This window comes from Podarcis melisellensis, assembly GCF_964234715.1.
Source record: "Podarcis melisellensis genome assembly, chromosome: 9".
NCBI classification, from domain to species: Eukaryota; Metazoa; Chordata; class Lepidosauria; order Squamata; family Lacertidae; genus Podarcis; species Podarcis melisellensis.
Window position 1 is genome coordinate 10,348,255 of NC_138541.1, and position 287,233 is coordinate 10,635,487.

Genomic DNA, 287,233 nt, shown 5'->3' on the forward strand with positions numbered 1-287,233 from the left:
TTACAATTATATTTATTTTAAGTTTCTGTTAACAGTTGCCAGGCCAAGCCTGAGCAGCAATGGCCCACTCCTCCCCTTGCTGATTTATCTGATAAGCATTGTCTTAGCTCCTTCCTGGATCCAGCACTAATTCCCAGAACTGAAAGGTAATTTTAGGGCGTGTTGCACCTGGGCACATGGCAAAGTGGTCCTCTGTCTATTCCATCACCCCCAGCCAGATCAGTTTTCAGTATGAGGGCAAGGTAATGTTTGCAGCACACCTTTTCGCACGCTGAAAAATGATCTGGCTGCATAAGGGAGCTGCTGGATAACAGCCTGCCATCTGGTCCACCAAAAGGAGCAATAAACTTCCCACATGGCCAGGATCCGTTTTATATTTTGCTTGTTTATTTCAGAAATATATCCCTTGCATTCCTGGAATGCAGATGGGTGAATTGCCAGGGCTAAGCCAGTCTTCAGGAAAGGACTACAGAGACAAAACAAAAACAACCACCCTGGTGAAAAGTATGCATTTGCCATCTTGATCTTTCCTCCCTTCATAATAAATTTCATTCAATTTTGAAAACATAAACACATTAACTTCACATTCAATACACGTTTTCTTCTAAAATTACCTCTGTGGTGTTTTTATCCCCACCCATAACATCCTACATTATATGCCAAACCTTATCTAATACGTATTTCCTATTTTACATCTATTTTCCTTCTCAATCTGCTGCTCATAATTCAAACCCTTCCCCCTGATTTCATTTGATCGCAGATCATTCTCAAATATTCCAAACCGCCTTGATCTATTTTTAGATGCCCAAGCAAAAATAAAAAAATAAAAATTCATTTTTAATCAGGCTTTTGGCCCTTAATTTGGAGGGTTTATGTGTTTGTGCCCCCTTTCAATGTGGTTGGGATGTGTTCAGTCTGCCTTTTATATTATTTTATTATTTATCATTTCATACAATTTATGCACCCTTTGATTGAAAAAAAAGCTCAATAAAATTATCAATAAGAAAAATGAATCAGAATTTAAGACCTTTGGAAAGTTAAAATAACAATAAGCTAAATACAGATTAAACTTGCACCAACTTTCTAAATATCTGGGTAGGCTTGTCTAAAGAGAAATGTTTTTAGCAGATGCTGAGAAGAGTACAGTGGTACCTCGGGTTACATAGGCTTCAGGTTACAGACTCTGTTGACCCAGAAATAGTGCTTCAGGTTAAGAACTTTGCTTCAGGATGAGAACAGAAATCGTGCTCCGGCAGCGCGGCAACAGAAGGAGGCCCCATTAGCTAAAGTGGTGCTTGAGGTTAAGAAGAGTTTCAGGTTAAGAACGGACCTCCGGAACGAATTAAGTACTTAACCCGAGGTACCACTGTACAGTGATGGCACCTGCCTGATGTCAATAGATGCTGCCACACTAAAAGACTAAGCATCAAGCAGGTATGTTTGACATAAGGCGATGCAGGTAAACTTGTCCCAAGCTGTTAAGGGTTTTATATGCTATTAGTAACACCTTGAATAGTGCCGGATTTACATATAAGCTAAACAAGCTATAGCTTAGGGCCCCACTCTCTTGGTGGGGGGGGCCCAAAAAAATTAAAGGAAAAAACCTGGATGTACATTTCCAAAATATAAGATAAAAAACAAATAAAATAAAACCTACATACAGCAACAGTGTTTTGTGTTGTGTAGGCCCCTATGATGTAAGTCATGGGCCCCACCTGCTAGCCTGCTCCCTAAAACATCACTGGTTTGCTCATTTCTATATATAGGGTGCCTACATTCTGCATGGACTGGTTGCACATGGCTTTAGATACCTATTAATCAATTACCATATAGCATATATTCAACACAAAAAACATCAACAATTTGTTGTTGACAAAGGACCATAGCTGTCAACTTTCAGATTTGAAAATAAAGGATCAGCAACCTCACCTGTCCCAGGGACATTCTACGGGATATTTAACAAAATCTGGCATAGTAGCGGGAAGCAGCGGGAAATGGTGCTGGAATAAGGGAATTTCCCGCAAAAAAAGGGAAGGTTGACAGCTATGCAAAGGACAGCTGGACATTACCTCGGTAGCTTAGGGACTCATCAAACCTGAATCCGGTCCTGACCTTGAACATAGCCCAATCAGTGACTGAGCAGAGGAGGAATGGTGGACCCCGTCTGCCCAGCCTGAGCCTTCCAGAGAAGAAGGCGACAGTTCTGAATTACAACAGGGGTTTGAGGGAGATCACAGCTCAGAGGCAGTTGAGGGGGAAAGCTGGGAAATGCAGTCATACCTCGGGTTAAAGTTGCTTTAGGTTGAGCGTTTTCGGGTTCCTCTGCGCAGTGATCCAGAAGTAATGGATCATGTTCTTCTGGGTTTCGCTGCTCACGCATGCACAGACGCTCAAAATGATGTCACGCACATGCGCAGAAGCGGCGTATTGCGACCCGCGCATGTGCAGACGCAGGTTGCATTCGCTTCAGGATGTGAACGGGGCTCTGGAACAGATCCTGTTTGCATCCAGAGGTACCACTGTAATGGGAGAGGAGGAAGAAGAAGCACCGGGGGGGGGGGGACATAGCTAACGGACACAGTGTCTTTAGAAATCATTACAGACCCCCCCTTCCAGAACCCAGCGAGCATTGAAAGTAGGAGAGCAGAGAGCTCAGAGGCAGAGGGCACTTCTCATAATGATGACAGAGAGAGGAAGGGGGTGGAGACTCACTTGGGGCAATGCCATTACTCCAAAAGGCTGTATTTCTAAGCCTCTCTCTGTGAATATTGAATAAAAAGCAGCTGGTAAGAACTTTTCCTTGTCTTGTCCGTTCCTAGCAACCTGCTGTGTTGGTTGGATCCACTGCCGCCTGACACCCAATAGCAAAATGGCAACCAGGACAGATCTCTGAGAACAGGTGTTAGTTAGATCAGGCATAGGCAAAGTCAGCCCTCCAGATGTTTTGGGACTACAACTCCTGGTTGTAGCTAAATCCTTCGAAGACAGAGGTCCTTTGGCTGGGTTGGGACGATATGGGATTGGGGGGCAACTCCCATCTCTTGCAGGGGCGCAATTAGTGCCAGCACTGTCCGTTAAGAGTTTGGATGTAATCTTCGACACCTCCCTTTCCATGGAGGCGCAGATTGCAGCTATAACAAAGGCAGCATTTTTCCATCTCGGCCAAGCTAAGCAGTTGGCTCCTTACCTCTCTCGCCCTGACCTAGCCACTGTGATCCACATGACAGTCACCTCCAGACTGGATTATTGTAACTCGCTCCATGTGGGGCTGCCCTTGAGACTGACCCAGAAACTCCAGCAGCTGCAGAATGCTGGTTTTAACCTTTAAAGCCCGAAATGGACTAGGACCCCCATACCTACGGAACCGTCTCTCCTGGTATATCCCATGGAGGACCTTATGGTCTTCAAACAAAAACATGTTGGAGGTCCTGGGCCACAGAGAGGTTAGGCTGGCCTCAACCAGAGTCAGGGCTTTTTCGGCTGTGGCTCCGACCTGGTGGAACGCTCTGTCACAAGAGACTAGGGCCCTGCGGGACTTGACATCTTTCCGCAGGGCCTGCAAGACAGAGTTGTTCCACCAAGCCTTTGGCCAGGGCACAGCCTGACTCCCTCCTTTGGCAATCTTCACAGAACTCTAGCCCAATGGTTGCCATCAATTTGATTTGAATTATTTTTATAATGAAATGATTTTAGAATGTTGTATTGTTTTATTGTTGTTAGCCGCCCTGAGCCCGGCTTCGGCTGGGGAGGGCGGGATATAAATAAAACATTATTATTATTATTATTATTATTATTATTATTATTATTATTATTATCCCTGACCACTGGTCCCGTTAGCAAGGGATGATGGGAGTTGTAGTCCCAAAACATCTGGAGGGCCGAGTTTGCCTGTGCCTGTGTTAGATGCTGCCAAGGCCTCACTCTGGCCAGCAATTGTGCTGCAGCACTCTGTTCTAATTGCAACTTCCAGATCAAGTGCGTAGGTGCCCCACACAAGCTTTTGTTACTGTTAGGGTTTTTAGACTCGGGACTCAGCTACATTAGTAAAGAAAAACGTGTTTTAAATGAGTTTTAACACTGTGGCACCAGATGGCGCTGTGGGGTCCTATCTTTTGGCAATGTGATTTCCCATTCTGAGGTTTACAACGCGTTTTCCTGAAACGTTTTTCTTTCTTTTTTTTCTGTGTCTAGATTGAGCCTTGATCTTTAATGTTGGCGCTATTTTGTAATATTTTAAATGTTCGTACGTTGTTTTGGGTCAAACTTGCATTGGTGGGGAAAGTGACCAATAGATACTGCTGTTCCAGTTTTATCTGGATTAATTTTCAGGCCAGCTAGAAATCGCTTTGTGTTGGCCAAAATACTGTGAAATCCTAGAACAAGATGGTGAGAAGTTTAAACTTCAGAGTTATGAGAAACTAAAGTTCAAAGTTCGAGACTGGCTACATTACCATCAGATAAATGAGACATTTAAGCAGGACAGGAAAATAGGATTTCAGAAGGAGAGGTCAAAGTTAGAAACAGAACTGTTAGAACCCAATACTAAGAATTTGTCTAGAATGTATAACTTGCTGTTGAAATGGAATACACAGGATGAAACGGTGAAATCAGCTATGATTAAATGGGCACAGGATATCGGTCATGACATTATGTTTGCTGACTGGGAACAGTTATGGACCACTGGTGTTAAGTTCACGGCATGTAATGCCTTAAAAGAGAACATAATGAAAATGATTTACAGGTGGTACATGACCCCAGTCAAGCTTGCAAAAATTTACCATTTGCCCATCATGTATGCTACAACAGCAGCAAGAATTCTTTTGGCAAAGTATTGGAAGATGCAAGAATTACCTACTCTGGAAGAATGGCAGACAAAGGTGACAGACTTCATGGGACTAGCAGAGATGACCGGCAGAATCCGAGACCAGGGGAAAGAGACAGTGGAAGAGGACTGGAAGAAATTTAAAATATATCTCAAAAACTGTTGTAAAATTGAGGAGTGTTGAGATGTCAAGGGGTAAGAAGTAGAGAAATACAGCTGTAACTAATAAGTTTAAGGAAATCTAATGAAAGGGAATTAATAGATAAACTGACTAAAGGGTTGCTAAAAGAACTTTGGAATAAGGATGCAGCGAAAGGGAGGTATGGGGAAGTCGGTATATGTCTAATGTTGTGTATGTTTTTGTTTTGTGTGGTGTTTGTTTTTTATTATGTGTTTGAAAAATGAATAAAAAATTTTTTTAAAAAAAAATAGAAATCGCTTTGTGGGCAACATGACTCTGACAGCAAGGGAGGACAAGTTCATGCTCTTGAAAAGTCCCAATGCCCGTTACTCTGCTGCATTGCGTAGCTCCAATAATAGCTATTAATCATCAGATGACTCCTGCTTTGACATCGTAATCCTGTATTTATGACATCTATATGTTGCCATGGATATTGCTGAGACGAAGCCAAGAGAGCATGTAATGACTTAATTGGGGGATCAAAGAGATGACAAAATATGAGGATAAATACAATATTTAGGCTAAATATGTTAGGCGCATATAAGTGGACACTTTATTTCAGCTGTCAGTTTAATAGGTTTAAGGCTCAGCAGGATCTATGGGTGTCAATAAGCAATTTTTAAAAAGTAATGAATAAAGGAGATTCACTTATTTATATGTCCGTTTATGCTATGCACAACTTTGTTTCTTGTTCATTACCTTTTTATCACAATTATAATTTTAATTGTGCCTTTTGGAATGTCCTTTCCAAGGGACTTTTTAAGGTAGAGCAAGACTATTGCTGCTGCTGTTGTTACTTGCCTCTACCATAAGTTTCAAGAACAGGTTACAACACTAAAACACGACATTAAAGGTAAAGGGACACCTGACCATTAGGTCCAGTCGAGGACGACTCTGGAGTTGCGGCACTCATCCTGTTTTATTGGCTGAGGGAGCCGGCATACAACTTCCAGATCATGTGGCCAGCATGACTTTACCTTCCTGCTGGAACCGTACCTATTTATCTACTTGCACTTTGTGCTTTCGAACTGCTAGGTTGGCAGGAGCAGAGACCGAGCAACGGGAGCTCACCCATCGTGGGGATTCGAACTGCCGACCTTCTGATCGGCAAGCCCTAGGCTCTGTGGTTTAACCCACAGCGCCACCCGTGTCCCTTTTAAACATGACATTAAAAACTGTTTAAAACAACTTGCAATCACTAAAAAAAGGTGAGTGATTAAAATCTACACCTCAGAGGTGTCCTATTCCCAGTCTTTATGGAGTATTTGTTCTGATATATTCTGGAGGTGACTGCTATCCTTGCTAGAAAATGTGAGGGAACTGAGTGAGAATGGTTAAGCAAAATAGGGGTCAGGTTTAGAGTGCATTAGCAACAATCCTTCTTCCTAGGTTACTCCGGGAATTGTAGTTCTGTGAGGGTGATAGGCTTCTCAACACCCTTAACAAACCACAATTCCCAGCATTCTTTGGGGGGAACCACGATTGTTTACACTGGTGAAAAGTGCTTGAAATGAATAATGTGGTTAATCCTATAATGTTTTTGGTAACTGTCCAGACAGAGTTAGCCCTGCTGTGATCTAGAAGCAACGAGCATGGATAAACCACTGACACAAGCATAACAATTTTGCAGCTTAAGTCCTAAAATAATAAATGCTTTCCGGCAGGGCTGCAATTAGCATTCGTTCCCCAAACATGCAATTTTAAAACGTGATTTACTGTCCTGAGACCATTTCTGAATTCCAACCAGAAATAGTTGATTAACCTGTTTGGCCATAAAATATCCCAGAGGACGCTCAGTGCAGGTAAGATGAACTTTAAGCCATTTTTGTGGATGCACAAACAGGGTAACCCCTGTCTCCCCCAACCTCAATATATTTTAATGTATGGTTATGCCTCCAAGACCATATAACACTGGTCTTGAAAGACCTACACTGGCTCCCAGTAGGTTTCCGAGCACAGTTCAAAGTGTTGTTAGCCGCCCTGAGCCCGGCTAAGGCTGGGGAGGGCAGGATATAAATAAAATTTATTATTTATTATTATTATTGGTGCTGACCTTTAAAGCCCTAAACGGCCTTGGCCCAGTATACCTGAAGGAGAGTCTCCACCCCCATTGTTCAAATCCGGACACTGAGGTCCAGCGCCGAGGGCCTTCTGGCAGTTCCCTCACTGCAAGAAGTGAGGTTACAGGGAACCAGGCAGAGTATGGTTACCATATTTTTTTCAATGAATCCGGGGACACTTTTTTCTTTTTCTTTTTTGAAGCTGAGTAGCCACAGGGAGTCAGTAGTGGGGATGGTGAGGCAAAAGACCCTGGGCCCAAACACACATGCATAATGTATAAAGGTGCTGCAAAGCCCTTCTTTCGCACCCTGTGAAACATAAATGCACAGAGGGTTTTTTAAAAAAAACTGGGCAACGGCGTGCCACGTGCCTGTGACTCCTGAGCCTTCCCCGATGATCTGCCCCCTTCCCCCTTTGTTTTGACAGATTGAGGGAGGCTGAGGAGTTGTGGGTGGGCGGCCGTTGCCCGGGAGGGCACAAGGTGCACGGTTTCTCTGCCAGGCATGGTGCAAAGCCCTTCTTTCGCACCCTGTGAAACATAAATATGCAGAAGTTTTTTTTAAAACTGGGCAATGGCCGCCCGCCCACAACTTCCGAGCCTCCCCCCGATCAGTCAAAACAAAGGGAGAAGGGGACAGGAGTTCTGTACCGTCGGACGTCCCTGGTTCCCCTTTGGCAGTGGTGGCGGCAGTGGCAGTCAGCAGCCTGGTAGTGCAGTTGGCTCTGGCTGGCTTCAGGAGCTGCTCGCGGCTGTAGCGCCCGCCATTTTTCTTCTCCATATGATGTGTTGCACACAAGACACATCATATGCGGACTTCCGGAGAGGAAAAATGGTGGGCGCCATGGCAGCTCCTGAAGCCAGCCAGAGCTATTTGGAATTATGCTTTTTTATGGGGTAATGGGCACACTGGGAGTGGGTGGGTTTATGGAACCAAGCAGACGGTGGCCCAAAAGGGTTTGGAAACAGTTGCACTAGGGTGCTAGATGCACCAGTGATCTGGTTTGGTAGAGGTCCGCTTCCTATGTTCCTAATGGCAGGCAGCGATGGATGGGGGTGGATATAGCTGTAAAAGGCTATATCCTTTGCTGCAGGTTGTTTGAGCTCCTACCAGGTGATCTTAATTGGCTCAGACGGAGAGTGGTATCTTCAAGGCGTAGTGATGGGAAATGGGGAGTGCGCTGAGCTTAGCAAGAATCGGTCAGCAGGCTTGCCACTCACTGTGCCTGGGCCCTGAGGCTCTGCCTCAGTCTGATGAAAGCGCAGAAACCAGCACTTTGATGTGCAGGTTTTAGGAAGCTGCCCTTTGTACCTGAAGGAGCATCTCCACCCCCATCGTCCAGCCCGGGCACTGAGGTCCAGCTCTGAGGGCTTTCTGGCAGTTCCCTCACTGAGAGAAGTGAGGTTACAGGGAATCAGGCAGAGGGCCTTCTCAGTAGTCATGCCCTCCAGTTAGATGTCAAGGAAATATACAACTATCTTAGAAGACATCTTCTAAGTATAGGGAAGTTTTTAATGTTTGATGTTTTAGTATGGTTTTATAATTTGGAAGCCACCCAGAGTGGCTGGGGCAACCCAGTTAGATGGGCAACATTTATTATTATTATTATTATTATTATTATTATTATTATTATTATTATTATTATTATTCCAAGTTAGCTCAGTATTGCCTACCTTGACTGGTAATGGTGCTCCCAGCCATACCTAGAGACACTGGGGATTCAAAGTGAGATCAGCATTCAAAGCAGATGTTCCATATACCTGTATGTATGTATAAATAGACCATATAGACTACAGTCTCCAGTGGCGTAGCGTGGGTTGTCAGCACCCGGGGCAAGGCAAGTAATTTGCACCCCCTAACCCATGGATTTGCACCCCCTAACCTGTGGATTTGCGCCCCCTAACCCGTGGATTTGCACCCCCTAACCCTAACCCCCAGATGTTGCACCCGGTGCGGCCGGCCCCCCCTGGCTTGCAACAGTATTCAGCCAAAGTCACCTGCAAATTGAACTGCTGTCCAACATGCAAGAGCAGGCCAGGTTGAGTCACAGGGCTGATCCAAATGCGGCCTGGTTTTCTCATGGTATGCTTGCATCCTTCTGTCTTCTTCTGGGATCAATAGTTTCTATAAATAGCAACAACAGGAGCAACAGGATCCAGGCTGCCTGTGTCTCCGTGCCTCTTGGCAAAGACGCACTATCATACCATGACTATCAGTGCTTCGATCTCTCTCTTTCTCTCTCTCTTTCTCCTGGATGAGGAAGGTCTGTATTTTTATGCAAAACAGTGCAGGGGAAAGTGCAGGGTGGAAAATGTTTCTATTTCCATTTCTCTCTTTTCTGTGCCTTCAGATGAAATGCACTTTGGAAGGCCAGCCCAGCAATACTCTTCCCTCCTCGCTGCCTTATTATGCAACATTAATCACAGTGAAACCTACATAAACCCTCTCCCACATTATGTAATCTCCTCCACCAGACCTCATCACAGAGCCCGAGCACAGGAATTCCTCCTCTCCACCTCTGCAAGCTTATCAAGGAAACGACTGTGTGTGTGTTACTTCAGCAGTTGATTTAATGGGCTTCCTTTCATTTATAAATTATACAAATAAAATGCATTAGGTGCATCTGTGCTCCAAGGAAAGAGGAGTGAAGAGAGAGAACGAGAGACGAGACCAGTATCTTCTGCACATAAAAAGAAAATCGGAGCTCTGCACCAGGAGAGCCCAAATTCTGCACTGAGAAAAATTGAAATTGGTTTAAATTGTGCAAAAGGAGCAAAACCGCCTGTGTAATATTTTAGGAGCATAGAAAGCTGCCTTAAACTATTTCACACTATCTGTGTCCTGGGCTGGACCACTTCTGATTGGAGATCTCTGAGGCATTAAACACCACGCTCAATTTTGACTAAGTTGAAATCCCAGTGTAGCTTTCCTGTTTTCTTCTTGGTGCTTTTTAAGCAGTTTCAGATACCGTTGCAAGAAGCCGCTTGGAAAGGAAGAGGAAGAAAGGGGAAATAATCACGAATAGTCTAATGGTGGGCAAACGCACAGGCACTGGGAAGATGCTTCAGCAGCGAAGGAATTGAGGAGATGCACAGAACTGCAGAAAAGCACCCTTTGGTTTGACCACCAGAGGGCTTCCCTGCACCAACGTCTCCCGTGACTCAGATGCCACAAAAATTGGATAGTCTGGTTTTAAGCGCCAAAGGACCTCTCTTTGTAGTGTTTGCTACAACAGACTAAGATGGCTACCCCTGTCTTGGAAACTTCCCCAGCAAAAACCTAGAAGAAGATAGGAAGTAAACATCACAGAGGAGGTAGGTTCTATCAAGACAAGTTGAATTAGCATCCTAGGCAGGATGAACATTGCTTTATCAGCCCTGCTTCTGTGCAGATCCTGCTGGTGCATTTGACGTCTCGGTGATCATCATCAGGACTGGCAGATTAGATGTTTGTCTCGCAAATGTCCAGGAAGTCACCTGGCATCCTGTAATAATAAAAAAAGCACTATGGCCCCTGAGGAGAAGTCGACATCTTAGGGTGGGGAAAGTTGCATCTTCTAAGCTTAGCTGCAGTCAGTTTTCTAACAAATAACTTTTATTGATTTTTGCTTATATAAAAGAAACAAAACAAAATAAAGCTCACAATACAACGGAAACAAAACTCTCAGTAAACGAAGTGTGTTCAAAACAAAATACCAACCATCAATAAATCATATTTCAACTATCAGCAGATGAAATATATAAGAAAATTATGTTATGTCATCTTTGTCCATGGAGTTTTCTTGGCAGGGATACTGGAGTGGTTTGCCGGTTCCTGCTCCAGGTGGATCACATTTGGTCAAAACTCTCCACTATGACATGTCCATCTTGGGTGGTCCTGCATGGAATAGCTCATAGCTTCTCTGAGTTATTCAAGTCCCTTTGCCATGCCAAGGCAGTGAGACTCTTGAGAGTCCCATGGAGTGCAAAAAGATCAAACCTATCCATTCTGATGGAAATCAGCCCTGAGTGCTCACTGGAAGGACAGATCCTGAAGCTGAGGCTCCAATACTTTGGCCACCTCATGAGAAGAGAAGACTCCCTGGAAAAGACCCTGATGTTGGGAAAGATGGAGGGCACAAGGAGAAGGGGACGACAGAGGATGAGATGGTGGGACAGTGTTCTCGAAGCTACCAGCATGAGTTTGACCAAACTGCAGGAGGCAGTGGAAGACAGGAGTGCCTGGCGTGCTCTGGTCCATGGGGTCACAAAGAGTCGGACACGACTAAACGACTAAACATGTTATGTTGTCAACCTCTAAATGGCAGTCATCATAAGTTCCATAGAGATTAAGAGACAGAAGGCAGATTGCATCGCAAATGGGGTTTGGGTAGGACAGTGGTTCTGCTTCATAACTTGACTCTCAACAAACATGCATGGCAGGAAGTCAAGAGAGGGGAAAGGGTTGGCGGTCTTTTTGATTTTTCAAGTGTTGGGGAGTTAACACACACTACATACAACATCCAGTTTGGACTTTAAATCGTGACCAATGAAAACTTGTTTTGTACACGATTTGTTTTTGTTTGTTTACAACATGTTGCCATAGTTAGCATTTCACAGATGTGGAAACTGAGGCACACAGAGAGAGAGAGAGATCACCCTAAGACACTCGGTGAGTCAGATGTTGAGAGCAGTATCGGGATTGCAGGCCTGTCAGCAGTTTCCTTTCATGTTCCTGTAGAAGTATTTCTATTCCACCCACTCACATGAAGTATAAAACCAATGAAGACCGATATATGAAACTACAATAAAATGTCAAACAGCATAAGACATTGTAATCAAAGAAATTGATGAGTTCAGTCCCAACATGCACCAAGCGTACTGCTGTAAGGTAAAGGTAAAGGGACCCCTGACCATTAGGTCCAGTCGTGGCCAACTCTGGGGTTGCGGCGCTCATCTCACTTTATTGACCAAGGGAGTCGGCGTACAGTTTCTGGGTCATGTGGCCAGCATGACTAAGCCACTTCTGGCGAACCAGAGCAGCACACAGAAACGCCATTTACCTTCCCGCCGGAGTGGTACCTATTTATCTACTTGCACTTTGATGTGTTTTCGAACTGCTAGGTTGGCAGGAGCAGGAACCGAGCAACAGGAGCTCACCCTGTTGCGGGGATTCGAACCACTGACCTTCTGATCGGCAAGTCCTAGGCTCTGTGGTTTAATGCACAGCGCCACCCGCGTCCCAAGTGTACTGCAGAGTGGCGGCAAAAAGTGGTACAGCCACACTAATTTTATTTTTGCATCCTTGGTGCTTTGCATCAAAGCAACTTGCACTGGTAATAAGACATTTTGAGAATTCTTTGCGGTTGTCCATTATCAAAAAGTTAAGAAGTCATCAGCCAACAATATTTTTGGGCGTGCCAGTGGAAGTGGGCAGTCAGAAAGGCCTGTGCTCAGTACTAGAGCTGCACTCATAGAGGGGGCTCTGCTATGAGGCAGGTCAGACCACTGGACCATCACATTATTTAGGGTCGCCATATTTCAAACAGTGAAAACCCAGACAGAAAAGTTGTTGCCAACATCAGTGCTGACGACATGGGTTGCCATACATCTGGATTTTCCTGGACATTTGACTGATTTCTGCCCAGACACTGCTGACGAATGCAGTATTCCGGATATGTCTGGCAAATTCTGGATGTAGTGGGCATATTCCACCAGGTAGTTGTCTTGAAAAGTTGAAATGAGTAGTTGTTGTGTATGAGTGCAGTAGTGCTCTTGAGCATCGCCCATGCATTCCAAGTAGGCACATGCATAAAACCTGTTGGATGGTGCCCCACTGTGGCATTTCTATGTGTGCCTGCCTTAGGCACCCCATGTGACCTCGCAAGTCATCATGGAAAGTCAGGGTGTCTTGACTGAGGCCAGCCTTCTCTGGATTCCTGGAATCTGCTTTGGAGGTCTGTTGTGAACATGACAAGTCCAATTGAGCTTCAATGTTCAGGGGAACTCTATCTCTGAGTGACATCTGCTGCGGGGGGGGGAGGGGAAGGTTTGTTTTGCAAGACTCTCTTTGCTTTTCTATGATGCAGAAGAGGTGGTGTTAGAGCTTTGAATCTTTTCATAGCAAAGAACCGTGAAAAATATGGGGCACACTTTTTTTTACTTTTTTTTTAAAAAGCCTGCCTAGGATGCTGGCGTAGAGGAACCCTTTGTGCAATCTAGAACGGAATTCTTTATGAAAGAGAAATAATGCTGTGTTTTTTTAAAAAAACAAAATAGGAACGTGCTGTGAAGCTCCCAATATATGAATCTGCCTTACACCTAGGCAGGCCGTTGGTCCACCATGTCCAGTATTATCTACAGCAAGCTGGGATGTTGAAGTTGGAAGCCAAGGGCATAAACCCAAATGGCACAAAAATTGCACCTCTCCAATCTGGCTCAGATTAGCTAGGAGCCTGCCCACTTGTGCATTCCCCCAGCCGCTCTTTGCCAAGGGCGCAAGGAAGTCCTCCGACACCAGGAGTTTCCAGACTGTGGCAGTGGCGTAGCGTGGGTTGTCAGCACCCGGGGCAAGGCAAGTAATTTGCGCCCCCTAACCCGTGGATTTGCGCCCCTAACACTAACCCCCAGATGTTGCGCCCGGTGCGGCCGGCACCCCCCTGCACCCCCCACGCTACGCCACTGGACTGTGGTCCATGACGCGCCAGTGGTCTGTGATCTTCATGCTGGGGGTCCGCAGGATACCGGCATTCAGTATAAGGCCCCCTGCTTTTGAATGACACCTTATTGCTTCTTTCGCTTCTCACGTTGTGCTTTCTTGTGCAACATTTGCAATAGATTATATGCTGCAATTCCCAACATGAGGCGCACGTCTCACAGCGGGGCAATTTGATTTTAAGGGGGGGGCAATTCGAGAATTAGTTATTAACAGTTAATGGCCTTTTAGGCTTCCTCCACATGAATAGGAGACCACTTTTTAAATAATAAGAATTAAATGGCACAGGCAGAGGAGGAGCTAGCTGCTCCAACACCAGTGGCGCACATGTTGTGCACCCGGGGGTGGGGTGAGCATCCCAGGGGGGTGGGTCTGTGAGCACGAAGGCGCCGCCACCCGTGGTGGGCATCCCCTCAGGGATGACACCCAGGGCAGATCGCACCCCCCCTTCCTCTGACAGTGGTCCTGGGCGGGGGCAGCAGGATTTTAGAGATGCTTAGGTGCTGCATGGCCAAAAAAAAGATTGGAAACCACTGGACTAGAGCATGGGTAGGCAAACTAAGGCCCAGGATCTGGCCCAATCGCCTTCTAAATCCAGCCTGCGGATGGTCCAGGAATCAGCGTGTTTTTACATGAGTTGAATGTGTGCTTTTATTTAAAATGCATCTCTGGGTTATTTGTGGGGCATAGGAATTCGTTCAACCCCCCCCCCAAAAAAAATAATCCGGGCCCCCCACAAGGTCTGAGGGACAGTGGACCAGCCCCCTGCTGAAAAAGTTTGCTGACCCCTGGACTAGAGGATGGAATAAAAACACAATGAAGTAGCACACAGCATCGGAAGAAATCATTGAGCTATGTGGGTTAGACTATGGTGCTGATAACACCAAGGTTGCAGGTTCGATCCCTGTATGGACCAGCTGCATGTTCCCGCATTGCAGGGGGGTTGGACTAGATGATCCTCAGGGTCCCTTCCAACTCTACACTTCTATGATTCTGTGACTTTCTCAAAACCCTTAGAAATTGGTTTGGGGAGTCTTCCCACGCTGGCAGCGACCCTGCCTGGGATTGAACCCGCGCAAAGCAGACGCTCTCTGCCCCTGAGCCACGGCGCCGCCTTGCCCAACTCCCCCCGTCAGCAGCAGTCGAGGGGAGAGCGCGAGGTCCTTTCCGCTGCCCACCTCAGCCGTCCCCATGCCCGGCGGCGCACACATGAAGGCGGAGGGGGCAAATTCAGCCCCCCAACACCCGCCGCGTCCCCGCGCCTGGCTCTCCCGGAGGAAAGAGCCGTCCCCGCTCGCGCGCTCTGCCCGGACGGCCTCGGGCACGAGCCCCCCGCCGAAGGGGCTCCCTGGCGCCAATGGCTCCTCCAGCCCCGTCGAGGGAAAGCGCCTTTCTCCCCGAGGCGCCTCCCGGCCCCCTCAGTTTCTCGCGCGCACCTTTTGGGGCAGGCGCCTCCGAGCGCGCGCGCGCGGCGGGCCAAAACGGGCTTGAGGGGAGCTGTGTGTGGGGGGGGGGAGGCGGCCTCGCGACCCCCTCCGCCCGCGCACCCGTCCCCATTGCACAGAGGCGCACGTCCCCACTCCACCCACCCCTCTCGCCAGCGAATGGTCGCTTCCAACCGGGTGGCCATGTTTGCCGCTTATAATCGCGAGCGCAGGCGAAGCCAGAGGCTGCTTTTCATGCGAGCGGGGAGGGCGCTCGGGAGGAGGGGCAGCGGCAGCAGCAGCCGCGTCAGGCGCCGGGGAAGAAGGCGAGCAGCAGCAGCGGCCGGAGCCTCCTCGTCGTCGCCCTCGCCTCCCTCAGCAGCAGCAGCATGGCCGTGGCGGTGGGGAGACCCTCGGTGAGTGAGGAGGGGAGAGGAGCCCTTCCCGCGGGGTGTGTGGAGCTCCCCGGTTGGGCGGGCGTGCAGCCCATGTGCGCCCGGGCTCGGATAACGGGGATGGGGAAGAACGCGCCCAAGCCTCCCTTCCCGGCGGCTGAGGCGGGAGAGCGAAGCGGCGGCGGCGGCCGCTTGTTGCTTCCCGGGAAGGCGAGCCAGAGAGACCCCGCCTGGGGTCCGCGGCATTCCCCCCGCCCGTCCGCCTTTCTTCCATCTCTCTCCTTCTCCATTCATTGCAAAGGGGATCGCCGGAGGTGGGCGCCTGCGGGGTGAGAGGCTGAGGGTGGGTCGGGTTGGCGAGGGACGGGACGCGTTCAGACGTTACGTGCCAAGAGGAGGGCCCGGACCCCGTGTACCAAGCTTCTAAAAAAAGAGCGGGGGGGGGAGAGAATGAAAGAAAAGAAAGCTGGGAAAGGGGTGTGTTTGTTTGTTTGTGTGTGTGGTAGCAAAATATGGAGCTGGTTGTCTTCTTATCTAAAAATAGGGCACACCAGACGAAAATCGGAGGGAGTGGGTAGTGGAGACGGAAACACGAATAGGCCGCCCTCCCTGGCGATTCGGAAAAGGTGCCCGGGATCAGTGTCAGTCAGTGGAAGGAAGGTGTGTGGCTTCAGGCGAAAGAAAATAAAGGAAAGAAAACGTGCCTGAGGTTGCGGGTAGGGAAGGCGGCAAAGTTGTCCTCTAGGGTCGAGGGACATGCTTGTGTTGTGAGGAAGGCATGGGGAGCATAACGGGATGGCCGCCTCCCCAAACCATTGTGAGATTTTGTTAGCTGGCTGAGCAGCCAGGTGATCTACAGTTGCAACCCCACAACCTCTGGGAGCGCCGCATCTCTCCAGGCCAGTGCATCATTCATCTAGGACATGCAAGGATGCACCAGCCCTCGCCAACGTGGTGCCCGCCCCCAGATGTGCTGGACAACAACTCCCGCCAGCCCAAGTCAGCACATCTAGGCGAAGACTAGCATATGCAAATTTGTAAGATTGCAATTCTATACATGTCTGCTTGGGAGGAAATCCTCTTTCAGGGGACTTGCTGTGACGTGGCTGTGTAGGGTTGCAGCTCTGCTGTTGATCTCAGGGTCTTGAGTTTGAGCCCCACTTTTGGGTAAAATATCCCTTGTGGTCTCTTCCAGCTCTACAGTTCTATGATTCTAAGACTCTCTTTGCTTTTCTATGATGCAGAAAGGGGTGGTGTTAGAGCTGTCACTTTGAATCTTTTCATACGATAGACCAGAAAAAAATAATATGGGGCATCCTTCCTTCCCCCCAAAGCCTGCCTTTTTCCTTCTGTATCTTTCTGGCTTTTTGTCTTCCCTTCTTTTGCATCTTCTCCCCCACCCCCTCTTTCATTGGGGACAACAACAACACCCCAGAACAAAAGAGAGAGAGAGACACGTGATTCTATGAAGTTGCAAGTCCTGAGTTGGAATCTCACCTCTGCCATGGCAAACCTTTTGGCGTGTCGCGTGGGAGAGCATCTGTGGGGCATGCAGAAGGTCACAGGGCCATAGCTCAGTGCATCTGCATCCTGAAGATCCTGGGTTCAACCCCTGGCTGCTCCCAGGTAGGGCTGCTGAACACCCCTGCTGGAAACCCTGCAGACTGATGCCAACCAGTGTACACAACACTGAGCTAGATGGAACAGTGGTTTGATTCAGTTTAAGGCAGCTTCCTAATGTTTCATCTTCTGTAAGGGGACAGTGGTAGTGCTCTACCTTACAGGGTTGTTGTAAATGTGCAAAACACCTCAAGCACTTTAAAAGTCAAGCCACAAGTGCGTATGTTGCTAGTATTTATATTAGTAGATTGGGGTATGACTTTCCTTGCAGATCATGACCCTAGAATAGAAAATTAAAGTGCTATAAAGAATGCAGGCTTGCAACACCCGTGTGTGGTTTCCGATTTACTGCTTTTTAGAGAACTTCATCTTTTTTAGTCGACACTGGAAAGGGAAACAAATTGTAGGTATATAGGGTTGTATATATTGTATCCTGGTGGCCTGTTCACCGCATTTCAAACAGGGCAAGGCAAACGGGCTGCATATAGTAGGATGTCTGTCTTTCAGGACTGCATTCTTGGGAGGTTTTCAAACATCCTCTCTTCAGGCAGCAGCAATGGTAACGGGAGTACTGGATGGAGATGCCTTAACCTAGCCTTCTCCTTCCTTTCCCAACTCCCCCCACCCCCAAAAAATCACTTGGGCGAAGAGTTGCAGTATTCTCTGGGAGAGCTGTGTGGAAAAGCAATAGAGGCAACTAGAAGTTTGGTATTCGTATAAACTTTAACTGGCTTAACATCCCTCTGTCTTCTCTCTCTCTCTCTGGTTCCCCAAAGAATAGACACAGAAATGATGCTGGCGACTCAGTTTATTTGTTTGACTCTTAATGGCTTCTCAAGCAGTTTCCCACACGCTGAAGCATCCAGCTGCTGCCCCTCCACTGTACAATTCTGTTTTTTGTTAAGGTGGGGAGTTGAGAAATGTCAACTCGATCGGACGCAGTCGTTTGCCACAAGAAACCTCTGCAAGGCCTATAGCACCTTAAGGGTTTCTCATACATCCTGCGGCAAAAGCCCGAAGCAGATAAGAGAAGGTGTCAGTTTGTATACAACTATAGGTGTGCGTTGGGGTTGTGAACGAAAGATTTATACAAATGGAGGCTAAAAAAATATTAAGGGACATATGCTTTCAAGGTTGAAGATTCAGGCTTGAGGATCTTCTTAACCATTAAAAATAGGAAGGATACCCTGGAGAGATGTTGGGATGAAATTAGATCTCGGAAGGAGTCTCTCCTCCCTACTTTTTTGGTAGGGTTTCTTTCCTTTTTGATAAACCAGTCTGGGAAACTTTGTTTCACAGACTTGCCAGGCAGCTTCACATAAAGAGATCCTTACCGAAAGAGTGACACAGAGATCCTTTTTATTATGTCTATAACTTAGAGAGATGTTGGTGAAAGTAAATGCTGACCATATGAAAGGACTCTTATACATCTTGAGGAGGTGGGGAGGAGAGGAAGGTGGGGGCAGGGAGGGAGAAGGGGACTTGATTGACTTTTTCCTGTTCGCTGGTTTTTTTTTTAAGTGCATGCCAGTAAAACAGATGTTGCGCGTGAGCAAATGACTTCAGTGTGGCTACTTTCAGAATGTGAAAAATGGTGTCTGCATTCAAGATGTGACCTGGCTCCCTTGCTTAGTTTCTGTTACCGTTTTATAACACAATTTGTGGCTCCAGTAGGGTAACGGACTGCATTGTGTTTTGGCAATTGCATCATGCCCCGCCCCACCCCACTTTTTTTTTTTTAAGCACATTGTTCATGTAAATGGTTTTTTTTATCATTTTAAATGAACAAAAATTACACTCTTCCCACCATTTCCTCAGTGCGACTGGTAACAATTACGTTTCAGTTTGGATTTGTTGCTTTCTGAAAGGGTCCAGGGCAAAATGGGTCCAGCCACACGGGAGCCCAAATAAAAGGTATTGTAGTTGATTCACAGGGCCACAGCATGAGGCAGTGAGATATATGAGCTGAGAGTAGATTTGTGAAAAAGCCACTCTCCTATGGTGAGTTGAAATAGTCTCCAGGCAATTGAGCAGGCAAGCTTCTGTAAAATGGAAGAGAATGGTGGTATTTTCCCTTTCCTTTCAAGGTAACAAGAGTGCCACATATGACTGACATGTATTTGTGGGCAGACACATTAGCAACATTTGTGTACTTGTTTGTGAAGCTGGTGTTCTGGACGGCAATGAGAGTTTTAGCACTAAAATTCCAGCTTCTACATCAAACAATGGCTTAAAATATCAACTATCTTCTCCATAATGGCCCAGTTTGCACGTCATGTCTACTGACTAGGATTATACCAAGACAGGCCATTGGTCCATCTAGTCTAGTATGGTCTACACCAGGGGTAGTCAACCTTTTTATACCTACCGCCCACTAATGCATCTTTCTTGATGGTAAAATTTCCTTACCACCCACCATTGCTCAATGGAAGGAGGATTCAACTCGTGCCGTAGAACCCCTTACCACCCACCTAGAATTCTGAAATGCCCACTAGTGGGCGGTAGGGATCAGGTTGACAACCCCTGATCTACACTGATGGGCAGTGGCTCTCTGCAGGGTTTCAGACAGGGTCCTTTTCCGGCTCCACCTGGAGATGCCAGAGTCTGAAACTCTTCGTTGATGATTACCTTCTCCCTTGAGTTTTTTTCTCTGTGCATGTGTAATAGAAAGGGGGGGTGGATATCCCTGAGCATGTACAGAGTATAATTTCATTAACTCATCCCAGCAAACCATCACATCTCTGGAAATGGGGACTATTCAAAAAGCATGTCAGACTTTTAAAACTCCTTTTAGCGGTCACACACACCCAAGTCGTACTTTGCCTCCTTTTCAACCTATCCCAAATCCTTTTCTTGCAGCTCCTCTATTCTTCCCATGAAGTGTGACATATTTAATGGGTGGTCTCTAGAGAGCATGGAGACTTAGGCACAGAGGCCCCTGCCTCTTGTTTTAGCATGACAGCAAACAGCATAGCTGTCAACTTTTCCCTTTTCTTGCGAGGAATCCTATTTGGAATAAGGGAATTTCCCTTTTAAAAAGGGAAACGTTGACAGCTATGCAACTGTGGCCTTGCATAGACTCTGGGCGTCCAGTTGCCTATTACCTAACACTTCCTTTCCATATCTTTGCAGGAATCTGCCTATTGTACTACTGCTCTGATGAGCAGGTTAATTGGGTTAATCATTAATAAAACTGTAGGGCATGGGGGGGGCATTTGGCTTGTGTGTAGGATGTGGGGAGAGGAACTGAAAGAAAGATCAGTCTGGCTTGATTTAACAGAACCAAGATCTCATTAGTGAGTCACGGAATTTGCCCACTGAGATGTACTGGGGAAATGACACTGCACTGATTATAAAATAATGCACATAAAGTAACAAGGGCGAATGTTATCGTGCAAACCACTCTGCTTGGTGGTTTGCTCTAGCTACTTTTATGAGTAACATTATCTGAAGTATAAAGTATATCCACATTTGTAACAGAACAGCTACCGTCAGACTCCAGCCTGCAGCAGGGCTATGTCTATGAAGACAAACGTTTCACTATTTTTAATTAAAGCTTTAGTCTTCTACCTTTACAGACCCAAGACCCGCCTTTAATCTTAGCCTGCAACAGGGCACCCAGTTAATATTTCTGCCATATTGTCTATCTTTCTCCCTCACACCTGGTATCTGCTTCTTTCATTCCTCTTCTCCTAATTTTAATCCCCCCTCCTAAGCATTCCTTGGCTTCACATTACTGATCTTGAGAGCTTCAACTTCCACTGATGTTATAAACAAGTTTCTAGATCTCATGTGTCTGCTGATTTTCTTGGGAATGCGATGCAATAGGTCCAAAAGGATTATTGTCCCCAGAAGGCAAGTGAGGAGCTTCCCATTTTTATTATAGTTCAATTCATCATAATTTGAATAATTTGGAACTGGCAGCAGGAGCTTGCTTACCACTGCTGTTTATTCAGACTCCGGTTGTTAGTACCTGATTTGCCCGTTGCCAATAGTTCCTCCTTTAAAAGTGTGCCAGTTCCATGCAAGCTGCTAATTATGTAAAAATAGGCTATGCAAAGCAGCTTCTTCAGCAGTGAGGTGCTTTGCAGAAGCTGTTAGCATAAGACTAAAAGAAAAGCTCTCCTGCATTAGAGGGGAGGCTTCCATCAAATCCCACATGAAATTTAAACATGAAATTTATTATGGTCAGAGACCAGCTTGAGAAACACAAATCGAACTACAATCCCAACAGCAAAACAAACATTTAAAACAATATACAACAATGGATTTTAAGTTTAAAAGTGTGATAGGCATATAAACACATAAAAACTTTAAAATAGACTACCTTAGAGAAATGACCCAAAGTCGCCCGTGGATCCAGTTTGGGAATTTTCTTAAGCAAACTAGATTGAATCAGGGAGTGGTCTGCTCCTACAGATCTATGCACAGAATCTGGTGACAACCGGGGTCGTCTTGTGGTCTTTGCCTAACAGGAGAAGATTGAATTTTTGCTTTACCGGGAGATCAGCAAGCCTCACCAGCAGGGGGGTCAATGGTTTCCCTACCTGCCTCATCTAAACAATATGTGTTCAGGGCTTCCTATATCCCCCAAAAGACAGGTGCAAATTCTCTGGTCATATGGGACTTTTTTAAAGGATCCTTCCAGGACCGGCGAGGGCAGAGCTGAGCTTCTGGCAAGTAGTGTAAAAGCCCTTCTTGCATTTTTGGATACAAGAAAAAAGAGATATGCTGCTGGTGCAGCTATATATCTCTCGATTTCTACAATTTTGTAGTCAGGGGAATCTCACATCTTATTGCCACTTGTTGGCACTTAAATGCCTCTAGGAAACACACAAGCAGGATATGAGGGCCGTACCTCCTCCCCCCCCCCAATTACTTATGCACACGGGAAGCTGCCTTATACTGAACCAGACCTTTGGCCCATCTGACTTAGTATTGTCTGCACTGACTGGCAGCAGCCCTCCAGGGTTTCACACAGGGAGCACCTCCCAGCCCTTCAGCATGCAAGGCATGTGCTCTGCTGCTGAGCTGTACGCATCAGAATTATACCACCTGTGAACAAAAAGCCCTTAGAATAGGGAGGCACTTCAGATATCATGTAGTCCAGCCCTCTGCTGAGGAGGGAGACCCTGCTTGCTCTGTTTAGACATCATTGCCAATTTTCTCCGGTGGCTCTTTCCTAAGACCCCTCTAATCCAGTGGCAGAGAGTCCCAATGGTTGTTGAAAATGGCACTTTTGCCTGTTGTGAACTGACAGCCTTCTTCGGACGCTGCTGGTTTCCAGTGTTATATGAGAGGGAGAACAATGTCTGACCGCTTCTCTCTCTCTGAATGTGTGTCATTTGTGGAATTGTTTTGTTGTGTATTTGAGTTACATATTGATTTTGTACTTGTAAGCCGCTTAGGGGACATTAGTAACTCTGTAGGCTTCTGTTGAGTCCCTGCCACTTTAAAAAGAAATCCACTAAAAAGCCACAAATGTTTTAGTCTTTTCATGGTGGCATCATACATGGTCTGATCCTGAGTAGTAATGGGAGGAGCTCTCAACAAGTTGGAGCTGGGAACCCTGGAGAAGGCCCAAGTGAGATGGGGGAAGTTGGTGGGATCCAGGAGGTATCAGAGTCCAGGGAAGGGGCTGAGAGAATGGAGGATGGACTACAGGAGGTCTTTGGTCTGCTTTGGATTTCACCATGCTGAATGTCAATGGGGGTTATGGGAAGAAATACTTTCTGCCCAAGCATCCCTCTCCCATGGCAGCATCAAAACAACCTCGTGGGGTAGGTGAGGCTGAGACAGAGCCTAAGGTTCTTCAGTGACCACTCTGGCTGAGTGAGGATTTGAACCTGGGTTTCTCTTGGGTAAGAGTCCTCCATTATAATACTCTGCCTTTTTGTAGTTAAAAGGCACAGAAAGAGTCGGCAGCCCTATTCGTGGCAAATTAGCAGTGACAACAATGCAGAGAAGGTCCTGATTTTAGTACAGTCATACCTCAGGTTACTGCTGCTTCAGGTTGTTGTTTTTTGGGGGTTACGGACTGCCGAAACCTGGAAGTACCGGAACGGGTTACTTCCAGGTTTCAGGGGTCGCGCATGCACAGAAGCACTAAATCACAACCCACGCATGTGTGAATGCTGTGGGTTGCGAATGCTGTTGGTTGCGAATGTGCATCCTGCACGGATCACGTTCACAACATGAGCGTCCACTGTAGAGTCTCCATTGCCCTTGCTCAGAGCAATTCCACGGGCTGGTTCAGACATGCTTTACTTGGCGGCTTGGTGCTGAAGGTGTGAAGTGACTGACTTGGAAAGCTTTCGATGTGACCTGAAGTTTTTCCTTTTGAGGGCATGTTCATACATGCTAGCATTGCTGGATGGACATGCCTGTGTGAACCAGCAATATAGGTGCACCCAGATAACAGCATCTATATTCCCAAGAGCCTTGAGTTCAGTGCTTGTAAGAGGAAAATGTCAATGTAGGAATCAAAACTGCACCACCTTTTAGCGGGTGCAGTTTCTGAAACTACTGCTTTGCAGATTTTGCAGTCTAATTTTGCTCCCAGAATAGCTGCTCATTCTGGTCTTAGGGGATCTGGTGCAGGATGAGGGGAAGGGGTCTGCCTTCTGTCCCCTCTCCCCCAAAGACCAGGGAGCATTGCCATAAGTAAGGAATGCCCTGTGTCATAATCACAAACAGTGAGTATTGCCTTAAGAAACAAAAGGGGGCAGAGTTGAAAACTGTTGAACAGCTGCCCTCATGCCCTCCTCATTTGTTTCCCAAAATCATCTGGATGCTAAGCAAAACTGGGGACTTCTATTCTGACCTTACACAGGTCTTCATTCCTCATAGTGCAACTTCACTAGCACTTTTCAGTAGGGCTGCAAATTGGTGTAATACCTTGGGTTACAGATGCTTCAGGTTAAAGACGCTTCAGGTTACAGACTCTGCTAACCCAGAAACAGTACCTCAGGTTAAGAACTTTGCTTCAGGATGAGAACTGAAATTGCGCAGCAGCGGTAGTGGGAGGCCCCATTAGCTAAAGTGGTACCTCAGGCTAAGAACAGTTTCAGGTTAAGAATGGACGTCTGGAATGAATTAAGTTCTTAACCCGAGGTACCACTGTATTTCACCAATTTTCAGCCCTACTGAAAATGTTAGTTGATGAAAACTAACTTAAAATTTGATTTTTAAATTCACATAGTGGTGAAAACAATGGTTTTGAAGCAAGAAGCTTACATGTTGTTGTCTTTAGGTGATGCACACATGTGTTGCAGTGGTCGAAAGTTATTTTCAGTTCTCCATCAAATCTTGCAGCCTGGTTTTTTTAGATGGAGAATTTTAGTTGGTTCCTGAGTACACAAGTTGCTGCTTCTCCTTCTATCAGACAATATCTTTTTGTGTGGCTATTACCAAAGAGCACAGATTGGGAATATGATATGCTTTGTTCTTACTTGCAAAAAAGAAAGGGGGAAAAAAGACTCTTGCTCTGTAGCAGCTTTCTCCCAATATGCACCGAATGTATGCTGCCCTTTTAGAATAAAATGGCTGGTATCTGGTTTCTAGCAAGCCTGTGGCTTTGCTGATTTCTTTCAGTTGCTAACCCCAGAGAAGCTGTGTGAGTGTCAAGGAGCGTGGGAAGTTCTTGAACATCTTCCTTAGCGCAAGCTGGGGGAAATGCCAGAGAGCCTGAATTACTAAGACCCTTTAAATGCTGAGAGTTTCTGAGCTGCTTGGCTCTTCGCAAACAAGCATACTTTTAATTTCAACAGCAATTTAGTCTCTTCCTTGGTTTGTAAACCTTTTCTTCTCCAGAGCAAGATTTTCCTGGCTCAGTGCCTGCACCTGAAGGAATGTGGTGGGTTTTGTTTTCCTGTTTTGTTTTGTTTTTCTTTGCCTCATTCGCTGCAGTTTCTTTTCCTTCCCTTTTTAGAAGTTGCAGGTTCAGGAGGGTCTCTTATGGAAGAGGGTGGGCAAAGAGCACACAGGGAACCTGGAACCCTACACCGCCTCTTGTGAATCTGCAAATAATTTGGTAGTACTAGATTATTATTATTATTAGGAATGCTGCTGTTAGCTTTCACTGTTGCGCCAGGCCCTGGGCTCCAATAATTGAGCTCTCGCGCCTCTGAGCTACGGAGGCCAGTGGTTCTCAAAGGGTGTGGCAGGACAGGATGACAAATGTGGCAGGAAGATTCAAGGATAATCAAACGTTTAAACATTTCAGTGCAGTATAGTATAGCACAGTATCGAAATATATTTTAATATATGCAGCCAGAAAAACAGTATCTTCGCCTCTCTTCAAGAACACTGGCTGCAATTCTGCACCACATATTGTTGTCAACAGGGATTTTCAATTCTGAGAAAGGAGAAAGATCAGAAAAGAGAACGTCTTGTGTTGATGAGGAAATGAGAATTTGTTTGTTTCAAATGAGACCTAATATAGCTAAGATTACCCAGCAAAAGCAAGCTCACACCTCTCATTGAGTTTGTAGGCATACTTAAGGTACATACTTAAGGCTTGCTTATAGTTATATTTTGGGAATGAGTCATGTTCTTATGTAGCTGCATTGTTTTATACTTTCTAGGTTCCCCATGATCATACTATAAAATAGTTGTGTTCCATGTTATGAACCAGGCACTGCTAAGAGTTGTTTCCTTTTGTTTCCCAATGTATTTCTTGTCAATAAAAAATTTGGTTCGGTGCAAGCAGATTTTTATTCTGAAACTGTGGCCCAGAGAAAAAGGTTTGAGGGCCACTGCCTTAGGCTTTCATGTAGAGATTGAGTTGATCCTTGTCCTTCGACCACTGAACGCTCTGCCCAACACATTTTACTAAACTCTTAGAATTTCTCCTAGCTGGTTTCTTTTTCCTCTGCTCTTTCCTAACATGTTTTTATTTAAAAAAACAAAAGCAGACATTTTGGGGACATGATTTGATTGTGGCAGGTCCCCTTTCACATCATTCTGGCCATTGTGGCTTGAGCTGCCTAGCGGACTATGGGTTTAAATGATGACAGGGAAGAAGGGGAAATGAATGAAGCAGGAGTGCCTGCACATATTGGCTTGGCTGCTAACTACCCACTTATTATTTGTGATTGCTGCAGGTCCACACCTCGCCTCCTGGGCCCTGTGGCATGTGCAGAGAGCTAGGTGGGATGGAGGGACATTTTTTTGTCTGGCCTTGCAGAGTGCTTTTGCAGGCAGCGCAGTGGGTGTCTTGGCTTCTCTCACCTCCTGCAAACAAGCACCCAAGAGGAAGAGCGAGAAGCCAGGCTACTTCGCTCTCCCGAGTTCTGCAGACTTGGGGTGCTGTGGCTGTGCGGTCTCCTTTGCCTTCTCCTTCCCTTCCCGTGAGCCCAGTGCAGGGCATGAACGCTCAGAAGAGAAGGGATCTTCTATTTATTTCCTCATTTATAAACATTCACCTTGCAGCCCTCTCCTAAACTTGTCAGTGAAGCGTACACCAATGTGTATTTATTAAAACAAGGCCCCATTCAAAACAACAACACAGTACAAAACCAAGTTAAAATGACTGGATAATCAAGAAAGTTTTGAACAGCTGCATCGGTCTGCCAGCACAAAAACGGGTCCTGGAAGTTGGAAGCGAGAAGGATGTCATGCTGAATCTCTGCTGGAAGAGTGTTCTGCAGTTTGGGACCAGCAGCACTAAATGCCTGACATCTAGCTGAGTGTGTAGTATGGTGTGCAACTCACAGGGCTTCTCCAGATCTCTGTCCTAGGCAAGGCTGGACCAAGACATTTTGCTGCCTGAGGCAATGAGCAAGATGCATCCCTACCCCCTATTCCATGCACCAACTAAACTGGCAGTAGACTCTCACTTTGATACTAGCAACAGGATAGCACACATGGCAGAGGCAGCAGCCTTGTTTAGCGGGTTCCAGGACAATTCGTGTGGCATACACAGCGATATCCACCAGCAGAAGGCAAATGGCCTGGGACTGAGGAGGATTAGTCAGGGGGCTGTTGCCACTGTCTCCCAGCATTCCACCTGAGGCAGTCACCTCACTCTGCCCAATGGTAGGGCCGGCCCAAGTCCTGGGTATGTGACATGAGGCACTCGCCAGTGGTACATGGATATTGGCCAGTGATGAGATTTATAGACTCATGATCAGATTGCTTGGACACTTCCCGCCAACTTCTGGTCTGCACGCCATGGTCGAAATTCAAAGTTCAAAATTCAGCTACTGGGAAAAGTGGGGGGCAGTGATTACTATTGCTGTTCCACTTGGAGCACACAGTTTATTGCCATGGAGTTCCCAGCAGTTGGAGTTATTATAGGGAGACACTATCTGCAAATCCAAATGGATGATGGGATGACTCTCTTTTGGCTATATATGGACCAGCAACTTGGGAAGCTGGCTCATTCAGAACATTGAGCCATCTAACTCTGTGTTGTCTGCACTGACTGGCAGCTCCTCTCCATGAATTTAGGCAGGCCTGGAGATACCAGGAGTTGAACCTGGAACTTTATGGATGCAGACCAGATGCTGAGTATGATGAGTTTGCTGTGATGGTGCCAGAACACCCAACTGAACTTACCAGTATTATTGTTCTGTATGTGCCAGTCACTAACTCCTCGTCCTGCTTTCTGTGCTCATGTCCCTTGCTTGCTTAGGGCTGGTGAGAAGGGAAAAGCACCAGAGAGTTCAGCTGGGAGTGGATCCAAACCACTGACCTTTCACTAAAGCAGTTACTGCAGTCTTTCAACTGGGCGGAAGTTGGTTGGTCCTGAGATTTGCTGCATTTGGTGAACTTGTTTTTAAAAATGAAATAAACCAAGAGATTCAGGCCACAATCCCAGAACTGCTGCTGCACCATCTTAAATTACATTCACTTTAGTGGAATGCATTATTTAGCGGAATATTTAGGCAGGTGTCTTGATTTCTTTTCTGTAGGTTTTCATATTCTGGGACTAGCCGCATGCAAACTTTTATTAATCAAACTTATGGAACTGTTTGCCACAGGAATTTGTGATAGTCAGCAACTCAGTTGTCTTAAAATGTGGGTTAGAGGGGAATTCTGTTCAGGAGCTGTCAGCTAGGCTGGGTGGGACCTCTGTGTTCAAAGACTGGGTGTAGCAGAGGCTGGGGAGAAAGCCAGAGACTTGTCTCCACCGTGCCTTGCTCATAACCTTCCTAGAGGCCTCTGGCTGGCCACTGTTAAGCCTTGGACTGGAGACAGAAATTTGTTCCCGTCCAATATGGCAATTGCAATGTTTGATTTGATAGAAGAGTTCATTTCAGTTTGCTTTAAGAAAGAAAGAAAGCTTTTCTCAAGAGCTGGAGGGTGAAGATTTAAGAGCAGTGTTTCCCCATTTGGTATCATCCATATGTTGTTGTGGTACAAGTTCCACCACCTTGGACCATTGGCTGTGCTGCCTGGGACTGATGGGAGCTGGAGTCCAAACAAATCAGGAGGACACCATGTTTGGGAAGAGAGCTTTAGTAGGCAGATCACTGACAGAAGGAACGGGGGTTGTTCTGGACTGAAGAACCTGACTCAGATGCCTCCTGGTTTCAAAGTGTTTAAAGAACTGCTCATGCTCCCAATATTATTATTACTTACTCTAGTGAGAGGAGGCCGTATTTCAAGGATACTTATTGCAGTGCCTTCCAGAGCATGGCCAATGGCCAGGGATGATGGGAGCTGTAGTTCAGCAACATCTGAACTAGTGGAACTGTCTACCTTGGAAGGTGGTGAACTCTCCTTCCTTGGAGGTTTTTAAGCAGAGGTTGGACTCTGTCATGGATGCTTTAGCTGAGATTCCTGCATTGCAGGGGGTTGGACTAGATGACCATTGGGTCCCTTCCAACTCTACACTTCTATGATTCTATGGTTCTAAGATGCCATGTTGCCCTCTCACTGGTCCAGTGGGCTTTGTGGTTGTTATACTGAAGAATTGATGCTTTTGAATTATGGTCTGGAGGAGACTCTTGAGCAACCTTTTTCAGCCATGGGCCGGTCCACCATCCCTCAGACCATGTGGTGGGCCAGACTATATTTTGGAAAAAAAATTAAACGAATTTCTAAGCTCCACAAATAACCCAGAGATGCATTTTAAATGGACACATTCTACTCATGTAAAAACATGCTGATTCCTGGACCGTCCGCAGGCTGGATTAAGAAGGTTGCCTTAGGTTGCCCTGGGCCTTAGGTTGCCTACCCCTGCTCTTGAGAGTCCCATGGACTGCAAGAAGATCAAACCTATCCATTCTGAAGGAAGTCAGCCCTGAGTGCTCACTGGAAGGACAGATCGTGAAGCTGAGGCTCCAGTACTTTGGCCACCTCATGAGAAGAGAAGACTCCCTGGAAAAGACCCTGATGTTGGGAAAGATGGAGGGCACAAGGAGAAGGGGACGACAGAGGACGAGATGGTTGGACAGTGTCCTCGAAGCTTCCAGCATGAGTTTGACCAAACTGCGGGAGGCAGTGGAAGACAGGAGTGCCTGGCGTGCTTTGGTCCATGGGGTCATGAAGAGTTGGACACAACTAAACAACAACAAAATACCTTCTTTGAATCATTGAATCATAGAAGAGTTGGAAAGGACCATGAGGGTCATTTAGTCCCAACCCCCAGGCAATGCTAGAATCTTTCATCCAACCAGGGACTTGAACCCATGACCATTAGATTAAGAGTCTCATGCTCTACTGACTGAGCTTCATTGGATGCCTGCAAGTTCTAGTGTTATGAGAGAGGGAGAAGGAGTTTTCTCTGTCCACTTTATCCATGTCTTGTGTAATTTTATAAACTTTTATTAGGTCGCCTTTTCTCTAAACTAAAAAGTCTCAAATGCTGCAGCCTTTGCTCCATCCCCTTGGTCACTTTGGTTGCCCTTTTCTGAACCTTCTCCAACTCTACAGTACCCTTTTGGAGGTTAGGCAACCAGAACTCTACAAAGTATTCACTTAGAGCAGGCATGGCCAAACTTGGCCGTCCAGGTGTTTTTTTGGGACTACAACTCCCACCATCCCTAGCTAACAGGACCAGTGGTCAGGGATGATGGGAATTGTAGTCCCAAAACTTCCCCAGCTGTTGTTGAACTTCTTCTTTGGCGATCACTCGTAGCCAAGTAAGATTGTCTTCCATAAACACGGTTTTAACAATGAGTCCGTAAGTGACTGTGGAGGCCAATTCTGGATCCACATGTCCTTCCATAGTGGGGACATTGGTTTCCAGGCGGGAGTTGATCATGGTGTGGATTTGCCAAGCGTCCCTTCCTCTTAGCATGTTTCCCCCTTGCGTCCTGGGTTCGAGTGTCTTCAAAGCTTATGACACCTTTGGTAAAGGCTGTTCTCCAACTGGAGTGCTCACAGGCCAGTGTTTCCCAGTTGTTGGTGTTTATACTACATTTTTTTAGATGTGCCTTGAGACAGTCTTTAAACCTCTTTTGTTGACTACAACGCCCATCACCCCTGGTCACTGGTCCTTCTAGCTAGGGATGATGGGAGTTGTAGTTCAACAACAGCTGGGGACCCAAGTTTGGGAAATCCTATCTATCTACCTGGAGATTCCAGGGATTGAACCTGTGACCTTCTGAATGCAGATGCTCTACCACTGAGCTACAGCCCGACTCAGAGCAGTGTTGTTATTTGAACTTGACCAATGGAACTTGGCATGAAAGGTCCTCCCTGGCTTAGAACTGATTGGGCAATCTTGAGTCAGCAGTTCAACCAACCCTTTCACAGGATTGCTGTGAGGGCATGATGAATGGAAAACAAATTATGCTGTCTTGAGATCCTTTGAGTCTCTCTTTTTGACCAGGATACATGGATCCAATATATATGCAGCAGTTGCTGATCAGTTTGCATAGGAACAGGGAAGAGAAATTGTTGGCTCTTCATGTGTAGCTGAACTACATCTCCCATCAACCATTGGCTTGGGATGATGGGAGCTGGAGTTGAACAACAAGGTTTCCTATCCCTGGCATACAGGCTGCAGCTTGGCCAACTAATCAAGAATGCTATATTCATGTATTGAGTGATACATGTATTTTAAAAGGGAGCCTCCCACATGATAGTGCTGAATTAGAATTTACCGAGAAGTGTGATAGCTTTCCTTTAGCAACACAGGCGTAAATTAACTTTAACAGTCTTAAGACCAATTGTGTTATTGGTGATTACAATGGTTTTGATGGCTCGCAATGCTTCTTTCCCAAGGCCTTTGAATGAGTTGAGTTGTCTTGGTTTTAACCAGTGTCCGGAGGTTCCATCTGCTATTGTTTTCTGTTTGATATTATATTACATCAGCTTACTTTAAACTGTTACTGTTTGATATTATATTACATCAGCTTACTTTAAACTGTTAGTGTTTTGATGGAATCAAACAAATATGGAATCGGCAAATAAATAAAACAAATGCATTTAATTGATCTCTCATAGGCTATCCATTTCTCCACCATTTCATTCTTCTTTGACCACACTGTCCTCATTCACCCTGCCAACCAGTCTTGCCAACCATCCATGGGTAACATTTAACACATTTGATGAACTGGGCTTTAGCCCATGAAGACTTGTGCTATCATAAAACTTGTTTGTCTGGTGCCACAAAACACTTTAGGCTGGCTAGCCTGTAACATTTAACCATAGTTAAAGAATAACTATGGTTTAATTAAAATGAGCAGCATGCTAGTACATGCAGCTCAAAAGTCCCAATTTCGACTCGTCTCCGACCCTTGGCTTTGCTGCACCAGGGAGGAAAACAAACCAGAGACTGGCTTTGCAAACCAACCCCTTTTGCTTCTCTTCAAATACCATTCATATTTGAAGCAGAGGTTTGTTCTCTGCTTACCACTTGTGGTTTCTTTTGGGGGAAACTAACCGCTTTGCACATAATGCAAAGCCAGACTCTGGCTTGTTCCCTCCCTGGTGCAGCAAAGTCAGAGTGAGGAAAACGGAGCAATGTTGCACTGTTTGCATTCAGCCATAGTTTAATTTTTAAACTAGGCTTTGGTATTACGTGCGAATGGGGCCTTTGTGTTTCTCATCCTTTGTTTCTCTTTTGAAATAGGGGTTCATCTGTATGTCAGGCAAAATGAATTACAGAATTGTAGAGTTGGAAAAGGACCACAAGGGCCATCTAGTCCAACCCCCTGCAATGCAGGAATTTTCTGCCCAGTGTGGGGCTTGAACCCACGATCCTGAAATTAGTCCTGATCCTGAAATGGTGGTTGCATGCTCAACCAATTGACCTATCTCTTTTCTTCCCAGCCCAATGATAAGAAGCTTAAAGGTAAAGGTAAAGGGACCCCTGATCATTAGGTCCAGTCGTGACCGACTCTGGGGTTGCGGCGCTCATCTCGCTTTATTGGCCGAGGGAGCCGGCATACAGCTTCCGGGTCATGTGGCCAGCATGACTAAGCCGCTTCTGGCGAACCAGAGCAGTGCACGGAAATGCCGTTTACCTTCCCGCCGGAGTGGTACCTATTTATCTACTTGCACTTTGACGTGCTTTCGAATTGCTAGGTTGGCAGGAGCAGGGACCGAGCAACGGGAGCTCACCTCATCGCAGGGATTCGAACCGCTGACCTTCTGATCGGCAAGGCCTAGGCTCCGTGGTTTAACCCACAGTGCCACCCACGTCCCGTTGAGAAGCTTAGTTGTCACTTATTATGGGCTTCCTTACTCAACTTTTTTCTTTAAAACAAACTCAGTGGTGGTATTACTGTTATTACTGTTATTATTATCCTATCCTGAGGTCCCAGGGTGGGTTGCAACAATTAAAACAATATTAAAAACAGTTTAAAACAACTCAGAATCACAGAAATAAGGTGGGTCCTAAAAGTACACATTGCAAGTTTTAAAAGCCAGGGCAAAAAAGGGGGAAACCCCTGTAGACATACCTAGAGCTTTCTTAAGTCTGGATTTGGGCATGCTCATTTGCAAAATCGAAAAATAAGCTATTCAGCCACATAATATTGGAAATGGCTCTTAAAGTGCCTTGAGTTAAGAACCATAAATTCCCTACCTACACCCACTCTTTAACAATCCAAAATACCATGGTGTCTTTGAAATTTAGCGTTCTTCACACAGCCTTTCCTCTGCTTACGTTTACTTTCAAGATAATTTCCAAAATATTGTATGCAATGTGAAACCAAGAGAAGGCTGCCAACATGTTGTGCATGTTAAAGGATGCCGTGTTTTTGCCACAGAGTGACTTTCTGTATTTTTCCATGTATAAGACGAGGTTTTTTAAAAAACCAAAAAAATAGGTTTTAAATTGGGGCTCGTCTTATACATGGGTAGTGCTGAGGGGGTGTTTTCTTAATTTGGAGGCCCCCAAAATAGGGGCCATCTTATACGTGGGGGCGTCTTATACACGGAAAAATATGGTATATGATAAGATGCCGGCTTATCCCCGCTGTTCTTCTTCAGCCTCATTAATATTGAATACATGTCACTTTCATATGGCAGTTGATGAAAAGCAGGAGTTTTCTGCAAATATCTTGACAACTGTGGGTGTAGAATTACCCGTCATTCTGGAGCAAGCAGGCACGATGTATAAAAATAATTGGCATTTTTTTCTTGCAAGTGACCTGATTTTCTTTTACCTTTCTTCAGCTGTGTGTTGCTGTTGTTTTAATCGGAGTCTGGGTTATTAGGACAAACAATACATGCAGATTTTTTTTTTTTTTTTTTAATATAATTTTTATTGAATTTTCAAATTTTAATACAAAACAAAGAGGAAAAAAAGAAGAAAGGAAAAAAAGGAAAAGGAAAAGGAAAAAAATAAACACAAATAGATTCTTTCATAACCCTCTTTCATTGACTTCCCCCCACCCCCACCCATGCATCCCAATTATCAAACTTAATTCAGCAAGTTCTTGTTTCATTCCTTAAACCTCTTCTTATTATATTTGAACTTAATTCCCTTTGTTAGGCCCAACTTATTTATCCCATTTTCTTATATAAATTCTTTTTCTAAGATCGATCAAGGTTCTTATACCATAAATTTCCCCATTTTCATATTAAAATATAAGTCAAAATTATAAAACCCAAAAGTCATAAAATAGTTTTAGAACTTTCTATTTTTCCCCCTCCCTCCTTGTCCGGATATCTGTCCCTTCTTAGATATCTGCCCTCTTATATAACTCCTAGCCCGGATTCCTCACATCTGAGGCTTCTAACACCATTTGAGTCTCTCTCTGCCTGTTTTGTTGATAATCCTTCTTATTAATCTTCAGCTCTCGAGGGATGTCTAGTGCGGTCTCTTCACCTTCTCTCCAATCAATCCTAGTTGAAAAGACTTGCTGCAGGGGTTCTGCCAGATGTTCCCTTAAATCACATTCACCAGTGCCAGAAAAGAGGAGGAAGTCCCAGTTATATTTCTTCATTATTTCAGCTTCCCATCTATAGTGTCCAAAAACTTCCTCCTTTACTTTTCTCTTTTCAAAATCCATAGTCCAAAAAACTTCTCTGTCCCCTTGCTGCATGAAGTCCTGTTCCTGTACTTTTTGCCCTCCAGACTCCTTGTCCTCCAACTTCAAAGAAACTTTTTCCAGTTCAGCTGCAGAATCTTTCAAGGTCAAATCCTCAGTTCCATCAATAGAGTTGCTTGTTTTTGAAATCAAAGTCGTGAGCTGTTTGTCCATAGCTATCTCTTGCTCTTGTAGAATTCCCACGAGTAAAAGGGCTCTTTCTATTTCTGCTTGTAATTTTCCTTCTGCAGCCATTGTAATGTCTCTGGTTTCCCCTAGGGGGATTACCATTTTTTCCCCTTTACCAACAGTCTATTACTTTGTTGTTACTTGTTGTTACTTAATTTCCAGCCACTTCTGGTTAAATGTAACACCTTTAGATCAGAGAGATATAAAGATACAGTTCTTGTCTTGATTCTGCTGTTTGACAGCTCAGATGACAGCTGTCAAACTCCCTTTCTTTCAGGCTAGGCTAATGCGGGACACTCCCGGATCCCGAGTGGGGGTTCCCAAAAATTTTCCAGATACACCTCTTCCTCCAGCACAACTTAGAAAGACAGAAAAAAGCTTGTTTTCCCAAATTGATGGAATCTTTTATCAGTCCCAAAAGACAAAAAGAAGATCTTTTAAATCCGATCTTAGGCTTTCGCTCCTTGCTTCAGATCGTACATGCAGGGGGGGGGGTGCGGACTTCCTTTTGACACAGCCCCCCCGTTCGCCAAATTATAAGGATTAATTTCTTTTAAAATCCAAATTTCGTTTTACTCACGAGGGTATTTGTTTCAGTCCAAATGTCAGGAAGAAAGTTGACGCTCTCCGGCAATGGCTTGCGGCTTCGCTCCACCGAGGTAGCGGTCGACTCTCAGCGCCACGCCACTCCTCAGACCTTCTCCGCAGCCTTTAAAAAGGCTCTTCGACTGTCGAGGAGGGCGCTTAAGGTGCCCACCGAGTCACCAGGTCCACAGGTATCAGCACCTGTGGTTTCTAAGGGTCCCCGCGTCGCCGGCGCGGCAAGACCCGTCCTCGATGGAGCCGATTCCCTCCGGAGCTCGGAGGGAATCCGCCATTAAACCGATCGCGTCAACCCGGAAGTCCAATACATGCAGATTTTATTGTCTGGTTTCTCAAGATGTAGAAAACCAACACAATCCTAAATATGTTTTAAGTGTGCATGGAATCGCCGCATTGGTTGCCATTGGTTTTTCGAGCAGGTGTTGTGCGCAGGTAAACATCTGCATAACTTTAACAAGCGATTGCACATTTAACAATTAACTGGTTTCATTGTATGGTGACCTGAGGACTGGCAGGAATGGTTTATTGCGGATACTTTCAGTAACTGTATCCTTGGTAGCTTGGTATTTACGGTAACTGTATATTTATTTATTTAGCATGATTTATATGTACCGCTTAAACCAACAGAAACCTCCAAGCAGGTTACATAAAGCAATATAAAACGGTCGATTTAAAAATAACCGATAAAATCAAACGTTAAAAACAAAATAGATCAAACAAAAATAAATAAATGCAGCAGTTCTAAAATCAATATACACAATACAATTGTGTGTCTGAATAGGCTTCAAAAAATTGTTTTAGCAGTCTCTGAAAACAGCACAGCTCCTGCTTAATATCAATGGGCAGGGAGTTCCAAAGAGCAGATACAGTGGTACCTTGGGTTACATACGCTTCAGGTTACAGATTCCGCTAACCCAGAAATAGTACCTCGGGTTTAGAACTTTGCTTCAGGATGAGAACAGAAATCGTGCAGCGGCAGCAGAAGGCCCCATTAGCTAAAGTGGTGCTTCAGGTTAAGAACAGTTTCAGGTTAAGAACAGACCTCCAGAACGAATTAAATTCTTAAACCAAGGTACCACTGTATTGCCATACTGAAGGATCGACTCCTTGTACGTTCATAACACGGCTCTTGTGGAAATACTAGTTCTGCAGATCAAAATGAATGAGTTGGCACAAACAGGGTAAGGCCTGTACAGTGGTACCTCGGGTTATAGACACTTCAGGTTACATACTCTTGAGGTTACAGACTCCGCTAACCTAGAAATAGTACCTCAGGTTAAGAACTTTGCTTCAGGATGAGAACAGAAATCGTGCTCCGACAGCACGGTAGCAGCGGGAGGCCCCATTAGCTAAAGTCGTACCTCAGGTTAAGAACGGACCTCCAGAACGAATTAAGTTCGTAACCCGAGGTACCACTGTATGTCTCATGCTGCTGAGGGCTTTATATACTAATAGTAATACCTGAAATTTGGCTCAGCAGCAAATCAGCAGGTGGAGCAGATCTCTCAACACGAATGTGGATTGATGTGCAATTTTGTTACGTGAATGAAATGTTACACATGTCCTATTTAGTTTTATTTTTGCTTTTATATCCCTGGCCTCCAGCAGTCAAGGCAGACCATGACTTATGGTGGTTGATAGCATATTCCTGAATTTGTCTTGGATTTATCCTCTTTTACAGCCATCCAGATTGGTGGTCCTCAAAACATCTTGAGGGAGCAAATCCCATGATTTTAACTGTGCGCCATGTGCAAAAGTACTTTATGCTTTTTCAGCCTGTTGTCCCTGATTCCAAGGGCTACACAACTGACTCCAAGGGAGCGTCGCACTTCAGTTTTGTACAGCAGCAGTCCTCTCTCCCACCTCTGTCTGAAGCAGAACACTTTGGAAATGGAAAGCAATTTGTGACACAATGTAGTGGCACATTCAAGTGGGTAGAAAAACAAAAACAAATTAAGAATCCTACTTTGCATCCTTCAAGCAGTGTTTCAGAACTTGGTCTTTGGTGAATTCTTCTGCTTTTGATTCTGGGTCATTCCCGAAGTATGCGGAGAACCTTAAGGTCCATAAATAGCAGCACCCTAGAGGTCCCGGACCCTAAAGAAGTCAGATTAGCCTCAACCAGGGCCAGGGCCTCTTCAACATTGGCTCCGCACTGTCTCATGAGACCAGGGACATGCAGGATCTGATTTCTTTCCGCAGGGCCTGTAAGACAGAGATGTTCCGCCTGGCCTTTGGCTTGGAATCAATTTGATCCCCTCCCCCTCTTTCTTTTTTCCGTTCTCCTTCTGTGATGGAACTCCTATTTGGGGACTTCCCTGACTTTTTTCTGACCCACGTAGGACCAGTCTGGATAGTTGGCCTTAGTGAAGATTTGACGTTTTCATCCCCCAAAAGTTTTTGATTTGAGTTTCTACTTAAATGAGGCTGCATTTTAATGTTGTATTTTAATCTTGTTTTTAAGTTGTATTTTAATCAATTGTTTTTATACTTGATGTTAGCTGCCCTGAGCCCAGCCTTGGCTGGGGAGGGCAGGGTATAAATACGAGTTGTATGTTTTCCCAAACTGCTTGCATGGTTCTAGGATTCGGGAGCCATGTTCCTCTCAACTGCTAAGTAACCTTCTATATCCTTCTTAACTGCTGTTTCAAAAGCTACTCTTGGTTCCTCCCCACACCTCTTCCACCGCTTCCCATCTGTTCTCATTGGGGGGAGAAGATGGCAGATCAGATGGTGTGGAGGCAGATCAGAGGTGGCTTTGAAAAACAGAGCTGTTTGTGAGCTGCACCTTCTAAGAGCAACTGCTCTAGAGCAGACAAAACTCCAGTTGCAAACCGAGTCCCAGGTCCCTTGGTTTCTCTCACTCCTACTAGATGTTGGAAATGTTATCTGCTGGGAAACTTGCTTTTCTCCAGCAACAGTTAATAAAGCCATTTGGGTTGTAGGGAAAATGCAGCTTTCCAGCAACTGATATGATAAGTAATGACAATTAGCTTTGGAACTGCCGCCCTCATTTAGGGAAGATAACATATTCCCTGCACATAGACATAGCTGCCCCAGGTTTTTTTTGGTGCATGTGTACACTCTTGCCCAAGACTATAAGAAGCAATCCAGTGGATTTATTCCCTGGATGAGAGCTGGGTTTGAAAATTCTGTGCCAAAGCTACCCATATTCTGGCCATCAGTTCAAATGTGTACACATTGCATAATTGGTTTTGGTTCTGCTAGGGAGTGAAAGTCATGCTCAGCCTTCAAAACATTTATATTCCTTCTTTCCTCAGAATAGCTGAAAGTGGCTGTCAATAAGGATTGCAACCATGTATCCTACCAAGTATTGTCACATTTTTGTCAACCCAGTCATAAAGTCTAGAAACTTGTTTCTGTTTGCTTTTGAAGAGAAAAAACAGTTTAGGCTCTTTGACTGTTTTATTCAAATACAAATTTCACAGTTCAGTTGTGATGTGCATACAGCCCTACCTTAGATGGATGCTGTGATTAACGGTAACTTTGCAGCCGTTTTGGTTTCTAGGCGCAATCAGAGATTCCTGTTCTGCAAATGGGCCCTGCATACAGAACACAAACAAACCTTTTTAGTTTGATCCTATCCCAAGGATGAAGGCCACTGTGGTTCCTGGGCTTGCTTCCCTGCTGAGCCTTGGGGCTGTTCCAGTAAAGGCTTGAATCTTTGGCTTCAAGTGTGCAGTAGCGATTCAATACCACAGCTGTTCTGAATTCAACAGGAAGCATGGATCGAGGGATGAAATAAAACCATTTCCCCTCAGATAATCAGATGCCTTCCAGGACACATGCTGATGGCACACACAGGCTGGAGATGAGCGAGTGGCGTTTATTGATGCATACCTCAGCCAAAAAAAGGTACTGCAGCCCACCTCCAGGAATCCAGATATTGTTTTCCCCTTAGAGCCTCATGTTCATCTCAGTTGAAGTAACTCTGTGTAATACTTACTGAGAAAATGCATTATGGGAACATTTCTTTCTTCCTTTCTCTCTCTCTCTCTCTCTCTCTCTCTCTCTCTCTCTCTCTCTCTCTGTGTATTACTAGACAACATTCTTTATCCTTTTGTTGTATTGTACAAAGAATGACTATTGGCTTAAGGAATAAGCAAAAACTAGTTCTATATTGAGCCAATTAGAATTAAACATTGATTTGGCCTTGGTTCTTGACCTGCTGTAAGCAAGTAGGAACAACAGGTTTCAAAGCACTGAAAGGAAGATTTAGGATAAATATCGGTGGTCTGACAGGTAGGGGTGCCATGCTCTACACAGGCTACAGAGCATCTGTAAGGGGCACGAGGTTGGGGAAGACTGAACTGGAGGAACAATTCCTTAAAGCCTCGTTTAAATTACCGCAGGAGCGTTATTTGGAGGAAGTCAAACGTGCCAAACGAATTGTGTGGTTTGCCGTTAAATGAATTGTGAGCGTTTTTGGGATGACACGCACATGCCTGCCTATGTTTTGTGTTATGTAACTTTATTCCTAATCTAATTTAAAATAACAATTATTTGAGCACTGGCAAAACCACATGTTTTCTTCTAAACCAAGTCAGCCAGAAACTTGAAGGGTAAATCCAGGAGGACTAAATTTAATTCCCACTTTAAACACTGGCTTGTGCATAGTTCTTTGTTGCAGGGAAAAGGGGTCTCTTTCCTTGCACCACAGTAGAATGCTGCACCTAAACTGCATGGGTTTTTTTAATAGTCCATGAACTGAGAATGCAGTCCTCAGAAGTAGGCTGAATGAGGTTTACTCCAAGGTAATTGTGTATGACTGCAGTTGAAACTAAACACAAGAGAGGATGTAGCTTTAACAGGTGCGGTCCTGGCTGTCTTGCAGTCTGAGCCCAAACATTCTTACTCAAAAGTAAGCTGGTTAAGTACGGTGGGATTTGCTTCCCAGTAAGTCTGGACTGTGCTCTACTTATTCTTTGTACTAGGCTAGGGCCAATTTAATATGTCGTGTGCATCTAACCTCAACAGAGACTGCTAACAGCATTTCTAATTGAGCAAGAATTACTAATTTCACTCTCCTAGTGAAATGAGGACAGGTTGGTTGTAACTTAAGGTCCATTCCACTGCTTTCAACACAAAGTTGGGACTCCCCCCCCCCCCGCCAACCCAGATTGCATATTTACTCTCCAGTAGATTCAAGGTGCTTTTTTTGGCATAAATTTTGCTATCAATAATAGTGCACTGTAGTGTATTTTTGGCATAGGTGAGGAGTGTTTTAAAGTTAACTCCTTTAGTGTTACAAACCTGCTTTTGACTCTCCTTTTCAAATACCAGATATGCAGACCAAATCAAAGCAGAGAATAGCAGTCACTTGCGTGGATGAGGGCTATAATTTAACCTGCGCTGTGTAGCAGCAGGCTGTTGGCAGCTGGCGGTGGAGGCTGCAGCAGACTTGGGTGGGCGGGAATGATTTGGTTCTGGAAAGTTGCTGTTTGATAATGCCACGAATACCCGCGGTCTGTAAACCCTCAGCAAATGATTTTTTTCAATCTGGCAAACTGTTAACTTTGCAAATAAATTAGTAGGACTAGCAAAGCCTTCTGCGAAGTATTCCCCATGGTCCCAAGCAATGAGGCATTCCAGGGTGGGTTCTGCTGGGTGGACCCCAGTGCTTCTCTCATATTTGTGTTGTTTCCAAATACACAACACACAGAACACACTGGTGGCAAAAATACGCAGCTGCTAACCCAGGAATGTCCAACGTCTGTTTTGGGGGCCTGTGGCAGTATATGTCCTGGGGTGTAAATCCTAAAAAAAGCTCAGCAACTTCAGTCCTGAAAAAAGCTCAACAGCTTTGGGGCTGAATGCTTCATCAAATCTGGCCCTCTTTGGAAAAAGTTTGGGCACCCCTGTGCCAACGCATCTCATTGGGTTGCCTAAAGCTACCAGCCCTATCAGTAGCCAGAGCTGTGGCGTAGCGTGGGGCCGCACCGGCCGCAACATCTGGGGGTTAGGGGGCGCAAATCCACAGGTTAGGGGGCGCAAATTACTTGTCTTGCCCCGGATGCTGACAACCCACGCTACGCCACTGAGCCAGAGGGGGGCTGGCAGATCCTGGGTGGAGGGGCAGCACTGGGAATCCTCTGCCCATTCCCCTCTGCTGGAGATCAGGGCCATGTGTGACACGCATTCTAAACTGGAGTGAGTGGGAGTAGTCGCCGAGACCATATAACACCGGTCTTGAAAGATCTTCATTGGCTCCCAGTACATTTCCGAGCACAATTCAAAGTGTTGGTGCTGACCTTTAAAACCCTAAATGGCCTTGGTCCAGTATACCTGAAGGAGCGTCTCCACCTCCATCATCGAGCCCGGACACTGAGGTCCAGCTCCGAGGGCCTTCTGGCAGTTCCCTCTCTGCGAGAAGTGAGGTTACAGGGAACCAGGCAGAGGGCCTTCTTGGTAGTGGCGCTTGCCCTGTGGAACACCCTCCCATCAGATATCAAGGCAGTAAAAAACTATCTTACTTTTAAAAGACAACTGAAGGTGGCCCTGTTTAGGGAAGTTTTTAATGTCTGACGCTGTATTGTTTTTAATATTCGGTTGGAAGCCGCCCAGAGTGGCTGGGGAAACCCAGCCAGATGGGTGGGGTATAAATAATAAATTATTATTATTAGAGTGCAGTGGAGGAGACTATCCCACTGCTATTGCTGATGGGAGATGCAACTTCCAGTGTGGTCAATTTCTGTAGGTGAATTTGGAGGAGTGCTTATTTGCTTTGGGCAGCAAAACGTCTTGGGATAGCCCTGCTCATAACTTGTAATTAAGAGTTCTTCCAATTTAAAGCACAAACGGTCATCTTTTTCTGCCCTACCCTTTGTATAGCACTGGCTTCAGTCCCTAACCCCCTGCAGGTAGATTGCTCTGTTAAGGGGAGAAACATCCCCTAAAACCATTAACCCCCACTATCAGCTCGGCCTTTCTGTCTATTAGCTAGTTAATCAGCATTACAAAGTCTGGCCTCTCCCCCACAGTGATCAAGGCTGCCAAACTTAACAGCAGTGCTTTCAACCAAGGCTTAGAGCTGCTTCCTTGGGGTTGTACAGGGCACAAACTGGGATGTTGACAACAGCAGGCCCCACTTCTCTTTCTGTTTCCCTGCAGCCTGAGGTGCTGGAGGTTCAGTCACAGAATCTTAGAACCTTAGAGTTGGGAATCCATGAGGGTCATCTTGTCCCTCCAAGGAACTTAACATGTGGGATGAGAAATCTGCAATTTGAATGCACTTCCTCTTGATCAGTTCGACTGATTGAATGGATCCTGGGATATACCTTCACTAAGATTCCAACCCACCCGCTTGACATCGTTCTCCAGATTACATTTGGATATTCATTCCATGAACTTGTGACATGAGCCCCCCTAACCACATGATTTCACATTGATTGGATTTTTGCATATTTTGAGGTTAAGCTATAACCGAGGTATGATTCTGTTTTGCTACATTTCATTGTATGCAGGCTGTGTGCGTGCGTGCATTTTAAAATAAAACCCAATCACGCTGTCTTATCTGTAGGGGCACACCTGGCTCTAATTTGTTAAGTGTGGCTCCAGCCCTGGGATCAACTGCCTGAATGCATGGATAGATTTTTCCAAGCAGGGAAGAAATCCTGCTATCTTGTGCATGATGGGGCCCCAATTCTTTGGCCCACTGGGTGATTGCCCAGTGATGCAGATGCCCTCACCTTGCCAGATGTGAAAAAACTCTTAGATGTGTCAGGCAGCATCTTCATCTCTGCCTCTTAGCTTTTCCTGCCTTTGTTTTCTTTTACCCCCAATATATCTCAAGCCTGCTATTTTTTGCTGATACTTAGCTACTGGGGCTTTTCACAACACAAGGGTAGTACATTATGTGCAGGATGCAGAATACATAGGACTTGGCTTTCTCTGCAATATATTGAAAAAAATAAACATTGCAAAGAATAGTAGTTTCGGCTTTTTGTTGCTGCTTGGGCCCTGTACAATGCCACATTAATTGCATAGCTGTCAGGCAAAAGCCTCTGCTAGCTTTCTGACATTTGCAAGGCAGTTCAGCGAGCAGCTGTTTCGAGGCCTCTCGTGTTCATGTCACTTGAGGGCATCTGTAAGGTAGCCTCCATCAGTGCTTCGGTGTGTAACAATTTAAAGCATAGTGCTTTGCGTCAACAAACGCCTTTTAGGATAACAGTTCCAGGGTGAGTGGTTGTTTTGGGATTACTGTGTATGTTTTAAAGTCTCAAGCCTACTGTCTTTAAAGCCATATATTCCAGATTGCTCCCGTTAAATTCAGGGTGGCACTGTGGGTTAAACCACAGAGCCTAGGACTTGCCAGTCAGAAGGTGGGCGGTTCGAATCCCCACGACAGGGTGAGTTCCTGTTGCTCGGTCCCTGCTCCTGCCAACCTAGCAGTTCAAAAGCATGTCAAAGTGCAAGTAGATAAATAGGTACCGCTCTGGCGGGAACGTAAACGGCGTTTCCATGCGCTGCTCTGGTTCGCCAGAAGCGGCTTAGTCATGCTGGCCATATGACCCGGAAGCTGTACGCCGGCTCCCTCGGCCAAAAAAGTGAGATGAGCGCCGCAACCCCAGAGTCGGCCATGACTGGAACTAATGGTCAGGGGTCCCTTTACCTTTACTCCATAGTAATCACAGCTCCATGGATTCAAAACAACTCTCTTGAATTGCAAGAGGGGTGTCATCAAAACGAGAGGCTGCTGTGCTGGAATCAGGCATAGCTCAGCAGCAAAAGCAATAAATCACTAGAGGCCAGTGAAGTTAATTTTTTATTCAAAGAAACAAACTACAGCTCAGGCCTAGTGCTTTCAGTAATGTTTCCAGGAGGAAAGTGAGGACTAAATTGCAATTAGCTGGCCTTTCTGTCATTGACTCTACAGATCATTAGCTTTGGGGCTTCGCTTGTCATCAACCTCTCTTTTTCCCATTCTGACGGTCCCAAAAGGCACCAGTCCAGGTGGGTCGTGTTCATTGGTTGGCAATGCAAGATAAAGAGCCTTGTCTGTGGTGGCACCCTTTTGAGGCAGCTCCCAGTGTCTATTACAATGTGTCAGGATTCATCTGTAGTTCAGTTTTGTCATCTACTTAAGACGCACCTGTTCACCTGGGTGTTCAGAACCTCCTGTATGAACTTTTTGGGTGAGCAACCCGTGGTGTATACCAAATGTTTATCCACTAACTGCTATATTGATCACAGGTTGCATTGTTTGGGCTTTAACGGATCCGCTTGAAATCGTTTGGTCATTGTTGTATTTCGCTCATTCGTTGTGTGAACCACTCTTTGATTGTTACTGAAGGACACACGACCAAGCAATCACAACTTTGAAATCTGCCAAGCTTGTATTGACATTCATTCATTGCTCCCAATGAACTGGGTCAAACAACACATATTTAGGAACAGGCAATTTTCCATGGAAAACACAAAGCACAGGGATCTTCTCCCATCCCACCCAAAGGAAAATGTTCTGCCCCACCTCACTCTTGTAGGTGTGGGGCAGGTGTTCCAAGATCCATGAAGCCTGGATTTCACAGACAGCTAGTTACCCAGGTTTGAGAGCAGAGTGTTTGTTTATTTGAGGAGTAATGAAAACAAATTCACAGCAAACTGAAGTCTGGGATGAATAGGATTAGAACTAGTAATCCCCATCTAAACCATTCCCACCCAGCTAATCCCCTCCACTCTCAGCTCTCTTCCAACAGTACACAGACCAAATTTATACCCCACCCCACCAGTGCCATTCCTTCAAACCCTCACTTTTACTCACCTGTGTTTTCCATACTCCCAACCTCTCTCCTCCCCACATGAGGTCTGCATGATTGAATTCTGGACTTAAACCAGAGTTTAAACTCCGCATCAGCGCATCAGCCATGAATTTACTACCACTGCGTGGAAAAGGAGATAGGAATGCTCACATTTCCTTATGTTTGGCGTGTGTGTGTGTGTGTGTGTGTGTGTGTGTGTGTGTGTGTCAGAATTGGGGTGCATAAATGTCTGATAGTGAAGGGTAGAAATATCTTTGGATCCCTCCTTTTGTCAATAATAATAATAATAATAATAATAATTTATACCCTACCATCTCCAGCCAAGACCGGGCTCGGGGTGGCTAACACCAGGTATAAAAACAATTGATTAAAATACAACTTTAAAACAAGATTAAAATACAACATTATAATGCAGCCTTGTGTCAGTAGAAACTCAAATCGAAAACATTTTGGGGATGAAAACGTCAAATCTTTACAAGGCAAGAGTTTATTGACTTTGGCATGAAAAGTCCCAGTGCTTTTCAAATGTAGAAATTGTTAATGTAGTTGTGTGTTTTTTAATACATGTATACGTTTTTAAAAGGCCTAAGTAGCTTAGATGTACAAATTACCATGTTACTTGGGAGCTGTGAAATTTGAAGCCACTTGTAAGTAGAAATGAGAAGAGGTGGGGGGTGAAGACAATGTTGGGGAGAAGTGGAGGAAGTCTGTAAAACCCAAGGACAAAGATGCTATTTTTGGGGTGCCCCCCCCATTAAAAGAAAAACTCCATGCAAGAAGAAAACTAGCATGTCAGGGGGTAAGATTCAGGAACAGCCCATTCCCTGCTGTGCTCATTTTCTCCATCCAGGGTCCCTTAAAAAAAAAATGTAGAGGAGCATTAAAATGTGATTTTTCCGTCCTCTCCACCCTGCCTTGCTGTCTGTGCAGCTAATTCTTACCACCTTGTTTCTGTGGCATGTGTTGACAAGGCCAAAGGATTCAATTTTGCCTCTGCTGTAGATGTTTAATTATCAGCCTCGTTATAATTCCTTTATGAGCCTCTTAACACTCTGGGGTGTCTCATGAGCTTCTATACAGCTGATTTTGGAAAGTTGTTTATGACCTAAAATATTGATGTGGTACTTAAGAGTAGAATAATCAGATGCATGCATGCATGTTCTAGTCCCCTGTGGGCACAGAATGCGAAGGAACTGTGAGAACATTCCTTTCTCTGTTCGCCTATGTAAAGAATGTTTGGGTTTTATGTTATTTGGTGTGGGTTTTTTCTACGTAGACTTACATTAATGCAGCAGCAAGGGGGAGAGGGGAGTAGGGTAAGTATTTATTATGACTCTGCATCACACATGAGCGAGATCCACAGCTGGGAGAACTCTCTGAGGCACAGCTAATATATTTTTCTCCCTCTGTCTGCAAAAAGAAAGAAGGAAAAAGCTGAGCGTTTTGGCTTCAAAACCTTAAACACAATTTGGTGCCTAATCAAAGATTTTAGCTACGGCTGACACATTGCTCCAGCACATAATAGCATTTTGCATATGCATACATACATACATACATACATACATACATACATACATACATAAGATGTCACTATGATTATGGCAGGAGTTTTAAAAATAGCCACTCGCCCAGGATGAATATGAAATGCCTGCAGGCGACCAAGCTTTCTTTGTAAGCTGGAAGACGGCTGGAGTTATTTTGTGTGTGTGTGTCTCCCAAATCACTGAAATAACACAAGAGTCTTATCCAGCAGCCTTTCTCAACCTGTAGGTCCCCAGATGTTGTTGAACTACAACTCCCATCAACCCTAGCTAGCAAGGCCAGAGCTCAGGGATGATGGGAGTTGTAGTCCAACAACATCTGGGGACCCACAGGTTGAGAACCACTGGTTATGGCACCTTAAAGGATGGACAGGTATGCTTTTTTCATGTCACCAGCCTAAAATCACTGGCATGGGCATGGTGCCTGCCACACCTGGGCAAAAGAGATTTACCTCCCTCGCACCTGTCCATACACAACCTTGATGTAGTGCCACAGAGTGGCATTCTCTCTCTCTCTCTCTCTCTCTCTCTCTCTCTCTCTCTCTCTCTCTCTCTTCCTCCTCAAAGGGAAGGAAGCTGGCATGGACTCTGCAGCAGCCTCAAGCTGAAAGCTCTCTTCCTGTCAAAGCACAAGTCATGCAGATCGCCTTGCGCCCTGTGGGTGTTGCATGCATGGCAACTATGGGAAGGTCCATAGCTCAGTGACAGAGCATCTGTTTTGCGTGCAGAAGGTCCCAATTTCAGTCCCCTGCATCTCCAGGTAGGGCTGGGAGAGACTTGCAGTGTAGTCCATCAGTGCAGACAATACGGAGCTAGATGGACCAGTGGTCTCTTTCAGTATAAGGCAGACAGTGTTCGAAATTAGCCAGGCGCCAGGCGCATTTTGCAACCAAGTGTGGATTGCGACCAAGTGTGGATCCCAGGACGGTGCCTGACATTTCCACCACCTGGAGGTGGAATTCTTTCGGTTATATTTTATCTGCACAATCAGAACAAATTTCTGGAACCAAAATGCTTTTCCTGTGCAGCCTGAGCAGGAGCAGCCAACCTTAAGAAAAAGAGGTCGGAATAGGCCGATATATATGTGGACCGTCCCTGGATCAAGTGAATTTAATTCTTCTAAGTTCTCAAGGCTCTTATCCCAGCTCAAGGTTGCCATCTGAACCAGCCAGGTGTTTCACTGAGAATCAATCACAGTCAGCCCATCATTTGAAAAATAGGACTTGAGAGACATCTAGCCCCAAAATGGCAACAGGTTTTGACAAGTGTAACCTTGATTTAAGGAGCAATTTGGTGACATATCTGAGTTTCTCACTGCCTTTACCCATTCAGCTACATCTGAACTCAATGGACTGTGGGCATGCTATCTCTGCTTCGATTTTTAAACCGGCTTCTAACTTGTTCAGCCAGGGCCCTTTACAGGGTTTACTGGAAACCTGGGGAATATTTGATATTTCCAAGTACCCCCAGCTCTCTGCTTCCACTTATGCTTTTGAGAGCTTCCAAGGAACAACCCTGTGAGGTAGGTTAGGCTAGGAGGTGGTGAGTGGCCGAAGGTCACCCACTGAGCTTTGTGGCTGAGTGAGGATTCAAACCCTGGTCTCCCAGGTCCTAGTCCGACACTCTAACCACTGTGCCACACTGGCTGTCAATGTGATAAAATAGAGTAGGTTTTAAATGTAGGTGCAGTTCTCGAAGGTTTCTTTTTGGGTTTTTTTTAAAGGGGGAAGTTGTAGCAGTCAAATGACAACACTTTGGAGGTCCCAAGTCGCAAGGTGGTTTGATTGGTCTCAACTAGGGCCAGGGCCTTTTCAGTACTGGCCCCGACTTGGTGGAACGCTCTGTCACAAGAGACTAGGGCCCCACAGGACTTGACATCCTTCCGCAGGGCCTGCAAGACAGAGCTGTTCCATCTGGCCTTTGGTTTGGACTCGGTCTGACCCATATGTTTCCCTCCCCTTATGGTTTTGATCTATGGGCTACTTTTAAAATGAGGCTGCATTTTAAATTGCATTTTAACCTGTATTTTAAATTGGTTTCCCCACCCCCCACCCCTGTTATGTTTTTACTGTAATTTTACTGGTGTTAGCCGCCTGGGGAGGGTGGGGTATAAATTAAAAATATTATTATTAATAATATTATTATTAAAATGGGCTTCTAAATAGCTTTACAATTCAAGCCGTCCCAATACACATACAAATCAAGGCATCCTTTGCCCTGGGAAAAAAACCTTGGCTTTAATTTCCTTATTCCAAAGGGGGTGAAGAAAGCAGGATGTGAGCAGACCCACAGGCCAAGAGGCACTCATCCAGTTGCGACTCAAGATATTGTGCTCTGGGCTTCCTCTGGTTTCCTTTGGGAAAGCCACATTGGGTTGTCTCCAGTACCAGCCCTACTCAAGAGCAGACCCATTGAAGTTGATGGGCATGCATGTCTGTGGTCCTGCACTGAGCAGAACCTAGTTGGATGCAGCCCATTGCATTTGCCCTCAATCTTGCTCTCCTTTCTTAGCTGTGTAGTAATGGCAGTAATTGGCGTTTCTACTTAAAAGTCTTGGGAAACGACTGAGATACACTCTGCCTTTCCCGGCTTAAATGCAGCAGTTCAGATTGGCAGTTCAAGACTTGGCATGTGGAGAAACGGGAGGGAAGAGCATCTGTTTTTGATTGGACTTTGTCGTTGGAAATTCTTTATATTTGTTTGTCACATGGTGCTCTGTGTGTGTGTGTGTGTGTGTGTGTGTGTGTTTGTTTCCCCCTTTCCCTTTCCTCCCCGCTTCAGAAGACTTGCAGGAATGTGCACACATGGTTCTTATCTTCCCCCCCACCCCACCAGGAAAGGGGAAAGAAGGAAGAAAAAAAACACCCTTCAGCTTTTTCTGCTGGTTAGTAATTTATGACATGAGAACTGGTAGATGCATTAGTCACTTCTACTCCAAATAGAAATCTTAGCGGTTTGGAGGAAAAACCCTAAGGAAGGGAAATGGCCTTTTATGTCGTTTCTTGGCAGAAGTGGTGCTGTTACTGCTTGGAGTTTGAACTGACCTTTCTAGCCAAACAGTTCTGCCTCGGAGATCAGAGTTTGCTCTCCCTGCAGTGAGCGAGGTCGGGTTGTCATGTTTGTGTCGGGGCTCTTTCGAAAAAAAACGAAGATGTGGGGGCAGGGGGCGGGGAACACATCCCCAAAGCTCCAGGCACTAAACGCTAAAGTGGAATCTCCTCTGTAGGATGCTTAAGTTGGAGAAGGGAATTTAAACACGTGGCCTTGCCCGTCTTTTCCCTCTGAAGCTCACCAAGGGTGTTCTGGTAGACTACAAAATAAAATAAAAAGATTCCTTCCAGTAGCACCTTAGAAACCAACTAAGTTTGTTATTGGTATGAGCTTTCGTGTGCATGCACAATTCTTCAGATAGACCGTTGTTGTTTAGTTGTTTAGTCGTGTCCGACTCTTCGTGACCCATGGAGCAGAGCATGCCAGGCACTCCTGTCTTCCACTGCCTCCCGCAGTTTGGTCAAACTCATTTTAGTAGCTTTGAGAACATTGCCCAACCATCTCGTCCTCTGTCGTCCCCTTCTCCTTGTGCCCTCCATATTTCCCAACATCAGGGTCTTTCCCAGGGAGTCTTCTCTTCTCCTGAGGTGGCCAAAGTATTGGAGCCTCAGCTTCACGATCTGTCCTTCCAGTGAGCACTCAGGGCTGATTTCCTTCAGAATGGATACAGACTACATACATAGACTACATACCTCCTTTTCCCTCTGTATTTGGAAATAAAAATGCTTGCTTATCTGAATGCAATTCCAGCGAGTTAAATAAGCATCTTTTGAACCAGGGGGGGTGTTAACACTGGATAGTAGCCGATGTTATCTCTACTCAGAGTAGACCCATCGAAATTTATGGGCATGGCTAACATAGGTCCATTTGTTTTACATGGGTTTCACGCTGAGCTGGACTTAGTTAGGCACAACCCTCTGTTTCCCTTTTGCCGTATTTTCAGGCTCAGTCCTGCCTTCTGTTGCAGTCCTTTCTGCCTCCCCACAAACTGGTGTTATGTGTTCAAGGCACTGATTTGGGGGGAAAAAGCAGACATATGGTTTCCCCACCCCAACAATTTTTCTGCATTGCATGCGACCAGTATGGCACCTCTTGTTTCCCTTTCAAGGTCACAGACAACGGCACAGGTGTGAGTCACTGGGGCACATTTCGTTCAAATAACAAGCTTACCTGTGCATCATGCCCCCGATATAAAAGCACACTAATCTAGACAAACAATTGCATATCTATTCTAAGATGTTCCTCACAACGTAAGCCTCCTCTGTTGGGGAAGCAGCGTCGTCTGACGACAATACTCATAAACACTTACAGTGGTACCTCGGGTTAAGTACTTAATTCATTCTGGAGGGCCGTTCTTAACCTGAAACTGTTCTTAACCTGAAGCACCGCTTTAGTTAATGGGGCCTCCTGCTGCCGCCGCACCGCCAGAGCCTGATTTCTGTTCTTATCCTGAAGCAAAGTTCTTAACCTGAAGCACTGTTTCTGGGTTAGCGGCGTATGTAACCTGAAGCGTATGTAACCTGAAGCGTATGTAACCCAAGGTACCACTGTATTCTGAATTTACTAGTCCACAATAGCCTCCCTAGTGAAAGCACAGCCGCTTTGCTGAAATGTTTTTCAAAAGCAAGCACACCTCTCTGAATTCAGATGCAAGAGTGGTTCTATCAGTTACAGATGGGAGGACATCCATACACTGTACAATCCCCACTTCGCTTCCCGCCAACAGCAGTTGGCTCACGACATTTGCCATGAGCGAGTAAATTGTTCTAGCAGGTTTTCTTCAAGCTGCATGTCTTGAGGAGAAGAATAAGCCTACCACTTTCAAGATTTTTTTTTGGCAGGGGGGAAAGCTTTGGAGGGAGAGAAAGGGTTCCTTGGAGAGCAGAACTTAAATCAAATCATGAGCTTGCCGTTTTGGTTGTTACTTATTGCGTTCCCTGGCTGGCTTGGTAAACTTTGTCTATGTGGCGTCTTTTAAAATTAGTACAAGCCAGAGAGGGATCCAGGAAAAGCAGCGTTGCTTGACAAGCGGACAAACCCAGCGTGGAGGTCTTTCGGGGTGGAAAAAGAGCCTTGAAAACTGACCAGCACATCTGCCATAAGAACATAAGAGGAGTTTGCAGGATCAGGCCAATGGCCCATCAAGTTCAGCATCCTATTCTTGCAGTGGCCATGCCAATGGGAAGCATGAAAGCAAGATTTGAGTGTTGCAGCTGCCCTTTCCCCTGTCTTCAAGGGTCCACTGCCTCCGACAGATGAAGTAAAACATAACCATTGTGGGTAATAGCCATTAGTAGCCGTATCCTCCATAAAGCAGAGGTTCCATTACAAAGTTGCCTGAGGCAATTGTTTCGCTGAGCCTCAGTGGAGCAAGGAATTCCTGAAGAAGGCTGTTACTGAGGAAGCAAGGCTTCCCTGTACAGAAGCCATGCTAAGCCTTCCTCAACAAGGCTTGTTCTTCTGTTAAAGCCTTCGAAATGCTTCCCACCTTGAGCAGAAGCAAATTCTCTTACAGTACTGTTTCCTGTTTGATGAAAGCCTGGGATTGGGAAATCCCCTGAACGTCTTGGCTGTGAACCCAGTATCCTCAAACACATCCAAGATTGATATATTATTTCATCCTGTTTGAAGTGCTGCCAGTGATATAAAGGTCTCCTGCAATCGTTCGAATAAGAAATAAAATCTCATTTCAATTCTGGAAGATAACGCGGGCCCTGGCTTTGACTAGTCCACAGGAGAACGGTATTTTCCAAGGGAGGGGCAGTTGATACAAACACCCATCTGCAAGCACTTGTACTAATACAGTAAACGTGCTTGTAAATAGCCACTTGCCTAGTCATCTGTGATGAGCTGGAATTTCCTCCAGGGGAGTAGGCAGGGGCTGGTTGTGTAAATTGGAAGGCACATGAGTCTTTGGTTTCAAACTCTTTGGTTACTCCACAAATGACTTACGTGTAAATAGTAAAAAAGAAAGGAAAGGAGGGGGAAAGGTTTCTGAGTTGTGTAGACATATTTGGAAGGCAGACCAATAATGTCCTCCTAAGGCTCCATCGTGACCTTTAAGATTGACTTAAGTGGAGCTGAGGCCAGAATTTTATTTGTTTATTTGATTTGATTTCTGTACAACCCAAGGAGCCCCGGGCAATAAACACATCCATAAAATATTTCATTTCATTTCATTATTTCTTTCTAAATTCTAAATGTTAGACATGAAGGACGGCGCTAGCATTTATGGCGGTCATTAACAAGACTAGAGTTTGCACCCGTTGCTCCGAATAAATGCATCTTGCCAGAGAGAAAAGTGTGAGTCAAGCTAATGGGTTTCCCCCCTTTACTTTTTCCTGAGACTGGAAATAGTCTTCTGTGTTGCTTCCCTGCCATGGTTTGGATCTGGGCCTTGGGGCTGTGTGGGAAGGGGGGGGGGAGGAGAAAATCCTTCTTTCTCTTTGAGCCAGAAGAATTCTGCGCTCTCCTCCTGCTCCTCCTCCAAGGCCTGCTGAAGGACAGCGGATGACTTAGGGCACAGTTGCGGCGCTTCAATTTTATTAGCTCCGGTTAGCAGAGCCCCGCTTGGTTTATAAATAGCAGCCCACAGTGGAGATGGCAATTCCAGAAGTGGCTGCCCGTCACATGGCGAACTTTCCTTCTGCGCTTTTTGGGTGGTTGCAAGGGAAGTGCTTATTCCCTGGGCCTCTCACTTTTATTCTCCTGGAATGATGTTCTTTCTGTTCTATTTCTACCCCACGCCCTGTTCATTCCTCTCTCTATTTTCTTCTGCGAACCGCATTGAGACCTCTGGGTATAGGGTTGTTGTTATTGTTGAGTCGCTTAGTCGTGTCCAACTCTTCGTGACCCCATGGACCAGAGCACGCCAGGCCCTCCTGTTTTCCACTGCCTCCCGCAGTTTGGTCAAACTCATGCTGGTAGCTTCGAGAACACTGTCCAACCATCTCGTCCTCTGTCGTCCCCTTCTCCTTGCGCCCTCCATCTTTCCCAACATCAGGGTCTTTTCCAGGGAGTCTTCTCTTCTCATGAGGTGGCCAAAGTATTGGAGCCTCAGCTTCAGGATCTGTCCTTCCAGTGAGCACTCAGGGCTGATTTCCTTCAGAATGGAGAGGTTTGATCTTCTTGCAGTCCATGGGACTCTCAAGAGTCTCCTCCAGCACCATAATTCAAAAGCATCAATTCTTCGGCCATCAGGCTTCTTTATGGTCCAGCTTATAGGGTGGCATATAATAATAATAATAATAATAATAATAATAATAATAATAATAATAATAATACAGTGGTACCTCTGGTTGCAAATGGGATCTGTTCCGGAGGCCTGTTTGCAACCTGCAAATAACACAACCCGCGCATGCACAGGTCGCAATTCGCCGCTTCTGCGTATGCACGTGACATCATTTTCTGTGTCTGCGTATGCACAAGTGGCGAAACCCAGAAGTAACCCATTCCATTACTTCCAGGTCGTTGCAGGATGCAACCTGAAAATGCACAACGTAACATGAGGTATGACTGTAGATATATGTGTATAATAGATAGGCAGAAAACACAGTGCCAGATTTAGGGTGTCATGGAGGGTTTCCCTGTACAGGGCACTTGAGCCAAAGCGCCACAAAATTGAGAAGATCCATGATAGAGAAGATCCATTTGGGGGTGCCAGTTTTTCACCTCCCCCAGAGACCATATTATCAAAGATTACCAAAGTCCGCCCCGAACAAACATACAGACACACACTCTGTGAATGGGAAAGGAATCCACGCATTGGACTGTAGTGTGCCCTCAATATCAATGGGGCTGCCCCAAATTTCAGAATGGATAGTACAGACCCCTGATAGTTTAGATCAGCCTTCTTCAACCTGTTGCCCTCCAGGTGTTTTTGGATTAAAGCTCCCTTCAGGCTCCAGGGCAGGGCAAAGTCTGGTTTAAACAGTGCAGTGCAGCTAATTACAACTAGTTTTGCCCAAATGGCTACTAGCCATCCCTACCCACCCCCCCGACAGTCTTTTGTCACAAGAAGTTAGTATAACATAAAATATTATGTGAAGAGTGCTGGAACTTAAGCTTTTACAAGCCCCATATGTGACATGTTCTGCATAAGTTTTATTGATTTTTTTATCTCTGTTTGATCGATTTTAAGCTGTGCTTTATGTGTAGTTGTGTTTTCAATTTTACCTGTATCTTACTGATGATTTCAGAAATGCACACAGCTTGGAGAATTTGGAGATTTACACAGCTTGCACTTCTTTCTAAATAAATAAAATTAAACGTGCCAATTTTGGCCAAACCAGATGTTTGGAGACCCCTCTCTCATTCGCAGTGTTCCAATTCCCAGAGTGGTTTAACAGTCAATCCCTCTTCCCAGGGAACTCTGGGAATTGTAGCTCAGTGAGGGGAATAGGTGTCTCCTAACAAGTCTCAGCACCTTTAACAAACTACACTTCCCAGAATTCATTGGAGTAAGCCATGGCTGTTTAAAGTAGTATGATAGTTATTTAAATGCAAAGAGGAGATGGGGCCCTAGACAGGCCCGTGCATCTCTAGGCTGACTCAGTGTAAGGAAACTTTTTCTCTTCCCGTACAGCTTTATCTTTTTATTCCTGAGAAGCAGGGTGCTAATCAGTATTTTTAAAAGGCGATTTTTAAAAAAAGAAGATTTACTTATGTTTGAGAGACTTTTATATTGCCCACCATGAAACAGTATTTCGGAACCTAGAAGCTACCTGTTCTTGCTGTTTATTGCAGACAAATCTCATCTTTCCTCCAGAGAACTCTAGTTTCTGCATCTAAATGTATGTACAGTGGTACCTTGGGTTAAGTACTTAATTCGTTCCGGTGGTCCGTACTTAACCTGAAACTGTTCTTAACCTGAAGCACCACTTTAGCTAATGGAGTCTCCTGCCACCGGAGCACAATTTCTGTTCTCATCCTGAAGCAAAGTTCTTAACCTGAAGCACTATTTCTAGGTTAGCGGAGTGTGTAACCTGAAGCGTATGTAACCCGAGGTACCACTGTATTTGAAAGGCAGTGCTAGCTAGATATGTTTATTTCAATGGAGGATACATTTACGTGATGTGACATGATGGTGAGCAGTGGTTCTCACTGATAAGAATGATAAAGCCAACTCTATAAGAACCTTGACATGTTTCTTCCTTGCAATTTCAGAACGATGATCTCCGAAACCTGTCCCTCTCGGGCCACGTCGGTTTTGACAGCCTCCCCGATCAGCTGGTCAACAAGTCAACCTCGCAGGGTTTCTGCTTCAACATCCTTTGTGTTGGTAAGTGATGATAATGTGCTTCTGAACAAAGAGATTATCTGCATGTCCTTCCCGGATGCAACATGCAGGGCGAACAATATAAAATCCCTCCTGCCTGGTGGTACCTAGCGTGTTAAGACATGAAGCATCACAGGAAATCTTTTAAATGGAAATGCTCAGCTTTTTGTGCAGGTTTCTCCCCACCAAAAAAAGTCTGAAAACCAGCAAAGCATTTGGAACCTCGCATGTTTAAAACTGAAACTAAACTGGGAAGTGATGTTGGATGCTTAGCTGGTGTTTCCTGGATTTTTGGACACCTGGGCAAAAGCTTGTTCTCCCTCAGTTAAAATTGCAAATGTACCAGATGTCAATGGGAAAATTACATGGATGAATAGACACTGGGGAGCTATAGCCTAGTTTCCACTGAGCATTGCACCCTGTACAGAAGAACATCCAGTACTGGCATTTAGGTGTCTGCTTAAGCGCCTGGTGTCAGGACACAAGAAGAACAGCGTCCTGTTCTTAATTGTTGGGCTGCCTGGTGCCTCTGGGAATTCTGCAAGCAGAACCTGAGTACAACAGCTCTCTCCCCACTGAATCCAAGTGACCGGTATACAGAGGCATAGCCATCGTGGCTCGTAGCTATTTCTCCATGACAGACCTACACTTTCCCTGGTCATTCAGAGCTAAGGAATGGGGCCATGCCATCCACACGAGGTTTGTAAATGTGGAGCTCCCACACTCTGCCCTGTAAAAAGCAAGTGATTGTTGACACGAATGCGAATGCACCTTCTGAAGCATGGAGAATTATGTAGCTAACATTGAGCGGGGGAATACGAGTAGGAAGTACAAAATACTCTGCATTGACACAACCGTTTCAAACGCCCAGACTTTATAAGGGAACTACACTGTATCCTTCCGTGTTCTCGCACTGAATTATGCCATTGCCCATATATTGGCAAAGAAAGTGCAGAAGTTTTTTTTTAAAAGTAAATAGTATTTTCTAGTACCTTGGGTAAATGGCTTAGAGATTTATTTATTTTTTTCATTATTAAGTGGTCTGTAAATTTTGCAAGAAAAATAAACAAGCCTATGCTGCAAGGCAAGTTGATAGAACTGGAAATATACATATGCCAAGTTGTGCCTCTTCCTCACCCCTGTGAATTCCTCACAAACTTTGTTGTTGTTTAGTCGTTTAGCCGTGTCCGACTCTTCGTGACCCCATGGACCATAGCACGCCAGGCACTCCTGTCTTCCACTGCCTCCCGCAGTTTGGTCAAACGCATGCTGGTAGCTTCGAGAACACTGACCAACCATCTTGTCCTCTGTCGTCCCCTTCTCCTTGTGCCCTCCATCTTTCCCAACATCAGGGTCTTTTCCAGGGAGTCTTCTCTTCTCATGAGGTGGCCAAAGTCTTGGAGCCTCAGCTTCAGGATCTGTCCTTCCAGTGAGCACTCAGGGCTGATTTCCTTAAGAATGGATACGTTTGATCTTCCTGCAGTCCATGGGACTCTCAAGAGTCTCCTCCAGCACCATAACTCAAAAGCATCAATTCTTCGGCGATCAGTCTTCTTTATGGTCCAGCTCTCACTTCCATACATCACTACTGGGAAGACCATGGCTTTAACTATACGGACCTTTGTTGGCAAGGTGATGTCTCTGCTTTTTAAGATGCTGTCTAGGTTTGCCATTGCCTTTCTCCCAAGGAGCAGGCATCTTTTAATTTTGTGACTGCTGTCACCAACTTACAAACTTACGTAGCACCAAATTGCAGCCCTAGAGAAACTCTCAAGCAAATGTCCCCAAAGATTGGAAGCCTCGCTCAGCTGCCCTTCTGGCTCCTGAGATTTCAGCAGGGAATTCCCTCGCACTCCCATCTCTTTGTAATCACAAGGACTAGAAACCTGAGTTACCTTTCCTCTTTTCCTTTTAACAAAAAGGAAGCTCAGCAGGCTGATAGCTTCAGTTTGCATCCGTTCACATCGCACTGCTTTGCTTTCTCCGTGATCTAGTGGTAATTGTGGCCTCCACACATAGTCTCTCTTCTGAAGCTGCGTACAGGGTGAACTGTCCTCAAGGTTGCAGCCAAAGTCATCCGGAGTCAAATTTTATCCGTGAATGCAAAAGGCCGCTGCCTCTTCTTTGCTCTCCCATGAGGATTAGTGTTTTCCTATCCATCAAATTAAAACAACGGCGAAAAGAGATGTCGTCAAAACCGCAGCAAGCTGTTGAACAAAGTGGTTTGAGCTTCTAGAGGCTGAAGCGATGTTGTTTCCCCGAGACCTTTCCTATTTGCATCCCCTGAAAGGCATTTCTGTGCGTCCGCAAAACGAAACCATTGATCTCTGCACTTTGCTTGGCAGGGCTCAGCTATTCCCGTTGCTGCCTGTTTATATGAAATCCGGTTTTGTTTTTACAATGAAACTTTAGCAGGCAGCTTCGCTGTTCCTTTTAAAAGAGAAAATATTGACTGGGGTTTTATTGCACCGTTGTTGTTGTTTTTTAAAAAAGAAAAGGAACGTGACTTGCATCCACAGCTGGTTTAAGGCCAGCATCCTTCTCTTACAGTGGACAACCAAATGCCTTATGGGAATATCTCAAGCAGCACCTGAATGGAACAGCCCTCCACAAGTGGAATATGTCAGACAGAAAAATACAAGAGAAGATGAAGAAATTAGAAAAGAATTTACTACGGCACTGACAAAATAGGATTTGTATTTTGTACATACGTACTGGACTTGGTGATCAGCTGAAAAGCGACTTTTTAATATATCATGTCACGAAGTTGATTTCGACATTATGAGAAGCTTTCCTCAATCCCAGCAATCGGCGAAAGCCCTGGAGATAGTATATGCTTGGCCATGATGGCTGGTAGCCACTGGCAGCCTTCTCTATGAGATGTATGGCCTTACGCAGTTGAGCTTTTTGTGCCCTTGCCAAAACCTCTGTGCTGATGCCTTTTTTGCAGGAAATATGCGGCAGTTTATAATTTAACCAGTGGAAGGTCCCACTTGCCAAAAAGGAAAGGCCAACCCCAGTTGTGTTGCTTCTCTTTGCTTCCTGTTAGAGTAACATACCCAAACCAAAATGACCTTAAAAAATATATGTGTAAATGTGCCCATAAACTCCCAGCCCCGCCGATTTAAATTTAGCCTTTCTCTATTAAATTCTGGGCCCTCTCACCCATTTCCAGTTAAACCAATTAAGGTTGAAACCCAGTGCTAATTGGCACATATATATTTTTCCTGCTAAAGGAAAATAAGAAATAGCACACTAATTGATTCCTTTGTCCAATAATGTGTATCTCTGAAAGGAAAGACAAAATGCAACAGTGTGGGCTGCATCAGACATTTCTGGAGCACTTCCTGGGCTGCAGAGTACAGTGGCCTGGGATGACTTAGCAGTTCCCTATCAAAGAGTGCTGCAGGGCAGGTGACGTGTAGTCCTCCAGATGTTATTGGACTACAGTTCCCATTGCTCCTGACAATCACCCATGCTGGCTGCAGCTGATGGGGTCCAAAAACATCTGGAGGGCCATAGTTTCTCCTTCCTTGCTTTAGGGCTTGGTGGTGGGCCTCCAGTGTGCATTGCAGGCTATGTTATCATTATAATAACAATTATCATGGCCCGAGCAATGCATCCTACTGGTTTCGTAGTTCTGTTATTTATGGAGAAGGTTTGTACCTATGACTGAAAGAAGAAGAAGAAGAAGAAGAAGAAGAAGAAGAAGAAGAAGAAGAAGAAGACGACAAAGAGGAGGAGGAGGAGGAGGAGGAGGAGGAGGAGGAGGAGGAGGAGGAGTAGAACAACAACAACAAAAAAAACTGGGATTTTACACTGCTCTTTCCTTCTTTGCTCTGGCCAAAGGGAGAGTTGTCAGCTAAAAGCAGGCATGGAAGGAAAACATTTGGGAGGAAAGTGAAATCAAGGTAGTAACTAAAGGAATATAGTTGGAAGCTAGCTGCCTCTTTCTGCACCAGCAATGAGGATGGAAAGAAAGAATCCTTGGCAGATGACCATCCAACCTCTGCTTAAAAACCACTAAAGAAGGTGAATCTGCCACCTTCCAAGGGAGTCCATTCCACTGTTGAACAGCTGTTGCGGTCAGAAAGTTCTTCCTAATGTTTAGCCAGAATCACCTTTCTTGTAATTTGAATCCTTTGGTTTGGGTCCTAGCCTCTGGAACAGCAGAAAACAAACCTGCTCCATGTGGCCGCGCTTCAGGTATCTGAAGATGGCTATCCTATCGCTTCTCGGTCTTCTCTTCTCCAGGCTAAGCATACCTAACTCCTCATATGGCTTGGTTTCCAGACCTTCGTCATCTTGGTTCTCTCCCTCTGCACAGGTTCCTGCTTGTCAATAGCTTTATGAAATTGTGGTGCCCAGAACTGGACACAGGACTCCAGGTTCAGTCTGAGGAAGGCAGCATAGAGCAGTACAATTGCTTCCCTTGATCTGGACACAATACTTCTTTTGCTGCAACCTAATAATTTCATTAGCTTTTTCTTTTCTTTTCTTTTTTTGGCTGCTGCATCACGCTGTTGATTCATGTTAAGAGTGTGTTCTACTAAGACCCCTAGATCCTTTTTAATGTGCTGAGTTTTGTAAGTGCTGCAAAAACAATGTTGGCATGTTGTTCTTAATAGATTTCCCAAAGTTCTCTCTCTCTCTCTCTCTCTCTCTCTCTCTCTCTCTCTCTCTCTCTCTCTCTGTGTGTGTGTGTGAGAGAGAGAGAGAGAGAGAGAGAGAGAGAGAGAGAATGTATGTGTGTGTGTGTGTCTCAGTGCTGGTCCAGGACTAGCTTCTAGCAGTTGTAGACTTCTGATCTGATGTAACTTTTGGCTGCAATTTTAATTGAGAACTGATGAAATAGGTCTTGCAGATTTCTGAAGGAATGCAAACCTGTGTATAGCTCACAAATAGCAACCTCTCTTTAAAAAAGAAACAATTGTGTCTGTCCAGGCAAGAATAAACCTCTTCCCAGTTATTGTTAGCCAGGCAAAAGTCCCACAAGTTAACATTAAAAAAAAATACAGCATATCTGGTGCAGGTCCAGAAAGAGTCTCCTGCCATATTTAAAAATGAGTGAATGTCTTATGATTTGAGTTGCAAGGTGGTTAAGGGTAGTTTCGAAAATAAAAATAAAATCAGCTGATGAGAGGCAAGCAAATACATACATGCCTGTAATAAATTACTTTAAATAGCTAAGTAAATATTTTAAACCTTTATAAAATCGACAGACACATAATACAACTTATACTGATAATTTATTATCTCATCTGTGAGAAGGCGTGAAATAATACCATATGAAACGTTTTGTTATCCCACACTCTCCAGTGTATTACTCCCTCACTTTCCTTACCGCAGAAAGCCCATTTTGTTGCACAGGAGTGCCAAATGCACTTTAACTGTGTGACTTGAATATGCTGGTTTATAAACTAAAGCAGCCCGAGTCCCAAGGGATTCTGACTCTCACTTGTTTTAACAGTAGCAGCAACAAAATGCCAGGTCTAGTATTTGAAACAAGTTCCTGAGCTCAGAATCCTGTAACTTTGCGTGTACATGCTGCATTCAGTGTTAGCCCTACTCAGAGTAGACCCAGTGAAGTTCAAAAACATGAATAGCTTCATGTCCATTAATTTCACTGGGTCTGCTCCAATTAGGACTCAAACCTACGACTTTTGCTCTTTACTCCCGTTGGTCAACGTAAGAGTCCTGGTAAAAAAATGAAGTAGCTTCTGCAAACCTGAAGTTTGCCCAGCTTTGACCTCATTGTGAAGTTAGGATTTGATCTATAAATTACTTAATCTAGCGGACCATGGAGTCTCATTCCTAAGCAATGCTTGCTTCCTGTAACTTTGGAATTCTAATGTCTCATTTAAGCAGAATATCCTTGATTTGGACGCCAGGAAGGAAGTCATTGGGAGGCTAAAGGTAGTGGCTGTGGGCTTCTCAGACTCCTAACCTGAATGTGGTCCTTTTCAGGGGAAACGGGCATTGGCAAATCGACGCTCATGGATACCCTGTTCAACACAAAGTTTGAAAGTGACCCAGCCACTCACAACGAGCCTGGCGTGCGGTTGAAAGCAAGGAGTTACGAACTTCAGGAGAGCAACGTCCGCCTGAAGCTGACGATCGTTGACACGGTGGGATTTGGAGACCAGATCAACAAAGATGACAGGTTAGCATCAAGGCTGCTCCAGACTATTCTTTGAAGGGCCAAGCGCTTTGCAGAGTAGAGGGAAATCACACGTGTAAGCTTTCCTCATGCTGGAAGGTTTTGGTGGAAAGTTTACATGTTCAATTTGCCTCTTGATCTGCAGGGTGAAATGTGGTATGCTTTTCAAACATGCAGTTTCTCCCCAAGTGCCTTTTGAGGTGAGAAAGATACTATGACACAGACAACTTTTGACTTATCCATTTGGGGCAGCGGCATTTGTTAAGTGGAACAATGGATGTGATGTGTTTTACCTTTGCACATTAGACTTTGAAGCTGGACTGGCAGGTGAAGGCTTTGTCGTCCAAGCAGGCTTTTGGCTATTGATTGCTTTTTACTTAAAAGGGTTGGTGCTGTGTTTTCATTGTAACTGTTGGTATGTTTTAAAACACATCTTATATATGTATATAATTTCGATTCTATCCATTCTGGGTTTTTTGACTGTTGGTTTTTCTAGGTTTCCAGCTGTTCTTATCTGTAAGCCAACTTGAGTCCTGTCAGGGAAAATGGTGTGCTATCAGTAAATATATAGTAATATCAGTGCCCCATTCACACTATACATTTGAAAGACAGGCATGACTTTCCCCAGAGAATTATGGGATGTGTAATTGATTAAGACCACTCCGGCGGGAAGGTAAACAGCGTTTCCGTGTGCTGCTCTGGTTCGCCAGAAGCAACTTAGTCATGCTGGCCACATGACCTGGAAGCTGCACGCCGGCTCCCTCAGCCAGTAAAGCGAGAGTCGGCCACGACTGGACCTAATGGTCAGGGGTCCCTTTACCTTTACTAGTTTATGAAGGGTGCCGAGACTTATTAGCAGACCCCTCTTCGCCCACTACAACTCCCAGAGCAGTTTAACCAGTGCTATTTTTCTAGAAAAAGAGGGGTTGGAACTCACCACGAATTCCTCCCTTGATCTCCTATAACGCCAATGGTGTCTACCTGAGAGGTGCTGGAACTAAGTTCTGGCTTTGGGGGGGGGGAGCCCTGAGTTTAGAAATCAATCCTCCTTCCCAGGGAACTCCGGGAATTGTAGTTCTCTGAGGGAGAATAAGGGTCCCCTAACAACTTTCTTGCATTTTTAGCAAACTACAATTCCCAGGATTCTTTGGGAGGAAGCCATGTCTGCTTAAAGTGGTATGATACTGCTTTAAATGTGCAGATGGGGCCTTGGGTTTCAAACCTTGCTGGGAATCTCAGCCCTCCTTGCTGAACTCTCCTCTCCCTTCATCAAGCCTGGATGTGTGTATTGTGTGTGTGTGTGTGTGTGTGTGTGTGTGTGTGTGTGTGTACACACGCACTGAAACAGCTCTTATTTTTTGAAGTGGCACATATGTGCACAAACCAAGGGGGAAAGGACTTTTAAAATGAAAAGCCGGCTCCCCCCTTCCAGGAGCAGGTGTTCCTTATGGAAATGTGTTGCCATTTTGTCTCCTGAAACGCTTTGCATCTGATTTAATTCAGCAAGAGCCAGAAGCATTGTCTCCCTTCATCTGTCAAGACCTCCTTTGTTCAAGGGTGTACAGCAGGGCTCACGCTATGACCCACGACGTGAATGGGAGAGCCGTTACCTCGTCTGCGCCTTGTCACAATCGGGCGCTTGTCCCAAACGATCGCAAGCTAAGCATCGCGGCTGCAATTAGTCTCCTGGCCTGGCCTGGCTCGTTTTAGTGATTTACAAGGGGGTTCTTCTCTCTAAGCCCAGAGCAGGAAGAGCTCTAAGACGTCAACGCTGATTGCTTACGATGCACACTGTTGATGGAGACCACTTGTGGAGCATATGCGTTGTCTCCAGTTTCTGAAGAAGGCAGGTCTGGGAGGAAAAGATCAGGATCACAAGATGCATCTCGTTTCAAGACTTTCCTTTGTCTTTTCCAGTTTTATGCATGCTGGTGGGTCTTCTGTGGCCATGCAGCTTGATTACCCAGGGCTGCGTTCGGTACCCGTGTTTGTCACAAGGCCAGCCATCGATGGGTTTCTCTTTCAGGCAGCACAAGACATTCTCGTCAGCGTTGTCAGTGCTAGCAATATTTTAGAGCTTTCCAAACTGGTGACACGCTTTTTAGACATGCATCATTTTGTGACACAGTCATTCAGTTTTACTAGCAAATTGGACCTTTAAAGCCCTAAACAGCCTCAGGCCAGTATACCCGCCGCCCCCCATCGTTCAGCCCGGACACTGAGGTTCAGCTCTGAGGGCCTTCTGGCAGTTCCCTCCCTGCGAGAAGTGAAGTTACAGGGAACCAAGCAGAGGGCCCCTCCCTTCAGATGTCAAGGAAATAAACAACTATCTGAGGCTGCATGTTTGGTATGGATCAGCGACTGGCTAAAATTGGAAAAGGAAGAAGCATTGGACTTAGAAGGCCACGATAATAGATTTGAATGGCATGGAAAAGGAAAAGTGTTTGATTTTTTTATTGCTTATTATTATTATTATTATTATTATTATTCTGTTGGGAGCTGCCCAGAGTGCCTGGGGAAACCCAGCCCGATGGGTGGGGTATAAATAAATAAATTATTTATTTATTATTATTTTAAACTAACTCCTTTCCAGCCCCTGGGAGGAACGCGGGAAGCATTTGATTGACACACCTACACACTGCAGCCAACACGCTTAATGGGTCGTGACACACAGTTTGGAAAGCTCTGTTTTAGAGGATTTGTATCCCAGTTGGAGAGCCCTTGAAATGTAAGCTGCTGAGGGGAACCTATGCATAACAAGCTTTCTTAACTTGCATAGATCATAATGCAGCGCTACTGGCCTCCTAATATGTGACCAATACATGATCAAGTATATGGAACCTGTGAAGAGAGGCAAAATAATCAGACTAAACACTGACTTTTGTTTTGCCTTTTATTCATTTTTACAATTCTGGGGATTTCTCTCCTGGTGTTTGTTATTTATGATGCGTAGCCTTGCCTTCTACGAAATCAATATATTTTAAAAACATAACCAAGTAAACGAGCAAGGGGATTTTCAGTTGCATAGTAGTCACAAGTGAAATGGGTGAGCCACTCCCATAGCCTCGCCAAAACATTTCTTGAAACAATTCGTTTCAGTGTTTGCATGTTACCTGAAACCCGGAATATGTTGTTTGAATGGCTATGTCTCTTATTATCTCCTTTTAAAAACCAGTTTAGCTGGCAGTTTGGCTATTTCCACACAGGAAACCCAAGAATGCTTAAGTTCGTTTTAAACTAGTTTTGGGAACGCATGTTGTAGCTGAACTTTAAAAGCCTTCAGTTTGCTGACTGCGCTTTATCTGGCAGCAAAGCTATTTTAATGACTTCATCTAAACTTTCCTAAATAGGAAATAAGCTTTAGCGAGGAATTCTTGGAATGTGCGGCTTGTGGGGAAGAATTTCAAGGATGCCTGCTTTTTTAACCCATTCTGAAAGTGAGGCATCTTGGCTTCCATAAAGGCGGGTGAGATACCACAGCTGCCGTAGCACATGGAAGGAGAGAAGGGTGTAGCACAGTCCCTGGCACCATTGCCATGGTTGCATATTGAGGCCTCTATTCACCCAATAATAATAATAATTTATTATTTATACCCCGCCCATCTGGCTGGGTTACCCCAGCCACTCTGGGCGGCTTCCAACAAAACACTAATATACAATAACCTATTAAACATTAAAAGCTTCCCTAAACAGGGCTGCCTCCAGATGTCTTCTAAAAGTTTGGTAATTATTTTTCTCTTTGACATCTGGTGGGAGGGCATTCCACAGGGCGGGTGCCACTACCGAGAAGGCCCTCTGCCTGGTTCCCTGTAACTTGGCTTCTTGCAGCGAGGGGACCGCCAGAAGGCTCTCAGCGCTGGACCTCAGTGTCCAGGCAGAACGAAGGAGGTGGAGATGCTCCTTCAGGTCTGCTGGACCGAGGCCATTTAGGACTTTAAAGGTCAGCACCAACACTTTGAATTGTGCTTGGAAACATACTGGGAGCCAGTGTAGGTCTTTCAAGACCGGTGTCAAATGGTCTCGGCGGCCACTCCCAGTCACCAGTCTAGCTGCCACATTCTGGATTAGTTGTAGTTTCCAGGTCCCCACGTAGGTAGCCCCACGTGGAGCGCATTGCAGTAGTCCAAGCGGGAGGTAACAAGAGCATGCACCACTCTGGTGAGACAGTCCACGGGCAGATAGGATCTCAGCAGATGGAGCTGATACCAGCTGTCCTGGACACAGAATTGACCTTATCCTCACAACCGTCCTGTGAGGTTGGTTAGGCTGAAAACGCAACGGCTAGCCCAGAGGTCACACACCTCACCCCATTCGTAATCTATGAGGAACCTCCGGCCCAAATGTGACCCTCCAGGACTCTGTATCTGGCCTTCAAGACTCGTCTCAGTCCAAAACCCTCCCCAGGCCTGCACTGTACCCTCCCTGGGTTTTTCTGCCTGGTTTAACTGCGTCGTTCAACTCCCAGAGATGGTCCTTTCTTCCCGGGATGCAGGACAGAGTGTGTGCGCATAAAACAGGGGTCGGCAAAGTTTTTGCGGCTTGAGCCAATTCACAGTCCCGCAGACGCCGTGGTGGGCCGGAACGCACGCACATGCACAAATGCTCCTTCCGGCACGGAGGAGGTATACGCAGCTTCCCATTGGCTGTAGGAGCTTCCTGCAGCCAATGGGAAGCCGCTCAGCATTGCGGAAGGCAGTCCCCCGCTCTGCTCCATGCCAGTTTAGTGTGGTGCACGGGAGCCAACCAAGTGGGCGGCAAGGGTCCATGGGCAAGTTAAACGACCCTTGTGGGACGCTTGTGGCCCATGGGCCTTCGATTGCCGACCCCTGGCATAAAACTAGACAACTGTATAAAGGGGTGTGGGTGGGTGTAAACAGGGCTGCCTTCAGATGTCTTCTAAAAGTCTGGTAGTTGTTCTTCTCTTTGACATATTGTGGAAGGGTGTTCCACAGGGCGGTCGCCACTACCGAGAAGGCCCTCTGCCTGGTTCCTTGTAACTTGGCTTCTCTCAGTGAGGGAACCGCCAGAAGGCCCTCGGCGCTGGACCTCAGTGTCCTGGCAGAACGATGGGGGTGGAGACACTCCTTCAGATAGAGAGATATTCATTGCTCCACCCATTTATGCCTCTGGCCCCACCACGGGCAAAGTCACCCAGAAGGGAATGTTCCGAAAAAGCTCCCCCCACCCCACCCCTTACTGCAATGACTGCACCATGCTGGCTCCCTCTGGAAAGGATATCTGGTTGCAGAGCTGGGGCAGAAACCCAGGAGTTTTGCAGCAGGCAAACCTAGACTATGTTCAAGTCTGAGGTGCTAGCGGTAAGAGCACAGACAAGGAGAGCAATTGTGCTCGTGGCTACAGGAACTTTGAAGCACCGCCTTTATGCCATAGAAACAAAGCAATGCAGTTATCTCTAGAACATGTGGACAAAGGGAGCGAGGGACAAAGAACTGGAGAGTGGGGAACAAACCACAGAGTTTTTGAGACGTCATGGCTTCAGCATGCCAGTTGCTGCGATTCACAGGTGGGCAGAAGGCTGTTGTGCTCATGTTCAGCTTGCAAGCTTCCCACAGGCCGGCAGTGTCAAAAACTGAGATATGAAGGCTAGGAGCTAAAGGGCACCTTAAACCCAGGTTATGGGCACAGCAACACAATATCTGTTGTTGTTGTTGTTGTTTAGTCGTTTAGTCGTGTCCGACTCTTTGTGATCCTATGGACCAGAGCACGCCAGGCACTTCTGTCTTCCACTGCCTCCCGCAGTTTGGTCAGGCTCATGTTTGTAGCTTCGAAGACACTGTCCAACCATCTCGTCCTCTGTTGTCCCCTTCTCCTTGTGCCCTCCATCTTTCCCAACATCAAGGTCTTTTCCAGGGAGTCTTCTCTTCTCATGAGGTGGCCAAAGTTTTGGAGCCTCAGCTTCAGGATCTGTCCTTCCAGTGAGCACTCAGGGCTGATTTCCTTAAGAATGGATCGGTTTGTTCTTCTTGTAGTCCATGGGACTCTCAAGAGTCTCCTCCATCACCATAATTCAAAAGCATCAATTCTTCGGCGATCTGCCTTCTTTATGGTCCAGCTCTCACTTCCATAAACAGAATATCTCGGCGTGCTTTTTCTGTAACGAAAATGCAAAGCTGAAAACGAATGGACTGCAGCTAAAATATCAGGTTCATTTTTCATATAGTCTAGTCCTTCCCCTGCCCAGCCCGCTAATATTCTTAAGAGGGTCTCTTCTCCAGCCTTCAGAGAGTAGCTGGAAGTGGGGAGGCAGAAAAAGGTCCCACAGTCATACCTCGGATTACAGACGCTTCAGGTTGCGTTTTTTCGGGTTGCAGACTGCCGAAACCTGGAAGTACCGGAACGCGTTACTTCTGGGTTTCGGCGGTCGCACATGCACAGAAACACTAAATTACACTTTGCGCATGCGCAGATGCGCCGAATCGCAACCTGCGCAGGTGCAGATGCGCAGGTGTGGGTTATGGATGCTGCGGGTTGCGAACTTGCATCCCGCACAGATCACGTTCGCAACCCGAGCGTCCACTGTACTTTCCTCCCACTCAGTTTTAATCTGAAATATTAGGCGCAGTAATCTGAAATATTAGGCCCAGAGCTCAGAAACTGCTCAGAAATTCCCTGTTGCAAAATGCGCCTTAGAACAATGGGAGTTTTGAACACTGCTGGTCAGCCACTGTGAGATCTAGATGGGATATTGGCCAGATCGAGCAGGCTCACCTTATATTTTTACCTGTTATTTGCAGGCCACCTGTCTTCTGTAGGAGAGTGGCTTCCTTTGGCTGCTGCAATTTTTGCAGCAAGCCTTTGTCCGAAGCAGGAATCCTGATGTTGCGTAGAAATATTTTCTTTCGTGTGTCCTGAACTACAGCTGTCTGTGCCCATGCCTCAGTTCTGTGGGAGTGCAGAAGGGGCGCAGAATGTTATATTCAGTGTTAGAAACTCAGGCATATAAGCTAGGCTCCAAATGACACCTTGAATCCAGGTTGCGATCACTGTAACAGAATGTCTGTTCACCTGGGGGTTGGACTAAATAATCCTCTGGGTCCCTTCTAACGCTACAGTTTTATGATTCTGTGATCTCAGCTACAATGCTTGACTGTAGCTTGCTCTTACAACAGTTCGCTTGTCCCAGTGCAGAAAGGAGAAACACACACAACGGAAATGGGAATGGTATTAGTGATGGACTAAGGCCGAGGCTTTTAAACTGCAGTCACCAGCCTAGTGCCCAGAAATCTCCATGTAGTCCCAACTGGCCCTATGCCAGTAGCAAAACGTTCCTGGCGCCTGGCTAATTTCAAACACTGGTTATATTGTGCACACAATTCAGTTTTTCTTGAGAATCTATTTTCATGTACTGAATTGAGCGAGTTCCTAGTCCCTAACATCTGTAGATAGAGGCTTGAAAGTGCATGGATTGGCAATGCATGCCTTAGGAGCCAGAAGTGTGGCTGAGGAACATCTCCAGTGATGGTGGTTGGGACCTGAATGCCATACCTCCACGAAGCTCCTTAACCCCTCTGCATGATCAGCAAAACCAGCGTAGATTATATTTAAAAATGCAGGTACATTATGAGTTGGGTTCATTTGCATTATCAGCACTTCTGGATTGCCTGGCCGCAGAATCTTTAGTTATTAAAAGCGCAGAGGGCCCTCAACCTTCTCTGCCACATTGTGGGTGTTGCTTTTTCTCAGCCTGCCTCTTTTTATAGCCCTTTTGCTTCGCTCCCCTTTGCTTGCCTCCGGCTTCCCCCAGCCACCAGCTGCTCCTTCGCTCTTCCCCCTTCTTTCCCCAGTTTCCCACTCCCCCTTCCATGCTTCTCCTTAGCTCAGTATTCACATTCCACAGCGATGCAAAAGGCCACAGACACAGGCGTTGCAGTCCTCTGCATCATGCCCTCATGCTATGAGGCCCTGTCAGAAATTTGGCTGTGGGTCTTCTGCACAACTGCCCAGCATGAAGTATGGAATCTGGAGCAGAGTTTGGCCCCCTGAGAATCTCCGTTTATGTGGCCGGAAAGGTCAAATTCCTACAAGTGCATATCAAAGCCATCTTGGGGCTAACATCTGAAGGGAACCCCGTCCATTAACTTCACTTCCCCCTACTTTTTACATGTTCACAGCCCTCTGCCCTGTTAACACATTATGGGCTGTCAGCATACATGGGTGTCTTTGGTGCAGGAGAGCACTCCCTTATGTGCTACTATTATTAATTCTTACTTACTAAATTAGTGTTCTGCCCTTCAACACGAAGGTTCCCACGGTGTTCCCTAGCAGTATATTAAAAGGCACACCACAAAACCAACAATATTACATGTAATACAAGAACTGTCAACCAACAATACAATACATAAATCAAAACAAAACATCAGAATACCAAGAAACCGGGATTCAAACAATCCAGCAAGTTTATCTCCTCAAGCAATTAACAAGCCCAGACCTCTGACCCTGGAGCTGAATAATATCTTACTTTGGCTTATGTGGGGCCAATGGCTTGAGGTTGGTCGTTCATACAATCTTGTCAACCACAGCGTTATCCTACTTGACCCCAAAAGTTTTTTGCACTCAATGCCTTAGGCACAAAACTGCAGCTCAGAGTCTTCTCCCCAGAATGCATTTGGTTGTCTAACTGCCTCTCATTACACTCTAGCCAAAAATAAAAATAAAATTTGGCAATCCCAGCAGCACAAGTTTTCCGTTTTTAATCACTAAATCTCTCTTTTTAAGATTGAGATTTGCTGTAGGCTGTCGTTCTCCTTGTATAAAACCTCCTCTCCCCTTTGAAACCGAGGAACAGGACCTTGGGAACAGCTGTGGGGGGAATTAGCAGGTTTTTAATTTAGCTCCCAGCGTACAAACGGGATGTCCTGATAGCCGGACACTCGATCACAGCAGCTCCCAGCTCATTACAAACTGTTTTGACAAAGAAGGTTCATCTTCAGTTGAACCGCCAGCTGTGGGCAGTATCTCTGTAAAAGCACAGAATTCAGGTCCCAGCCAGCACGTAATCAGGTTCCCTTGCCCAAAGCTGATCTGCTATAAAAGGCTATTCAAAGGTCGGGGGGGTACACAATGTTGCCACATAATTTAGACCCCCTTGGGTCGATGAATAAGGGTTCATGCAGACTTCTTTTTGTGCCAAATTTCTAGGGACAGATCCATATTTCAAAGCTCTGTGTCTGAACCCTTTTCCCCTGCAAAACACCACAGAATCGTATTTTTAATCGTATTATCTTGTATTTTTATGCTGCGAACCTCCCTGAGATCTTTGGATGAAGGATGGTCGTCTTCTTCTTCTACTACTACTACTACTACTACTACTAGATCAATGGAGGACTGCACCTTTGGGGGATGAAGTCAAACTGTCGGCAGGTTGCAGCAGGCTGTAGAGACTGATATGGGAAAATCATGGGGAATGGGACTCTTGGGAACAAGGGACCCCGAGGGTCATTTAGTCCAACCCCTTGCAATGCAGGGAGAGACATGTTTTGTTGCACCTGGGGCAGGTTAAGGTGTCTGGTTGTGCTGCTGTCAATGCACCATGGCGTTTCTTCCCTTTCTGCTCCTCCCAGCGGTCATTCCTCCTCTGGTCACTGCTATTGGTGCACGACGTGATTGTCTTGTCTCCGGACAGTCAATAAATAATAAAACAAACCAACAAATAAAATAATAATCGGACCCAACGACAGTCTGCAGAAAACCCGAATTGCCATTTGTTCCGATTCAGCCGGGTTTTCCTGGGGAAAGCAGTGGGGCAAAAGGGAAGCACTTTGAAGCGTGGACCTAGAAAGCAAAGGGCAAAAATGGTAAGGCTTGTATTCACAGTGTACCTTTGAAGTACATCATTTCCTTCAAAGAATCCTGGGCACTGTAGTTTATCCATCAGAGAGTTATGATTCCCAGGAATCTTTAGCAAACCACAGTGCCCAGAATTCTTTGAAGGGGAAAATGTGCTTCAAATGTGCTTTATAAAGTTATATATAGCATGAGTACAGTCCAAGTGCACAGGCTGGGTCACATTTTTCAAACATGGCAATACCTACCTGCCCTGTGTAGTGTGCCAGCCTGCAGCCTACTATGTGAAACTTTATTGGCCGAGGGAGCTGGTGTACAGCTTCTGGGTCATGTGGCCAGCATGACTAAGCCGCTTCAGGTGAACCAGAGCAGCACACAGAAACGCCGTTTACCTTCCCGCCGGAGCGGTACCTATTTATCTACTTGCACTTTGACGTGCTTTCAAACTCCTAGGTTGGCAAAAGCTGGGACCGAGCAATGGGAGCTCACCCCATCGCAGGGATTCGAACTGCTGACCTTCTGATCAGCAAGTCCTAGGCTCTGTGGTTTAACCCACAGCGCCACCCGCGTCCCTCATCTTGACCTGTACTTGCCATGATTTACACAAGATGGTGGACAGGGGGTGGTTGAAGGACTTGGAAAGAAACCTAATCCTCTTCCTCTCCCGTTGATACCTTGGCTTTTGGTTTTAGTGTGAGAGGAAGACTGGTCTTATAACTGTACTGGAAGTCACCATGACGAAAACCCTATAATGGCAGTTGCATCCGGGTTTGTAATCTGATTCTTCTGTTTTCAGCTACAAGCCCATTGTGGAATACATAGATGCCCAGTTTGAAGCCTACCTGCAGGAGGAACTGAAGATCAAGCGTTCCCTCTTTAACTACCACGACACCAGGATTCACGCTTGCTTATACTTCATCGCACCTACCGGCCACTCGCTGAAATCTCTTGATCTGGTCACCATGAAGAAGCTCGACAGTAAGGTACTCCACTTCTCACCTTGATGAGACCTTGCCTTGCTAGTCGTACAGTTATAACAGTGAAGCAGATTTCTGTTGCGGAGAATTGTGGAGTGAAATAAAAATGCCATGCTAATTCACTTAATGGTAAGAAGCTTTGAGAGCGAGAGGTGGCGTTTTGATGGAGGGGCAGGATTCTGAAACTGTGGCTGATGCCACAGTTGTTTGGCCCCCAATGTGTTGTTTGGCCCCCAATGTGCTTCCTCCCCACGCCCAGAATTGTGCTTATTCACAGTGGCTTAGCATGGGGGGTGCAGGGGGGCCAGCCGCACTGGCCGCAATATCTGGGGGGTAGGGTTAAGGGGCGCAAATCCACAGGTTAGGGGGCGCAAATTACTTGCCTTGCCCTGGTGCTGACAACCCACGCTACGCCACTGCTTATTCAAATTCAGGCAGATTTACTTAAAACCTACAGTTAATCAACTGAAATGCTCCTTTAAAAAGTAATTTAAAAAATGATTCTGGATTCCGCCCCCTGCCAGAATAGACATTTGCTGAAAATAAGGCCTTTAATTTTGGCACAAGTTTGTTGGGTTTTTGGTTTGTTTGTTTTCTTCTTCCAAATAAGGATTAGCGGCACCCACAGGAAGTGAGTTTATATAATATAAGAGGATTGTCAAGCACTGTCTGTAGTTAAAAAGCTCTTGATTTCTGGGTCAATATTAACATCATCTCTACCAGGGTTGTTGTTTTTGTAAAAAAAACACAAATCCTCTGGTTTTATGGAAGGAAATTGCACCGAAGCAGCCCTTAACCTTGCTGCTTACCTGTGGTTCCTTCTTTTCCCTTACAAATGATCGACCTCGTAAAGCTAGAGAGAAACCCAGTTTGTGGCCCTGGAAGCGTATTGTGAATCACTTGCATAGCACTAAAGAAAGTCCTCAAGATGCTTTACCTTTTGCTCAACCTTGTGTATTTATATAGAAGAAAGTCTCATGGGACCTAGTAGGACTTTCTGCCAAGTAAGTAGGTGTTGCTGCCGCAGCCCTGATCTGCTCTGTTTCCCAGCAACCTTGTGACTATTGTTCCCACTTTATGCATAGGAAACTAATCTGAAAAACAAGTGATATTTCCTAAGACTGTTTAGTGGTCTTGCTTGAACTGCCATGGTAAACTGTGGTTTGTTGTGATGCAAACGAGCCTGTGCAAGCCTTGGACTGTCCCCTCCCTTCTTCCAGCACCTTGCTCTTCCATTTTTAGCTGTTCTCATTTTAGCATCATGCCTGAATGCAGAAGAAACTGTGGTTTGCCTTAACTGTGGCTTACTGAAGTGTGCCAACTTCAAACTTTGCTTTACCGAAGTAGGATTGTTTCAACAAACCTTTGTTATGATAATGACAATGGTAACGATCATTACGATGTAATGATAAAGCTAATGAAAAAATGAGTGAAATGCAAGCTTCTGATCTCCTTGCAGTTGTGTCTGTGGACGGGGACCGCATGAACTTGAGGTGTGCACGGGTTTCACTTAATTCACTTAAATTCTCTCAGAGCCAGACCACTGAGCCTCTGGCAGATTTCAAACAGGTTTCCATATGCAGCTGAACTTTCTTCTTTCCAGCTCACATTCAGAATATTCATGTGTGTGCACAGATAGCAGCACCCAAGGAGCCCAAAGGCTCTTAGAATTCAAATTCATGGTCGCACTATCTCCTTTTGTTTGAAATACGTTACTACAGTCTGGGTGACACACAGCATTTCCTGTTCACCACCTCTGTAGAAAGCAGAGAGGAAACAGAAACTTGTGTGTGACTTCTATTTATGGCCAACTCCTTTGCTCTGAAATGCAAATTGGTGGATCTTATCTGTTTCACTGCGGTGTAGCTAATTAAGAAAAAGAAAAAGAAGGAAATGAGAAGATAGGCTGCACAAAGGTTTGCAATTCACATTCAAGGGTATTTGATAAGGTCTTCATTCACCACAACGTCATAACCTGAATTCCATCACCTGGAAAGCTTGGCTTGGCTTTGCATTGAACAAAATAGACGGTACACGTGAAATGGAAGAAGCGTAGTTAGATCTGCCAGCCTGGCATTTTTTATGGGTGATAGCTGTGTGAAGAGAATAGCTTGGGGCAGGTTTAAATGCTAAAGCCACCATCGAGGGCAGTGGCAATTGGCCTTGTGGGATGATAGTTCCTTTGCAAGCAGAGCTCCCTGATGGTGCCGATCAGCTGATTGGTGCTGACAGAAAGTCCCCCTGGAATTGATTGTGTTGTAAATAAAAATTTGCCCTTTTTTCCCCTTATGGGGTATACAAGAGCCCGTATAGAGTCCTTACGTAGGTTCCCTATTGGTAGGAGAAAATAACAGAGGCCAACCAGAGAATATTGAGAAGCAAAGCAGCTAATAAGCCTGATCTCTATTGATCTGTTGCAACAGGGTCCTCACTCACCACACGCAGGAGGGAGGAGGAACCCAGAACCAAGGTGTGCCTGCACTTATATAGACATTTTAAATTCCCTGCCCTCCATACATCACAGAAGGGGTGTAACCTAAGACCACCCCCCAGATACATCATACCTACACCACAGAAAAGGCGGTCGACAGCAGAAATCTGAGTGTGTTGTTTATCTCTTCTGACAGGTTATCTGTTTAATGGTCGCTTGATTGGACTGCCTGGGGAGCCTGGCCAGTCTTTTGTAATGTTAAATACTTAGTTCCTGGGCCCAGGTCACAGGCTCACACCCTATTCATATCTTAAATGTGGCCTTAAGACAGAATTTGTGAAGGAGAAGACAATGGGGAGGCCTTTCCATTTTCCTTTGACCTTGCAGAGAAAACATTTGGTCAGTTTGGGAATCCAAAATGGTTTCAGGTGGGTCTTCCTGTGCTTATCTATGTAGGTGCTTGGTTGGTACGCTTATGAACATTTAACATATATCTAAGACCTCAGAATTCCTATCACACTGGTACTGAGGAGTTCCCCATATAGGGGACTCCCTTGTGCAGCTGGGGGGGCTTGCTGTCAGTGAGCCCTGCTCCGTTCATTTCCAGGGATGGAATCTAAACAGCACCTGCAAACAGCCCTTCCAAAGGGCTTGCTGCCTGGCGTCAGGGGACCGACAGGTATCTGCCAAACCTGGTCTGCAGGGTGTGGGGAATTAAGAAATTGGCCTGCCAGTTCCACACCCCTGCCATAATTGGCAGGAAGCAGCTGCAGCTCTTCTTTGTCAAATAATCAGAGCTCAGGGTTCAAGTGCAAGGGGCCTATCTGTCCCAGGAGCTTCTCTGTTCTAACTCAGCAGAGCTGGACTTGCTTTCATATTCAGTCAGTTATAGTGGGAGATATTCCAGCACATGTTGTTGTTGTTTAGTTGTGTCTGACTCTTCGTGACCCCATGGACCAGAGCACGCCAGGCACTCCTGTCTTCCACTGCCTCCTGCACTTTGGTCAAACTCATGCTGGTAGCTTCGAGAACACTATCCAACCATCTCGTCCTCTGTCGTCCCCTTCTCCTTGTGCCCTCCATCTTTCCCAACATCAGGGTCTTTCCCAGGGAGTCTTCTCTTCTCATGAGGTGGCCAAAGTATTGGAGCCTCAGCTTCACGATCTGTCCTTCCAGTGAGCACTCAGGGCTGATTTCCTTAAGAATGGAGAGGTTTGATCTTCTTACAGTCCATGGGACTCTCAAGAGTCTCCTCCAGCACCATAATTCAAAAGCATCAATTCTTCGGCGATCAGCCTTCTTTATGGTCCAGCACATAATAAGGGTTAATATTGTCCAGGCAAAAGAGAAAGGAAAAGGAAAACTGTGTATGAGTTTGGTTTCGTACAAAAGGGTTGGGCATCCTTTTGATTTGCTGCCATTCTTCTCCTCCTGCTTTCCATTGGAGAGTCCCAGCATCACCAGCCACCAGCGCAATATGACTGATTGCTCTCTGTTTGCATTGCAGGTGAACATCATCCCCATAATCGCCAAAGCTGACACCATTGCGAAAAACGAGCTGCATAAATTCAAGAGCAAAATCATGAGCGAGCTGGTCAGCAACGGAGTCCAGATCTACCAGTTCCCCACGGATGAAGAGACAGTGGCCGAGATTAATGCCACAATGAGTGTAAGCCTTGTTTTCCTTGTGTCCTCCATCCCTGCTCTTGAAAGACATGGGAATATAGGAAGTTGCCTTATACAGAGGCTTATCTAACTCAGTACACTGACTGGCAACATTTCTCCAGGGTCTCACGTCAAGGTCTCTCTCTCAGACTGACCTGGAGATGCTGGGGATTGAACCTAGAACCTTCTGCATTCAAAGCAGATGCTCTAACCTCTGGGCTATGTCCAGGCCGTGTTGTGTCACTCTTTGGCTTTCTAAGCCAACTAGACCTTGGATGCAGCCTAGAGCTTATCCACACTTAACCTTTCCTCCACTCTTTCCAGGAATGGTCCACAATTTAAAACTCTGCGTCTGAGCCCCATCCCACCACCCACCCACCCTTTTTTTTTTCTCCAGAGCTTTCTCCTCAAAAACTGCTCCTTAAAGCTCAATAGGTGCAAACATCACCCAGTTGGCATTGGTTCCAATTCAGCTTTAAAGAGTGGTTTCCTCTGCGAAAGCTCAGAGCCAATAAAACCACCCAAAACCGCTTAGGCATGAGGCATTAAAGCGCTGGTCTCTACCTGGAAAGAGCGGAGCAAAAGGATAATAATAATAATAATAATAATAATAATAATAATAATAATAATAATACAGTTCTCGAATGTAATCCATTCTGGAAGACTGTTCGAGTTGGAAAACGTTCGAAAACTGAGGCACAAAGGGCTGTCTGCAAATTCAACTGAGAAAATTGAACAACACGCAGCAGAAGCTGTTCAATTTCCAAGGCATGTTTGAAAATGAAAGCATTTACTTCCGGGTTTTCAGCATTCGTTAGTCAGCGGAGACGTTCAAGAACAGAAGTAGAACAGTATTACAGTATTATTATTATTAGTAGTAGTAGTAATAATAATAATAATAATAATAATAATAATTTATTATTTATACCCGCCCATGTGGCTGGGTTTCCCCAGCCACTCTGGGCGGCTTCCAACAAAGTGTTAAAATACAGTGGTCTGTTAAACATTAAAAGCTTCCCTAGACAGGGCTGCCTTCAGATGTCTTCTAAAAGTCTGGTAGTTGTTCTTCTCTTTGACATCTGGTGGGAGGGCATTCCACAGGGCGGGTGCCACCACTGAGAAGGCCCTCTGCCTGGTTCCCTGTAACTTGGCTTCTCTCAGCGAGGGAACCGCCAGAAGGCCCTTGGTGCTGGACCTATCTAGCAAAACAGGAAGTGTTGGTTTGACTGCATTTTAAATATCCCACACCAGATGTTTCTGGGATGCCCACAAGCAGGACCAGCAACTGGTACGCAGAGGCACTCTGCCTCTGACAATGGAGGTGGAGTTGTGTCTAGTAGCTACGGAGAGCCTTCTCCTTCATGAGTTAGACTCCTCATTTTGTCACTGCAATGCAAGTAAATGGGGAAGACTTCTTTTCCTGGCTGTTCAGCTCTACTGATGAGCTCTACAGAAGAGCTCAAATGTGTGAGGAGAAGTAGGTGGGGCTGGAGGCTGCCCCATGGCGGTGCTGCTTGGCCATAGCCGCAGTGTGGGTGCTTGTGACAAGGCGACAGGGAGCAGGGAGGAGAGACAGTTATTCCAGCCACAGAAATGTCCAAGCGGCAGCTGTCCTGCACAGCATGTAAGCGAGAGCCTTTCTCCACCCATCTGCCCAGCTCTTGGCTCTTCTCCCGCCCCAGACTGGGCATGGCCCCTGGCCTTCCCCCAAAATGCAGGCCAGCCCTTCAGAATTGCACACAGCGTAATGAAAACACCACCTGGACGAGTCCCGAGAGACCGAAAACAGACCCAGCTTCCTCTTGGCTTTGGCTCTCGTTTCTAAACACACAATATCCTGGACGGGGAAGAATCCCAAGTGCATCTTTTATGGCTAAGTGGGCTGGGCTAGGCGCGTCTTTTTTCGGCACAAGCTCAGCTGCTGTTTACTGGTGGATTCCAAGAGCTCCAGTGTGGTTTTGAGGTTTTTTGGTTTGGAGCTTAGGAAATGCAGGAGGAAATGAAGTGCGCCGTTCTGGCCAGGCCAGGGGGCCGTGTGTCTTGTCTGTCTTAATGCATTACATGGTTAAGAAGCTCAGTGAAGAGGTGACCATATGCAAAAGTGCTCAGTAAGTAGTGGTGCATAGGCCAAATGCTTTGCGCTTTCTACCGTTCTGACTCCAGAGACAGAAGTGGGTAGGGTGGGTGGATGAGCAGTAAAACAGTACTTTTCCGAGCACAATTCAAAGTGTTGGTGCTGACCTTTAAAGCCCTAAATGGCCTCGGTCCAGTATATCTGAAGGAGCGTCTCCACCCCCATCGTTCTGCCCGGACACTGAGATCCAGCGCCGAGGGCCTTCTGGCGGTTCCCTCGCTGCAAGAAGCCAAGTTACAGGGAACCAGGCAGAGGGCCTTCTTGGTGGTGGCACCCACCCTGTGGAATGCCCTCCCACCAGATGTCAAAGAGAACAACAACTACCAGACTTTTAGAAGACATCTGAAGGCAGCCCTGTTTAGGGAAGCTTTTAATGTTTGATATATTACGGTATTTTAATATTTTGTTGGAAGCTGCCCAAAGTGGCTGGGGAAGCCCAGCCTGATGGGCGGGCTATAAATAAACTATTATTATTATTATTATTATTATTATTATTATTATTATTATGTGGCTCATTGGAGAGGCTGTGTTCTTCCATCCCACATTCTCTTCTCCAAAGGGGTCCTCCAGCAAAACAAACTGCTGAGCAAAGGACACGAAAACTTCAGCTTTACGTACCTGAAAGAATGCTTTCAGTTCAGAGATCACCCCCAAACCATGTTTTCTCCAGCCACAGTTTAGAAGCCAGATGATGGTTGGACCCTTCCAACCACATGAGGGGACACAATCCTGTTTTCTGTGGCCCACCTTCCTCTCAAGGCAGAGATACAATTCAGCTGTGGCTTGCCAGTCAATACATCGATTCATTCATGAAGTGCTTCCTGTGAAATATCTCAGAAGAGAGTTAACAATAAACACATCGGTAAAACAATTTCGTCTGTACAAAAAACCCCAGTTAAGGCGATGTCACTTATGAACATTTTGAAAACCAATATGAATGCTTTGGGCCCAACCACACAATGCTATTGCATGGAGGTCTTGTTTATAGGCTTCCCATAGGCATCTGGTTGGCTGCTGCAATAATAATAATAATAAATAAATAAATAAATAAATAAATAAATAAATAAATAAATTGTACCCTGCCCATCTGGCTGGGTCTCCCCAGCCACTCTGGGCGGCTTCCAACAAAGATTAAAAATACATTAAAATGTCACACATTAAAAACTTCCCTGAACAGGGCTGCCTTCAGATGTCTTCTAAATGTCAGGTAATTGTTTATTTACTTGACATCTGGTGGGAGGGCGTTCCACAGGGCGGGCGCTACTATCGAGAAGGCCCTCTGCCTGGTTCCCTTAGCTTTGCTTCCCGCAGTGAGGGAACCGCCAGAGGGCCCTCTGCCACAGGGGCTGGATAAAACTGGCCGTGGGGTCGGATTAGGCCCCCAAAACAGACTTTGGACATGCCTGCACTGAGTGATCTTGTTGCATCCTGAACCAGGCTTCGAATATTTGTTATAAAACTGTGCCATTAGTGGTGATTATTAATTCCACGCCAAACTTTTAATGGTGCATAGGGAGAAGGTACATTTCCCTGAAATATTCTCCCAGATATTTTTGTATCACAACACGCTTTTAAAATTCTTTTTATCGTAGCTTCTTCTTCTACTGTAATTATACCTTTCGAGAACCATTCTTTAATCGCTGCTATGTTCGCTGCTTTATAATATCCTCATTTGTTGCTGCATTGCCTCCCATAACAATTGCTGACCCTTTTGAAACAAGCATCTACGCATTCTCCTTCCACAGGCTGCCTTGGCTGGCTGGCTGGCTAGTTTAGGCGTCTTGGACTAGAGCCAGGCTTCCTTTTTAAAGTCCCCTTTTCCTTCCTCCTTTAGTGAAAGCTAATAAAATGGGGTGGGGAGAATCTCGACTTCCTTCCATTCACCCTGCTCCCCACTCCCTAGGAAGTGTCAGCACCGGCTTGTGCTATGGACCATCAGTATGTAAACTGCACAAGCGCATCTAAACAGAACGAGGAGGAAGCAGACAGTGAGTGCCTGAGTCACAATGCTCTCCCCTGACTACTCCTTTCCCAGGTCAATTTACGATTCCGTCAGCCCATTTATTGCTGTCATATCTGTTTGTCTTGCAACCCTCTCCCCCAAGAAAGAAAACACATCATCCAGCTACTGTGTGTTTTGGGAGGTGCTGTGCATTCTCAGGCCCCATCCATTTTTTTAAAAAACAAAGTAAATAAAAAAAATTATTTGCAAATACGATGAAAAGAAAGAAAGGGTGGCTAAGTATTGGAAAGGGAATCAGTTACCCACTAGGGGAGAATGGTTATGTAAGCTTTCAGAATGTTTAGAATTAGCCAAATTGGCAGATATAATAAGACAGAAACCAAAAAGTGAAGTGAAAAAGGAATGGGAGTGTCTAAATGAATACCTTAAAAGTCAAGGTTCGAGGACAGAAATCTGGCTGAGTCTGGAATAACCTTGTGAAGTGAAAGGATAAGAAAGGGGGATTTATATCTAGATGCTAGTATAGAGATGATAGAGGGACGCAGGTGGCGCTGTGGGTTAAAGCCTCAGTGCCTAGGACTTGCCGATCGAAAGGTCGGCGGTTCGAATCCCTGCGGCGGGGTGCGCTCCCGCTGCTCGGTCCCAGCGCCTGCCAACCTAGCAGTTCGAAAGCACCTCCGGGTGCAAGTAGATAAATAGGGACCGCTTACCAGCGGGAAGGTAAACGGCGTTTCCGTGTGCGGCTCTGGCTCGCCAGAGCAGCGATGTCACGCTGGCCACGTGACCCGGAAGTGTCTCCGGACAGCGCTGGCCCCCAGCCTCTTAAGTGACATGGGCGCACAACCCCAGAGTCTGTCAAGACTGGCCTGTACGGGCAGGGGTACCTTTACCTTTACCTTTTATAGAGATGATAAAGGAAACAGGAAAACAGGAAGACAAAATGAGAGGTAAAGGAGGTGTTGTGGGATTGGTGGAAGTCAATGTTTGTTTTTCTTTTTAGTGTTTATATTAACTTGTAAGATATGGATTTGGGTTTTTTTGTATGTTGGGTTTTGTGTATTGTTCTTTTTCGATATTTTTCATGTTGTTGTGTGGAAAATACTAATAAAATTTTTAAAATTTAAGAAAGGAAGGAAGGAAGGAAGGAAGGAAGGAAGGAAGGAAGGAAGGAAGGAAGGAAGGGGAAGGAAGGAAGGAAGGGGGGAAATAATGCCAGCTGATACTGACAATAAAAACATTCCATCAATCCTAATTTGAAGGTATAAGCATTCAGGCCCCTTTCAGATGTTGTTTCTGCTTCTTTGGGGGGCGGGGGGAAGGCAGGTATCAGATACGATTGACCCCTCTGCCTTACTCACACTGCTTGCATGTGACTCTCATCCAAAGTCAGACCCGCCTGCTCTTTGGCAATATTTATCATACATGCATCAGGTTTAAGGAGTGATTTATGGGTCGAACTGCATGTGCTGATGTGAAGTTCAGGCAAGGTTCGTAACTCAGTGGTGGGGCATCTGTTCTGCATGTAGAAGGTCCAGGTTCAATCCCCTGGCCTCTCCAGGTGGGGCTGGGAAGGACTCTCGTTCTGAAACCTTGGAGAGCTGCTGCCAGTCAGTGTGGGCAGCCCTGAGTTTGATGGACCCAAGGGGTGCGCTCTTCTTTAGGAAGACTAGGTATGTGGCTAGAATTCTGCAGGACCACAGAAGAAAGTGGTCTCAAGATTCAACGTCCTGGGAATCCCTGCTTCTGTTTTTTAAAAAGCAAGCAGTGATGTACATGAAAGTGTTGCCCATACAGCCAACTAAACCTCAAAAGTGAGAGGAGACGCTGAAAAAGGTTCCCAGTGATTAGGGACATGCTTTCAGTACTACAAAAAAGGTAAAGGTAAAGGGACCCTTGACCATTAGGTCCAACTATACCTAGTTGCTTAATGCTCTCCACGTCAAGCATGTGGGATACTGATGAGTACTGAATCATACATTTCTGAGCACAATTCAAAGTGTTGGTGCTCACCTTTAAAGCCCTAAACGGCCTCGGCCCAGTATACCTGAAGGAGCGTCTCCACCCCCATCGTTCTGCCCAGACGCTGAGGTCCAGCTCCGAGGGCCTTCTGGCGGTTCCCTCACTGTGAGAAGCAAAGCTACAGGGAACCAGGCAGAGGGCCTTCTCAGTAGTGGCTTCCTGTGAAATGCCCTCTCATCAGATTTCAAGGAAATATACAACTATCTGACTTTTAGAAGACATCTGAAGGCAACCCTATTTAGGGAAGTTTTAAATGTTTGGTGCTTATCGTGTTTTTAATATTCTGTTGGGAGCCACCCAGGGTGGCTGGGGAAACCCAGCCAGATGGGCGGGATGCAAATATTATTATTATTATTGTTGTTGTTGTTGTTGTTGTTGTTGTTGTTGTTGTTGTTGTCGTCATTATTATTAACTGTATCTAAATACTGCCCAATGAAAATGCTAAGGTTCTGTTTAATTCCTAGGGAAGGAAGCTGTTTCTTTGGGTGTGCATGTGTTAAGACTGTTTATTAAGATCTTCTATAATCAAATGAAAGCCAGCAAAGAAACACTAAAAACTTGGGAGCATATACAGTGGGCGCTCGGGTTGCGAACGTGATCCATGTGGGATGCATGTTTGCAACCCGCAGCGTTCACAACCCATGTCTGCACATGCGCGGGTTGCAATTCAGCGCCTCTGCGCATGCGCGACCGCCAGAACCCAGAAGTAACCCGTTCCGGTACTTCCAGGTTTTGGCGGTCCACAACCCCCCAAAAAGCACAACCTAAAGCGGCTGTAACCCGAGGTAGGACTGTACCCCTATACATTTGGTCTCAACAAACCTAAGAGCAAAACAAGCAGACAACAGAAAACCTCCCACCAATATGCAATTCTAAGCTAAGATGTCCCTGTTTCCCGGGGACAGTCCTCAGATTTACAAATCAGTCCCCATACAAGATCCATTGAAGTTGAAAAATGTCCCCAGATTCATTGGGAAAAAAAGCTGGTAACCTTATTCTAAACACACAAACAAATAAAAGGGAACCAGAGAATCGGGCCACCAAAGAAGAAACCAGCTCACTCGGCCTATAATACCACTCAGATATTAGGAGACTGTTTTGATCTGCCGCTTGCTGTCCAACCCCGTTCTTCGAAAAGTTAGGCTGTGTTCCAGAAACACTTGGACAACTACTAAATCGGTGAAAGCCAGCGCAGTTGTCTATTGAAGTGTTTTCTTCCGACTGCTTTTACTTCCCTTTTTTTTGTTTTTTTTTTCATTTAAGGAAAATATGTCTGGCAAAGCAACTGAGGGCTCCCATGGTCTTCCTCTGCCTCTTGCCTTGCAGGTCCACCTCCCATTTGCCGTGGTTGGCAGCACCGAAGAAGTGAAAATTGGGAATAAGATGGCCAAGGCCAGGCAATACCCATGGGGAGTCGTGCAAGGTATGTCGGCTGCAGAGGTGGGGTCGGGTGGCGGATCTGCTTGCTCAGCTTTGGTTTAGTGAAATGCAGGGTGGCATCATAAAACCTAATTTCTTTGAGCAACAGAAAAAGAGAGAGTGAGAAAGAAAATGTGAAGAGCATATTAAGATGGTAGCTGGGACCCCAAAATCTGTGTCAGATGCAGAAACCTTCTCTTTCCCCAGAAGCATCTTTTACCAGCTGCACCTAATATGTTCCTGGACTGGGAGAGTTTTAACCACAGTATTTTAGACACCGGTAACTTCAGGATTTAGATTACTGCAGTGCACTTTCTGTGGGGCTGCCCTTGTTCTTGGCCTGGAGATTGCAGTTTCTGGACCTGCTGGAGTTCTTGTACTGGGTATCTGGCTAGAGTTTCTGACTTTGAAGGCCCGAGTTCAAATCCATACTCATGCATTTGCCTGGGTTAAGTTGTGCACTGTGCTTTTTACAGGTGCACTGTACAGTGGTACCTATGGTTGCGAACTTAATTCGTTCCGGAGGTCCGTTCTTAACCTGAAACCGTTCTTAACCTGCTGCCACGCAATTTCTGTTCTCATCCTGAAGCAAAGTTCTTAACCCGAGGTACTACTTCCGGGTTAGCGGAGTCTGTAACCCAAGTGTTTGTAACCAAGTGTTTGTAACCCGAGGTACCACTGTACTACACATTATCAGATGCTAAAATGTTTGCAACCTTAATGCAATGAGATAGGAATCCAGAGGGCGCCCATTGCTGAAGCATGGAGGCCGAATCTCCTTTCTCTATAAGCTGTAAGAGAACTGGCAAAAGGGATCATTCACTGGGGGCTCAGAGTGAGACTTTAGAAACTGCCTTCTGGTTGGGACACATGGGAGACTGCAGTACTATAAAAGTGAAGACCAGAAATGACAGCTGGGAACAACTGCTGTTTGGAAAGCTATGGCTTGTTTAATCTATACACTCCGTTTCTTGTCTCTCTTGCAAAGAAATATAAGCTGGGGCCTTTCAGAGCAGCTGTAGCATAATGATTTAAGGGCCTGATTCATGAAAACTCAACTCATCCATGAACTAACTGGAGCAAGCCATTAGCTCTCCAACTCAGCTTCCCATCTGTAAAGAATGCTGGCCTACTTTACAAGGTTGTTGTAGCTATTGCTGAAGTATTGCACTTGAAGTGCCTTAACCTCATAGGAAAATCCTTTGGAATGATGGAACTAGTCTAATGACTAGGGGAACTGGTCTAATGACTAGGGGAAATCAGGGCTTTGGTGTGTAGAAAAGGAATTGGGGCGAGGGGAGGGTGAAGATGGGAGAACCTTGATAAGGAGCCCTTTTGTTTTGTAGTTGAAAATGAAAACCACTGTGACTTTGTGAAGCTGCGTGAAATGCTCATAAGAGTGAACATGGAGGACTTGAGGGAACAGACTCACAGCCGACACTACGAGCTCTATCGCCGCTGCAAGCTGGAAGAGATGGGGTTCAAAGACACAGACCCCGACAGCAAACCATTCAGGTAAGGCAGCTGCAACACCCAAAGCAGAGTATATTTCTGGAGCGGTTGCCCAAGGCAATCTGCTGTAAGAATTTCAGACGTGATGGGCATAGTGGCACAGCTCGTTTTGAACATTGCCATGTTCCCAAGCTTCCCTTTAGGCAAGCCAGTTACCACCTGCAATTTTGGGATAATGTATTGACCTACCTTCCAGGGCTGTTGCGAGGATTACAACAAACACACAAAGCACTTTGAATGCTTAAAATCTCGATGATGATGATGAGTTCATACCTGCTTTCCAGGCAAGAATGGCTCCCATAGCAGCTCTTAATTAAATCCACACCAAGGTTCAATATAATTATGGATTTGTAGGTGTGTGTTTGTGTGTGTGTGTGTGTGTGTGTGAGAGAGAGAGAGAGAGAGAGAGAGAGAGAGAGTGTTTGGAGACTGTCTTTCCCTGGCAGTTAGTCGTAACAGTTCAGGTTCCAGGTTATTCCTTTCATAGGAAAGGGGACAGTGGCGGCTAATGGTCATTGTGGCAGAAGGCAAGGAGACCAGCGTAAATGGCAAGCAATTCTCCCACCCCACCCAAACTGGTCGTAGGTAAGGAGGCTAACTGTGGACAGGCTGAAGTTGGGGAGGTAATGCCCCATTTGCCCCTAATAGAAGGGGCTGGACTCATTGGCTGGTTGAATAGTAACTATGTCGACCCACAGAACCAGCCCTTCCACTGATCTGCTATGCAGACCAAAGACATTATCCTATGGCTGGCTTTATAGCTATTAAATAATGATTAACAACTTCCTGATAACAGTTCCCAGCCTCTTGTCGCTTCTGAGATGAGGCCACACCATAATCCTCCCATATGCTTTCAAATTTTATCTCCTTGGCCGTAAAGGGGAAGACAGTTGAGATGTGCAAGATGGTGGACTCTGTACCAAAGGTCAAATTCTACGCCAGCTTGGCAATCCCCATAGATGCAAGGAATGCATAAAGCCCTGGATATATTTTATTAGTGATATGTGTGCATGTCAGCATGGCGAAGAAGTCTACAGAACTTACCAGGTGGCTAGTTTGCCTGTAAACACATTCCTTGGTAATCCATCCATGGCCTAAAAGAGATAATTGATAAAAACTTCCCTTTCCTTTCTGGGTAACCCTTACTCTTTGCTGGGCGACAGGATGAGTGCCTATTTGAGCCACTATCTCTTTTGTCAATGTATAAAATAGTTCAGATTTATAAAGCAGCCCTGCTTTATCTCTGAGCAACAACAAGTGTTCTGTTCAGTTACGCAAGCATAGGAGCAAAGCGTTGGGTCTCATCTACCCACCCAGTTCACTGTTTCCCCCCGAACATGATGGTTTCTTGGTCTAATCTGCCAAAGGCAGGCTTGGCTCCCTCTGCCAGAGTTGTGCGCTAGCGACTGGCAGATGATGTCGGGTTTTCGTTCCCCACCTACCTTCTCCTGTTTTCCTCCCCGTCCATGTGGCTAAGCAGGTTCTCCTCACAGCCTGCCAAGCTTTTGCCTGGTCTGGATCCAGATTCTGCTTCCAGCTTATCTGCTACTGCATCAGTCTGTATCTTAAATCAGTTTCATACAGAAATAGTATATGAACACGGTTACGTTATTTAATTGGGGGAAGAGGAGCATCCACACTGTTTCCTGGGAATGGTAATTGGATTCATTTGCTGGCACAGAAAGCTAGAGATGGGTGTGTAGCTATAATTGTGTGCACCTCAGTTTTCAAATGTTTCCGTTGACGAACATTTCGGTTTTCGAACGCCGTAAACCCGGAAGTAAATGCTTCCATTTTCAAACGCACCTCGGAAGTTGAACGGCTTCTGCTGAGTGTATATGTTATTTTTCTCAATTTTCTCTATTAAATTTGCAGGCTGCCTTTTGTGCCTCGGTTTTCAAACGTCTCGGAACAGTCTTCTGGAACGGATTACGTTCGGAAACCGAGGTACCACGGTATATGTGTGTGAAAACAGGGTGCTGAAGTAGATGAACAACTGATCTGATCTATCAAGCTCTTCGTAGAGTCTTATGACTCACTGTCAGCATCACGGCTAAGAAGGGATTTTAATCCAGGTCTTCCTGTTAGAAAATCCAACACTATAGCTCAGCAGTCTCCAACATTGTGCCTGTGGATGTATTGATAACTCCAAAGCCTTAAGTGTGTTTACCTTTGTATCCCTTGAAAATACATAGACATGAAGGAGAAGTTAGTGAAGCTCTTCCTCGTTCTGTTCTACAGTGGACGCTTGGGTTGCGAACGTGATCCATGCGAGATGCACGTTCGCAACCTGCAACGTTCACAATCCATGTCTGTGCACGTGTGGGTTGCGATTTAGCACTTCTGCGCATGCGCAAAGTGTGATTTAGTGCTTCTGTGCATGCGCGACTGCCCAAACCCAGAAGTAACCCGTTCCGGTACTTCCAGGTTTTGGCGGTCCATAACCCGAAAAAACGCAACCTGAAGCGGCTGTAACCCGAGGTATGACTGTATTTGCATTTCATGGCTCAGATTAGTTCTGCTGGATCTGACTCTTGCCCAGATCCCTTGGAAAAGTGAAGCACGCTTTATTTCTTTCATTTTTTTATGGGGCAGGGGGATGATCTGGTCGGGGGGGGGGAGGAGAGAGACAAGACCAGAGAAGTTATCACTTACACCACTCCCTCAAAAATCCAAATGTGCCCACAGGCCTAAAAATGTTGGCAAGACCTGTAGAATGCTGTCTTGTTAATGGCAGCAATGGCCAAATGCAGTGGTTTTCAACCAGGGTGCCTTGAATGATGGTCAGGGTGCTGTGGGCAACACTGGCCTCTGTCCTTCTTTCCTTCCTTCCCTCCCTCCTCTGATGCCCTCTTGGGTCTCTGCCTCCCGAAGGCTTGCACAGCTGTTTGTTTCAGCAGCCGTGGCTATAAGCTCTGCAGGCAAATGATGCCTCTGGGGCTGGCCAGGGGGTGCTGATTGCAGGAGCTGAGGTGGCCTCGGAGTGAGTAAGCAAGCAGGTGAGAGAGCCCAGCCAGCCAGCCAGTCCACCAGTCCTTGCAGTTCGGAATGGACAGACAAGTCCCAGGCCCCTGTGGTGCTAGACTTATGTTCATCTTTGGCCAGTCTGTTGGGCCACTAAGGCTGGGGGCATCCTCTTCCCAGGTCCCTGTGGGGCAAACCTCACTTTTGGGCAGGGGGGGGGGCGCAGATCAGAGACTGGGGTGGCAGCAGCAGCAGCTGCCCAGAAGACTCCCAAAAAGAGGGGAGAAGAGGCTGAGGGAATCTTCCACCAGAGAGGGCGTTTTTAAAAGGGTGAGAGATTGCCAGCTCTGCAGGCAAGCAAGGGGTGACATAACTGGGCTCCTGAGCCCCACAGGGATGCTGCAGAAAGAATTTACCGTATTTTTCGCCCCATAGGATGCACTTTTCCCCCTCCAAAAATGAAGGGGAAATGTGTGTGCGTCCTATGGGGCGAATGCAGGCTTTCGCTGAAGCCTGGAGAGCGAGAGGCATCTGTGCGCACCGACCCCTCTCGCTCTCCAGGCTTCAGGAAGCTATCCGCAAGCCTTGCAAGCCCGGCAGGAGTTCCTGCGGGCTCACAAGGCTTGCGGGCAGCGACCTGCAGTCCCAGCGAGTGTCCGCAAGCCTTGCGCGCCCGGCAGGAGGTCCCGCCGAGCGCACAAGGCTTGGGGTGGCAGCCTGTTGCCCGAAGCACAGAGAGCCCTCCGGAGGGCTCCCCGTGCTTCCGGCGAGTGTCTGCAAGCCTTGCGCGCCCGGCGGGAGGTCCCGCCGGGTGCGCGAGGCTTGGGGCGGCAGCCTGCCGCCTGAAGCACGCAGAGCCCTCCGGAGGGTGCCCCGTGCTTCGGGCAGGCGTGTGCAAGGCTTGGGGCGGCAGCCACGGCTGGGGGGGGGGGAATAAATTTTTTTTATTCATTTCCCCCCCCCAAAAAAAAAAATTGAGGTGCGTCCTATGGGCCGGTGCGCCCTATAGGACGAAAAATACGGTAGTTGGTCCAGGGAGCCGTGAACTCGAAAAGGTTGAAAACCTCTGGCCAAACAGATCCAAAATGGCTTCCACTTGGTGGTTGCAATGAGATAATTGCAGGGGTAGGACAGAGCCAAAAGTATCAATTTATTTATTTTCAAGTTCAGATAGCAAAGAGGAAGTGGAGAAAGAGAGGAGACAGAGGACCACAGATAAGGGTACTTTCTTCTTGTCTCATAGCGCAAGCTGGAGAATAGATGTGAAGTGCAGGCACTTTTAATCTTTTCAAACCAGCCTGGACTCTTCAGCAAGCCAGCCTTGCTTCCTGACAGGGAGCAGAAAGCATTCCAGGAACTCTTGAAACCAAGCTGGATAAAGAAGTGGTGACAAACCGTTTACCTCACGAAGGACCCAGCGCATAAGGGGCGAGAGGAACTAGATGCTTCCTCGTTATCAGGCAAACTTCATCAAGCTCCTTGGCAAGTGATGTTTTGGAGTAGTTCTAAGAAAGGGGGAAGCTGAGACAGGGTCTGTGCACAGCACAGCATGAGTGTTGTATTTTGCTCTGCTGAGGGTGAAGCAAAAGAAGGGAAAAAGAAGGGAAGAAGTGTTTTGCACCACACAGAAGAAGAATAGGTAATGGTGCCTTCTCCAGGTGCTTCATCCAAGGGAGTGGACTTTTCAGTAGTGGCCCCCACTGTTTGTGGAATGCTTTCCCCTGGCACCATCAATGTTGGTTTTTAGGCACTAGGCCAAGATATTTTTAAATTCACTCAGGATTTTTAGACTGTAGTAGTAGTAGTAGTAATATAGAAGTTACTCAGGCCTCCTTTGCTTTTCATCCAGTTTTGTGCTTCTTTTTAAAAACGCTTTTCAGCTGAAGAGGACTTGATGTTTCCACGCCAGAAAAATCCTGCCTGAAAGTAAATATTGTTGGGATGAACAGTTATTTATTCAGTTTATCCCATTTTTGTCGTGTCCTTCCTTCAAATAGCTCTGAACTGTGTATAAGATGGCAAGGCTTGTTTTTTTGCGGGGTTGGGGTTTTTTTTTTTTTTGGTACATTATAATCTTATTATTTATATGCCACCCATCTGACTGGGTTGCCCCTTCTCCTCTGGGCAGCTTCTGGCAAAATTTAAAAAAAACCAATAAAACATTAAGCATTGAAAACTTCCCTATACAGTGATACCTCGTGCTGCGTAACCTCCAGGTTACGGAATCTTCAAGTTATGGCCGCGGCAAACCTGGAAGTGTATACTTGCAGGTTTCACCGCTCATGTGTGCACAGAAGCACTTTATCATGCCATGCGTGTGTGCAGAAGCGGTGCCTCTAGTTACGGATTTTTGGGGGTGTGCATGGCACCCCAAAACAAATTAAATCCGTAACTAGAGGAACCACTGTACATTGCTGCCTTCAGATGTCTTCTAAAAACCATATAGTTGGTTATATTGACAGATAGGTAGCCGTGTTGGTCTGCCATAGTCAAAACAAAATAAAAAAATTCCTTCCAGTAGCACCTTAAAGACCAACTAAGTTAGTTCTTGGTATGAGCTTTCGTGTGCATGCCTCTGAAGAAGATACCTCTGAAGAAGTGTGCATGCACACGAAAGCTCATACCAAGAACTAACTTAGTTGGTCTTTAAGGTGCTACTGGAAGGAATTTTTTTATTTTGTTTTGGTTATATTGGACATCTGATGGGAGTGCGCGCTGCCAAGAAGGCCCTCTGCCTGGTTCTGTGTGTGTTCCAAGTTCGGTCACCAATTGCATCTCCCAGATCTCTGCTAATGGACCTGGGAAGACATAAACACACACTCATTCACACACCCCTGGGGAGTTGCTTCTTCCAATAACGCATTAGATGGACTCATGGGAGGGTTGCGTGTAAAAGCAACCTCCCTTGCTCATACACCTTTAATCCTCTCAATAACCCAGCAAGGTATGTTACAGGCTCATGTGCAACCTTACCTGATTTACCAGGAGCTGCTGATTGACTGATTGATTGATTTTGTTCTTCCTTCGATGTTACTCATCCGTGATACTAATGAGGTTTGGCTTTCTTTCTATCTGCCCACAACCACCACGTCCTCTCTCTTTTTTAACGGGGTGCTTCCATAACAAGTCTGCAAGAGACCTATGAAGCCAAGAGGAATGAGTTCCTGGGTGAGCTCCAGAAAAAGGAGGAGGAAATGAGGCAAATGTTCGTCATGCGGGTAAAGGAAAAAGAAGCGGAGTTGAAGGAAGCAGAAAAGGATGTAAGTGGACTCCTACCCTCACTCTTAATACAGGATCCCACCCCTGAATCTCTGAATGATTCATCTTGGAATCGTCAGGGGGTCCATATAGGAGCACTTGTGCGAAGCAGAAAACACAAACCAGAGTTATTTTGGCCTTGATCATGTATAGGGTCCCTCCAGACTGGTGTTTTTTGTGTATGGGTGCATTCAGCAACAAGTCATTGTTGCAGTAATAGTGCATTTGTGGTGGGTTTATGCTGGACATCCTTCCATTATATTAGTTGAATGAATGAATTTTATTATTTCGGTCACAGACCAGTTCCAGTCCACATACAGTATCAAGGAAGTCATAGAACACAATGGGGATACATTTGAATTTGCAATTAGGTATAACACGGACAATACAGATATGGCAACAGTTAAAAAATATATAAATTGAAACTTAGCCCATATTAGTTGTACCACAACACTTCTCAAGAGTTACAGCATTACTGGATTCTCGTGCTGCGTAGTGCAGCAAAAACAGGACAAATAAAGCCCCAAATAAAACACAGAACATAAAAAGAAAAAGCAGGACATTTGTGGTATTAAAAAATTACAGGACATCTGTTCTCCATGCCCCATAGCTTCTGAAGGAAGCAAAGCAGTATGTCGATCCTGAAAGTGTTGCAGGCATGAACTTTATTGAAAGTGGGATCACAAAGAACCCCCTCCAGTGTTTTTGTGAATGCACAATTTAAAAAAAAGATTTCTGGAGGGGCCTATAGTCAATCCTGACCAGAGTCACCTAGGTCACTTGTGGGGCTAGAGAGGGAGATAGAAAAGGGCTGTTCCCAGTCTGGAGTTTAATGTTCATCAGGTAGAAGGCACCACTACTGTTATGTACCGAAGTTCTCACCCTGGGCCAGCAGGGGGATACTGTAGATAGTTTTCACTCAGGTCCACATATGCAAATAGGGGATTGAAAGTGACGTTCAGTGATTGGATAGTTACAGAAAATGGTTCCAGTTGCGTTGTAGTGGAGCTCTATATAAGCAGGCTGGCTGAACCCTTCAGTTCAGTTCTGTTCTGGCCTGTGAATAAACAAGAGCTGTTTGAAGAATCGCTGTGTCGTCTGATATGTTCACCCACAACTTAACAACTACCACTCAGCCGCAGCCCAACACCTGGTGTTTATGTCAGAGCGGATCAATTCACAGTCTTCAAACTAATTCCCAATCAAGGGGGCTGATGTTTCACACACCCTGTTCCCTTCTCTGCTTGAAGAGGGTGCTAAGACCTCGCTCAGTCGGTAGAGCAGGAGACTCTTAATCTTAGGGACCCACATTGGGTGAAAGATTCCTGCAGGGCTGGACTAGATGGCCCTGGTGGTCCCTTACAAGTGTACAATTCTATGATGCTGTGATCTCTGGCCATAGGCCATGAGTCTGCTTGTTCAAGCCCCTTCCATCCTTTGAGCCTGTGCAGCAGGTTTGGACTATTACAATTTTTTCCTGCACTTAACGTTTCTTCTCTCTCTCTCTCTCTCTCTCTCTCTGCCTCTCTCTGTCTCCATGACCTCCCTCTTTCTTTCCGGTTGGGCAGCTTCATGAGAAGTTTGACCACCTAAAGCGGACTCACCAGGAAGAGAAGAAGAAAGTGGACGACAAGAAGAAGGAGCTCGAGGAGGAGCTGGGCAACTTCCAGAAGAAGAAAGCGGCAGCCCAGCTGCTCCAGTCACAAGGGCAGCAGGCTGGCTCTCAGCAAACCAAGAAAGACAAGGACAAGAAAAAGTAAGCCATTGTCTCAGGTCGAGCTCTGTGGGCTTCTGTTCCAGTGTGCTGTCTTCCGTTGCATGTCTGTATTCGCTTCTTCCCATTATCAGACTGGAAACTGGGCTTCCCTCCCTCTCCCCCCGCCCCCACTTTAAAACAAACAAAAAAAACACCACCCAGACTGAATTATTTTTTATATAAAAGAAAATACAGGTTTGTTTGCTTTTTCCTTAAAAGAGCAGCGGGGAGGGAGTATGACCGGCTTTATTTTTTTATACAGAGGGTACCTAAATAATATTTTGTAAAAGCTTGACTAGCTGGTTCAAAGAAGCAAGAGAGCAGTTGGAGAGCAGAGACCGAAAGCCAGCCCACCCAGCGATCGGCTGAACCGACTTTGCAATAAGTCTTGGATTTTCTGTTGTCGAAGCAAAACACATAAGCGCTCCGTCTTTCACTGTCTTTCCCAGTGATGCTTCAAAAGGTCTGTGCTTAATTCACTGTGTAAAAGCCTTGCCACAATGGACCAGTGCAGAGCTGACAGTTTTCCTGAGTGGTAGCCACGTGGTTAAGTGATTGTGTTGGGCTGCAGGATCATGCCACCGGATTCCCTCGCCTCGCCTCCAGGTTTTGCGGGCAGCAGGGAGGATGTGATCCTGTGGCCCCAACCCCCTTAACTGTACGCAACGACTTGGCTCATATTGCATTCCTAATCAGCCAGAGGTATATTCAGCTCGGAGTCTTCTTAGTGCCAAAAGCGACTGTTTGCAAAAGCGGCTGTTAGAGCGTGCAAGTAACTTTAGTTACAGTATAAACTTCTATATCTGGTGCCAGTTCTGCCCCTGTGCTAGCCAAACAAATTAACAGTGCTGGGTATGCTATGATTGCAGTACAATGCTTCTTATTGTAAAAGTAAAAAAATAAAATAAAACCAGCAGTCTGGCATCGTTGGAGCAAGCCAGACCCGCATATTTGCAGTCAGACCTTTAGCCGCTGCTTGGCTGCGGAAGTGAAGAAAGGTTTTGCAGGCGTGTAAGGGTACTTAACTGCACCAGCAATGGGAATGCCATGCATGGATGGGTCTCTGGAGCTATGCTCATGGATCTCCCAGGTGCTTCTTGAAGGAGCAGTAGCACATGCAAAGGCAGTATGTTTCCTCTTAATAAATACCTTTCAGGGGGAATTTCGAAGCATTGTTGCAGTGTCTCTTGAGAAAGAGAGAAGCATACTAGGCATGAACCTTAACAGGTGTCTGGTCTACAGCAGGGCCATTAAGCTTTCTCTTCCCCTGTCGTTGTTCTCCAGACCTTTCTCTGCTAATCCTGGTGGGTGCCAGGGCTACAGCAGGTTTCCTTTTGATTCTGCACCTGTGCATATGGCTCTGCACGCATGGCACCCATAGGAGATTTGAGTGACATTTGCCACTTACGTAACTTCCCTGGTTGCATTTTTGTAACACTGGAGTGCTCCCGCAGGTCACTTACAAGGTCTCAAGGTACTGAAAAGGGCAAAGTGCAAAAGATGGAGCCATCTACAGGCTTCAGAATTATGTACTTGCAATGTAGGTATACAGATTTGCCTTTTTCGTGTTGACCTTTTTTTAAAGGCGTTGCGACCACTGGAGAGAGTTACAGGAGCAATCTCGCACCACAAGAATGTAGCCAGGGATGTGCAATCCCAAAGGTCTTTCCTGACCTTCTTTGCAAGTTTAGAGCCACCATGGCCAGTTCTGTCTTCCAGGCTGATGCTGCAAGTCCCATCTGGGCGCAGGGCAGTCAGCACAGGGACCTGATCCCTTCCCTGCACACGTCTGTTTGGGAGTGACCGGCGCTCTGCTTCAGAGTGCCGGTCACCCACAAAAACTTTGGTGTGGAAATTCCTTTTGGTTGCACTTCTGCCAGCAGAAGTTCACCCACCAAAGAGCTTCGTATCCATTCCGTCTTTCTCTCTAGTCCTGAATACTGGCTAAGCTTAGTTTCTGCAGTAGCTAAAACAACAGACACCTTAAAGACATGATCACTCATTACCAGCAAGATCCGCAACACACCGTTGCTCTTTGCACCTCTTCAAAACTTCTAGTTACTCCTTCCTTCCTTCCACCCAACATTTTGTGGCCATTGACCACACTCTGTCCTCACTGAACTGCTTTTAAATTTCCCTCCCTTAGGATCCTTAGGGAAGATTTATTTTTAACTTGTGCAAAAATTGGGGTCTGTCCCTCAATCTTGCTGATGATCTCCTCCCGCTTCTTTTGTGCGTGGCTAGATGCAATTTTGGCTAGACAATCAACAACAGCCACATGACATAAGTATCATGTAACGCAGGGGCCAAAAGAATTTCTATACACGGTGTTGCCAAATGACATGGGTTGCAAAGGAGTTCGGTAGGTCCGTTAAAATTTTGTGCGGTATATATCCCTGCCACTTCCTGCATCTGATGAATTGGGCTCATGTTCATGACAGCTCACGCCACAAATTGAGTGCTGGTCTTTAAGGTGCTTCAAGACTCTTAGTTGCTTTTGCTACGGCAGACTAACATGGCTACCTCTCTGCTATAACCGAAGTCCTATTCTGCAATTTGTAAAAAATGAGCAGAGCGAGGTCCGTTTTGACTGTTCTAGCTTCTGACTGTGCTTCCCTTGTGGGGGGTGGGGAATCAATATGTAGGTTATATTTTTTTAAATGAAGGATTCTTTGAAAGAGTAATTATTTTTGAAGCTGTCTTTACATGGAAGAAACTCTATTTTTTGTATATCTTATAAGCATCTGTAATGGTGATTGCTTGACCTAGTCAAGGAGGTCTGTCTCTGGACTCAGTCGAATTTGCAAATTACAGGAGGGCGTTCCATCTTTGGAAAATTGTACATTTTCAGCATGGGCTGGCTATCTCACCTCACCTTGTGCCCCTTTGGCCTTGTTCACAATGCACCTTTATTGTAGAGCAGTTAAGGAGCTTGGGCGCAATTGAGTCAGACATTCTGCTGTGCAGAACCCACACTGGGGAGCTGTGAAGGAGTATTCTCCCACTGATTGCAGACAAACTTCAGGACGGGTTCAGACCAGGACTGGGAAGCTTGTAGACCTCTAGATATGGCTGGCTCACAGCTCCCATTGTCCTGAGCTCTGCCAATGCGGGTCAGGGCCTTAGGTTCCCCATCCATGCCTGGTTCATTTAGTCCCACGTTCAGTGTCCCAACCTCAGTTTCTAAAACAGGAGGAGGTGGAAATGAGCTTCATTTTGAGATATTTTTTCTCCACCCTTCTCCAACACCAGATAGGTGGGGCTGGCTGCAGTTCTTCAGTGGTGAAGGAAAAGCACTCTGTGCGAGAGGGATTTCCCTAATGTAACTATAATATCACATCTTCCAGGGCTGAGCCTGGTGATAGGAAGTTTCTGGTACTGATCCCTAGCTCAGAGAAAGCTGTAGATTCTGCATAGACCTTTGCTGTCTATATAAGCACAATCCCTTCTATAATAATATTTTAGGAGGCAGCAACTTTCTGTTTCCCCAAACTAAAGCCATCCACCTTCGACTATAAATTAGGTTGACATTTTTACTTCCTTGTTTTAGCGTGCGTCTGAGATGCGACAGTGAATTTTGTAAAAAAAAAGAAGAGAGAATGAAATAAACTGTAACATCTGACCTGGGTTTCAAACTTGCAATCCCAAACAGACCCCTTGCCCCTCACTCACTATAAAGAGGGATCAGTTAGGGGAAGTGCAGATGTTACATTAAGGAAAATTTAGGAGGGAGGGGGAGGGGGGGCAAGGCCTGGATGTGCCATTTTCTCAGTGGTGTAATGTTTAGAGCTAACGGAAGGGTGAAGCCTGAAAATGGCAACTCTGGCATCCCTGCAGAAACCAACCCTTTTTTGAGAAGCATCCCAAAAAGCTTTCTAGGAGATAAGGCTGAGCCTGCTGAATGGGGGTTACAGGAACTTAATATTTTTTTATCAGGCTCTGTGGACACATTCCAGGTTTTGTTTCGTTTCGCCTTTTTTTGCTGCAACGATAAGGGCCTAAAGTATTAACTTTTGGAGAGAGAGAGAGAGAGAGAGAGAGAGAGAGAGAGAGAGAGAGAGAGAGAGAGAGAGAAGAGGGGAGGAAAGATGGAATTCTCAAGGTTATTTTTGTAGAGGATCCATTTGGTTGTTATTTCTTTTTACGTGTCTGGAGTTCCCCCACGTGGCGTCAGACTGTCACTGCAGTTGTCAAGCCAGAGGAGCAGTCGCTGGGTTTTCAGATAATACTGTTAAGGGCTGCTGCTGCTGCTTAAAACATGGGGCCAGATTCTGGCTGGCTTAGACTGGCTGGTCACGGTTGTAATGTGTGTTCCACTGCATGTATACATGTGCTAGGAAGCTGTGGTTTGGCTCAGCTTTCCTGCGCATGTGCGCTATTCATACATGCAACAACACACGCATGCAGGACACGCACAGGGCTGCATATCTAAATCATGCCCTGTGATAGGTATTTCCCAACCCCGGTTCTCTCTGTCATTTGCCAGAAGTGGAGTTGGGGTGCTGGAGCCTGAAATGCAGTGGGCAGGACACGATCCAGCCTCCTGATAGTTAGGCCACACCTGGTCAACCCAGATGCTGCATGCTGTCTGCCGTTATAGGGTTGGGTGTCCTTGGTGGTTTGAGAGGCCTCCCAGTTACACCTGGCAAGGTTTCAGCACAGATATAAACCCCTGACAGAGTGCAGCCACATTGACACAGAATGCTAAGCCAGGGGCCACACCGTGTGAGCACAATGCATACTTGGAAGGCACACACACACTCATGCGCCGCAACCAGATGTGGACATGCACATTAACTCCATGCAGCCGCCAGCAGTTGGACTTGGGGAGGGAGAGGTTTCTACTTTCCCCCCTCAAAGCCGATGGGGTCATATTCTTGGTGGCTGCATCTGGCGAGAGAAGGCTAACTGTAGCTTCTTTCAAGGTGGGGCCCTCTGGCAAACTGGTTTGTCAAGATGCAAGCATATGTGCTAAGCTACAGAGGGTGGTTTATTAATGCAGCCCAATTGCTCCTACTTTTCTCCTTCCTTCTGCAAGCAGGTAAACAAACGATGAGCTGGTTAGCTTTGCATCCAAACCTTTATTTTGCCCAAACCACAGTTACCTGTTTTTTACCTAAGCTATTGCGATTTGCCTGGGTGGAACAAACCATGATCTCCAGCATCACATAGCTTTACTAACCTGCTCTGTATAGGGTATATTTGTATTCTGATGTCTTCTTGAGTGTTTACTGTAAGGCACACTGGGCACAGCTTATTGTGGGAAAGCAGCATATAAGTAAACGCAATCAATTAGTCATAAAACTTTCACAGTTTGTGTACCTGCATGCAGAAGGGAGGCATGTTGCCGAAGGGCTTGAACTGCATGCACTCTATGCTTTAATAAACAATACTTCGTGACTTGGCACTGCATGCAAATGCTGCCTGTGTCTGATGGCCACATTTAACAATTCACAATGGACTGCATGCGTTGCAGAGAGTTGGTCTACTCTAGATGACCCCCTAGATGTCCCTTCCAGCTCTGCAGTTCTAGGATTCTCTCCTGCAGAGAATCACTTTCTGTGCAGGTAGCTCTTTCCACTTTTAGAAACTGTTGTGTGCTCAGATGTGCAGTTTAGTGCTTTCACTTGCTGTTGAATGCTTTAAATGGAAAAGCGAGAGTATGTCATCAATATTGCAATATATATGCACATATATTTATCATGCACACCCACAGATGTTGCAACCTAGCCTGGATTTCTGCTTTTAAAAGGTTTTTAAGTTTTCTCTTGGCCTTGAATGCAGTGCTCCACTTTGCCTATGAAAGGGTTTGGACTTTTCTTGGTAACAGAACCCACAGTGGAATGACTGCCGTGATGTTGAAGTCCATTGACTCGTGGCAGATCAACCTGCTCACTGTTGCCGGCATGACTTCCCTCTGAAACCCAGCAAATTGGAATGCTCCTTTTTAATTCAGAATAAGAACTGGGCAGCTGAGGTTTTACACTGTATGTTTGTGGCAAGGCAAAATATATATACTATCTAGCATTTTTATAACACTACCGGGAGACAATGTGCTGATCTGGAGCAGAACTTCCAGATCAACTTCTCCAGTTAAATGATTTCAGGAAGCAGTAATGGTAAAAACCCCTTGTCCTAAGACAGCCATTGCCAGCCTTCCTCGGCCTGATGCCATAACTCCTCTCAGCGCCATTGTGTGCTGACTTAGGCTCTTGTCTTGCATTGCTTTTTTGATGTGGAGAGAATTTGCTAGTGGGAGTCCCTCCATTCCCCCAGCATTCAAACAAGAATGGTGCAGTCCAGGAAATTCTGTACCCCCTGACTCCTGCATATAACATGCACTTTTGCAGCATGCATTCCTTTAGCTACAATTTTCGAAGATGCTAGCTTGTCAATTCTGGGAGATGTACAGCTTTGTTTGCTTCATCAAGATTACTAAAGAACTTTCCCAAGTCACTTAGTTTGCCCGGTGTTTTGCGGTGGGTGTCTGTTCCTTTGCTCAATTAAGGATTGTGGGGGTTTTTTAGTGCAAAGTACAGTATGCTACTCAAGGATAGTGATTTGCCAATTAACTGGTATACGCTTTCTAAATCTGCAATTAAATTGCTGTGTTCCAATCTGTCCCAAGGCATGCACAGGCTCCCGCTGCTTGCAGAATCTTTTGCATGCATTCCAGTGGAGGGAGCCCACCTGCACATGCCTTTCTTTGCACACGAGGCACTGAATCAATGGCGCATCCCATGCACATCTAAGGAGGGCATTGGGGGGAATGTGTGTGCTTGCATGAAGAAGGGCCCCAGGTTCAAGTCCTGGCATGCCCAGTTGAAAGGCTCTCCAGTAGCAAAGCTGGGGAAAGGCCTTTGCGTGAGCACTTGGAGGTACACAGAAAGCTGCCTTGTACGGATTATAGGTCCATTTAGCTCAGTCCTGTCTACATCGATTGACAGTAGCTCTCCAGGGTTTCAGGCAAGAGTCTTTCCCCACCCAATCTGGAGACACAGAGTTTTGAGCCTGGGAACCTCTTGCACACATCCTGTGGCTGAGCTATGCCCCTTTCCCAAACTACTCAAAGGATACTAACCTTATCCAAGCTGGAACTGCACATGTGTTGTTGGGCTCCAAGCTCCCATCAGTCACAGCTGGCATGGCCAGTGCTCAGGAACGGACATCCAAAACATGTGGAGAGTACCAGCTTTGGGAAGGCTGGAACAGACAGGTAGCTGGACCAGTGAAGCCGCCTAGTGGTGCAGCATTAAAACTGCCGGCACACTTGCAAAGATAAGCAGGGTCCGGTATGGTTCCAAGTTGGATGGGAGACCAGGTGTTGAGAATCCTGCATTGCCGGGGGTTGGAATAGATGTCTCTCAGAGTCCCTTCCAACACTATAACTTTATGAGAGGCAGCTGCTTGTGTCTGTCGCTGGAACCGGAGCATTAACTGGGGAAATGGATAAATTAACCGACCAGACCGTCCTGTTTTTGTCACACATGGCCATAAATTTAAAAATGCTGTGTGGCTTTTGGTCTGTGTTTTGCTACTAGGCTTCCACACAATAAGAACTTAGCATGGATTTAAAAGGTTAAGGGTTGGTTGGTTTTCATTCCTTCCCATTCCATAATAATCCCTTTTGCAAAACCCTCCGCCATGAAGCAAGAAGCTGTCGCCAGCTTCCTTGTCATTTCCCACTGATTTTTTTCCCCAATTTATTTTTTTCCCCTTTTTTGAGTTGCTATTATTTCTAACATTTCTGTTCTCGTGTTTGTTTTTTGATTTGCAGTTCAAGCTTCACATAAAGCCTGCCAAGTCAAAGGATGTTCCTGCATTCACCTGCTTTTGCAGTAATGAGTTTCAGCCATCTTTGTTTTTGTTTTTTTTCTCTCTTCCCTTTTAAACACAAATCCTTACTATATTAATAATACTGTGTTGGGTGGGTGTTGGAGCAAAGGCTACCTGGCCTTGGGCTTTATTGGGGATATTCCTTCTTCCTCTGAAGAACAGAAACTGTAAAATTGATTGGAATGGGAGCTGGAACTAGATTGTAACAATTTTAAACTTGGGTCTTGTTCATTGCACTTGGGTCCACCTTTTGGCCATGGTCCTCTTGAGATCCTCTTGAGGTGTCTGAAACTTGGGTTGCTTTTGTACAACGGGCTTATTCTTCTTTTTTTCCCATTTTGAATGGCAAACTCCTACCCTCCAACCTCCTACACCAATGCACCTCTTAGCAAGAACACCATCCAGCCACCATAAAACCCTTTAAAGTCCATGGGTTTCTTTTATGGAAGGTTTAAGTACATGTTTACATTTTCCTCACATTGAAATCAATGGGGCTTTTGTGGGTCTCAGGGCCGTGCCTTGATTTTCCTTCAGAAGAAGATTTAGTACAAAGGGGATACTATTTAGGGTTTGAAAAGAAGAAAGAATTAAAGTCCCACTACACATGCAAATTGCTGTGTGGTCGTCTGCACCAGGGCCATGATATTTTGAAAAACTTCATCACTTGTCGGAGTGAAGAAGGATTATAGCCATGCTCAGGAATTCTGGCTTTGTATAGCACATTCCATTTATACTGAACTGGCTCACTGTGGTTAGCTTTTCACACAAACCCTCCCCAACCCCCCAGATACAACCCATTTCTACAACTAGCAAAGCCAGTCCAGGACGGAACAAGATGATGGGAGTCCAAAAACAGCTGAAACACTGTCTTAGAGCAGTAGCCTGAGGAGTCATGTGGGGCTACATCTGAAGCAAACTGCTGATATAGAGTAAGGCCCCGCTTGCCCTATGCATTTAAAACCTTCCACTTTGAACAGTCATGGCTTCCTCCCAACGAATCCTGGGAAGTGGAGTTTGTTAAAGGTGGCAAGGCTGTTAGGAAAGGCCCCTGTTCCCTTCACAGAACTACAATTCCCAGAGTTCCCTGGGAAGAACAATTGATTATTAAATCACACTAGGAATTGTAGGTCTGCAAAGGGAATCGCGACCTCCTAACAACTCTGAGCAGTTTTAAACTACCATTCCCAGAATTTTTTTTGGGGGGGGCATGGCTGTTTAAAGTGGTATGATACTGCTTTAAATGTTGAGTGCAGATGGGTCCTAAGGCTCTTTCATCCTGACACAAAAGCGTTCTAAACCCACCGGTCCCACTCCGTCTAAGACTTCCTTTGGAAATAGCTTGTAAGTTTGCAGACGAAGCCCCAGGCTCAGGATTTGTGACATGTCTCTTACTGACATTGCATGACTTCGCACATGCATGCTGCCTTTTGTAACTAACGTCTTAGATGCTTTCCACTTTTGGCGTGTCCGTTTTAACAGGCTCCCCCGGTAAGTTTTGATCTTGCTTTTAACCAAACCTTGCTGCAGACATGATATACCGTATTTTTCGCTCTATAAGACGCACCAGACCACAAGACGTGCCTAGTTTTTGGAGGAGGAAAACAAGAAAAAAATATTCTGAATCCCAGAAGCCAGAACAGCAGGAGAGATCGCTGCACAGTGAAAGCAGCAATCCCTCTTGCTGTTCTGGCTTCTGTGATAGCTGCGCAGCCTGCATTCGCTCCATAAGACGCACACACATTTCCCCTTACTTTTTAGGAGGGAAAAAGTGAGTCTTATAGAGCAAAAAATACGGTAACTAACAAATGCAGCACGTGTGCGAACCAGAGCTGCACATTATCATTTTTAATTGATGGAGGATAACCTACTACAAATGCCTGGACACAGAGGAGCCACAAGGGCATCAGATAGCACAGGAGAAACATCCCTGGAATGTTAATAATCTTTACAGCATCAAGGATTTGCTGAAAGAATTAGTGGTCTGTTTTATCCTGAAATGAAGAAATTAAACCTACCCCCTTAGGGCTCAATCTTATGGGTGATGGGTGTTGTTCTTGTCATCTGATTTTAAATGAATTTGTGTAAGTATATGAGCTCAATGTAAAAGATTCATCTTTCATTTCTCAGTTCTTAGAAGTGAATAGCAGTTCCAAATAGCCTGCGGGTCTTACCCATCACAGTGCTCCCATGTGATCTCTCCTGTTTTTAACATTGTTGAAGTGTGGTATGGATGCAGCCGGTGCTTTTTTTCTTTTAAAAAAATGTTTAGGGATACTTTCATTTTGACCCAAGAAAATCACCATTTTATGGTTCAAATCGGGGGAAATAAATACAGTAAATGGACAAAAAGTACAAAGATTCACAAAATGTTTAGGGCTATGAGTACCCCCAGGAAAAAAAGCGCTGGAGAGAGACAACCATGTTTTTCCTGCAACGTAAGAACCATCCCTCAGGCTTCACGCCATTTGTTAAACCATGGTTAGCTGCTGGTTGTTGTCAAAGCTCTGCTTGGGCCAGGACTTCAGAATTGGCCCTGCAAGGATAAGATAGGCTGAGCCAGAGTACAGTCATAGGCACCTGCTCAAGAGCTTATTCGCACAAGTTTAGATGTGCACCCAAATCCCATTTGCTTCATTTCTGAGCGTGCACCCAAAGTTTTAAGTTGTGGTGTTGAAAAATAGGTGCTTGGGAGCACAGGCATGCTCATCAGAGTTCCAGAAATGGGTGTTGATTGTGTGCGTGACTGTGTTTGTTAATGGTTAGCAGGATTTACTCAACAAAAACTGGCAAGTAAGTAGAGAGTAAGAGTATTGTGGGAATGTGAGAGTTTTGGAATGTACAGAGCGTAGAGCAACCTTCAGATGTTTTTGACTACTTCTCCCATAAGAGCCCAGCCAGAACATGATGGGGGCTGATGGGAGTTGTAGCCAGACATTTTGGAGGAGGCAGGAGACATGTTTGTCAAAGGCCCACAGGAGACAGAAACAGCTACAGCACCCTGACTTTCTGCAGAGCGAATATTCCGCATGTATTTTTAAAATAGGTTTCAGTAACACCTTGCCTGCAACCAATGTACTTGTCCATCCGAAGTTGAGCCAAGCAGGGATAGAAGGAAAGCCTTTGAATTCCACTGACTTTTAGATCAATTTCTATCTCATTATCTTTATGAAGCTGGTCTAACCACCACAACTCCCCAGGGAACTGTGGAAGACGTAGCTTTTGGTTCTCGGCACCCTTGTTTAAAACCAGCATTTGCCAGGTTTCTTGAGCAGAATGTGAAGCCGTGTGGCAGCCAAACTAATTTCTAAACTTGCTTGAACTCTCAGTGTCAATGTCGAACTGTGAGGGAAGACAAGCCTCTCCTGTCCAGATTACTTTTACGGTTTCCACTTTGAAATTGTATGTGCCAGCCAAGGCAAATATTGGAATGAAATCTCACCCCGTACCCAACCTCCTCTTCCCCCTTTACTTTCCCTCGCTCTCACTTTAACTGTTGTGAAGCTGACTCTGAAGTATTTAACTGTTTGTATTTTTCTGTGCTGGACAGAACATTTTCCTTTCTGACACTTTCCAAGAGATGGAGAGTCCTGTTTACCTTCCGCTTCCCTCAACATTTTCTGCTGACGTGCAGCCAATTGTCCCTCTGCTTCCAGCTAGGTAGTCTCCAGTTTCTTACCTTTTTTTAAAAAAGCACTCTTTGAAATTACGCTCATCACCAAAGTCACCACCCTCCCTTCGCTTTCAACTTTGCTTGCTTCTCTGCCAAACCACCACGGTGTCTTTTTTTCTTTTTCCACTTCCCTTGCTCTTAAGCAGCAAAAAAAGGCTAATCTGTTTGCTAAGAACATAGTTCTTAGCAAAAGCCAGAAGGCTGGTTCACACATCACACTAAACACAGGTTCAAGCTGCCTCTGCAGGTGAACAAGGCTTCATGTGGCGGGGTGTAAACATGTCCATTTGTGGAGCCCAGAGGTTGTGCAAACGGACTGCACTTGTTGAAACATTACATCAACTGTTCAAGTGTCCATCTTGGCTAGCTGCATGCACAGGTTGTACCTTTGTGGAATATGATGTGTGAACACCCTTAGCAGGATGGCTGAAAACCTGCCCAAAGGGAGGCAGATCAGCAAAAGATAGGACCAGTTTTGTGCTATACTGTAATGCAGCCTTTGTCAACCTGGTGCCCTCCAAATGCTTCAGAACTTTTTTTCCCCTTCCATATAATTTTTATTAATCCACAAATAAAACAAAACAAAGTGCATAAATTTCACATCTTTTCCATTACTTATTTCTCTTTTGGACTTCCCTCAACTGTTCCGTAAATCATTCATAGTCGTAATTATAATTACACATTTCTCAAATTTGTATTGACATTATTTATCTCTTTTTTTCTTATTCCCTTTAGACAATACTTCTTACTTTTCTTACAGTGCTTCTTTAAATCCCTTAAGCGTCATCTGTCCTTCACTTAAACATTCCAGATATTCCACAAATTTCCCCCAGTTCTCGATGAACTTTTGGTCTCTTAAGTATAATCTTCCCTGTCAATTTGTCTAGCTCTGCGTAATCTAACAATTTTATTCTCCACTCTTCTATGGTTCAAATGCTTCAGAACTTGTAGTCCAAAGCATCTGTAGGATTCCAGGTTGCCTAAGGCTGCTTCAATGCAAGCGTTGCGGCCAAAAGAAGGACTTGCCAGCTAAGCAAGCTGGATGAAAAGTAGCGCTCCAAGCAACTGCTTCTCTCTTGGCCTTGAACAGAAGGAGCCAGTTTCCTAACCATGCAAATTCAGCAGCTTCGTTGTGCAACTATATGTTCAAGTTTCCCAAAGCTTGAATGCTTGTGTGCCGTGTTTGCACCAGCCATGTCTGTGTGTGTCCTGATTCCTAATCGGCTTTTGTGCCTGCTCAGTTTGTTTTAAGTATTTTATTTGTTCTGCCTGCTTAGTTTAAGAGAATCCCTCTGAGAAATAAAGTGGTTTTTTCCATCTATAGCAACCTACCAAGCGGTAAAGAGAACTTGACCAGAAGTTTCTTCCCAGAAATCAGAACAGGAGGGTGATAAAATTCTCTGCCCAGCTTGATGAGGAGGCCGTACAGGAACATGACTTACGAGGCTCTTGACAGCCTTGCAGATAAGCCAGCCTGCCTATGCATGTGAGTGCCAGCCTTGTGGCACCTAGGTCACCTCCTGTTCCCTCCCCCTGCAAACCCCTTTCAGTTTTCAAAAGCCTCCTTATCTGATCACCTGGAAGCAGGACTTAGTCACCACAGGTGAGTAGGCAAGTGGCTAATGTGCCAGGTTAGAAGACCGATAGATGCGTCCTTGCTAAAGCAAGCATTTTGTCTTGTCAATTTCCAGCAGTCAGGGGTCAGCAAACATTTTCAGCAGGGGGCCGGTCCACTGTCCCTCAGACCTTGTGGGGGGCCAGACTATATAAGTGCAGGCACCCAGATCCTGGAGATTCTGCTATTTGCAGCCTAGGTCTAGATGCCTCTACGGATCTCCCGTTGCAAACCCCTTTGCCAAATGTATTCTGGCTTTTGTCCTCCTTTCTTTTTTAAACTCCGCGAGTTTCTTTCCTTCCTTACTAGCCCACTAATCCAGAGAATGAAATTCATTCTTGGGAGAGGGGGATTTCTTTCCGATTGCTCTGATCTCCCTCCCCTTCAGAAACCCCCATAACGTAAAGTTATTTGTTGATGTATGCTCCAATCTGACTCTTCAATGCCCTTTTTGAAACCCACCTTTTAAATGTTTCGAAACATGGCATCTTTACGGCACCTTAGAGTGGGCTGCAGTCCACCTCTTGTCAGTTGGTTGCTCACAACTAGGTGCACCAGAATTTTAATGCGTGTGCAGTCAAAAGCACCTCCGGGTTTAGGGCGGCATATAAATTCAGTTAATAATATAATAATCATCCGTTCAGTACAGATAAGCAGCAGCCACACTCAGATGCAGATCCCAGCGTATATTTGGAGACACACCAGATTTGTCTGCTCCTGATCCAACGAGAAATGCATGCATGGAAGCTGGCTTACCTGCATGGGTCGCCTTAGCTCAGAAAGGTGAAGCACCTGTGGCCTTCTGGATATTGCTGGTCTCCCAACAGTCCCAACTATTATGACTGGTGCTTAAAGAAGATGGCAGTACAATATTTGGAGGGCCACGAGTTCCCTGGGAGCTAATTAACTGCCAGAGAGCCAGGGTCTTGCCCTACCTTAGCCACTCCCCGGACCATGTTTAGCTTGCTAAATATTGCACTTGCTTCTCCTTTCTGTATCTATGCCTTTCTTCACAGCAGTCCTTGGCTCTGCACGGAATAATGTCTCTCCTCAAAAGCTTTTTGGATGTGCTATCTCCTTTGCATGTAAGTATAGCTGTACAAGACCATTCTGTCCACCTTTAGGAACTACCCCAAAGGGCTGGGGGGTTTTTTTGCAAACGGGTGTGCTCGTGATCTGCAGGGGTGCAGAGATGTTCCAATATTCCTTCGGCTAAATTGCAACTCGGTAGTACAGAACAGAAGGGGAGAAGCAGCAGGTGGCCAAGCACAGCGACTCCAGTCCAGCAACAGTTGGTAGAACTTGGCTTTCCTTTTGATCAGTGGCGCAGTTTGTTCACAAATAATGTTCAAAGGGCTTTGCTGCTGGAACCTGTGCATGTTGAACCAGAAATTATATTCAGTTCAGTTGAAGTTACTTCCAAGTAAGGGTGCTGTGCTGTACATATTGATTGCAGGGCGGTCTTCTAAGTAAAGACGTTTAGGGTTGTTCTGTTGATCTGATATCCAGAAAGTTTCATTGAGAGAGCATTGGAACATACTGCCAAGTAAAAAATGCTTAATATCCAAGTGGTGAACGTTTAGTTCACTTTCAGCAGTGGTGGTTATCCAGGAAGGAGTTACTCCTCCCCCACGATTTGGAGGCAGGGCTATGCAATTTGTATTTATTTTATTTTATTTTTTTGCCTGGCCCTTCACTGACAGGAGCCTCCCGCAATTCCAGCCCTGTTTGCTTCGAGCAACAGCGCTTTCATGGTGCTCCCATTTTTATTTTTTGTGCTAGGAAAAAAGCCCACTTCACCATTTTGTGTGATCTCCCAGCTTAACCGCCCTAAATACCCAGGTTTTACTGGTAGTCCTAGGAAAAACACAGCTTAGAGACACAAGCTCCATTTTTAATATGCATGCTTACGTGTTTATTTTCTATTTTATATGTGTTTTAATGTATGGGACAGCTGCCCATTCCTGCATTGCAGGGGGCTGGAATAGATGATCCTTGGGGTCCCCTCCAACTCTACAATTCTGCGATTCTATGAATACCTGCCATGAGACAGCCGAGTTTCCCCTCCTCCCAATAACTTCCTGGAGCCAGCTTAGTATTCTGTCACTCAAACCAATAAGTAGAGAAATGATGACCGGCCCTTGAGTAAATCCTTACTATTGTATTTGGCCAGCTCTGGTAATGTTTAGTCAGGAAGGTCAAGTGATCAAGAAGTTTACCATTTCCTTATTTTTATTTTTGAAGAAGTGCTTGCTATAAAAAAGAGCAGGAAAACAAGACCCAAACTTTTATCTAATTTGGTTGTTTTTTTTGTTGAACACAAGAAATGTCCACGGTGTCTTATTCCAAGTGCCAAAGGCTATAACAGCTGCAGCTGTATATATATTTGCACTTGAATAAAAACCATACCCCTTGCTGTGCCCTGGGAGGGTTGGTGTTGGGGTGGGAGAGGGTTGGTTTTGGTTCTTACAAAAATGCTTGGTGCAATGGCTTCACGTTGCTTCAAAGGAAGACCAGTCTTGGTCCGCATCCCTGGAAGGTGTGATGGATATTAATACAGAGTGGTATTTTAGAAATCGCTCAGCGCTGGCCTGCCCACTTCTGTTGCAGCCGGCAGGGAAATCCCAATGGAATCACGAATAGCATAGCAACAATGCAAGTTGAACTTGCTTGCTTCTTTCCCATGTGTAATTTCATATCCTAAGCACCAGGTTTTAACCACCACCACCAACACACCCACTCCCACAGACAGTTGATGGGGGTTAGTTGAGATTCAATAAGGCTAGAGCTTTGCTATTGCCATTCACAACCAGGGCCGTCTTAAGCATTTCCGGTGCAAAGATCCCTCCAGCACCACCTCCCTTTCCCAGAGTTGTCAAGCTTTTTTTAGGGCTGGAGGAGGCGGGCAGTGGCTGGAGGGCAGCTCCTCTGGCAGGGAAGAGGCAGAGGCTGGATGCGGCGCCTCCCGGCTCAGCTAGCCGCTTCGTGCTGCGGTGGCCGTGGCAGGCAGCACTCTGAGCGAGCGGCTCTGTGCTGAGCGAGGGCACATGCGCCACTCCCACCGAGCGTCGGCTCGGTTTTTCCCCTTTTAGTTTGCAGGCACCCTGCAGAATTCGGCACCTGCAGGCTAAAAGGGAAAAAACCGAGGCGATGCTTGGTGGGAGTGGCGCATGCACCCTCGCTCACTCAGCGCACTCATTCGGTGTTCCCCGGACTCTCTCCTGGCGCCGTCCAGAACTTGGTGCCCTGGTGCCCCGCGCCACTAGCCTCTATGGGTAAGACGGGCCTGGTCACAACAGACAACTGGTTTTCTTTTTGACAGTGAGATTATAGGTGTTTGCCACACGTGGCTGATGACTTGCTATCCGAAACTGCCCAGTGATTCCCATATTAAGAATGAGTATAAGCAAGTGATGGCCTTGCTTGCTTGAAGCTCTGTCAACTTGCAGCCTTCCTCCAAAATCCCTGTCTAAAAGGGCATTAAGGTGCCCCCCCCCCGTGCTAAAATGTCAAACGCTAATCACCAAACAGGGAGCTATTCTATGAGGGCAATCCCCCAAAATCACATCACCTTTCTGAGTGTGGCAGAAGTGGCTTGCCCACACACCAGCTGCATTCAGAGGCATTTGCTTCTTGGTTAGCGAATATGTGTCCAGGTCACTTCCATTACGCACTCTGTCTCCCGTCTTCCCAATTGGAACTATAGAGGGTCCAATTGAGGGAAAGTAGGGCTCTTAAAAATAATAACAAAAGTGGAAAGGCTAGACTCCAAACATAAGGGAACAAAGAACAAAGTCTTGACAGAGCACTAAAATTCTAAAAAATATATATTGTGCGTTTAGTGTTGACGTTGAATGTGATGTTAGTGGCAACTGGTGAGCCAGTAACAGGAGCTAGGAGCTCCTAGACATTAACATATGAATGGGACCCCATGAACACCCAAGATGGGTGAGATCCAGCCACTTCTGTGATATCAAAACGAGCAAATAAACACTTGGGGCAAGCTATACCAGAAGCCACAGTGTCAAGCAAGAATGCCAGTGTTAATTGTGATAGTGCATTGTTATTTGGGACAGCTGCAACCACACTGGTTTACGCATTAACCTTAACATAGACTCTTCACTATCTGCGTACTGCACCGTCAAAACTCCAACACGCTCTTCCTGCTGCCTTAGAGTGCTTGCATTGTTACCAGGTAGATGCTTACACAATTTTTGTTTTCAAGCGAGCCCCATTTAATAGGCAGCCAACACTCACAAACACAGCCAGAGTTTGCAGATTGAAGCCATTTAATACCATTCGCACCAAATCATGGGTTTTCTATGCAGCATGAACATGGGGCTCCCGGCTTCAAGAACTGCCCTATTTGTTTTACGAGGGATGATGCTTACAAATGTCTTGTTTTGCTGTGTGACAAACTGAGACCCGTGTTGTGAACATTTATTATACCTTAAGAGGTTTGTATCTTTCTGACTTGCCATTCATGGACGCCAACCTGTAATCTTGCCATATCTTTGCACCAAAAGGGGGTGAAAAACCACGGTTGCATTGACGGTAAAGTAGTCCTTACATCTGTGTAGCTGGAGCCTGGCAGTGTAGCCTTGAAACATATATGAAGGGTTCTGTTTTATCTCCTCCTTTCCCCCAATTTTATCGATCTTGAACTGTGAACAGCCGTAGGAATATGTCGTTTGTATACTTCTGTTTTGTGGGATTTTGTGTTGTTGTTTTTTAAGGGGGGGGAGTTTGCTGACTGCCTTAAAACTTTTTAGGTGTAGTTTCTTCTATTCCTTTCCTATTTTGAAAGTATCCTATGTTTTTACCAGAATGACTTTGTAACCGACTTACAGTGTTAATATAGCGCTATATATATATGTTATGTATCCGTCCATTAGACTTTTGTTAACACTTTTCAATGTCAAAAAAATGGTTTTTCCAAGCACACCAACAATCGGCATCTTTGTGCATTTGACAGACACGGGGTTTGGGGTTTTCTTTTTGGTTTTGTATATGTTCTTGGATGTTTACTCCTGAAGAGTCCGAACACACAAAAGTGGGAAGGAGAAAATACATTTTAAAAAAGCAAAAGCAAAGCATAACATGCATTATTCTTTTTTTTTTGTGCGGCCTTCATTTTTAAAATATTTTGGTTTGCCACTTGAACTTTCTGTGAGTGATGGGGAGGGGAGAAGTGGGAACGGGAGCCACTGGAGCCCAGCTGGTTTGCAGCTTTTAGGGGTCTCTTCCATCATTTGTACACACACTCCATCCCCCTTTTTCTTTTGCTCTCCCCTTTTTGGTGACAAATCATTGGGCACAGTCACTGCCATTTTAAATTGTCCATTCTGTGCTCTCTTGTTCCCCCTCACAGCATCTTGGCAAGGTCCAGACATCTTTGTGCTTCATTCTCGCATGTTCCAGCCTCTTTATACTCGGGTCTGTTTTTGGCATTCCTGCATTCATTTGCAAAGGGCAAGAGGGCTGCCAGTATGTGGCACGGACTTAACCCTCAGAATCCTTTGCTTCAGCTTAGAAAGGGATAAGTGTAGCAGCTGTAGGGCATTCGGTGGCACGGGGGGAGGACAGGTGGCTTGCAAAATTTTGGCAGCTGAGGTTTTTACTCTGGCTGGGGTGGGACTGCAGGGCAGCATCCACTGCAGTGCCGTAGATTCCGGAGTATTAGGCGACTGGGCATATAAGGATCCTGACCATTAGGTCCAGTCGTGGCCGAGTCTGAGGTGGCGGCGCTCATCTCGCTTTATTGGCCGAGGGAGCCGGAGTACAGCTTCCGGGTCATGTGGCCAGCATGACTAAGCTGCTTCTGGCAAACCAGAGCAGCGCACAGAAACGCCGTTTACCTTTCCGCTGGAGCGGTACCAATTTATCTACTTGCACTGGTGTGCTTTCAAACTGCTAGGTTGGCAGGAGCAGGGAAACAGGAGGAACAGGAGCTCCCCCCGTCGCGGGGATTTGAACCGCCGACCTTCTGATCGGCAAGTCCTAGGCTCTGTGGTTTAACCCACAGCGCCACCAACATCCCTGGGCATATAAGATGACCCCCCAAATTGGCAGCTTCGCTGGACAGCAGCAGTGGGCGACGGGCTCCACTCCGCGCCGGGAGGAAGCCGTCCAGCGAAGCCGGCTTAGCATCGCTGGGCAGCTTCGCCGGGCGACTTCCTCGTGGCACGGAGCCCACCACCCACTGCCACTGCCGAGCGAACCCATACCCAGTGTATAAGACGACCCCCAACTTTTTAGAGGATTTTCTGGGGTTAAACCGTCATCTTCTATGCCAGAATCTACGGTATTTTGCAGATTTGCACAGATTTTGACTGTGCAGCAGAACAGCTCCTCCTTTTCCTCTCCCCGTGCACCTCTTGGAGTACTTCTCAAAATCTCTGGAGCAAATTTGGGGCAGGGAGAGGCAAAAAAAATCCTTGCCCTAATGTTAGAAACCCCCCTTGAGGGTCGAGATTTGCCCCTCTCTCTCCCCGCCATGTGGAACAGAACAAAATATTTATAAATCAGGCAGAATAAGCACCGTTAGATTGATTCAGATTGCCAAATTGTGTTTCTTCTGGGAAGATGCCTGCCAGCCCCGACTATATGAATCCCACCCTAACCTTCCTTCTCACTTTCCCCTCACAGTTTCCTTTTTTTAACAAACAGCTGTTGTTGGGTTTTTTGTTTTCCTTCTCGCTTTTATTTTTTGCTTCCCCCTTTTTGGATTCTGAACCTTTTCTTTCTCTCTCTCTTTCTCTCTCTTTTCCGTAGCTTCTTCTTTATGTAGCTGTCAGTCACCTTGCCAAGGTCCACTTCCCTCTCTCCTAATGGACAGTAGCGCATTAGAGGAGCCAGCATGGCGTATTGCCAGACACGCCCATTGGGAGACAAGTTACCTCATTCTTCCACCACCTCTGCCTTTCTGTCTTTTTCGAAAACTGTGACTCACCGCGGTGTGTGTGTGTGTGTATGTGCGCGTCTCTTTCCCGAGTTGTCAGTCCACTCGCCGCTGGCGACCGACCTTGACTTTTCACACTGCCCAGACTGAGAGACACAAAAGGTGGCAGAGAAAACTTGGGTGGCACCCAAGACATTGCACTGGGAATTTTCTTCTTCTTTTCCTTTTGATACAACGGGCACCTGCCACTCAACATGAGAACAAGGAAATTGTGGACTGCAAAAGAGTGTGTGTGTGTGTTTGCGTGAAAGAGGGAAAGGTGTGTGTGTGTGTGTAAAAGCCAGAGATGGTTGCTCAAGCGTTAAAACCCTACGCAGATCTAGCACTAAATTTAATCCTCTCGAAGAGACAGCGCAAAAAATGGTTGCTATGAAAGCCATATGAACTCTCAAGGGTTCCCAGTATTTGTCTTCATAACACTCCCTAAATTGAGGGTGGGGGAAGTAACAACGACACCGGTTTGGACATATCCGAACTTAAGGAAGGAGCCATCCATGTTTCAGATTGCAACCTGCTTTTAATCAGGTTTCATTTGTGTAGGTCGTCCCACATAAACTCAGGATTGGCCCTGCAGGTACACTTGGCAGGAAGCAGTCCCCGACCCAGACTCTTTTTGTGTGTGGTGCTCATATTTATCTCGTTCACGCATTGTATTCTCAGGTGTATGCTTGATTATTATTTCTCAAGAATATACTTAAAATGCAATGGGTGAAAGTGGTCTGAGAAGAAATATTCCCATTTTATTTCTTTCTTTCCCTCATCTGGGGTGTAAGGGCTGATTTCTTGGATTTTCAAACTGGCCCACATTTAAGAAATGAAGACAATTGTCCGGTTCAAGAGACCAGCAGACTAGACACTTGTAGGTCTCAACACTTCTGGTTTTGGTTTAGAAGAGCTTCCATTGAGTCTCATGGTCTGCTCTGTGAAGGCTGTTGCTGAACTGGAATGGGATGGGACGAAACTCTGGGCACTATCCTCAGATCATCACCAAAGCTACATGAGACCAAGGGCATGAGCACACTGGCTTCCGTATTAGGTGCAAAACTCAGCAGCCTGGGGCACTTTGGAAAGAGAAGAAATTAAACAGGTTTCTTGTCTTCATGGCTGCAACTAGGTTAGGGTTGAAAGCATATGTAAAATCTCTAAAGACAGAGGGGTGTTAAGGAGAGTTTGCACTTCCAAGTGACTAGCAAAGAGGGAATAAGGTAACTTGCACCAATCGCAAGATTTTTGATTTCTGCAGTGCAGCCCATATTGAAGTCCACAGTACACAAAGCTCTGCTTAAGGCGCATGTAAATTAGAGTAGGGTTTCCCAGTCTTGGGTCTCCATCTGTTTTGAAACTACAACTCCCATCATCCCTAGCTAGCAGGACCAGTGCTCAGAGGTGATGGGAATTGTAGTCCAAAAACAGATGGAGACCCAAGATTGGGAAACCCTGAATTAGAGCTTCAACGTTCAGTAGATAAATCAATTCCAGCGGGGTGTAGCATTTAAAAACATGCCCCCTTGTTGACTGGGTACTTTTGTCCCCGAGTCATGTTTGAGAACGTTCAGTGGCATGCTGCAAAAAGTCCCACAAAATAAAAACGTGTAAGGTGATAGCAACATACAGAAACAATATAAGGGACTGTTCTTCTGCTTTGTACAACTGACAGGCGGCACTGCTGGGGTTGTCCCTTCAAGAAGGCTTTATATATCAACACCAAAACCTTAAACTTGACCAGGTAGCATGTCACCCTGAGAAGGCCAGTTAGCAAACTAGCTGCCACATTTTTCACTAGCTTCTACTTCCAGGCCACCATAAGGGCCGCCCCACAAAAAGTGCATTGCAGTAGTCAGATCTCCAGATTTAACAAGGCAGGCAGCCTGTGGTCAGGCTAGCCCTGTCCAGGAAGAGCTGAAGCTGTCTTGCCAGTGGAATCTGGTAAAAGGCAGCCGTAGCCACTAAGGACACCTGGACCTCAATGGACGGAAGATGGATCCTGGAGTACCCCGAGACTATGTACCTGCACCTTCAGAGGGAGAGCTGCAGTGCCTACAACAGGTAATGGATGGGAACCACTCAAGTATAGCACCTCTGTCTTGTCAGGATTCAGACTCAGTTCTTTGGCAAACATCCAGCCCACCACTGCAAGCTGGGAATTGCACGGCTACTCCCAGTTCAGCTGTTACAGAGGAAGCGAGTTGGGTATGATCAGCAACATTTATAATCAACTAAAACTTGCATGGTTACTGAGCTGAGATTATCAGGTGACAGCCCTATAATTAAAAACAACGGGGCAGAAAAAACCACGTCTGAACGTTATGCCAAACCATTGTTTAGTGTGACACACATGAGAAGAACCACCTTAAGCAAATGCTGATTTCTGGCCACATGCTAAGGAAGAGTTTGGCACTGATGCCTTTCCTTTAAACTTTGCTTCTTGCATGGGAACCAGTGGCAGTGATTTACATTAACGATGGTTAGTTTAAACCAACCAACTTGATAAACCATGGTTTGAAGTTGGCTTGCTTTGAAACTGAGTTATATGAAACACAACCCTCGGTTGACACAATGGGAAGCTGAGTTCCAGGTCAACTTAAGTAAACACCTCTCCCATGCTCGTGCAGGTAGTGCTAAACCATTGTTTTACATGATGTATGAGCACAGCCAGAGTCCGTTAAACCTTTTAATCTTGTTGATTTCGTAGGGAGTTATGTCCTTTAATTACAGTGTCCAGTGGAAACATCACGCTGAGAAACTTCCATCTTTCAAGAGGATTTGAACCGTTACCTTCCCCAAAACCCAGGACCTACCTTTTAACCCCCCCCCCACCGTTAAAATGCAGCATTTCAAAGCATGAGATCAAAGGGGCCGTTCTTGCAACGGAGCAGGTGAGGGTGCTGTTTTGGTGGGTGGGGGAGTTGAAGCCCACTGTGGAACTCGGGAAGGTGCCTTAAACTGATCATGAGTCCATGTAGCTCCATACTGTCTACACTGGCTGGCAGAAGCATTCCAGGGTTTCAGGCAGGGACTCTGCCAGCAAAACAGTCTATCACTGAGCTATCTATCCTTTGCCCCCATAAAAAGTTGCTCATGTGCTTCTCTGGATTATACCCTAGAAGTAGCTTGATAAATGTTTGTGCCGAGGGTATCTCTACATTGGGACTGGCATAAGGAACAGAAACACTGCTTTTTGTGCATATAGCCCAGTGTATCGACTCTTGACATGCAGTGGTTCTCTGGGGTATGAAGGAATAAAAGTTACATGCCCACCCCTTACACACACCTGATTCCTGGTTATTTTAACTGAAGATTTGAACCTGGGGTGTTCTGAAGGCCCTGCCTTCGCTCTGCTGAGTTCCTCCCCTGACTTTACACTTCCCCAAGTCACAGCAGTGATATAATCTGCAAGGAATCCTTACAAACTTGGCAGGTTTTTTTTTTCTGGGGTGGGGATTTTGGGCTGTGGTTAATCTTACATTTCTACACAGCTGCTTCACCAAAATAGCACCCAAGACAGTTTATAATGTTCAGATGTCTCTTGAAATCCGGCTCCCTCGGCCTGTAAAATGAGATCATAGAATCATAGAGTTGGAAGAGACCACAAGGGCCATCAAGTCCAACCCCCTGCCAAGCAGGATGAGCTTGGCTTGAGATGAGCACCGCAACCCCAGAGTGGTCTGCAACTCGACTTAACTGTCAGGGGTCCTTTACCTTTAGCAAAATGTTGCATTCACCGAGATCCCTTGCCAACCTCCACCGTTCAATACGATCTCATTCTGAGATGCCCCTTTCACACGTCAGGCTGTGGCAAAGGAGTTTGCCACTGTAAATATCCGCAAGGAAGCTGAAAACACAGCCAATCCCGATATCCTAAACAGTTAAGTGTTTGTGATGCACATATCTGTAGACACAAGTTGTTCCTGTTCGTTGTTCGTATTTTACAAACATCTTGGGTAAGGGTCCTTTTAAAAAAAGAAACCTTTGGTACAAGTCTTTTTTTTTAAAAAAAAAAACAACCACATGTCCACATCTGCCCGTGTTTCCCAAGTAGTCCTGTAGGAAGCTGGGTTTTACTTGCAAACTCTGATATTTTGCATTGCCACTGGAAGAGTACTTCCTACCCTCCTTTTTACTTTGTTTGTGGGGACAAAGCCTCCTATGCTTTCCATGTCTTTATTTTTTGCTTAATAGCCTCTGTATGGAACATATGCAAAAACAAATTAACTGTAAAAGTGACTGGAATGAAGCCCGGAATGTGCCAAAAATCTTGCTAGTAAGGTAAGCATGGAACGATGATGTATTAGCGTGGTTTTAGTGGGTCTGTTAAGTGTGATCTTCTTCTTTGTGTTAGAGGAGTTCCTTCGTCTGGGAAGATGTACACCACCCCCACCCTATAGCGATCAACTTGTCTCAAATCTTTGCCTAACTTAATATATAAAACACACTGCCATGTTCCTGCAACTGTAGTGCCCTCTCCGTGGACCAGTTCACACATTACATTTTTAGGGGCACACATGCAAATACCAGGGACGCAGGTGGCACTGTGGTCTAAACCACTGAGCCTAGGGCTTGCCGATCAGAAGGTCGGCGGTTCAAATCCTTGCAACGGGGTGAGCTCCCGTTGCTCGGTTCCAGCTCCTGCCAACCCAGCAGTTCGAAAGCACGCCAAAAAAGTGCAAGTAGATAAATAGGTACCACTCTGGCAGGAAGGTAACCAGCGTTTCCATGCACTGCTCTGGTTTCGCCAGAAGCAGCTGAGTCATGCTGGCCACATGACCCAGAAAAACTGTCTGCAGAAAAACGTCGGCTCCCTCGGCCAGTAAAGTGAGATGAGCACCGCAACCCCAGTTGTTCGTGCCTAGACTTAACTGTCAGGGGTCCTTTACCTTTTATGCAAATACCATTCCATCCTACAGGTGAATTTGTTGGGGAGCTATGACTGACTGCAGCTCCCTGCAGTGTACACCTATTAAACCCAGAGTCCTCTCTGCAATGTGTGAACCGGCCCCAAACCCCCTTCTCTCTCTCTGGAGCACGAGTTAACGCAGCTACCTTTTGAGCCTACTCTAAAAACAGAATTTAGGGGCTCGGCAGTGCCCACGTCATCGTTCAAGGATTCCTAAACTGATCTATTGAGTCTGTGCAAGTTTTTTTTGTGTGCAAGTCGTATGCAAATAAAACACAAACTGGCCTTGCAAACTTGTGATGGAGCGGTCTCCGTGTTTGTCTCTGCGTTCAGCTGTCGTTTATACAGAAGCACGGACACAACTGGAATGGCACGAAGTCTTGCTCCAACGAAACCAAGATCTTGCTGCGAGATAAAACACCATCCCCTCTTCCAGCCATGGAAAGGCCTTTAGTGTGCTTCCGCTGCACTAAAGGAGAGTGCTATTCACAGGGGCATTTTGAATGCCTGATAACGAAAGCCGTGCTTAGCGAAAGGCAGGCTTGCTTATTGAAGGAGACTGGCTGGGTTTGCCCTCCTCGCATCCTTTCTTCCTCTGCAAGAGGAAAATCTCACACATACCATGCTCAAGGCTTGTCCTGCCTAGTCAAGGGGGGGGGATTGTTCAGACTGGGGGGTCATGTTCCTTCCAATGACTGTGGTGGGCAGAGCACAGAGGCAACAGTGGGTGCAACAAGAAATGCAGATTTTAGCTGTATACAGGATAGTTTCTACACAGATCCACACACACCCAGGCAAGCAGGAGCTGTTGTCAGAGTGCAAGGACATTTTCCTGATGGGCATGATGAACCTTTGAGGGTGATGGCAAGCGGGATTGGTGAGAGGGGAGCCTGGGAAGGGGCTCACAGACCAGGGAATACACCAGGCCCCTTAGAGATGAGTTTTCCCATCTCTGCCAAGCGATGACTTGCAGGTGAGACGTCAGCAACCACCACAGACCGTCTTGCACAAACTAAAACTACTTCATGTGGAAGCCAGATGAGGAACTGAGCGTGCAAACAGGTGCGGCAAGCAAGCACTAAGCCTACCCAATATGCCCTCTCAAACCCATGGGCCGACAAGGGTTCCCACTCCTGGTTAAAAAATGAGTGAAGGCACAGGCAGGCAAACCCCACAACCAACATATCCTCCGGCCACATCTGGCTTCCTCTTGTGTAGAGGTAAGACTTGATGCGTGGTTAAGACCTTTTACCTTTTTTAAGACTTCCAACGGCAATCCTGGATTTCTAAACACTTGGTCGCTGCTTTGAGACGCAGAGTTCAGTGCGTGTTTGATGCTAAGTTAAATGATTGCTTCAAACTTTTGTGAGGTTCCCCTCATCCCCTCCTTGCCTTTTTCACTGTAAAAAAGCAGCATTTTCTCACGCTGGGTAGTTGTTATGCGAGATACTATATACGGCTGGTCTCCTGCAGCCGAAATATTCTATGCATTAGCTTTCTTTAGGTGAATTGGAAGGGAGATGTAGCTGTCTTACTGATATCCACACACCACCACCCACAAAAGGGCCTGAGACGATACAGCGAGCTATTTTTCGCATGTGCTAATTTTGCTGACGTGCAAATAGCTTCCCGTGCTCCCGTCTATTAGGCCTAGGATAATTTTTTGGGGGGAAGGCTAGCAATTGCAAGACAGCAAGGCTGCAGTTCTAATTTGAGTTGGTGGTGCTTCAAAAGAGAGAGAGAGAGAGAGAGCGCGGGGGGGGGGGGCAGTTGTTCAGGGATAATTTAATATGGTATACAACTGTCATGGATGGGCTAGATGCAGAGGAGCGGTGGGAGGCACAAGCTGGGGAACTCCCAAGGGAAGAAAGCTCAGGGCCAGGGGATTGGGAAAATGAAGAGTGGGCAGACAGAAAACTCGAAGTCAACAGCTTAGTCCAGGGGTCAGCAAACTTTTTCTGCAGGGGGCCAGTCCACTGTCCCTCAGACCTTGTGGGGGGGGGTGGATTATATTGGAGGGGGAATGAACGAATTCCTATGCCCCACAAATAACCCAGAGATGCATTCTAAATAAAAGGACACATTCTACTCATGTAAAAACACGCTGTCAGGGCTGCCTCTAGGTCCCAGCTCACAGAGGACCAACGCTAGTCAGTAGTAACGTACAAAAGTCTTTATTGACGATTAGTTTCCATTTCCAACCGCAGCGTGCAGCTCTACGTCTAGAAGCTAGACCGGCGAAGCTCCATCTGAGTCTCCGCCCCCTGTACACCAGTTTAAGACTCTAGCCTTACTCCACCTCTTCCGTTGCTCTTTCCTCCTCTGGGTCCTTCTGCCCCCTGGGGTTTCCTCCTTTCTGGACTCTTCTGACGCTGACCCCCGATTCTTGCTCCTCCTTTCGGCGGGCTTTAGGACCTGGCTCCCTATCCGGGCTATCTGCTGTGCCGCTCGCCTGTACATTTGACCTTGGCGCGCGCGCCCAGCCGGCAACCTTCCTCTCGACCGTTTCCCCGCTCTCCGATGGAGGCGTGGTCAATCCTGACTCATCTCCTCTCGCTGGTGGTGGGAACACTGGTCCCGATGCCTGGGACTCCTCCCCCCCACTGCGCTCTGGTGGGGAAGCTGGTCCTGATTTCCAACTGCTGCTCTGGGAGTCCCCGCTGGCCCCTTCCTTCTGGGGTGTCCCCCTTGGCACCCCCCTTGCCCTGGCCATCGGCGCTCCCTTCTGCGAGTCTTCCGATTCGCTGGACAGACTCCAGGAATCCATCGGGCCACTGTCACCCCCTACACTGCCCTCGGATTCCTCCCCCTCGCTCTCCATTTCCTCCCTCTCCTGTGCCTCTGCTCCTGAGCCCCTGACACACGCTAATTCCCAGACCGTCCGCAGGCCGGACTGAGAAGGAGATTGGGCCGGATGTGGCCCCCCGGGCCTTAGTTTGCCTACCCATGCACTAAGCCTACCCAATATGCCCTCTCACAACTGCATGCCATGGGCTGACAAGGGTTCCCACTCCAGGTTAAAAAATGAGTGGAGGCACAGGCAGGCAAACCCATAGCTGTCAACTTTCGGATTTGAAAATAAGGGATCAGCAGCCTCACCTGTCCCGGGGACAGTCTACGGGATATCTAACAATCTGGGGTAAGCAGCAGGAAACGGTACTGAAATAAGGGAATTTCCCACCAAAAAAAGGGAAGGTTGACTACTCTGGGCAAACCCCACAACCAACATATCCTACAGCCACATTTGCTCTGGATTCCTCTTGTACATGGAAGTAAGACTTGGAAGTGTGGTTGTTAAGACCTTTTACCTTTTTTAAGCCTTCCAATGGCAATCCTAGATTTCTTAACACTTGGTAGCTGCTTTGAGACGCAGAGTTTAGTGCATGTTTAATGCTGGGTTAAATGGGAAGCACCAGCTGGGAAACCCCCAAGGGAAGGCGGCTCAGTGCCAGGGGATTGGGAAGACAAAGAGTGGGCAGAGAGAAAACTCTGAGCCAGAGAGGTAACAGCTTATTGAGTGGAGAGAGTCTGGCAGACAAGACTGGAATCGGAGGCAGAGATGAGGCAGGCTGGTGAAGAGGCACGGGTGTCCCCCTCTCCTGCTGCAATGGGCTCCCCTCCTCTCTGGTCTTCCAGAACCAGAAGCGGTATGAAGAGGAAGGATCAGAGGCAGGCGTGTCTGCAGAATCTCTGGGAAAGACCCAGGAGAGGAGGCTTAAGCAGCTACAGGAAGGCGGGGACCTTCAATCTCATAGGGTCAAGATCTACTAGGAAGAGTCAATGTGCTCATTAGGCCTGTCATACCAAGCGGCCTTGTTTCTTCCAATAAAGAGTTAACTTCACTTACTCTGTGTGATTTATTGCTGACCTGCCCCTGACAATAACCATGCGAGATTGTATGTGTAGCATCTGAACCCATCTTCCAGCTCAGGCCAAGAAACCTAGCCTTGTCATTCCAGGCATCGCCGTTTGTTCCATGCCCCTACCCCAAATCTCTCACTTCCTTATCCATACCAAAATTTTAAAAAATCCTTCCAGTAGCACCTTAAAGACCAACTAAGTTAGTTCTTGGTATGAGCTTTCGTGTGCATGCACACTTCTTCAGATATATCTGAATCAAGATACACTTCTTCGTGTATCTGAAGAAGTGTGCATGCACACGAAAGCTCATACCAAGAACTAACTTAGTTGGTCTTTAAGGTGCTACTGGAAGCAATTTTTTTTATTTTGACTATGGCAGACCAACACGGCTACCTATCTGTAACTTATCCATACCACCATTGCAAAATCAAATCCCAGACACAGCTGTCTCAACTGCCCCTCATTAAAGAAAGCAATCGGCCACCCAGGCTGCAGGGGCTTGGCAGAAAAGTCTCAGGATTGCAAAAGCAATTGCCGTATTGACCTCTCCAAGCAAAATCGCTGTCTAAACAGCTCACTGCCCCTCCAACTATTTTGGACCAAAGCACACCATCAGGGACATGGCCAAAAGAGCTGGAGGATCACCAGATTGTCAAAAGCTGATCTGAACCAGCACTTCATGTACCAGCATTAGGGAGTCGTATGCCAACTATGAAAGCAATTGCTTCTTCCCATCCTTTGGTATCCAGAGGTATACAAATTGATAATCTAAAGTCTTTTATCAGCTGAGGAACAGCCTAAGAAGGCTTTGAACAAATACATTTCTTCCGAAGATTCTGTGATAGCAGATTTAAAAATCTACTACCTGCAACTATGCTGAATCCTAAACTACTGGCCATAACTCCCATCTTCTGATGGTGATGAGGTAGGAGGAGGAGTTTGTAAATGAATTGAGACACTCCAAAACTTTAAAATAAAGTTGAAATAGCACTGCTGCTTCTCATAAAACTGTAAGGTTGGAAGGGACCTTGAAGGTTAACTAGTCCAACTACAGTGGTGCCCCGCTAGACGAATGCCTCGCAAGATGAAAAACCCGCAAGACGAAAGGGTTTTTCGGTTTTTGCGACGCTTCGCTAGACGATTTTCCCTATGGGCTTGCATCGCAAGACGAAAGCCCATAGGGAAATCTCGGGGACCTTTTTTTAAATGCTGGCGGTGGGGAGCAAAGCCTTTTCCCCCCCTCCGGACTTCAGAAGAGGTCCAGGAAGGCCGGCGGGGGCGAAAGGCTTTGCTCCCCACCGCCAGCATTTTAAAAGCGTCCGGGATAGCAGGGAAGCGCTTCCCGCTATCCCGGACGGCTTTTGAAGGCAGGCAGGGGGGGCAAAGACTTTTGCCCCCCCTGCCTGCCTAACCGGGGGCTTTTAAATCGCCCCGGGACTGTCCGGGGCGATTTAAAAGCCCCCGGACGGCTTTTGAAGCCTCCCCCCGCCGCCCGGCTTCGGGGCATCGTCCCAATGCCGGGCGGTGGGGCAGGAACGCCTCCCCCAGCCGCCCGGCATCGGAACGATGTCCCGAAGCCGGGCGGCCGGGCGGGAAAGCCTCCCCCCGCCGCCCGGCTTCGGGGCATCGTCCCGATGCCGGGCGGTGGGGCAGGAAAGCCTCCCCCAGCCGCCCGGCTTCGGGGCATCGTCCCGATGCCGGGCGGTGGGGCAGGAACGCCTCCCCCAGCCGCCCGGCTTCGGGGCATCGTCCCGATGCCGGGCGGTGGGGCAGGAACGCCTCCCCCAGCCGCCCGGCATCGGAACGATGTCCCGAAGCCGGGCGGCCGGGCGGGAAAGCCTTTGTCCCCCCTGCCTGCCTTCCCAGGGGCTTTTAAATCGCCCCGGACAGCGGAGAAGTCCTCCGCTGTCCCGGGCGATTTTAAAATGCCGCCCGCCAGAAGAGGTCGGGGGAAGGCTTTTTCCATAGGAACGCATTAATTGATTTTCAATGCATTCCTATGGAAAACCGTGCATCGCAAGACGAAAAACTCGCAAGACGAAGAGACTTGCGGAACGAATTAATTTCGTCTTGCGAGGCACCACTGTACCTGCTCTACCAACTGAGCTAACCCAGCAGAACTGACATATTATGGTTTTTGCCTTTCTCTCACCCCTTCTTTTTACGAAGCTGAATTTATTTCTCTGCCTGAAATAATTAGGAGGACAAGAGTAACTGAGGCCACAGGAGGGAGCTAGAGACTACATTCAAAGCACCAGGGCCTGGGACTGCATAGTTGGCAGTTTTAAGTTAAGGTTACCAGACATCCCCGAATTTGAAATTTGAAACACTTTGTCACTTGTACAACTTGCATACAGTGAGATTACACGAGCACCCCCCACTCAGCTCTCTTAGTCTTAATTCCCCTCGTTTACTGACGCATACCTACCAAACCCGAAAGTCAGTTGCCCTGTTGTTATCTTTTCATTCAGCAGCCTAACAGCCCACGGATAGAAGCTGTTCTTTACCCTGTTGGTGTGACTAATCATGCTTCTATATCTTCTGCCTGAGGGCAGGAGATCAAGAAAGTGCCGGCCAGGGTGTGAATCATCCCTGAGAATTTTCCTCACTCTCCTGAAGCAACGTTCTTCCGCTATTTCATCCAGCGGATTCATAGGACAGTCCATAATATCTTGTGCTGTATTCACCACCCTCTGTAGGCACTTCCTATCAGTTGATGTCAAACTAGCGTACCACACCGTGATGCAGTATGAAAGGACACTTTCTCTTGTTGACCGGTAGAAGGAGATCATCAAATGTTGACTGATATCGTTCCTTCACAATACTCTGAGGAGATGGAATCTCTGTTGGGCTTCCTTAACCACCTGGGTTGTATTGATTTTCCAAGTAAGGTCTTCACTGAGATAAACTCCTAGGAATTTAAAGGAAGAGACTCTCTCCACACTGATTTACCTATCGGTCCCCATACAAAAGCCACTGAAGTCGAAAAGTGTCCCCGGATTCATTGAAAAAATGTGGTAACCTTATTTTAAGTGTTACTCGCAGAACAATGGGGATTTGCAGAGACGAGACGCATACAAACCTGTATGTTTCTATTCAAAAGCCTGTCCCACTGAGCTCAAGGGTGCTGGTGCTGAGACAGCTGCTTACAAGATTGCAGCCTCTGGTGGCAATCCTCTACTCAAGTTCCTAGGCTGCAATCCTATGCCCATTTACTTGGTAGTAAGCCCCACTTAGCTCAAAGACGTGCCATAAAAAAGATTGTATAGAACATGCTAAATTCATCTACATCATCACTCAAAAAAAAAGGATGCAGGATCTGAAAACTTTTGGGTCCGTTGCAGGATCACAGAGTTGGAAGGGACACCCCAATGGTCATCCAATCCAACTCCCCTACAATACAGGAATCTCAGTTAAAGCATCCATAGGAGATGGTCATCAAGGAAGGAGAGTCTACCACCTTCCGAGGGAGACCTTTCCACTGCAACATCTCTGCGAACTAGGAGCTAGCCAGCTTCAGGATCTCAATACAAGACTGGGATCTGACCGGTTCCATTGGGGATGGGCGAGCAGAGACCTCAGTTGGCTCTTTTCGCTATCAGAAAACACACGTAGGTTTCAAGAGGGCTAGGCACCTGGCTCTCATGCATGGGCAGGGAAAAAAAGCTTTAAAGAAATAGAACAGGAATCCCCAAGCTCAAGTGCTCCATTGGTAGGGAAGAGACCTCTCAGGAATTCCGGGTGCGTGAAATGGGAGAAAATTGCTTCCATCTATCCAGGTTCACAACTGGGGGGAGGAGGACTTTTATTGCAATGCAACGCAGTCCCTGGTTCAAAACTCTGGCACCTCCAGTGAAAGTATCTCAGTGCTTCTCATTGTTTTGTGCCATAAACAATGCTGCTGATTAGCAGATCGGTGAATATCTCTACCACTGATCATCGTGAGCTACGGGATCATCTGGTGCACCAAGCAGCTCCTTCCACTGCTCGTTAAGAGATAGGAAATTAAAGAACAATAAAGCACAGACGCGGGTGGCGCTGTGGGTTAAACCACAGAGCCTAGGGCTTGCCGAACAGAAGGTCGGCGGTTCAAATCCCCGCGATGGGGTGAGCTCCCGTTGCTCGGTCCCTGCTCCTGCCAACCTAGCAGTTCAAAAGCACGTCAACGTGCAAGCAGATAAATAGGTACTGCTCTGGCGGGAAGGTCAACAGCGTTTCCGTGTGCTGCTCTAGTTCGCCAGAAGCAGCTTAGTCATGCTGGCCACATGACCCAGAAGCTGTACGCCGGCTCCCTCGGCCAATAAAGCGAGATGAGCGCCGCAACCCCAGAGTCTGCCACGACTGGAATAATGGTCAGGGGTCCCGTTACCTTTTAAAGCACAGAGAAACTTTGCGCTAAGAGGAGGACAAAAGCCCATGTTATGTAGCAGGACCATTTCTTTCCATCAGTGGACTTGGTAGAGAACGAGGACGGGAGTTTGAATTTTGAAAAGCAGACAGGTGCTGTGTTGAGGACTCATTCATTCCGTCCCAACCTGTGTTGAAAACAAACACAAGACTCGCAAACTGAAGGACAACATGTTTTGTTTTTTATTGCTACCAGAAGACTTTCCCCAGTATGACCGCTGAACGCAATACCTTCCAAGGGGGCTGTAAAGGGAGCTTTAAAATCGAGATCCTTATGAGAAGCTGAAGTACACTCTTTAGAGGTTTTCTTTGCTCCTCCTTCAAGGCTGAAAAGTGACATTAACATAAAAGTTGGGGAGGTGGGAGAGTGGGGGGAGAGAACTCTGTGCTGATCATTGTACATATTACAAGTGAAAACTCACAATTACTAAACTGCCCCAGAGCAAACAGCAGTGCCAAACATCACCGAAGGTTTTTTTTCCTCCCTATTAAATTACAGTTTGCATTTGATGCATATTTCATTCAACTTGTGTATACATGTATACATGTGTGCGCTTGTGTAAAAGCCCATTGAAGTGTTTGCTTTGGTCAATCTAATGGCAGCCAGAAAGAGTGCTTCCGCTCTTGTGTAAAATTTAAGATGCTCATTCATCTGCCTGCGAATTGAACTATCCAAAGCAAAATACAACTGCCCGAACGCAAATCTCCCATTGCGAAGATCTGGGTTTAAATTTTATTTAATGCAGGACAGTTCACAAGACCCTTTCCTCCCCCTCCCCCTTTCTCCACCCCCCGATTTTAAATGCAGACCTAATTTTAGATATCACATTTAAAACACCAAAGTGCTAAATGACAAAAAAAACACAAGAGAGACAGATGGGGAGGAGTTGCCTGTCTTGTTTGCGGAGGGGGGATAAAAAGAAAGGCTGGCCGAGTAAAAGTGCAAAAATACAGGAAGTCACACACAAGACATCCAGAAAGCTAAAAAAAGAGAGGATAAGGTGAAGAGGGTACTCTCAGAATGAAACTAACTCAGAACGAGAGGCTGCAAAGCTAGAACTTTGGAAAGGATTTTTTTTGCACACTCTGTGTGAAACCTCCAGTGCAGTGGATGGAATTACAACACACAAAACAGCAGATTTAATCAAACAGTGGAATGGAGGGCGCTAGAAAGAAAAAATTTTCTGCTACTTTTTTTGTTTGGTTTTTGGATCATTTTTAAAAGGTTTTTTTTTTATACTTTTTGTGGTTGGTTTTTTTTTAAGTACTTAAATCATAGTTGAACTATAATTAGCCACACAAGGACAGGAGAGGGTGGGGAGGGTGGAATCTTATTTTAAAGGATAACTTAAGCTCCCTTCTGCTTCGGCCCTGAAAGGTACGGCCTTCGCTCCTGTCAGCGCGGTAGCCGTATTGCGGCCCGTTTTCACGGGCGCAGGAAGGAACCCCTTTCCGCCAGAGGCTGCGCCGTGCAGATGCGCAGCTAGCTACATAACGGAAACAGGCTGCAAGGGAGGGCAGGGCGACGCGGACGCCGCTTGCCGCGACACGTCGGCCCCGCAGGCGGAGGCGGCCTTGCCCTCTAGGGCTGCTACGGCCTCTGGAGCATTCTCCTCGTTGTACAGGCGCTTGATCCCGTCGTAGAAGTCGTCCACCTCCATCTCCTCCACTTTGCGCTTGGCCGTCGCCTGTTTGCACCTGCCGGGGGCCGGCCGCCGCCGCCGAGAGAGCGCAGATGAGGTCTTGACTGGCACTTCTGGCTTGTCCTTGGAGCCTGGGTGGAATCGGAAGCCCGGTCCGGCGTGGCAGGTCACCAGGTTGTGCTTGAGGGGGCTGTAGACGTAGACCGAGTTGGGTGGCGGAGACGGCTGCAAGCTGGAAAGGTGCTGTGCGACCAGCTCCCGGCAGTGGATGAGCTGGGAGCTGTCCATCTGGATTCAGAGAGGAGAGGAAGAAGCAAAGAGAAGAGTCATCCACTTGCCAGCTCGCATCGGGGGATCGAACCACTGGAGAGCTGGCTTTGCAGGGTCCGCCGGCCAATGCGCCAACAGCTTTCATCTCCAACCAATCACAAGGTCTGGAAAGCTCTGCTTCTGCGCATGCAAACAGCCAAGCTGTATTCCTGAGCAGTTATTCATGTGTGATGTGCACAGCCTATGTGCCCAACAGTTCACGGCCTAGGAGCCTTGTAACTACGGGACCGCCTCTCCCGGTATGCCCCGTGGAGGACCTTAAGGTACATACATAAAGGTAAAGGGACCCCTGACCATTAGGTCCAGTCGTGACCGACTCTGGGGTTGCGGCGCTCATCTCGCTTTATTGGCCGAGGGAGCTGGCGTACAGCTTCCGGGTCGTGTGGCCAGCATGACTAAGCCGCTTCTGGCGAACCAGAGTGGCATACGGAAACACTGTTTACCTTCCCGCCGGAGCGGTACCTATTTATCTACTTGCACTTTGACGTGCTTTTGAACTGCTAGGTTGGCAGGAGCAGGGACTGAGCAACAGGAGCTCACCCCGTTGCCGGGATTCGAACCGCCAACCTTCTGATCAGCAATTCCTAGGCTCTGTGGTTTAATCCACAGCGCCACCCGTGTCCCAAGGTACATAAATAGTAACACCCTAGAGGTCCCGGGGAAGGAAGGAAGGAAGGAAGGAAGGAAGGAAGGAAGGAAGGAAGGAAGGAAGGAAGGAAGGAAGGAAGGAAAAGGCAAGGCTTGTCATTCTCAACGAGGCCTCAGGGCTCTTGCTCCCTCATGGCGCCAGGCCTACCTGTGCCTTCTGGAGCAGCTCGATGATGAGGGCTAGCCAGTCAGGGATGAGTTTCTCCACTTCCAGGCTGACGATGGCCAAGGCCAGCATGGACCCCTTGAACTGGAGCAGCTGGTAGCAGGCCAGGCAGTGGAGCAGCTGCTTGGTGAGAAGAGCCACATGCTGAGACGGGTTCATCTTGGGCAAGGTGGTCAGCAGCTGAGGCCGGGTGGATAAGGCCACCGCGTGGAACTTGGGAGAGAAAGGGCAGCATAACTAAGACGGCTTAAGGAACGGCTGCCCTGAGGGCACCAATTCAGCTTAAAACCAGAGGAAAGGCAGTTTGGGGAAGGCAGTGCCAGTTCCCTGCTAGAGATTACTAGCGCCAACACACAAAAGTGCCAACAGACCTGAAGGAGCATCTCCACCCCCACCGTTCTGCCCGGACACTGAGGTCCAGCGCCGAGGGCCTTCTGGCAGTTCCCTCGCTGCGAGAAGCCAAGTTACAGGGAACCAGGCAGAGGGCCTTCTCGGTAGTGGCGCCCTCCCTGTGAAATGCCCTCCCACCAGATGTCAAAGAGAAAAACAACTACCAGACATTTAGAAGACATCTGAAGGCAGCCCCGTTTAGGGAAGCTTCTAATGTTTAATAGGTTATTGTATTTTAGTGTTCTGTTGGAATCCGCCCAGAGTGGCTCGGGAAACCCAGCCAGATGGCAGGGTATAAATAAATCATCATCATCATCATCATTATTATTAAAGAGCCTAAAAACATCCTGTTCTCACCATGGCCAATCAGATGCCCACGGAAAACCTGCAAGCAGGATTTGAGCACAACAGCATAGATAGCCGTCTCCTCCGCCAATTTGTCTAATGCTGTTTTAAAGCCACACACACTGGTAACTCGCATTGCGGTGGCTGGGGTTAAATGGCTTTGAAACCAATTTGAAGGGCATCATTCTGGAAATTCAGAGTTAGAACATCCTCGGTGTTCATCCAGTGACAGAGATCTCACCACCTCTCTAGGTAAAGGACCCCAGATGGTTAAGTCCAGTCGAAGGCAGCTATGGGCTTGTGGTGCTCATCTCGCTTCAGGCCAAGGGAGCCAGTGTTTGTTCACAGACAGCTTTCCAGGTCATGTGGCCAGCATGACTAAACCACTTCTGGCACAACAGGACACCGGGACGGAAACCAGAGTGCACAAAAACGCCATTTACCTTCCCGCCACATGGATACCTATTTATCTACTTGCACTGGTATGCTTTCAAACTATTAGGTTGGCAGGAGCTGGGGCAGAGCAACGGGTGCTCACCCCGTCACGGGGATTCGAACCGCCGACCTTCTGATCGGCAAGCCCAAGAGGCTCAGTGGTTTAGACCACAGCGCCACCTGCGTCGGATGTCAGCAAATCCTCCCAGGCAAACCTACACGTTTTCTCACCCGGCTTCAAAGCCTTCAGAATTAGAAAGCCTTTAAAAACGACAGCGAATTCTGTGCTGCATTTGCATGGTGGCGTTGTGGAAAACACACAGCGATGGCCCCTGACTACTGATGCAATTCAAGTTTTAATTCTGATTCGCTCCGTCCTAAAGGCTTTTCTTGGAAACAACAACACTTGAAAGAGTGGCCTGGCATAAAGGAATATACCTCCCCAGTTCCTGCACGCTGGGTAGAGTTGTCCCTTTTTCCACCCAACCCCACCAAAAGCTTGCCACTCTTTTCTCTCTCCCCGCACCCCAAAAGGCCTTTGATGTGCTTACAATATGAAGGAAGTCCAGGGGTGTGGCTATGTGCAAATCCCAGTTCAACTTGTCCAGAATGATCTTCTCCATCCTGCGGATCTCCGCTGGGGAACAGCCACAAAAGCTGTCCCTGGCCAAGACTTTCAGTACCGGAACCCTCTGCAGAAGTCAGAGCAGAAAGAAAACAGTTGCTATGAGGCAGGCTGCAAGCCGCAGATCCAAACCTGTGCTCAGTCAAGAAGCACACTGGGTGATCTGGGAAGAGCAATCATCACCCTTTTATCTCCCACCCTTTTAAAGATCCCAGGACGGCGGCAGAATCCGAGACCTGGGAGAAGAGGTCGTGGAGGAGGACTGGAAGAAATTTAAGGACTATTTACAAAAATATTGTAAACTGTATGAGTGTTGAGAAAGATGCAAGATTATAAATAATATGGCACCATTAAATTAGTCGAAAGGAATATGAAGATAAGTGAAAATATATGAAAAGTTAAACTTTGGTTAAATAATATGTTAAAATTAAGCCTTTAAGATTGGGGTAAAATTATTTAATATTTGGGACATAATATCTGAAAGTTATAAAATAAAAATTGAAACAAGGTGATAAATTGCTGGATAAAGTTTGATAAACTTGGAACGAGAGACGTGAGGAAGTCCAATGAAGTGAAGAAAGTATGGTTATTGTAAAGTTATATGTCATTTTGTTTGTTTTTTATATTGTATTAAGAAAATCTTGAATAAATATCTTATAAAAAAAAAATAAAGATCCCAGGACGGTGTACAATATTAAGAACACATTTTGCAGAGCGTAAAAACAAAAACGCAGTAAAAAGCATACTAATGGACATGGTGGATTTTTTTTGGAGCCTGCCGACCTGACTGGAAGAATTCGCAACCAGGAAGAAGAGGCGACACAAGAGGATTGGAAGAAATTTAAAGAATATTTAGCTAAATACTGCAATATCAGATAATTAGAAAACTCTTGGAAGTAATAAATAGGCTTAGGGGTAGATTAAGAATATGTGTTAGTAAATATTAAGGATTAGAATATTAATATAGGAGAAGAGCTTAGTAAATGTTAGGAGTCAATACTATTAGAAATATGAATTTGGAGAACTGCCAAACAGGTGTTATAATGAGATTCAGTTAGAGGGGATGTGAGGAAGTCAGTCATTAATGTTATGAGAGTTAGATATCTGAAGAAATAATTCTTTTTTGTGTTTAGTCTACTGTATTGTAAAGTGTTTTTCTTTGTTGTGTGTTTTGTAATGTCTTTTTTTGTCATAAATGTGGAAAACCAATATTTTTTTTTGGGGGGGGGAGTAATGGACATGATAACAGTAATCATAATAACAGCCCCCCCCACCAGCTTTAACAGGCCATAGATTATTTAATAGCCAAAGGCCTGGGTAAAGAGGAATGTTTTTGCCTAAAGATATGTAATGATGGCTCCAGGTGAGCATCTCTGAGAGAAGCATTCCGCAAGCGGGGAGCAATCGCAGAAAACGCCCGTTTCCCTCAAACCGTTTTGCTGGCGGGCATTCTGTTTTCCTGGTAGTCAGTAAAGCATGAGGCTCTTTAATTTCAAGGTCATGGGTAAAAGTCCCACACTGAGTGAAGTCCCACACTGCATTTTAGGGGGCTGGATGTTTCCGAGCACAATTCAAAGTTCGGTGCTGAGCTTTAAAGCCCTAAACGGCCTCAGTCCAATATACCTGAAGGAGCGTCTCCACCCCCATCATTCTGCCCGGACACTGAGGTCCAATGCCGAGGGCCTTCTGGCGGTTCCCTCATTGCAAGAAGTAAGGTTACAGGGAACCAGGCAGAGGGCCTACTCGGTGGTGGCGCCTGCTCTGTGGAACGCTCTCCCATCAGATGTCAAGGAAATAAACAACTATCAGACTTTTAGAAGACATCTGAAGGCAGCACAAGAAATAGCGGGCACTTCAACCTTTATCTGCCAGTTGGCTCAGGGTGCCAACCCCACACAACCCCGTGGGGCGAATGCAGGAGAGGCACCCGCCACCCCATCCTTATACCCACAGGGTGCCCACAACAATCAAAGTCGCGCCGTTCTCACTACTGCTTTGGCAAGGCAGCCCTGACTGCAAGCGTGTCACGACAGCTTTCCGAAGCGGGTGGCGCAATGCAAACGTGGTGGCTCTGGCCCCCCTGCACTTACCTCATCTTCCTCAATGGTCTTGGCAGCGAGGAAGAAGCAGCTGATTGCAATACAGTTCAAGTACTTTGGACGGGCCTAGGAGAGAGAGGAGAGGAAGAGCTAAGGAGCGGCATCTCCGGAGGGCCAGCTGGCAAGAGCAGCAGGGGGAGAGGCTGTGGTTCAATAGCAGGAAGCCTGCCTGGCAAGCAGAAGGCGCCCTGTTCAATGCCCAGCAGCATCCCTGCCTGGAACTGAGGAGCAGCTTGCCACTCTGTGCCAAGAATACTGAGCTAATGGTCTGACTCGGTATAAGGGAGCTTGCTGACCAGGAGGCTAGCTATGTTAGAGGAGATTGAGAGGAGATATGTTAGCCACCTTCAAATATCTCAAGGGATATGAGATGGAAGACGGAGCAAGCTTGCTTTCTCCTGCTCCAGAAGGCAGGTCCAGTTCTAGGTGCCACAATCTAAGAAGGATATTGACAAGCTAGAACGTGTGCAGAGGAAAGCAACCAAGATGATCAAAAGTCTGGGGAACCAAGCCTTATGAGGAATGGAAAAGAGGAGGCTGAGAGGAGATAGGATAACCATATTCAAATATCTAAAGGGTTGTCACATGGAAGATGGGGTAAGCTTGTTTTCTCCTGCTCCAGAGGGCAGGTCCAGTTCTAGGTGCCACAATCTAAGAAGGATATTGACAAGCTAGAATGTGTGCAGAAGAGGGCGACCAAGGTGATCAAGGGTCTGGGAACCAAGCCTAATAATAATAATAATAATAATAATAATAATAATAATAATAATAATAATTTTTTATTTATAACCCATCATCCCCGGCCAGAGCCGGGCTCAGGGCAGCTAACACCAGTAAAATTACAATAAAAACATAATGGGGGAAACAATTTAAAATGCAGCCTCGTTTTAATAGCCCATAGATCAAAACCATAAGGGGAGGGAAACATAAGGGTCAGACTGAGTCCAAACCAAAGGCCAGGCGGAACAGCTCTGTCTTGCAGGCCCTGAGGAAAGATGTCAAGGGCCTGCAAGACAGAGCTGTTCCGCCTGGCCGCTTGTGACAGAGCGTTCCACCAAGTCGGGGCCAGTACTGAAAAGGCCCTGGCCCTAGTTGGGACCAATCTAACCACCATGTGACTTGGGACCTCCAAAATGTTGTCATTTGTGGACCTTAAAGTCCTCCGCGGGGCATACCAGGAGAGGCGGTCTCGTAGGTACGTGGGTCCTAGGCCACACAGGGCTTTAAAGGTCAAAACCAGCATCTTAAACCTCACCCTGTACTCCACTGGGAGCCAGTGCAGTTGGTAAAGGAACAGTTGAGGGAGCTGGGTATGTTTAGTCTGGAAAAGAGGAGACCGAGAGGAGATATGATAGCCATCTTCAAATATCTCCTACTCTGGAGGGTATGACTCGAACCAATGGCTTCAAATTACAAGAAAGGAGATTCCGACTAAACACCAGGAAGAACTTTCTGACTGTAAGAGCTGATGGACAGTGGAACGGTCTCCCTTGGGAGATGGTGGACTCTCCTTCCTTGGAGGTTTTTAAGCAGAAGTTGGGTGGCCATCTGTCATGGATGCTTCAGCTGAGATCCCTGCATTACAAGGGGTTGGATTAGATTATCCTTGGGGTCCCGACCAACTCTACAATTCTATGTTCCTAGTTAGGACAGATGTTGCCTACCGCAGGTCTAACTCTGTGATAGCTGATAATGTTTATTGGTTTTATGTTGCAGACATAAAAAAGGCCTGGTTGATAAATACTTTAAATAAAACCAATAAACTTCTTCCTTTAAACACAAACTGGTTGTTTTTATTTTTTATTTTTTGCTTCAGCTTGCCCACATAGGAGACAGGGCTGAGGGCACGGAGATCAAGGATTTGGTCTTTGAGCAGAAGGAAAACTGCTGCATGAAAAGATCTCACAGGGGCCAAGTCCGGGAGATGGAAGAAGGAGAAAACAAAATGGCTTTTTCGAACAGATTGTTCCCAAGATCCCGATGGTCAAATATTTACCTTCACGGCAGCTAAAAACCTGTCCAAGAGACTGACAGCTAGGGCCAACGTTTCTGGGTAAAGGTGGAACTGGAACTTGAGTTTGACCATCCACTGAACCACTTCGTCCCGCTGGGTTGGAGTAATGCCCACATCCTGTAGAGAGCAAGGGGAGGGAAGACAACACAAAACACCAGTGAGAACATCAAATACCTCCCAGCACATCTACAAAGAAGGTAGAAAAAAACTCCATAATATCAGAATATGAAGGCTACCCAAGAGGCAACTCCAGACATTACAGAACTCCAGCACAGAATGGAAAAAACAGCAAACAATTAATGTGGAGATTCTCACAAGACTTTCAGATGTTGTCTATTATATCCCTGGAAGGTTAAGGGTTCGGAAATGGACAGGGCCTCAAATTGTGGAGGGCGACAGAGCTGAACTCCACATCACTTGGGTGCTGCTTTTACAAGTCAAAATGCTGAGGTCTTTCAAACACCGCTGCGGGAGGGAGCGATACTCCTGCCCAATTCTCCCTCCAAAATCAAGGGACTTAAAATTGCTTTGGAAGGGAGTTCTCAATGGCACCAGCTCACCTATGGAAGCTCCCCGCTCCAGCGGAAGCTGGTCTTCTCCCCACCACAGCAATGTTTAAGAGGAGGCCCAAGACCTTTTCATTTGCCCAGGCTTTGGGACCATAAGGAAAAATTATTTTCTGGGTGCAGTTTGATTGCTAGTAGGTTCTTGTTGCACTTTTATGACTTTTGTCTTAAATCTTGCATGGCCCTTTTGTTTATTCTTGTCATTAGTCACCCATGTGGTCCAAACTGGAGCAGGGGGGGGGCGGGAGGATGTAAAAGTTTTACAGAAAGAAAGAAAGGAAGGAAGGAAGGAAGGAAGGAAGGAAGGAAGGAAGGAAGGAAGGAAGGAAGGAAGGAAGGAAGGAACTAATAACAATAATAAGAAGAATGCACTTTCACGAAGTATTTGGTTGGAGCGTCCCCGAAATCAAAATGCCATTTATTCATTTCATTTCGAAAGATTTACAGCCCACTAAGTCGTGAAACTCTCTAAGCAGTGTGCTTTAATAAAATTATCTATAAGACACAGTTAAAAAGCTTGTTTTAAAGAAACAAGGCTATGTAAGATAATTATCAGTGAAACACGGAAAAAATCAGAAAGCCTTTTGAAACTAAGAAAGATAACGAAATTATATATCTGGGTAGGCTTGCTGACACTTGTTTTCATGTTAAGTTCATTAAAGACAAGAGATGTGCAATCTTGAGAAAATGCATTTCAGATATGGTTTACAGGTTATTTGTAAAAAAAGAAACAGTGCTCCCATGAAAACCCGCAGAGGGACAGAGCAGCCAGCCAGCTTTTCCATAAATCTCATCTGACGGCAAGGCTGTGACCTCCGGCTTGCATTAATTTCGGTCCAAAAGCTTCCATTATTGCTATTTATCTGGGGTAACCGGAGGAGCTTCCCTTCTGAGCCGGGACTGAGAAAAGAACTGGCTGCGTCAGCAGAAGAAAGGAGGGGAAAACGAGAGCATGGATCAGCTTCAGGTCTCCCAAGGAAACTGCAGTTAAGCAGCAGGTAACTTATATGGCTGGGCTTTTCTTTGAAAGAACAACCGCTATTGTTACGAAAGTAATTCCTTGGCACGGCTCTCGAGGACTCCTTGTCCCAGAGTGTGATGCCCTTTGGAGAGATTCCCAATTCCGCAGCCACCTCTGAGACAGCTCAGGTTTCCACCTCCATTACAACGGACCCCAAACCTGAAGCACCAGTTATTCTCTTCTTTAGCTGGTTTCTAAAACACCTTCCTGGATTGCAAAAGGGGAACCTCTGTAACTGCATGACCGCTTGGCCCTGAAATAATTATTATGCCTTAACTGTACCACTGTGATAATACCCACAACAGCCACCACTCGTAAACCCTGCTGCGAGTCACTGTGTTATGACTTGCCTTAAACCAGTCACTACCTCAACCGCCCATTTAGGATAAAGGTAAAGGGACCCCCTCCGGGTCATGTGGCCAGCATGACTAAGCCGCTTCTGGCAAACCAGAGCAGCGCACAGAAATGCCATTTACCTTCCCGCCACAGTGGTACCTATTTATCTATTTGTACTCTGACATGCTTTTGAACTGCTAGGTTGGCAGGAGCAGGGACCGAGCAACAGGAGCTCACCCCTTCACGGAGATTCGAACTGCCGACCTTCTGATTGACAAGTCCTAGGCTCTGTGGTTTAACCCACAGCGCCACCCGTGTCCCCCATTTAGGATAGGTGGGTATTGATTTGATTGTTTAATTTGTTAAATCTGTATACCCGCCCTTCGTACGAAGATCACAGGACGGTTCACAATAGAGAAATGCAAAATGAAAACACCTAATGTTGTATGATGAAGGTGCCAGGAGGGCCTCCCTGGGGAGAGCATTCCACAAACGGGGAGCACCACAGAAAAGGCCCTTTCTCGTGTTGCTGCCCTCTGGACTTCACATGGAAATAGCACACGAAAAAGGACCTCAGATGACAATTGCATAGTTGGTTCCCACAGGGAGAGGTGGGAAGTATTGTGTTCCTAAACTATTTAAGGCTTTATAGTTCAAAACCAGCACTTTGAACTGGGCCCATGCTTTGCAGTCGGCATGCAAGCCATGACAAGATCAAAGGGGTACAGCCCCCTGCTCTGTGCCTTCCTTCTGCATGGTTGTATAAATCGGGTCCAGAGGGAGATGGAAAATAATGGGTGGGCATGACCTCCTTGACAAGAAGGAAGGGGGCCAGTACAGTGGTACCTCTGGTTGCGAACGGGATCTGTTCCAGAGCCCCGTTCGCAACCTGAAAGGGAACATATGGTATGATATGATACAATACGATATCTTTATTGTCACTGTCCCATACGGAACAATGAGATTGAAAAACTACATAAAACATTGAAAACCCCCTAAAAACTCTGAAACCCCGTTTGAAAATACAATATACTATAGAGACTCCTTATGCTGCGTTTAGAACCAGAATTGCATTTGCGTAGAAACTGTTTCTCAGGCGGCTAGTCCTGGCCTTTATAACCCTATACCTTCTTCCAGAAGGCAGAAGCTGAAAGAGATCATTTCCGGGGTGCGTACTATCCTGCGCTATCTCTGCAGCTTTCTTATGGCACCTGACAGCATAGATTTGATCCAAGGTGGGAAGGGTGCACCCAATTATTCTCTCTGCAGTCTTTACAACCCTGGACAGCATTGGTTTTTCCCTGGCCGTGCAGCTCCCAAACCACACACACAGACAATAAGTTAACACACTCTCCACAGTGCAATGGTAAAATGTAACCCGTAAAAAACATAACCCGTGTCTGTGCACGCACGGGCCGCGATTCGCCGTTCCTATGCATGCGCATAACGACATTCTGCGTTATGCGCAAGTGGCGAAACCCAGAAGTAACCCTTTCCGTTACTTCCGGGTCGCAGCCTGAAAAAACGTATCATGAAGCAAAAGTAACAAGATGTATGACTGTACAGAGAGACAGGCCCACTGGGCACACCATGCTCAATGCCTCAATAAAGGGGCCAAACCCATGGAGCTGATGGGAGTTGTAGTCCGAACGGGAGTTGTAGTTCTACAGGAACCAGGCTGCAGCACTTGGGAGGGCAGCTGTCCTGCCTGAGCTCTTGACTTGGAAGGAAGGACTAGGTGCTAAGGAAGGACTAAGTTCTCCTCTAGCTGAAGAACCACCCGAACGTTTCACTGGAAAGTTACGGCCAGGGCGGAGGAGACTCTCAGGGTTTGCGACGATGTGGGGAGTGGAAAATTTGAGTCCTTTACACCGTTTACACCCACACTTCCTGCAATTACACAGTGCTGTGGGAGGAGCGGAGTTTCAAGCCTATGAATGCAAGTTCTTCCCACTGTGAACATGGTCCCATTCTGTTTGTGCCCAAAGACTTGGCCTTCTGGAATATTTGCATTCAGCTGCCTGGCATCTGTGGAAAAGTCCTGCTCCCTCAGGTGATTTCTAAGGAACCTGCAGAGCCAGAGTGTTGGCTGGAGCAGCCAGATGAGTGTCAAATGTGCTTTACTTAACTGTCTGTGACCAAGAGATCTTGGCAGGGCCAGAGAAGGGAATGCTTGAGAAGGAAGCAGCAGCCACTGTAGGGGCTACATAGTTTTAGGGAGCAGGATTCGGCACTACAGTGGTACCTCAGGTTACATACGCTTCAGGTTACAGAGTCCGCTAACCCAGAAATAGTGCTTCAGGTTAAGAACTTTGCTTCAGGATGAGAACAGAAATCGTGCTCCAGCAGCGCGGCGGCAGCAGGAGGCCCCATTAGCTAAAGTGGTGCTTCAGGTTAAGAACAGTTTCAGGTTAAGTACGGACTTCTGGAACGAATTAAGTACTTAACCTGAGGTACCACTGTATGCATCTAATGCACTACAATGCTAATTTAAAACACCCCGGGTTTCTCCCCCAAAGAACCCTGGGAGCTGTGGTTTGTTACGGGTACCGAGAGTTGTTAAAAAAAACCCTATTCCCCCTCACAGAACTAAAGTTCCCAGGACTGTGGAAGACTACTCCAATATACGATTCACTTCTACATGCACCAAGATTGAAAGACACGGCATTACCCCTATGGAAGAACGGCTGATAAAATTACTGGTCTTGGCTGAGATGGCTAAGCTGACGTGTCCAATTAGATAGAAATCATTTGTTTAGGTGTGGAAATTTCTTACGGACTTTTTGCGTGAAAGGGAAAAAAGGACTTGTAATATCTGGATTTGAAGATTGAAAAAAAATACTGGTTTATAGAAGACAGAATGGCTGGATCTTAAAGAAGGAGTAGCTTATGTAGCTGCAGAGAGTCCTTTTATTTTACTGTTTCTTTAGGTTTTTCTTTCTTTTCTCTGGCTTTCTCCTTCCTTAGATTTCTCCTTTTTTGTATTTTCTACCTTCCTTTTTTAAGATTAAGTAGCTGTTTTATCTCAGTATGTTATAAAAAAAGGTGCTTTGTAATGGGTATGTATTTCTGTATATCTTTGAATTAAGTATCAATACATAAACATAATAATAAAAAGCACAATTCCCAGGGTGGTTTTAACAACCCAGAGTTGCACAAGTGGAAGTTTTCTGCCCCAGCAGAACAGCGGCGCTGGATACGACGCAGAGCTCTGTGGAGTCTGATATTAACTGCTTTCAGCCAGGGACTGTGACCTAAACAGAGTGTGCTGCACTGTCCTTAGCTCATGAATGGAGGCGAGGAAATGAACGATTAAAGAACACAGCATGTCACTCCTGCAAAGCAACCTCCAAGTCAGTTTACAGCCTGGTCCAAACTAAGTGCTTAGGACAGAGTGTAATGTCAACTGAATACCCCCCACAAACCATGAGATAATGTTAAGAGAATCACATGGTTTGTGCTAGTGAACAATGGTCAGCACACCCTGTCCTTAGAAGTACTGGTTTTTGGACCAGACGCCATCCACATAAACATGTAGGCAGGTTTCACGAAGGTCAACATTTGAGATGCCAATGTTGGTTCGGCCATAAGTTTGGGGAGATCTCCTGCCTGGTCAGAGGAAGGGATAAATGAGCTAGTATAGGAAGGGGAAATGGTTCCCTTTCAACATGGGAAAGGTTAACTGTAGGTAAAGGTTAAAAAAAAGAATTAAGGTGCTGGAGGAGACTCTTGAGAGTCCCATGGACTGCAAGAAGATCAAACCTCTCCATTCTGAAGGAAATCAGCCCTGAGTGCTCACTGGAAGGACAGATCGTGAAGCTGAGGCTCCAATACTTTGGCCACCTCATGAGAAGAGAAGACTCCCTGGGAAAGACCCTGATGTTGGGAAAGATTGAGGGCACAAGGAGAAGAGGAGGACAGAGGACGAGATGGTTGGACAGTGTTTTTGAAGCTACCAGCATGAGTTTGACCAAACTGCAGGAGGCAGTGGAAGACAGAAGTGCCTGGCGTGCTCTGGTCCATGGGCTCATGAAGAGTCGGACATGACTAAACAACTAAACAACAACAACAAAGGTAAAAAGGTAAAGGACCCCGGACAGTTAAGTCTAGTCAAAGGTGACTATGGGGTTGCAGCGCTCATCTCGCTTTTCAGGCCCAGGGAGCCGGTGTTTGTCCACAGACAGCTTTCCAGGTCATGCGGCCAGCAGGACTAAACCACTTCTGGCACAACGGGACACCGTGACGGAAACCAGAGTGCCCAGAAACACCGTCTACCTTCCCGCCGGAGCGGTACCTCTTTATCTACTTGCACTAGCATGCTTTCGAACTGCTAGGTTCGCAGGAGCTGGGACAGAGCCAACGGGAGCTCACCCCGTTGCGGGGATTCGAACAGCCAACCTTCCGATCGGCAAGCCCAAGAGGCTCAGTGGTTTAGACCACAGCGCCACCCGCTGCACCCAGGCATCAGCTACACCTGAGCAGGTCTAGTGGGGAGGAAGAAGGAACCTCAAGGAAGTTGTAAGAGTTAGCATGGCAGGCTTGTCCCGATATCTCTGCTTTCAGCTGTACCATCCACACAGATCCTCGGGGAAACGGCTGTAGTTCAGTGGTAGAGTCTTTGTTTTGCAAGCAAAAGGTTCCAAGTTTGATCCCTGGCACCTCCAGTTGGGGCTTGGGACGATTCCTGCCTGGGACCCAGGAGACCTCAGTGCATCCTGTATCTCCTTATCTGAACTTTTCAACGTCTCGGCTAAAATAACTGAACATAGGAACCTGGTGCCCGGAACACGGCCCCCCAGAATACCATCGCAAAACAAAATGACACAGAGGGTTGCATCTGACTAAGTCACACTCAAGAGCAAGCCCACTGAAAACAAGTTAGTCAAGTCCATTTACTACAAATGGGTCTACTTGGAGCAGGACTCGCAATGTCAGCAGGGAGGAGGAGGAGCACAGGTAGAAGAAGACATTGGATGTGGATCACAGGAGTATTACATGCATCAGTTGTGCCCCTATTATTAACTGATGTGCTGCCCAATGGCCAAGATGGCGTCCATTTACAAGTATAAAACTAATTACGAAAAATGCAGACCCACCCACACGCAGCCTAAATAAAATGCACGATTAAAAAAACCCATCCAAACATTAAAATAAACTGCCAGAATTAAAATGTGCAATTAAACAAGCCCTATCCTGTCTCTCTCGCTCACACACACCCAAAACAAATGCAGATAATGGTTAAATTTTGTTTTTGGGAGATGGATGCTTTGGGTCCATAGGAGCATTTTAAAAAAACCAAACGCCTAATCATACATATATACTCTCAGAGAACATCCTACATAATTACAGTAAGGCAAAAGAAGTTTAAGGTTGGATACTGTCCCGAAACTTGTTATTCCAGAACATCACAAACAGAATTTGTTTCTCTGGAAGTTTGTTCGCCTGCTTTTCGTTATATGTTTCTTTAATAGCACCTGTTTTTATCTTTCTTTTATAGCACATTAGTTTAGACAGTTGTGATATTCCAAATTATATTAAAGCATTCAGAGACTGTAGGAGGACTGCTACCCCACCCATTAGCAAGTACCGTACTTTTCCGTCTATAAGATGCCCCCATGTATAAGACGCCCCCCTATTTGGGGAGGGGCTCAAATTTAAGAAAATGGGGAGAGATGGCACAGAGTTGTTGAGCTTTTTTGGGGGGGGATGTCCACTGCTATTAAGAAAATTGGGGGGGGGTGCGCTGAACCGAATATCACTCACCCAACTGGCAAATGCTAACAGTCGCAAGCGACACAAGCCTAATTGCAGCAGCCAATCAAAAGCAGGGATTGCCACATCCGCTAATAACCCACCCATTTGACAAAGCAGCAGCCAATCCAAGCAGCCCTTGCAGCAGACACCATCCACCCACCCAATCACTAGATCCTGCTTGCGGGTGCAAAAAATTGCCCGTCCCCTCTGCACCACCCATGTATAAGACGACCCCCTCCCCCCCATTTTTTTCTTTATTTTGTAGTAAAAAAAAAAACACCCAGGTATAATGCATGGAAAAGTACGGTATACAGATCCTGGCAGAAAAGCAAGTGCACACCTATAATTGAATTCCATAAGTAAAACTCAATGCTGGCTCCCATCATCATGGGCATGTTGGAAAATGCCCTGATGGTGCCCCTGCCACCCCAAACTCTGAGCGTCCTCCAATATGCACAGCTCTGAAAAAGGCATTTCCCTTCTTCTCCAGTGTGCCTCAGCGACAGATATCAAATGATATATGCACACTAATCTTCTCGCATAACACAGCAAGAAGCGTGAAACATCGTAGAGCTAAACTACATATTTATTTACACGCTATGTACGGACAAAGGAATCATGGTGTCCTCTATCCCCAGCTCCGAGAGAACACAGGACAGAGTAAAAGCAAAAGTACAGTCCAAAAGAGATAAGGCTGTCTTCCGTTCCCACGCTCTTCCCAGACAGGCATATGAATTACACCCATCACATCTGCTGCACCGGAGGCATGAAATACTAACAGAGCATGCAGCCATTTCCCTGATTAGGTTTCTAACGCTGAACCACACAGGTCACTTGGTCAGCACAGGAACGTAGGCCAGCTGCCTTAATCCAACCCACACCATTTGGTCCTTTTAGCTTAGCATTTGACACTGTGGCTCTCCAGGGTTTCAGACGGGGAATATTCCCATCCCAACTTGGGAGATGCTGGAGGATGAAGCTGGGACTTCAGGCAGGCAGAATAGATGCTCCACCACTAATCTATGGCCCAAGCTACAGCCTTCCCCGCTATGGTGAAATCTATTGTACAGTGGTACCTCGGGTTAAGTACTTAATTCGTTCCGGAGGTTCATTCTTAACCTGAAACTGTTCTTAACCTGAAGCACCAATTTAACTATGGGGCCTCCCGCAGCGGCCACTGCGCCGCTGGAGCATGATTTCTGTTCTTATCCTGAAGCAAAGTTCTTAACCTGAAGCACTATTTCTGGGTTTCTGTAACCTGAAGCATATGTAACCTGAAGCGTATGTAACCCGAGGTACCACTGTATTTCTATTTAAATTATAGCAATTATTTATAAATATGCGCGCACACACACACACACACTATCCCCCTTTTCTTGGAGGGGATTATTATGCATTTCCTGTTCTGAACGCACCCACCACACCAGCCTGAGGAAGAGCAGAATTTCACCCTGCATAAGATTACATAACTATAACCAGGTTTGTGCAGTCTGGGCTGCGGGGAGGTTAAAAGGGTTTCAAGCTGCTTAAAGGATGAGCTTGAGCATATAGCAAAGGTGGCACGGATCCAGAAACGGGACTTTGCAAAACCGTTTTTGCATTTCCAAGTGCCCCCATCTGGCTCTCGGCAAAAGCCGGGTTTGCACTAAACCAGATGGCTCAGCAGCTGCAAAAAATAAAAAAATAAAAATGTTTTCAGGATTGCCCCGGGGTGAAAAGCCCCCAATCGTACTCACTGTGCACCCCCTCCACCCAAATCACCCAGTCAGCTGACCCTCTTGCAGCCCGACTCTGAACCAGCTGCAGATTCTGAAACCTTTTCAAAGGCAGCCCCATGTACAGTAATCTAGACAGGAGGCTTCCAAACCATAGGTGCTTCCACACATGCCTTAAGTACGCACACCTAAGACCAAGAAAGGGAGATGTTCTGACCAGCAGTTCCGCAGCCTGGGTACCCCACTTCCTGTACTAACCCCCCTCTGTGTTAATTGCTACCCCATTTTTTAAAAAAATGAACAGTTGGAACCCGACGCAAGTCCTCCTTCATCTCAGGGATTGTCGTTTTAACAGCTGCCTCAGAGACCCTTGGCCCTTCCTGCCACCCAGGCTCCTTAGATCCGCACCAGCGGGGCCCGGAAATCCAGGATAATCCGTGGTATGTCTGTTATGCTGGTGGCAATCCCTGCACGCTGTCCGGATGCCAGCACACAGGAAACCTGCCTGGGCCTTGAGCCAAGGTGAGAGCTTCTTCAAGAACAGCTATGCCAAAGGGGAGAAGGCGGCTGGCTGGCTAACTAGCTCCCAATCACCCATATTCATTCTCCAGTACAGTCATACCTCGGGTTACAGACCCTTCCGGTTGCGTTTTTACAGGTTACAGACCCGCCGAAACCCGGAAGTAGCGGAACAGGTTACTTCCAGGTTTCGGGGGTCGCGCATGCTCAGAAGCGCTAAATCACGCTTTGTGCATGTGCAGAAGTGCCGAATCTCAACCCGCGCGTGCACAGATGTGGCGCTGCGGGTTGCGAACGCTGCAGGTTGCAAACGTGCATCGGATCGCGTTCACAACTCGAGCGTCCACTGTGTCTAATGCAGGCTTGCAAATAAAAACAATACAGTGGCCCCTCGGGTTAACTACTTTATTCGTTCCGGAGGTCCGTTCTTAACCTGAAACTGTTCTTAACCTGAAGCACCACTTTAGCTAATGGGGCCTCCTGCTGCCGCCATGCCACCGTAGCACGATTTCTGTTCTCATCCTGGAGCAAAGTTCTTAACCCGAGGTACTATTTCTGGGTTAGCGGAGTCTGTAACCTGAAGCGTATGTAACCTGAAGCGTATGTAACCCGAGGTACCACTGTACAACACACGGACACCTGGTCACCAATGGCAAGTCAAGATCTCCTCCAGGCAACCGGTTAGAATTCTCTTTCTATCTTTCTTGTTTAGGTCTTGGGATTTTCCACACATACCGAATACAGTGGTAGCTTCGGTTACGTAACCCTCTGGTTACGTAAACTTCAGGACACAAAAGCGGTAAACCCGGAAGTATTTTACTGGGTTTCACTGCACACGCACGCACAGAAGCGGTCCTCAGCTTGCGGAAACCAGGGGAAACAACTGGACCACCAGAACGGATCCTGTCCGCAACCAGAGGTACCACTGTAGAAGTATGTTCTGGGAAAGTGATTTGCTTGCACTTGTGGTGAACGAGTTTCATTCAGGTGGTCCTGAACGGTGTGTCTGTGGATTTGTGTTTGAAGATGGGCAGTAGCCCATCCACCGCATTAAATAATTTGTATTGATTTTCACTTGTCTTTTGATCGCTTGCTTAACTTCCTTACACTACATTTCGTAGTTATTACAAACTGAATTCTGTGGAAATGGAATTCAAACCAGAACACAACTGTTGCTGGCATCTGTCTGAAGTAGTGTGCACAGTTCTGGATGCCACAATTTCAGAAAGATATTGACAAGCAGGAACATGTGCAGAGGAAAGCAACCAAGATAATCAAAGGTCTGGGGAACCAAACTTTATGAGAAATGGTTGAGCCTGGAAAAGAGGAGACTGAGGGGAGATAGGATAACCATCTTCAAATATCTACAGGGCTGTCACATGGAAGATGGAGCAAGCTTGTTTTCTCCTCCTCTAGAGGACAGGTCCAGTTCTAGGCGCCACAACCTAAGAAGGATATTAACAAGCTAGAACGTGTGCAGAGCAGGGCGACCATGTTGATCAAGGGTCTGGAAACCAAGCCTTATGAGGAACAGTTGAAGGAGCTAAGTATGTTTAGCCTGGAAAAGAGGAGATCATAGAATCATAGAGTTGGAAGAGACCACAAGGGCCATCGAGTCCAACCCCCTGCCAAGCAGGAAACACCATCACAGCACTCCTGACATATGGTTGTCAAGCCTCTGCATAAAGACCTCCAAAGAAGGAGACTCCACCACACTCCTTGACAGCAAATTCCACTGTCAAACAGCTCTTACTGTCAGGAAGTTCTTCCTAATGTTTAGGTGGAATCTTCTTTCTTGTAGTTTGGATCCACTGCTCCGTGTCCGCTTCTCTGGAGCAGCAGAAAACAACCTTTCTCCCTCCTCTATGTGACATCCTTTTATATATTTGAACATGGCTATCATATCACCCCTTAACCTCCTCTTCTCCAGGCTAAACATGCCCAGCTCCCTTAGCCGTTCCTCATAAGGCATCGTTTCCAGGCCTTTGATATGATAGTCATCTTCAAATATCTAAAGGGCTATTACATGGAAGATGGAGCAAGCTTGTTTTCTCCTGCTCTGGAGGGTAGGACCCGAACCAATGGCTTCATGTTGCAAGCAAGGAGATTCTGACTCAACATCAGGAAGAACTTTTTGACAGTAAGAGCTGTTTGACAGTGGAACGGTCTCCCTTGGGAGATGGTGGACTCTCCTTCCTTGGAAGCTTTTAAGCAATGGTTGGATGGCCATCTGTCAGGGATGCTTTAGCTGAGATTCCTTTCCAGTTCTACAATTCTATGATTCTATGACCAAATGGTCAATTGGCCTGATCCACCGCGCTAATCTTATATTCTTATGTGTATAGGATTGCCACCTGAGACAATTACCTTCAAGCTGGTACCACTGAAAACATGCAAAGGTTTAAGCTATTTGCATGCTACTTTTAAGTGCACAGGCCAGAAGCCAGCTTTTTTATTGCAGAATTTTAAAGTCACCTTGGGCAGAGAATTTTACTTTTACAGCAGGCACAGCCTTGCAAATGCCCTGTCAATGATCGGGACATTTGCAGCAGTAAGCACAGTGTTAACAGGACACAGTTTCCTAGTGCAATGAACTGAGAGCGTGTTAATAAATATGGTATCTTCAGATTAGTTAGTTAGGAGACTGTTGACCTTTGACTGGGAAAATAAAAAATCTGTATCTAGCACTAAGCTGAAGTGCCTTGTTTCAACAGAAAAGTCCAGAGTCCCTTGTGATATATTCTTCATGCGTGCCAATTCCAAAACGAATGATTTTATATCACTGCAATAAACCCAGGATTGACAAACACTCAAATATATTTATCTGTGGTGACATATTTGGTATTTTTTTTGCCTCAGGCCCCCACTGTCCCCCCCCCAGCCCCCCATGAAATGAACTCAGGAATCCTAACCACTTTAAAATGTGTCCTTTAAAAAAAAACGACCTTACATTACGTATTTGGCTCAAAGCAATTTATCAGAATTTCAGCTTCTAAAAGCCCAGTCTGAATCAATCCCAAACAACTTAACGTTAACGCAGGAAAGAACCTGATAATCCAGTGGAAACACGGTGTTAAAAATAAATGCAAGTTGCTTCCAAGCGCAGATGCTGACCTAGTGAGTAGGAGGAAGCAGACTTACTTAAGTGGAAACTTTCAGGTCCTAAGTTGGTGTCCCGTTAAAATGCTTATATAAAGATTTATCTGTCTCCCCCCCCCCTCTTTTAAACGGAGCTACAATCAACAGACACCTATCAGGCACAAAGTTCAAATCCTTGCACCTCCATGTAGTTGGCGCTCTAAGAAAGTCCTCTGCACTAGATCCTAGAGAGCTATCGCTGGCGGTGTAGACTGAACATTGCCGCTCCCTTAACACGACTCAGCCCCATCTGCTATAAACAGTTAAAGCAATATTAAAGGAAAAGGTAAAGGGATCCCCGACCATTAGGTCCAGTCGTGGCCAACTCTGGGGTTGGGGCGCTCATCTCGCTTTATCTCGCGACAGAGTTAGCTCCCAATGCTCGGTTCCCTGCTCCTGACAACTTAGCAGTTCGAAAGCACGTCAAAGTGCAAGTAGATAAATAGGTACCACTCCAGTGGGAAGGTAAAAATGACATTTCCGTGCGCTGCTCTGGTTCTCCAGAAGCGGCTTAGTCATGCTGGCCACATGACCCGGAAGCTGTATGCCGGCTCCCTTGGCCAGTAAAGAGAGATGAGCACCGCAACCCCAGAGTCGGCCACGACTGGACCTAATGGTCAGGGGTCCCTTTACCTTAGTCACACCCACATGCGTTTGGTTTTGTTTTGTTTTTAATGCCTGACAGCTAGCCAACGGCAATCCCAAACTAATTGACCTGAACGCAAATATGAAACCACAAAGGATTCTGTTCTGCAAAAGCTGGGAACGAACAAGCTTGGCCCTGTGGCTTGACAACGACCGGCTCAACATAATTTTTGAAAGGGACAATCTGTCCCAGCAACAATTTAAAGTGCTTGACGCGGAACCCATGCCAGCAAAATGCCTATAGGTTGGGATGCAAAACCATAATAATTAAACCTATGTACTGCCGCTGGAACACAGATGAAAGCATCCCTCGGTTGCCATAGATACCATGTGGGCGAATGGAAACACGCTCCTCCCATTGCAAATCTCTGACAGCTCCTACAATGCAGTGGTTATGGGACTGAGCTATGCAAGGCCACAGCCACACCACAGATTTAATATAGTGAATAATCTATCATGGCATCTTAAAAAGCAGAGACATCACCTTGCCAACAAAGGTCCGTATAGTTAAAGCTAAGGTTTCCCCAGTAGTGATGTATGGAAGTGATAGCTGGACCATAAAGAAGACTGATCACCGAAGAATTGATGCTTTTGAATTATGGTGCTGGAGGAGACTCTTGAGAGTCCCACCATGGACTGCAAGAAGATAAAACCAATCCATTCTTAAGGAAATCAGCCTTGAGTGCTCATTGGAAGGACAAATCCTGAAGCTGAGACTCCAATACTTTGGCCACCTCATGAGAAGAGAAGACTCCCTAGAAAAGACTCTGATGTTGGGAAAGATGGAGGGCACAAGGAGAAGGGGACGACAGAGGACGAGATGGTTGGACAGTGTTCTCGAAGCTACGAACATGAGTTTGACCAAACTGTGGGAGGCAGTGGAAGACAGGAGTGCCTGGCGTGCTCTGGTCCATGGGGTCACGAAGAGTCGGACACGACTAAATGACTAAACAACAATCTATCATGATGCTCTTCGCCACAAGGCCTAAAGCAACGAACAGATCCAGCTGTTGCCAACAACACCTTATCGTGCCTCATCCTAAGTCTTCCTCCAGATGCTCTCATCAAATTTTGGCCCCTCCTGCACTATGCGTTTAAAAATACATTGAACCGTCATGACGTTCCGCAGAAAAAAAAAATCCTGGGAACTGTAGTTTGCTGGGGGTGCTGAGACTCCAGATCTCCTCACAGAGAACTCTGGGAACTGCTGCTCAGGGAAGGAGAGGGGAAGAACAGAGGTATCCTAAGAACTCCCAAGCAGCCTGAACAAACTACAGTTTCCAGCATTCTTGGGGTGAAACCATGACTGTTTGGAGCAGTAGACGAGTATCTTAAATGTATGTTGCAGGCGTCTCCTGAGCCTTAGGGCAAATCTTACTAAGTCAACGGAGCCTTTGGCAAGCCATGTTCTCCCAAGACGTTTTCATGGACTCTCGTATCAGGGGAAAAAGTGGATTCATTGCGGTAGGGTCACCTTAATCTACTTTAATTGCGCAAATCTAAATTCCTGCTGTTCTGCAAAATACCAGGAGCCTTTAGGCAGCCACAGAAATCGAGTGTAAGGCATTTTCCAAAACTGTTGCCCAGCAGCGGTCAACTCCTTAAGTGTGAATTTTAGTAATCCAATAAATATGGGAGTCAACATCAATTAGGCTGTTCCACATGTGTGCTCCTTGCAGGAATGTTTTAACAACTGTAGCCGTACAGGACAGCCTGTTCTTTAAAGCGCTGTGCATCCGTTCCCCAAACAAAGCATTACTCATGAGGATGAATTAAACGTCACGGTCCCACCTCAATATAAATAAATGGACCTCTTGATTGAATGGGTGGAGCTACTTGAAAAGAAGCAATGTTAAAGGCCATCCCCAGTCTCTTGAAAAATGTGGGGTGGCTCCTGAAGATTTCTGATATCAGAAGAAGAAGAAGAAGAAGAAGAATTTAGAAGAAGAAGAAGAAGAAGAAGAAGAAGAAGAAGAAGAAGAAGAAGAAGAAGAAGAAGAAGAAGAAGAATTTATACCCCACCCACTCTGGGTGGCTTCCAACAAAATACAGTCGTACCTTGGTTAACGAACACCTTAGCAGTCAAACATTTTGGCTCCCAAACGCCGCAAACCCAGAAGTGAGTGTTCCAGTTTGTGAACGTTCTTTTGGAAGCCGAACATCTGGCAGGACTTCCGATTGGCTGAAGGAAGCTCCTGCAGCCAATCAGAAGACGTGCCTTGGAAGTCAAACATTTTGGAAGTCGAATAGACTTCCAGAACATATTCCATTCGGCTTCCAAGGTACGACTGTATTAAAAATACAATAAAACATCAAACATTAAAAACTTCCCTAAACAGGGCTGCCTTCAGATGTCTTCTAAAAGTCAGATAGTTGTTTATTTCCTTGACATCTGGTGGGAGGGTGTTCCACAGGGCTGGCGCTGCCACCAAGAAGGCCCTCTGCCTGGTTCCCTGTAACCTCACTTCTCGCAGGGAGGGAACCACCAGAAGACCCTTGGAGGTGGACTTCAAGTGTCAGGGCTGAGCGATGGGGGTGGAGACGCTCCTTCAGGTGTAGTGTGAACAAATTAATAAGGAACTATGAGCTTCAGAAAAACAGAATGAACCTCCCCTCCCAGCAAGGAACCTCTGCATTTAATAAGATGACTCCACCGTACAACGATAGTCCGTATTTTTTACATTTCAGGATTTCTAAGTAATGGCGATCAATGATTAAGAAGTGTTGCTTATATATAGGTATTTCTTAACTTTATTTGACTTCCAATGCCTGTGAGTTTGCACTGGGACTGAGGACAACTTTGCAAGCTCATGAAGGGGGTCAGTGAACTCACATCGGTTTGGAAAACCCTGCGCTAAACCGACAAATCAACCCACTCAACTTTACCTGACTGGGCTGAATTCTGCGCAGGTGCACTTTCCATATCTGAGCTTCCCTAGAGATTGCCGTCTCCAGAAGGAGACTCAACCTCTGGCTCTCCAGGGGTCCTGAAAACTTCATGGTACCCCGAGGGACTGCCGGCCACCCAACTGGATACAGCTACCTGCAAAGGAAAAAGAACATAGCAGAAAGTTACTGGTGGGCCAAAATCGTTGATCTGGTCCTACTGGTAGATTTCTGGATGACTCGCAGCAAGTCGGCAAAGGTTTCTGACTCCCAACAGTTTTAACAATATTTGAACTATTGAGAGCTGCATCTGCAAATAGTTTACTTGTGCATTTTATACCTCCTCTTATTATTCTACAAAGCGGCGTACAGGCAAATACAGAAACAAAAGGCAAGTCAGAATATCAATCAAATCTATCGCGAAACACAACAGGTGAGCCAGGCAACGTAAAACCATCGACACCGATTTTTGGAACTAAAAACAGAAGGTCTGGTTGTATCAGCACGTCTTGAACAGCCAACGAAGGTCGTCAAATAGGGAGAAGGCACATCTTTGGGTAAGCTGTCTGCAAAACCTTGAATTCTTTTAAGAGATGCAATGGGCACGTGGTTTGGGCACCCCAATAAGTAGCCAAACTTATTACAAAAGCTCTGGTTTCTGGCTCACATGCAATGCATTCCAGTAACCCAAATTTCTGCATGCAATTCAGGTGCTCTATCACTAAGCTATCCATGGCTCTTCCCAAGGTTTCGGTGGAGTTTTTGTTTTGTTTTTTTAAAAAGTGTTTTTTTAAAATGATGCATCGTTTACTGTACATTTCATTCATGTCAGCTGAGGTGCTTTTAAGTAGAAAAACAGCTAGCAAACATAGTAAAGTGGGGGGGGGGGAGGGAATCCAGAGGATGTGACCATTCAGTAAATGCAAAAGGATACCTGGGCAGTGCTGGATCTTCCATTGAAATGAATGGGGAAGCCCAGGCTAGCAAGCCTCTGGGTCTTGCAAGCTCTAAATTGCTGCACACAGGTCCAAAGGAAGGCCAAGCCTTGTTTTCGCCTCTGCTTTTCTGCATTTGTCAGTGGAAAGTCCCGACATCAAATGTGTAAGTCAGCCAACTGAAATTATGACACCTAAGTACACAATCTGCCGTGCCCAGATTTGGATTCTGCCTCGTACCTGCAGACTGGTCAGCAACAAGTGCTACGCTATACTGCTTTGGCACTGAGACTTTTTCTGTGCATTTAAGAGCCCGGGCACACCTCCCTGAAAATGCCACCCCCCTTGTCAATCTGAAATTGCTAAGAGCAGCCAGCTGGAACGCAGCCTCGAATGTCAGCATGTGGAATATTCCATGAGATGAGAGAGTTGAGCTTCAGGTCTGGCCAAAAAAGCAGGATTCTAGAAGGGCAGCAAAACCGTTCAAAGGAGGAAGCTTGTTTTTCCAGCGTTTTGAGACCGGCTTGCTCCAGCTGAACGGAGTTTCTGCTCTTAAATCCCTACATGCAAAGAGGGACTTTGCCCCCGACTTAGAAAGAGGCCCAGCTCAGTCCCCGTGCCAAAAAATCAGCGCAACCTTCCAAATCGACAACTGGCAAATCAAGTTTTGAAGGTGTGTGTCTGCTTTCAGGTGTAGTTTCATCGGTAGTTTCTACGTTCTCTCCACACTTTCTGCACCTGCTCCTGTCTCCTCCACTACGTGCCGGCGTCTGGAGAGGAAACGGCGGCCGTGAACTGTGGTTTGCAACAAACCATCTGTAGCGCAAACCATGGTTTGCACACCCACTTCAAGCCACGGTTTCCGATTCCACTTTGCGAGCCCTGGAGTTTCTCAACATTGTACCAGCCTTACTCTACACTTGTTACATCTGAAATAGGACTTTTACATCCATCACCCCTAGACATTCCTTTATAGTAACAGAAGGGGTGGGAGACATTGATACAGGATTCCTGTTTTTCCACATATCAGCACCATTCCCCGAACTAAGTGAACTTTGGACAGATATACTTTCTGGCTTAAAAACACCTTAGCAGAGTGTTTCAACAAGTCTGTGTCCTTAGGTTTTCCAACAGGGCTGGAGAACTTAAATATCACAGAATTGGAAAGTTGGAAGGGACACCAAGGGTCATCGGGTCCAACCCCTGGAAGGCAGGAATCCTGTCCATTGTCATCCCATGGTTGGGTTCGAACCACCGGCCTTCTGGTTAACAGCCAGACGCAGTGACCCATTGTGCCCTGTGGCCCTTTTCCGGGGTTGATGGGAACTGCAGTCCAGCCACAACGGAGAGGGCACTGGCTCCCGATCGCAAATTTAAGTCGTATAAAACCAACTGTTTGGGTTTGTTCAGGAAGTCAGCTTAAAACTGGCCCCCAGACTCCAGGTGGTGGTGCTCACCTGACCTCCCAGCAGCGAAGTCACTGCTGCTTGCTGGGACGCAGAGGGTTGGGGGGAGCTGGGCGCAGAGCAAACACGCCGGCAGGAATGCTGGAACAGCTCTGCCAATGTGTCTGCACTACACTGACTTCCCCAATGCCTCGTCCCTCTCCTTCTCTATAAGCAACAGTAACTCAGCTGTCACGGAATCATGGAACTGTAGAGTTGGAAGCAGGGTGGATTTGATTTAAATCAAATCGATTCAAATCATGATTTAAATCACTAGTCAGTAAGACTTGATATTATATTATTATTATTATTATTATTATTATTATTATTATTATTATTTACAGAAAGACTCGTTCTTGCTGGTATAATCTTAATATTTACAACCAGGGGAAGGTTTCATTTTTGGAATAATAAATGTTCACAGTAGTTTTTACAGTTAAATCAAAAATTACTGATTTGGTTACACTATTAGGAAAAAACATAAGACAGATAATTATTAAATTATTGTGAGGTTTAAAAAGTTAACTGTTTATATTTGGACAACTTTTCTGCTGTACTTTATTGGAAGGAGAAAAATAATCATGGCCTTAATAACAATTTAAACAATTTATTTAACTAAAACAATAACATTATAGAATATGTATCCATGTTTGTTAACTGATGTGGTTACTTAGACTGAGTTTTAGCTCACATGAAAAACAAATCCTTATTTCCTGATGAATAGCCTTTGGACTATAATGTAACTTAAATAGAAAAAGTATCTTCAGAAAGGTTTTTCCTACAAAAGCATTTTATTTTAAAAATCCAATTTGAAATTGAAAAAATCTTATTATTTGATTTTTATCTACCCTGCTTGGAAGGGACCCCAGGGGTCATTTAGTCCAACCCCGTGCAGTGCAGGAATCTCAACTAAAGCATCCATGATGAGAGGGCCATCCAGGTCGCCTGCTTGCCGCTCGCCGTACCCCCATCCATGCCCCCCAGCAGTTGTTCACCACATGCACTGCCTGCCTCCCTTCCCCCACTGCAATAAATATACTCTGGTTAAAAGGAACCCATGGCTGCAGGCCGAGGTCCGTGGGAAAGCACGTTCAGCTTGGAAAAGCTTCTGCCAGGTTGCGAAATCGGACGCCTAGGAAGTTGGCCAGCTCTTTGGTCAAGCTGCTGACAAAGCTTGCAATTGTGAGATTCACAAATAGCCAGGGTGCACCTGTAGGATCTAAACGGCGTTCTCTCTGCCTGCTTTCAGGCAAGCACAAAATGATGAAAGTCGGCACTGGAAACAAACTAATAATAATAGGACAGTGGTACCTCGGGTTACAGACACTTCAGGTTACAGATGCTTCAGGTTACAGACTCCACTAACCCAGAAATAGTACCTCGGGTTAAGAACTTTGCTTCAGGATGAGAACAGAAATTGTGCGGCGGCGGCAGCGGGAGGCCCCATTAGCTAAAGTGGTGCTTCAGATTAAGAACAGTTTCAGGTTAAGAACGGACCTCCGGAACGAATTAAGTTCTTAACCCGAGATACCACTGTAATAATAATTTATTATTTCTACTCCGCCAGCCACTCTGGGCGGCTTCCAACCAAAGATTAAAAATATATTAAAACATATATTTTTAATCTTTTAAAAACGATTAAAAATCGGTCATTAAAAACTTCCCTAAACAGGGCTGCCTTCAAGTGTCTTCTAAATGTCAAATGGTTGTTTATTTCTTTGACATCTGATGGGAGGGCGTTCCACAGGGCGGGCGCCACCACCGAGAAGGCCCTCTGCCTGGTTCCCTGTAAGCTCACTTCTCGCAATGAGGGAACCGCCAGAAGGCCCTCAGAACTGGACCTCAGTGTCTGGGCTGAACGATGGGGGTGGAGACGCTCCTTCAGGTATACTGGACCGCGGCTTGAATGGTCAGCACCAACACTTTGAATTGGGCTCGACAATTCCAGCACAACAACATTGCAAGACAAAATTTTCCATCTCCACAAAGTTCGTTGAGAGAAATCTTTATACACCAAATTAATCTTGTAGAGACAAGAGTTTTTAAAATGGCCATAGGTCAGGGTGTGGAGGGTGTGGTCTTCCAGATGTTGCTGACCACTTGCAATGGCGGCTGGGGTTGATGGGAGTTCTGTTTTAGCAACATCTGGAGGACAAAGGCTCCCCATCCCTGCCCTAAGTGACTGCAGCAAGGGACTTTTAAGATAGGCATCTGCAGAAGATCTTAACAGTCCAGCAACTTCATAAGCCAAAAACCCAGAGAACCGATTTGCACAAAGGCCAACTTGCATATAATTGAACATGTGCCTTAAAGCTCTGAGGACCAATTTCTGGGGATCACAAATAGAAGAGAGTGCTAAATCTTTCTTGTGGGCTACCCAGTGTCATCTGGTTGGTCCCCTGAGAAAGGGATGTGGGACTAGATTATTACACTTTTTAAAAACTGCATTTACTTGATTGCGAGAAAACCTCTAAGCCAAGGGTAGGGAAACTAAGGCACGGGGGCCGGATCCGGCCCAATTGCCTTGTAAATCCGACCCACAGACAGTCTGGGAATCAGCGTGTTTTTACCTGAGTAGGATGTGTCCTTTTATTTAAAATGCATCTCTGGGTTATTTGTGGGGCCTGCCTGGTGTTTTTACCTGAATGGAATGTGTGCTTTTATTTAAAATGCATCTCTGGTTTATTTGTGGGACCTGCCTGGTGTTTTTACATGAGTAGAATGTGTCCTTTTATTTAAAATGCATCTCTGGTTTATTTGTGGGACCTGCCTGGTGTTTTTACCTGAATGGAATGTGTGCTTTTATTGAAAATGCATCTCTGGGTTATTTGTGGAGCATAGGAATTCGTTCATATTTGTTTCCTCAAAATATAGTCCGGCCCCCCACAAGGTCTGTGGGACAGTGGACCGGCCCCCTGCTGAAAAAGTTTGCTGACCCCTGCATCTAAGCAAAGCATTTAAACTATTGATTTAAAAAAATGACCGAATGATCCAAGAAATAATACAGCTAAAAAGAAATAAAACAAACCCAACTTCTCTCAACATTTTAAGAGGAGGGAAGGAGCCTACCTGGTGTGGATAACACAGGCAGTCCCAAAATATGGTGCCACCACACTCAAAGAAGGAACAAGCTTGTTTACTCCTGTTCTGGAGGGTGGGACTTGAATTGAATTGAAAGATTTCGACCAAACATCAGCAGGAACTTTCGGACAGTGAGAGATGTTTGACCGTGGAACGGTCTCCCTCTGGAGGTTGTGGACTCCTTCCTTGGAGGTTTTTAAGCAGAAGTTGGATGGTCCTGGAGGCTTTAGCTGAGATTCCTGCATCGCAAGGGGATTGCCCTAGGATGACCCATTTTTGCAAGGCAGAATTGCACTGTAGGCTTTTTTGCAAACAAGATCTTGGACATCTGCAAGCAGGCTGTGGGCCGGCTGGGGCTGCCCTAACCCCACCCCATTCCACATGTTCCAAACAGACATATGCGGAGATGGACTGGTTTCTAAGCAGGGAGTCTACTATCCAGCTGTGTTCACACTGAAACTTCCTCTTAGCATATTGAGCTTTTGGGGGGGGAGGGGGTCAGTTTACTGCCCCCAAAGCTGCTTATCTAAGCAGCTAACCCAATGCACTGCAATTTGGGGAGCCTGGTTGCTCAAGAGGACACTTGAGAGTAGCGCTCTAGTTCCGAACTTGAAGCATGGGAAGTCCTATTAAAATTTATAATATTCGGATTATTTGATAAAGGTCCGTATAGTAAGAGCTATGGTTTTCCCAGTAGTGATGTATGGAAGTGAGAGCTGGACCATAAAGAAGGCTGATCGCCGAAGAATGGATGCTTTTGAATTGTGGTGCTGGAGGAGACTCTTGAGAGTCCCATGGACTGCAAGAAGATCAAACCGATCCATTCTGAAGGAAATCAGCCCTGAGTGCTCACTGGAAGGACAGAACCTGAAGCTGAGGCTCCAATACTTTGGCCACCTCAGGAGAAGAGAAGACTCCCTGGAAAAGACCCTGATGTTGGGAAAGATGGAGGGCACAAGGAGAAGGCGACGACAGAGGACGAGATGGTTGGACAGTGTTCTCGAAGCTACCAGCATGAGTTTGACCAAACTGCGGTAGGCAGTGGAAGACAGGAGTGCCTGGCGTGCTCTGGTCCATGGGGTCATGAAGAGTCGGACACGACTAAACGACTAAACAACAACAACATATGTATAATGTGGAATATTTAATGTGATTGGATTGGATTGTTAAAGTGGAAAATTTAATAAAACTGACGTTTTTAAAAAAGAGAGTAGCACTCTAAAACTCCAAACACAGAAAGTAATGATTAAGCTTCCCTGATGATAAAACAGGGGAGAAGATTCCCTTCGGTTCATTCCATGGCGTGACTTCTGTTGGAAACAAAGGGAACTAAGGGAACATCCCACCCTGCTGTGTTTTGTTTCACAGGATTAAAAAGGAACCTGGGCTAGTTTTGCTTTTCTTTTTGACCAGACTGGTTCTTTTTGGAGTTGACAGAACTCCACAAATGAAACCAGAAAAAAGCCAAAAACTCCCTGACGCCTCCATTGTGGTTTGCAAAGATATCTGTCAAATGATCTAAGGCAGGCAGCCTTCTCCCCTTCCAGCCAACACAGCAGGAGTCGGGAATTTGTGGGTCACAGAATCTTAGAATTGTAGCACTGGAAGGGGATCTTCAGTCTGTTTAATTCAGTGTTGTCTACACTGACCGGCAACAGCTCACCAGGAATTTTTTGTTTTATTGCTGCATTTGATACCTCCATGCCTTTCTTGCAAGCAGCTTAAGGTGGTGCATGCAGGTCCTCGCCTACTCCTTGTTTCATCCTCACGACAACCCTTTGAGGTCCAGTGTACCTGAAGGAGCGTCTCCACCCCCATCATTCTACCTAGACACTGAGGTCCAGCGCCGAGGGCCTTCTGGCGGTTCCCTCGCTGCGAGAAGCAAAGTTACAGGAAACCAGGCCAAGGGCCTTCTCGGTAGTGGCACCCGCCCTGTGGAACGCCCTCCCACCAGATGTCAAAGAGAAAAAGAACTACCAAACTTTTAGAAGACATCTGAAGGCAGCCCTCTTTAGGGAAGCTTTTAATGTTTAATAGGTTATTGTATTTTAGTGTTTTGTTGGAAGCTGCCCAGAGTGGCTGGGCGGGGTATAAATAATGAATTATTATTATTTGAAGTAGGACTGGGCCGAGGCTGAACAACTGGTCCAAGGCCACCCAGTGAGCTTCGTGGCTCTGTTAAGGATTTGAACCCAGTCCATCGCTCTAACTGCTACACCACCCTTAAACCTCGGCCACCGGTGGCCTCACCTGTGCACCTAAGTTCTGCCCCTCACCTCGGCTTCCTGTGAACAGTGGTAGTCCATGCCTTCCTTCCTAGCGACCTTCTTGAGGCTTCTGCGGGGATTCCCATATTTTCAAGGCCTCTGCCGCTCTGCTCTTGCCATTTTTCCAAGTCAGGGGCAATCTGGCGTTTTTGCTTTTATACAGAAGGGCAGAGACAGGAAGTCACTCGCAAGGAGAAGCAAGAGATGAGGTGACTCACTGAGGGAGGGAGGGTAGTTCCCTGTGTCATATCACCACTCCCCACCTTGGGTCAGTTCCTGTGATGATGCAAAACATCTAGCTTCTTGCCTGCATGCATCTTGCAAAAGGAGATAGCTGCCGGTCTAGTAAATACTCAGGACTGCTTCAGACATTATGCTGCAAATGGTATTTTAAATGCGCACACTCGTAATGTGCAAATGCCACAAACAAGCTTTTCTGACTCTCGGGAATCTCTTAAAGATCGTTTTATGCCAACAGGCCTTTGCAGCTGTTTACCTATTGCTTTTTTGAACGGCTAGCTGCTTTTATGACAATCTGCCTTGCTTTTACAGTGATACCTCGGGTCACATACGCTTCAGGTTACAGACACCTCAGGTTACAGACTCCGCTAAACCAGAAATATTACCTCAGGTTAAGAACTTTGTTTCAGGATGAGAACAGAAATTGTGTGGCGGCGGCAGGAGGCCCATTAGCTAAGGTGGTGCTTCAGGTTAAGAACAGACCTCCAGAACAAATTAAATTCTTAACCTGAAGTACCACTGTAATTGGGTTTTTGTGCTTGAATGCTGTAAAAAGGTAAAGGTAAAGGACCCCTGGAAGATGAAGTCTAGTCAAAGGCAACTATGGGGTTGCAGTGCTCATCTCGCTTTCAGGCTGAGGGAGCCGGCGTTTGTCCGCAGACAGCTTTCCGGGTCATGTGGCCAGCAGGACTAAAACGCTTCTGGTGCAACGGAAGACCGAGAAAGAAACCAGAGCGCATGGAAACGCTGTTTACCTTCCCGCCGCAGCAGTACCTATTTATCTACTTGAACTGGCTTGCTTTCGAACTGCTAGGTTGGCAGGAGCAGGGACAGAGCAATGGGAGCTTACTCCGTCACGAGAATTCAAACCACTGACCTTCTGGTTGGCAAGCCCAAGAGGCTCAGTGGTTTAGAACACAGTGTACACCACCATGACAGTCCGGCTACTAGCCTCAATGGCAATGTTCTACTTCTAATATCAGAGGCAGTTGTTGCCGTATGTCTGTCGTCAGAACCCAGGGAAGGGCTTCTAAGAATCATCTTGGAAAGCTCACAGGGGAGAAAGCAGTCCTGAAGGTACCAGGGTGGGTCTCAAGCTGTTTAGGACTTTAAAGCTTAAAATCCAGAACCGTGTCCTTGGAAGGGACAAGGCATCAAGGCAGCTGATAGGATGTGCAGAGTCAAGCTCTTAGGGCAAGGTCCAGCAGGGATTTCTCCTGTGCAAGCTCCGTTGAAATGAACGGGGTGTCAGAAGCAAGCCACCACTAAACCACCACTTCTTTATTAGAAGAAACAGGATGTGCTCAGGTCTGCCAGGCCTAAAGTGCAGAGCAACTCCTCTTCAATAGGTCTGCCCCTATGAGGCACTTGCAGAGTCTGAAGGTCCCCGCCTTCCCACAGCTGCCTCTCCTGGGTTTTACCCAAGCAATCTGAGACTATGCTAGCCTTGCCTGCCTTACCCCCTCCCTCTTCATGCCTCTCCTGGTCCTGGCAGACTGGGCAGGAGGGGAGCTTGTCACAGCAGGAGTGAGAGACCCCTGTGCTTCTTCTCAACCAGAGCCAGGGCTTTTTCAACACTGGCTCTGGCCTGGTGGAACGCTCTGCCTCATGAGACCAGGGCCCTGAAGGATCTGATTTCTTTCCGCAGGGCCTGTAAGACAGAGTTGTTCCACCTGGCCTTTGACTTGGGAGTCAATTTGATTCCCTCTCCCTCCTTCTTGTTTCCTTTCTTCTCCTGTGATGGGGCTGCGTTTTAATGTTTCAATGTTTTAATGTTGTATTTTAATCTTGTTTTCCAGTTGTATTCATTCAACTTGTTTTTATTATTGCTTGTTAGTTGCCCTGAGCCTGGCCTTGGCTGGAGAGGGTGGGGTATAAATAAAATTTATTATTATTATTATTATTACAGTGGTGCCCCGCAAGACGAACGCCTCGCAAGACGGAAAACCCGCTAGACAAAAGGGTTTTCCGTTTTGGAGGCGCTTCGCAAAACTAATTTCCCTATGGGGTTGCTTCGCAAGACGAAAAAATCTTGCGAGTCCCCGCGGGGTTTTCCCCGCTTTTTCCCCCCTTTTCCTAAGCCGCTAAGCCGCTTAACAGCTGATCCGCTGATAAGCCGCTTAACAGCTGATCGCTAGAAGCCGCTAGACTGCTGTAGCACTAATCCGCTAAACTATCAATGGGCTTGCTTCGCAAGACGAAAAAACCGCTAGACAAAGAGAATCGCGGAACAGATTCTTTTCGTCTTGCGAGGCACCACTGCATTATTATTATTCACCAACCTGACTCATCTCCCTTTCTGCAGCTTCAGCTTCTGGACTGCTCTCTGCCACAGACTCTCCCTGCTCACCAAGCCCTGTTGCCTCTTTAGCTTCTGACACCTCCTCTTCTCCCTCTGACCTCTCATGGTCGTCCTACTACCACTGCCCAGATTCTGAGCCTTCCTCTCTTGGGGGTTTCCAAGCTGGTTCCTTCACCATTCCTCTGCGTCAAACCAGCCCGTGACGTACAACCATCATTGGGGCAACCAGGGAACAGGCAGCAGAACCATAGCAATTTCAGAAATTCCTGCAGCAGATGGAAAGCCTCAGAGCGCAAGTTAAATGTTAACGGGGAACCGAGCCAATTTGGTCCTTTACTATTTAAACACGCACGCAGCCCAACACATGCTTCATTCATTACACAGGAAGAGAGAGGTCTGTGGGCAAAATCTCTCTTGGGTGGGGAGGACTTCAGGACACACTGGGAGGGGCAGTGGAATTATGCTGACGCAAAAAAAAAAAAACAACAAGAAAATGTTGTTGCAAAAAACAGAGTTATTAAATAAACAGATAAAATTAACTTTGTAATAAAATCAGGGAGAAATAAGGGACAAACAAACACCAGTGCAAAGGACCGTCATCCCAGTAACTTTCCATTCATCTGTGAGAATCCAAGAGGCTGGGAACCAATCTATTCCTGCTGAGCAACTGAGGTAAATGAGCAGAGCAAAAGTAAAATTGCAAGAGAGCAGGACACTTCTCTCCCAAACCACTACAGTGGGAGTCTAAGAACACAGAACACGGCCTTATAACCAGGGAAGGAAATGTGAGGGAAACCGCTGTCTGGATTCGGCCTTTAAGCCATACACAGCTTTGTTATGTTTTAAAATGTAACCCATGAGATCGCTTTGCCCCATACATGCCCAGCCGACTTCTTAGGTCAGTGGTAAGACCTGCACATCTGTAAGAACTTGATTGTTTTGTGTGGCAACTTTGGAACTCCCTGCCTATTGATAGCAGGCAGGAACCTTCATCGCTTTCCTTTCGGCCATTGCTGAAGCAGTTCATATTTAGACATGGCTGCCCAGATGCTTGGAAAGTTTGTACGAGCTTTGATTTTGTTGTTGTTGTCATTTAAATTTGTGTATCGCTGGTCTCGGGGCGCCTACAACATAAAATCCCAATATATAAACACAAAATACATAATAAAAATAAAACGAGAACAACCCACTAGTCCTCCCCTCCCCTTTTGATTTGTTTTAGTCTATTATTTTGCAGTTTTAAGCTTCGAATTACAGTGGTACCTTGGTTCTCAAACTTAATCCGTTCCGGAAGTCCGTTCCAAAACTAAAGCGTTCTCAAACCAAGGCGTGCTTTCCCATAGAAAGTACAGTGGACCCTCTGGATACGAATTAAATTTGTTCTGGGGGGTCCGTCCACAACCCAAAAAGTCTATAGGCAGAGGCACTGCTTCTGCACACACATGTGCCACGACTGAGCACTCTTGCACATGCACAAGGTTAATCTTGGAGCCCGCTGCCAGTTTTCTAAATTGAACATCTGCCAAATGGAAGACACAGAGAAGGATTCAGGTCTGTATTAGGAAAATACAACCACCATTGGGGCAACCAGGGATGTGCACTTCTGCACATGCGGCGAAACCCGGAAGTATACACTTCCGGGTTTGCTGCATTCGTAACCCAAAAGTTATGGATCCAGAGCGGTACATAACTGGAGGGTCCATTGTAATACAAAATGGATGAATCCATTCCAGGCTTTTAAAAACAACCCCTAAAACAGCCGTTTAACATGAATTTTACTATCTAACGAGACCACTGATGCATAAAATGAAAGCAATAAACAACGTACTGCAGTCACACAATCTATCAATCAGTAGCTGAACTGGGTTCCACACAGTCAACAAAATCAAAACAAAAAAAGCCACAGAAACCAAAACGCAAAATAAATAGCAAAAACAAACAGACCACACACTCAAAACAGAAGCGTGGCACTCAAATCAGAAGCACAACACTCAAAACAGAGCACGTTCGACTTCCAAAAAAAGTTCGCAAACCGGAACGCTTACTTCTGGGTTTGCAGTGTTTGGGTAAAGTTGTTTGAGTACCAAGGCATTTGAGAACCAAGGTACCACTATGGCTGTGAATGTTTTAGAGAATAGTTTATGGTTTCATCTTTTGGGGGGTAATCCGCCCTGAGGTTGTTGGTTTTTTTCTGCAGTCAAGCAGTATATAAAAAACCAATCCCAATCCCACACTGCCAGCTGCCATTCATTCCAAGGAAGCATTTGCAAAAGTGCCTTAATGTTAATGAGCAGAGAGTGGTCTCCAGCCTTCCTCTCTTGGGATTAGAGGCTGATCCCAGACCCAGCTGCTTGGGGTTGGTTTCCCCCCCACCCCTCAAGACCTCAGCAGGTGCTCAGAAGGAGCAGATGTGCTCCAGCGATGCCCCAGGGCACCCGAAGGGCATTTTCCCACACTGCTCTTCACAGGCAAATTCCAGGACCCTTAGAAGGGAGGGGAAAGCAGGCAGGCAGAGACCGCCAGCCTCTCCTAATCTAAATAAAAAGAGGTTAATCTTGGAGCCCGCTGCCAGTTTTCTAAATTGAACATCTGCCAAATGGAAGACACAGAGAAGGATTCAGGTCTGTATTAGGAAAGTAAATCAGCAAGAAAGGGGGAGGGGGCATCTATATGCAAGCACTTAAAAAGGGAGATTTTCAAGTCAATGCAAAGCACAGGCTCTGTGGAGCCAAGGATTTGCCCTGGCGACTTGCCAACCTGCCCGAGGACTGCAACTAATTTCCAGATATATATATATATATATATATATATATGAGAGAGAGAGAGAGAGAGAGAGAGAGAGAGAGAAAACATATATATATATAGAATACATACACATGCACAGAGACAGATTTTGATCAGACGCATGCTTTAAAAAGTAAAAATTTAAAAACAAAACAGGAATTATGTCTAGCAGTTCAAAAGGCACCCATGCAAAAGGAGGGTTTGTGGCAGAGGGGGAACTTATTTTCATTTGCTTGCGATCCTAAGCGGCTGCAAGGCTCCTGTTCCACGGTGCCAGTCAAAAGCGGGCACACAGCCTTCTCTTTGAGAGTGGGCAAACGCAATCCAGTGGCAGAGCGTTTGTTCCACAAGCAAAAGGTCCCAGGTTCAACCCCCAACAGCTCTGAGTAGTTATAAACCGCTCTGGATATTTTAAAATATAAAGTGGTATAAAAATGCTTCTACATAGATGAAGCTACCGTATTTTCCCCTCTATAACACGCAGATTTTTTCTCCTAAAAAGTAAGGGGAAATGTCTGTGCGTGTTATTGAGCGAATGTGTGGTCCCTGGAGCCGACTGTCCCTAGTGCAGGGGCAAAAATCAGGCAAAAATCATATTGCGCCATCAGGAAGCCTGAAAAGAGGAAGCTGCTGCTTTCCTGCATTCTGCCTCAGGGTCTTACTGCCCACCCTGTTCTGTTTCGGTTGCTGTTTGCTCAAACGGAACAAAGAGCAGGGAAATCCCCTCCCCTCCTGGCAAGCAGAGGGGAAAGGAAAGGATTGTGTCCTTCCTTCTAATTCCATGCTGTGCTCCGTGGTGCTGCTGCTGCTGTGAGAGAGAAAAAGAGAGAGGGGGGGGAGGGCTGGCATGGGTGGGTGGGTGGGACTTTTGCCTTCCTTTCCTCCCTCCTGTTAAACCCCTCTCCTGCATTCTTAGCCAACTGCTTCTCCACACACCCCTCTCGTGCTCCTTGTCCCTTCTATGGTTTTCCTTCCCTCCCCACTTAAAACGTGGTTACAAAGCACGGATCCACATGGATCCTCAGGATCTTTACATTGGGTCACCCCAAATTCACCATCAGATCACATGATCTGATGCAAAAACAGGGCTGCAATGGTGCAAAAATGTGATTACAAAGCACGGATCCACATGGATCCTCAGGATCTTTCCATTGGGTCACCCCAAATTCACCATCAGATCACATAGCATGTCCATGGCTACAACCTGCACCAAAAAAAATCACGCACCCACTGTTGCCTGGGGCTGCAATGGTGCAAAAACGTGGTTACAAAGCATGGATCCACATGGATCCTCAGGATCTTTGCATTGGGTCACCCCAAATTCACCATCAGATCACATGTCTGTGGCCACAGCATGAAGCACAAAAATGATACATCCACTGTTTCATTCAGACTTTTTTTTTCTTGTTTTCCTCCTCTAAAAACTATGTGCGTATTATGGTCAGGTGCGTGTTATCGAGCGAAAAATACGGGAATTGAAAATATGTGATGATGTCTTCATCTTTAAAAAAGACGATTCAAGACAGTGGAAATTGTCTTGCCCCACCCTCATCTTTGCTCTCGCCATTCGCTCTGTTGGCTAAAGATGGTTAGGATATAAGCAATGTAAGTTGCAAACTTATGCACGCTTACCAAGGAACAAGCCCCACCAAGCACAGCGGAGCTTACATCTAAGTAAGCATGCTGAAGTCTGTGCTCTAGCACCGCAAGCCTAGATAGGTCTACTCAGAAGTAAGCCCCGGTGAATTCAGTAGGACTCACTCCCAGGTAAGCATCTGTACGACTGCAGCTATACAGTGGTACCTCGGGTTAAGTACTTAACTCGTTCTGGAGGTCCGTTCTTAACTTGAAACTGTTCTTAACCTGAAGCACCACTTTAGCTAATGGGGCCTCCTGCTGCTGCCGCGCCGCCGAAGCCCGATTTGTGTTCTTATCCTGAAACCAAGTTCTTAACCTGAAGCACTATTTCTGGGTTAGCGGAGTGTGTAACCTGAAGCGTATAACCTGAAGCATATGTAACCCGAGGTACCACTGTAAAGCAATACAATAAGTAATTTTGAAGCCCTGATTGTGCAGAAGAAAATGATGACCCATTGTAGACATATACATTTCCCCAATTTTTTATATTATGGAGGATGAGATGAATTATTTGCACTTGGAAGAAAAAAAGAGCTATTTCACCTCTTGCAAGCTGAAAAATTCAGCCAGCGTCTTAATGGCATGCCATCGAGGTTCATGAAATAGGAAGCAATTATTTAGATTGGCACGTAAAACCTAAGCTCTTGCCATTTGTTCACGATGACTCATCCACTGGCCTGGCTCTCAAGAACACCTATGAAATGTCCTGGCAATACTTCACAACTCCTGGGTTCATTTGCATCACGCCACCAGACCTTCCCCAACTCCTACCATGCTATTCAGTGCAGCTGAACTTCCCAGATTTAAAAACCTCCCCAGCCGCGAAAGTGTCACGAAAGGACCACGTTCAGAGCAACTGTGAAAGGACTGGGGCACAATTTGTAGCCCAAGGGCCTCATCCCCTTCTAGGCAATGTTTCCAGGGCCACATGCCAGTGGTAGGCGTGGCCAGAAGCAAAACTGGGCGGAGCAAGCGATGCAAATTTGAGCTTTGTGCAGTAGGCTGTTTTCTACATGCACTCACACACACCACTCTAGCAGTGTTAGAAACTCAGATATACAGTGGTACCTCGGGTTACATATGCTTCAGGTTACAGACTCCGCTAACCCAGAAACAGTGCTTCAGGTTAAGAACTTTGCTTCAGGATGAGAACAGAAATCGTGCAGCAGCAGCAGGAGGCCCCATTAGCTAAAGTGGTGCTTCAGGTTAAGAACAGTTTCAGGTTAAGTACGGACCTCCGGAATGAATTAAGTACTTAACCCGAGGTACCACTGTAGCTCATCACCAATGGCACCTTAAACATGGGTTACGGTTGCCACGACAGAATGTCTAGACGCCTCTTTCTTTTTGCAGTGAAATGTATTATTTCTACTATTATTCATTTCGTTTCTATGACGCTTTATATTTCAAAGGGGGGGAAATCTCAAAGCGGTTCACTATGCATTAAAACATCAAATAAAACAATCCAGAATAAAACGAATAGCAGCAGGAAGCCAGTGTGGTGTAGTGGTTAGGGGACTAGACTAAGACGTGGGAGATCAGGGTTCTAATCCCCACTCAGCCACGAAGCTCACTGTGTGACCTTGGAGTCAGTCACAACCTCTTAATCTACCTCGCAGGGTCGTTGTCGGGATTAACTGAGGAGGGGTGTGTGAACCATGTCCTCCTCAGAGAAAAACGTAATAAACAAGCTTTTCTGCTTACCTGCTTAAGAAAACCGGAGAGGCCAGCCAGGTGGGAGATGTCAGTCGCCCACCTGGCATCCACTGGTCACAATCGGAACCTGTGCCAATTGCAAAACGCACCTGGCGCCTGGCTAATTTCTAACACTGCTCTCTAGCCTCCAACCAGAGGATTGGGCACCACCAGAGTTCCAAGGGCAACATCTAGACACAAATCTTAGCTCAGTGGTAGATTTTGCTTTTTATGCAGGACGTCCCAGCCAGCACCTCCGGGTAAAATTGGGAGATTCCTGTCTAAGAAACTGGAGACCCGCTGCCAATCTGTGTAGACGATATTGAGCTAGATGGACCAATGGTATAAAGATCACTTCCTGGTGCAACTAGACTTTTCCGCGACCCTTCCCCTCTGCATGGAGGTGGCACCGATTCGGATGGTCTGCCCCCACTACTTAATGGATCCAATTGGCTTCCAGAGAGTGGTAGGGGATGTTTTATCCCAAGTTGATGGCCTTTCAGCTGATTCCCTGGTGGCCCTCTGGAATGCAGAGTTAACCAGGGCTATTGACTGTCTGGCTCTGAAGCGCCCTCTCCAAATGCATGGAGCCCAGATAGCCCTGTGGTTTTCCCCGGCGCTGAGGGCAATGAGGGCGGTTCCCTCATTGTGAGGTTACAGGGAACCAGACAGAGGGCCTTCTCGGTAATGGCACCCACCCTGTGGAACACCCTCCCTTCAGATGTGAAGGAAATAAGCAGCTATCTTATATTTAAAAGACATCTGAAGGCAGCCCTGTTTAGGGAAGTTTTTAATATTTAACGCTGTATTGTTTTTAACACTTGATTGGGAGCCACCCAGAGTGGCTGGGGAAACTCAGCCAGATGGGCGGGGTATGTATAAATAAATAAATAAATAAATAAATAAATAAATATGGCAGTTTCCTATTAGCTCAGTCTTTGTGGCATGAAATTCTTAATCTCAGGTTCATGGGTTCGAACCCCACGTTAGACAAAAGATTCCTGCATTGCAGGGGTTTAGACAAAATCACACTTGTGGTCCCTTGCAACTCTGCAGCTCTAGGGTTCTGTAAATGAACTCAGGCTTCCATGCAGAGCAACTAAAGGCTGTTCGGCACTTTGAAAGATGAACTCCGCTCCCCTCACTGGAAACGTTCAGAGTTAATTGCCAAGGAGATTTCTTCCTTCTGTCCGGGGACCCAAGCCAATGAGCTGACGAAGAGCATCGAACGTCAGCTGGGAAGCCCTTGGTTGAAATCCCACATCAGTCACAAATTCAGTAAGGCAAACTGCTTGCCACCATTGCCTTAGCCTCACATCTCCAATAAAGAATACCGAATTGCCTTATTAGGTTCTTTCAAGGATGGTTAAGAAACTGAAACAGGACAAAAAAAACCCATTATATAAATGCCAGGTATGAGAGAAGAACGTAAGAAGGATCAAACTAAAGGCCTGTTTAAACCAGCATTCTGTTTGCAAGGGTGCCACCACCAAAAAGCCCATATGTGGCTTCTAGCAATGGTCATTCAAAGGCAAACACAGGGCTTCTTTCAGCCAGAGCTCACCAGAGCTGAGCTCCAGTACCTGTCAAGTGGGTGCCGTTGCCGTTCTAAGAGAAGAAGAGAGAAGTTCATGATGAGCTCCAAACACCTCCTTTTCTAGAAAAAATAGCACTGGGCACACTGTGTACTGAACCCGGAGGTCTAACATCATAGCTAGGAGCCATCAATTGTCTCGTCCTCCATGAATTTATTGAGCTTTCTTTTAAAGCTGTCAAAGTTTATGGCCGTCGCTATAACTTGTCGTAGCAGTTTTCATGAGCTGTGTGCAAAAGTGTTTGCTTTTGTCTGTCCGGAAACTCTCACCATCCAGATTCATTCGATGATCCTAGGTTCCCAGTATTATGAGAGATTGGGGGGTGAACACTTCTCTCAATCTGCTTTCTCCATGCCTAATTTTATATACCTCTATACCCTTGAGCTGAAAAAGTCCTGCTCCTTCCTCATCTGTGTCAACATTAAGAAAAAGAGGTAGGAATAGGAACAGCAATATATATGCAATTGTCCCTAGATCAAGTGACTTTTCTTCTCTAAAGTTCTCAACTCTCTTAACCTAGCTCAAGGTTGTCCTCTGAACTTAACTGACAATCAGGCACAGTCAGTCCACCATTTGAAAAATAAGACTTTAGAGCCATCTTGCCAGAAAACGTCAACTAGACATTCTGCTTCGGTAACTGTAACTCTGGTTCAAGGAGCCATTTGGCACCTAGATTACATGTCTGAGTTTCTAACACTGTTCTAGAGTTAGGGGTGAGCAGTGCCAATACCTTGGTTTAAGAACAGCTTAGTTTATGAACAACTTGGATTAAGAACGCTACAAGCCCAGAAGAAGTAGGTGTTTTGGTTTGTGACCTTTGCCTTGGAATAAGAACATGTTCCGTTTCCTGTTGAGTGTATTCCATTTGTAAATTGAGTCCTCCGCTGCTATGAGAAAGCACGCCTTGGTTTAAGAACGCTTTGGTTTAAGAACGGACTTCCAGAACGGATTAAGTTCATAAACCAAGGTACCACTGTACTAAACAGTTGAGGGTCATTTAAAACACAAGGAGACTGCCTGCCCTAGCGCTCTAAAGAGGACCTCTCCAAAACTGATTACAGTGGTACCTCGGGTTATAGACGCTTCAGGTTACAGATGCTTCAGGTTACAGACTCCGCTAACCCAGAAACAGTGCAGCGGGTTAAGAACTTTGCTTCAGGATGAGAACAGAAATCGCACAGCGGCAGCATTAGCTAATAATAATAATAATTTATTTGTACCCCGCCCATCTGGCTGGGTTTCCCCAGCCACTCTGGGCGGCTTCCAACAAAGATGAAAGATACATTAAAATGTCACATATTAAAAACTTCCCTGAACAGGGCTGCCTTCAGATGTCTTCTGAATGTCAGGTAGGTGTTTATCGCTTTGACATCTGATGGAAGGGCGTTCCACAGGGCGGGCGCCACTACCGAGAAGGCCCTCTGCCTGGTTCCGTGTAACTTGGCCTCTCGCAGTGAGGGAACCGCCAGAAGGCCCTCGGAGCTGGACCTCAGTGTCCGGGCAGGACGATGGGGGAGGAGACGCTCCTTCAGATATACTGGACCGAGGCCGTTTAGGGCTTTAAAGGTCAGCACCAACACTTTGAATTGTGCTCGGAAACGTACTGGGAGCCAATGTAGGTCTTTCAAGACCGGTGTTATATGGTCTCGGCGGCCGAAAGTGGTGCTTCAGGTTAAGAACAGTTTCAGGTTAAGAACGGACCTCTGGAATGAATTAAGTTCTTAACCCGAGGTATCACTGTAAAATGGCAAATGGAAATCGATGTAAAACAAGTGTGATGTGATGCACGCTCCTGGGGTTTGAAATGGCGGCGATTGACCAGTAAGCAGCCGAGACCTTGGGGTCGTAGTGGACAGCTCAATGAAGATGCTGGCCCCGTGGACAGTCTTTGCAAGAGGTTTTCCGAATCAGCCAGGCAACCCCAACGACTAGTACGAGCGCATGTGGGGAAAGAAGGCTGTTGGGGCGGATGACCAGCCTGCCCTGAACACAAGGCAAACAGGTTAATTCTGCGTTCTTAACACCACCAGGTAATTCTGTACTCCCACCCATTAGCCACACACACCCCCGGAGGCAAAATGGCCCATTCCCAACCCTCCCCTACAATAGACCAGTCCGTTCTGCTTCCAGCCCTTCCTGCTGGGAAAAAGGCAGCGGGGTTGACCTTCTGATGGTTTTCAGGACATTTTGTTGCCAGATTTACAGCTTGGATTTGACAAGAGGAGTGCAAGCCCGCACGTCCTGCAGCCAAATGCCCCTGGAGTATTTTGCTATCCTGATGGTAGGCTTTATAATGCTCCAGATTTATTGCAGGACACATGTGGGGAGGGAAACAAACAGAAGAGTCTCCAGGAAAAAAAAAACCCCAGCAATTGCAAATGCAGGCCAACTGACTCAGATGAAGAGATTCCTTTGCAAGGGAGAATCTGCTGGAGGGAGGGTGCTTAACCCTTTGCCGTCTCAAATTAGAGGCCGACACAGGATTGGGAATTCTGTAGAGATGCTGTCCAATATCAATTTACTCTCCCTGAGTGAATACAGTGGTACCTCGGGTTAAGTACTTAATTTGTTCCAGAGGTCCGTACTTAACCTGAAACTGTTCTTAACCTGAAGCACCACTTTAGCTAATGGGGCCTCCTGCTGCTGCCGCGCCGCCAGAGCACAATTTCTGTTCTCATCCTAAAGCAAGTTCTTAACCTGAAGCACTATTTCTGGGTTAGAGCAGTCTGTAACCTGAAGCGTATGTAACCTGAAGCGAATGTAACCTGAGGTACCACTGTATTCAGGTTTTTGAGGGTTGTTGTTGTTTTTTGAAAAAGAAGAAGTGTGCACACACTTTGTATTAACCCTAATATTATTCAATTAAAATCCTTTGGGTTCCATCCCATATTAAGCAATTGACTAAAAGCACGCAAGGAAATGGCTGAGACAAGACAGGGCAGGTTAACCATTAAGCGAAGAGACTCCTCCACTCCAAAGTTCAAGCAAGGAGAAAATACGTGATTTCAACAGCTTTGGAATTGGAAACGGAGGCCTGGTGAGAGGCTGCATAAATATCATAAATGTAAAGCACATTGACTTCCCTGGGAATTGTAGTTTTTGAAGGGTGCTGGGAACTGTAGCTCTGTGAGAAGAGTAAACTAAAGTTTCCAGGATTCTTTGGGAGGCTGCGTACACTTTAAATGTGCAGTATGCATGCAGACTGAGACTCAAATCATGGTAATATTTCAGCAAAGGAAAGAGAGATTCTGCACTGCCTAATTTGGGTTACAATCTGCGCAAGGCAAGGAGCTGAAGAGAACGCTTGTGGTGTGGTTCCCCCTCCAAACCATACACACCTTTTTGCAACACAACTTAAGGCCAGACCGATTTGTCTCCCTGGGGTACCAGTTGATTATTCCAAGCACTGTTCACATTTATGAGACGCCACAGAACACCTGCAGGCAGGGAAAAACCCTGACACAGCAACAAAAATCCGTAAGCTAAAAAAAATTTAAAAATCCAAGCAGCACATATGAAGACCCAGTTCACGTGCAACAATACTAAGTAGGCAACAGATGCCTGCAGGGCCAAGTGAATATGCTTTGCTGCTTGAAACAGACAATTCGAACTGCGTTCCCATCGTTCTCATTAGTGTGGGAATAATCTATCAGGATTATCTATCTATCTACAAAGGCTAAAGAAATGAAGAGGCCCAGCTGTTTCCAACATCACCGTATTGTGCCTTGTGGTAAGTCCTCCCTCGAATGCTGCCATCAAACTCGGGCGCCTTCTGCATGACACGTTTACAACATTATTAACAGCCATGAGTTCCCCCAAAGATTCCTGGGAACTGTAGTTTGGTAAGGGCACTGAGACTCCTGCCCTCCTCACAGAGCTACAATTCCCAGAGGGTTTAACAATTTTGTTGTTGTTGCTGCTGCTGCTTCTCTGTATAGTATATTAGAAGCTGACCAGTGTGGCTGGGGCAACCCAGCCAGATGAGCAATGTACAAAAAGCAAATTATTATTATTATTATTATTATTATTATTATTATTATTATTATTATTCCACTTCCCAGGGAGCTCTAGGGAAATGCAGCTCAGTGAGGAAGAATAGGAGCATAGCTGCCAATGTTTTCCTTTTTTTTAAGGGAAATTCCCTTATTCCAAATAGGATTCCTCGCAAGAAAAGGGAAAAGTTGACAGCTATGAATACGAGTCTCCCAACAGTTCTTAGCACTCTTAACAAACTACAGTACCCAGGATTCCTTGGGGGAAGCAATGACTGTTTAAAGTGGTATCATTGTGCTTTAAATTTGTAGTGCGGATGGGGCCTTGCAGAATCACAATTCATACATCCCTATATAAAAGACAGGAACGAAAGCAGTACATATGGCGGTGGGAGGAGAGGGAATAAAATTATTTTCCCCCAAGAAAACAAATAATATTTTTCTGTGGGAGAGTTTGTAAAGAATCCCTTGGAAGGTACACATTTGGATCCCTCCTCAGCCACCCAGAACTCCATACTAGCTATACGTTTTGTTTTGTTTTTACATACAAAATGCAATCATCTGGAAAGGGCCCAAATACAACACACCTTAGGTTTTGGTTTCCCCCCTGAAAGCTGAAAGCCCCGGAGGCAAATACCTTCAGATGCAAACATCAAAGGAGCAATTGCTTTCATCCAACCAAGTGCAGATGATTTTGCTGCTCCTGTTTATATATCTGTTTCGCTAAAACGCAGGGCCTCAACTGCACCACAACCAGAGGTGATGTGGGGCACACAGCGGCCTGCCTCACTCGAAGCAAGGTTTCTCTCCCGAGCAACACAATAAAAATTACTTTAAAGTTACACACATCATTTCCCCACCGGTTGATGATGTGGGGCAGAGCAGGGAAGATGGGCAGAACTCCAGAACATCTCCCGGGGGGAACACACCTGAAACAGGTGGACGAAGGCACATAAAACCATAGAGATGTAGAGTTTGATGGGACCCCAAGAGTCATATATTCCAACCCCCTGCAATGCAGGAATCGCAGCTAAAGCATCCGTGACAGATGGCCATCCAACCTCTGCTTAAAAACCTCCAAGGAAGGAGAGCTCCCCTCCGTCGAACAGGTCTTGTTGTCATAAAGTTATTGCCATACTTCCTTAAGGCAACAGGTAAAGGGACCCCTGACCGTTAGGTCCAGTCGCGGACAACGCTGGGGTTGCAGCGCTCATCTCGCTTTATTGGCCGAGGGAGCCAGCGTACAGCTTCCGGGTCATGTGGCCAGCATGACTAAGCCACTTTTGGTGAACCAGAGCAGCACACGGAAAAGCCGGTACCTATTTATCTACTTGCACTTTGACGTGCTTTCGTACTGCTAGGTTGGCAGGCGCAGGGACCAAGGAACGGGAGCTCACCCCGTCACAGGGATTCGAACCGCCGACCTTCTGATCGGCAAGCCCTAGGCTCTGTGGTTTAACTCACAGCGCCACCCGCGTCCCTTAAGGCAACAGGTACTACAGCTTAAACCCACCTTAGAAACCGTGGCAGGTGTACTAGCAATATAACCAGCAAAACGAATGCAATAAACCCCTCATCTGAATGTAGCCCTCCGAACCCAGACTCCCAGAAATTTAGCACTAGTGTCTAAGAACATTAGCTATTTTTCTAGACCATGGGCAGGCAAACTAATGCCCAGGGGCCGAATCTGGCCGAATCGCCTTCTCAATCCGGCCTGCAGACGGTCCAGGAATCAGCGTGTTTTTACATGAGTAGAATGTGTCCTTTTATTTAAAACTCATCTCTGGGTTATTTGTGGGGCATAGGAATTCGTTCTTTTTTCTTCTTCTTCTTCAAAATATAGTCCGGCCCCCCACAAGTTCTGAGGGACTGTGGACCGGCCCCCTGCTGAAAAAGTTTGCTGACCCCTGTTCTAGACCTTCTGGCAGAGACAAAAATACAGGTTTTTTTCCAGGACAAATTTCACACCTGACTTGGTGGCTCAGAGATTGTGGTTGTTCCAAGGTGCACTACTGCATCCCTGCAGACCTTTTTCCTCAGCAGAAGAAAAAAAATATTGTTAACAAGATCTGAAAGAGAATCCCTCAAGACAGCAATTAATTCTCTGCGGCTGCTTTGCGAGTTACTTTTGAGCCAGTCTCACGTTGCAAAAATATGCACACACAAAATCCTAGCGCCCGCAGGGAGATTATAGGGGGAGAGGGGGAACTGCTGCAATCAGCTATATCCTAAAGATCCCAAACTCTCAAACAACAAAGGCATTACTACAGAAGAACTTCAAAGAAAGCCTTCTATTACACCAATAGGGTTGGATGAGGTTGTTAAAAGGGGTTCCTACTGCACAGATTGCAGGCAGTTGTGACATACCACAGTTCACTGGACATACACTTTCCAAACTGTATTAACAAAACACCTTTGCAGCAACAAGGCATTTTCTATTTACAATGGTACCTTGGTTTATGAACTTAATCCGTTCCGGAAGTCCATTCTTAAACCGAAACCATTCTTAAACAGAGGCGCGCTTTCCCTAATGAGGCCTTGCGCCGCCGGTGCCCTTCCACCATTCGGATTCCATTCTTAGACTGAGGTAAAGGTCGCAAAGGTAAAGATAAAGGGACCCCTGACCATTAGGTCCAGTCGGGGCCGACTCTGGGGTTGCGGTGATCATCTCGCTTTACTGGCCGAGGGAGCCGGTGTACAGCTTCCAGGTCATGTGGCCAACATGACTAAGCAGCATGTGGCCAGAGCAGCGCACGGAAACACCGTTTACCTTCCCGCCGGAGCAGTACCTATTTATCTACTTGCACTTTGACATGCTTTCGAACTGCTAGGTTGGCAGGAGCAAGGACCGAGCAACGGGAGCTCACCCCGTCGCAGGGATTCAAACCGCCAACCTTCTGATCGGCAAGTCCTAGGCTCTGTGGTTTAACCCACAGCGCCACCCACATCCCTCTAAACTGAGATACCACTGTATTATAAAGAGCTGGAATGCTCTGATATATAATGAAATGGGGTGGGGTGGGGGACGTTTAAAATAACTTTTGTTAAAAAACTTGTGCATGACAACAGCTGCACGAACAGTTACTAGCCCAGAGATGGAAAGAAGAGACAACCCCGACCAGAGATGAATGACAAACCAAGTTGATGGACTATGCCGAAATGGCAAAATTCACTAGGAAGCCCAGGAACCAAGAAGACAAGATCTTTAAAAAAAAGAATGGGAAAAGTTTATAATGTATATACAGTGGTACCTTGGGTTAAGTACTTAATTCGTTCTGAAGGTCTGTTCTTAACCTGAAACTGTTCTTAACCTGAAGCACCACTTTAGCTAATGGGGCCTCCTGCTGCTGCCACGCCGCCGGAGCACGATTTCTGTTCTCATCCTGAAGCAAACTTCTCAACCTGAGGTACTATTTCTGGGTTAGCGGAGTCTGTAACCTGAAGCGTATGTAACCTGAAGCTTATGTAACCTGAAGCTTATGTAACCTGAGGTACCACTGCACAAGATTATTGTAAGCAGATTGAAACATTGGCAGGATTTTAAACACATTTGTAATATATGGATAACTTAGAAAGGTTAGAATTGGGGGGGGGCGAAGTAGTGATATGCAGTTGAAAATAGGATTAATAGGACCCATGGAAGGGATCGGGTGAAGTCAGGAGATTCCGAGTAATCTCAGCATTTGGATTCGGAATTGGTTTTGTGGTATGTTTATATTTTTGAAAATCGAATGAAAATTTATTTTAAAAAGAAGGAAAAAGAGCTGGAATGCTACAGCAGATAACTGCAATCCTGTGCACGTCTACTCAAGAGATGATCCTCAGAATTCATTGGGAGGTACATTTGGGAATCTGGCCTGAAACATTGGAGATCTACTGCCAGACAGTGTAGACAATACTGAGTCAGATGGACCAATGGTCTGAATGGGTATAATGCAGCTTCCTCTGTCCCAGTTAAGGAGAAAAGCCAAAATCTGTTTCAGCCCCACGAAATCTGCAGGAGCAGGGCAAAAATACCGATCTATCTTACAGGGATGGAGTATGGATTGCAATATGAGACGTACAGATCACTCAGGAAGTTTTGCAGTTGGTGTAGGTCGTATTTTAGGATCTATGGAGTGTTTTTATTGAAATACATGAATCATCAGCAAAGCAGGCTTTTTATTGAAAACATTTCCATTTGTCACTCATGAAAGCTAACCCCAAGCCAGGTTTTTTTTTTTTTTGCTCCAAGCGAAGGAAAAGGTTTAACATCCTTTGCCAAAGAAAGATGAATCCTTTGAGTCAACGATGCAAGTGGAGGCAACATGCCTGGTTCAAGGAACATAACAAGTTGATTTATACAACGCCAGACCAATGGCCAATCGTGTTCAATATGCAGCAAAGCATCCTTTGTAGCCCTACCTAGAGGCAACAGAGACTGAAACAGGGATTTTCTTTACACAAAGTGCTACTCAACCTCTGAGAAATACCATTCTTCCTCTTTGGATCTGCACAATGTTTTCAGCAATGGTTACCATTATGCCCCATTTATTCTGGCTTTCCTAGTCGCAGGGAGCGGCAAGGACTTCTGCCAGAAACGTTAACTTTTTTAAAGTTGAAAACAGATACCCAGAAAGTTTTAAGGATGTGCCCAGAAGCACATTCTGTGCTTCGTTTACACGTGTGGCAGAACTGTTACATAAGCGAAACGAACACCTCGCACTGGCGCAAACTAAGACACATCTATTTAAGACTATATACTCCTCGGATCAGGGACCCCTTTTTGCTTTTCGCTCTGCAAAGCTTACAGGCAAGGAAGAATTACACTGTGTAAAAAACCAAACCAAAACAAAAAAAAATCATTTGGCACCCGGCAATCTGTTTTGGCTACAGGTCTTGGCACGCCGGGCATTCTTTTTTTAGTTAACGCTTGCATTTGGGTGGTTGCAACATGACACCAGCGAAAGGGGATCTCTAGTCCCTGTTGGCAAGGATTGAACTCTGCGCTAAGCGCGGCCACTCCCACCTCCAGCCCCTGCCACACACCTCTCCCTCTGGCCACAGCTGGCATGCAAAGTTTTTGTGCAGTGGCACTGTCCCAAGGGCAAGATCCTGGGTATTTTACTGCAATGTTGCACTGACTACAGGGGTCAGCAAACTTTTTCAGCAGGGGGCCGGTCCACTGTCCCTCAGACCTTGTGGGGGGCCAGACTATATTTTGGAAAGGGGAAAAAAAAGAACGAATTCCTATGCCCCACAAATAACCCAGAGATGCATTTTAAATAAAAGGATACATTCTACTCATGTAAAAACACCAGGCAGGCCCCACAAATAACCCAGAGATGCACTTTAAATAAAAGGACCCATTCTACTCATGTAAAAACACGCTGATTCCCGGACCGGATTTAGAAGGGGATTGGGCCGGATCCAGCCCCCGGGTCTTAACGTTTGCCTACCCATGGACTAGGGCAAGCCCCCCCCCCTCCAATTCCTTGTGCAGACCCAGGAGTTAGGCCTTTAATGCTACAACCATTCGCTTGCAAGCCTCCAGACAAGAGGGATGCAACCTAACTCTGCAAAAATAAAGGATTCAGTCACCCCAGGCATCGCCCGCTAGGCTCCTGGGGCATCCCTGCTGCAGATGAGCTCGGCAGGACCCGAACTGCCTTTCAAATGCAGCGGCTCCCAGACTCTGCAACGCTTCTGGCAGCCACAATGACGTAACCAGCAGACGGAGCGGTGCGGGCCGCTTGGACATAAACAAGCGCTAACCTGGAACAGAAACTACAGGCACGGCCAGGATTAGGAGCGGGGGTGGAGAGAGCCACTTTTCCAAAACAGTCACTCGCTGGGGGCAGCCGAGTTTGCACCATTTAGGGTCTTTGCAGCCAAATGCACAAATTCCAGGAAACAATGCAAGGCCTCCCGCTAGGTGTTCTCTGCAGAACTGACTCCCCCTCTTCTTTCCTTGCCACGGCTGAGTGTTTTCCGTCCCCCCAGTGAACCAAACGGAGTATGCACCACTGAACTTGCTCCAAAGGCATTCAAAAGAAGGTCAAAGCGCGCGCAAAGCAGACGCCGGATCCTAACCACGTATAAACTCAGTTGCAAACCCCAGCAGAGTATAATTGGTCTGGCTCCCTAGAGAGCTTGCATCCGAGCGCAGCCTTGACTGCTCACCGCCCGTTTCCTTTACAGTACATTGCGCCTTGCATGGAAGCCGCAACCGTCCTGCACCGGGCGCATAAAACGGTCTGCATCCCGTTGCAAACGCGCGCGCGGTTTTCTTGGAGACGCGCTCGGCGTTGCAGCAGCGCGAAAAGAGCGCGCTTGCTACACAGCAGGCCACCCGCGGAAGGGTCCCCGCATGTATTATGTAAACAACAACACGGGCAACGGCTTAGGCACCACCTCCCTCTTAAAGCGCACACGCGGGGAGAAAAATATGGAACAATGCAGCAGGGGAGTGGGAAAAAATAATAATAACGTAATCCGGCAGAATGCAAGCAGGAACCGCTTTCAAAACACCAGCGTTGCGTATCTTTGAAGTTGCTCAAGTCCTGCTCTGGCCTACTCCGCACAAATGGTTTGTGCATGGAGGTTTGTGCAGATCAAGGGTGCAAACACAGGTCAATGCAAAGGTAGAGAAATGCATACAAGAGGCGAACGTAGCCAGGATGCAACCTTCGATTGCTTGGATTTCAGACTCTATCACGGATATCAACAAAGAGGCTTGCATCCTGATCTGCAACGGCCAAGTATTTATTATTATTATTAATTATTTATTTATTTGGCTCACCTCCCCTGCAAAGCCGTAGAAATCCCCTGTTGCAATTGGCCAGCATCCGGTCCATTAAAACCCCATGGTGGCAGCTCCAGGCGTGAAAGAGAGATGGTTTGCTTAGTTGCTCTTCGTTAGTTTCCTGCTCGGTCCATGGTTGATGGGGAAGAAGAGGCGGCGGCGGGGCTGCAGCTGCCTCCGGTGTTCATGCCTCCATGGTGGCGGGTGCTTCGCTTGGGGCTCTCCGTTGCGCTTTGGAGGGAAAGCAAAAAAAGGAAGAGAGAGAGAAGGGGGAGGTGAGGAAGAGAAAGAGAGAGAGAGGGAAAAAACTGGCCCTTTTGTTGTGGTTGGTGCAGTTGCTGCCCCCAGGGCAGAGAAAAGCGCCTTGCTTGCTAAGGAAGGGGAGGCGAAAGGAAAAGGGGAAGAGGGGAGGAAAAGAGGGAAGGGAAAGGGGGGTGGAAAATAATAATTAAAGGGGGGGAGAAAACAAGAAAAAGAGAGAGAGTGAAGCAGAGAGCAAGCCGCTTCCCGGGGGGAGCAGGGGAGGGAAAGAAGAGCCGGCAGCGGGCAGCTGAGCCTCCTCCCCCGGCCTCGCTGCTCCGCCTCCTGCGCGCAAAAGTCGTGCGTAAAGGAGAGGAGGAGGAGGAGGCGGGCGGGCTTTGCGCAGGGATCCTGGGCTGCCGAAGCGCGCGCCGAGACCCGGGAAAGAGGAGGCGGAACTGCTGCCGCCGCCGCCGACTCAGAAAGCCCAGGAAGCTGCTTTGTGTAGTTCCAGTCTCCAGCAAAGTTGTGCTCTCCCAAGCCCACGTTTCCAGCATGTTTGCGTTCCTGGCTCTACGATGGCTTGGTCATGTCCGCAGAATGGAAAAGGGCAGGGTTCCACCACGGACGTGAAACCAGTTCTGTGATTGCAAAGGAGTCTTGTTTGGGTTTCAGAGGTGCGCCAACTCCGTGTTGCAAGGTGCAGAGGTGTGCCTAGGCTTCCTGGCGCTCTTGGCAAGGAGATGTCTTTGTGCCACGCCGCAGGGCTCCTGTGATAGTCCACACCAGAGACCGGATTCCTCCACCGAGATGCCTAGAGGAGCCAGCACCTCACCCAGCCGTCCAGGGAGCAGGCAGGCTTCTAGCCACTCCAAGCCAAAGTGGACAGGTGTGATTTTTGCCCCCCGTACCTGTGCCCTTGGCAGGCCCAACCGGAAGGTACGCCCCATCAGATATGTCTGCAGACATGACATGAAGGCTGGCAGCGTTAACCCTACCTGATGGGAATTCCTTGCAGAAGACACACAGGCCATGTATCCACAGCAGTGAGCAGAAGAGGAGTGACCACTAGGAGGACCACAGGGAGAAGAAATGCCCTGGTGCATCTGCAGCAGCACAACCGGACACCTTTGTCTGCCCCAGCTGCAACAAAATATGTCTCTCCCCTATCAGTCTCTACAGCCGCAGCAGGTTCTTCAGCCTTCCAACAATTGGACTTCGCCCCCAAAGGTGTCTCCCGAGACAGATGGATGCCAACTAATCACTGGCTGGCTGGGGGCTCTCCAGGGTTTCAGACGAGCGACATTTCCAGGTCTAGCTTGGAGATGCTCTTGAGGAATGGAGCTGGGACCTTCTGCCTGCTAAGCAGAGGCTTTACAGCTCAGCTGCAACTGTCTTTCCCCCTTGAGGTCTTGAGCTGCTGCAGCTCTCAGAGTTCCTGATGCAAGATTCTTCCTGTGCCTGCTTGGAGATGTGCTGGAGGCCTCTGCTGTGCAAAGCAAGATGCTCCGCTGCCAAGCTGTTTGTTGCATTTCCAGCTTGCCCATTAGTGAGAGAAAAAGCTCCCAGCTTTTACTGGGGCAACCCTGTCCGATGAGCAACATATAAAAAATAAAATTATTATTACAGTCATACCTTGGGTTACAGATGCTTCGGGTGGCACGATTTCAGGTTGTGCACCGCACCGAACCCAGAAGTACCGGAAAGGGTTACTTCCAGGTTTTGGCGCTTGCGCATGTGCAGAAACGCTAAATTGCGCTTTGCGCAGAAGTGCCGAATCACAACCCGCTGCAGGTTGCAAACGCTGCGGGTTGCGAACGTGCTTCCTGCACAGATCACGTTCGCAACCCAAGCGTCCACTGTATTATTATTATTATTATGAATTAGCAATAAAGCTAAATAATGCAGTCTGATCTGATTTGATTGTGTTTACTTCTACAATGAGCTGTGATCATCATGTCTTTACAGAGCCATCAGAAGCAACTGAGGGTTGCTACTTTATGCATGGCAGAGAGAAGGACATTTCATAATACAGGGGCAACAGCAGAAAATGCTTGGTTTTGGGCCACCACTCTATGTTATTCTTCAGGATGCAGTGCCAGGAACAGAATTTACCCAGATCTAAGTTATCTTATAAGTATATCTTACAGATTTATACACTAGATGGCTATCAATACCTCTAATGATTTCAAATGACAATAGCAATCATTTGAGATAACGATGTTATATACATTATATATAATGTATTGCTGAATTAATGTCACCTCTAACACAATAGGAAATGCTGCACATCATAAAGAGATCATATACATTATAAAAGCAGTAACCAGAAGCACGTGAATTTTAATCACAGGCTAAACAGGTTAGGATAAATAGGATCATTGCTTCTATGCATTGCTGAATGCCACAGAAATGATAAATAATGGTTATTACATAATAGAGGTTCCAAACTGGGTATGAAAGCAACCATGTGACTTTTGTTCTTATCACCGCATGTTAATTAATCTCAAAAGCTTGCTCGCTATTCTGTGGCACGTTGGTTGGTCTTATTTAATAAAGGTTTGGTATATTTATTGAATGAAGGAAGGAAAAGATTCTTTGGCGAGGTTGAACGGAAAAGCATAATTGTTGTGTGTTTCTGTTAGCATGTTACATACTTAACAGATAAATGGGGCCTGATTTGCTGCTTGCATCCATTTGACTGATTAACATGATCTCAAATTATGAGAGTCCTGCTTTTTAATCTGTTCCACTCAAATCCCTTTGTGTGTGCTGTTGAGAAGGGACTTGTTCGCTCATTCAAGCCTGAGCGGAAGGATCAAGTAGGTAGCAGCTGTGTGCTGAGACATGTTCCCTTCCATCCTTCCCCCCCTCATGCTCCCAGCTCAGAGAGAGCTGAGTGCATGATGCATGCCCAGCAAGGCAGCCGCTGTTGGCAGAGAGGGAGAAAGAAAATGCCAGAGAATAAAAGCTGTGATAAGCTGGTGTTATGTGTGGGGAGCAACCCTGGATGTATTGAATGTGTTCATGATATTTTTTGATGGGCCAATTGAAAGGTTAATTCTGTCCTAGGAATGGGTAAATCTGTCATTTTTGGCTTCACTCAGGTTTTCTCAGTATTGAAATGAGTTCTCCACATTTCTGTGGGATAACCAGCCTCATACAACCAACGTGCCAGTGCATGAAGGGGTTAATGTCATAGAGTAAGCTGTCCTGCCATGTTTAGCTAGGTCACTCCCCCTCACCTTGGGAGGAAGGTAATCAAGCCTATTGTTCCCCATCTGTCTACCCGAGAAGCTCAGTGTGTAAAGAGCTCTGAGCCGGTTGTTACAAGCTCAGGCCACATGGCTCTAACAAGCCTTTCTTGCATTCCTCTACCTATAATTTAGGAGCTTTTGCCACTGTAACTAAGCCAAGTTGAACTGCCTGTGTTTTCTGACTGATACAGGGAAAAGCATATGAACCTGACCTTTGAAGAGTTTGTAAGTAAACCATTTTTAACTTACCGAATGTGTGGTCTTTTTGCATGCTCACAGATTCTCCACTGCCACTCGTGGGCAAGGGCTTTTGACATCACCCAAGCAACACAGGAAGGAGGACTGCACAGTATGAATAAGGTAATGTTGGGAAGGTATGTAGCTAAGTACTAGAGCATCTGCCTTGCATGCAAAAGGCCTTGGGTTCAGTCCCAAGCATCTCTAGTGGAAGGGTCCCACCTGAAATTCTGGGGAGTCAAAACCACTGCTGAGCCAGAAGAGCCAGTGATCTGAATCAATATAAACCAGCTTCATTGAAAATCTAAGCAAATAAACAATGGTAAGCACACCTGCTTAGGTTGTTTAGATGCTTGTGTTTGCTTCTAGAGCCGTTTCTTCACAGAGACTCTTCATGTGATATTGGAGGCCTGCCCGCTAATTATACCACTGCTTAATTTCACAAAAGGCTTTGCATAAGGGTCTCCCACGGAATCCGGTGCCTCAGGAACAGTTGCTCAGAACTGCCCAGCATTCTTTGCTTTTAACGCAAGCCAAACAGGCGTGGAAGCGACTTTCTGCACTGAGTTCGTATTTCATCCCATTAGCATTAGGAAACCATTATGGATGAAAACTGAAGCATGACTCACGCTTTCCTGACCAGCTTTGGTAATGGACACAAAGAGGAGCCAGAGGCAACCAAAACACTGCTAGAAATGCTCACATTTTTCCAAATACAACTAAGACAGGAGAGGTGTGACTGCAGTCAAAGCACATTTCATCTCCAGTGAATACAGAAATCCCAGTTCTGCTTTCGATGGGAAACAAGCAACTTTCCCCCTCACATTTCTGAAGAGTGTACAGCCACCTTGTGAGACAGGTTTGGCTGCAAAAGAGTGGAAGATCTCTTGACAAGCTGCAAGAATGAAGTGGTGATGAGAACCCGTGTCTCCCTGGCCGAAGTCAACGATGTGTCTGCTTCACTCTAAAGGTAAAGGTACCCCTGACCATTAGGTCCAGTTGCAGACGACTCTGGGGTTGCAGAGCTCATCTCACTTTATTGGCCGAGAGAGCTGGCGTACAGCTTCTGGGTCATGTGGCCAGCATGACTAAGCCGCTTCTGGCGAACCAGAGCAGCGCACGGAAACACACTTTACCTTCCCGCCGGAGCGGTACCTGTTTATCTACTTGCACTTTGACGCGCTTTCGAACTGCTAGGTTGGCAGGAGCAGGGACCGAGCAACGGGAGCTCACCCCGTCGCAGGGATTCGAACCGCCGACCTTCTGATTGGCAAGCCCTAGGCTCTGTGATTTAGACCACAGCACCACCAGCTTCACCATAGTGGCTCACAAATCATTCAGAGGGCCAGCTAGTCACAGGTTCTCACATACCATGCTGAGACTTTTAATGTGGCTGCTCTTTTTGTAGACAGGCCCTGAGTAATTACCGTATTTTTTGCTCTATAAGACTCACTTTTTCCCTCCTAAAAAGTAAGGGGAAATGTGTGTGTGTCTTATGGAGTGAATGCAGGCCGCACAGCTATCCCAGAAGCCAGCACAGCAAGAGGGATTGCTGCTTTCACTGCACAGCGATCCCTCTTGCTGTTCTGGCTTCTAAGATTCAGAATATTTTTTTTCTTGTTTTCCTCCTCCAAAAACTAGATGCGTCTTGTGGTCTGGGGCATCTGATAGAGCAAAAAATACAGTACCTTCTTTCGAAGAATTGTTGGTAACAGTCAAGTCCTTGGAAGCATGAGACCCATTGTAAATGAGACAGTGGAGCCAATTTGGTGCATCACAGGTGTAGCCAAAATGGTACCCTACAGATGTTGAATTCCCAACTCCCATCAGTTTAAGTCAGCATTGTTGATGGTCAGTGGTGATGGGAGCCACAGTCTAGCAACTCCCAGAGGGCCAAAGGCTCCAAATCTCTGGTATATTGGCTTGCACAACTTGCGTTCCACCACCAAGTGAAAACAAGTGATCAAACCTCTGGTGACAACCATTCATGGCTGATGAGTTACAATTGGCTTCTTGGGTGTACAGTGGTACCTTGGTTCTCAAACTTAATCTGTTTCGGAAGTCCATTCCAAAACCAAAGCATTCCAAAACCAAGGCACGCTTTCCCATAGAAAGTAATGCAAAGTGGATTAATCCGTTCCAGGCTTTTAAAAAACAACCCCTAAAACAGCAATTTAACATGAATTTTCCTATCTAACAAGTTGATCCATAAAATGAAAAGCAATAATCAATGTACTGTACTATAAAATAAATAAGACAGTATTGTAGATGATAAAAATTAAAAAAAATTTTTTTCTTACCTGCACTAATGATAGTCATTGTTTGGATGGGGGGCTTTTATCCATTCTGCAGTCACACAATCAATCAATCGGTAGCTGAACTGGGTTCCACACAATCACAAAAACAGATTCACCGAAAAAGCCTCAAAAACAAAAACGCAAATTAAATAGCAAAAACAAAAGCACCAAACTTACCCGTTCCGGAATTCCGTTTGACTTCCGAAATATTCAAAAACCAAGGCGCAGCTTCTGATTGGTGCAGGGCCCCCAGAAACAACAGCCACTTCGGAAATTTGGCTTCCGAAAAACGTTCAAAATCCGGAACATTTCCTTCCGGCGTTTTTGGCGTTTGAGAACCAAAGCATTTGAGAACCAAGGTATATTGGCCAAGCCAGACTAGTGACATGTACAAATATCCACATCTTAAAAGCACAACAGGATTCCAACCCTCGAGAGATTTGGTCTTAAGGTCAAATATGTATTGTTAGATCTATTTGATTATTACAAAACTTGTTCACCCGTGCAAGCGGATAAACTCGGGACTGGGATAAAACAACACCCAAGGTTAAACTATGTAAGCAAGCAATGAAACTAACAAGGTGCCTGGGAAAGCTTGTGTTTAAAGGCTTTTTTTTGGTATGTGCATGCGTACACTTCCATAGTTTAGAGCATTTACCAGACTCAGTTTGGTTCTCAGTTTCTGGGCAAATGCTGCAGCTTGGAATGTAACATATTTCTCTTGGTTAGACGAAAGGGAAATTATTTTAACAAAGTCATCAGAATTGGCCAAACCGGCACATTTAATTATTTCTAATCAGCCTTTGTCTCCATTTAGTTGCTTGTTTAGCGCTGCAGAGACTGCAAGTGGAAGCCAAATACTGGGTGCGTCAAAAGCAGTTTAGTCTCAGACAGGCACATTCATGCCCAGTTTCCCTACAGGCTGTAGTTAAGATTCCTTCAATTACATGCATGTTCAGGAACTGTACAATTCATGACAAAAGGTGCTGCTGTTGCACGTGGTATATGGACCTCTGAACTTGTTTTATTGTGACAAAAGCACACACTGGTTTTATATACACTGTACACTGGTCAGAACTGCTGTGTGGAGATCTCTTTAAAGCACTCCTTGGCGGGGGCCATTACCATGGGATATGTTTTTCATGAGCAGCTGATCACCATCATTTGGCTGCTTTGCACCAGGCCACAGCAAAGCTTTCAAGGCCTCTCAATATGTCTTTTTATGGTACATTTCTGATGATTTGTGCCCATAATCTTATAGGGACAGTTCTACACAATCTCATTTTCAATACTAAGAAGAAGCAAAGATCACCCGTGTCAAAGCAATGATTCTTCAACGTCAGCTTCGTTGGACTGGTCATGTTGTAAAGGTAAAGGGACCCCTGACCATTAGGTCCAGTCGCGGACAACTCTGGGGTTGCGGCGCTCATCTCGCTTTATTGGCCGAGGGAGCCGGCGTACAGCTTCCGGGTCATGTGGCCAGCATGACTAAGCCGCTTCTGGCGAACCAGAGCAGCGCATGGAAACGCTGTTTACCTTCCCGCTGGAGCGGTACCTATTTATCTACTTGCACTTTGACGTGCTTTTGAACTGCTAGGTGGGAAGGAGCAGGGACCGAGCAACGGTAGCTCACCCCGTCATGGGGATTCGAACCACCGACCTTCTGATCTGCAAGTCCTAGGCTCTGTGGTTTAACCCACAGCGCCACCCACGTCCCACCTGGTCATGTTGTGCGGATGCCTAATTATCGTTTTCCAAAGCAACTACTCTGTTCTGAACTTAAAAATGGAAAGCATAATGCTGGTGGTCAACAAAAGAGGTTTAAAGACTCTCTCAAGGCAAGTCTTTAAAAGTGTAGTATAAACACTGACAATTTGGAAACATTGGCCTGTGAGCACTCCAGTTGGAGAACAGCCTTTACCAAAGGTGTCTTGGGCTTTGAAGACGCTCGAACATAGGACGAAAGGGAGAAACTTGCTAAGAGGAAGGCATGTCTGGCAAACCCTCACCGTGATCAACTCCTGCCCAGAAACCTGTGTCCCCACTGTGGAAGGACGTGTGGATCCAGAATTGGTCTCCACAGTCACTTACGGACTCATTATTTTAAAATGCATCTCTGGGTTATTTGTGGGGGCTGCCTGGTGTTTTTACATGAGTAGAATGTGTGCTTTTATTTAAAATGCATCTCTGGGTTATTCGTGGGGCATAGGAATTCGTTCATTCCCCCCCCCCAAAAAAAAATACAGTGGTACCTCGGGTTACATACGCTTCAGGTTACCGACTCCGCTAACCCAGAAATAGTGCCTCAGGTTAAGAACTTTGCTTCAGGATAAGAACAGAAATCGTGCTCCGGCGGTGTGGCAGCAGCAGGAGGCCCCATTAGCTAAGTGGTGCTTCAGGTTAAGAACAGTTTCAGATTAAGAACGGACCTCTGGAACAAATTAAGTACTTAACCTGAGGTACCACTGTATAGGCCGGCCCCCAGAAGATCTGAGGGACAGTGGACTAGCCTCCTGCTGAAAAAGTTTGCTGACCCCTGAACTACATTACTGAGTCACTGAAGCTGGCTGAGACTGAAGCCACTACGAAACCAGGTGTATCTTTGTTGGCAAAGGAAAGCAGATAAAACCCAGAGTCACAATGATTCAGTGATTTCCCACTCCTGACCCTGCACCTTGGAGGATGTTACTGGGTAAGGCTGGTATTTTTGCTTTGTCGTCATATGGTATTTGTTAATCATTACTGGTGAAACTGCTCTTCCAAACTGTCTGCTCAGCCTGTCATTCTTCCTTCCAGTTTTCTTCTACAGCAGCTTGTTTACGATCATTTCTACATGAGAATAAGAAGGAGAAGTATGTGACTTGCATTTAATTATTTTTTGTAAGTGCCACAAAAGTACTTGTCACTATATTAAGCCCAGAGAGGCCCCACGTCCCCAAAGGAAACCGAGCTGGCTGGGTCTAGTCATGCTGGAGTCTTTGGGATGGTTTATGCAGAAAGGCTGGGCGGTGAATTCCTCTCCTACACACATTGGAGTCTGTTGCAAATGATTTATTTACATTGGAGTGAACAAGCTGAGCAGCTTCTTTTCAGGCAGGCAGCAAGGAGGGAGGAAAGGGGGTGACATAGATTAGAGGGGTTCACTACCCACTTTTGACTCTGGTTCCACTCACTGCTATCTTCAGCCCTGTCTAGTACCAGTTTTTAAACCCTTCCCCCTGTCCAAACCCCCAAGCAAGAAGTTGACTCACATGGTGATAAGAGATGACGGCTAGGTGTCTGACACATTGTTGGCTGAGAGATACGGTAACTACGCTCTCCAAATATTAATTCAGTCATTTTTGAGGACTGAAATAAATGAAGAAGATGCCTTTGCTGGACTTGATGCGATGAGAATGCAGACTTTTATCATCCCATGGGCTCTCTGCAGGTAAATATGGAGAGCTCAGGGTTATATTTTTATTACACACACAAAACTAAATTAACGCTGAAGTGCCTTTTGTCAAATTGTCTTTCTGAATTCTCTCTTGATCTGCTCGGTGGATCAGATCCTTAATGGCTCATTATCTCTCAGGGAGAGAACAGCTAAATGGATGCTCCATATACACACAAAACCAATTTGTCTCTTGGCCAGACTGCGCTTCCAAGGGGCCACCCACACAACCCAAAGGACAACCTGGAAGGCGCTGCCAGCAATCCTTCAAAGAAAGCAGCTGCAACAACCAGGCATGTGGGCCTTGTTCTTGCACCGTGATGCTAAGGCCTTGGCATAGTCATCTTTTGTGTGCCAATCCCCAAACAAAACTGGACAGAGAAACTCACGAGAGTACCATCAGGGCCCCAGGTCAGGCCATTCACCAGGTGTTAAGATTAGCGAGGAATGAATCTATCCTATCAGTTTCTCCCAGTTTTTCATTTTCCTATTCTTTAATTTGGCTTTCCACAGCAGCTTGCATTTTTTTTAATAAAAAGTCATGAAAATCAGCAAATTTTAGTGCAATATGTGTTCAGCACAACAATTTCCCAATAATAATAAGCTTTTAGATATACTATAAGCTGCCCAGAGTGGCTGGGGAAACCCAGCCAGATGGGTGAGTATAAATAATAAAATTATTATTAATATTAATATCTCATCCTTCCTCTCAAAGGCACCCATGGCATATTTATTTTTTCCCCAAGAAAAAAATACAATTTTATGCATACCTTATGCTAATACAGTGGTACCTCATTTTTTGAATGTCTCCGTTGACGAACATTTCGGTTTTAGAACACCGTAAACCTGGAAGTAAATGCTTCAGTTTTCAAACACACCTTGGAAGTTGCACATGCCATGCAGCTTCTGTAGTGAGTTTTCCATATTGAGGCTTCCGTATGGAGTTTTCAGTTTTTGAACATTTCAAAACTCAAACGGTCTTCCAGAACGGATTACGTTTGAAAACCAAGGTACTACTGTATATGCATTTTTCTACACATTACTTAGTTTGCAAATTTCACTGCAAATTTTCGAGAAGCGTGAATTTCAAAGAATACATTTCGTCTTGAGAAATGTGTGTGGGTAAGTTTGCATTTAAATGCAAACTGAATCGAATTTAGCCCTCATCCCTCTTGATGGTTTTGTCCCTTTTAAAGTATGAGGAATGGCAACCTGGATGAAGGCTTCCTTCGTGGAAGTCACTGAACAGTACAACTCCCTCCCCACAAAGGTGTGTTTAGTAAAGGGCCATAGTAACTCAGTGGCAGGACATCTACTTTGCATGCAGAAGGTCTCAGGTTCAATCCCTGGCATTGAATTGGAAGGGATGGGAGAGACTTTCTGCCTGTAACCCTGGAAAGTAACTGCCACCATAGCTGTCAAGTGTCCCTTATTTGGCGGGACAGTCCCTTATCCCAGCGCCATGTCCCACTGTGGTCCCTTATTGATGATGTCCCTTAAATAAGCTACTGAAGGTAATGGGGCCCTTTCTATGTCCAGCTGTCCTTTGTCAACAACAAATTGTTGCTTTTTTGTGTTGAATATATGCTATATGGTAATTGATGGACCTTATAGGTATCTAAAGCCATTTGCATGCAACAAAATATGTATTTTATCAAAGTTATTGTTGATCCCTTATTTTGGCTGCTGATCCCTTATTTTCGAGGCTGCCGGTCCCTTATTTTCAAATCTGTAAATAGTGAGGTATGGCTGCCACTCAGGGTAGATAGTGTGTCTGGCTCAGTAAAAGCACCTTCGTTGTATAATTTTTACCACATGCTGAAGAAGCACATCTTTACCCCAGCCTTTAACAGTTAAGATACTTAAGTTTTTATGGGACCCACCTCTTTGGCTGAATTTATATTGTTCTGTTCCATTTGGAATGGTTTTATACGTCGTGGGTTTTTGTTGTTTTCATAATTGCAGATGCTATTGTTGTAACCTGCCCTGGGACCTGACGGCGAAGGGCATGTAAGGAATCCTGCACATATATACACAAAAGAAAGAAAGAACACGTGAGCAGGGATTTTTCTTGCATTATGAAATCCAGACCCGGCCCAACATTATTATTATTATTATTGGCCACAGATGGGCTGGTCTCTGCCTGTTGGTGCAGTGCGTGCAGTGGCTGAAAGCTGGAGACAAAAAAGGAACATGCATTGCTTATTTATTAATTTCACTTATGAATGGCGTCCTTATGAATAACTTCAAAGTGATTTCACAATGAAAGAAAAACATATATAAAACAATTGCATATATAAGAACAGTTAAAACACACGATGAGTCATGATTTAGCAGCACTTTTATGAAACACCAGATTACAAAAACGTTAACAATTCTATATTGTATTTTTAATTAGTTAATTATCATTGTTAGGATGATTAACTATTATTAAGTATTGTTACTATTATAAAAATGACCCAGGGAAAAAAATTATTCTAGTTGTCTGCAATCCTATATACTTTGTTTTATTCAATAATTTAAAAAATAAAAAAACTAAAAACTAAAAAGTTACATATATGAAAACAATTTCAAATCCAATGCAGCTACTGACTGTGTTTCTATCTAGAGAAAAATAGGCTAGGTTGTTTTTCCTCTTATTTTAATCTTGTAATTGCTGTAATTTAAATTGCACTGCAGAGATTTCCATTTCTGATCATGGTGTGTTCAGGAGTGTTTTGGGGTGTTACAGTAGATGGGACATGTCATGCTTCTTCGGGGGTAGTTTGTCCACCTTTGGTCCCCACCCTGCACTCAGCTCTCGCCTGTGACTCCTAGAAGCTGTCAGCATGCAACTGCGTCACACCCCGGGGAATGGCTTTGACTGGTAAGGGTAGCCAATAGATCTCAAACCCTCAGTGAGTTAGGCATTTCCTCTGCATGTGAAGACATCTGCCAGTAGATTCAGAGGACGAGACCAGTCATGGGTCCAATGGCCAAGAAGGTGTTTTCTGCACGTGCTGTAGAAGGAAGTGGGGTAAACCTGGGAATGTAGCCCATCTAAGAGATGGAAAACTGACCCTAAAGCTCCACTGCCTTGCAGGTTGTCTACAGGAGAAAAGGCTAAGGAGTAAACCCTACGCAAATCCAGAGTGGCATCCCTAAGGCAGTTCGATGGCGCCAGAGTGGCATCCCTAAGGCGGTTCGATGGCGCCTTGTACGCCTCCTTTCGGCAACTCCTGCAGCCAAGCTGGAGCCAAATGCATGGCTCTGCTATCCTTTGGACCACATCAGCTGAAGACCTCCCTGCACACTGTCCTGGCTTCTGCAATGGAGAAGTCACTTTGGTGCTGCTAACAGTTATGTACTGAAGTTCTCACCCTGGGCCAGCAGGGGGGTACTGTAGATTGTTATGCAAATAAGGTATCAGCGATTGGATCGTTTTAGAAAATTGTTGCAGTTACATTGTACTGGAGCTCTATATAAGCAGGCTGACTGAACCCTTCAGTTCAGTTCTGTCCTGGCCTGTGAATAAACAAGAGCTGTTTGAAGAATCACCCACAACTTAACACTAACACAGTGATTTGACTTCACCCCTGAGGGCACACTCCATTGTCTCTCAAGACAGATGGATGCCAACAAAAGGGGGTGTTTTTGGTGGTGGTGGTGAATCACAGCAGGAGAAGGGAAAGCTAGCTCTCTTCTCCCCAGTTGTAACCTCCACCCCTATTTTGTAGTCAATATAAAAAGCCTTCTATGTATATATTATTTCAAATAAAAGGGGGGGAGGGGCGGGATGTTCCAGAGCTCTGTATGCAAATTGCTAGTTGCCCTGACTTGCTCAGACACAAGCTAAGGGTTTAGTGAAACATTCAGCTCACTTTCATACAATTTAACTTGCATGGAAGGCAACTCATCACTAGGAAAGTACAAAAAGTGGATTGTTCTGGCATCTGCATTGCTGCAGTTCTGTTGATGTGAACAGAAATGGCGTGAACAATCATTTATGCCTCACCTCAGTCCTGGAGAGCAGAATTTGAGTTTTTGAATTGGTTCTGGTGATACTCAGTAGGGTGGTCAGGTCAGGAGCTCAGGGGAAGAGGATTTGTTCTTACACAAAAACATATTTAACAACTGTGCATATTTTGTTCAATACAACTTTAAACTAAGAATCACTTGGGCCTAAGAAGCAAAGTCCCAAACCAGATGTGACAAATGGGAAGTTTTTATTTTGAAGAAAAAACAGCCACAGGGCCCCATTCTGGAATGTGTTTCTGTTCCAGGTTGGTGTCCTGCCAAAAATCACTGAACTAGGTGCTATTTACCCCAGAAAGTCTTGTTTACTCCAAACAGTCCCTTTGAGGGCAAAGTAGCTATAGGAGGAGGTTCAGCAGAAAATTGGCACAGACCCCCATGTTCATTCCAGATTGGGGTTCTTTCTTCAAAATAAAAGTATCCAGTTTAAGTGCATACTTCTCTTAAGAGGTAGTTTGGCACTGAAATGTAAAGCCATTGGGATAAAGAAATGCAGCTTAGAATAGGCTGAGCAATAGGCTCATGTATGTAGAAGAAGTCTGAGATATTCATTAGATACACAGTTGAAGGGGAGCCTTTATTCAATGCCTGTGATATTACCCCCATATTTGGGTGCGGGGTGGGGAGAGAAACCAGTACAGGTAGATCTTCAAGTAGATCTTGGAGATGTAATTAAAGAAAGATTGCCTCTCGACATATAAACATGCTGAGATTTTCAGAAATATATTAAATATTATAGAATTGATCTTTGTGTATGAAATTCTATTAGAGATCATTGCAATCCATGGATAATTATAATTATGTGTGTTCTTATTATTTTGTTGTACAGTTTAAATAACATCCTTTTTTTAAAAAAATTACTCCCTAGTTTTGCTTTGAGTTCTACATTAATCTTCCTACTGGAAAAAGTATATACATGGTCATATATTTGAAAAAAAGGCTCAAAATTTTCACCATGTGCACATAAGTCAAGAAACCACCACATGCATTAGATTCTCAAATTCATGTACAGTATTCATAATGATATGGCATTTACATCGTCTTCTGAACATGTACACAGAGAGGTCTCTCAGAGGCAGAGGGACAATGCATAAAGTAGGCCATGTCAGTGTTACATAGAAAATACTTTTATGTAGGAAAAAGCATGTAACCCATGTAAAAATAATTGCGCATGAGAATTGCACATGAGAATTACATGTACACCAAGATGCAACAACACTGTGTGGCCACAGAATACATGTACAACATGGTCACATATGACAATCCGCTGCCTGTTTTTTATTCCACAGCTGTGCCTTCTGCTCAAGAAGAATTAAAGCTATCTTAGCTCGGCCAATTATAAGAGTCCTTCACATGGTTTTTAGATCCGTCCATGTTTTTTAGCAAAATGGTTAATTCCCCAAATGAGTTGTAATTATTCCTTTTGTTTTCGGTTAATGGGTATTTTATCATCTTGAATTATCCCACTCTGAGTCATGCCCCTGGGTAATTTTCCCGCTTGTTAACGCATTTTTGGAAACCAGACTGTTCAATCAGAATGACTACTTTGTGATAGTAAGTAACCCTTACCATAATTTATTTATTCTTCGAATGCTTGGATTATTCAGAAGACAATTGTGGCATAACGAACACTTCTGCCATTTATGGGCATGCCTTTTATGCAGAAAAAAAGGTTTGGCTTCCCATGAAATTTTTGCTAATTTCCTTTTCCTTGGTGTCCTGCGACTCTCTTATTGTACACGGAATCACACTGAAGAAACCAAATCTGTTTCCTTGTAAGAACAGGCATGGTTTCCTTCTGAATCATCCCACACTAATTTTAAAAATATGCTGGGAGGGTAAACCCACACAGGTCATATCACAGCTTAAATCTTAAATCTAATTAAATATCATGTGTAGAGCTGGCATTGTTCCAAGTGAGACTAACATTATTTCTGCCACCTCCCTAAACATACCTGTCTTTCCTTACAGCAAGTCTTTGGGTTGCTCAGTCAAGTTTCTCTGACTTGAGGGAGAGTTTAATATGAATCCATTTATTTTGCTCACTGGAGGAGTGTCTTCAACTTATGTTATTATCCTCGGTGATATATCAAAGGTGATAATCTTCCTATGCTGTGCTGGGTGAAGTCATAACACAGTTCATTTTGAAGCACAGACATGGCCTGTTAGACTTTACTAGTGTGAAGCGTAGTCAATGACCAATGAACCCAGTTCCCATTAATGGTAATTATGTTTTTTTTCAAATACAGCAGTTGCAATGCTGGAGCCATTATCTGAATCATGGGGATAATGTGTGATAGCCAAGGTAAGTCATACTCAGAGTAGACCCACTGGAATGTAAAGTATCTTGCATTTCAGTGAGTCTATTCTGACTTAGTCGGCTCTCACCTTACGTGTTCAATAAAATGATGACATATCTGACAGCTGTCCTAAGTCTGCTTACCTGTGAGTAAGACCCATTGAATTAAATAGGACTTACTTCTGAGAAGAAATGGCAAGGAATATGCTGCTAGTGTTGCGTTCATTCCAACCAGTCTCTCTTATCTCACTGCAATGAAGGTGAGTTCCCTTGCACACAAAATGGGATGGAGGCTTTGGATTGCAGTTGAGATAAGAGTCATAACTAAATGTTCAATACAGTACACACCATTAGCTAAAAATGTATATTGACGGATAACCCCAGGGTAGCATTTGCCATTAGTAAGGAAAACACATCACATTTGGTTTCCTTACTGTTTTGTATTTTAATTTTGCATTTCAATCTTCTATTTATGCGAATTGCCCACATTTCATATGCTATTGGATGTCCTACAGGAATATATTAAATAAATAATCAGTGATGCCTGGGTTTTCATTTTCCTTGATTAAGCCTCACATAGTAAGTAGCTCCTTTTGGCTCTCACACGTGATAATGAATAGTTTGAAGTTACTGGAGTTTCCACTATAGCCGGTAGTGCTATAACATTAGGCTCTTGATTGGGCAAAGCAGTGATTGGCAACTTTGTTCGTTGGACAGCCGCCATCTCGCCAGCCAAGCAGCTTAGGAGTTGCAAGACTCCAGTTATGACGTTATCACCTAACTCTGGTAACCTTAAGGTTGGTGCTTGTTTTAAAAAGATGGTTGTTCACTTCAGTGCTGGCTGGTTCCCATTGAGACTAGTAGGGTGGAAGACAGGAAGCCCAACAGTGTGCAGAGCCAAAGCCAATAACAGGCAGAGCCAACTAAGTATAGTTTTCTCACCATCCTCCTCTCTGCTGAGTTGCACAAGGGACTAAGGAGGAGGAAGAAGCCAACAGGTAGTAGCACCCCCCCCCCAATGGGACAGTGCATCTGGCTGTTAATCAGAAGGTTAGTGGTTCACGCAAACCCAGGGATGGCTGTGGGAAGGATTGCAGGGGATTGGATTAGTTGACCTTTGGAATCTCTTCCCACTCTATGATTCTACAACTTGAAGTAAGAAGGCAGGCTGAGGTTGCATTCACCCTAATCGACCAGCCTCCACTGGTACTCTTGAAATTTCCTTTTTCCCCAAAAAAAATTTTTAATCATTTTATAACACAAATAAAAAACACAGAGAAGACAAATAATACGAACAAATTCTTGTCATATCCTTATTTTTCTAAACATTGTTAAGGTGGGCTTCCCCAAGTCCCACCTATCTGATTTTCACTTTACTTCATCTTTAGCAGTTTACGTATATCATAATTTCTAAGCATCTTTTTTTTAATCATACTTAAAATAACTTCACATTTTATCCCTTACAAATAATACTACTATAAAATACCCTATCTTCTACTTCTAACCCTACAGCCTATATCCGCTTCCAAAGCTATTCTAAGGTTTAAATATTAAGATATTTTTTTCAAATATTCCTTAAACTTCTTCCACCACCTCTTCTCTCTGGTCTCGGAGTCTCCCGGTCAGTTTGGCAAGTTCCATATAGTCCATCATCTTCATCTGCCATTCTTCGATAGTTGGTAAATCTTGTTTCTTCCAATTCTTCGCTAACAATGTTCTCACAGCTGTTGTGGTACTCTTGAAATTTATTACTGCCTTTTATTTGTCTTATGTGTTTTTAATGTTTTAAAATTTATATATACTGTACTCAGTATTCATCACAGAGATACATACTTATGTTGAGATGGAGGGGGACAAAGATTAACAAACACAATTAAAAGCAGGAATTTTTTTCCAGGGGGAACTTCCAATAACTCAGTTCCAGCCCCTCTCAAGTAGGTGCCATTGCCATTCTAAGAGAACGAGGGAAGTGTTTATGGTGAGTTCCGGCATCTCTTTTTCCAGAAAAACAGCACTGACTAAAAGAAAGAAATGAGAAAAAGTATCATGCGTCTTGGTTGTTGATTACTGTTGGTTGTATTCAGCCGATGAGCCCCTTGCTAGTGGAAACGCACACAATAATTTCTGCTAGAACAGCAGGGCTTTCCTCCTGTGACCCCCACCTATTGGCTAGAGGTGTTTTTTTTATTAAAAAAAAGGTAAAGGACCCCTGGAGGGTTACGTCCAGTCAAAGGCGACTATGGGGTTGCAACATTCATCTCGCTTCAGGCCGAGGGAACCGGCGTTTGTCCACAGACAGCTTTCCGGGTCATGTGGCCAGCAGGACTAAACCACTTCTGGCACAACGGCACACCGTGACGGAAACCAGAGCACACGGAAACGCCGTTTACCTCCCTGCCACAACGCTACCTATTTATCTGCTTGCACTGGTGTGCTTTCAAACTGCTAGGTTTGCAGAAGCTGGGAAAGAACAACGAGAGCTCACCCTGGGACTTCCGCCTAGGCAGCATGGCGGCTGCAGCAACAGAAAAGAGCTCCTGAAGCCAGCCAGAGTAAAAGGCTCTGTCTGGCCGATCCCCGGGCTCCCAGGTCTGCTGCTGCCACACTGCCAACGGAGAGGAATCGGGGGTGTCTTTCAAAGGAGCCAAAACACCCCCCCCACGACCTTGATTGAGCCGGAAAGGCACCCGACCACCCCCCCCAACAGCCGAGAGGAGCTCCAAACCCAGGAACAGTGGAGCCAACGCAGAGAGGGAGAAAAAGAAAAGAGGGAAAGAAGAAGAAAGAAAGAAAGAAAGAAAGAAAGAAAGAAAGAAAGAAAGAAAGAAAGAAAGAAAGAAAGAAAGAAAGAAAGAAAGAAAGAAAAAGGAGCCCTAAATTTACCGCTGATGCCCCCATCTCTGCCGACAAAGAAGAGGGGAGGTAGGTGAACACGGGAAGGCAAAAGACGCTGCGAAAACACGTGGCTGAGCCGACCGGAGCCGACCGGAGCCTACCTCTCCATGCAAAGCCGCATGACAAAGGAGATCGCAAAAAGGAAGAAACTACCCCCTTTTTTCTCTCCTTTTTTCTAAAAACAAACAAAATCCCTTTTTTTAACCCCTTCCTACCCCTACCCCTTCCCCCCCTTTTTTTTTTTAAAAAAAAGAAATACTTTTTTATTCCCCCCCATATACCTACTTTTATCATTTTTCTTTTTAAAAGAGGGGCCACTGCTGCTGCAGCCACCCTTTAATTGAATCTTTATTTTCATTTCTATCTTTTCTACACACTATTTAAAGACACACTTTTCCACACACACACCCCCTCAATTTAAACCTCATTTTATTTTCACCTCAAACTCCCCTCTTAAGAATTAAAATGGCAGTACCCAGAAAACAGCCCTGAACCATCACAGGCCGTTTCCTGGGACTGCCACTTCGCCCCAGACTTTCCACTCTCTTTTACCTATACCTTACTCATTTTTATTTTTATTTTTAAATAAAAAACTCTATCTATCTACCTATCTATCTAAAGACAACCCCCCCTTTCTTTTTCTTTTTTTTTTACCTTTAATTCTCATTTTTATCTTTTACCCGTACAATTTTAATTACTTTTTTACAAACAAAAAATAAGAACAATAATTAGGGGGAAATAGTATTATTTATTTTTATTTTTTATTTTTAAAAAAAACAACAACACACACACACATTCCCCCCCTCTCTTTTTAAAGCCCTTTCTTTTCTATTTGTTGGCTTGTTCTTGAGGGGGAAATCTTTCACCCCCAGCTACAACCACCACTCTCTTTTAAAACAAAAATTTCCTCTACATCACTGTTATTGTTATTGATACTCCCCCCCTCAACTCCCCCCTTTTATTTTTCTCTCCCTTTTTTCTCTCCCCTCTCTCTCTTCACCACTCCTCATTTTTTCCCTTTATCCCACCTTTCATTTTTCATCCCCAATTTTGCTTTCTATCCCTTGTATTTTTTAAAAAAAAATCAACCCCCCCCCCCGTTTTAGCCTGTCTGTCAGTTTGTTTATGAGAGGGGAGCCCTTCCCCCCACCCCCTCTTTTAAAATAAGACTTTCCCCCATACCATTGCAGCAGCTCTCCCTCCCTCCCTCCTCCCCTCTCCCCCTCTCTTTTCTTCTCCTTCCCTCTCCCACCCCTCCCCCTCCTCCTCTCCTTTTCTCTCCCTCCTCCCTCTCTCCATCCCCCCTTCCCCTAAAGGAACTACTGCTGCAATCTAATACCACTGATATTACTGTACTATCTCTCCTCTCTCTCTCTCTCTCTCTCCCTCCTCTCTTACTCCAATCTCCCCTCTCTCCCCCCGCCTCCCCCTTTCTTTCTTTCTTTCTTTCTTTCTTTCTTTCTTTCTTTCTTTCTTTCTTTCTTTCTTTCTTTCTTTCTTTCTTCTTTCTTTCTTCTTTCTTTCTTCTTTCTTCTTTCTTCTTTTTCTTCTTCTTCTTCTTCTTCTTCCTCCTCTTCTTCCCTTTTCTCCCTCCACCCTTTACATATAGCCTATTTGTCTGTCTCTGTTTCTAAGCGCACTCCCAACCCCAATTCCCACCTTAACTGGACCCCAGTACCCCTTTTGGATATATACAACCCCCTCCTAAACACATATTTCCCCTGGCCCCACCCCTCTAATCTCTTGCATCTCTACCTGCTAACCCCCCTCCCTTTATATGAACTGTCTGTCTGTTAGTCTACCCATCTCTGCTTACCTGCCCTCCCCCCCAGCCTCGGCGGCATCGCTGAGGCAACTACAGAAAACCCAAGAGAAGTTCTTAAAACACAGGCTAGAAGTGACACAAATGACCACCTAATCCAAACGCTCTGTAAAAGCCACCAGCCAACAAAGCCTGATCAGCTCAACAACCCAACAATACCCAGGAATCACCACTGCCACAACTCCTAACCACCACACGCCCTACCCCAAGTGGACGCCAAGCCAACCTCAAACCAAAACTATCAAGGAGACCGAGATGACACCAACCAGGGAGATGGCAAACAATGCTAAGATGGCAACTCCCCTTCAAGATGATGACCACCCAATAACGAAACGAGATCTGAGGGAAATGGAAGCAAGATTAGAAGAAACACTGAAGGCCACAATGGCTCCCATGCAGGTACTAATCAACAATCTAACCTCCAAAGTGGAAGCTCTAGAGAACAAAAACCAAATGCAAGAAAAAATAATAGAGCAATACCGGGAGGAGAACGCACGTGTGAACAAGAAACTGGACGAACTGGTAAACCAAATGGAAGCAGAACACAGAGAGATGAAAATTAAACAAGCTGACCTTGAAGATCGCAATAGACGTTGTAACATCCGCTTCCGCAACTTTCCTGAAAAAACAGAGGAGAAAAGCCCAGCAGACCTAATTATACGCTGGCTGAAAAACACAATCCCAAGCCTGAAACTCGAGGTGGATGACTTGGAGAGGGCACACAGAGCCCTAAAACCTATGCCAAAACCCAGCGCCCCCCCAAGAGACATCATTGTATGCTTCACACGCTACAAAAAGAAGGAAGAGATATGGCACCACCTCAGAAACTCAAGCAACCTTCGATACGGAGAAACCCCCATTCTGGCCCTACAAGACCTATCTCAGGATACCCTAAACCGGAGGAAAAGCCTGCGCCCATGCACCCAGCGTCTCCAACAAGCAGGGATCAAATACCGATGGGGCTTCCCCTTCCGCCTCATTGCAACAACCAATACAACACAACACATGGCTACCAACATACCTGAGGCCCTGCAACTACTAAAGAACCTTGAACTCGACCTCCCACCGGAATGGCAACCGACAAACCCACCAAATGACAGCCCCAACCAGGAGGAAACAACAGCAAACAACTGGACGACGGTACAGAGGAAAAAGAATCAACAGAGGCGGCAGAACAACGCAAACCAATACAGGCAAGCATCATGCTCAGAACCGTCCCGCCGGCCATACGACACCAGAAACCAGACCAAGATTAACCAAACCAATTCATCGTAGATGGACAACCCTACAATAACAACAACAACCGCAGCTGAATGAAGCAACCAGGAAAAAACCACAAACCGAAGGACTGGTGATTTCTCCCCCCCTTTTCCCCCTCTTTCCCCCCCCCAAAACATAGATTTAGTTAACACCATCAACATCCCCCCAGCCCCGCACCCCCACAGAAACCCCAACACCAGTCCAGACGACCTCAACCACATTCCCCATCACCCACACCTTCAACATCCTCATACTCCATACTAAGGAAAAACAACTCCAACCTTAATAACACAACCCACAATCAGGCTAAAATCTGATACCCAACCAGCAATATGGTGGCACCAGAGCGTACCAACACCCACATCCCCACCCCAACACACCAACAATGTTGCTCATAACATTGGCAACATTGCTTACGAACCTTATACCTGATAGCGACGTTACAAAGTCACTTCACACTGTCTCGCTGATCACCCCCCATCGCAAACAACAGGGGGGATGGCCTGTCCTTGAACATGGCCTTCCACACCAGCTGAGACCTAGGACCAACCGGCTAAATGCCAGATGGCCCAAAATACCCCAAACAAACGCCTATATGACTACATATAGGAAACTCCCTACAACTTACCCCCTACTCTTTAACCCAAATCTCACTCTAATCCCACTAGCCCCCCACCCTCCACACCCTAGGTCAGCGCAACCCCACTGGTTCTTTAAACAACGCGAAGAGAGAGACACAAGACAACCCGAACGGGTTGGCAGGGAATCGCCCCACATAATAGATAAGCAAGATGGCTAGCCTAAAAGCAATTACATTAAATGTGAGGGGGCTGGGAAACCCCATCAAAAGAAAACGCATCACCTCATACATAAACACCATGAAACCACACATCACCTTCCTACAAGAAATACACAACCCACCCAAAGGCAGCAAACTCCTGAGCGACCCCCGCTTCAATCAACAGTGGGTCGCACAAGGCTCAGGGAAAGCTCGTGGTGTAGCCATAATACTCAGTAGAGACCTGAACTTCACTGCCACAACAGTCCTCAAGGACAAAAAAGGCAGATTCATTTTTGCTAAACGGGACACTAGATGGCAAAATCAAACTGACAATCGGCTCCATATATGCCCCAAACACGAAACAATTAGAATTCTTCCAGAAGATACTAAACAAATTCCTCTCCTTCTCTGAAGGGGAAGCAATCCTAGGAGGGGACCTCAACCTAAATATGAAAGGTTTATCCCTGAAAGATATCCACCCCACAACCCCATGGGCAACCTTCCTCCGAAGGAAACCCCCAACAACTAGGAACTCTTACAAGTTACTAAAAATGCTAAAAAACAGGGGTCTCTACGACATTTGGGGTGAGCAAAACCCGGGAGACATCAGCCATACATTCCAATCGGGACGCCATGATACAGTGTCCAGACTGGACAGCATTCTACTCACACAGGGTCTGATCCCCTCAGTAGAATCAACAAACATAGGTAACATTAAAATCACAGATCACGCCCCAGTAGAAGTCATTGTTAAAATAGGAGAAGGAACACAAACCACCCCTTCATGGTCCTTCAGTCCCATCCTAACTACAAACAAACAAATTAGAGAGAGTCTCACAAAAACCCTCCAAAACTACTTCAAGGAAAACGATGTAAACAATATAACAACCCCCCTCCTATGGGACGCAATGAAAGCGGTCACCAGAGGAGCTTGCATAAAAGAGAAAACATTCCTTAAAAAACAAACCTCCTCAAAAATTAGCAAAATAGAACAAGACATCACAGCCCTCTCATCACGCTATAAACAAACAGGATCTAAAAAACTCCTCAAACTTATAGAACAAAAAAGGAGAGAACTAGACTCCCTAGAAATTAACAAAACAATGATCAACATTCTATACTCTAAACAACGTTTCTATGAATATGGAGGGAAAAACTCCAGATTACTAGCAAATAGATGTAGGAAAAAAGCACTCAAAACAAGAATACACTGCATCACCAAAAAAGACGGCAACATAACATTCTCCCCCAAAGAAATAACCTCAGAATTTGCAGAATTCTACTCCAACCTATACACCTCCCATAACCCACCAGAGAAGGAAATCAGAACATTCCTAGCAGGACTGACCATGCCTACCCTAACTGATGAGGAACAGGAATTCATGGACAGCCCTATCACCCCAGAGGAAATAGATGCGGTCCTCAAAAACCTGAAACCACACAAAGCCCCAGGCCCAGATGGCTTCACAGCAGAATTCTATAGGAAATTCAAAGAACCCTTGATGCCCTACATGACCCGCCTATTCAACGACATCATAAAAGGGGGCCCCATCCCCAAAACCTGGACCCACTCCAAAATAGTCTCCATCCCCAAACCACTAAAAGATAGCCTCAAAGTAGAATCATACCGCCCAATCTCATTAATAAACCAAGACTACAAGATATTCACATCAATCTTGGCCAACCGCCTAAAAACCTTCCTACACAAATTAATAGCCCCAGACCAGACTGGCTTTGTCCCTGGCCGCAATATAACAGACCCCATCAGGAAACTACTGAACCTGATCGAACACAGCAAGGCAACCAAACTCCCATTGACAATTATGTCCCTAGACATCCTCAAAGCCTTTGACTGCTTGGAGTGGAAATACATATTAGCAGTACTAACTAACATGAAATTTGGCCCCAACTTCCTACAAATCCTCAAACAAATATACTCACAAGCTTCAGCAAAATGCAGAACTAATAATATGGATTCTAATACTATAGCTATCCAAAGAGGCACGAAACAAGGATGCCCACTGTCTCCCTTCTTATTTATCCTGGCTTTGGAACCCTTAGCAATCCGCATCCGAGCAGCCACAGACATCAAGGGAGTGGAAATAAAAGGCAGAACCTATAAATTAGGGCTCTTTGCAGATGACCTAATGGTCACAACACCAGACCCCATAAGCACAGCAACCTCCCTAATCAGAGAACTCAACACATTTGCAATGGTGTCGGGCCTACAGGTAAATTTTACAAAGTCAGAAGCTATGTGCTTTAACACCCCTCCTCACACCCAAAAAGAACTCACGAAGGTCACCAAAATAAAACTTTGCCACACCAAGTTCAGATACCTAGGGGTACAAATAACCAGAAACCTCAATAAATTGTACCTCCACAACTACAAGCCCCTGTGGCGACAAATTAACAAAGACCTAAAGAGATGGAATAACATGAATTTCACTCTCTCAGACAAAATAGCCATGATCAAAATGATCACACTCCCAAAACTAACCTACCTATTCCAAACCCTCCCAATCTGGATCCCCTCAACCCAACTTCGCAGTTGGCAGAGAAAACTACACTCTTTCATCTTCTCACATAAAAAACCAAGAATAAGCTCCAAATACCTGCACCTCCCCACCTCAGAAGGAGGATGGGGAATCCCCAACATAGAAGCATATTACAATGCCAACCAAATACGCCATATAATCCCATATATACTAGAAGATGAGACAAAACAATGGGTACACCTAGAGAGGGACACAATTGAAAACACCTGCACCACAACATACCCACTCCTCCCAAACAAACTAAAGAAAATTCCCACAACGCTTAACAGGTACACACAGACCATGCTCAAAGCATGGAAAACACAAATAGGCAAACTATCCCCAAGCCCATCCCCACTAATCCCCCTGGCGCACCACCCATTATTCTACCATGCAGCACAAAACCTCCAGACAAAAACCTGGCGAACCAAAGGCTTATATCGCCTAATAGACTTTTATAAAAATAACAAACCCTTGTCAACACAAGAAATACAAGACAAACTAGAAGACACCCAAATGACCTGGTTAACACAACACCAACTACATGCCCTCTTAAACAACCCAACAGTAAAATCAGCAGCAACTAGGCCCCTGACAACCTTCGAAAACCTCCTCCTAACAACAAAGGGAAACGGTAAAGGGACGGTATCCGCAATATACAAAATACTACTCCAAAATCCCGCAAATCCCCTAGACGCAATCAAAAAACAATGGGAGAATGACATAGGCTATGAGATTAACCCCACTCAATGGACCAGAATGTGGTCTAAACCCCCCTTTAAATCCATATCAACGAAAAGAAAAGAACTCACACTGAAACTCACCTACAGGTGGTACCTAACACCAAGGAAACTAGCGCTAATACACCCAGGAACCTCACCAAAATGCTGGAGAGGGTGCACCTCCACAGGCACATACCTCCACATGTGGTGGGAGTGTCCCAAAATTCAACTATTCTGGACAACAGCCATACAAGAAATATGTAAAATAACTAAGCAAGTAATAGACATCACCCCAGAATTGGCCCTACTAAACATCTTCCAAGACAACAATGCCCATTTACACCACAAAGAACTCATAACCCACCTGCTCTCAGCAGCCAGAAACATCATAACCAGACACTGGAGAGACCTGTCAGGAGTAAGCATGGACCAATGGTTCCAAATAGTATGGGAAACAGCCCTACTAGAAAAACTAACTAATAAACTGAAACTGACACGGGGACAAACAGAAGATAAAGGCTCCCCTTTATCACATACACAGCCCAACAGGACAATGACAATAATCCACCAACAGCATACAAATCAATATGGCTAACCTGATCCAAAACACCCACCCACCTCACTCACACACGAAAACAAAGATCACCACAGCCAATCACAAGCAAACAATCACACCCTAGGCCAACCCCAACCTCTCTCACCACCAAAGAAACACAAGTGAACAACGCAAGCACGCTGACACCAAACTCTACATACATTAAGCATAATAGAAACACCGCCACCCGACCCCACTCCCATCCATCTTCCCTCTCTCCACCCCCTTTCTTTTTTCTTTCTTTTTTCTTCTCCCCCTAATGCCTCAACAAATGAAACAGATTTGTAAAAACGCTACGTGGAAGAAGAAGGAAAAAAAAAATACGAGGCACTACACTTCTGTAAAACAAGAAAATCCTTAATAAAAAATATTTTAAAAAAAAAACAAAAAAAACACGAGAGCTCACCCTGTTGCGCGGATTCGAACCGCCAAGCTTCTGATCGGCATGCCAAAGAGGCACAGCGCCTTGGAGGAAGAGAGGGGACGTTGCCCTCTCAGGTCATGATCTCCGTATCACTTCATCAAACTCCTCCCTTATATGACTGTTTACTCTTCACAATATCTGTCTAGAAAAAAAGTGGGCTAGAAATTAGTTTACGTATGGTAACTAAATAATTGTCCATTAAAGAATCCCCACCCAGCCCCTAGATTTAAGGGCCTTCAAGGCCATTTCCCAACAGGAGAGGTATCTGCCCAAAGAGTGAGAAGCAATGCCTCTCAACATCCTGGTTTGTAGCAGCTGTTTCCACTCTTCTTGGCTCAACCCTGCACTCATGAAAAGGACACATAGCTCCATTGCAAGCTATCCCTCTAAATGAGGTTGCTTGGCCATCCCTGGTACCAATCTATTCCTCTGCTCTGTTCCACATTTCCATTGCTGGTACACATCAGCACCTTTGAGCTATTATTTCCATAGCTAAATATGGCTTTGATGTTTCAACTTCCAAATGCCCCCAGCAAAAAAAGGTCTTGCACCCCCAAATTATGTTAGGCTGACTTAATTAATTAGCCCAAATTATGTTAGGCTGACTTGATTAAGTGCCCCAACACCCCTGAACTGGGATTGTGTCATTGTAATCATGTTTTACAACTATTGCTGCTTTCGGTATTATGCAAAGAAAACCAGCTTGGTGACCATCGGGAACATGATACTCCTGTGGTTTCTTTTAAAATAATCCATGTAACACCAGCCTGCAATTTAGCAGCTAAACAACAACAGAAGGATTAGAGCCACCCAAAATATTCTATGTAAATACTCTGTTGCTTTGTAAAAATAACATTGTTTATCCCTAAAACACACCATAGCCCTGAAAAACCTGTAGAAGCTCAGATTGCTAAATAGTTTCCATGAATGGTTTCCAAAACATTTACCTTTAGAACTAAAAATGTCCAGCCTTGACAGCCTTTGTTTAAAAGCATGAAGTTGCACTAGAAAAGTCCATCTTGCAACTGTCCTGTGACCAAAACCTATTGTTTGTCCTTATTAAAACTGATGTTCTGTTGCAGTTTTTGACTTTGCGTGTGTTTTAAATTATGGCTGTAAAGGCTGGGCTGGATGAATCCCAAGCCGGAATTAAGATTGCCGGAAGAAATATCAACAACCTCAGATATGCAGGTGACACAACCTTGATGGCAGAAAGTGAGGAGGAATTAAAGAACCTTTTAATGAGGGTGAAAGAGGAGGGCACAAAATATGGTCTGAAGCTCAACATCAAAAAAATGAAGATCATGGCCACTGGGCCCATCACCTCCTGGCAAATAGAAGGGGAAGAAATGGAGGCAGTGAGAGATTTTACTTTCTTGGGCTCCATGATCACTGCAGATTGTGACAGCAGTCACAAAATTCAAAGACGCCTGCTTCTTGGGAGAAAAGCAATGACAAACCTAGACAGCATCTTAAAAAGCAGAGACATCCCCTTGCCAACAAAGGTCTGTATAGTAAAAGCTATGGTTTTCCCAGTAGTGATGTATGGAAGTGAGAGCTGGACCATAAAGAAGGCTGATCGCCGAAGAATTGATGTTTTTGAATTATGGTGCTGGAGGAGACTCTTGAGAGTCCCATGGACTGCAAGAAGATCAAACCTCTCCATTCTGAAGGAAATCAGCCCTGAGTGCTCACTGGAAGGACAGATCCTGAAGCTGAGGCTCCAATACTTTGGCCACCTCATGAGAAGAGAAGACTCCCTGGAAAAGACCCTGATGTTGGGAAAGATGGAGGCCACAAGGAGAAGGGGGCGACAGAGGACGGGATGGTTGGACAGTGTCCTCGAAGCTACAAACATGAGTCTGACCAAACTGCGGGAGGCAGTGGAAGACAGGAGTGCCTGGCGTGCTCTGGTCCATGGAGTCATGAAGAGGACTAAATGACTAAACAACAACAAATTTTTAGCAATAATTTCATCGTTTTTTCTTTCTTTGTTAACCACTGAGGTTCTCCCCACACACACTATTTTTACAAAAACAAATAAATAAAAATGGAGTTGGGAGTTCACCTCTGGAGACCTTGGTACAGTTTGAACAAACAAACAAATAATGTTTGGGGTTGAGGAATGCCCTCTGGAGACCTTGACTCTGAAAAGGCTGCAGCTGAGCAAGAGGTGAAGCTGCGCCCCTCCATTTTCTTCGGCCCAGCCCCCACCCCCAGAAAATGACAGTTGGGAAATGGCAGTTGGGCGCTTCTCTCCCCTCCCCCACGTCATCCCCGCCTCGCCGTAGAATCAGCTGGAGGAGGAAAACAAAAAAGAGCCCCGAGGGAGGGAGAAGCCAAAGGTCTCTCTCCTCATTGGCTGATCTTGACAGCGAGCTGCCGTCACCTCCCACCAGTCAGCGCCAACTCCTCTGAACCACAAAACATTCGGATGGCCGGCGCAGAAACAACAAAAAAAGAGGCCCGCCCCCCGCGTCCAATCACCGCGCTGCAGCCTCCCACCAATCAGCAAGCAGCCTTTTGGGCGGACTTTTCAAAACGAAGGTTTTCCTCCCGCCCCCACCTTTGTCCCTTTAAAAAGAGCGATGCGTCCTAGGCATGGAGTGTCCTTCCGCCTCTCGGTTAAAAGCAAAGGGCATTCATTTGCGTGGTTGATGGGAGGAAGCATTCCCGCCGTTCCCCAAATCGCTACTGGCGTTCGATGAGGTATATTGCATTCGTGGGGGGCGGGAAGTGAGAAAACGAGAGGGTTTATTTTCCCCCCTCCTCCTACAGGACCGCATCGCTGCCGCGGCTGCGAATCCCTCCGCCCAAAGCAACTCGAGGGAAACAAAACAAGGAGGAGAGCGGGGCGGGCGGTCACGTGACGGAAAGAGGGGCGGGGCCCGGGGCTGCTCGGCTCTCTTCCGAGCGGACTCGACTCCATTTTGATGTGGGTCTGAGGCGCCTCCGGCTCGGCTGCCCCGCGGAGGTCTCCGGGGCTTGGGGAGCGGGAGGCGATGGTGCCGCTGCTGCTTTCGCGCTGACGCCGGGCCGGGAAGGACGGGGAAGGTCGGGGCTTGGAGTGGGCGGAGGGCGGCTGGATGGGTCGGTGAGGACGGGGCGCCTCGGCCGTTCGCTGTTGTTGTCACCGCCGCCACTGAGGGGACAACCGCCCGCCGCCTCCCTTCGCTCCAGCCCCCGGCCTCCCTCCTCCGTCCCTTCCGGGGTCCCGAGAAGACGAGAAGCGGCGCCCCTGAGGAGAGGTATGTCCAGCCGAGAGATGGAAAAATGGGGGGGGGGGTAAGCCTTTTGTAGCGTCGCTTTCTTCCTTTAAAAGCGTCCCCTGTAAACTGCTTCCTATTCCGAAAATCGGCTGAGCAAGGAGTGCTCCCCGAAACCCACGAAATATATATCATTAGAACAAATCGGGCATATTTACCAAAATGAACCCCCCCCAAACGTTTAAAAGCTGTTGTGTCCTGCCTATTTTGTTCGGGGTGATTGTGCATTACACCCCCACCCCCGATCTATCGATTGTATTTATTTTTAGGAGTTGTTGTTTTTTTAAGTACATGAAAAAGACTTAACAGGCTATGCATTTATGTGTGGTGATAGTTCCAGATTCCATAGCATGCATATATATATATATATATATATATGCATGCTATGGAATCTGGAACTATCACCACACATAAATGCATAGCCTGTTAAGTCTTTTTCATGTACTTAAAAAAAGTACATATATATATGTATATGTATATATATATATGTACTTTTTACTTTACATATGTATATGTACTTTTTTAAAAAAGTGTGTGTGTATATATATATATATATATATATATATATATATATATATATATATGAAACATTCATATGAACTGTCTATAAATACACATCCCCCCCCAAAAAAAAGGAATAAAAAGACAGGGCCATGAAAACAATTGCAAAAGCAATAAAATGTCAGAATGCCAGGAATAAAATGTCAGAATGCCAGGAAGAGGAAATAATTGGCCGAAGGCCTTTTTGTTTTTGTGCACCCTTGTCCTCGCCAGTTTCTTTAAACAGTACTATTGAGGGGGGTGGAGGACGCAGCTTGTTTGGAGATACATTTTTATTTAATGTGTCTTCTGTGTTTGGGGAGGGGTGATTTGTGTGTTTACGGTTTGCTTTCTTTGTTGCGATGTGAACCACTCTCAGATTTACAAAGTTAAATCTGTGCTGGGAGGGGGAAGGGTGAGGTTGAAGGAGCGTTGTGGGTGTCCAGTGAAGAACGGATTTTAAGAGAGCTGAACCGATTGTTTATTTACTTATTACAATTATTTGTACCCCTTTCGGATCCAAATCTTTTCAAGGCAGCTTGCAAGTAACATGAAGATAAATGAGTAAAATTGCACAGTAACAGTATCAAACTATGACAATCCACCAGTATTAAACTAAAGCAATTTACCAAGCCAGTAATATCCATATGAAGGGGAGGAGCTGATAGGGAGTGGAGCGCAGTGATTTGGGGGGGGGGGTGATGAGGTTCGAGCCCCATTGAAAGCTTTTGTCTGCCACAGATCCTGGGAGAGCTTTAATGGGAGACAAGTTTTAGAAAGGGTTGGGGGAGGCTGACAGGGATGTAGCTTTGCTTAAGAGGGTGAGGTGTCCTGTGGGGTGAAAGGATTTTTTGGTGATGGAAAGCGATCGGTAATTGGGAGGGCAGTGCCCCCCTGGACCTTAGGTAGGACTGCTGGCTTGGAGAGACTCTTGATGGTATGGGTTGCAAGGGATCAGTGGGAAATGAGCCAAACCCTATTGCTGTGTTAGTTACAGGTAGGTAGTCATGTTGGTCTGCCATAGTCGAAACAAAATAAAAAAATTCCTTCCAGTAGCACCTTGGAGACCAACTAAGTTTGTTTCTGGTATGAGCTTTCGACGAAGGTTCATACCTATTGCTGTGTGTTTGGGAAGAGTTTGCTTGAACTCTTCACTAGGGCTGGTTGGAGGTGAACAGAGGACACCAGAAAGTATTTGGCAATAACTGTCCAGGCTTTAATAGCTGGGAGGAGGCTGGACAAGTGCGTCATGGGTTGAGGGAAGGCCCCATGTAAGTTCCCCAGAAAGGAGGAAATGGTTGCATGTGGGATAAGCAGAATGAGGTTGAGATGTGTATTTGAGGGGAATGTCTGTGGCAGTGATGTAGGTGGGGCTTTCAAGAAAAATATCAGTGGAATAGAAATAGAGAAGTAGGGCAAAAAATGAGAACTGAGGGAGATTTTGGCTGGTTTCACATCCAGAAAAGAGGATTAAAAGGGATCTCTTGTGTTTTGGGGTGCCCTTGTGCTAGGTGCAGATTGTGCAGAGAAGCCTTTTCAGCTTCTGTCTAAAGGGCATTTTCTTATCCTGTTGATTGAGAGTGAAATCCTTTATGTGTTTTACAGGTTTTGTGTGTGAGGGTTTGGCTGAGGATGGCAACAGATGATCTAGGCCTTGGGACAAATGTTTTGATAGTTGTCCGTCCCTCCTTCCCTGCCACCACCCACATATCTCTGCTCCTCAGATTTTTGTTGTTGTTTCTAGGTTGAACAAAGATTATCCCTTTGCTTAGGGTGGAATTGAAATCAGGCTGACTCAAAGTGAGTGATTGGGTGTGTGTGTCTCTGACAGATTACTTATAAGGAATTTAAATTGTTATTTTTTCTTTTGTAACGGTCTAAGGACTAGAAACAAACAAATTAATTTGAAACCTAATAAGGAAAGGGTAGCAAGATGCTGCAAAGTTCCCACTGTATCGAGATCACAGGAAAGCCAGATAGTAAGATCCAAAACTTAGCAGGTAGAATTGCAGAGTTATATGCTTAAGGGGTCAGGAGAGTTTATTAGAATGCCTTATCACCTGGGCAGCCTGATATCATCATGCCAGGTTACTCAACAGTAAGCTGTCTTTATTATGGTGGGTCTGCTTCCCAGGGAAATATTCAGAGTGTTGTAGCCTGGTGTTTCTTCCTGGTGAGTCTGTATGTCTGTTCCGCTGCTGCCCCCTTCAGTCATTCGGATGTTGCTTCCACTGTGTGTACGTGACAGCATTCAGCTATGCTCCACCCCCCCTCACCCCCCAACCAAATTCCGTATGCATTGGCCTCTTAGTCAAGCACTGGGTGAAAGGCCCAGGTTTTCAGCTGGAGAGAGTGGAGTGTTTTTCCTCTCCCATTGCATGGTTTTAGTATGATACACTGTAAACAGTTTAGATAGATGGGCATGTGGGCAGTTCAGAGAAATGTGTCATCTGAAATTGTCAAATAATACTATTCTCTTTAATTGTAAGGCTTGCTATCTCCATGGGCTCAACACAAGTTGGGTGAATTGGAAATACAGCATTAATTATTTGCTTCTGAGTGGTGATTATGTTGTTGTTGTAACACACATTTAAACTCTGGAATGGATGTGATTTTTCCCTCCTGAGAATGTTCAAATTGTCTTTCCTTCCTCCTCTCCCTTGCTTTCTAAGATGAAGGACATTGGAGTTGAAGAACAGATGAGCAGTTGGCTCTTCAGGCAGCTGAAAATCCATTTGGAGCAAGAATGGAAATACCAGCCTCGGGAAAAGGGGCTTAGCTTGATTGAGTGCACTGTTGAGGTGAGGAAAAGCTTTTCTCTGGGTCTGGGAATTAATGATTCACATGATTGAACTTTGTTTGCATGTGAGAGATTTGATAGGGAAATGACCAAAATCATAGATTTCTCTTCATGTAGCTTATTAAACATATATTCAACCTTCTCTCAAAGGAACTCAAGGTGGACTATTGATTCTCTTCCTTCCTCTTTTATCCTTACAACAACCCTCTGAGGTAATTAGCTCTAGGTCACCCAGTGAGCTTCATGGTTGAGTGGGGATTTGGAACTTCCAGGTCCTAGTCCAGCACTCTAACCCCACTGGCTAGCTTGTAGGACTGGTCTTAAAAGTGCTATAGGGTGTTCAGATCACATCACATACAGTTGGCTTGATCAGATGTAGCACTCGCAATGTAGAATGATCACTGTGCACTCGTTCCTTTCCTTGCTTTGCTGAATTTATCATGCTTTGTTCCAATGACATTATACCCAAACTGCAAAATAAATATTCATTTTGTGGCTTGTAGTCCAAGATTAAACCAGGACTTCTTCTGAACTGCATTTAATTTCCCCCCAAAGGTTCCTGTTCAAACGAAAAGAAATTGGCACATACTTCCATTCTATATATTGTGTTATTTTGTAAAGTGATTTTGGGTTGTATCCAGTTAAGTTGTCCTGTTGGTGCAAAGACTTCCAGTGGTGCAACGGAATTCCCCACCCCCGCAAAAAAATCTGTTATTGACAAGCTGTTTGGCGAATCAGTGACATGTTGAGCGGAAAGGCCTTCTGGCTTCTGGACAGCTTAACTATGGAGTATTTGCCTGCACTCTTCATCCTCACTCCAAATCGCCATGAGGTTGCCTGTCACACCACATCAGAATATATAGATCAGCTTCTAAGACATTTCTGTGCAGGGTTTATACATATAACACGAAGCTATTTCTCTTGCTACACAGAATGAAAACGCCTTATGTCCAAGACTGAGGAATGCAAAAGTGGAAGATCTCTGGAGTCTTACCAACTTCTTCGGGTTTGCCACAGAAACATTTGTCTTGGCAGTCAACATCCTAGACAGATTTTTGGCACTCATGAAGGTACATCTAGAAGGAGCAGCTGTATGCATTTTTGCACATATTCAGTAACAATATGTTTCTATTGTCTTTGGCATTTGTTTTTGACTTTAAGGCAATACAGTAATCTAAGATAATTGCCTTATTATAGGTGTGTGACAGAAACAGAAAATAGCATTCCCACGTTTTCCTTGTCTTCCTCAGTTCCCTGTCTTTGTCTCTGACTTTTTTTGCTCCAAAGCCAAATTGCAATCATATTACACTTCTTAGTGAGGTTATCTGAATCTATGGCACCATTCCAGATGATACCCAGTGAATAATATTGCTGAATTTGTAGTAAATGCCCACTACCAGCAGGAGTACTGTTACAGGCTGAACTTACTAAACCTTGTCCTAGTATTGCATAGTACGAGCCAGCTGTTTACTATAAGGGTCTTATTGTTCTAGGCAATAAGGGCATGGAGGAGAACCCAGATAATTATGAATGGATTTTCAGTACCTTTTTTCATTATTTGCCCATTACACATTGCTGCTAGGTAGCTTACCATCCATGCTGCTAGTTGTTCCCAACGTTCTTTTCCTTCTCCCTAGGTGAAACCTAAGCACTTGTCCTGCATTGGGGTCTGTTGCTTCCAGCTGGCTGCTCGAGTGGTTGAAGAGGAATGCAACATCCCATCCCTCCATGATGTCATCCGGATTAGCCAATGCAAATGCACTGTGTCCGACCTGAAGCGGATGGAGAAAATAATCTCAGAAAAGCTGCACTTTGACTTCAAAGCTACTACTGCCTTAACCTTTTTGCACTTGTACCATACTATTGTACTCTGTCATACCTCAGAAAGGTACGTGTGGGATCAGCCTTATTCCCTGTTGTTCAGTCGGTAGTTTGAAGCCCTCATTCTGCCTGTTAGCCTTCTGGGTCATCCCTCTCCCATTGCTGCCTGTACTTTCCTGCTTGCTGTGGCTGCAGATGCTCCGGTTATTATTTCCCAGTAATATGTGCTCATGCACAGTGAGATAAGGAAATGCAGCCAAGATTGGAGAGCCCGTAGTCTCTACAAGATGAGTGGGAGCGGTCAGGTGCCTTGAGGGTTGCAGACTGGGAAATGGGATCAGTGGACTCGCCTTACATTTTGAGTAACGCTGCAGGCATCTTAGCTGAGTTGAACTCTGCCACACTGCTAGATAACCCAGGTTTACATTTTCCCATCTTGTCCCTTGTATAGGAAAGAATTGTTGAATCTTGACAAACTGGAAGCACAACTTAAAGCTTGCAACTGCCGACTAGTCTTTTCAAAAGCAAAAGTAAGTAAATAACAGCAAAGCATAGGAGGAGTATGGGCAATATAATGAATGGCACAAATATATTTTGCCATTAAATTGGAGATGCTAGCAAACATACAAAAGTGATAACAGCATGAAGAATATTAAGTTGGCTTTATAATCTCAGTAGTTTGTCTTCTTGTAGTGGGTATGAGATCAGTCTTAATTTGCCATTGCCGCCTCTTTCTCATGGTACACTCTGGAATGATCCCCGGGGATAAAAGGGAAATATTACTATATCATTAATGTGAAATATAAAACAGTCATTTACTTATCTCTGTACTATGGCTTTTATGTGGTGGTGGTGGTAGGAGTAATTTCTTTATAATTTAAAGCAAAAGTAAACCTGAAATGGGTAGTTGACAGGCAAAAGATGGAATCCAGTAATGTGTTACTGAGCTAGATATGTGTATTTTTACTTTCAGCCATCCATCTTGGCCTTGTGCCTTCTGTCCCTGGAAGTGCAGGCTCTGAAATCCATTGAATTGTTCGAGATGGTTCTGTATGTTCAGAAGCACTCAAAGGTAAGAGATTCAACCATTTTTGCTTGATATCACTTGGACTCAGCAATCCTAATACAGTGTGCTCCTCTGAATTTGGGAATTAGTTTCCAAATGCATAATGTAGGGAGATTGGGATGGTCACATGGCTTGAAAAGCTTTGAAATAGCTTTGCAGAGGCAAGTATCAGAAGTAAAAGTGTAACAAGGACTCAAAAATGAAAGACATTCCTATTTTACCCATCTTGCATCATATGATTCTATACAGGAGACATTCGTTGCAGTATGAGATTTCACATACTTCATCTGCAACCCCAAGCATTCTCTAAACTGTCATTAACTGCAGTACCTCTTCAGCTCACACAGTGCCAGTGCTGGGATTTCAGTTAAATATGTAAAGTCTTTGAAGATGTGGTGTGTGGTTGAATTTGCAATTGAGACTAAGTGGGGGTCTTTTAAATTACTGTTCTTTTGTAGGATCTTAGCACAGTATGTTGGGGAAACTGTTTGAGAACTAGGCCCGAAGTGAAAGTTGAGCTCAGCTGACACACAGAAAGTGTTTCAGAATGCAAACGCTGCAGTGTGTTTAGGCATCCAGCATTACTGGTGATGAGCTTTTCAGCACATCCCTCAGACTGCGATTCCAGTTGGTCTTTTTTTGAACACAAGCCCCATACTTGGGTTATTGTGGATGAGATTACAGGCATAGTGGATTTGTACTCTTGAATGAGTACAAATAAATATGAGTGTCTTCTCTTGTTTTTAGATAAGTGACAGCGATTTGCTCTATTGGAGAGAGCTGGTTTCAAAATGCTTAGTGGATTACTCGTCTCCTGCCTGTTGCAAGCCAGACCATAAAAAACTAGTTTGGATTGTTTCAAGGCGCACTGCTCAAAATCTTCAAAACAGCTACTATAGTGTTCCTGAGTTGCCCACAATCCCAGAAGCTGGATGTATTGATGAGAGTGAGAGGTAGGTATATCCCATGGGGCTTTCTCTGCTTACCTGCTCATCTTTCAAGTAATGGCATCTCAATAAATTTAATGGTAACTTTCTTTTGTGGCATGTGTGTAATTTAAGATCAGATGATAACCAAGTAGTATTGGTTTGTTAGCATTTCAAATATTGGAGCTACATTTACTATCTTGGTGGGTTCCAGATCCCATAAAACCAAACAGCTTGTATTGAATCAGTTGTGATGGTGATTCTGCAAGCAGGTGGAAATCACTTCTGCAACAGCAGTAGTACAATCTTAATTCTTGAACTTAACAAGTGTTGAAAACATAGATAAATTTTAATAACTTACTGCAGATTCTTTGGAGTACAGTGGTAGCTTGGGTTACAGATGCTTCAGGTTACAGACTCCGCTAACCCAGAAATATTACCTCGAGTTAAGAACTTTGCTTCAGGATGAGAACAGAAATCGTGCAGCGGCGGCACAGCAGCAGCAGGAGGCCCCATTAGCTAAAGTGGTGCTTCAGGTTAAGAACGGACCTCCAGAACGAATTAAGTTCTTAACCCGAGGTACCACTGTACTATAATGTGGGTCTCTCTGACAGTAAATATTTTGAGGAGACTGCAAGCACTCTGTGCTGTTTAAATTGGTTTAAAGCAATGCTGCATTTTGAATTGGCCAGTTAAGCTTTGAGGCTGCAAGAGTTGGATGCTCAGTAATGAAATACGAGACCAATGTGCAATAAGACAGTTAGCAGCTGTGCAGACCTTGATTGACCTTATCTAAAGTGAAAGAACTTACTTGAATTATAGCAGCTGACACTGCTTAGTTTAAAATTGTAGACAGTGATGAACATTTTAATCACTTGAGAAACTGATAATCAGAATCAAGTTCTTGTTGATTTTGTGCTGGGAATTCTGTGCATAATGTCATTAACAGAACCCTCATACCATGAAAGCAGATTCTATTCTTAATGCAGTTGGGTGCAGTGCAGACTGCTAGGGAATGAAAAATAAATAAAGAAGCACTCATGCTAAGAAATGTGATATAAATAATGCAATCCAAAAGCAGAAAAAGACCCTCATAAACAGTGTCTATTTGGGGTGGGTTTTTTAAAATTCATTTTTTACTTATGTGAACTGTATATAACTCTTCATATTTTACCCCCTAGTGAGGACTCCTGTGAAGATATGAGCTGTGGAGAAGAAAGTCTTAGCAGTTCTCCACCAAGTGACCTGGAAAGCACCTTCTTCTTTGACCTCAAGCCAAAATCAACTCCGTGTGCTAGGCTGAGCTTTTAATGCATTATAGTACCATAGGCAACAAGTATCTAAGCACCCTCTGTACCTTGACGCAAAGTCTCATGCAGTACCCAAAACATACACACCACTTACTGTGGCAAAAGTCAAATGTAGCAGGGTTGATCCAACCAGCCATTTAGGTCTTTATCCAGTGAAGAGCATGAACAAGTGCACACTGTTTGTTAGTAGGCTATAGAGAGCTGTAAAGCTTGATATGTGCTCGAACGCCTTGCTGAAATTAGAGGTTGAATATGGGGAACTATTTTTGGGATAGACTGAGTTACAAAGAAGTGTATGCTTGTTGCTGTCTGGACTGAAGTACTTTTAACCAAAACTTTAGTTGTGCATTCTTTTTTAAGAAAGGAGTTTCTCTCTCCTTTTTTTAAAGCTTTGTGGAATTTCAGGAAGTGTATTAAATAAGGAATATGCTTGTGTTATTTAGGGATGAATAATGTCCCCTTTTAAAGTGAAAACCAGAGGGTAATCTGGTTCAATGTGCCAGGTATATTTTAGTGTTAAAACTTCTCAAGGGTCGGCTTTCCTATCCATTTTAGGAACTGAAGTGTATTCAGAAAACCTTAGTGTTAATGTGAAAAAGCAAACTATTAAATTAGAAATTTTGACATTCAATGTAAAGTCTACTTTCCCTTTATACTACTACTAACTCCTGTAGCTTTTTTCCAGTATTTTACATTGTCATAAATAATTTCTTAATCATAACACGTTTGCATGCTTAAGTGAAAGCTGTTAGCGGAAAGGCTATTTGATTATGCAGAAGTGTTGGTAAATGTGAAGTTGATGAAAGTGGTTGTAATGACACTTAATTGCTTGCCATTTTCTTTTTTCTTAAAGCACAGACTTTTATGGTTGCTTTACTTAATATTTTCAAATATATGCAAAGTGAGCAAAAGAAGAAATTTACTCCATAGTATAATAATGTAAAAGCAATGTCATGGTAGAAATGAAGGGGCTGCGTAAGTTAGGATTTTGTAGCATTGTGTGGCCAACGTGTCTAGGCTGAAGTGCAGATGTGAATGGTGGTGTATGGTGTGCTCTGATTTTTATAAAGGAAAAAAAAGTTTACAAAAATTGTGTAAAAATGTAAATTAAAATCTGTATAAAAACTTTAAAAAACAAAATAAGCTGAAAAATATTGTATTTTTACAGTGTGTATGTAACTTTCATGTATGTTGCATGTAGATATTAATTTATTGTATTCTGTATATGATATAAATACTGTACATTGAAGATTTGCCTTTTTGGTACTGCAAGCCAGAGTCTCAAAAGATGTTTTCTGAAAGCTATTTTCTCTCAAAGATAACTCAGATCTCTTTGCTTCAGTTCAATAAAACCAAATGCTTTTCCTAACTAAGTCTCAGCTGTGATTTTGGCAATCAGCATGGAAATATGGCTGGGAATAAGTCACAAATTCCAGGATGTCCTTTTTGGAATATGTCAGCTTTTTATCAATTAGAATGTAAGTAATGGAAACAAAAATTTTCTTAATGGGGAAATGCGCTTCCCAGAATTTAGAGGCTAACTACTAGACCCATGGAACAGATTGGCTCCCAGGACTTGGCAAAAAAAATGTGCAGGAACCGTACTAGGATTTCAGGGTTAGAAAGATTTAATTATTCTATATAGATTAAATTGAGGATATTTGGGTCACCCCATGATCCAAGCCATATGATCTTATTGCTTTCAGATACTTGGGAAAAAATGATTATTTACTTAATACAATGTATTACCCTAGCGAATCATGGCATATTATTTTATGTAAAAATGGCTACCTTTATAATATTATATATATATTAATGGTCATGCTCAATTGTCCCCTATCTTGCTCACATAGAGATTTCTGATTAACTACCCCTACAACAGAAGCAACACTTTCAATTTATAAGTTAAGTAACTGGTCAAAACATTACAGTCAAAGACAGCCCTGTTACCACCCAGACTACCTAAGGCCTGCATGATTTTTCTGAAATCTTAGGGTGGCCAGGTGAACTCCATTAGGGAAAAATAAGTCTTGGTCAAAAGTGCAGGGCAGGAGATGTTCTCGTTCCCTGAACAGGAGGTAGGAATCTTTATTCAAAAGCCACAACGTAAATTCATCTATACTAAAAGGATTCTGTGTGGTGATGCCTCTCAGATATGCCACTTCCAAATAGCTTGACAAGGAGAGCTGCAACTTGAAGAAGGGGAATTTGGGGGCATATATATATTAAAAGGGCATGTAGGAAATTGGATTACTGTGGAAAGTTGAGAGCATTTACTTACTTGATGCAATTTATGAATCACAACCTATGAAACTGAACTGTAAAAAGGCTACCTCTGCCCAGAAAGGGGTCTACTTCCTAAATCCATAACACTCCCAAGACAATGCTGGGTCTAGGAGAAACCCCAGACTAGAATCATAGAGAAGTACAGTCATATCTCATGTTACATTTGCTTCAGGCTGCACATTTTTCAGGTTGTGTCCTGCGGCGACGCAGAAGAACCGGAAAGGGTTACTTCTGGGTTTCGCCACTCGTGCATGTGCAGACGCGCAAAATGACGTCATGCGCAGAAGTGGCGAATCGTGATCCACGAATGCGCAGGCACAGGTTGCGTTCTTTTCAAGTTGCGAACGGGCCTCTGGAACAGATCCTGTTCGCAACCAGAGGTACCACCGTAGAGTTGGGAAGAATAATCTAGTCCAGCCTTCCTCAACCTGTGGGTCCTCAGATGTTGTTGAACTACAATTCCCGTCACCCCTAGCTAGCAAGGCCAGATCTCACAGATGATGGGAGTTGTAGTCCAACAACATCTGGGGACCCACAGGTTGAGAACCGCTGATATAGTGCAATCCCATGCAATGCAGGAAACATTTGCCCAACATGGGGCTTGAACATATGACCTTGAGATTTAGAGTATCATGCTTGACCAACAGAGCCAGAAGCTGTTAAATGTAAAGTTGTTTCCTTTAGGCTGGGAGGGCAACCCCACCCAAAGGCGTTGAAACCCCCTAACTTGGTAGATGAATCCCATCCCAGCCCACCACCCCCTTGTTGAGAGGGAGCCAGATTCTGTCCTTGTCCTTTAAAAAGGGCCAGGGGCTAAATTTGACCCTTTGGCCGCCTTCATTTGGCCTTTGAGATTCTCCCAGGCCACGCCCCCTCTCCCTAGGCCACACCTCACTCTCTGCCCCCACCAGCCCTGCTTTGCACCTTGCTTGCATGCTTCTGCCTCCCAAATAGTATGGGAAACAGCCCAACTAGAATAAATAACCAATAAACTGAAACTGACACAGGGACAAATAGAAGAAGACACCTTCACCCTGGTATGGCTCCCCTTTATCACATACACAGCCCAACAAGCAGTGGCATAGCGTGGGTTGTCAGCACCCGGGGCAAGGCAAGTAATTTGCGCCCCCTAACCCATGGATTTGCGCCCCCTAACCCTAACCCCCAGATGTTGCGCCCGGTGCAGCCGAGCCCCCCTGCACCCCCCACGCTACGCCACTGCCAACAAGACAATGACAAAAATCCACCAACAGCATACAAATCAATATGGCTAACCTGATCCAACTCCTTCATGGATCACTGCCTTGCCGGGGCTTGAATAACTCAGAGAAGCTATGAGCTATGCCATGCAGGGCTCACTGCAGATGGTGACAGCAGTCACGAAATTAAAAGACGCCTGCTTCTTGGGAGAAAAGCAATGACAAACCTAGACAGCATCTTAAAAAGCAGAGACATCACCTTGCCAACAAAGGTCTGTATAGTAAAAGCCATGGTTTTCCCAGTAGTGATGTATGGAAGTGAGAGCTGGACCATCAAGAAGGCTGATCGCTGAATAATTGATGCTACATAAAGAAGGCTGATCGGCAAGTCCTAGGCTCTGTGGTTTAAACCACAGCGCCACCGCGTCCCAAAATTTAAACCCAAAAGTCAAGTTGCATTGGCCGGGAATCGAACCCGGGCCTCCCGCGTGGCAGGCGAGAATTCTACCACTGAACCACCAATGCTATACATGCGACATGTTAATCACATGTGATGACTTTTACAGTCGTTGTGTTTTGCTGATTTTTAGGCTGCAACTTTTTTATGGATGATTTGTTGTTTCGTGTGATTTGGGCTGCATTTGCGATGCTCTATTACCGCATTGCTATTTATTGCTCGTGAGCGGCTTTGAGAGTCGTCTAAATGAAAAGCGGCATAGAAACACGCTCCTTCTACCCAAGAATAAAAAAACCCTACCTTCGCAGCGCCGAGCATGCGCCGTGCGGCAACATGTAGCCCTGGCGCTGCCCTCACTTCGCATCTCCTGCCCGCTTCCCATCCGCTCCCGCTCTCCTGGCGAAGCAGGACGAGGAAGGGCAGAGGCTGGGGCTTCAGTTCCGCAAATGCGCATGCGCTTCCCCGAGCAGCCCCTGCTTCCTGCAAGCGGGGAGATTTGCTTTCCAAATGCTGCAAAGCAGCTTCGCGGACCTTCTTCCCCGGAGCGACCTGCGCGGCGGAGTCACCCTCACAGGTACCCCTTCCTGCAAAGGTCCTGCTCCTGTCCTGCTTGCTATTCCTCCCCATTATTTACTTCTGCTCCCTCTCCTTCCTTAAAGGAATGGTCATATCCGGGCTAAATGCACATAAATATAAAGGTGGGCACATGAAATGCACGCAGCTCAGTGGTGGTTGTTGTCGTTTAGTCGTGTCCGACTTGGACCAGAGCATGCCAGGCACTCCTGTCTTCCACTGCCTCCCGCAGTTTGGTCAAACTCATGCTGGTAGCTTCGAGAACACTGTCCCACCATCTCGTCCTCTGTCGTCCCCTTCTCCTTGTGCCCTCCATCTTTCCCAACATCAGGGTCTTTTCCAGGGAGTCTTCTCTTCTCATGAGGTGGCCAAAGTATTGGAGCCTCAGCTTCAGGATCTGTCCTTCCAGTGAGCACTCAGGGCTGATTTCCTTAAGAATGGATAGGTTGGATCTTCTTGCAGTCCATGGGACTCTCAAGAGTCTCCTCCAGCACCATAATTCAAAAGCATCAATTCTTTGGCGATCAGCCTTCTTTATGGTCCAGCTCTCACTTCCATACATCACTACTGGGAAAACCATAGCTTTAACTATACAGACCTTTGGAATGATGCCCCTATTTTCATTGGAGAAATGCTGGAGGGTATGGAATAGGGTATGCATAGAACCATAGAACTGTAGAATTGGAAGGGACCCTGAGAGTCATCTAGACCAACCCCCTGCAATGCAGGAATCTCAACGAAAGCAACCATGACAGCTGGCCACCCAACCTCTGCTTTAAAAAACTTGCAATGCAGAAGTTTAGTCACCGTTAAGAGCAGATTTCTGTCATTCCTTGTTTGCGCGCGATCTGCTTCTGCACAGTGACAGCCCCAGCTCCTTCCTTCCTTTCCTTGCCATCCGTTTTTTCCAAAACACTTCCTGGTTCTCTGCTCCATGTCCCTGTTGCTGCTGCAACTCTGAGCTTCCAACAGCAGGGACAGCCCTCTAGTTATTCCCAAACAGATCCTTCTCTTTCAGCAGCAGAGGGAGGGTGGGGTCCCACCCTAGGCAGCTCCCCCTCTGCTCCGAAACCATGAGACCCTCCTCTCTATCCCCCCCCCCGGGCCTTGCCTCCCGATTTATTCCCACCCCCAATCCATTCAATACTCCGTCTTTCCTGTTCTTTGCTTGGGTCTTATTTTACCATTTATATAACAACAACAACAACAACAACAATTTATTATTTATACTCCGCCCATCTGGCTGGGCTTCCCCATCCACTCTGGGCAGTTTCCAACAAAATATTAAAATACAGTAATGCATCAAACATTAAAAGCTTCCCTAAACTGGGCTGCCTTCAGATATCTTTTAAAGATAGGATAGCAGCTTATTTTCTTCACATCTGAAGGGAGGGTGTTCCACAGGGTGGGCGCCACTACCGAGAAGGCCCTCTGCCTGGTTCCCTGTAACTTGGCTTCTCACAGTGAGGGAACCGCCAGAAGGCCCTCGGCGCTGGACCTCAGTGTCCGGGTAGAATGATAGGGGTGGAGACACTCCTTCAGGTATACTGGACCGAGGCCGTTGAGGGCTTTCTAGGTCAGTACCAACACTTTGAATTGTGCCTGGAAATGTACTGGGAGCCAATGTAGGTCTTTCAAGACCGGTGTTATGTGGTTTTGGGGCTGCTCCCACTCTCCAGTCTAGCTGTTCTTTCCGTGCAGATTCTTCTCTCTCAGTGTATTGTGTGGCTCTGACCATTTGTGAGTGTATGCTAAAGGTGACTTAGGCGTGTGTGTCTCCTCATTTGTTTGTGTGCATGCACGCAGGCTGTGTGTTAGAACTCTGTGTCTGATTTCTTTTTCTATGTGTGCGCACAAAAGGTGTGAGTTTGGAATGCATACCTCATTCTCTGTGCATGCATGCATGCCTGAAGGATGTGAGTAGAATTGTGCCTCTGATTTTTTGAATTAAAAGTGTGCGTTAGGAGTGTGTTTGTGTTGGGAATGTGCCCTGTTCTGTTCTAAGATTATGCGTTAGAAATGTGTGTCTGATCGTGTTTATGGTTCTGCATGTCTGGTCCTGGCCGCTGTCGAAATACAGCCTCCGAGAGGTTTCCACTTAAGTAATCTGGCCCTCAGGCCGACAGAGGTTTCCCAACCTGTTCTTGCACGTAACAGGTTGGGGGAAATGGCATCCCTGCCCAGGCAGCTCACAAGACGAGACCCGCTGTCAAATTGCATTATGTGCCTTCTACACCGTTCTCTCAGATTCCTAGTTTCCCTGCTTCTGGTCGTGTTTCACAAGCAAGCAAACAAGACAAGGAAGCTCCACTAATCAAAAGCCAGGCTTCTGCTTTAATTGTACAGTCATACCTCAGGTTATGACGCAGGTGGCACTGTGGGTTAAACCACCGAGCACAGGACTTGCCGATCAGAAGGTCAGCAGTTCGAATCCCCGCAACGGGGTGAGCTTCCGTTGCTCGGTCCCAGCTCCTGCCAACCTAGCAGTTTGAAAGTCACCAGTGCAAGTAGATAAATAGGTACCACTCCGGCAGGAAGGTAAACGGCGTTTCCGTGCACTGCTCTGGTTCGACAGAAGCGGCTTAGTCCTGCTGGCCACATACCCGGGAAGCTGTACGCCGGCTCCCTTGGCCAGTAAAGTGAGATGAGTGCCGCAACCCCAGAGTCGGTCACGACTAGACCTAACGGTCAGGGGTACCTTTACCTTTACCTCGGGTTACAGACGCTTCGGGCTGTACGTTTTTGGGTTGCGCACTGCGCCGAACCCAGTAGTACAGGAATAGGTTACTTCTGGATTTTGGCGCTTTGCATATACACAGAAGTGCTAAATCGCGCTTTGCGCATGCGCAGAAGAGCCGAATCACAACCTGCACATGCGCAGGCATGACGCTGCGGGTTGCGAATGTGTCTCCCGTAGGGATCACGTTCACAACCCGAGTGTCCACTGTACAGGCAACTCCCCACTTGCACACGATGTACTTCTGTGCAACTGCGTACACATGCAGCACAGGAAACCCAGAAAGGGAAGTGGACTCTCCGCAGAGCCTCTCCCAGATGCTCCCCACTTCTAGGTTCCACTTCCGGGTTTCCAAAACTGTGGGGTGCTCAGTCACACACAAGCAGATCATGTTCTAGTGGGGAGCTGCGTGTATTATTATTCTTTTAAATTTGCTTTTCACCCTTCCTTAAAAACTGTGATGTTGGTCAGCCTGGAGAAATCTGCTTTGTGGCCCAATTTTGAACCCTTGCCAATGTTTGCAAATATGTTTTGGGTAGTTTTTAATTGCTTTTAATAGGCTTTCCACCTTATTTTAAATTGTATCGTTTTGACATTTTGATGTGTGCCACTCTGGGCTACTTTATTTTTTTTAAAATAATCTTCATTAATTTAAACTACATACATATACAAAGAATTGACAATCTCATACTACAAAAAGAAAATTAAAGAAAAAAGAATTAAGAAAAAAGAAAAGAAGAAAATACAGAAAAAAGAAAGAAGAAAAAGCAGGTTTACATGCATAAAAACTTAACCTTCCTAATACTTAAATAAACACTTAAATAAAAACGACTTCTGACAAAACAAGTCTTCCAATCGTTCTCCGTGTACTGTTTATACTGTCGCTGTTTTCTTTGCACATTTTTATTTTCTTTAATATTGTTCCCATCTACTCCACAAACGGTATTTGTTGTGTTTACAAGTATCACTCAAGTTTTGCTAATATGGTGCGGTTGGTACAATATGATCATATATAAACTGGACTACTTTGGGTGGGATGCAAATTGAATACCGTTTTTTTCGCTCTATAGGACGCACTTTTTCCCCTTCAAAAATGAAGGGGAAATGTGTGTGCGTCCTATGGAGCGAAGACGCCATAGCCCCGTGATCCTCTCCCGGCTGGAGAAGTGACGCGTGACTATGGAAGCAGCCTCTCCGCTGCGCCTTTCCGCTGCTCCCTGACCTGGTGGGCTTCCCCCCGCCAGCCCCAAAGAGCAGGTCGAAAGGAACCTGAAGCCTGGAGAGCGAGAGGGGCTTCCAAGGTAGCCGCCTGAACGCACCTTCAACGGCACCTTGTTTTAGAGCGGGAAAACAAGAGGGGGAAAATTCTCCCACTCTCTGCGCAGCGCTTCCTGCCGCTTCGCTGAAGGGGCGCTGGGCAGAGAGCGGAAGAATTTTTTCCCCTTGTTCTCCCCCCTCTAAAACAAGGTGCGTCCTATTGTCCGGTGCGTCCTATGGTGCGAAAAATACGGTAAACAAAGAAGCATGGCCAGCAGGCCAAAGGGATCCCCGAGCACTGGGTAAAATAGCTAGGCCCTTGCAAAATGCTAATACCAACTGACCTTTCTCTGCCTCTTACTGTCTCTTAAACAGGGTTGTTTGCTACTTATGCAGAGCTCTTTTGATTTGATTTGCATCTGAAGAAGTCGGCAGCAAGGCGGGAGTGGCCGTGAAAGATGGGATCCGCTTCTTGTTTTAACGCCCCCTCTCAAAGAGACCCAAATATGGCGCCACATCAGACACTCAGGAAACGAATCCTTTCCGGATTCCTCAGGAAAGAACTCCTATTCAGCGCTGCTTTCGCCATCAGGCTCGCTCTTGTTTTCTACGGAGTTTATCAGGACAGGACGATGCTGGTGAAATATACGGACATCGACTATCAGGTCTTCACCGACGGCGCCAAGTACGTCACGGAAGGGAAATCTCCCTACCTGAGAGCCACTTACCGTTACACTCCGCTGCTGGCCTGGATCTTGACCCCAAACGTTCACTTGACTGATCTGTACGGAAAGATCCTTTTCGTTGCTGGGGATATGGTTGCCGCTTACCTCATCTACGAGATCCTGTTGCTCAGAGGCCTGGGGGAAAGGGAGGCTTGTGGCTGCTGTGCCTTCTGGCTCCTCAATCCCTTGCCGATGACCGTGTCCAGCCGGGGGAATGCCGAATCTCTTATCGCAAGCCTGGTCCTTGGCACCATGTACTACGTGGAGAAGAGGCGCTTGGTGACGGCGGCCGTTCTTTACGGCCTCTCCGTACATATGAAGATTTACCCGGCAACCTATGCGTTGCCGTTAGCCCTCCATCTGCAAAGCTGCGGGAACCCCGAGCGAAGAGAAGCAGACGTTTCGAAGCGGAAGCTCTCTCTCGCCGGCGACTTCCTGCGGCCTCTCTTAAGGCTGTTGTCCAGCCGCGACGTCCTGGTTTTCGGGACGGTGGCCGGTTCCACGTTTGCAGCCCTGGGCCTCGCGTTTTATCTCCGTTACGGCTGGGAGTTTCTGGAGCACACCTACCTCTACCACCTGACGCGCAGAGACATCCGCCACAACTTCTCGCCTTACTTTTACATGCTGTACCTGACGGCGGAAAGCGAGTGGAGTTTCCCCCTCGGACTTGCGGCCTTCCTCCCGCAGCTTCTCCTCCTGCTGGTCATATCCTTGGCGTATTACCAGGACCTTGTCTTCTGCTGCTTCCTGCACACTGCGGTGTTTGTGAGCTTCAACAAAGTGTGCACATCCCAGTATTTCCTCTGGTACCTTTGCCTCCTTCCACCTGTGCTGCCTCGCTTGAGGATGTCCTGGGTACGGGCCGCCATGCTTCTCCTGCTGTGGCTTCTTGGACAGGGTCTGTGGTTGGCGCCAGCCTATTTTCTGGAGTTCAAAGGGCAAAACACTTTCTTGCTCATCTGGCTAGCAGGCTTGCTCTTCCTCCTTATCAACTGCGCGATCCTCGTTCAGATTATTTCTCACTATTGTACGGCGCAGGTGACCAGGAAAGTGAAGCAGCGGTGACTCCTCACAAAGGAGGAATCCTGCAGGTGGTTCTCTGAGAGGAGTTATTCATTGAGCAAGACTGGGTAACAACAGACTTCTAAAAAAAAGTTTGGGGGATTTCTTTTTCGGTATCGTTTTTGCACCGTTTTGGAAACTCTCGCCCTTCGTTTTGAGAAAGGTGAAGGCTTTTTTTTTTGAGGTCTGCTTCTTCTGAAACATGACTACTGATGTGTATTCATTTGTTACGTAACTGGTTCCCATTTCTTTCTTTCTTTCTTTTTAAATAAATGAATTTTATTAGCATTTTCCACACAACAACAACAACACGAAAGATATCAAAAGATAACAATACGCAACACTCAAAAATCAACATTTGAAAACTAAAAAAGACCAAAAAACCCCCCAAACAAATCCATATCTTACAAGTTAATAGTATAAACACTAAAACAACAACAACAACAAGACATTGACTTCCACCAATCCCACAGCACCTCCTTTATCTCTCATTCTGTCTTCCTGTTTTCCTGTTTTCTTTATCCTCTCTAGCCTAGCATCTAGCTATAAATCCTTCTTTCATATCCTTTCACTTCGCAAGGTTATTCCTGACTCAGCCATATTTCTGCCCTCGAACCTTGGCTTTTGAGGTATTCATTTAGGCACTCCCATTCTTTTTTTACTTCACTTTTTGGTTTTTGTCTTATTATATCTGTCAATTTGGCTAATTCTAAGTATTCTGAGAGCTTACATAGCCACTCTCCCCTAGTGGGTAACTGATTCCCTTTCCAGTACTTAGCCACCAGGATTCTTGCTGCAGACATTGCGTATAAGAAAAAATTAGTTTTGTCTTTTGGAATATCGTCATTTAAAATTCCCAAAAAGGAATGCCTCTGGCCTTTTACTATATGATATTCTTAATATTTTCTTTATTTCTTCGTGGATCATGCTCCAAAATTTCCCAATTTCGGGGCATGTCCACCACATATGGTAGAAGGTTCCTTTTTGTATCTTGCATCTCCAGCCCTTATTATTATATGTTTTATTCATTTTTGAATATAATGAATAAAACTGGTTCCCATTTCTACTGCATTGCACTGTTCAGATAGTTTAACGGCACTTGATGTCAGGAGCTGGAGTCTGGAGTAGGTTGGCAATAAAAAAAACCACAGGTGTCAGGGAAGTTCACTCTTTATTCAAAAAAACCAAAACAGCTCATGCCTAGTATCACAGCAACTCTTCTCTGTAGGTCTGGCCCCAATGAGGCAGTTGCAAGGACTGGAGGTCCTCACGTTCCCACCACTCCTCCTCTCCCTGGTTATTCCACAGCAACAGCAAGCTGTCTCTCTTTGCTCTGCCCTCTTCATTCCTCTATGGGAGACCAGGGAGGAGAGGAGCTGGTTGCAGCAAGAAAGGAAGACTCCCTGGTTTCTTCAGCAGCCCACCTCATCTCCGTCTCCTGGTCCCCCTCCTCTCCAGCCTCTGATTCTGGACTGCTCTCTTCCACAGCCCCTTCCTGCTCACTAAAGCCTGTTGCCTCTCCAGCTTTCAACACCATCTCCTCCCAGTCTGCCCCCTCTTCTCCCTCTGACCACTCATCGCGGTCTCACCACCAGTCCCCTGGCTCAGAGCCTTCTTCCCTAGCTGGTGCCTCCCACCATTCCTCTGTGTCCAGCACAGGTGTAATACGTGCAAGTCCAGGTATAATATTATATTTGCCCCAAAGCGCTGACTGGACTTTCCACATATGAACCAGCCGTTCTCTCAAAGCGCCGACTGGACTTTCCGCATATGAACCAGCCGTTCCCTGCGGGGAACGCAGGGGTCTTGGTCAGGCAAGAAGGGTCTTGTCAGTGTTGGCCCCCTTGCCTATGAAACATTATTTCTAGGGAGATACCTAGCACCATCTCTGGCAGCTTTTAGGTACCAGGCTAAGCTTTTTCCTGTTTATCCAGGTCTTTTGTTAATTAATAATACTGCCTCCTGTGGTGGTGCTTATCTTTTAGATGGGTGGTTAGGACTAGATCCTTATTTTACTGTGCATTTGTATGTATTGTATTGTTGGCGCTTTAATTTTTCTCTAATATTTTTGTTCATATACTGCGTTTTTTTTGGTCAAGTCCCTTTGAGACTGTAAAAAGCCACAATAAATGAGATTATTAATAATAACAGACATTTATTCACATTTCCACCACATTCTTGTCCTACTGCTCTGTAAATTGGCCAGCCGTATAGCTGGCAAGTACAAAGGTTTTGCTGTTGCTGTTGCAAGTGTTTAACCTCTGCCTGGTTGCATTGCTAAGCACGCCCGAGAAACCCCTGTAGGTCAAAGAGCCTTCTGGGTCAATGGAGTAAATTCTCTGGAAAATTAAACTAAAGTAATTTCAGGGAGTTTCCAAGCGATTGTTTTAAGTTTCTTCATTCTCTCTCTTCTGTAGAAGTTGTTGAGTTTCCTGCATCCCACAATAGCAGCCGTTGCTGCAATAACATAATTGCTCTGGAAAGCAAATCTTTATGAGCTGAAGCTGATGGTTGATTTTGAAATTAATTCCTTTTGTTTGTTTGTTTGTTTGTTTGTTTTGTTTCTTGTAATGCATTCCTTTGTTTCTTTTTTTATAAGCCCCCTTTAGCATTTATTTTTTTTGCGTGTTGAAAAGCGGCATACCAAGAAAATTATGAATGAACACATATGTATTTAGGACCAATTTTGTTTTTATGATTGTAAATTGCTTTGCATATTTTCTAATATTCTGTTTTAATGCTGTAACACACCCTGGGACCTCCCCTTTGTGCCAGGTTAGGGAACTGCCCCTCCTGTCCCTCACTGTACAGGAAAACACTGCCAGACATTTTCCATTTCATTTAATTTTGATTTATTATATTTCTGCGCCGTTTTTCATCCAAATGAACCCCAACGTGGCTTGCAAGTAATAAACAACAGTAACACAGTAGCACATAATGGAAAATCACAAATACAGCTTAAATCATATAGAATGATTAACAAATTCCAATCTATAAAACACTGTTAACGAAGCAACAAGAAGAAGCTAAAGCAAATGTCACATTATCTGATTAACAATTCGATACAGCATTTATAATCTATAAAACAACATTAGGAGCATTAAGAAAACAGAAGATAAACTAAGCACTATTAAGCTCATAAACAAACCCTCCACAAGCCATGTACTGTTGCCTGGTTGCATTATTGAAGTTTTCAGTGGATAAATCAATTTATCATTATGGACGCGGGTGGCACTGTGGGTTAAAGGTCGGCGGTTCGAATCCCCACAACGGGGTGAGCTCCCGTTGCTCGGTCCCTGCTCCTGCCAACCCAGCAGTTCGAAAGCACGTCAAAGTGCAAGTAGATAAATAAGTACTGCTCTGGCGGGAAGGTAAATGGCATTTCCATTGCTCTGGTTCACCAGAAGCGGCTTAGTCATGCTGGCCACATGACCCAGAAGTTATACGCCGGCTCCCTCAGCCAATAAAGTGAGATGTGCGCCGCAACCCCAGAGTCGGTCACGACTGGACCTAATGGTCAGGGGTCCCTTTTAGTATTAGTCTTCCCCTTGACCAAAACAGAAATCTAACAGAAGTTTCGAGGCACAGTTCCTTTCTTTTGCCACTGGGTGTCAGTGTCAGGCTACTGTCTTTGGCTAGGAGCTTCCTTGCTTTGTGGGAGAAGCGCTGCCTGTTTTGGCCAAATTTCCCAGGGGAAATGCTCCAGGTCTGTTATTCTTGTTTTGTGTGTAGCTGGATGTAAAATGTGAAGTTGGGAAAAATGCGTGCCTTTGGAAAGCTGATGATCTGCATCTGAAAAAAACAGCAGGTTAAGGCTATCTTGTTTATTAAGCCCAATTTCAGGGACACCATTTGCACGAATTACATGAGGGTAGAATGAACTTGGTTCCATACTTAAAAGACCCAAGCCATATTAAAACACCACCTTCTTTTTGGCCAGTACAGTGGTACCTTGGTTCTCAAACTTAATCCATTCCGAAAGTCCGTTCCAAAACCAAAGCGTTCCAAAACCAAGGCATGCTTTTCCCATTTCAGATTTTTAAAAACAACCCCTAAAACAGCAATTTAACATGGATTTTACTATCTAATGAGACCATTGATCCATAAAATGAAAGCAACAATCAATGTGCTGTACTACAAAGTAAATAAGACAGTATTGTAGATGATTAAAATAAAAATTTATTTTTTTCCTTATCTGCACAGATGATAGTCATTGTTTGGATGGGGGGGCTTTTATCCATTTCCGCAGTCAATCAACCAATCAGTAGCTGAACTGGGTTCCACACAGTCACAAAAACAAATTAACCAAAAAAGCCTCAAAAACAAAAACGCAAAATGAATAGCAAAAACAAAAGCGCCAAACTTAATCCGTTCCAGAAGTCCATTTGACTTCCTAAATGTTCAAAAACCAAGGCACAGCTTCTGATTGGTGCAGGCACCCCGGAAACAATAACCGACAGCCACGTTGGACGTTCAGCTTCTGAAAAAACATTCGAAAACCAGAACACTTACTTCCTGGCTTTGGGTGTTTGGGAACCAAGGTGTTTGAGAATCAAGGTACCACTGTATTACTCTGTGATTTTAACAGCTCAGATTGAGTATCAGGTGGTACATCTTCCACTTTGAAACTGTAAAGCTTCTCAAAGGGGTCTAATTTGCATTTGTAAGGTCTTTAAAACATGCACTAAACATTTCCAGTATGTTTGGACCCTTAATGTATATTGCAGAAGGTTTGGTGCCCCCCCCCCCCGCTCATCAGGTGTAAGTGTGTCTGGAAAAGCTTTAACCACCCCATAAGAATTCATACAGTATCTATTGCGGCATTCACAGTGCATGTGATTCCTGCCCCGCTTTGAGGCTTCACATTGAGATCTGAAAAATGACCAGTGGTATCAACAAGGAAAATAAGGTAAAGGTAAAGGGACACTGGTGGCACTGTGGGTTAAACCACAGAACCTAGGACTTTTCGATCAGAAGGTCGGTGGTTCGAATCCCCACGACGGGGTGAGCTCCCATTGCTCGGTCCCTGCTCCTGCCAACCTAGCAGTTTGAAAGTACACCAAAGTGCAAGTAGATAAATAGGTACCACTCTGTCGGGAAGGTAAATAGCCTTTCCATGCGCTGCTCTGGTTCGCCAGAAGCGGCTTAATCATGCTGGCCACATGACCCGGAAGCTGTATGCCGGCTCCCTCGGCCAATAAAGCGAGATGAGCGCCACAACCCCAGAGTCGATCACGACTGGACCTAATGGTCAGGGGTCCCTTTACCTTTAAGGGGCCCCTGGACAGTTAAGTCCAGTCAAAGGTGACTGTGGGTTTGCGGCACTCATCTCGCTTTCAGGCCAAGGGAGCCAGTGTTTGTCCACAGACATCTTTCCAAGTCATGTGGCCAGCAGGACTAAACCGCTTCTGGCGCAACAGGACACCGTGACGGAAACCAGAGCGCACAGAAACGCCGTTTACCTTCCCACCGCAGTGGTACCTATTTATTTACTTGCACTGGCGTGCTTTTGAAGTGCTAGGTTGGCAGGAGCTGGGACAGAGCAACAAAAGCTCACTCTGTCATGGGGATTCGAACTGCTGACCTTCTGATCGGCAAGCCCAAGAGGCTCAGTGGTTTAGACCACAGCGCCACCCACGTCCCAAAAAGGAAAGTACTGTACGGTCATTGAGCCACTGGTGAACACTTAGATTAAGTAAAGTTTTCCGTTTGGTCTCCAGGAAGTTTAACCTTCTTCCTTCCTGCATAGAAGCACTTCTTCAATGTATCTTCCCTACTTAGTCAGCACACTTCATAGCAGTAAACGGAATCTCCAGATGCTGCTTCAATGTTTTTAATGAAGCTCTTTGAACTGGTGACCGTGCAGAGCTCTGCCATTAATGAAGTACAGTGGTACCTCAGGTTACAGATGCTTCAGGTTACATATGCTTCAGGTTACAGACTCCGCTAACCCAGAAATAGTACCTCTGGTTAAGAGCTTTGCTTCAGGATGAGAACAGAAATCGGGCTCCGGCAGCGCGGCGGCAGCAGGAGGCCCCATTAGCTAAAGTGGTGCTTCAGATTAAGAACAGTTTCAGGTTAAGAACGGACCTCCAGAATGAATTTAGTACTTAACCCGAGGTACCACTGGATATGAATGAAACAACAGTAGAAACAGTGCTTTTTCAGACCAAGAGAGTATTGCAGATACCGCACAGCTTGAGGCAATTGGATGCATAAAAACTAACTCCTTTTGTAATGAAACATAGCCTAGGCCCCTCAGTTTGATTCAAATAATATATTATTATTATTATTATTATTATTATTATTATTATTATTATTATTATTAACCATCAATGGTTGTTATCAGTGGTGTTTCAAAGTCAGTCTCAAGTTCTTACATAGACATATGCCAAGCTAAACCATGCCTCTTAGCCCAATATAGAAAACCACATCACCATATAACAGGGAGGTTACTACTTTAAAACAGCTGCCACATCCGTAAGAAGGAAAAGTGCTGAGAATATTTACCGTATTTTTCCGTCTATAAGACTAGGTTTTTTTTCTCTTTAAAAAAATGTCAAAAATAAGGGGGAGTCTTATACACGGGGCCACCTCCCCCATTTTCTTAAATCTGAGTCCCCCAAAATAGGGGGCGTCTTATAGACGGGAAAATATGGTACATAATTCCAAATCTGAACTGCCCTGTACGCCACCAAAACCTCAAATCCACTAATGCAGGCTTCCTCAAAGTCAGCTCTCCAGATGTTTTTGGCCTACAACTCCCATGATCCCTAGCTAGCGGGACCAGTGGTCGGGGATGATGGGAATTGTAGTCTCAAAACATCTGGAGGGCCGAAATTGAGGAAGCCGGCAGATGCATGAAAGCTGGCAGAGAGCCTTCAGTAGCGAGGAAGCTTCCCCACGCGTTTCAGAAACGTTGCCTAAGCGAATAAGATAAAAATAGAGGAATCACAGGACACCCTAAAAATTCCCAGCAGATGGTTGGAGTTTTTGGAGCTAGCCAACCTGACTGGAAGAATCCGCGATCAGAAGGAAGAGGAATACCAAGAAGACTGGAAGAAATTTATAGATTATCTAGCTAAATATAGTCATATAAGATAATTAGAAGATACTTGAAAGTATCTGATAGGCCTAGGAGTGGAATAAGAATGTTGTATAGTAATATGGATTTAAGTCAAAAAAGAAAAGAGATGAAGATAGTTGAAGGAGTTAATTGTATTAGAAAAAGGATTTTGGAGAACTGCTACAAAGGAGATACAGTGGTACCTCAGGTTAAGTACTTAATTTGTTCCGGAGGTCCATTCTTAACCTGAAACTGTTCTTAACCAGAAGCACCACTTTAGCTAATGGGGCCTCCTGCTGCCGCCGCGTCGCCGGAGCCCGATTTCTGTTCTTACCCTGAAGCAAAGTTCTTAACCTGAAGCACTATTTCTGGGTTAGCGGAGTCTGTAACCTGAAGCGTATGTAACCTGAAGTGTATGTAACCCGAGATACCACCGTACAATGAAATTCAGTTGAGGGGGAATCGAGGAAGTCAGACTACAATGAAAGTTAACTTGGATTTCGGAAAGTAATGACTGTTTTTACTCTTTTTTCTTTCTTTTAGTATTGTAAGGTTTTATTTATGCTTTTCATATGTTAAATTTGTTATAAATGTGGAAAAGCAATAAAAGAAATTGTTAAAAACAAAAATTCCCAGCAGATGACTGTACTTGGGCAAACCTATAAAAATAAATACTTTGGGTTGTGCATATGCAATATTCTCCCTCTGCTGGCACAAGGGCTCTGGCAATAGCAGAGAGCTGTTTCTCAAGGTGGCACAGCAGGGAGATCCTAAACCAAGGTGCTGTAGCGGAAGCTACTTGTGCAACGGGATGGTGCTAGCGGAACTACTATTGCAAAACATCCAATTCAGTGGAACATTTATTCAGCATCTTCAAGCAACATTCAGGAAAGTAGAATGTTCATCACATGCTCGTTCGTATTAGGGTTCTTTATTCATAAGCAAAATGGGAAGTTGTGAAAAATTTGGAGGGCAACCAAGATGATGATGCCATCAGCACAGCCAAAATCACCTGTCTCTTTCCTTCCTTTTCCTTCCTCAATGCAAAATCCTTAAGCCCTGAACAACCTCGGTCCAGTATATCTGAAGGAGCGTCTCCACCCCTATCTTTCTACCCGGACACTGAGGTCCAGCGCCGAGGGCAGTTCCCTCACTGCGAGAAGCCAAGTTACAGGGAACCAGGCAGAGGGCCTTCTCGGTAGTGGCACCTGCCCTGTGGAATGCCCTCCCACCAGATGTCAAAGAGAAGAACAACTACCAGACTTTTAGAAGACATCTGAAGGCAGCCCTGTTTAGGGAAGCTTTTAATGTTTAATAGGTTATTGTATTTTAGTGTTTTGTTGGAAGCCGCCCAGAGTGGCTGGGGGGACCCAGCCAGATGGGCGGGGTATAAATTATTATTATTATTATTATTATTATTATTATTATTATTATTATTATTAATCATCATCATCAATCTTTATTACGGTCCAGAGACCCAACAAATCTTTACAAAGCAATACACAATTCATACAGCCTACCTCCAGGTTAAACAAGCATTTTGTTCAGAATATAGGGATAATTGGTTCTTGCAATCACCGATAAAAACTTTGCCACTGCTAATGTTCTAGCATTTGTCCAGTCTTCCAATAGGAACCTGTCATAGTGAGCCTCTGATTTTCCTGGGAAAGGTACCAGCAGGGGTAATATCAGTTCATCCCTGTCCTGCTCATATTTTGCACAGTGCAGCAAAATATGTTTTATGCAATCGATGTCTTGAGCACACGAGCAAAGTCTGACCTGGTAGGGAACTCCTCTCAACCTGCCATCCAACACTGCAGAAGGAGTGTTATTATTATCTTCACCTAGGGATGGGTGAATTTGTCAGTCTCAGTTTCTCAGTGTTTCCAAATCTTCTGTTCTCCATATTTCCACACCAGTCTGCAGTTTTTTCTTTAGAAGGCTTCACGAAAGCTCATCAGCATTTCTGGGCACACTTCTCCAAATGCACACATTCGTGCCTGATATTTTGCCTTAATATACGCATGTTTGCAAAGCAAGCTCCCCCAGTGTAATGCATTTTGCATGTATTGTTATAGGGGTTTTTTTGGGTGCTGCCCTCTAAACCTTAGAAATTAATAAATGGTAGGACTTATTTGTGAAGGGAGAAATACAAGCTGCAGAGGAATTCCTGAGCCAGCCTATGCAAAATGACCTGGCCAAGCTAGGGCCGTTAAGAAAACACTGAGGGCCATTGGCAGTGCAAGAGAACTGTCCTCACCCCTTGCCCTGAGGTGTGAACAGAGACTGGGGTTTGGAAGGCTGCCAGGGTAACTGGGTGTGAGGTGACAGGAAAAGAGAGTTTTTAGCAGGGTGTTCTGGTAAGAAGAAAGACTGGGATCCATCTTGGGCAGGCTGGCTGAAGGCTGGCTGGGAGAGAGGCCTTGGACTTGAGGGCTGCAATTCTGTGGAGGACAAGCCCCTCTTGAAATGACCGTGCTGTAAGATCTGGACTCATTCCATGCAGACTGAAGGTGTTAATAGGTGAAAAAACCGTATTTCTTCACGTTACGACAGTCTCTGCAGCTTCTCGGTTCTCCAAAGGAACACACACCCTGGAACCTCTGTGATCTTGCTATTGCTCAGAAATGTGTTTCCAAATCTTCTGTTGTTCTCCATATTTCCATATCAGTCTGCAGCTTTTTTCTTTAGAAGGCTTCACAAAAGTTCACCAGCATTTCTGGGCACCCAACAGCATTTTAAAAACTGATATCTGTGTTAATATGGCACACTGTACACATTGGAGAATTTTGCATTGCAAAAATTCGGAGAAGTGTGGAATTTCAAGGATGTCTGTAGCCCTATTTGCACCTTTCCCCCCAGAAAGCACAAAATAAGTCTGTGCACCTTTAAATATGAACTGAATCAAGTTTCTCTCCCATCTCCAAGTCTTCCTCAGTCCCTTGCTTTTCTTTTATGCATGAATCCCCTTCAGATTCTCAATCTTCTGCAAGACCTTCGTCTTTCCCTCCTTCTTTTCCATTCCCTCCAATGTCAGTGGTTGCTTTGCTTCCCAGCCATTTTCACTTCTCCACCCCCACTTGGCGACTTTCCTTGTTCCTTCTCGCGCTGCAGCCTCCTCCATGCTCCTTCCACACGAGACCTTGCACAATGCGATTAGCCAAGACTTCCAAGACTGCTGCTCAGTTGCAGCAGGAGGCGTGAAACCCCTCACTGGTGTCCTCTGCAAACGTGCTGTGCATGTGCTTCTACAGCTGGGAGCTGGCCTGCACTCTCAGCCAAACATGGACGCGGCAGTGTCCTCACAGGACCCAGATCTGCTTCATGACCTTCCAAAGGAGCTGAAAGCTCAGCAGAACAGCAGTCGAGTGAATCAACGGCACAGTGACCAAGACTGCGAGCCTATTGGCGCTTTTTGGTCAGAGGAACCCTCCACCTCAGCAGCAGGCGAAGATACCTACGGGAGGGAAGAGTATTCTTCCATTGAATCATCACATTGAATCACAAAGACATCTTCAGGACAAAACCGAGGCAGACAAGCCAGCTGGAATTGGGAGAAAGTGATGTATGGAAGTGAGAGCTGGACCATAAAGAAGGCTGATCGCCGAAGAATTCATGCTTTTGAATTATGGTGCTGGAGGAGACTCTTGAGAGTCCCACGGACTGCAAAAAGATCAAACCTATCCATTCTGAAGGAAATCAGCCCTGAGTGCTCACTGGAAGGACAGATTGTGAAGCTGAGGCTCCGATAATTTGGCCACCTCATGAGAAGAGAAGACTCCCTGGAAAAGACCCTGATGTTGGGAAAGATGGAGGGCACAAGGAGAAGGGGACGACAGAGGATGAGATGGTTGGACAGTGTTCTCGAAGCTACCAGCATGAGTTTGACCAAACTGCGGGAGGCAGTGGAAGACAGGAGTGTCTGGCGTGCTCTGGTCCATGGGGTCACGAAGAGTCGCACACGACTAAATGACTAAACAACAACAACAATGAGGGCCTTAATAGACAGGTGTATTGAGTACTCTCATAAGAACATAGAAGCATAGAATTGTAGAGTTGGCCGGGGCAGGATGTCCAACTAGTAGATCATGGTCTACCGGTAGATCCCCAGCTGATCCTGGTAGATCAAGGGAGCCTTGTCGTCTACAAAACGTTATGGGGGGGAGCCAAAAAACTCTGTGCAATCCTCCCCCAAAAAGCTCAGCAACTCTGGGTATTTCCCCTCCTAAAAGAAGTTCAACAAGAAGTTCTGGGCAATCCACCCACCCCATGCACACTCCTCCCCCCTCCAATGACAATGGGTAGATCACCGCAAGTTTTTTTATACTGGGGGTAGATCACAGTCTCTTGGAAGTTGGACATGCCTGAATGCAGGAATCTCAGCTGAAGCATCCATGACAGATGGCCATCCAACCTCTGTTTAAAAACCTCCAAGGAAGGAGAGTCCACAGCTATTTCTGTCAGAAAGTTTTTCCTGATGCTGAAGAATCTCCTTTCTTGTAACTTGAAGCCATTGGTCCGAGTCCTACCCTCCAGAGCAGGAGGAAACAGACTTGTTCCCTCTTTGCCGACGTGGGGATCCAGGGCACAGTCCTTCAATGGCTGCGCTCGTTTCTCTCTGGTCGGGGACAGAGGGTGGCGCTTGGGGGGGAATTGTCATCCCGCCACTCCTTGGTGTGTGGTGTGCCCCAGGGTGCAATACTCTCCCCGATGCTTTTTAACATCTTTATGCGCCCCCTCGCCCAGCTTGTCCGGAGTTTTGGGCTGGGCTGCCATCAGTATGCTGATGACACCCAACTCTATCTGTTGATGGACGGCCACCCGGACTCGGCCCCAGACACACTGATCAGATGCTTGGAGGCTGTGGCTGGATGGTTACGTGGGAGCCGGTTGAAGTTAAATCCTTCGAAGACAGAGGTCCTCTGGCTGGGACGGGACGACATGGGACTGAGGGGGCAACTCCCATCTCTCGCGGGGGTGCAATTAGTGCCAGCACCGTCCGTTAAGAGTTTGGGTGTAATCTTCGATACCTCCCTCTCCATGGAGGCGCAGATTGCAGCTATAACAAAGGTGGCATTTTTTCATCTCCGCCAATCTAAGCAGTTGGCTCCTTACCTCTCTCGCCCTGACCTAGCCACTGTGATCCACGCGACGGTCACCTCCAGACTGGATTATTGTAACTCGCTCTACGTGGGGCTGCCCTTGAGACTGACCCAGAAACTCCAGCGGGCGCAGAATGCCGCAGCGAGACTCCTTACGGGGTCTTCGCTTAGAGATCACATTCATCCGGTGCTATACCAGCTGCACTGGCTCCCGGTGGAGTACAGGATCAGGTTTAAGGTGCTGGTTTTAACCTTCAAAGCCCTATACGGCCTAGGGCCCTCGTACCTACGGGACCGCCTCTCCTGGTATGCCCCACAGAGGAACCTACGGTCTTCAAATAAAAACACCTTGAAGGTCCCAAGCCACAGAGAGGTTAGGCTGGCCTCAACTAGAGCCAGGGCTTTTTCGGCTGCGGCTCCAACCTGGTGGAACGCTCTGTCCCAAGAGACAAGGGCCCTCCAGGACTTGACATCTTTCCGCAGGGCCTGCAAGACAGAGCTGTTCCACCTGGCCTTTGGTCAGGGCGCAGCCTGACTCCCTCCTTTGGCAATCTTTACAAAACTTTAGTTTACGGTTGCCATCAATTTTGATTTTAATTCATTTTTATGATGTTTTATAATGTTGTACTGTTTTAATGTTGTTAGCCGCCCTGAGCCCGGCTTCGGCTGGGGAGGGCGGGATATAAATAAAACTTATTATTATTATTATTATTCACGTGACAGCCCTGGAGATATTTGAAGATAGCTATCCTATCTCCTCTCAGTCTCTTCTTTCCCCAAGCTATAGCTTATTTAGCTTATACATAAATCCAGCAGTGAATTGAACTATAAAGAAGTGTAAACTAATATGGACATATTGACAATTATTGTATTGTTTGTGTGAGGTGACGCCCCTCACTCTTTCTCCCTGCTTTTGAAAAATAAATTTGCAGTTAAAACACTTCTTGTGTTTTTGCATTAAAACAAGAATGAGGAGAAACACATGAAATTGTCAAAAAAAGTCAGGATCTGGTTGAGAGATGGATGATGCTGTGTGGACAGTGTGGAAGAGATACTTGCACTGGGTACGCCAAATGAATCTTAATGTGCTGTGTGTATTCAGCCTCTGTGGGAAGGTCATCAAACAGCACTAGGGGCACAGACCTCGCACAAACATCCCCACAGACTTCCCGTCTGGGCTTACTTAACATGTTTTGGAACATCTGCATCACCCTATAGACACCCTGTCAAAGCGAAACTCCTTCTTTGACCAAACCATCAACTGAAAAATTCTGATTTACATTACTATTTACGATAACCAGAGAATGTTAAGTTATAACAAGAAGACAGAAGTTTTGTGCATTCACACAAAAATCCACAGCAAAAGCAAATATGCCAACATTAAAAAAAAAAAAACCTTAACCAAGGTCATTGTGCCAGATTGAAAGAAAGAGGAAATAACGGGATTTGGTTCTAGGGCATGTTAGATACTAAACTTTTGCGCAACTCCTGTACGGAATTTTCAAGTCTTTCCATTATATTGGTAATAGACCGTCTCGAGAGAAGATCCTTGTGCACCTACGTTGGCAAAAATTCATTTACAATTTTTATTTGTTTTGTTTATTTCCGAATATGTAAACTGCTCTGCATTTAAACAGAACAGAATATAGAACACAATACAAACGGTAAGATACTGTAATGTTAACAACATTAAGCCAATAAGGATTTAAAGCTACAGAAACAAAACACACTTAATTTGGGAAGACTTGCGGGGGGAGTAGAAGAACAGTTTTTAACAAATGTCAAAAGCACAAATATCGGGCTTGCTTCATGTCTAAGGCAAGAAAATCCAGAGATCTGGGGTCACAATACAAAAAACTTTGGATTGCAGCATGCTTTACCTAAGAGGTATTCAGAGTTCTAAGTGTCTCGGGTGGAGAGAGATGTTCCAATGTTCCAATGTTTTATTTATTCTTCTATGCTCCCCCCCCCTCTCTCTCTCTCTCACACACACACACACACACAAACTAATTTTTTTTCTAATTCACATTTCAAAATATTCATTTAAACTAAGGTTACCAGATGTCCCCATTTCCCGAGGACAGTCCCCAAATTTACAAAACAGCCCCAATACAAAATCCATTGAAGTTGAAAAGCGTCCCCAGATTCATTGAAAAAAATCTGGTAACCTTAATTTAAACAACCTTAAATCAATGACTTCCCTTCTTCTCTTTCCGCGGTTCGTTTTGCATACCATACAAGCCTGATGAGGAACGGTTGAAGGAGCTGGGTATGTTTCGCCTGGAAAAGAGGATGTTGAAAGGAAATATGAAAGTCATCTTCAAATATCTCAAGGGCCGTCACATGAAAGATGTTTTCTCCTGTTCTGGAGGGTAGGACCTGAACCAATCCAATGGATTCAAGTTACAAGGAAGGAGATTCGGACTCAGGCTCAGGAATTTCTGATGGTCAGAGCAGTTTGACAGTAAAACAGACTCTGCTTCTGAACAGGGTCAGATTTAGGTTTGAATATATGCTATATGGTAATTTATGGACCTTGTTGTTGTTGTTTAGTCGTTTAGTCGTGTCCGACTCTTCGTGACTCCATGGACCAGAGCACGCCAGGCACTCCTGTCTTCCACTGCCTCCCGCAGTTTGGTCAAACTCATGCTGGTAGCTTCGAGAACACTGTCCAACCATCTCATCCTCTGTTGTCCCCTTCTCCTTGTGCCCTCCATCTTTTCCAGGGCGTCTTCTCTTCTCATGAGGTGGCCAAAGTATCAGAGCCTCAGCTTCACGATCTAAAGCCATTTGCTCATAAGAAAATATGTATTTTATCAAAGTAATTGTTGAACTTAGCTTATATTTTGGAAATGTACATCCAGTGGTTTTTTCCTCTTTAAATTTTATGGGGCCCCCCAAGAGAGTGGGGCCCTAAACCATAGCTTGTTTAGCTTATATGTAAATCTGTCACTGTTTCTGAAGATGGATGGATGTGCACACTCCATACATTTCAAAGCATGTTATTTCTCCTGAAGTATCCCACATCTGGTAGGTTGTTAAGGCTGCTGGGAACTGTAGTTCTGTGAGGGGTGAACTACAGTTCCCAGGATTCTTGGGAGAAAGGTTCTTGAGAGCAGAAGCAGGTCTACAAGACCTACACAATTATTCAAGCCTGCTAACTGCTGTTAACAGCAAACTGCTAAGTCAATGTGACTCGTGACCCATCTTGGGTGTCGACGCATTATCCTAATAAAAAGTAGTCAACCAATCTATGGGACTCAGTCAGAGAGCTGTATGGATTGTGTATGGAGTCTTAGTTACTGTGCCTCTGTGATGAGTCAGATAGCTGCTATGAGCACTCTGTGTATGCTCTTTAACTATGCTGTTTCTGAACAACTTTATTTTCTCAAGTAAAAGTTTTCTTCTGTTTGTGAAGAAGACTCTGCCTTGATTAATTTACTGCTGTGCGACAGGGAGGGTGTGTTTTAAAGTTACAGTATGTAAGCAGTCAGTATCACGGTCATTGGTATTTAAGCTGCCTGGCAGACATCATCAGGTCTACCCTAAAAAGCTGTTAAGCACAGGATTTTTCTGAATTCATCAGAGACAATATGTCCAGCTTCCAGCACAGATTCTGACTTTTCTGTACCTTCTATTCCCCACTTGAACTGTCGATAAGACATTTTTCTGCTTATTTCTTTCGATGGTGGCTGTAAATCCCCTCTCAAGAACATTCTTTAGAGGCAGCAAACTTTTGAAGAGAGGGGCATTCCCAAGAAAGCCGTTATCACGACAAAGAGGGAGGGGACGAGCTTTTTTCTATTGAAGATGCCAAAATGCCCTGTTTGCGAGAATAATTAGGGTAGGAGAAAGGGAACTGGAAAAAAAGTGCTGGTTCAGTTTACAGATTAGACCCCTAACTCTGCCAATAACCATTTAGGGGCTTTTTTCCAATTTCATAATGCATGCATTCAAACCAGACCAGTAAGAAAGCAAGTTCCCTTGTCTGAATGATTGTGGGAGAACAAGAGCATAACTTCCTTTTAAACTATTGTCTTTTGTCTGAAGGTTTGTTCTGCTGTTGCACCCCACTTTTTGGGAACCTTTCCCCCCCCCAATAGATAGATAGATAGATAGATAGATAGATAGATAGATAGATAGATACAGTAGATAGATAATGTTCTGTTAACGGAAAAATCCGAGGGCTCCCTTGGACAAAAAAACAAGAACACCAGCCAGGAATACCAGAGCAAAACAGCAGCCAGTAGGCTTGGTCTTTATTGTAGACTGTTGCAACAAGACTCCCACCTGCCACCAGGTGAAACAAAATGGAAGCCCAGAACAAAAGAAGACCCCAACTTTTATTAGTTACTAATTCCCCAAACTACACCCCTAGAACTACATCACAACTACATCATTGACACATCACAAAAAGGAGGGGTTGAGGGAGGAGTTGTGGAGGTAACCTGAGTGTCTTGTCACCTGGCTGGTTCCTCCTTTCCCCCTCCCCATGAGTACTTTCCAGGAGTCAAAGGGGAGTTGGCAGTTTCCTGCCCCCAAGGGAAGATCTGATCATTGTCCTTTGTTCCAGTCCATGTTGAATCCACTCCCATATGCAAGTCCTTTGTGACCTTGATAGTCTTCTGTCTGGGACCATCAAGGTTGTCATGCCAACTGGGTAGGGCTGTATATATGCTGGTATGGTTAAGGGATTATGGCCATCCTGTATCAAACCATCCCCCTTTGATAGTCCTTCCTTCATGGAGTAAAATAAAAGTGGACCTGTGTAAATCCGATGTATGGTTGATTTACTTTGAATTTATAACAAAAACATTGTGTATGTCGTGTGTGTGTGTGTGTGTCGTGTTTGTACAAACTGAATGATTGGGGGGGGGGTTCCTGCAACAGTTCTAAACATTTTTTTTAAAAAAAATCAGAATGAAAAATGCTCCTGCCTTTCCTCCTTTGTAGCCACTGAGTCAAGTCAGAGCAGTGACTGACAAGTGAGTTGTTTAGTCATCAGACAAGAGGAATCATTGGGGTTCCTAAAGAATGTGGTTTTCCCCTCCCCTTTAGTACACTTCTGTATCATTTCCTAGTCCTTGGGATCACTGCAGTTCACCCTTCCTTTTCTTCTAGCAACTGGATCTTTCTTGTGGTGGTTTTCCACGAGATCAGGTACTCTCTAGAAGTTAAACCCCAAAACCGCCACACAATGAGTTTGTGTGGATGTCAAAGAACCCCACTCTCTCCCCAAAAGGTACTCATTAAAAGGTACTGGCCGTCTTTGAAAAAAGTCCCTGGTGATATGCTGTGATGTTTGGGCTGAAGAAAGCTTATGAAGCTCCCGAACGATCGACCAGGAGGGAGAGAACATGCCAGTCGGGCATGTGCCTCTGCCAGAGTCCTACTCGAGTGTAGCCTGAACTCCTGACACTTATATGTGTTTCTTTACTTCCCACCTCAGATTTGTATGCTACTCACTAATCATAGAATTATAGGAATGTAGAGTCAGAAGGGACCCCCAAGGCTCATCTAGTCTAACCCTCTTCAATGCAGAAATCACAGCCAAAAAATCCTGAACAAGACAGCCATCCAAGCTCTCTTTAGAAACCTCCAAGGAAAGAGAGTCCACCATTTTCTGAGGGAGCCCATTCCACTGTCAAACAGCTCAGGAAGTTCTTCCTAACGTTCAATTGGAATCTCTTGGGATCCGTCTACACGAGACATTTATAAAAGCAGCCTCATGCCAGTTTAAACAGTCATGGCTCCCCCCCCAAAGCATTATGGGAACTGCAGTTTCCTAAGGGTGCTGACTGCTGTTCGGAAAACACTGTTACCCTCAAAGAGCTACAGTTCTTATGGAGGTTCCTGTGAAGAGGGATTGATTTGGGAAACCAATCTTTTAAAATGGAAAAGGGGGGAAACCACCAAAGAGGAATTCAAACAAATAGCCAGCACGTGTAGACACAAAGTCAGAAAAGCTAAAGCACAGAATGAACTCAGGCTTGCTAGAGAGGTTAAAAGCAACAAAAAAGGCTTTTATGGGTATGTTCGTAGCAAAAGGAAGAAAAAAGAAACAGTGGGGTCACTCAGAGGAGAATATGGTGAAATGCAAACAGGGGACACAGAAAGGGCTGAACTCCTCAATGCCTTCTTTGCCTCAGTCTTCTCTGATAAAGAAAACAATGCCCGACCTGAAGAATTTGGAGCAAATGAATCAGCAGAGGAAACACAGCCCAGAATAACTAAGGATATAGTACAATACACCAATAAAATCACAGTAAAAACATAATAGGGGGGAAAGAGAGAAGAAGAAGAAGAAGAAGAAGAAGAAGAAGAAGAAGAAGAAGAAGAAGAAGAAGAAGAAGAAGAAGAAGAAGAAGAAGAAGAAAATTAAAATACAGGTTAAAATGCAATTTAAAATGCAGACTCGTTTTAAAGTAGCCGATAAATTAAGACCATAAGGGGAGGGAAACATAAGGGTCAGACTGAGTCCAAACCAAAGTCCAGGCGGAACAGCTCTGTCTTGCCGGCCCTGCGGAAAGATGTCGAATCCCGCAGGGCCCTAGTCTCTTGTGACTGAGCATTCCACCAAGTCGGGGCCAGTACTGAAAAGGCCCTGGCCCTAGTTGAGACCAATCTAACTTCCTTGAGACCTCCAAAGTGTTGTCAATTGTGGACCTTGAGGTCCTTTGCAGGGCATACCAGAGAGGCGGTCCCGTAGGTACATGGGTCCTAGGGGTGTCTTAACATCTCTCAGCACCCTGAACAAACTATAGTTTCCAGGATTCCTGGCAGGGAAACGACGGCTGTTTAAAGGGGCAGAGTAGTGTTTCAAATGTGCAGAGGTTGCCTAGAAAAAGAGACGACAGAAGAACAGCAGCAGCAGCAAAATATAGTAAATTGCTGAAGCAGAGAGAGGACAGAAGCGATGGAATCTTGAAAAAGAAGGTGGCAAGACCTGTAATGGAAAGGTGGCTTAGAAAGGAGAAGTGAGAAAGGACATCGGTTTTTTGGAAGTTTTCTGTGCTTCAAATTGCCAATTCAGCAATGCAAATTCTGAGGCAGAGGGTGGGAAGTGGACTATGATGCAACTTTGCGTTTATGATTTCTAAAAATAGCCCCTTGGCTGATGATGTAAAGGCCGGCTCTATGGAATAAATAGAGCCCGTCTTGGCCACCAGAACTGCACCCTGGCAAGCGCTGAAGGCTGAGTTCTCCCTTTGCTGAGTGTGCAGCTGACAACCGAATCCAGAATGGGATCCTCCTTCCTGGTTGTGCTGTTTGTGATGCTTCTTACCTCCCACATCAGCTACGCAGGTAAGTACCATCGTGGGGTTTTCTTCTCCTGCTTTGCCCCTCTGACCGGTCATTCATGATTACATGAGTTATCCCTTTGATTCATTTAACGTATTTCTATACTGCCCAGTAACCAAGGTCCTCTGGCCAATTTACAGAATGGAGGTTAGAAACCATCAAATTTATAAAGCAAACTGCTTTTGTCTTTTGTTTCCCTGCCACCCTTTTGTCCGCAGAGCTCGAGTCTTTGCCTCACAACAATCCTGTGAGGGAGGGCTGGGCCTGAGAGACAGTAGCCACCCTTTCTCTTCGAGGTGGGCAGAATTCTGAACTTGCCAGAATTGTTATTTGCTTTTACATTTCTAAACTGCCTTTGCTCCAGAGAGTTTGAGGTGGGACAGGGCTCCCCCCCCCCAACTGCTTGCTTGCTCTGAAACTAAAGACCAGACCTATCAAGTGAGGTGAAAGGAAGCAGCAAACATTGACTGAACTATTGTGCCTCCTCTAGAGCATTTGCCCTTCCCCTGGTTTTCTCCACCCCCATTGTTCTGCCTGGAAACTGAGGTCCAGTGCTGAGGGCCTTCTGGCGGTTCCCACACTGTGAGAAGCCAAGTTACAGGGAACCAGGCAGAGTGCCTTCTCGGTAGTGGCGCCCGCCCTGTCAAAGAGAAAAACAACTACCAGACTTTTAAAAGACATCTGAAGTCAGCCGTGTTTAGGGAAGCTTTTAATGTTTAATAGACTATTGTATTTTAATATTCTGTTGGAAGTCGCCCAGAGTGGCTGGGGAAACCCAGCCAGATGGGGTGGGGTATAAATAATAAATTTATTATTATTATTATTATTATTATTATTATTATTATTATTATTATTATTATCATCATCATCATTATCATCATCATCATTATTATTATATTGGCAGCCTTTGCCTCCCTTCCCGAGAAATCCATGAGAAACTACAGGATTAGTGCTAAACAATGTAGAGATGCTGTTCTCAGTAGGCAGTTCTGCAAAGTCCCAGGTGCTTTGAAATGCCTTTATGTCTGCCTAGAGATCTCTCAAATTCTCAGTCGCTGTATCTTCTGCCCACAGCTATCTTTGATCCAACAATAGGCTGCAAATGTGCAAAAGTAAGGTCCAGATTCATCCCTCCTTCTCAATACGAAAGTGTCAGTATTTTTCCGCCCGGAAGCGCCTGCAACAAGATGGAAGTAATGTAAGTGACCTCAGTCATGCATGGCCATCATAGCAGAGATCCAAAATAACTTCCACGTTTCCTACATAACTTAGGGTTGTCATACATCCGGAATTCCACCCCCCCCAACCTCTCCGGAATGCTGCAGTTGGAGGCAGTGTCCAGGCAGAAATCACTTAAAAATGTCTAGAAAAATCTGGAGGCATGGCAACCTATGTTTTCTTAAAAAATACAGCAAACAACGAAAAAATAGCTCAATGATTTTGGGCAAAACAGCTCAACAACTTTGCCAGAAAAAGTTCAACAGCTTTTCTGCCCAGATTTTCAATGTTGTGGCAATCGTAACATAACTAATTACTCCCCTCCCCTCCATCTTTCAACTGATTTCTGTCTTCTGGTGTGAAAACAAGCCCTGTGTAAGTATATAAAAAGAACATGCTAAAGTTATTTGTGGTTAAGCCCAATGGGTTAAGTTCACTGACACTTAAAAGCGCAATTCTTCGCAGGTTTACCTGGAAGTAAGCCTCACTCTCTTCAGTGGGTCTTATTCCCTCATTAGCAGATTTCCTCTATTTCCTCTTTGCAGACAGGCAATTCCTGCGCTGTGACGGGTCAGTGAGTAGAGCATGAGACTCTCAATCTCAGGGCTGTGGGTTTGAGCCCCACATTGGGCAAAAGATTCCTAAATTGCAGAGGGTTCGACTAAACGACCCTCGTGGTCCTTTCACCTCTATGAATCACATCCCGACATCCAATGTTGTATATTTCCATTATTTTGTTTGGCCGTTATCCTTGCCATCTCTTGTGTATTTTTTTGTGTTCACACACTCCTGCTTCTCAGCACATATCTGCATTAAAGGTAAAGGGACCCCTGACCATTAGTCCAGTCACGGCCGACTCTGGGGTTGCGGAGCTCATCTCGCTTTATTGGCCGAGGGAGCCGGCATACAGCTTTCGGGTCATGTAGCCAGCATGACTAAGCTGCTTCTGGCGAACCAGAGCAGCACACAGAAACGCCGTTTACCTTCCCGCCACAGCGGTACCTATTTATCTACTTGCACTTTGACGTGCTTTCGAACTGCTAGGTTGGCAGGAGCAGGGACCGAGCAACGGGAGCTCACCCCGTCGCGGGGATTCGAACCGCCGACCTTCTGATCGGCAAGTCCTGTGCTCTGTGGTTTAACCCACAGCGCCACCCGCGTCCCGCTATCTGCATTACTTGCCATTAAATATCACCCTGCCATGTGCTGTATTATGCCTATGGTGGGAAACCTCTGACCTGTGTGGTCCTAAATGACTTCCCCATTTGGCCCATGAGGTCATTTTGGTTACAAGAGATGTTCACGCATGATGCAACACACATGTAAAGGGGCATTGTGTGAATGACATTCCCGCATCGCAGCGGGTCGGACTAGATTACCCTCGGGGTCCCTTCCAACTTGACAGTTCTGTGATTCTATGACTGTGCAGATGCTGGATTTCAAAGTCAAAATAGCAACTAGATGCCTGAAAAAATGTAGAGTAGCAATTGCAGGTACTGCTGTACTTGCATTGTTGTTCCTGGGTGCAGGCTGCAAGTTGTTCTTCCTTCTTATCATAGAAGGAAACACAAAACTGATTAGACAAATAAGTGGGTGAGCTAGAGATAGGTCTCTGTGGCCATCAAGCAGTCTCCTCTCAATGGTTTCTTGATGAAGCTTCCATTTCAGCTTGCCTGCTTTGCACAAAACTGCTAATTCCAAATTCTTTCCACTTTGCTTGTTTTACAGAATCACAATCAGGGAGAAAGGAACCAAAGTATGCGTCAACCCCGAAGTAAAATGGGTGCAGAATTTAGTGAAGATAGTTAAAGGTACGTAAGTTCCAATAGACATTCCCCTCCCTGGCTGCCTTTGAGCCTGCGAACTGGTCTGTCTAGCCGGCCCAGCATTCTCTAACAGCCTGGAAGCAACATTCAATACTACTACTACTAGTACTACTACTGCTACTACTACTACTACTAATTTATTTATACCCCGCCCATCTGGCTGGGTTTCCCCAGCCACTATGGGCGGCTTCCAACAGAACACAGAACAGTAAAATACAATAACCGAAAGGTAAAGGGACCCCTGACCATTAGGTCCAGTAGTGGCCGACTCTGGGGTTGTGGTGCTCATCTCGCTTTATTGGCCGAGGGAGCCGGTGTACAGCTTCCAGGTCATGTGGCCAGCATGACTAAGCCTCTTCTGGCAAACCAGAGCAGTGCACGGAAACGCCGTTTACGTTCCCGCCGGAAAATGGTATCTATTTATTTACTTGCACTATGACGTCCTTTCGAACTGCTAGGTTGGCAGGAGCAGGGACCAAGAAACGGGAGCTCACCCCGCCACGGGTATTCAAACCATCAACCTTCTGATTGGCAAGTCCTAGGCTCTATGGTTTAACCCACAGCGTCACCCGCATCCCTTTTATTAAACATTAAAAGCTTCCTTAAATAGGGCTGCCTTCAGATGTCTTCTAAAAGTCTGGTAGTTGTTTTTCTGTTTGACATCTGGTGGGAGGGTGTTCCACAGGGCGGGTGCCACTACCGAGAAGGCCCTCTGCCTGGTTCCCTGTCACTTGGCTTCTCGCAGGGAGGGAACTGCCAGAAGGCCGTCGGCGCTGGACCTCAAGGTCCCAGGCAGCAATCGTTCTCTGCTCTCCTACTTAGAGATGCCCCTGCCTCCTTCCAGTGCTGCTAAAGGGTGCATTTCGGATAGCATGCACTTTGGCCTTAGAATGGAATTTCCCCATCTTTTAAACAAGCAGCCTGCAGAATGTGCAGGCCGCCAAGCTGACCGCAGTATTACTGGATTCTTGCCCACAGGCCTGTCGCGAAAAGAAAAGAGGAAGTTTACTGATCCTCAGCCTTTCCGTTCACCTTGGCTGGGGGTCACAAGTTCCGCAGGGCTGTGTCAACACAGAAAATGTACTTTTGTGATTTTAACCATATTCCATTTCTTTTTTTTATTTACAATTCAATCGCAGGAACTCAAAAGTCTGCTGCTGCTGCGAACCGAGGCCTGTGATGGCCCTGGAAGGCAAAAGGATGGATGATGCCCCAGCCAGTCCCAAATGTGAAGCTTGACACTTTTCCTCTCTGCTTTTCAAATTCTGTCTGCCCAAGGAAATGGTGGGAGGGGGAGACCCAGGGGCGGAGGAAGGAAGGTGCAGTGGGGGTGGGCCACCCCACTGAGGGGCGTGACAAAATACTGGGCGGCACTCACCGCAGGGCCTGCAGCAGGCCTGAGCCACACATCTCTCCTGGGAGTGACACGGTGGCTTGGGCTCCCATAGGTTCCGCGCTGCCCCTGAAGCCTTATTTACCTAGGGATCCATCATGTGCTGGTCCTGGGGGCTAACTGAGAGGCGAGGTCCGAGTCCAGTCCGAGGTCGATGGTGTGGTATGGAGGCTGTCCGTCAAAGCTGTAGCTGGGTCCAAAGCGGGGAGTCAGGTGGGGTCAGGAACTCTGACAGAAGAGCAGGACAGGGTGCAGGCAGGAACAGGCTAGCGACAACGTTGCTCCCGCAACTTGGGACTGGGGCTGGCTGGCTTTTATCTGCCCCGAGGCATAGGGCGGCCCCGGTCCACAGGTGACTCGCCTCTCCTGGCCTGGAGGCGAGCACTCCTACTGCAAGAACTTAGTCGCCTCTGCCTCTCTGCCCTGAGCCTCTGCAGCTCAGGAGAGGTTGGAGGGTTACCTCAGCTTCCTCTGACATGGCTGAGAGTGGAGCACCTGCAGGCAATGGGTCCTCCATTACCTCAGGGGTCGGAGCAGACTCAGCTGGTGCCTGCATCTGAAGATCCAGCACAGGTGAGGACCCTTCAGGCTCAGGCCCCTGCCCCGGCTCAGCTGGTTCTGGAGGCGGGGACTCCTGTGCAGGCTGGGATTCCTCAGGTTCAGCCTCCGAGTCCGAATCCCAGGCCATCACACCCCAAACGGTCCGCCCACCTCCTCCCCCTCAGCTGTAGGGCGGTTGAGTGGGAGGAGGCAGGCAGACAGACACCTCAGAGCCCCCCGGAGTGTCCTGCCCTGGCTGGCCCCACCCCCATGGCAGCTGGCCCCGCCCTTGGATGCATGGCATGTGCACCGCCCAATCGGCTTGCTCCACCACTGGGGAGACCCCCAATCTTGTCCGAGCTGTAAATTAGACCGGGCTTGCATTTTTGAAAATCTGCCTCTCTCTCTCTCCAGCCCTACAGTTCTGTGATCCTAACTCCACCTCTCCGCAAAATTGTAGCTTTAGGTGAGACTTAGGGAGACTTCTGCAGATCCTCAGGATATCTTAACACAACATTAGTATGAACTGTGCGAGATTTTCAGAAATGCAAAATTGCGATAAACTGTATGGGTGGTTGTGAGGAGGTTTGCCTGAAATTGAGAAGTGGCAACTGTTGTCCCACCGTGTGGTTGGAAGAAAATCTGATTGGGTTGGGGTCAAGCAGGAAAGTAGAGATGTTCCAGTTCTGCTTGCCTTTTCCACATGTGCCAGTGTAGCCCTATATCTTTACTCCACACCATCCATTTTTCTCTGTCCTTCTGTGTTTTGAAATTCAGGTCTCTCCCTTCCCATAAATGCAGTTCCCAAAATTCTCAGGCTTGGCCTTTCTTGGTTCAGCCTGTTTTCAGAAGCCTGACCACTTGCTTTCAGGCAGAATCGAAATATATTTAAAATACTGCTGGAGCAGGAATTGCAATATGATTAGAACCACGGAAGAATAATGTGGCAGTTCACTTGTTAGCATAAATGAAGGCAATTTAAAAAAACAGAAACGTGCTATTATATCTTCTAGCAGACTGTTGCTGTTTCCTGTAATCTGTTGTTGTTTTTTTAATTTACACTCCCGCTAGAATGTGATTATATTTAAAGTGATTGGGTTTTGTTGTTGTTGTTGTTGTTACTGTATGTTTAAGTACATAAAAGTCAAACAATAAAATTTATCTCGCTAAGTGATGTGTCTCCTTTTAATCGGATTTTAGAGAGTACTGGGTTTTGGCATTCACACAAGAAGCATTTGGTGCAGCTACAGAAACACTCAGAAGTGAAAGTCTTATATTTTGCTAGCAGGGCAATTCTATGAAAATGTCAACCTACAGACTCTTTTTATTTTCATATATAAGTCTGTATCATTCTAAAGGTGATTTTGCATTAAGTTTCATTACCTGGCAATAGTTTTTCAAACAGACATTTTACTTGTGCGTAAAACAACCAAAAATATGGCATGCAATATGACTAAGAATTTATCTGTTCCCTGTAGCCTTGTGAGGCTTTGCCCTCGGGCGGGAAAAATATTGCGCCCTGGAAAGGGAAGTGGGAGTCAACAGACACTCAAGGAATAGTTTCGGAGAAAAAGCTTTTATTTCTACCATCCATGAACTGGTAGAAGGAGCAAGTATGATAGTTCACAAAAAGCATGCACAAGTTCACAGTCATGTGCACAGAGCATATATACCCATTCCATTTCCCTCCCCCTTTCTCCTCCTTCTTCCAGAGTCCTGCCCCATGAGTTCCTCTGAGCATGAACAGAAAGCTGTCTTGGGACTATTGTGGACTCTTGGCGCCCTTCCCAGGAAAGGGTGGGGTGGGGTGAGAAGCCAAAGGGTTTCAGAGTGTTCAGATATGTTTCAGTCTCTTGTTCTGGCATAGTTCCCGAAAAGAAAGTTGACCTTACTGTTTGGCAAGGTCAACTATAGCCTGAGAAGCGACCTTTGTTACAGCAGAGCCAAATGTTTCTGATGCTTAGCTAATGCCTTTTAGCTGCTGAGAAAAATGATTTTGAGAAGCTTTGAGCCTGCTTTGGTGGGGGGTGACTTCGGGCTTAGGTGGGGTCACCTGTCCTCACCTCCTACATCCCCACCCCCTAAAGTTGTGTAAAAGAGCTCTCCAAGAGGTTAATTGTCCTTTGTTTTATTGATACATTTGCCTTCTTGTCTGCTGAAATGACAATAAATTTTATGTTAGGAACAAAATCAGATGCACTTAGGGCAATAAAATTTGGTTGGTTGAGCCTGTTGTGTTAGTCACAAAAACCACACACTCCTCCCTCTCTCAGACAACAAAGGAGGATTCCTTGGGGCTGTACGTTAGCAAGGTGTTGAGCAGTCCTATTTCTCTAGAAAAAGAGGTACTGGAACTCACCATGAACACCTCCCTTGATCTATTAAATAATAATAATAATAATAATAATAATAATAATAATAATAATAATAAACAAATTTTATTTATACCCCGCCCTCCCCAGCCAAAGCTGGGCTCAGAGCGGCTAACAACAATAAAATTATACAGCATTCTAAAATCAATTCATTATAAAATCAGTTCAAATCAAATTAATGGCAACCCAATGATTGGGTTGGCTAGAGTTCTGTGAAGAATTACCAAAGGAGGGGGTCAGGTTGTGCCTTGGCCAAAGGCCTGGTGGAACAGCTCTGTCTTGCAGGCCCTGCGGAAAGATGTCAAGTCCCGCAGGGCCCTAGTCTCTTGTGACAGAGCGTTCCACCAGATCGGAGCCACAGCCGAAAAAGCCCTGGCTCTGGTTGAGGCCAGCCTAACCTCTCTGTGGCCCGGGACCTCCAAGATGTTTTTATTTGAAGACCATAAGGTCCTCCGTGGGACATACCAGGACTTTGAATTCTGTGACTCAAGGGCCAGCCCATGCCCAGGGTTTTCTTGCACATTTTGCTTCAACCTGACATGCAGTAGTGATGCTTGCAAGCAATACTAAATAATAATAATAATAATAATAATAATAATAATAATAATAATAATAATAATAATGACAATAATAACATGGCTGAAATCCAGGACCATGCATGGGGGAATCAGCGATTTCCTAAGCAAGACCCTCTGGGAGCAACGAAACACCTTCTCCAAAGCCTATCAGTTCAGTTTTGTTTGAAGAAGTTGTGCTGATATGGACAAACTATTGCAGGGATCATTCCAAATGTACAGGAGCTGTGACGTGTTCCTGGGCATATGCAGAGTGCATGTCCGTCCTCAGGCAGGGATGAGCAACCTGCAGCCTTGCAGATGTTATCCAGGTGAGTAGCCTCCAGCCCTCCATGCTATCTGGGGCTGATGGAAGTTGTAAATCCAATAGCATAGGGAGGTGCTGCATGTCAAGATCCTACATTGGCTCCCAGTACGTTTCTGAGCACAATTCAATGTGTTTAAATCCCTAAATGGCCTTGGCCCAGTATACCAGAAGGAGCATCTCTACCTCCATCATTCAGCCCAGACATTGAGGTCCAGCACCAAGGGTCTTCTGGCGGTTCCCTCCCTGAGAGACGTGAGGTTACAGGGAACCAGGCAGAGGGCCTTCTCGGTGGTGGCACCTGCCCTGTGGAATGACCTCCCATCAGATGTCAAGGAAATAAACAACAATCTGACTTTTAGAAGACATCTGAAAGCAGCCCTGTTTAGGGAATTTTTTAATGTTAGATGTTTTATTCTGTTTTTAATCTGTTGGGAGCCACCCAGAGTGGCTGAGGAAACCCAGCCGGACAGGCAGGGTATAAGTAATAAATTATTATTATTATTATTATTATTATTATTATTATTATTATTAACCCCACTGGTTAGGGGGTTAGGGTCTCTATGGAAGCTTGAGTCCTTTCAAGTTCTTCTCGCTGAAAAAAAACAACAAACATCTTTATCACAGGGTACATTTTCAAGAGGAGATGTAGGGAAGCAGGAATGTTCAAGTTGCGCTCCCTGTGTTGCTTTCAACCTCATTCTCTATTTGTCTCAGGCGTCTGAGAACATTGAACTTCCCTCCATAAACACAAGGCCACACTGCGCTCTGGTGGGCAGAGAGATCTCTGCAAGTCCCATTGCAATGAGTTCTTTTCAGTGACTAGCAGTTCATTTGCCAAATGTTGTGCAAATCAGCCTTGCAAGAGGGTTAAGAAAAACAAAACTCCTCTGAGCTAACGTGTAGACCTCTTGGGCTATCTGTAGGCTTTGAATTCTGTGACTCAAGGGCCAGCCCACGCCCAGAGTTTTCTTGCACATTTTGCTTCATCCTGACATGCAATAGTGATGCTTGCAGGCAATACTATTCCTACTCACAACAGACCAGTCAAAGCTCTTTGTAAGGGCGAACTTAGATTTATTAATTTCAGTGGTTCTGTTCTAAGTAGGGCTAGCCTTGGCTCCCTTTATATCCCTTCTGAGCCAAAGGGATGTTACTGAAGATAGGCAAGACCGCTTGCTAGTTTCTTTCTTTAGAGATGCCCTACTACCACATTTAAAGGTAAAGGGACCCCTGACCGTTAGGTCCAGTTGCGGACGACTGTGGGGTTGTGGTGCTCATCTCGCTTTATTGGCCGAGGGAGCCGGCGTACAGTTTCCAGGTCATGTGGCCAGCATGACTAAGCCGCTTCTGGCAAACCAGAGCAGTGCACGGAAACGCCGTTTACCTTCCCACTGGAGTGGTACCTATTTATCTGCTTGCACTTTGACGTGCTTTTGAACTGCTAGGTTGGCAGGAGCAGGGACCGAGCAACGGGAGCTCACCCCGTCATGGGGATTCAAACCGCAACCTTCTGATCGGCAAGCCCTAGGCTCTGTGGTTTAACCCAAAGCGCCACCTGTGTCCCGTGGAAGTTGTACTTCCCCTCAAAAAATAAATTAGAAATCAGGGCTGTCCATGCAAATTCAGAACAGAGGAAAAGTACTTTGTACAATGTTAGGCTCCGTGGTTTAACCCACAGTGCCACCTGTGTTCCTTCCACATTTACATGCATATAAACTGGCAGGGAAGTGCCAGGACACTGAGGAGTGGGCACCGGGAGACGAGGGGTTGGAGATTGGCTTGGAAGAAGGGTTTAGTAAACGGGGAGCTTATAACAACCAGAAGACGAGATACAGTTTAATGTTTAATGATTGGCGTATAAATAATAAAATTATTATTATTATTGAATAGCATGTCCCTATTTACACTGGAGAATTGTTGGAGGGCATGATTTTTTAAGGGCCAAGATTAGAAGCAGAGGCACAAACCATCTTTTTTTAAAAAAATTAAATCAAGTGTCACGGTCTGGTTCACGGGCGATCGAAGTCCCGGCAGGGGACATCAGGACCGGGGGCAAGATGGTGGGGTGGGAGCAGGAACGGGGGTCCAGAAGCCAGGAGTCAGGAAGTCAGGAGTCCGAGGATCAAGACGCAAGGAGTCACGAAGCCAGGGGTCCGAGAATCAAGGAATGACAAAATCAGGGGTTCCAAGGATCAAGAAGCAAGGAGTCAAGAAGCCGAGGTTCAAGGAAGCAAGGGTCCGAGGATCAGGAAGCAAGAAGCCAAATGCAGCAAGGCAGGGAACATGTTGCTGTGGCAAAGAGCCGAAGGGAAATGCTGACCTTATATCCCTTCCCGGCTCTTGCCACCAGGTGCTGTGAGTTACAAAATGTGTCTTTTATCCAAGTAATTGTTGAACTGAAATACAATTAAGAAGAAGTATATTAATAGCGAAATAATTATTAAGCTCTAACTTAAAATGATTTTTTTGTTCGTAACAAGCTTAATAATGCAAACGCACTGGCATTTGGCAATAACAAAATAGAAACACAATTTACAAAGACTCATAATCTAGTCTCTAGAAACTTACTACTGTGGCATCTGAATATAGACTGCATTTTTAATCAAGACTTATATTGGCTTATATCTTGATCAGGTTCCTAAATTAAATGGGCTTAGATTTTCAAAATGTTTCATGCCAGGCAGAAAAAACCTTGGCAAGAGGTTTTCTCCTAAGACAAGAGGGCCCCATTGATTTATGGTAGAAAAAACAATTCTCAAAGTCATAAAAAGGGAGAATTACATATGCTGCCCCAAGGCTGAAAAAACACTATTAAGAATGGGTAAATAAGTAAAATGATACCAATGGGCCTCACGTTAAACCTTGAGCTGAATTCTCTAAGGCCAGAAGCAAATGGGAAAAACATTTAGCTGACAGAAAAAAGAGAACATTTTTAGGAAATCTTCTAAAGCTGTTTCTTTCTCAAACTGAGAGAGTTAAAAAGGGCAATAAAATGTTGGGGAAAGGCAACTGGCTTGGCTGGAGAAGAAGCTTCTTTCTACTTTATTTTTAGGCTGGAAAGGGGGGTGAAAGGAGGAGTGTAAACTAAAGAGGCTTCTTTTAAAAGCTGTTTTTTACTGAGTTCCTTCCTTTTTACTTTGAGAAGCTTTATTCTTTTAAGAGGCTACCTATGATAATGTATGAAATATATTAGCTTAAATATATTGGCTTAAATGTAATTATGCAAAGGATTTAAGGAATGCTAGATTCTTATTTCATATGGTTGTAAGAGTTGTATTTATCCTGAAATTAAGTCAGCCACCAGCCTAGCCCCCCTGCCAGACAGAAGACGCCATCCAAGCACTCTTGATATATAGTTGTCAGGCATTTGTTTAGAAACCTTAAATGAAGGAAATCTTTCAATGTTGATGTGAACTCAAGATCCTTGACATCTGTTGAACATAAAAATGTAAGATTAAACATTTGTTTTAGAAGGCAATAGGGCAAGAGGTGAGCTGGTAATTAAGATTCCATGTAAGATATATTATTACTTATATGTCATATATATAGCTCTTTGTCTCCCTTATAAGGGCAAGGAAATGGGTGTATCTTTTGTGGGTGTATCTTTTGTGATTGGTTCTACCAAACAGCCAATAGGAATTCCAACCAGGCTGATTGGACAGAGGCAGCCACAGGAGGAGCAAAGGGGGCTGGATTAAGGGAATATAAGTGCTGGCCAGGATGGCAGGAGGCCAGGCCAGAGCTTGGTAACCATATACCACTGTGCCTCTCATTTATTTGTCTGACAAATAAATTAATATTTTAATTTCTCTATTGCTGCGTTGAATATTTCATTCCAGCTAAGCGTTAACCACAAGCAGAGGTGCTACATTTTATGGTGCCCTGTGACTCGGATAAGTGGTCTGCTGGAACGCAGCCCCTTCGCCCTACTGGGCAGGGTACAAGAGAGAGGACAACTGCTTACCCAAAGCGCGCACTGGTAAATTTTTCCAGGGGGAACGCAGAAGACTCGTCTGTCTGATACCCTGCTCACTGGCGGCGACGGAACCGGGGGAAACAGGGAATCAACCAAGGGTAAGTGCACAAAGGGATTTTTGGCCCTCCAATTAATTAGGAGGAAGAGAAGTCTTGATCAAACTTCTGCGTCTCAGTAAGGGGAAACTGAGTACGCTAGGTGGTTGGGTACATCAGATGGTGGTCTGGTGGAGGAAAAGGGAAAATTGGGAGGTAGAGTGTGGTGAAGTATCCAGCGCATTGCATGTGTGAGAAAGTACAGAGCAATCTGTAGCTGACCTGAGTGTGGAGTGGGCAGTACTTCGGTTCCTAGTAAGGCGACTTCACTAGGCAAGGAAACCCACAAAGCGTGTCTGTGAGTGACTGAGTGGATACTTCACAGGGCCATACAATGGGAGTTGGGGGTTCAAAGGGGGAAAATACACCTCTTGAGTGTATGTTAAATAATTTTAAGAAAGCCTTCTCAGGGGCATATGGAGTCAAAATGACGCCAGAGCGCTTGAGAACGTTATGTGAACTAGAATGGCCAAAACAAAATACTGAATGGCCATCCCAGGGAACCTTTGATATAAATTTAGTAAGCAAACTTTGGTCTGATATCGCCAAAGAAACTGGAGGGTGCCCAGAACAATTTCCATATATAGATTCCTGGCTGAGCACATTAAAAAAAAATCCTCCATGGATAAGGGAATGCAAAGTCCAACGATGCAAATTATTGGCTGTAAAAGCCGAAGCTAGGAAAGGAATCTTGCCAAATAAACTTAAACCCATTTTTGAGGGACCAGAGGAAGAGGTGCTTCCACCTCCCCCCTATGCTCCACATCGAAGGGAGCCTAATCCAAACACTCCACCAGTTGTAACCCCAAGGCAAGAAACTGGAATGAATAATGGGAGTGGAGTCACAGAGCTTGATTCCTTGATAGATTATGATAAATATCTTCAGGAGGCATTGGAGTCCTATAATGAAGCCCAAGCAGAAGTGGTTATTCCACCTGTGAGTCCCAGTAGAACTCCATCTACAGTCTCTTTTAGTGGAACAACTGATTGCCTACCCCAAACCCCTGTACATCCAAGTCCTAGAGAATTATTACAGAAGTTACAGGGAGACCTTAATCGGTCAGCAAGCAATACAGCCAGGCGTATAAAGCTGCTAAAAGAACGCCTTGGGACAAATACCATCCCCTATGATTTGAGGCCCCTAGAGCAAAGTGAAGAAAAAGGTCACGTAGTAGCCCCTCTTAGAAGAGTATTTGATGCACTTGAGGAGCCTGTGCTGGTTAATGGGCAACCTGGACCACGGCCACCTCGAACTTCGACCCTGCAATGTATTCCATTCACAACTACAGATCTGATGAATTGGAAAACACCCCATCTTTCGCAGAAAAACCTCAGGCTATGATGGACTTGGTGACCTCAATAGTAATAGTCCTATTTGGACAGATTGTCGCCAGCTCCTGAATACTCTTTTCACCACTGAGGAAAGGAGAGACATAATTGAAAAGGCACAGATATATTTGCGTGAGCAGGCCAGAGTGGGAAATATTTATAATATTGACCATCATCTCCAGGACAACTTTCCCTTGGAAGATCCTAATTGGGATCCAAACAATGCAATTCACCTGGCCAGGCTTACTACCTACCGCCAGACGCTTGTGCAAGGCATCTGCAGGGCATGCCAGAAGCCCACTAATATGTCTAAAGCAGGGGTGTCAAACTCAAATTCATCGGGGGGCCGCATCAACAGTTTGGTCACCCTCAAAGGGTCGGTTGTATCTGTAGGACTATGTGTCCACTCTTTATTTGTATGGTGCATGTATGGGGACATATTTATACTACTGCTGGCATTATATCACTCCGTTTCTCCTCTCTTCTACAATGGGAATAACCATGGCCTACCTCCTAGGATTGTTGTGAGATCACATTAAGTGTGTGCAGTCGGGTACTGCTGCTGCAAGGCTGAAAACAAGAAACCAGCTCCCTAAAATACAAGCTGGCAATAGCCCATTATGTGGGTCAGAGGCGGCTCTGGTGCAAGTTCAGCTTTTCTGCGGAGCTCAGAGAGGCATTTGCCACCCTAACCCACCACGCTCCGTTGGCCCCAGTGTCTGTTGCGTGTGCCCCCGGGGGGGGGGATGATTGCCACGAGGCTTCCGGCAGGTGCTTCACCCAGGAGGGAGAGGGCCCAGCCTGCCTCCATCTCTTACGGCCCTGCACCCCAGGGACCAGGCCGGGCTGTGTCAAGCCTGCAAAGGAAAAGCACAGGCTGCTTTAATATCCCCATGTGCTTGCTGACCCATAACACTGTTTCGTGTTCGGTGCGCACCCACAAAAAGACTTAAGTTGTCACCTTTTGAGCTCCTGTATGGGAGACCGCCCTCCTTTGTTCAGGATATTCCAGCTGACCTTAAACAAATAGGAGACTATGTGACACAGGGACAAGTGCAATCTCTCTCCCGTGTTTTTTTTTATCTTAACAGGTGGGCCCTCAAGCACACGCCGTGCAGCATTGCCAAGCCGATTCATCAGCTCCAGACTGGCATAGCATATGGGTGAAAGAGTGGAAACGTGATCCACTTGCACCTAAGTGGCGTGGACCTTACACCGTCCTGCTCTCTATTCTAACAGCGGTGAAGGTAGCTGAGGTGACCCCCTGGATTCATCACTCTCGTTTAAAGAAGTCTGAAGGCAGTTGGACATGCAAAGGTGACCCCTCTAATCCTTTAAAACTGACTCTCTCCAAAAACCCCTGTATCTAGCCCTACCGGGAGCGGGTTAGGTCACGGGCAACATTTGACGACCGGCCTGCTGCAGCCACAACCTGGAAGCTGGCTGACCTGCGCACGCCTGAAGCTTGAGGAGCGTCTAAACCAGCAATTGTGAACGGGAAGATTCTCTTATACAATTGATTGACTGCCCCCTTGTGGAACAATTATAAGTGATATTACTCATTGGGGATCCTCGGGATATATGTTTCGGTCTTGGTGGTTCCCCATTTCTGTCACTGGGGGAATTATATTGGGACTAATAATTATTTGCTATCACAATAAGGTAATCTTTTGTGGAAGGAATGCATATGCTAGACATCAACATGATTTTATTATTAATCCTGATCCCTTGGGAAGGGGAAGGGTCCATGAATCTGACCAAATTTGCTAAATATGGATTCCGCCATGACCACAATATGTGGGTAGGCTTAGCTGAGATGGTAGCCAATGTTGCAAATAGGACTAATTGCCTTGTTTGCTCTCTTGGGCCAGATGATTCAGAGGGAGGTATGCCCTTATTACCAATACCATTAAGTGCCATTGGTATGGTAAGCGAAATGCCACACCAAACAGAAGTACAGAATTTCCCCGGATGGAACTCAACTAAACCAATACGAGTTATACCTGTGCAAGGGGAAATCTGTGTGCATAAATCATCAGATGCAGCTGATCCTACCATGATAGGCTCTTCTCATTGTCACTATACTTGGGATTATATTAAGAATAGTCAAACCTGGGCAAACGGTACTACGTATCGAACTCGGAATACCTTGCCCTGTGCACCTCCTTTTATTTATGCATGGAAAGTGGTGTGGAACATAACTGTGACAGAAAAAGGCAATCTAACATACTGCACTGTGAACTCTCTACCTCTTTTGATATTTTCGCCTTCTGCACTCCACGTACCAAAAACCTCAGACCCGATGGTTGTGGTGGATATGTGGAGAATGGGCATACAAGAAACTCCCTTCCAAATGGAGTGGGACTTGTTTCTTGGGTTGGGTATTACCACCAATGTGGATTATGCCCACTAGTTCGGCCAAGCGTACACGAAGAAACGCTGATATTTCTCATATAGCAGGAGGAAGTACCCAAAGTTGGAGCGGTACTGATGATTGGCCGCCAGAGCGCATTATAGCCTATTATGATCCTGCCTCCTGGAATCCTGGTGAGCTCATACAAGGGGCACGGGATCCTATTTATAATCTAAATAGAATAATTCGATTGCAAGCAGTAGTGGAACTTGTAACCAATGCAACGGCCCAGAGTTTGAGACTTATTGCACAACAGTTGGATGAAAGTAGAGCCGCCATTTTGCAGCTGAAAATGGGAATGGATTATGTACTTGCCAGGCAGGGAGGCTTATGTGGAGTCTTGAACTTGACAGGGAATGCCTGTTGCTTTAACATTTCAGATAATGGTGAGGCAATCCGTGTGTTGGCTACAAAGATGGAGAATATAGCACATGTCCCAGTACAAACATGGGAAGGATGGGATATGGGATGGCTCACCAATTGGTTACCTAATGTCACAGGACTTAAAGGGATACTATTGTCTTGCTTGTTTTTCTTGACAGTAGTGGTAATGGTTTTATGTATGATGCCATGTATCATTTCATGTTTTAGAAGTACAATTAGCAAGATGGTTTCAAATGAAACTCTACCTCATATCATGGCCCTATACAGAGCTTTACCTCAGGAATATGATGAAGGTCAAGCTATCAAGGACACTTGGGATGAAGGTCCTTGAGCTTGAAAGGGGGGAATGTGGCATCTGAATATAGACTGCATTTTTAATCAAGACTTATATTGGCTTATATCTTGATCAGGTTCCTAAATTAAATGGGCTTAGATTTTCAAAATGTTTCATGCCAGGCAGAAAAAACCTTGGCAAGAGGTTTTCTCCTAAGACAAGAGGGCCCCATTGATTTATGGTAGAAAAAACAATTCTCAAAGTCATAAAAAGGGAGAATTACATATGCTGCCCCAAGGCTGAAAAAACACTATTAAGAATGGGTAAATAAGTAAAATGATACCAATGGGCCTCACGTTAAACCTTGAGCTGAATTCTCTAAGGCCAGAAGCAAATGGGAAAAACATTTAGCTGACAGAAAAAAGAGAACATTTTTAGGAAATCTTCTAAAGCTGTTTCTTTCTCAAACTGAGAGAGTTAAAAAGGGCAATAAAATGTTGGGGAAAGGCAACTGGCTTGGCTGGAGAAGAAGCTTCTTTCTACTTTATTTTTAGGCTGGAAAGGGGGGTGAAAGGAGGAGTGTAAACTAAAGAGGCTTCTTTTAAAAGCTGTTTTTTACTGAGTTCCTTCCTTTTTACTTTGAGAAGCTTTATTCTTTTAAGAGGCTACCTATGATAATGTATGAAATATATTAGCTTAAATATATTGGCTTAAATGTAATTATGCAAAGGATTTAAGGAATGCTAGATTCTTATTTCATATGGTTGTAAGAGTTGTATTTATCCTGAAATTAAGTCAGCCACCAGCCTAGCCCCCCTGCCAGACAGAAGACGCCATCCAAGCACTCTTGATATATAGTTGTCAGGCATTTGTTTAGAAACCTTAAATGAAGGAAATCTTTCAATGTTGATGTGAACTCAAGATCCTTGACATCTGTTGAACATAAAAATGTAAGATTAAACATTTGTTTTAGAAGGCAATAGGGCAAGAGGTGAGCTGGTAATTAAGATTCCATGTAAGATATATTATTACTTATATGTCATATATATAGCTCTTTGTCTCCCTTATAAGGGCAAGGAAATGGGTGTATCTTTTGTGGGTGTATCTTTTGTGATTGGTTCTACCAAACAGCCAATAGGAATTCCAACCAGGCTGATTGGACAGAGGCAGCCACAGGAGGAGCAAAGGGGGCTGGATTAAGGGAATATAAGTGCTGGCCAGGATGGCAGGAGGCCAGGCCAGAGCTTGGTAACCATATACCACTGTGCCTCTCATTTATTTGTCTGACAAATAAATTAATATTTTAATTTCTCTATTGCTGCGTTGAATATTTCATTCCAGCTAAGCGTTAACCACAAGCAGAGGTGCTACACTACAACATGAAATAATAATAGGAAACCCGTGATATTTTAGGGAGCAGGCCAGCAGGCGGGGCCCATGACTTACATCAGAGGAGCCTACACAACACAAAACACTGTTGCTGTATGTATGTTTGTAGGTTTTATTTTATTTCTTTTTTGTCTTATATTTTGGAAATGTACATTATTATTTTCCTTCAAATTTTTTGGGGGCCCCCAAGAGAGTGGGGCCCTAAGCTATAGCTTGTCTAGCTTATACGTAAATCTGGCACTGGGGGGAATAGGGAATCAAAGCTCCTGGGATCAAATCAGAAGCTGGGACAGCTTTCATAATTCCGGGACTGTCCCTGGAAAATTGGGACCTTGGAGGGAATGGCAAAAGGTGGGGGAGAAAGTTCCACAGCACAAGTGGAAATCCTTGCCCTTCCGAAACTCTGAATATTGACTGCGAAATTTGCTCTGATGTTTCTTCAATTTGCACGGGTTTTGCATCATTCGCTGTTTGACTTCCACTAGTCACAGGCAAAGGGTTTCCCCGCTGCACAGTTTTTCAGGCCCTGAGACCTTGGCTGGTCCTGTTGTAAAAGGTGAAGACAGAACAATGACTTCCTTTGTGGCTCTGTTTAGGTCTTGGAAAGAAACCCCCCATTTTCGTCCTTCCCTGTTTCCTTTCTATTGCAGAACTCAAAAGGAAGAAACGTTTTTTGCTAAGAACAAAAATAACCTGAGTTGCGTTTCTTTCTTGTCCTCCTGCGTCTCAGAGAATAGAAAATTAAAAGACATGTTCCGTATCTCTCCCATACATTCAGCTACTGAGTCAATGCCACTACTAGTCGTGATTGCTTTATAATTTCCGATATTAAAGACAAGATGCCTCAGAACATCGGTTTTTGGGGATCACAAGTGTGGGAAATCCTGTTGTGGTTGTGTCCATAAGGCACTGTGAATTTTTCAACTTTCAAATTCCAAAAATGAGAGGTGCTAAGAAGTTGTAACCTGACTTGGGAATGCAAAAGATTTTTGGGTTAAATTTAAAATGATTGCCAAGTACTTGCAGTTATACAATAGAGTAATGTTGATGTTGTTGATGATGATTTAGTTATACCCCACCCCAGCCACTCTGGGTGGCTTCCAACACACAAAAAACACAATAAAATATCAAGCATCAATTGTAGCAATCTGATCCAATATAAAAGTCACAATAACTTTAAAATAAACAGCTTATATCAAACAAAGCAATATTCAACAATCCATCAGATTTTAAAAGTGCTTTTAAAATGTTTTAAAATTTTTATTTTGAATTTTTTGTATGTGGGGGAGGGGTGCGGTGGATGTTTATTGGGCCTGGGAATTTGTTTGATTTTATGTTTTTGTAATTTTTGTAATTTTTATTGTTTTTTGTTTGTATTGTTGTATTTGTGTGGTTTTTTTGTTTTGTTTTTTAAAGGGGTTATTTTGCTCTTAAGGGGAGGGGTCAGGGCTGCCGGGGAATGGGCCCCAGCCCACAAAATGGCTGGGATATGTTTCACAGGGGGGAATGCACTGGGACAACCGATCTCAGTGATCACGGGTAGGAGGAGGAGTTACGCTAAGACCAGACCATGTCATTACAGAGGAGGCAGGTTTAGTCGTTGTCTGAGGACTATCCCTGCCTCTGGGTCTGGTCCTGACCGGATGAATACTAGAATCAGCAAGGGATACCCACATGACCTGAAAGTGTTGCTGTGCAATGCCAGGTCAATGATTCATAAGACCACTGCCATCCATGACTTGATCATGGATGGAGGACTTGACCTGGCATGTGTAACAGAGACTTGGTTGGATGAAGCAGATGGGCCTGTCCTTGCCGCTGCTTGTCCACCAGGTTTCTCTTACGCACAGCAACCCAGGTCATGTGGGCGGGGAGGGGGGGTTGCAGTCATTTTTAGGAAGTCATTAGTCTGCACCAGGCGTCCTATTGGGAAGACCCAGTTTTCTGAGTGCATGTTCTGGAAGTTGGGCAATAGGGGCAGTACAGGATTCCTTTTGGTGTACCGACCTCCCCGCTGCACCAAGGATTCCCTGCCCGAGCTGCTTCAGGTCGTGGCGGATGTTCTCCTGGAGACACCTAGCTTGGTCGTCCTAGGGGATTTTAACATCCATGCCGACACGACCTTACAAGGGGCCGCTCGGGACTTCGTGGAAAGCATGGCCTCCATGGGGCTGTCCCTGAATAAGTCTGGCCCAACCCATAGCCGCGGACATGCCTTGGACCTGGTGTTTACCTCTACGGATGTTGGTGATCTGACACTAAGTAAAAGTGAAACGAAAGAAGTGCCATGGTCGGACCACTTCCTGGTGCAACTAGACTTCTCTGCGACCCATCCCCTCTGCAGGGAGGTGGGACCGATTCGGATGGTCCGCCCCCGCCACTTAATGGATCCAAATGGTTTCCAGAGAGTGGTAGGGGATGCTTTATCCCATGTTGATGGCCTTTCAGCCGATTCCCTGGTGGCCCGCTGGAATGTGGAGTTAACCAGGGCTATTGACTGTTTGGCTCCGAAGCGCCCTCTCCGATTGCATGAAGCCCGGAGAGCCCCGTGGTTTTCCACAGATCTGAGGGCAATGAAACAATCGTTGAGACGGCTAGATAACTCATTCTGAGTTATCCGGTGGCGGATAACTCATTCTGAATCTGACCGGACACGGGTTAGAGCTCAACGTCGAGCCTACCAAGTGGCGATAGCGACGGCGAAGAAGACTTTCTTCACCGCCTCTATTGCATCTGCAGAAAACAGCAGCAGGAGACTCTTTCAGGTGGTTCACAATCTAGCGGAACCACCTGTAACATCGGGGCCCAGTACGGGCCACATGTTCTCCTGCAATGATTTTGCAAATTTTTTTGCAGATAAAATCGCTCAGATTCGGGAAGAAGTAGACTCCACCGTGGGAGCAGGGCCGGGGCGGGAGAGTGCTAGAGTCCTGTCTGGTCAAGTTGTGTGGGATCAATTTCAATCTGTTACCTCCGAGGATGTGGACAGGCTGCTTGGACGAGTGAAGCCAACCACCTGTCTCCTGGATCCTTGCCCATCCTGGCTTATAAAAGCTAGCCGGGAAGGACTGGGCGATGGGCTTCGTGGGGTGGTGAATGCTTCCCTCCGTGAGGGAGCCTTTCCAGACCCACTGAAAGAGGCGGTTATCAAACCGCTTCTTAAAAAACCATCTTTAGATGCGGCCACGATGGCCAATTATCGCCCAGTCTCAAACCTTCCATTCTTGGGCAAGGTGATTGAGCGAGTGGTTGCTGAACAACTCCAGGCACGCCTGGAAGAAGCAGACCATTTGGATCCCTTCCAGTCGGGATTCAGGCCTCATCATGGGACTGAAACTGCCTTGGTCGCACTGGTTGATGATCTCCGGCGGGCTAGGGACAAAGGTGAGAGCTGTTTCCTAGTTCTGCTGGATCTCTCAGCGGCGTTTGATACCATCGACCATGACATCCTTCTGGACCGTCTTGGGGGGCTGGGAGCTGGGGGCACTGTCATACAGTGGTTCCGCTCCTTCCTCCTGGGCCGTGTTCAGAAAGTGGTGGTGGGGGATGAGTGTTCAGACCCCTGGCCGCTCACTTGTGGGGTGCCTCAGGGTTCTGTCCTCTCCCCCATGCTTTTCAACATCTACATGCAGCCGCTGGGAGGGATCATCAGGAGGTTTGGGCTGGGTGTTCATCAGTATGCAGATGATACCCAGCTCTACCTCTCTTTTAAATCAGAACCAGTGAAGGCGGTAAAGGTCCTGTGTGAGTGTCTGGAAGCGGTTGGAGGATGGATGGCGGCTAACAGATTGAGGTTGAATCCTGACAAGACAGAAGTACTGTTTTTGGGGGACAGGAGGCGGGCAGGTGTGGAGGATTCCCTGGTCCTGAATGGGGTAACTGTGCCCCTGAAGGACCAGGTGCGCAGCCTGGGAGTCATTTTGGACTCACAGCTGTCCATGGAGGCACAGGTCAAATCTGTATCCAGGGCAGCTGTTTACCAGCTCCATCTGGTACGTAGGCTGAGACCCTATCTGCCTGCGGACTGTCTTGCCAGAGTGGTACATGCTCTGGTTATCTCCCGCTTGGACTACTGCAATGCGCTCTACGTGGGGCTACCTTTGAAGGTGACCCGGAAACTACAACTAATCCAGAATGCGGCAGCTAGACTGGTGACTGGGAGTGGCCGCCGAGACCATATAACACCGGTCTTGAAAGACCTACATTGGCTCCCAGTACGTTTCCGAGCACAATTCAAAGTGTTGGTGCTGACCTTTAAAGCCCTAAATGGCCTCGGTCCAGTATATCTGAAGGAGCGTCTCCTCCCCCATCGTTCTGCCCGGACACTGAGGTCCAGCTCCGAGGGCCTTCTGGCGGTTCCCTCCCTGCGAGAGGCCAAGTTGCAGGGAACCAGGCAGAGGGCCTTCTCGGTGGTGGCACCCACCCTGTGGAATGCCCTCCCACCGGATGTCAAGGCGATGGACAACTACCTGACATTCAGAAGACATCTGAAGGCAGCCCTGTTCAGGGAAGTTTTTAATATGTGACATTTTAGTGTATTTTTCATTTCTGTTGGAAGCCGCCCAGAGTGGCTGGGGAAACCCAGCCAGATGGGCGGGGTACAAATAATAAATTATTATTATTATTATTATTATTATTATTATTATACTAAACAGTAAAATTAAACACCAGCAAATAATAATTTAGCAGTTCACACTTATCAACCACAATAATTACTAGTCTATAATCAATAAAAATAGCAGCAAATCACAATTCATAAAATACTACAAGGCATACAAAACCATGTAAAAGGATCAAATTGAGAAACAAAAACACACAACTTATAAAACCTTTTATTTAAAAAAATCCCTGAACGCATCTCTTCCAGCTGCTGCTGTTCTCAAAGTTGTTGTTGTTTAGCATTACCTGATATTTTCAGAAGGTAAAATTATAATTCTTTGTTTTCTGTTTGTGCTTTCTAATCAAACGCAATTTTACCAAGCTAAATGTTGTCCTGTCACAAAAATAATCGCAGATTTGAATTCCTCACACCCAAAAACATACTTTTAAGATCCCTCACTGAAGAAGTTTGCAAAAATCTATTTTCACCCCTTAAAATGAGGTGCCCTTTTGCCTCCTGCTTGTGGGCACCATCTTCATTCCTCTGCAACCAGGCCTTTGGCTGTTAAGGAATGTTCGCATGTTAAAGTGTGTGTGGGGAGAGTTTTTAAAATGCATTTCTTCCCTTTGGCCTTAATGAATATCCACGTTTTGTTTTGCTTTTGCAAAGTTGCTTTGAGTTGCCTGTGCCGAGAAAAAGCATGAATAAATTTAATCATCATCACTAGCCAGTTGAAAAGCATAATAATTAAAGCTGTTAAAAAAACAATTACAGCCATTAGATCAGGTAACAAATAAACCAACGAAAGGACTTATGGCAGGGGTCAGAAAACTTTTTCAGCAGGGGGCCGGTCCTCTGTCCCTCAGACCTTGTGGGGGGCCGGACTATATTTTGAAGAAGAAAAGGAACGAATTCCTATGCCCCACAAATAAACCAGAGATGCATTTTAAATAAAAGCACACATTCTACTCATGTAAAAACACCAGGCAGTCAAGTTAAGTTAAGCTAAGCAGATATATAAGACTGAATGTTTAATTATTAAGATACAAAATCACAATCTCAATAATAAAGTTACAAAATAATAACAAGGAAGTCATGCACAGGTGGAGGGAAGACACAGGGCAAGAAATAAGAAATGAATAAATGTTGGTACATAATTGTCAGGGAACTGCCATCGGAGCCAGAGGGAGAGGGAGGGCTCCAGAGGGATTCCGGAGAGCGTCCCGGGAGGGAGAGAAGCAGCCCATCTTCTGGGGAAGGAAATCAGCGTAGCACCAGTGGAGAAGGGGGGCAGATGGGGGAATCGGCGAGGAGGCTCCATGACTCCTCGCCGGAGACCAGTGGGGAGAGCACGGGTCCTCCGCTGCCCACACCCTCCCTGCGCAGAAGGCTTCCCTGCACAGGGAGAGTAGGCGGAGACTAGGCGTCAAAGAGCTTCTTTGCTGGAAGAAGTTCAAGAAACGCCCACTGACGGATTCTGCCAGCGATTGAGACAGCCACGGGTGAGTGGCTGTCCGGACAGAAAGGGTTCACTCAGGCAACCCAGCCAGGTGTGGCGCCGATTTACGCACGAGCAAACCCTAGAACCATTACAATAATGAAATGTGAAAATGTTAATTTCCAAATATAATGTATATGTATCAATATGTAAAGATTTCATATATGTATTGCAACATTAATAATAAATACGGTAAATTAAGTGCAAAAACAAAACAAAACAAAACAAAAACACCAGGCAGGCCCCACAAATAGCCCAGAGATGCATTTTAAATAAAAGCACACATTCTACTCATGTAAAAACACGCTGATTCCCGGACCATCCGCGGGCCGGATTGAGAAGTCGATTGGGCCGGATCCTGCCGCCGGGCCTTAGTTTGCCTACCCATGACTTATGGATACCTTTTGCTGCTGCCATTGTAGGGAGTAAGATTTGAGTTAAAGATTAAGGTAAGGATAATTTCCCATCCCCCCCCCTGTAAGGGAAACCTCAGCAGAAGAGAAGTTTGCTGGATGTTACCATATGTGACGTGTGGAAAATTTGAATGGCTTTTCAGCTGGGGCTCAGAAGGAGAAGTGACACAGACATTGAGGTGATTCCCTTGCTGCATTAACCCCAAGAGCAGGGGGTACCCCCAAGAACCCAACAAACTTAAGCGATTGTTATCACTTCCTGACACAGTTTGTGATTCTGAGCAACTTTGGTGGGCAGTTAGCCTCCTGATTGCAGCTGCATTCAGAGATCCCTGCCATGCATTCTCGGTGGTGGCACCCCGCCAACAGAATTTCCTCTCAGGGGAAATCCAGCAGCGGCCCCCTCTTTGTCTGCATTCTGGAAACTTCACATATGTGGGTTTAAAAAATCTAGGCTTTGGGTGAGCACTTTACCAAAGTTTTTAGCCTGCTGGTGGTTTAAACTGATATCTGCAATATATATATAGCATGTGTACAATTCTGTGTTGTTGTTTAGTAATGTCCGACTCTTCGTGACCCCATGGACCAGAGCACGCCAGGCACTCCTGTCTTCCACTGCCTCCTGCAGTTTGGTCAAACTCATGCTGGTTGCTTCAAGAACACTATCCAACCATCTCGTCCTCTATTGTCCCCTTTTCCTTGTGCCATCCATCTTTCCCAACATCAGGGTCTTTTCAAGGGAGTCGTCTCTTCTCATGAGGTGGCAAAAGTCTTGAAGCCTCAGCTTCATGACCTGTCCTTCCAGGGAGCACTCAGGACTGATTTCCTTCAGAATGGAGAGGTTTGATCTTCTTGCAGTCCATGGGACTCTCAAGAGTCTCCTCCAGCAGCATAATTCAAAAGCAAGGAAACAAAATTCTGTACCATTCGACATTAGGCCTTTAGTACATCAGAGGTTAAGGAGGGACACTGGCCCACCAAGCTCCATCTGTCCGTATCTGGTCCCACACCTACCTACCCACCTTCTTGCAACTGGCAAGGGAGTGTGTGGCGGAGCTGCATGTCTGTGATTTATTCTAGCCTAGGAATTTTCATACTTTAATTTCAGCTGAGTAGGGAAGGAGAATTCTTAACCAGGAACTCTGGAGAAGGCTGACTACTGTACTGGAAAGCATGGAAACTCCTGATGTTTTGCTGGGGTTGTACATGCTTTGCTGGTCACAACAGTTGAAGTGTGGTGGCGTAGCAACAGATAGCAGGCCCATGTTGGACATGTTAAGGGGCAACTGACCTATACAAGTCGTGACATGTGTGTGGTTGTGTATCCAGGCCCCTCCCCTTTCCACACATCCTGATGTAGAAGAAAGAAGACTCGTCAGTGGTGGCTGGTGGGGCAGAAGGCAGGGAGGTCAACAGCAGGTGGCGCCCAAGCCAGCAGCTGCCAGAGCTGACTCATCCTTGCTGCTAAGTTCTACGAGGGCAAACCTAAAGAGCCGGGAGCTAGTGGGTAACACCACCCCCAGGGTTGGTTGTAAGTAAAAAGCAGGCAGGTGCGGGCAGGGAGAGTGGCTGCAGATGGGCTGAGATGGATGGGACAGCCTCAGTGGGTCTCCACTGAGACATTTAGGTATGAACAAGCAAAACATGTCTGTACCCCCATTGTTCATCCTAGACACTCCAAGTCCAGCTCCAAGAGCCCTCTGGCGGTTCCCTCACTGTAAAAAAAGAAGAAGAAGAGTTTGGATTTGATATCCCACTTTATCACTCCCCTAAGGAATCTCAAAGCAGCTAACATTCTCCTTTTCCTTCCTCCCCCACAACAAATACTCTTGTGAGGTGAGTGGGGCTGAGAGACTTCACAGAAATGCGACTAGCCCAAGGTCACTCAGCAGCTGCATGTGGAGGAGCGGGGAAGCGAACCCGGTTCACCAGATTACGAGTCCACCGCTCTTAACCACTACACCACACTATACCACAGAAATCAGGTTACAGGGAACCAGGCAGAGGGCCTTCTCAGTAGGGGCGCCCGCCCTATGAAACTCCCCCATCAGATATCAAGGAGACAAACAACTATCTGACTTTTAGAAGATATCTGAAGGCAGTCCTGTTTAGGGAAGTTTTTAATATTTGATGTTTTATCGTGTTTTTAATAATAATAATATATTATTATTATTATTATTATTATTATTATTATTATTATTATTTATATTCTCAGTAGAGTTGTTGTATTAAACTACAGTGGTACCTTGGGTTACAGACGCTTCAGGTTACAGACGCTTCAGGTTATAGACTCCGCTAACCCAGAAATAGTACCTCAGGTTAAGAACTGTGCTTCAGGATGCGAACAGAAATTGTGCCCTGGCAGCGTGGCAGCAGCGGGAGGCCCCATTAGCTAAAGTGGTACCTCAGGTTAAGAACAGTTTCAGGTTAAGAACGGACCCCCAGAATGAATTAAGTTCTTAACCTGAGGTACCACTGTACAAATTGAAAGCCAACCTTACCAAAGAGGAAAGATCTTGAATGGTTTATTGTGCCCGATCGTGACCAATTCCTGTAAAACGCTGAGCAAATAGTACCGTAGACAAAAGCAGGAATTACCCTACTTGCAAAGAAGTTGGTCTATGCGGGAAGACACCTGTAACCTCAGGAGTTGCTCTTAGTCAAGGGTCGCCAGTCTTTTCAAGCTCAGGGCACATTTGAATCATAGCATGGCCGAGTTGGAAGGGACCCCAAGGGTCATTTAGTTCAACCCCCTGCAATGGAGGAATTTGGAAGCCTAACCAGCTGCCGAAGGTACCACGGAATACCAATGCCACAGAGGAGAAACTACACCAAAAAAAATTGAGATTTTAAGTTTCAAACAAACTCAGAAACAGGGCAGACACTCAAAAACAGGCCTGAAGCGCTCCTGACTGCTGATGTTAAATCTCAATTTCTTGTTTAAAACTTTTTTTGAGTTTCTGCCCTGTTTTTTGAGTTTGCTTGAAACTTAAAACTTCAATTTCTTATCACTACTGCCTGATTCTCTTAAATAGGGCTACGTTTAAAACTTGTCATTGAGGTTTTCATACCTTTTTTGCAAACTCGAGGAAGCGTTTTCAGCCCTGCTCTTGAGCTTGTTTGATATCACTTAAAATCTTATAATTTCCTTCTGAGGAAACTGATTAGTTCAGTGAAACGAGTTTTGTAGCTGGCATCCCATAAAGCTTTTGTTTGATTCTAGTTCATTTTTTGATTTTTGTTATTTAATTCAAATCTATAGTCGATTACTCAACGTTTCAAGGATTTTCACGGTAATTCTTTTGCTTTGTGTAATTTCTTGGTTCCGTGATTGTCTTTTTTCACAGAGGAGAAACTGGCTTTGAGCCCCACCCCACAGGCTAGGCCCGCCATCTATGCGGGGCCATGGGGTCTGAGGCTCCCCCAAAGTCTTCTGGCGGCTACGTGCGCATGCGACAGGACATGTTCGCTTCTCACAAGCATGCCACAAGGCTTCCGCATGAAATGGGTGACTCTGATTGAGACTGGAGACAGTGGCAAAGGGTCAGGAGCCACTCCGCCTGTGCCACAGTCTCTAACCAACTTTCCCTCCTTCCCACACCATCTATAAAAGGCGCCACAGACTGGTGAGTTGGGTTTCTTTTTTTAGCTTGTCCTCTGCAACATGTTACTGAAGCAATAGGAGCACATTGCTGATGGATTTATATCAGAGTGTCTGCACATCATTCCGCTGTATTAACTTGTTTCCGAGCACAATTCACAATGTTGGTGCTGACCTTTAAAGCCCTAAACGGCCTCGGTCTAGTATACCTGAAGGAGCGTCTCCACCCCCATCGTTCTGCCCGGACACTGAGGTCCCGCACTGAGGGCCTTCTGGTGGTTCCCTCATTGCGAGAAGCAAAGGTACAGGGAACCAGGCAGAGGGCCTTCTCGGTAGTGGCACCTCCCCTGTGGAATGCCCTCCCATCAGATGTCAAAGAGATAAACAACTACCTGACATTCAGAAGACATCTGTTCAGGGAAGTTTTTAATGTGTGACATTTTAGTATATTTTTGGTCTTTGTTGGAAGCCGCCCAGAATGGCTGGAAAAACCCAGCCAGATGGGTGGGGTACAAATAATAAATTATTATTATTATTATTATTATTATTATTATTATTATTATTATTATTCTGCGATGCTGCCCCAATTTTTCTGTGTTATTCCCATTTGGAGGGACAAGTCTTGAACTACAGTGCAACAAAAGCAGGACACAACCATGTCCAACCACGAACATTTGCGACATCGAACGTTACAGGATTTCGGGAGGAAGCTACCTCAGGCAGTTCCCTCATTGTGAGAAGCAAAGCTACAGGGAACCAGGCAGAGGGCCTTCTTGGTAGTGGCGCCCGCCCTGTTCCAAACCAATTGGAACCTCGCCCACCCCAAAGCTTTTGCAGGTGCAAAGGGGAACCCTTGGGATTGGCCGAGACATGGAAATCGCTGCTTGGCCAGAGAATGTGAGATCGGCAGAAATGGGGCCATAGGGAAGGGTTGTTTTGTGCTCAATTGGTAGGATGGGCTCCTGGTTTCTCTTTCCCATTTGCATCTCTTTATTTAGACTTGAGGAAGGACAAAAGCATGGGGGATTTTCAGACGCACACAAATATATTTGTTGATGTGTTGTGTGGATTCCCTCGCACCCACCTAATACTGTATCTGCAAGTTCCCTTTTCCAGGGTGGTTATAAAGAGAAGGTTCCCCTCATCCACCCACAAAGCACAATCTCTGTGAATATCAAGGTGCGGCCACAATGAAGTCGTCGATGGTGGTGTTCCTGGCCTTAGTGCTTCTTGCAAGCAACATAGTCCCTCTCTGCGGTGAGTAGCCTGGGTCTGCTTTCAACTTTGCACTGTCACTTCTCCGAATCTGAAGCTGGGCTTTGCTCGAAGCCAACCCTGGAAGGTGTTAACTAAAGATGAAAACGGTGTTCTGAGCCAGTGCAAACCGCCTTTCCAGCACTCACCTGTTTGGGACTAGAATCCACAATTGCAAGGAGAAATATTAGTGCAAGTTCAGCGTGTCTAGCTGGAGCAAAGACAATTTATTCTTTGGTTTGTTCCCCAAGGCTGCTTCCACATTATTGCTGTCCGAAGGGACTCCAAGCTGGACAAAAATAAGCCAGAGAATTTGTGGTGTGAGAAGTTAAGGGATTTCGGCAGGGAGTTGGGGGGGGGGCGTCTGCGTTAATCGGAAATGAAGCCAACATAAAAGTGACAAGGGACAGAGGATTGGAGCGATCATTCTATGATCTTATGGCAGTGGGAAAGCATCCTGTACTCTCCAAAGGGCAGTGGAAGAGCCTGGGGAAATGGGAACAGGGCAGGCTGCGGGATAGAGACCACTCTGCCCTCTAATCCCTTGCCACTACTCTTTGCCGTCTCCCGGTATCTGCCAACTGAGGCAGCTGCCTCATTCTGCCTCACCCGAGAATCCAAAAGCAACACAGTAGGCTAATAATATAATTACAATACTTTTATATCACTAATGAATTAGTTCACAATCAGATAACGTACGCTACATACAGTAGTAATATAAAAGTATTGCAATTATATTATTGGCCTACCGTGTTGCTTTTGGATTGTCAGATTGTTCTGTTACCAACAGAAGGGATCTTTTTTGTTTCACTCTGCCTCATGGCAGATCCGGCCCTTTACAGCAGGGAACAAGAGTGCAAAAACGGGAGTCATAAAACAATACACTGGTACTTCGGGTTAAGAACTTAATTCGTTCTGGAGGTCCGTTCTTAACCTGAAACTGTTCTTAACCTGAAGCACCACTTTAGCTAATGGGGTCTCCTGCTGCTGCCATGCCGCCGGAGCACGCTTTCTGTTCTCATCCTGAAGCAAAGTTCTTAACCCGCGGTAATATTTCTGGGTTAGCGGAGTCTGTAACCTGAAGCGTATGTAACCTGAGGTACCACTGTAATGTAAAAGAGTCAGTTCAGTGGTAGTGGACACAGTGTCTTGGTAGGACCTGGGATACCAGGGTTCTGATCTGCACTCGACCACAGAGTTCGTCGGGTGTCCTTGAACCCGTCACACACACACACACACACACACACACACACACACTCAGCCTAACCTGCATCACAGGGTTGTTGTGAGGCTGGAATGGAGAGTGCATCTCTTTATTTAGACTTTATTTAGCGCGTCTTCCCCGCTGTCCCCGGACCTCTTTTGAAGCAAGGAGCGGCGGGAAGAAGATCGCTTCTCCCCGTTGCCAGCCCCGCAATCTCCGGGGACAGAGGGGAAGGCGTGAACCAAGGGGCGGCAACGGGGAGAAGCGATTCTCCCCGCTGCCCCTTTCTTTGCTTTAAAACAGGTCCGGGGACAGAGGGGAAGGCGTGCGGCGCTTCCCCTCTGTCCCCGGACGGTCTCCATAGGAACGCATTGAATGATTTTCAATGCATTCCTATGGGAAACCGTGCTTCGCAAGACGAAAAACTCGCAAGAAGAAAAAACTTGCGGAACGAATTAATTTCGTCTTGCGAGGCACCACTGTACTGGTTTTTGGCTACCTCCTTTTGTGCAGCCAACTATGTTTGCAAACTTATTGCTTGCGTTGTGAACTTTATTTGATGGCTGTTTGTTTGAAATGACTTGCACCGGGGGAGGTAGCAGAGCTCAGCAGTAGAGCATATGTTTTTATGTAGAAGGTCTCCGCTTCAATCCCTGGCGTTAAAAGGGATCAAGCAGCTGGGTAAAGGATTCAGCCAGAGACCTTGGGCTTGTGTGTAGTCAGAACAGACAGTACTAAGATTAGAGATAGGGGAGAAATTTGATCCTGTTTGCATTTAAAGGCAAACCTACCTGATTAGCACTTGCTGGATTAATATGAGAACCAAAACTCAGCTTTCCTTCATAATTTGAACTTGTCTGAATCTTGCAGTGCAATTCTCCAGCTAAGCAATGTGTGCCAAAATACATGTACTGCAGATGTGCCTAAAAATGTATATTATGGATGCAAAAATTATTAGGCAAAGATGTGTATATTTGGCAGAATTGCATTGAAATGCACCATGAGAAATATGTACTAAAATGATGGTGAATTTTCGTGATGACTTTTTTACAAATTGTAAACCGATGTGGAAATGTGGAGAACTGAATTTAAGGCAGAAAAAAGGAGAAACTGAGAAAGACTGAAACTGGCAAATTCACCCATTCCTAACTGAGATAAATCCACAAATACCCTGTCCTTGCAAAACAGGCTTCGCATCTCTCGGGTCTCAAACATGTTGCATTATTGTTTGCAAAATTCATTTTTGCATATTCAGTGACTGCAAAGCTGGGTGGTGGTGGCAGCTGAATGAAAACTGTGATCACACCCATTACGTTTGCTCACAACCATCACCAACTTCAGCGGAAGGTAGAAACAGAATGTATACATGTGTCAGTGGCAAGTGTACAGGCTCTCGCCACATGACCAAACACTCCACAAATAACAGAGTATTCTACTGTACATGATGCAGAGCTGAAATACACTCAACTGTTTGCCCTGACCTTTGATTAAACGTAGAGAGGTTGGGGATGAAATTTGCAGAACCTGGAGAAACCTCTTCCTCTTGGCAGTAAATTCCTGGGTCACCAGAGTATGCCACGTATGAATAAACCCACAAATTGAGAAAGAGAAGGAAGGCAAAATCAAAGATAACTCTGTTCGCAAATGGAGCTGGGGAAGAACAAATAAATCTGAATTTGCTGTTTGGAGACATATAGAAATAGAATGGAATTTCACGTCGTTATACAGAAGACTTCACATTTTATTGTTTCATCTTAAATAAGATAGAAAAACAAGATATGAAACTTCTTTGTGTGTTTGTGTAAAGTCATTACATTTATATTTAACCGGTCAATACTTAGTTGACTGTCTTATTACTGTTGTAGTATTATTACTGGTATTATTAGAAGCATAAATAACTCATGTAACATTAACTTATGTGTATTTTCTCTTTCTTTCTTTCTTTCTTTCTTTCTTTCTTTCTTTCTTTCTTTCTTTCTTTCTTCTTTCATAATTTGTCATTCAACAATAAAAAAGAACTGCAATGCACCTAGCTGTATGTTCTTAGGGCTTATTCACATTTTTGCTTGACCCGTATTTTGATCGTATCGGGTATTGTTTAATTCCCCTGGTTCTGAGGGCTTTTCTCATTTTCCTGCAGCCGTGCCTCTCAAAAATCAGATCTTACCCGCTGAACTGAAGCTCGTTTTTTAAGCAAAACCTCTCTTGGGATTTTCTGTGCACCTGGTAAGATCTGATTCGGCAGGTAAGATCGGATTTCGCAAGGCACAGCTGCAAAACAACATAAAAGCTCTGGGACTTGGGAAAATGAATCAGTCCACAAAACAATCAAAATATGGGTCAAGTGAAAGTTTCAAAGGTTGGGGGGGCAGGTGCAATCCTTCCTCTTTCCACAGCCCCATTTGGGCGCTTCCCTCATGCAATTTCAATTACACAAGGGGGAAGAACAGGGCTGTGCTTCCTGCCGCCCGCCGCATTTGATGTGCCCTTATTGCCTGGAGTGTCTGCCTCTCTCATGCTCTGAAGTCCATAGGCTTACAGCAGGCTTCATGCTGCAAAACGTTACCCTTGCAACATGCTGGAGGCATGTGGACTGAGGCACCAAAAGGGTCAAGATGAGGCTAAGAAGCGTGACCCCATTTATGCCCTTCTAAGTGCATGAAGTGAGGGACACGGGTGGCGCTGTGGGTTTTATAGAGCCTAGGACTTGCCGATCAGAAGGTCAGCGGTTCGAATCCCTGCGATGGGGTGAGCTCCCGTTGCTCGGTCCCTGCTCCTGCCAACCTAGCAGTTTGAAAGCACACCAGTGCAAGTAGATAAATAGGTACCGCTCCGGCGGGAAGGTAAACGGTGTTTCCGTGCGCTGCTCTGGTTCGCCAGAAGTGGCTTAGTCATGCTGGCCACATAGGCTGTATGCCAGCTCCCTCGGCCAGTAAAGCGAGATGAGCGCCGCAACCCCAGAGTTGGCCATGACTGGACCCAAGAGGAAAGCCCAACAAGGACTCAATGGGTTTAGGGTACACGCTCCTGTATGAAAAGGACGGGCGTTTATCCCATTGCACAACAGGCTTATGGTACAGGCAACTCCCAAAATTATGTGGGGGTTACGCTCCACGCCTTCGCAGATGTAACTGAAGTCGCTTATACTGGGAGCATCCTGAAGAGTCCTCCTGGCTCACGAGGAGACCCTCTCTGGAGCCTGAAGAGGACATCCACATCAGGCTCTTGGGAGGGTGTCCTTGCAAGCTGGAGGCACAGCGGAGCTTTGCTGAGGCCTCCCCGACTAACAGCTGACTTGCAGGGTAGCGCAGCAGCCTCTGCTTCCCCGTGCATCAGCTGTGCAAGCTGCAGCGTCCCTCCAGCTCACATGTGAAACATCTGTAGGTCTTTTGCTCTTTTTAGGGTTCTGAGCACTGCCAGTCATTTATTCAGCTAGCCAAATATGGCTGCCCTTGCTTGCAGAACCAGCATGGAACAGGCAGGAGCTCTGCAAATTGCTTTAGGGATCGGGCTGGGACGTAAGGCAAAATGGCGCATCTCTTTCTTGCTGTTTAAGGACCTCTGTCCACCGCATACCCCCTACAACCATAATTTGCTAAGAGCATTGGCCTAAGACCAGTGGAGGCTGCTCCGTTAGTGAATAGGGCCCTCTCCCACCAACCTGTCAATTCTACTTGTCAGTGGCAGAGGAACCCTCTGGCACCCAAGGCGAGATGCCAAGGGGCGGGGCGGGGCTGGGCAAACTGCCCGGCAGCGCACACATGACATCCATATGGACTGTGCACACACAGCAGCCCATATGGATGCTCATATGGACGGCACACACGAGCGGCAGCCCGTACGGACGCTTCGCAAGCAGCACCCATACTAACTGCGCACACACGCACCCTTGGCCGCTCTACAGCTGGGGGGAGGCAGCAGGGCATCTTGTCACCCCCCCCAGAGTGGTACCCGGGGTGACCTGCCCCCTCCGCCCCCCTTTGTATGCCCCTGCCACTTGCCTGACCTCTTTCTTATAATCATGGTCCAGGGGGGTAGTAGAGTGGTGCCTCGGGTTACATACGCTTCAGGTTACAGACTCCGCTAACCTAGAAATAGTACCTCGGGTTAAGAACTTTGCTTCAAGATGAGAACAGGAATCGTGCTCCGGTGGTGCAGCGGCAGCAGGAAGCCCCATTAGCTAAAGTGATGCTTCAGGTTAAGAACAGTTTCAGGTTAAGTACGGACCTCCGGAATGAATTAAGTACTTTACCCGAGGTACCACTGTACTGCCTATCAGCCTCCTCCTTCCTTACTATCTGCTGCTCTTGTGATTTGTGAAGCTCAGCAGGGAGGATGGGGACAAAGCTAGAGATAGTTTGACTCTAGCTGCACCTAATTTTGGGTCCCTTACCTTCTGCCCTACAAGTCCACCCCTTGCTAGGACTGGGGGAATCTGTGCTCAACCCTTGCTCAGCAGTGAAGCTCACAGAGACCTGCTCTATCTGTAAGTATATCTCAGCCTAAGATACTTTGCAGGGCTGCTGGGAGGATCAATGCAGGAGGGCCTCCCATGTCACCCTAAACTCTTTGTAGTAAAGGAAGCATAAACACGGAATGAAATTAACATTATGCGTGCTAGAATCTGAGCATTTCTCATGGTGTTTTCACAAAGGTCTTGCTATGGAGGGTCACCTAGTCCACATGGGAAGTTGCAAATGCCAGAAGCACACCTTCACGGCCTTTGGCCCGAAACAGATCCAATCCATTCAAGTCATTCCCAAGGGAATACAGTGCGGGAGGACAGAAATAATGTAAGTGAAGCTAGCACACCCACATCCTACCATTTTGAAGAGGGTGAGGAAGAACGGTAATAATGACCTCATCCTTACATTTCAGATTAACCCTGAAAAGCAAATGGCAGGTCTGTGTGGCACCTACTGCCCAGTGGGTGCAGAAATTGCTGAAGAGGCTGATAAAGAGGTACGATTTTGCATATTCAGTTACAGCTGGGGCTCCCTTGGTGACTTCCCTTGGCACCTACCAAGGCCCTCAGACCCTCCATTCTTAAAAAAAAAATGTTATTGTTTGTTTGTTTAGCTGCTTGGCGGAAGGGCTTGCTTCACTTTCTGTATGAGCTTTGCTTGTTTGGGGGGAGATTGTAGGTATTCTGCTCTTTATAGAGGGAGGGTTTTGAGCAGCGCCAGTTTTCCTTCTGCAAAACAGGTGTTATATGTTGCCCGGAACAGATTTGCAGAAGTGCCCTGAAGCCTCCCAAAATATAAGGGCCTCCTGATTTAGCAGAACGCAGTTTTCTTTGATAGTCAAGAAAAAAACTCCAGCAACACGCAAATAGCAGTGGTCCTAATATTGTTCTCACCTGCATCCAGCCAATGTAGATATTATATGCTTAATCAAGCTGCTCACTGGCGCAAGAACCAGCCCTGTACCATTCACAAATCTAGCTTAGCATCATCTAGAATAGGGTTATCAGATGTCCCTGGTTCCCGGGGACAGTCCCCAGATTTGCAAATCTGTCCCCAGGAAACGCGGCAGCCTCAGCAGCCCAGAGCCAGCCTGGTAGCGCAGTTGGCTCTGGCTGGCTTCAGGAGCTGCTCGCTGCTGTGGCGCCCGCCATTTTTTTCCGCTGCAGCAGTGAGCAGCTCCTGAAGGCAGCCAGAGCCAACTGCACTACCAGACTGGCCCCTCCTGCTCATGATTCCTGAGCCTCCCCCGATCTGTCAAAACAAAGGGGGAAGGGGGAAGGAGATTGGGGAAGGCTCGGGAGCCACGGGCGTGCAGCGCACCATTGCAAAGTTTTTTTAAAAAACCTGTGCATTTGTTTCACAGGGTGCGAAAGAAGGGCTTTGCACCTTTACACAATATGCATATGTGCTTGGGCCCAGGGTCTTTTGCCTTTCCATCCCCACTACTGGCTCCCTGTTGCTACTCAGCTTAAAAAAATAAGTTGTCCCCAGATTCATTGAAAAAAATCTGGTAACCATAATCTAGAACAGACTACAATTGGTAGCTAGGGATGATGGGATTTGTAACCCCAAAAGAGCTGGAATCTCAAGTTTGGGAAACACTGATCTAGAAGAACTTGCAGCGATTCTCCAGGGTTTCAGCCCCACCTATAAGTGCCAGAGACTTAATCCAGGGATATTTGCATGTTCTACCACTGAGATGAAGCTCTTCCCTTCATCTTTCATGCAGAGGTTAAGTCTGAAATTTGCTACATGGGTAAATGCAAGCCAAGCAGCCCAAACTCTCAGTGTATAACCAGGAAAAAATAACCCTTGGGACACACATCGTCCAAGGCTCCCCGATGACCAAAAACTTCTAGAAATGGGGACCTTTCACACCTGTCCCTTAAAATATGACTGTGTATTATTGTTGAATAGTCCAAGTCACCTGAATCATAGAAAAAATCTGAAAAACCATTCCTTTATGTCCCCTGTCCCAGAGCAGAGAACACAAAATCCCTGTGTAGATGGCATGAATCGTTTAGATAATCCATGCACGGTTTTCTGCTGAAAAGCAGTAGGAGGAGGTGCCTTTCAGAGGAGCTGCAGCGAGGGATGCTTAACCCAACACCCTGCTTTTTCACAGCTTCTACACACCATTACCATGGGGTTCAAGCTCAGCACACACCTGGAATTCTGCTGGGGGAAAGCAGCTGAGGAGGGTTGCAGCAGGAACATGGTAACGGGAAAGGGTCAAGTCCCTCCTCCCTGCTCCTGCTTCTCTTCTGAAAACGGTTCCTCTCCAGGTGCTACTTTTCATTCAAGAAGCAGGTTGTAGGGTGGTGGTGTTTTTTAAAGGTTATGATTGATTTTCCTATATTTCCAGTTTAGCCTGAACACTAACAGCAAA

At 45.7% G+C, this 287,233-nt stretch overlaps 6 protein-coding genes and 2 long non-coding RNA genes across 14 annotated transcripts in view; 5 read left to right on the forward strand and 3 right to left on the reverse strand.

The window, feature by feature from the left end:
• Positions 1-2,193: 2,193 nt before the first annotated feature.
• Positions 2,194-119,403, forward strand: SEPTIN11 (septin 11). 5 transcript variants are annotated; one of them, XM_081925138.1, is made up of 11 exons: positions 2,194-2,200; positions 15,507-15,596; positions 55,959-56,073; positions 62,038-62,233; positions 72,831-73,017; positions 76,950-77,111; positions 84,487-84,646; positions 85,989-86,157; positions 92,246-92,378; positions 93,945-94,132; positions 108,270-112,346. In XM_081925138.1, the coding sequence occupies exons 2-11, from the start codon at positions 15,570-15,572 to the stop codon at positions 108,292-108,294; spliced, it is 1,362 nt and encodes a 453-aa protein (XP_081781264.1). In that variant the 5' UTR covers positions 2,194-2,200; positions 15,507-15,569; the 3' UTR covers positions 108,295-112,346. The 5 variants fall into 5 exon arrangements, with proteins under 5 accessions (XP_081781264.1, XP_081781265.1, XP_081781266.1 ...); XM_081925139.1 differs by lacking the exon at positions 2,194-2,200 and adding an exon at positions 114,028-119,403 and having other exon boundaries at positions 15,340-15,596; positions 108,270-108,338; XM_081925140.1 differs by lacking the exons at positions 2,194-2,200; positions 108,270-112,346 and adding an exon at positions 114,028-119,403 and having other exon boundaries at positions 15,340-15,596.
• An 8,133-nt stretch (positions 119,404-127,536) lies between these two features.
• CCNI (cyclin I) lies at positions 127,537-181,897 on the reverse strand. Of its 2 annotated transcripts, none has more exons than XM_081925220.1 (7): positions 181,407-181,897; positions 152,652-152,808; positions 136,054-136,188; positions 134,049-134,123; positions 131,885-132,025; positions 130,146-130,376; positions 127,537-129,307 (listed from the first exon to the last, which is right to left on the reverse strand). In XM_081925220.1, the coding sequence occupies exons 2-7, from the start codon at positions 152,763-152,765 to the stop codon at positions 128,864-128,866; spliced, it is 1,140 nt and encodes a 379-aa protein (XP_081781346.1). In that variant the 5' UTR covers positions 152,766-152,808; positions 181,407-181,897; the 3' UTR covers positions 127,537-128,863. The 2 variants fall into 2 exon arrangements, with proteins under 2 accessions (XP_081781346.1, XP_081781347.1); XM_081925221.1 differs by lacking the exon at positions 181,407-181,897 and adding an exon at positions 160,389-160,412.
• A 14,001-nt stretch (positions 181,898-195,898) lies between these two features.
• LOC309377809 lies at positions 195,899-210,927 on the reverse strand. Its single transcript, XR_014171666.1, has 3 exons — positions 210,291-210,927; positions 208,205-208,364; positions 195,899-199,204 (listed from the first exon to the last, which is right to left on the reverse strand). It is a non-coding gene; the product is annotated as an uncharacterized lncRNA (long non-coding RNA).
• A 202-nt stretch (positions 210,928-211,129) lies between these two features.
• Positions 211,130-221,320, forward strand: CCNG2 (cyclin G2). 2 transcript variants are annotated; one of them, XM_081925256.1, is made up of 8 exons: positions 211,130-211,470; positions 214,701-214,829; positions 215,761-215,898; positions 216,466-216,716; positions 217,101-217,179; positions 217,623-217,721; positions 218,463-218,668; positions 219,823-221,320. In XM_081925256.1, exons 2-8 carry the CDS (start codon positions 214,701-214,703, stop codon positions 219,950-219,952), a joined length of 1,032 nt encoding a protein of 343 aa, XP_081781382.1. In that variant the 5' UTR covers positions 211,130-211,470; the 3' UTR covers positions 219,953-221,320. The 2 variants fall into 2 exon arrangements, with proteins under 2 accessions (XP_081781382.1, XP_081781383.1); XM_081925257.1 differs by lacking the exon at positions 211,130-211,470 and adding an exon at positions 213,714-213,828.
• A 3,019-nt stretch (positions 221,321-224,339) lies between these two features.
• PIGM (phosphatidylinositol glycan anchor biosynthesis class M) lies at positions 224,340-230,511 on the forward strand. Its single transcript, XM_081925161.1, has 2 exons — positions 224,340-224,467; positions 228,836-230,511. Exon 2 carries the CDS (start codon positions 228,919-228,921, stop codon positions 230,248-230,250), a length of 1,332 nt encoding a protein of 443 aa, XP_081781287.1. The 5' UTR covers positions 224,340-224,467; positions 228,836-228,918; the 3' UTR covers positions 230,251-230,511.
• Positions 230,336-231,985, reverse strand: LOC309377867. The gene is made up of 2 exons (XR_014171745.1): positions 231,315-231,985; positions 230,336-230,499 (listed from the first exon to the last, which is right to left on the reverse strand). It is a non-coding gene; the product is annotated as an uncharacterized lncRNA (long non-coding RNA).
• Positions 231,986-249,496: 17,511 nt separating this feature from the next.
• On the forward strand, positions 249,497-254,075 carry LOC309377279 (C-X-C motif chemokine 10-like). Its single transcript, XM_081924261.1, has 4 exons — positions 249,497-249,720; positions 250,792-250,915; positions 252,664-252,746; positions 253,901-254,075. The coding sequence occupies exons 1-4, from the start codon at positions 249,657-249,659 to the stop codon at positions 253,939-253,941; spliced, it is 312 nt and encodes a 103-aa protein (XP_081780387.1). The 5' UTR covers positions 249,497-249,656; the 3' UTR covers positions 253,942-254,075.
• A 24,979-nt stretch (positions 254,076-279,054) lies between these two features.
• Positions 279,055-287,233, forward strand: part of LOC309377773 (C-X-C motif chemokine 13-like) — an 8,986-nt gene continuing 807 nt past the window's right edge. The window contains exons 1-3 of the mRNA XM_081925507.1: positions 279,055-279,177; positions 285,033-285,171; positions 285,257-285,340. Coding sequence (XP_081781633.1) covers positions 279,111-279,177; positions 285,033-285,171; positions 285,257-285,340 — 290 coding nt within the window. The 5' untranslated portion in view covers positions 279,055-279,110. The remainder of the gene's footprint in view (positions 279,178-285,032; positions 285,172-285,256; positions 285,341-287,233) is intronic.

Excerpts from the sequence above, each read along its gene's own strand:
- SEPTIN11 (XM_081925138.1), top strand. The coding sequence starts at position 15,570 with ATGGCCGTGGCGGTGGGGAGACCCTCG. Across the intron at positions 15,597-55,958 it reads TGGCGGTGGGGAGACCCTCG|AACGATGATCTCCGAAACCT; the intron begins GTGAGTGAGGAG and ends TTGCAATTTCAG. Across the intron at positions 86,158-92,245 it reads CCCGACAGCAAACCATTCAG|TCTGCAAGAGACCTATGAAG; the intron begins GTAAGGCAGCTG and ends TTCCATAACAAG.
- CCNI (XM_081925220.1), bottom strand. The coding sequence starts at position 152,765 with ATGAAGTTTTCAGGACCCCTGGAGAGCCAGAGGTTGAGTCTCCTTCTG. Across the intron at positions 136,189-152,651 it reads GCAGAATTCAGCCCAGTCAG|GATGTGGGCATTACTCCAAC; the intron begins GTAAAGTTGAGT and ends TGCTCTCTACAG. Across the intron at positions 130,377-131,884 it reads CCCTGGACTTCCTTCATATT|TTCCACGCGGTGGCCTTATC; the intron begins GTAAGCACATCA and ends TTCTCTCCCAAG.
- CCNG2 (XM_081925256.1), top strand. The coding sequence starts at position 214,701 with ATGAAGGACATTGGAGTTGAAGAACAGATGAGCAGTTGGCTCTTCAGG. Across the intron at positions 214,830-215,760 it reads TGATTGAGTGCACTGTTGAG|AATGAAAACGCCTTATGTCC; the intron begins GTGAGGAAAAGC and ends CTTGCTACACAG. Across the intron at positions 217,722-218,462 it reads ATGTTCAGAAGCACTCAAAG|ATAAGTGACAGCGATTTGCT; the intron begins GTAAGAGATTCA and ends TCTTGTTTTTAG.
- PIGM (XM_081925161.1), top strand. The coding sequence starts at position 228,919 with ATGGGATCCGCTTCTTGTTTTAACGCCCCCTCTCAAAGAGACCCAAAT.
- LOC309377279 (XM_081924261.1), top strand. The coding sequence starts at position 249,657 with ATGGGATCCTCCTTCCTGGTTGTGCTGTTTGTGATGCTTCTTACCTCC. Across the intron at positions 249,721-250,791 it reads CTCCCACATCAGCTACGCAG|CTATCTTTGATCCAACAATA; the intron begins GTAAGTACCATC and ends TTCTGCCCACAG. Across the intron at positions 252,747-253,900 it reads TTTAGTGAAGATAGTTAAAG|GAACTCAAAAGTCTGCTGCT; the intron begins GTACGTAAGTTC and ends ATTCAATCGCAG.